At 46.8% G+C, this 277,246-nt stretch overlaps 17 protein-coding genes and 1 long non-coding RNA gene across 49 annotated transcripts; 13 read left to right on the top strand and 5 right to left on the bottom strand.

Annotated features, from left to right (window-relative positions):
* Positions 1 to 3,873: 3,873 nt before the first annotated feature.
* On the top strand, positions 3,874 to 16,812 carry LOC116233221 (von Willebrand factor A domain-containing protein 5A-like). The gene is made up of 18 exons (XM_090123477.1): positions 3,874 to 4,116; positions 5,882 to 5,946; positions 6,536 to 6,783; positions 6,899 to 7,121; positions 7,839 to 7,981; positions 8,082 to 8,196; positions 8,912 to 9,039; positions 9,175 to 9,263; positions 9,500 to 9,644; positions 10,050 to 10,132; positions 10,394 to 10,508; positions 10,652 to 10,816; positions 11,101 to 11,204; positions 11,468 to 11,652; positions 11,822 to 12,028; positions 15,523 to 15,746; positions 16,385 to 16,505; positions 16,677 to 16,812. The coding sequence occupies exons 2-18, from the start codon at positions 5,904 to 5,906 to the stop codon at positions 16,754 to 16,756; spliced, it is 2,418 nt and encodes an 805-aa protein (XP_089979603.1). The 5' UTR covers positions 3,874 to 4,116; positions 5,882 to 5,903; the 3' UTR covers positions 16,757 to 16,812.
* A 6,418-nt stretch (positions 16,813 to 23,230) lies between these two features.
* On the top strand, positions 23,231 to 24,768 carry LOC149915172 (olfactory receptor 14A16-like). 2 transcript variants are annotated; one of them, XM_090123478.1, is made up of 2 exons: positions 23,231 to 23,326; positions 23,416 to 24,759. In XM_090123478.1, the coding sequence occupies exon 2, from the start codon at positions 23,439 to 23,441 to the stop codon at positions 24,456 to 24,458; it is 1,020 nt and encodes a 339-aa protein (XP_089979604.1). In that variant the 5' UTR covers positions 23,231 to 23,326; positions 23,416 to 23,438; the 3' UTR covers positions 24,459 to 24,759. The 2 variants fall into 2 exon arrangements, with proteins under 2 accessions (XP_089979604.1, XP_089979605.1); XM_090123479.1 differs by lacking the exon at positions 23,231 to 23,326 and having other exon boundaries at positions 23,487 to 23,608; positions 23,761 to 24,768.
* A 13,324-nt stretch (positions 24,769 to 38,092) lies between these two features.
* LOC116233219 (alpha-1,2-mannosyltransferase ALG9) lies at positions 38,093 to 68,278 on the bottom strand. 5 transcript variants are annotated; one of them, XM_090123372.1, is made up of 18 exons: positions 67,886 to 68,073; positions 67,135 to 67,291; positions 66,492 to 66,695; positions 65,726 to 65,884; positions 61,752 to 61,890; positions 60,962 to 61,096; positions 60,143 to 60,213; positions 59,447 to 59,535; positions 58,459 to 58,594; positions 58,274 to 58,361; positions 58,026 to 58,131; positions 54,638 to 54,760; positions 52,655 to 52,809; positions 48,146 to 48,275; positions 47,289 to 47,436; positions 46,838 to 46,967; positions 41,973 to 42,103; positions 38,093 to 38,340 (listed from the first exon to the last, which is right to left on the bottom strand). In XM_090123372.1, exons 1-18 carry the CDS (start codon positions 68,049 to 68,051, stop codon positions 38,217 to 38,219), a joined length of 2,391 nt encoding a protein of 796 aa, XP_089979498.1. In that variant the 5' UTR covers positions 68,052 to 68,073; the 3' UTR covers positions 38,093 to 38,216. The 5 variants fall into 5 exon arrangements, with proteins under 5 accessions (XP_089979498.1, XP_031455851.2, XP_089979496.1 ...); XM_031599991.2 differs by lacking the exons at positions 65,726 to 65,884; positions 66,492 to 66,695; positions 67,135 to 67,291; positions 67,886 to 68,073 and adding an exon at positions 62,207 to 62,435; XM_090123370.1 differs by lacking the exons at positions 38,093 to 38,340; positions 41,973 to 42,103; positions 46,838 to 46,967; ... (10 more) ...; positions 61,752 to 61,890; positions 67,886 to 68,073 and adding exons at positions 63,359 to 65,003; positions 68,193 to 68,278.
* On the top strand, positions 62,285 to 66,623 carry LOC149915173 (uncharacterized). Its single transcript, XR_016459544.1, has 3 exons — positions 62,285 to 62,412; positions 62,823 to 63,351; positions 66,488 to 66,623. It is a non-coding gene; the product is annotated as an uncharacterized LOC149915173 (long non-coding RNA).
* A 1,077-nt stretch (positions 68,279 to 69,355) lies between the features above and the next one.
* CFAP68 (cilia and flagella associated protein 68) lies at positions 69,356 to 71,193 on the top strand. The gene is made up of 3 exons (XM_031599655.2): positions 69,356 to 69,644; positions 70,140 to 70,206; positions 70,891 to 71,193. Exons 1-3 carry the CDS (start codon positions 69,444 to 69,446, stop codon positions 71,064 to 71,066), a joined length of 444 nt encoding a protein of 147 aa, XP_031455515.2. The 5' UTR covers positions 69,356 to 69,443; the 3' UTR covers positions 71,067 to 71,193.
* Positions 71,194 to 71,878: 685 nt separating this feature from the next.
* Positions 71,879 to 76,191, bottom strand: CRYAB (crystallin alpha B). 2 transcript variants are annotated; one of them, XM_031599989.2, is made up of 3 exons: positions 75,541 to 76,191; positions 73,885 to 74,007; positions 71,879 to 72,783 (listed from the first exon to the last, which is right to left on the bottom strand). In XM_031599989.2, the coding sequence occupies exons 1-3, from the start codon at positions 75,736 to 75,738 to the stop codon at positions 72,580 to 72,582; spliced, it is 525 nt and encodes a 174-aa protein (XP_031455849.1). In that variant the 5' UTR covers positions 75,739 to 76,191; the 3' UTR covers positions 71,879 to 72,579. The 2 variants fall into 2 exon arrangements, with proteins under 2 accessions (XP_031455849.1, XP_089979550.1); XM_090123424.1 differs by lacking the exon at positions 75,541 to 76,191 and adding an exon at positions 74,084 to 75,513.
* Positions 76,192 to 77,440: 1,249 nt separating this feature from the next.
* On the top strand, positions 77,441 to 79,477 carry HSPB2 (heat shock protein family B (small) member 2). Its single transcript, XM_031599988.2, has 2 exons — positions 77,441 to 77,620; positions 78,600 to 79,477. The coding sequence occupies exons 1-2, from the start codon at positions 77,527 to 77,529 to the stop codon at positions 79,046 to 79,048; spliced, it is 543 nt and encodes a 180-aa protein (XP_031455848.2). The 5' UTR covers positions 77,441 to 77,526; the 3' UTR covers positions 79,049 to 79,477.
* Positions 79,478 to 79,613: 136 nt separating this feature from the next.
* On the top strand, positions 79,614 to 87,842 carry C23H11orf52 (chromosome 23 C11orf52 homolog). The gene is made up of 4 exons (XM_090123425.1): positions 79,614 to 81,815; positions 85,351 to 85,391; positions 86,180 to 86,226; positions 86,545 to 87,842. Exons 1-4 carry the CDS (start codon positions 81,784 to 81,786, stop codon positions 86,779 to 86,781), a joined length of 357 nt encoding a protein of 118 aa, XP_089979551.1. The 5' UTR covers positions 79,614 to 81,783; the 3' UTR covers positions 86,782 to 87,842.
* A 1,537-nt stretch (positions 87,843 to 89,379) lies between these two features.
* DIXDC1 (DIX domain containing 1) lies at positions 89,380 to 124,544 on the top strand. 10 transcript variants are annotated; one of them, XM_090123582.1, is made up of 21 exons: positions 89,380 to 89,425; positions 89,981 to 90,108; positions 99,773 to 99,902; positions 100,641 to 100,766; positions 101,313 to 101,562; positions 103,705 to 103,812; positions 110,200 to 110,312; positions 112,003 to 112,151; positions 114,280 to 114,369; positions 114,476 to 114,529; positions 114,689 to 114,739; positions 115,722 to 115,826; positions 116,323 to 116,376; positions 116,921 to 117,025; positions 117,104 to 117,175; positions 117,861 to 117,947; positions 118,107 to 118,268; positions 118,390 to 118,456; positions 119,957 to 120,065; positions 120,594 to 120,702; positions 121,533 to 123,069. In XM_090123582.1, exons 2-21 carry the CDS (start codon positions 90,052 to 90,054, stop codon positions 121,611 to 121,613), a joined length of 2,079 nt encoding a protein of 692 aa, XP_089979708.1. In that variant the 5' UTR covers positions 89,380 to 89,425; positions 89,981 to 90,051; the 3' UTR covers positions 121,614 to 123,069. The 10 variants fall into 10 exon arrangements, 8 of the variants coding, with proteins under 8 accessions (XP_089979708.1, XP_089979713.1, XP_089979710.1 ...); XR_016459606.1 differs by lacking the exons at positions 89,380 to 89,425; positions 89,981 to 90,108 and adding exons at positions 93,851 to 94,076; positions 124,415 to 124,544 and having other exon boundaries at positions 121,626 to 121,745; XR_016459605.1 differs by lacking the exons at positions 89,380 to 89,425; positions 89,981 to 90,108 and adding an exon at positions 93,851 to 94,076 and having other exon boundaries at positions 121,626 to 121,745; positions 122,107 to 123,069.
* Positions 124,537 to 132,861, top strand: DLAT (dihydrolipoamide S-acetyltransferase). Its single transcript, XM_031599981.2, has 14 exons — positions 124,537 to 124,859; positions 125,106 to 125,207; positions 125,680 to 125,804; positions 125,920 to 126,076; positions 127,175 to 127,301; positions 127,637 to 127,830; positions 128,342 to 128,504; positions 128,687 to 128,754; positions 129,055 to 129,147; positions 129,241 to 129,348; positions 129,916 to 130,031; positions 130,288 to 130,450; positions 130,600 to 130,736; positions 131,022 to 132,861. The coding sequence occupies exons 1-14, from the start codon at positions 124,641 to 124,643 to the stop codon at positions 131,149 to 131,151; spliced, it is 1,902 nt and encodes a 633-aa protein (XP_031455841.2). The 5' UTR covers positions 124,537 to 124,640; the 3' UTR covers positions 131,152 to 132,861.
* Positions 132,862 to 133,233: 372 nt separating this feature from the next.
* PIH1D2 (PIH1 domain containing 2) lies at positions 133,234 to 135,833 on the bottom strand. Of its 3 annotated transcripts, XR_004167915.2 has the most exons (5): positions 135,464 to 135,833; positions 134,961 to 135,206; positions 134,167 to 134,432; positions 133,839 to 134,059; positions 133,234 to 133,405 (listed from the first exon to the last, which is right to left on the bottom strand). XR_004167915.2 is itself a non-coding variant. In XM_031599983.2 (4 exons), the coding sequence occupies exons 1-4, from the start codon at positions 135,768 to 135,770 to the stop codon at positions 133,391 to 133,393; spliced, it is 834 nt and encodes a 277-aa protein (XP_031455843.2). In that variant the 5' UTR covers positions 135,771 to 135,833; the 3' UTR covers positions 133,234 to 133,390. The 3 variants fall into 3 exon arrangements, 2 of the variants coding, with proteins under 2 accessions (XP_031455843.2, XP_031455842.2); XM_031599983.2 differs by lacking the exon at positions 133,839 to 134,059; XM_031599982.2 differs by having other exon boundaries at positions 133,234 to 134,059.
* Positions 135,834 to 135,881: 48 nt separating this feature from the next.
* On the top strand, positions 135,882 to 140,494 carry NKAPD1 (NKAP domain containing 1). Of its 5 annotated transcripts, none has more exons than XR_004167917.2 (6): positions 135,882 to 136,017; positions 136,299 to 136,399; positions 137,389 to 137,544; positions 138,345 to 138,398; positions 139,143 to 139,711; positions 140,157 to 140,494. XR_004167917.2 is itself a non-coding variant. In XM_031599984.2 (5 exons), exons 1-5 carry the CDS (start codon positions 135,949 to 135,951, stop codon positions 139,654 to 139,656), a joined length of 894 nt encoding a protein of 297 aa, XP_031455844.1. In that variant the 5' UTR covers positions 135,882 to 135,948; the 3' UTR covers positions 139,657 to 140,494. The 5 variants fall into 5 exon arrangements, 1 of the variants encoding a protein (XP_031455844.1); XR_016459607.1 differs by having other exon boundaries at positions 140,160 to 140,494; XR_004167916.2 differs by having other exon boundaries at positions 139,143 to 139,707.
* Positions 140,495 to 141,007: 513 nt separating this feature from the next.
* SDHD (succinate dehydrogenase complex subunit D) lies at positions 141,008 to 143,931 on the top strand. Its single transcript, XM_031599987.2, has 4 exons — positions 141,008 to 141,132; positions 141,203 to 141,304; positions 142,006 to 142,150; positions 143,259 to 143,931. Exons 1-4 carry the CDS (start codon positions 141,075 to 141,077, stop codon positions 143,422 to 143,424), a joined length of 471 nt encoding a protein of 156 aa, XP_031455847.1. The 5' UTR covers positions 141,008 to 141,074; the 3' UTR covers positions 143,425 to 143,931.
* Positions 143,932 to 146,036: 2,105 nt separating this feature from the next.
* IL18 (interleukin 18) lies at positions 146,037 to 151,490 on the bottom strand. Its single transcript, XM_031599985.2, has 6 exons — positions 151,290 to 151,490; positions 149,156 to 149,229; positions 148,241 to 148,246; positions 147,557 to 147,694; positions 146,856 to 147,001; positions 146,037 to 146,724 (listed from the first exon to the last, which is right to left on the bottom strand). The coding sequence occupies exons 1-6, from the start codon at positions 151,448 to 151,450 to the stop codon at positions 146,485 to 146,487; spliced, it is 765 nt and encodes a 254-aa protein (XP_031455845.2). The 5' UTR covers positions 151,451 to 151,490; the 3' UTR covers positions 146,037 to 146,484.
* A 2,267-nt stretch (positions 151,491 to 153,757) lies between these two features.
* Positions 153,758 to 155,701, top strand: TEX12 (testis expressed 12). The gene is made up of 4 exons (XM_031599652.2): positions 153,758 to 154,033; positions 154,207 to 154,318; positions 154,420 to 154,471; positions 154,961 to 155,701. The coding sequence occupies exons 1-4, from the start codon at positions 153,926 to 153,928 to the stop codon at positions 155,103 to 155,105; spliced, it is 417 nt and encodes a 138-aa protein (XP_031455512.2). The 5' UTR covers positions 153,758 to 153,925; the 3' UTR covers positions 155,106 to 155,701.
* Positions 155,702 to 159,259: 3,558 nt separating this feature from the next.
* On the top strand, positions 159,260 to 179,687 carry BCO2 (beta-carotene oxygenase 2). Of its 8 annotated transcripts, none has more exons than XM_090123588.1 (13): positions 159,260 to 159,619; positions 161,209 to 161,301; positions 167,233 to 167,428; positions 168,435 to 168,646; positions 170,177 to 170,292; positions 172,166 to 172,268; positions 173,376 to 173,504; positions 173,648 to 173,808; positions 174,351 to 174,518; positions 176,110 to 176,247; positions 176,594 to 176,776; positions 177,789 to 177,899; positions 178,781 to 179,139. In XM_090123588.1, exons 1-13 carry the CDS (start codon positions 159,511 to 159,513, stop codon positions 178,862 to 178,864), a joined length of 1,803 nt encoding a protein of 600 aa, XP_089979714.1. In that variant the 5' UTR covers positions 159,260 to 159,510; the 3' UTR covers positions 178,865 to 179,139. The 8 variants fall into 8 exon arrangements, with proteins under 8 accessions (XP_089979714.1, XP_031455835.2, XP_089979716.1 ...); XM_031599975.2 differs by lacking the exon at positions 178,781 to 179,139 and adding an exon at positions 179,162 to 179,687 and having other exon boundaries at positions 159,264 to 159,619; XM_090123590.1 differs by lacking the exon at positions 178,781 to 179,139 and adding an exon at positions 179,162 to 179,687 and having other exon boundaries at positions 159,265 to 159,529.
* A 1,903-nt stretch (positions 179,688 to 181,590) lies between these two features.
* PTS (6-pyruvoyltetrahydropterin synthase) lies at positions 181,591 to 185,730 on the top strand. 4 transcript variants are annotated; one of them, XM_090123594.1, is made up of 7 exons: positions 181,591 to 181,729; positions 182,349 to 182,428; positions 182,720 to 182,742; positions 183,145 to 183,231; positions 183,338 to 183,394; positions 183,657 to 183,724; positions 183,846 to 185,730. In XM_090123594.1, the coding sequence occupies exons 1-7, from the start codon at positions 181,656 to 181,658 to the stop codon at positions 183,985 to 183,987; spliced, it is 531 nt and encodes a 176-aa protein (XP_089979720.1). In that variant the 5' UTR covers positions 181,591 to 181,655; the 3' UTR covers positions 183,988 to 185,730. The 4 variants fall into 4 exon arrangements, with proteins under 4 accessions (XP_089979720.1, XP_089979719.1, XP_031455508.1 ...); XM_090123593.1 differs by having other exon boundaries at positions 183,654 to 183,724; positions 183,846 to 185,726; XM_031599648.2 differs by lacking the exon at positions 183,145 to 183,231 and having other exon boundaries at positions 183,846 to 185,725.
* Positions 185,731 to 189,218: 3,488 nt separating this feature from the next.
* Positions 189,219 to 193,458, bottom strand: LOC149915174 (uncharacterized). The gene is made up of 4 exons (XM_090123502.1): positions 193,215 to 193,458; positions 191,659 to 191,875; positions 191,121 to 191,179; positions 189,219 to 190,389 (listed from the first exon to the last, which is right to left on the bottom strand). The coding sequence occupies exons 1-4, from the start codon at positions 193,444 to 193,446 to the stop codon at positions 190,262 to 190,264; spliced, it is 636 nt and encodes a 211-aa protein (XP_089979628.1). The 5' UTR covers positions 193,447 to 193,458; the 3' UTR covers positions 189,219 to 190,261.
* Between the last annotated feature and the right edge of the window lie 83,788 nt (positions 193,459 to 277,246).

Raw genomic sequence — 277,246 nt, forward strand, 5'->3', positions numbered from 1 at the left:
TTAGGTACACTACAAACCATTCCAGCTGCCGTAACAACACCGATCTAGCTAGCCAAACGGCATGTTTGATAAAATCTCTGAACGACCCTGGGGTTGCTGCAGCACAGAGCTTGGCTCAGATAGAACACCTAGCATGTTGGTCAGTTAAGCAGGCGAATTTAACAACATTAGTATTGAATGCGATGCTAGAGGACACAAACAGCATTCAGCATGCGGTGCTGCAAAACAAAGCAGCCATCTACTTCTTGCTCCTGGCACAGGGGCATGAATGTGAAGACCTAGAAGGAATGTGTTGCTTCAATCTTAGCGACCACAGCGTATCCATCCATAAAGCGCTGAAAGCCCTGCGAGACCATACGGAGAGGATCCAGGTGGACGACGACCCCATCGGAGACGGGTTCAAGAAGACGTTTGGCAACTTCGGGAGTTGGATTGCGAAGATTGTTAAGGACATAGTAATAGCACTTTTAGTAATTGTGTGTATTGCCACTATTCTGCCGTGTGTGATTATGTGCTTTCAGAATTGCTTGCTAAGGATTATGTAGTAGCTTAGGGACCAATGCATAGAGTATAGAGTATCACGGGTATCGGGAACAATTGTAGCGTTTGCGTTCGCGCTGTTACGGGATATTACTGAGCATAGGGAGGGGGAGATGTAGTAGGCGTAGCGAGGACACGGTGTGTGACGGGGTCAGGTTCCCTATGCTCAGGGCTTGCCAGGTGCTGTCCCACGATAGGACAGCGTGAATGCAAGGGGTGTAGACAAAGCAGGGACGAGAATATTTAAGTGCCTGCTACATTTTAATAAACGCCATTTTGCTTCACCTATACTTGGGGTCTGTGTGAGCATTTGGCCCCGACCTGGTATGGGGTCGGTTTCGCTGGCAAAGCAGCACCTTATGGGGTGGAAAACGAGTGTTGCAGAGAGAACGGCAACAGCTGCCTTCCAGCTGAGTGGCCCCATTATGCACTTGTGCCTGGGGTTGTTCATTGCCAGCTGCAGGACTTTGCACTTCGTGCTGAACTTGTCAGATACTCGTCAGCCCACCCTTCCAGCATGTCAAGGTCCCTCTGAATGGCTGCACAGCCCCCTGGTGAGTCAGGTCAGCTACTCCCCACATAGTTTTGTGTAATCTGTAAATTTTCTGAAGGTGTACTTTACTCCAATGTCCAGATCCAATACTGCCCCCTGGGCTACTCCACTCCACTCGTTACTGGTCTTCAATCTGACTCTGCAGCACTGACCACAACCCTCTGGGTCTGGCCATACAGCCAGTTTTTGACCCAAATAGCCATCTGCTCATCCAGTCCATACCTCCAAAAACTCAGTTTTATTCTCCGTAAACTCTCTTTCCTGGAGATTTGGTAACTACTGCCCACATTCCCAAAGCATTTACACTCCTCGCAGGGATCAGCGAAACTGTCTGCTTCACCAGCTCCATTCTACAGATTTGTGTTATTTTCTTCCTGGGCTGCAGTGAATATTTCATGCAGTCTGTCAGAGTTTATGACTGCTATTTAGCTGTATGCTTCCCACTGCACTAAGCATTTGCGTGAGCAGCATTCTCTCTACTCAGCTAGCCCTTTGCTCATGGGTTTGTGGTTTTCCAGCCATTCCTCTTCCAGTCATTTTGGTTAGCACTTTGTCTTTCTTTGGCTGTAATTTCAGTCACGTTTTCTGAAGCACTGGTTCTTTGACTGCTCTTGCCTTCAATTCCACCTCTATGGTTGACATGACAGCTTTCATCACCTTTATTTTTGTTATTCTTGGATCATGTTCGTTTTCCCTTCTCACCTACACTTACAACTTACAAAGGAAGGGACTTACCTTACCAATGCAGCCACTGTGTCTTAAAGGTCTCTGTGCGAGACAGTTGTCTGCACTGTTGCAGTAAATGGAGTAGGCTGACTTTTAGCTCATAGAGTAGATGGCTAGAGAGTTCCTCACTGGGAACCTTCTCATCTTCCTGGTCACAGCGCATCCTACCCTCCACATGCCCATGTACTTCTTCCTCCGGGTCCTGTCCTTCCTGGATATTTCCATAGCATCCACTGTCGTTCCCAAGATGTTGGTAAGCTTCCTGTCAGAGGGCAGGAGAATTTCCTACGTGGGCTGTGCCACACAGCTCTACTTTGTCATTTTCTTGGGGGCCACCGAATGCTACATTTTGGCAGCTATGGCCTATGACCGCTATGTGGCCATATGCAACCCCCTTAGATATGCCATCATCATGAACAACAAAGCCAGGCTTTCCCTAGTCCTGATGTCATGCTGCAGTGGTAATGTAGTGTATTTTTATCTTTTACCTTGACTGTTTTTAATTGCCCTGATAAACTGAAACAAATCAGGAAATCAGATGTATCTCAGAGTGTACTTAGTAACTTTGTGCTTTATCTGTCCACTTTTTGTGTATATGAATTACTAATTAGTAACTCAGCATTCATGATACATCACCTTGTATCACTCTGGGGATGGAGGTTTTTTCCTTTTGTGAATTTTTAACCTTGCTGCATGGAAGAAATATGCATTATTTCATTGAGAAAGATACTTTCTCCACCCTGACCCACAACATCTTTTAATAGATGAGCATCTCGTTATTTGGCAGGGGCGGAAAGGCAAGAGAAAAACTACATTCCAGTCTTTGTTTCCAAGGAAAGAAGCAAACAAACAAAGAAGCAAACAAAAACAAAGACATCTTTATACAGTAAAGTCATTGCAGCAGAGATTGCAGTTGTCTTGGACAGAAACCTCATCACCCAGGAGTTAATGTCATTGGTATTCTACATCTCTCTTCCACTAGTTCCTTTTGCCATGAATAACAGTTTTTGGCAAAGTGACTGAAAGCACTTACCTGTAAGAGATGCCAGAACACAGGAGTATTCATTTAGGTAGAGGGAGGAAAATCCATGTTTTCATCGAGCACGCAGACACAACTTGGAGCAAACTCATCATTTAGTCTTCCCAGAGTGGGTAGGAACAATATGTGTTGTTTGGTGGATTTACCTCAACAGAAATAAAATATCACAATGAGCATGAAAATACCTCTCTTGGGTTTCATTTTCACTGAGCTTCCTTGCTGCCTTCTAGGGACAAATATAGAAACAAGTACGATTGCAAATGTACGAACTGCCTGCTTTAGAAGTAGAAATCTTGCTGAGCCCTTGGTCCTGACTAAGAATTCTAACTTCCTGGGGCGCAGTGGGTAGGTTGACACGCCAGAGCTTCCCATGTTCGTGAGAAGACATCACAGAGTGTCACTGTTGTGGCAGCTGACAGAAATTCCAAGTGGAAGAGAATCTGACAGGCTTCTCTCAAATGGGTTCCATCTTTGAATTGTTATCTTACATCTTATCCTCTCGTTCCACCAGTTTTGTTTTTTTCCTCATTGCCTCTCATCCTGTCATGGGGTGTGAATGAGCAGAGTCTGGCTCCATCTGTTTGGACTCATTTCCTTTCCTCCCTTATTATTTAGGTGAGTGCACACAGAATATTCTAGTTAATCGTGATCACGGGTGAACTGTTGGCATCTACACATACATCATGCACTGCACCTGCAAATCCAGCAGCAGAACTTCTGTACATTGCATCCAGGGCACAAGGCAGCTCTCTGTGATAAGTCCCTTAGTTAGTTAGCTAAAATACAGGTTTATCTGTCTTGTCTCTTTGGAAGACACCAGGAGGAGCTTCCAGGCCACCACACACAGATACACAGAGATTTCCTTCAGACTTGCAGTCCCTGTAGCTGGCTATGCCTGAAATGCTGCCAGGGTCTTCTCTCAGCCGTCAGATGCTGAAATAAAAAGCGCTGTGAAAGAATATTTTAAAATACAGGGACTGCTGAGACTCCGATGGAAACACATTCTCCAGCCCTCCGCCCATCTCAGCAGGAAGGCAGGGCCGCAGCCCCGCTTTGCAGCCTTTCGTCCCTGAACGAGCATTTGGCTGCATCCCTTCCCAGGCAGCCGCCCAGGCGCTGCAGCAGGCAGCTCCCCCTCTGCCCGCAGCTTCCTGCAGAGCTCACCCCTCCTCCTCTGTGTTACAGCAGGGAGGATTCCGCTCCTGAGCCGCTCCTGTGCCCGTCTGCTCACTGCTCCTGCTGCAGGCTGCATTCTCTGGTGAGTTCCTGTCTGCATCCATCCTTCCAGCCGTGTGCTGTTTCCATGTGCACGATCCTTTCTCTGTGCTTGCCACACCGCGGCAACAGGCTCACTGGCTTCTGTCTGTGCCTCTCTGTCTTCTGTGCCGCCGTGTCCTGCCAGGCCAAGGGGTGCAGGAACAGCGTGACTGTGCATTTATGCTTCTCTGGGCAGTGCGTGTGTGTGCATGTCTGTCCCTTGCTGCTCTCAGGGCTTCTGCACATGACTAAGGAACAAGTGTGCCCTCAGAGAGAGTGCAAAAATGGAATTGGTTTGTGGTGATCAGTTCCAATGGTGCCTGCATGTCTGGGGCCTCCACAGCTGAGGACAAAGATATGCAAGTTAAGGTCCAAATTCTCCTTGAGACATATACACAGAGATGGTGATATTCAACAATTCAGAATTATACAGAACCAGAGTGTACAGGCGTATCTATTTTCTTAATGGATTCCTTAAAGTTGATCATTGGCAAATCAATAATGAGCAAGGAATCATATGCTTTGTCAGTCCTCTGCTTGTGGCAACATTCACCAGTTTATTCTTATGAATAGCTGTCACTTCCTCCTCCTTTTCCAATTCCCCCAGAAGGTCCTCTGATTGAATACCTTGCAGCTGCCCCCGCAGCAAGGAGCTCAGACTGTGTCTTCCTCAGTATTCCTTTTCCATACAGGCATTTCTCACTGGGACCTGCTGACTGCAGTGCTGGGAGCTGCTTATCCCAGTAAGGACACTCAAATGCTTTAGAGCATCATTTATAAATGACTTTTCCTATAGCTAGCACAGTAAAGAAATTGGGTATATAAAAAGGATGATAGAACCATAAAATTGCTGAAGGATAGCATGAAACATGGATGTTTGGACATCCTGTCATTTCCAAGATAGACACATGGTGCCAACATGTATAGCACAGGGCATATGGGAGACAGTCATCATTCTGCAGAGGCAGTCAGACGGATTTCCTTATTTCTGTGAGGCCACTCACCTGCTGTATGGCTCCACGATACAAAGCTATGGCCACTGAGCTAAGGCTCTGAGCAGTTCAGATCAGTGATATGTGCAAGGACTAGCTGTCTCTAGGTACCCATCTTTAGGTGCTGAATTGACCTATCAATCACGAATTTGGCAGTATTTAGCATCCTTTCCCTCACATTCTACATTTGCTTATCAGCTCCTTCAGTGCTTGCTTATCTGCCTTCCGCTTCCCTGGATGGCCATCCATGTATCCAGCTACAAATTTATTCATCCGTTCTCCTGCCCAGTTTCCTATATCTTCACATTTCCTACCATTCAGTCCTGCTGCCACCAAATACAGCCCTCCCCAGCCAGCCAGCAGTGCCACCTTCCTCACACCCAGACCATGCTTCATCTGTTCTGCCTGTCCAGCCCTCTGTCCATTTCATCCTGTCAGCACTGGTGCTGGTTTTGTCTAGGTGCAACTGTCAGTGCTCAGGCCCAAGCTCATGCTCTTGCCTCGTGTCTCAGCCTGTGACCCACCATTCATGCCACTTTCCCTGTGGTCTCACATGAATTAAGCACCGCCACAGCCTAGAACCAAGAGAGATTTTTGGCACCTGCAGTTCCCATTCCACTAGTTAGTCTCCTATTAATCTGCTCAAAGGCTCTTGAGAGAGGGACAAAATGGTATGTGATGGCAAAGAGCCATTTTGGCCATGATGTATATTGGTGGAAGGGGGCCACTTTTTGTTAGATCCCTGTAACTCAATTTATGCCCTTTTCCACACAGAAACTGTCTTCAACCAGTCAGGATGAGAGTAAGTGGCACCCTGAGCAAGCAGAGGAGGTACAGAGGTGAGCTGGGGTCAGGAGGGTGGTATCTGTGAAGAGTGGGGAAGATTTTTTCTGGGAAAGTGATGTGGAAAGGAACTCTTTTCTTGGATGGCTGAGAGGGAAGCACACCTTACCATGTTCTGGGAACTTGAGGACATGGCCTGTAAGCAGCCTTCACTGATTCTGAGTTGCATAGCAAAGGAAGTGTGGCTCATTTCACCCATGGTGCTGAGGGCTTTCCAGAGAAGCCATCAAGAAGTGGGAGGATGATACGGATTTTCTGTGACTCTGCCTTTGATGCTATGCTAAGCACCCCTGATACGGTCCCCCCTTCCTTTCCAGCAGTGCAAAATGAGTAGTACATCTGATTAAGTTAATCTCACCAGAACATTAGTCTCAAAGAAGGTGGTGGCTTAGATAGATGAGGTTCTGTGGTCCCAGGGAAACATGTTGGCTGCCTTGGGGACTTTCTGTTGCTATTTGTCAGCTCTGCAACAGCATTTCTGTGGCAGGGTTGAGCACACAGCTGTAGACCATTGCAAGCAGACACTTGAAAGTTAAATTCTCTACAGGCTTTCAGGGAGTCTTACAACTGCTGTGTCTTCCTCAGGCTTGTTCTCAAGAGGAACATGGTTCTTTTCTTCCTATCCCGAAATGGAGCTTGAATCTGTGACAGTAAATGTAACCATCCAGGACTTTGTGGCCGATGTGGTATCTGAGATGTTCTTCTGCAATAAGCAGCAAATCTCTAGGGAGATCATGTTCATCTTTCCTGTGGACTCTGACACTGTTGTACACACCTTCCATGCCACCATGGGGGACACTCATGTTGAAGCAGTGCTCTGGGACAAGAAGGAGGTACTCCAATGGAGTCAGGGGGAGGTGGGGTAGACCTGGAGTTCAGTTTGGAGAAAAGAGAATGAAATCCATGTGAGACCTCAGCGACATGTTTTTCTCCATTTTTTTGTGGCAGGCACAGCAGCTGTACAAAGCCACTCCAGGCATGGAGAATTTGAGATATCTGAAGGAGCAGTGGGATCTTTGGGGTCCAGTGTTCGCTTGTTTCTTGGGGACTGTGCCTCCTAACAGAGAGGTGGCCATCAGCTTGTGCTATGTCCAGGAGCTTCCACTGAATCCCGATGGAGCTGCCAAGTTTTGCTGGCCAAAGAAGCTATTTCCCCAACAAAAATTCATCAGTGAGTGATCCAACAAGTGTATCCATCTGGGAGAAGCACACTTCTCTCAAGTATCCCTCTGTGAAGGATCCTATTCCTACATACATGGCACAGTTAGAGAACCTAAAAATTCTTCCTCATATATGCCAGACAGAAGTCCTCCAATTCTCCCCATATATTCCCAGGCAGGAGATCCCTGCAGATACCTGTGCACAGTCCCCCATGACAGATCACAGAATCACAAAATCATATCATGGACTGGGTCAGAAGGGACCTCAAAGATCATCTAGTTCCAACCCCTGGCCATTTGCTGATTCTCACCCACCAGCTCAGGCTGCCCAGGGCCCCATCCCACCTGGCCTTGAGTGCCTGCAGGGATGGGGCACCCACAGCTCTGGGCAGCAGTGCCAGCGCCTCGCCGCCCTCTGAGGAAAGAACTTAAATGAGTATTGTTACCCAGGCCATCATTGGGAATGAGGGAATCCTGCTCCTGTCCCCCACCATGGTGACTCTCCTTGTCAATCTTCCAAACATTTTCCCAAATCCTTGTCTTTTCCATTTCTTCTCTTTGCCTTGATGGGACTTCATCAATTACCTCCACACACACGTCTTACCTCACTAAGACTACCTGTATTCTTCCCCTCGTAGACCTCTCTTACCATGTGGCTTCTCTCATCACCCCAGTCTGCTGCCATGGGTTCTTGCCTTTCAACTTCTCACACCTCTTTGTCCCTACAGGACGGCACCTATCTGAAGAGGAGATATCAGAAGACCTGCACTTCAGAATCCGTCTGCAGTCAGCCCGTGGTGTGTCACATATCAGTGTTAACAGCAGCTGCACCCCTCTGCAGTACACAGCTCCAGATCAGACATCTGCTGAGGTATGGCCCTGAAGGATGCCAGTCCCAAAGGAGGAAAGAAATGAAGGATCTGCAGTCTGCTGATGGTTCTTTTTCCTCCACACACCCCACTCGTTCTCAGGTTTCATTGAAATCATCACCCTGTCTCTCTGATAAGTTGGAATTGTTGGTGTATTATGGAGGGCCTCACAATCTCAGCGCTGTGGTGGAGAGCAGAGACCCCAAAGCTGCACCTGGTGAGTGTGGAGGTCAGAACTGAGCACCAGGTGCTGGGGAGACTTGAAGAGTCTGAGGAACATTCGGGCAGTAACTTTATCAAATTATAGAATCACAGAGTATCCAGAATCGGAAGGGGCCCACACTCATGTCCAACTCATGCTCCCACACAGGACTACCTAAAATTAAACCACACGCCTGTGAGCATTGTCCAAATGGTTCTTGAACTCTGGCAGCTTGGTGCTGTGACCATTGCCCTGCAGAGCCTGATCCATGCCCACCACACTCTGGTGTAGAACTTGTTCCTAACCCCCAGCCCGACCCTTCCCTGACGCAGCTCCATGCCGCACCCCAGGCTACAACTGGCCCTTTTGGCAGCCAGGGCATACTGCACAGCTGATCATCAGCTTGTCACTGACCAGAATCACCAGATCCTTTTCTATGGGGCTGTTCTCCATCTTCTCGTCTGTAAGTCTGTACATCCATCTAAGATGATCCTATCCCAGTTGCAGAATCCAGCAGTCTGCTACTTAAATTTCATGCAGTTGGTGGTTGCCCACCACTCTAGTTTATCACGGTGCCTCTCCAAGGTCTCTCTATGATGAAGGGAGTCAACAGCTCTTTCTCATTCAGTATCATAAGCTGGACCTGAGGGCAATGTGTGTGACAAAAGCAAAGAGACAAGGAAAAGTGTTGCAACCTAAGAATCTTCCTCCTTTCCCCCACACACTTCAGGCTCTCTGTTGGGGGACCCAGTGGTGATGGTGACACTGAAACCCAGCATTCCTGAAGTGATGCCCAGCCCAGGCCATCTCGGGGAATTCATCTTTGTCATGGACTGCAGCCTCTACCAGGATGCACAGGTACCATCTGAGGATATCATCACTATGGACTTATTTCTCATGCCCAGGTAGTGGGCAGTCAAGCTGCTTTACAGGGGCAGAGGTTCTGCCTTGCTTCCTCAACTGAGCTCTGCCCATCCCTCTTCCTGTCCCCAGAACACACTGCTCTTCCTCCTCAAGAGTTTGCCTCTGGGTTGCTACTTCAACATCTACAGTTTTGGGGCCACTTTTGAAGGCTTCTATCCGTGAGTTGGGGGTGATGATAGGGCAAGGGCAAACGCAGCATGACTTTTCTAAGTGAAAGTATGGGACAAACACTTTCTAGATGGCAGCTATAGAGCAGGATCATTTAGATGCAGTGATAGAGTAGTTCTCCTTTCAGGTTGCTTCTAGAATACTGGTAGTGAGGTAGGGAATGGTCATATGGGGATAGCTGTGGACCAGATCCTTCCTCTCAAACACACTGCGTGCTCTCCCATAGGCAAAGTGTGGAATACACGCAGGAAACTATGGACAATGCTGTGGGACACATCTCTTCCATCTGCCCTGATCTTGGGGGCTGTGATCTCTTGGGTCTCCTAAGATCTATCTACAGCACCCCCCTCCTTCGTGGACTTCCTCGCCAGGTAGCAAGGGACAGAGGGTTGTCGGAGTGCATGGGTGTAAACAGTGGGGTAAGGGTAGATTTTAGAGCTCAACATGAGTCATTCTGCTAACTTTTGTATTGAGAGTTGCCACTGGGACATTCTCATGGCAGAAAGTGACACCATCTTTGGGTGGGCAGCTTTGGAGAGCTTCTGTGGAATTTACCTGCACCTGGGGAAGATGGGTCTTACTTGTGGGGGGCCACTTTGTGCTGAGAGATGTCCTGATGTTAATGACAGGAGATATACAATCTCTTTCTCTCCCTGTTTCAAGGCAAGTAGACAGAGAGTAAGGGAGTGAGTTGGGGAAGGCTGCCTGCATTTTAGAAGGGTGTCTTTCCCGTGTGGGGAGCCATGAAATCTTTGATCCCCTCTTCTCTACCTCAGCTCTTCATCTTCATCCAAAGGAAGGTCTCCAGTGAAGAGCAAGCTATCATGGCTGAGGTTCACCGTTACCGGGACTACCATCGGTAATGAGGGAGCCCTGTTCCTGTCCCCCAGCATGGTGACTCCTCCTTTCAGTCTTCCAAACATTCTCCCAGATCCTCATCTGTCACAGTTCTTCTCTTTGCCTTGATGGGATTTCATCAGTGACATCCACACACACTTCTGTCTTACCTCCCTAAGACCATCTATACTCTTCCTCTAGTAGACCTTCTCTCAGAATTTGTCAGGCTCTTCTCGGCATTTTTCCTCTTCCCTTTCTAACCTTCCTCTCATTTTCTGTACAGGTGTTTCTGTTTTCCTACAGACAAGTGTGAGAGCTTTTATATTTCCCAGGCCATTGCTCTGGAGACCAAAGGCAAATGTGTGTGCATCCACTCCAAGATGACCATGATATCCAAGGTAATGATCCACTGCTTTCAGTGTTCCCCGTATTGAACGCTTCCTACAGCTCTCCTAGACGTGCAAGGAAATCCAAATACCATCATCCACCCCAATTCAGAGACTCTCTCCAGTGGTATGTTCTCTTTGCATCCTCTCATCAGGCAGTGAAGTGCCTGCAGCAGGCCCTGCAGCCCCTGGCAAGTGAGATCTCACTACACTGGGACCTTCCACCAGGCTTGGAGGTGACAGTGATCAGAAGAGCTCCTGAGACAATCTTCCAGGGACATCATAGCATCATCTATGCCCAGATCCATGGGCAAGCACAGGTAAAGTGGCTGCTCGGATCCAGGAATCATATGTTCCCGGGCAGAACAAAAAAAACCACTCCCTGTTTCACCTCCTTAATGCTGAGACTCCTTCACCTCTGCTAGACGGGGGGAAACCAGTATCATGCCTCTGTGAGTCCCTTTCTTTCCCTCAGAGATGTTACTGCCTCTGCTCCTACAATGGATATCTACTAATTTAGTGAATCAGTGAGTGTACCTAAGTAGCCAGTCTCCCAGTTCCCTGCAGATGAACTTTTCTGTGGTTCTTTTACTTGTGCCACCAGGATCCAGAGGCGGATGTGGCAACTGTGACCCTTCAGTATCGTGTGGGCAGCCAGCCCTTTCATTACACACTCAGGTTCTCAATGTCCCCGTCAGCAGATTATAGGTAAGAGGGTAATACCATTGCCCACAAGGCAGAGGGATATTGTCTAGGGCTGGAAGAGGGAAAGCAAATATCATTTGCATGCACACCCTGAAAAGAGAAGACACTCTGCATACCCAGTGCTCACACCTTATCCCCTCTGCCTTGACCAGGGAGAGGACCTGGGTGACCACTGCCCCACTGCCCCCTGCTCTTTACTCCATGTCTCATCCATGTCTCACCTCCCTCCTCAGCATGGAAACAAAGACTAATTCCTTCCCTAGCAGGTTTCCTGTGCACCGCATAGCCATGATGCATCTGCTATGGAAACTGGCCTGGCAGGGGACAAGCAAGTCAGAGATGGAGGACGTCTGGCACAGTGCAGTTAAGCTCAGCCTCAGCCTGGGAGTCCCATCTGCCTTCACATCAGTTGTGGCAGTACGCATGGAACAGAGGGATGCTGGGCACCGTGGTAAGGCCAGAAAAAGCAGGGATAGGACTGGGAGGGGAAAGTAAGACTTGCTGGTCTGATGACTCCTCACCATCAGCAGCCCCCTATCCTGTGGGCCTGACCAGCTTTTTGCCTCTCTAAAATGCATGAGTCTAATTCCCACTGCCCCTCTTCTTGCCTCCACCTCCAGATTCTTTGCTTGCAGATTCCTCCATGCTTCTTTCTCCCTCTTGCGATCTGGTTCCCTGCCAGCTCCTCTGGTTGTGTGGCTCCAAGCATGTATGGTTCAAGTCCACCAAATTTTGGATGGTCCAGAAGTTCCAGCTCTGTCTCGAGATGCTGAGTCCCAAGGCCTCTCACACTGAAGTATTGTCCCAGCTTTCAGCACACTGTAAAGGTAAGGAGAAAGTTCTTACCAGGGGATTTTCTGATGTATTACACTGTGGTTAAACTCTCCTTTCAGCATTTATTTTTTCACCAGACCTCCTGATTGTCAGTGCTCTGGGGATGGATGGAGAGATAGCCCAAAAAAATTTCTACCTCTCAACTCTGGGCTAAAAACTAAGAACCAACTAGTTCCTTGAATTAATCTGAGCTCCAGCTATCATGATTCTTATTGCTCTATCCCAGCTCAGAATATTCTACAATTCTAAGTTTGTCACAAAACATCTTCATGATCTTGCACCACATCCTATCTTTAAATTGGAGAAATATGGGTTTGAGGGGTCCACTTTTGGAGAGGCCTATGTACAAGACTGTGGGGGCCAATGATTTCCATTGCAAGGTCTTCAAGGAACTGATTGATGTGGTTGCCAGGACACTCTCCATCACATTTGAAAAGTTGTGGCTGTCAGATGAAGGCCTCAGGGGAAACATCACTCCTATTTTTAAGAAGAGTAGAAAGGAAGACTGACAAAACTACAGACTGGGGAGCCTCACTTCCGTGCCTGGGAAGATCATAGAACAGACCTCCTGGAAGACATGTTAAAGCATTTAAGAGATGAGGAGGTGATCTGAGACATCCAGCACAGCTTCACCAAGGGCAGGATAGTGTCTTACCAATCTGGTGGCGCTCTGTGATGGAGTGATGGCACCAGTGGACAAAGGAAGAGCAACTGATGTCATCTACTTCCACTTCTACAAAACCTTTAACATGGTCCCACATCACATTCTTATCTCTATTTAGGTGAGGTATGGATCTGAAGAATTTACTATTCAGTGGATAAGTAATTGGTTGGATGGTCACAGCCAAAGCGTTGTTGTCAATGGCTCTGTGTCCAGGTGGAGGCCAGTGGCAAGTGTTGTCCACGGGTGTTCATCTTCAGACATTACTCTTCGGCATCTTTACCAAAGATACAGGCAGGGGGATTGAGTACACCCTCATCAAGTTTGCAGATGACAGCTAAAGGTGCTGGACCTGGACAAACTTAGGAAATGGACCTGAATGAACTGAATGAGGCTCAGTAAGACCAAGTGCAAAGTGCTGGACCTGGGTCAGGGAAATCCACAGCATGTACAGACTGGGAGAAGAACTCGTGGAGAACTTCTCTTGCATAGATGGACTTGGGGGTTCTGATGAATGAAAAGATTGACACAAGCCAGGAGTGTCAGGAAGCACAGAAGCCAACTGTGTCCTGGACTGCATCACAAGAGACATGGCCAGGAGGATGAAGAAAGTGATTATCCTGTTCTGTTCTGCCCTTGTGAGGCTCCATCTGGAGAACTACATCCAGATCTGGGGCCTCCAGCACAAGAAAGAAAAAGTAGTTGTTAGAGTAGATCCACAGGATGGCCACAGAGACAATCAGAGGGCTGGAGTACAAAGAATGGCTGAGACAGTTGGAGTTGTTCAGCCTGGAGAAGGCTTAAAGAGATCACATTGCAGCCTTTCAGTACTTAAAGGAAGCTTATAAAAATACAACTTTTTACATGGTCTGATAGTGAAAGGGGAATGGTTTTAAACTAAGAGAAGGGAATTTTGGTTAGATATTAGGAGGAAATTCTTTACCCAGAGTGTGGTGAAACACTGGAACAGGTTGCCCTGAGAAGCTGTAGATGCCCCATTCCTGGAGGCATTCAAGGCCAGTTTGTTCAAGCCCTGAACAGCCTGAGCTGGTGATTGGAAACTCTGCCCATGGCTGGGGGGATTGGAAATAGGAGGTATTTAAGGGCCCTTTCAACTCAACTCATTCTATGATTCTATTCTATGAACCACAGAATAGAGATAGTATCTGAGACACTGATGAGGACAAAAAAGGACTTTCAGGTGAGGCATCCAGAATTAGATGAGCCTGAATCTGGTGCCCAAGTAGAGAGGAAAAGGCATGTAATAGTTTCTGGAAACTCTCTCCTGCAGTGTATGGGGGTACTCAACTGGCAACTCAGCTGGATATATTTGACGGCATGTTGCTTCTCAGAGGTCAGGACCAAGGAACTTTCAGAGACTGTCAAGGTTCTTCTGGCTCATGGGCCTGTCACTGCTCTTTCATGTGGACAGCAGTGACACTACCAGGGATAAACTGGAGCCCTGGTGGAGAGGCTGAAAACCATCAGAGCTTACATTACTTCTGCAAATAGGTTTGCTCTTCTAATGAAGAAGAATGCAAAGTAAGTGCATTGGGGAAGACCAGAAGAAAATTGAGGGCACAAGGGATAGAGCAGATGTTTAGGAGACAGAGGAGGTTTTCACGTTTCCCCTGAAAAAGCTATGTGATATTGGAGGCATCTCAAATGTTTGTAGAGAAATGCACAGAGAATGGGGAATAGATAGAAGGAAAACTGTACTGCTGCAGAAACATGATCTCTTCAAAATTAAAGAAATCTGGCGGGTAGTTCTCTGGATTGGATTTTTTCTGTGGATTGACAAAATAAGGCAGATGGATTGAGAAAATATAAGGTGGGAAGCTAAGAAGAATGGGTCACACTTGATGCAAATGAGTGGCTAGAATCACAGAATGGTTGAGGTTGGAAGGGACATCTGGAGGTCATCCAGTCCTAACTCCCTGCTCATACGGGGTCACTGAATCTGATTGCCCAGGACCACGTCTGGAAGACTTTCAAGTACTCCGACAGAGGGAGACTCCACAGCCTCTCTGAATACCTCTTCCAGCGCTCTGTAGCCTACGCAGCAAATAAATGTTTCCTCTTGTTCAGATGGAAGCTCCTGTGTTCCAGTTCGCATTTCTGTAATCTTTCTGGGATCTACAACTCACTGTCTACACATTTCCTTTTTTTTTTTTTTTTTTTAATTTTAGCTTCACGAGGAAGTCCTGACTCAGTCACATTGGTCTTTCTTTTCCATTGCCCAATTTCTTGCATGTTGGAATTGAGAGCTCTTGTACCCTAAGAAAAATATCTTTAAATATATCCAAGATCTCTTCTGCTTCTTTATTGTTGAAAGTGATTTCCCAGGAGGTTCCATCCATCAATGCTTCAAACAACTGAAAGTTTGCCTACTTGAGGCTCAGTGTCTTGCCTTTTAGCCTGGCCTATACTCCTCAAAATCATCACTTGTCCTGGGGCGTGATGAATGCAGCCCATGCTACATCCAGCCCTCTTCACTGAGTTCTCTGTATTGTTGTAACACAGTAACATGTCTCTTCTTGTTGACTGTGCTTTCTATCCTCTGGATTAGGAATCTATCCTCAACACAACCCAGGAGTGTGAGTCCCAGGGGTCTCTAGACTGCTTGCAACTTGCTGTACTACTTTCTTCCAGAAGATGTCTAGGTGGTTGAAATTTCCTAACAGGATCAGAGTCCACTGGCATGATGCTTCCTGTGGGTGAAGACATCCTCCCCCTGTAACAAACATCAACCACGAAGTTTCCTTTATTGAATTGACTAGCCAGTGCTTATCTCAAAGGGACTACATGAATATTTCTGTTTTCCAGAGCAGGAGTCTTCTCCTGAAGAGCAGATGATGGAAGAACCAACAGCTTTTAACACCAGTTGGGACTGGACAATTTCACCACTGTCAACAAAACTGTGTAACTTCTCCAGTATCAGGGTAGTAGTGGCACTCCAGAAAGCAAACGGGTCCTGGGCCCTCACCTCAGCCCTGATCTCTGCCTTGGGGCTCAGGAAGGCTGATATTGAGGGACAAAGTCTCAGTAAGGTAAGTAGATCAGTGTCAAGTGTGGGAAATGTCACAAGTTGAACTTTTCTTGGCTCCAAGTTTACAGTCTGAGTTGAACAGGAGATGAAAACCTTCAGTATATAGAGCCTCCCTACTTGTGGAAAGGAAAGATTCAATCAGCACAGATGTCTTTTTCATGGTCTGATAGTAATAGGACAAGAGGCAATGGTTTCAAACTAAAAGAGGGGAGATTTAGATAAGGTGTTAGGAGGAAATGTTTTACTCAGAAGGTGATGAAGCTCTGGCACAGGCTTCCCATAGAAGCTTTGGAAGCCCTGTCCCTAGTGGCATTCAAAGTCAGATTGGATGGGATCCTGGGCAGCCTGATCTGGTGGGTGGGAGCCTTGCCCATGGCTTGGAAGTAGATGATCTTTAATGTCCTTTCCAACCCAAGCCATTCTGTGATTCTGTGATTCTATAAATTCAGGTCTAACTCTATGAGACTATGAGTATATGATTCTATGATCTGGAAGCTTCCTGGCTTTGATGGTTTTAGAAGCCTAGAGAAATTTTTGTCTGTCGAGGTCTTTTTTTCAGACAAAGCTTTGTCCAAAGGTTTATTTTTCTTTCTTCCCACTAATTGTTCAATCTCTTCTCTCCTCCTTCCCCCCCAGTAGGATGTGAAGCCAGTTTTGGCCACAGTTTTGGCCTTAGTGTGGTTGCACCAGTATAAATGGAGGGTATCCTGGTCAGAACTTCTGGAGGCCAAAGCTCGTAGGTGGCTGTGGGACAGAGCTGGTAAGATTTTGCTTGGAAAATTCATACTATGGGCCTTTCCCAGAAAACGCACAACCAATTTCCGTGTTCCTCTTTCCCCTGCTCCTGTGTAGCAGTCTATGGGATAGTCAATACACACTATCTTCCCTTTCTGAGTAGTGTACCTTCTCAACATTTTCTTTCTACTTGCAGAGTTACATCTGGATGAATGTCTGGAAACAGCAAATTCCCTCCTAGGCTGTTTTGTAGAGCCCACCATCTTCAGGATCTGAACTTCCCCATGCTACAGGGGGTGGGCAAGGGATACAGCCAGGACAACTGATGAAGAGAAGGGAGGGGGGGAGAGGAGGGGAAGAACTTGGGCAAGTTGGGGATGGGGTCAGGGGATGTTGTCTTCCAAGGTAAAAGCTGCTTAGAAATTGACTGGATGATTACTTGTGGAAGATGGTGATCATCTTTACATCGGAAGTTATTGCCTATACATAATTTGTGTTTGGTTTTTTTTTTCCTCTTTCCTCACTTACTAAACTGTCTTTATCTCAACATGAGTTCTTTTGCTTTTGATCTTCTTATTCTCTTCACCATGCTGCTGTGGGAGTGAGGGAACTGAAACATATATGTTCTGTGTAAACCTAAGGAAAGATTTATGCAAAATATGTGAATATGCACACTCTTCTATGGTGTGTCAGCCCTGGCCATTATGAAGCTATGTAGAGATCCTCAGTTTACAGTATGAATCCAGGATCAGCACAGTCCACACAGCACTACCCCAAAACTAGGAAATAAATAGTAAAGAGGTGCATTCCTTAAACGTGGGGCCAAGTAAAAAGTTTTTGTAACTAGTAAACTGCTACAGAATGTCCAGAGCAAGACATCCATATGCAGACAGCTTCATGAGAATGAAAACTGACCTGGGATAACTCCTTGTATGGTAACCGCTGAGTCACAGCCTGAACCATTGATTGACCACCTGGGCAAAAGACTCAGTCTACCCTGGGAGTACAGGTGAAGGCAGTTTACCTGTGTGACAGGAAGGGGTGGAGCCTGGCTGCACCTCTCTTAGACCTCATTTAAGGGCTGACTGTGACTGACTGCTGGCTGTTGTCTCTTCTTGGAGATCCCTCCTTGGTGAAGCTTTCATTTGCAAACCTAGATTCTTCAGGTACAGGTGAGCAATCTTCTTCCCTTCCCTTATAGTACTTCTCTTTTGTGCCAGCCCTTTTGTCATCACACCTTTGTTGTAACCCCTTTCCTATTGCACTGATCCGTCCAATTGCTACATTCCCTGGTACCTTTTCTTTGAATTGTTTGCTAATGGAAACTGACACAAGTAAAAGTGACTACAGAATATCAGTTTGTTTTACTCCCTGTTTTCTTCTGAAACAAAGCTGGTGCTGATCAGGCAGTCTCAAAATTGTTCTTCTCTTACAGTGGAAGGGATTTTGCTCCCCCAGTCCTCTTGTAGAGGTCCCAGAACTTGAGAGATGTTGGAAGCTTGGCTGTCTCTGAATGCTGAGATAAAGAGCTCAAATACCTCAGCCTTCTTTATGTCCATTGTTACCATTTCTCCCTTCTCATGTGCCAGAGGTGGTGAACACTCCAAGGCCAATTTCCCTTCTGACCAATGTACCTGTAGAATCCCTTCTTGTTATTCTTCACATCCTTTCCCAAGTTTGGTTCCACATGCTCCCTGTTTCTCTTGATCTGCACATCTAGATTGCATCCTTGTATTCTTTCCAAGCCACCCATCCCTGATCCCACAGTGTGTGCATTTCCTTCTTATCCCACAATGGGACGAGAATGTCCTTCTTCAGCCATGCTGGTTTCCTGCCTTGCCTGTTTCACTTCACATGCTTGGGGATGGGGAGTTCTTGTGCTCTAAGAAAACTCTCCTTAAAGAGCTGCCATCTCTGCTCCATTCCTTTGTCCCTCAGTACAGCTTAGCACAGGAATGGCTTACTTAGAGAAGCTGCAGCTGTCCTCTCCCTATAATTGGTCAAGGCCAGATTGGATGGGGCTTTGGACAACCTGGTCTGGTGGGAAGTGTCCCCATCCATTGTAGGGGTGTTGGAATTAAATGGTCATTGAGATCTCTTCCAACCCAAAACTTTCTATGATAATACAATTCTATGATTTCTGATGTCCTTGGTTGGTGATTTTATGGTCTGAATCCCTTCATGGCACAGAGATCCTTGAGCTCAGATTAAAAAAAAAAAAAAAGCTTATAACTTATTACTTGTCTGTATTATTCAAAAAGGAACTGGTGAATAACTTAAGAGTATATTGTGATAATAACATTGCTGGGAACTTCTAAGTTCTTCTAACTTTTAGAAGTCCACTTTGTCTCCAGCAGCTGCTCCAGGATGTATCTGGTGTACCCTCTCTTGTATCACACCATGGCAATGTATCAGTTACCCTAAAACACTTCTATTTAAATAATGTTTTTAACTTACATGGGTGATACCGCTGGGATGTTTCTCTATTCAGTTTGATTTCCCTTGACTGTGAGGGAAATTAATCTTGTGGAGCTTTCTTTCTTTGGTACTCCAGAGCATCTGAGGTAGCCCAAGGTGGATTTATTGTTCCCTTGGTGTTCCTTCATCAATTTTAACAAAAATGCACCACAAGTGAAGATGTCAGATGCATGTATGGTAATGAGAGTAGCAGCTTCAGTATCATCTAAGTCCTGGGTGTTGAGAAACTGCTATACTTAGTACAGTATTCTCCTGGAGAAGCTGCAGCCCATGGCCTGGAAAGGTGCCCTCAGTTCTGGGTAAAGAACTGGCTAGAGGGCTGGGCCCAGAGAGTGGTGGTAAATGGAGTTGCATCCAGCTGGTGACCGGTCGCTACTGGTGTTCCCCAGGGATCTGTTTAATATCTGTTCTGTTTAATGTCCTTATTGATGACCTGGATCTCAGAACTGAGTGCACCCTCAGTAAGTTTGCAGACAACACCTCGTGGGGGGAAGCATGGATCTGCCTGAGGGCAGGCAGGCTCTACAGAGGGAGCTGGACAGGCTGATGGATGGGCTGAGGCCAATGGGACGGAGTTCCAGAGAAGGGCAGTGGAGTTGTGAAGGGTCTGCAGCTCAAGTCTTATGGGAAGCGCCTGAGGGAACTGGGATTGTTCAGTCTGGAGAAGAGAAGGAATTAGGGCTTCTCATCACTTTCTTGGAGGGAGATCATTAATCCAGACGAAGTGCATCTACAAAATGCATGCAGTGTGAGCAACAAATGGGAGGAGCTGGAAGCCATTGAGCCACAGGGAAAACTATGATCTAGTTATCATCACAGAAACATGGTGGAATGACTTTCATGACAGGAGTGCTGCAGTGGATGGCTATAAATATTTTGGAAAGGATAGGCCAGCAAGGAGAGTCAGCAAGGTAGCCACGTATGTTAGGGAGCGTTTTGATTGCCTGTAGCTTAATGACGGTGATGATAGGGTTGAGTATTTATGAGTAAGGTAGATGTCGTGGTGGGAATTTGTTATAGACCACCCAACCAGGATGAAGAGACAGGTGCAGCACTGTACAAGTAGCTGTTTCACGATCACTAGCCCTTGCTCTCATGGAAAGCTTCAACTGACCAGGTGTCTGGTGGAAATAGAATACAGCAGGAGAAAACAGTCTAGGAGGTTTCTGAAATGTGTGGAAGATAACTTCCTGACACAGCTGGTGAGTGAGCCAACCTGGTAAGACATGTTGTTGGAACTTTTGCTTGTGAACAGAGAAGGACTTGTGGGTGATGTGAAGGTTGAAGGCTGGTTTGAGCATGGCAGTCACAAACTAATAGTTTTTGATCCCTGGAAAAGTGAAGAGGGAAGTTAGCAAGAACTGCCTTGTTGGATTCCTGGAGAGCAAACTTCAGCCTGTTTAGGAGACTGGTTGACAGAGTCCTTTGGGTATTTTCCTGATGGTCAAAGGTCTTCAGGAAGGCTGGACACCCCTCAAGAAGGAAATGCTAAGGTTCAGGAACAGGCCATTCCCACGCGCCAAAAGGTGAGCTGGCAGGGAAGAAGACCAGCCTAGCTGAATAGAGAGCTAAAACTGAGGAAGAAATGGAGAGTTCATGGTCTTTGGAAGAAGGGGCAAGACACTCAGGAGGACTACAAAGAGATCATGAGTCTATGCAGTGAGAAAATCATAGTATCACCAAGATTGGTAAAGATCTCTAAGATCATCCAGTCCAACCATCCATGTATCATCAATATTTCTCACTAACTCCTGTCCCTCAGTACATCTAAAATGAGAAGGGACAAAACCCTGCTGGAGTTTTATCTGGCTGCTGCCATTTAAGACCACAAAAATGCTTCTGTAATTACATCAGCAACTACAGAAGAATCTCTATCCTTTACTGGTTGTGGGGGTAAATACAGTGATGAAGGATGAGATGGTTAATGCCACCTTTGCCTCAGTCCTTAGTAGAAAGACCAGTTGTTCTCTGGATACCCAGCATCCTGAGCTAGAAAATAAGGATGAGAAGCAGGAACAGCCATCGTATTCCAAGAAGAAATGGATAGCGACTTGCAACAACTCTTAGATGCACACAGGTTTATGAAACCAGATGGGATCTGTCCAAGAGTAACAAAGAAGGTGGCTAATGTGCTCATCAAGCCACTTTCTCTCATTTGTCAGCCATCCTGGCTATCTGGAGAGGTCCCAGTTGACTAGAGGTCAGCTAAGGGGGTGCTCATCTACAAGCAGGGCTATAAGCAGGTAACTACAAGCCTGTCAGTCTGATTTCAGTGCTGGGGGAGGTTATGGCATTGGTTGTCCGTGCCATCATACAGAACAAGCAGGTGGACAGGCCCAGGCAGCATGGATTTATGACAGGTAGATCCTGCTTGTCTAGCCTGGTTTCCTGCTATGAAAGACGATCTGTTTGGTGGGAAAGGCTGTGGATGTTGTCTACCTATATTTTAGTAAAGCTGCTCCTGGAGAAGCTCCACATACTCCTGCATAAACTGCCTGTGGCTTCTATAGGCATAAGCTTTGCTGGATGAAAATCTGTCTGGGTCCCAGGCCCAGATAGTTGTAGTGAAGGGAGTTCAGTAGTGAGGCCAGTTTTTATAGCTTTATCAGTGATCTGAACAGGCTGCCCAGGGAAGTAGCTGCATCATCGCTCCTGGGAGTATTTACAAGATGTGCAGTGTAGTGCTTAGGGGGGCTTGGTATAGTGGTGGACTTTGCAGTGTTATATTATCTGTTGGAATTGATGGTCTTGGAGGCATTTTCCAACCTAAATAATTCTATGACCAGGATCTGGTTTCATTTCACTTGACCAAAAGGATTTCCCAACAGGCTCCAAGAGGATGTTCCCAGATGTCACCCATACTCACAGAATTATTAGATTACAGCGTGCAGACATCTTGGGCCAGGTCTGGCAATGAAGTGTCACCAGGAGTTTTTGTATTTGTACAGCTCACTGCTATTCCCTATCTCTGTTATTTACCATGGAATCCCAGGAGCAGCTCCTATGTGGCACGCAGCAGGGCAGGGCCACTGCAGGTGGTGTGGAGAGAGGAGAGATGGGAGAGGTGTTAAAGGCTATGTGGAGTGCAACAATAGAGAATAGCTCTGAACAGGATGAACCTTTGGATCCTAGCACAGTGAGTCTTGGGTTGAAGACAATGTATAGGGGGTTATCGAAGGGCAAAGCTGGCACGTCCAGTGACTGTTATCATCTGTCAGGATGGCTTTCCCTCTTCCTCTAACTTAGATTATAAGGTGTTGTGGAGAACTGCATTTATGAGGGGATGTTTAAAGAAGAAGATAAAGGCATAAGATACTTGAAGGGGAAGGCATTTTCTGAAGTCTGTGACTTCAAATTCCTGCTGCAGAGGGGAGGCAGGTGTCGTGGGTATGGAATATCAATCGACAGGAGAATGTGATTCCTAGAACATTGCACTGACAGATCAATATTGTTGGTGATGAACTGCAAAAATTTCCTGTTCCCTACCCCTCCGCTTTGACCTACAGACTGCACTAGCATCACCTTCATGATGCCATCAAGGTTCTTCGGAAATGATCTTTAGGATCTCTGGCACTGCACTCTGGTGCTCGCAAGGATCTGTTCCTTCCTTCCGGATACCCTGTCTCCAAGACATTCCCTTGTCATTCCCTGGAATTCTTGTTAAGATGCAGGTTGCCCTCCAGAAGGGCTCACCTCTCTTGTAGTATCTGTGTGTTCTCTCTTAGCCCTATATAGGAGTCACCTTGCTGCTAAAGCCATGGATGGCTCTATATGGGAATTTACAGTGAGTCCTCTCTGTCTCTGCCTAAATGAGGAGCACTGAGACCCTCCTCAGCTAAAATGAGGCTGGGTGAAGGTTTTGTTCCTCTGCATTTGGGACCTGGATTTGTCTGCTCTCAGCAGTGTGCAGGTTCTTCTCAAGGAAGTGCACAAGAGCAATCATCCTCCTTCTCAAAGAGGTGTCAGCAAGCTGAGACCAGGGCTGATGGACAGAGTGGCTCTCTTCACTTTGCAGTAAGGAATAGTCCCTTTGCCTATTGGGACCCAAAGGATTTCACTTGGAGTTCAAAAGCAATGCCAATGCTTTCTGCCTTAGCACTCCTCTGGTGTGGTGGGGCAATTAAAACAAATGAAATCCAACCTTCTGGTGCTGTCCTGTAGTTGGGTGAGTTGGTAGGGACAATGCTGGAAAGATTTTTGATATCGTGAGGGTATTATGAGTGGATATGTTCTGAGGTCACCGCGTGTTCCTATTTACCTACTGCTGTAGGCTGAACAGACTCCTGCAGTGCTCCTGTTCCCTGTGATGACCTTAGTGCCAACCAGAGCTTAATCAAGAGAGAGACACAATATTCTCTGAAAGACAAGGTATGTTGGGGGTCTTCTGTGAGAAGAGTTACAGGATTTGAGCAGAGAAGCATCTTCTAATTTGTTATGGCCTCTTCCTCCCTGGACAGGTCCCTGTGCCCAGACAGAGCAGATGTCCAACAGCAGCTCCACCACTGAGTTCCTCCTCCTGGCATTCACAGACACACGGGAGCTGCAGCTCCTGCACTTCTGGCTCTCCCTGGGCATCTACCTGGCTGCCTTCCTGAGCAATGGCCTCGTCATTACAGCTGTAGTCTGTGATCATCATATGCACACTCCCATGTACTTCTTCCTCCTTAACCTTGCCTTCTGTGATCTGGGCTCTATCTCCACCACTCTCCCCAAAGCCATGTCCAATTTCCTTTGGGACAGTGGGGCCATCTCATACACAGGATGTGCTGCACAAGTATTTTTTCTCTTTTTCTGTACTACAGCTGAGTGTGCTCTTCTTACTGTCATGTCCTATGACCGCTACATTGCCATCTGCAAGCCCCTGCACTATGGGACCCTGCTGGGCAGCAGAGCTTGTGCCACCATGGCAGCAGCTGCCTGGGGCTCTGGGCTCCTCAATGCTCTGCTGCACACTGCCAGTACATTCTCACTGCCACTCTGCCAAGGCAATGCTGTGGACCAGTTCTTCTGCGAAGTTCCCCAGATCCTCAAGCTCTCCTGCTCCAGCTTCTATCTCAGGGAAGTTGCTCTTCTTGTGGTTAGTCTCTCTTCTGCATCTGGGTGCTTGGTTTTCATTGTGCTCTCCTATGCGCAGATCTTCAGGGCTGTGCTGAGGATGCCCTCTGAGCAGGGCCGGCACAAAGCCTTCTCCATGTGCCTCCCTCACCTGGCTGTGGTCTCCCTGTTTGTCAGCACTGGCACCTTTGCCTACCTGAAGCCACCCTCCGTCTCCTCCCCATCCCTGGACCTGGCTGTGGCAGTGCTGTACTCGGTGGTGCCCCCAGCAGTGAACCCTCTCATCTACAGCATGAGGAACCAGGAGCTCAAGGGTGCCCTGAGTAGTCTTTTCAGAAGTAAACATCTGTCTTTCTTCTTCTGCAAATCATTCATAGTAAAACTCTTGATTGTCAGAACCTGTCATTTGCTCATGTTGGCTTTTTTCCCCTTTGGTTTTCTGTGAAAACATTCTCCACAGAGAAATGCCACTTGTCATTCCTCCTCAGTACCTAAACAAAATAAAGGGCCTTACAACAACCTGGATAGAATTGATTCTTTTCCTAGTAGCTGCTTCCTATTCCCAGTCTCACACATATGATAGAAATGCATAGAAGAATTCCCCCCACCCCATGTGTCACCATGTGGTTTTACCTGTGTTACCATGAGGTGAACATGAGAAAATGTGATAGCAAATTTACCTCAAATCTAGACACATGTACTGTGAAGAAAAAAAGAGCAGTGGAGGATTTCCAGGATAATTATCGCTCCCTCTCTGTTGGACAGTCCCACAGAAAAAAGATATTATTTTAAGTCTGATCTGCTCATAATTAATAATTAAATGACTTCTGGTTTGTATTTACATGATTTAAGGAATAGTCCCTTTTCCTCTATTCCTCCCATAGAAGGAAATAATATTAGAGGAAACAAGTGTATGCTGCTGATCAGTATGTGACTCTCAGGCTGGTATCAGTGGCAACATTTTGGTTTTCTTCCATCCTGGGATGATCGGCACAACACCAGGCCAAGCACTGGGATGCTACAGGGGTGTGGGACACCCCTTGGCAGGGGGGTTGCACCCACCAACATTATCAAAAACCTGGTGCTGGGTTGCCAAGATATGGTGGCATTTGTTGGCTGGACAGGGAAGTGTAAGAGCGCAGAAGCACGGTCTGTAAAATCAAGCAGCTACAAGTCCGAGACTTAGACCAGAACCTTCACTTAACGACCAGGTCCACAATTCCCCTGTGGCCAGGGGTACTTCCACTGCTGCCTTCTTCCTCTGAGGACTGAGTGAATAGCTCATGTTCTATTAAGACAGTCTGAGCCCGGGCTGTGGATGTCCTGCATGCTGACGAGTAAGAATTGTATGCCATCTGCAGAGGGTCCAGGTGGCTGAAAAGTTTATGCAACTGAGAATTCTAAAAATGGTGTGCAGCTACATAAAGTGCTAGAAATTTTAGTTCATAAGCAACATTGATCATTAAATATATATATATATTCACACACATACATAATAACTCTCTAATTACAACTATGCCACTGTGGCCAGTCCTCCTGCCAAGGATCCCTAAGAGAACTCAGCTGAACTCTGCAGCATTGGGTGACAAAAACAAACATCATCAGAGACAGCTTGGATTTGGCACAGAGCTGAGGATCGTGCTTTCTTCTTCTCATAGATCTTATCAGTTTTACTTTAAATGAATAAATAAAACCTTTCTGTGGCTGTCTGCAGCCAATTCTCTAAGGAAAGCAGGCAAAAGTTGGTGCAAAAGAGCTGTAACATCCAGCTTTAACAACAGCAAAGAAATCAGAGGTAAAGAAAAGTGAAGCAAGTCTCAGGTGACCAATGAGAGAAATGGCACACCTGTGGAGGTGAGCAATCAGATTGTCTGTACAGTGTCCATCTTCAAGAGACTGTTTTTCCCACCTGCCCAGATCTCCTTAGAAGACACCCTGGATCAATATCAGTTGGGGAATATTGCTATCACTATTTGTCTAAAATGAAAAGCAAGGAAAAACACCTGGAAAAATAAAACATTCTTTTTTAGTATATACTCATTTTAACTGCACTCTTGAAATCTAATTAACCATGCTTCTCTAAGACTAGATGAAAATGGCTCATCAAGGCATTCTGCACCTTAATGAGTCCCATGGTGACAAATCAATGAGCCTCAGGTATTGAGAGGAAACTGATGTCACCACTCCAGAAGATAAAGTCAGAAGGAAATGCTAAAGTGTCTTGAAGTATTAATGGGACCCAGAGAGGGCCATTACTGACATAGCCTCCCCATGGACTCGTTAGAAAAGATAACTGGAGGCCATGATTACAGGTAGGCAAGGGCACTTGATACACGGCTCTGATGCTGAGAAAGCCTTTGGTTTATTTGATGAAGCAAAAAAACTGAGGCTTGCCCCCCAGACCTTGGGAAGGGAGATTTCTGTTCCTCATCAGGGCCCTTCCTGGGCAGTGGGATGTAGGATGTGCAATACTGAATGAAGGATAATCAAACAACACCTCTGGGCTTCCCTCAGTATCACCAGGAAACAACAAGGTCTCAGTGCCATGTGGACCACGCGTCTCCTCATGGGCTTCAACAACAGAGACAGGTGCCAGAGCAAAGGGGGGCAAAGATCTTGGTGCTGTCAGGGCCTTCCAGCCTCACCAGTGCACTTCACCGTAACCACTGCTGTCCTACACTGTTCCACACATGCCCACATTCTCTGCAGGATGTAGCCATCCACCTCACTTTTCCAACTTGCTCTCAGTGTCATTTCCATACTCTCACCACTATCTCTCCATCCTCACCAACCGGTCACTGAAACACAAAGGCATGGGCTGATCACAGACTCCTTGTGTGACTTCTGACACCACAGCATCACCCTTTGAGGGACATTTCTCCTCATGCACAGTCTTCACCTTCTAAGTTGTACTTTGTGACGGTTGATCTTTTTCCTTCTGTTTCCTATTCAAGGAAAGGTCCACCATCTCTGAAACCACACCTCAAGCAGATGTCCCAACCCGTCAACTTTCTTGCACTCTGTCTGCTGACCCAAAAGCAGTTGTTTCACCATCATCTCCCAAGCCATATACCTGTCGCTGGCCTTTCATATGCTCAGATAGACATGATCAAGACATACATCTGTCCTGTTGCATGGCAGTTAGCATGGGTGCATTCCCTGCAAAGGGGAAGAAACTAAGCTAGCTTCCAACCCTGAGGTGACAGACTATAATAAACTACAAGAAAAGGGAGGCTGGACTCTTTTCTGTGCTCAGAGAGGAGTGCCCTTATACAAGGGACATGGGGCTCTGGGGGTGGAAAAAGGAGAGGTCAAGTGGAAAGGACAAGGAAAGGACAACCACATTAAACTTGACCAACTAATTAGTACCTGTAATAGAATCAGTGACACCAGAAAAGTGTGAAGGGTGTAAGTAATTGGAGAGTCCTTAATGAAAGGACTGAAGCACTGTTTGCCACTGGGAGGAACTATGGGTGTTGCAACAGTGTCAGCTCTGCCAGATGCAGCTGACCAAAGACATCTGTTGCCAGGTCCTCCTCCTGGGGGCTCTGAGCACCCCAAAATTCCGTACCCCTCTCCCCACGCCACCTCCCCCCCTCACAAAAAGCTGCATTTCATCACGGGGAGAACTTTTTTCCCCACTTTTTCCCCCCAAAAGCCAACCTCACGCCACCGCCTTCTTTTTGGCAACGCCCTACTGTGGGGTTGGGGTGACACCAGTGGTCTCGCCCCACCCCCCAATTTTTGGTGTGGGGGACATGGGAGGGACACGACACGAGTGTGGGTTTAGTGGGAAGGGGTTTGGGAGTGAAAGCACCTGGCAGATCCACCTGAGGTCCCACCGGGTGAATGGCCCTACGTCTATAGTATCTGTGGCAACTGGTTCACCACGCATGGCAATCTGAAGATATTCACTACCACCGGCACAGACAGAAGGTCTCCCACCTAACCATGAGCCCCCAGACCACCAAAAGGGGCCAGCTGGCCTCCAGCAACACCCAACTGGCCTCCAGCAACACCCAACTGGCCTCCAGCAACAACCAGTTAGCATCCAACAGCATGCAACCGCTTGTCAACACTCAACTGACCTCCAACAATACCCGGTTGGTCTCTGGAAACACCCAGGTGGCCTCCAACAGCACCCAGTTGGCCTCCAGCAACACCCAGGTGGTCTCCAGCAACACGCAGGTGGCCTCCAGCAACATCCAGTTGGCCTCCAGCAACATCCAGTTGGCCCCCAGCAGTGTGCAACTGCTTGTCAACACCCAGGTGGCCTCCAGCAACAACCAGTTGGCCACCAACAGCATCAAGCTGGCCTCCAGCAACACCCAGGTGGTCTCCAGCAACACCCGGTTGGCCTCCAGCAGTGTGCAAGAACTTGTCAACACCCAAATGGCCTCCAGCAACAATCAGTTGGTCTCCAGCAACAACCAGTTGGCCACCAACAGCACCCAGTTGGCCTCCAGCAGCACCCAGTTGGCTTCCAGCAATACCCAGTTGGCCTCCAATAGCGTGCAACCGCTTATCAACACTCAACTAGCCTCCAGCAACAGTTGGCCTCCAACAGCACCCAGTTGGCCTCCAACAGTATGCAACTGCTTGTCTACACCCAGTTGGCCTCCAGCAACACTCACCTGGTCTCCAGCAGCACCTAGTTGGCCTCCAGCAACAACCAGTTGGCCTCCAACAGTGTGAAGCCACTCATCAACACCCAGCTGGCCTCTAGCAACAATTATTTGGCCTGCAGTAACAACCAGCTGGCCTCCAAGAGTGTGCAACCTCTTGCCAACACCCAGTTGGCCTCCAACAACACCCAACTGGCCTCCAATAGTGTGCAACTGCTTGTCAACACCCAGTTGGCCTCCAGCAACAATCAGCTGGCCTTCCAAAACATACAATTGGCTTCCAGTAACACCCAACTGCTCATCAGCACTCAACTGAATTTTTTAACAGGCTGAGGGAGCTGGGCTTGTTCAGCCTGGAGAAAAGAAGGCTGTGGGGTGACCTCATTGCAGCCTTTCAATATCTAAAGGGAGCCTACAAACAGGAGGGGAATCAACTCTTTGAAAGGGTTGAAAAAACAGCAGAACAAGGGGAAATGGTTTTAAGTTGAGGGAGGGGGGATTTAGGTTGGATGTCAGGGGGAAGTTCTTTATAGAAAGAGCGGTGGGGTGCTGGAACAGCTGCCCAGAGAGGCTGTGGATGCCCCGTTCCTGGAGGTGTTCAAGGCCAGGTTGGATGGGGCCCTGGGCAGCCTGGGCTGGTATTAAATGTGGAGGTTGGTGGCCCTGCATGTGGCAGGGGGGTTGGAGATTCATGATCCTTGAGGTCCCTTCCAACCCTGACCATTCTGTGATTCTGTGACAATCTATTGAGGTTTGCTGGCTGCCAAAGGCCTGCATATGCAATGTCAAGAAGAGGTCATCATACCTGATAAAGCTGGAGACCTACTATCCATGTCTATTTTTTTCAAGTTGGGTTGAATGAAGCTGCACTGAGGACTACAAAATATATAAAGAGACATCATGTACCATGGAAAGATGTTGAAGAGTTGGAAACCATAGAGCAATCAAAAAAAAATTACCCAATTGCTCTCATGGAAACATGAGAGGATGAATCACACAACTGCAGCACTGCAATCGAGAGCTACAGACATTTTAGAAGAGATAGGAAAGAAGGAAGAGGGGGGCTGATGCCCTGTATGTTAAGAAACTGATAGATTGCAAAGAACTGCTTCTGAGCAAATCTCAGGCTGATTAAGGAATTACTGGATGAGATCCCTTGGGAAACTGTCCTTAGGGACATAGGAATGGAACAGAGGTGGCAGCTCTGTTTAAGGACACCTTCCTGAGAGCACAAGAGCTCTGAGTATAAGAAATCAAACAGTGGCGGCAGGAAAGCAGGATGGCTGAGCAAGGACCTGCTGGTCAAACAGAGCGATGAAAAGAAAATGGACAGGCAGTGGAATGAGGGATGCGTGGCCTGGGAGGAATATAGGGATACTGTCCAGACATGTAAAGATAGGACTGGTAAAACACAGACAAAGAAAGAACTGAAATTGGGAAGGGATGTAAAAAATAACAAGAAGGGTTTCTATAGGTATATTTATCAGAAGAGAAAAGTCAGGGACAGTGTACGCCTTCAGATAAATGAGAGAACTGGCAATTACAATGTGGAGAAGGCTGAGGTACTCCAACATGTTCTTTGCCTCGGTCTTTTCTGACAATCAGGTTCCCCAGGTCTCTCAGATCCGTGCATCTCTGGAGGTGAAGGTCAGGGGACTAAAATCCCTCCCACTGTAAGAAAAGAGCAGGTTCAAGATCCCTTAATGAGACTAAATGTGTACAAGACTATGGGGCCCAAAGACACGCATCCAAAGATACTGATGAAACTGGCTAACGTGGGGGCCATGCCACTCTCCGTCATATTTGAAGTCATGGTGGGATCCCCATTGACTGGAAAAAGGAAAACATCACTCCCACTTTTAAGAAGGGTAGAAAGGAAGACCCAGGGATCTACAGGCAGTGAGAGTCACCTTTGTGCCTGGAAGTATCACGGAACATATCTTGGAAGAGATGTTATGGTACCTGCAAGACAAGATCTGAGAAGGTCAGTATGCCTTCACCAAGAGCAGATTGTACCCAACCATTATAGTGGCCTTTTAGAACAGTCACAGTGTTAGTGGACAAAGGAAGAAAAATTAATATCATCTATCTGAAATTCTGCAAAGCTTTTGACATGATCCCACATCACATCCTTCTCTCTAAATTGAAGATAAATGGATTTGAAGGCTGGACCATTTGGTGGATAAGGAATTGGTTGGATGGTCGCAGCCAGAGGGCTGTTGTCAATGGCTCCATGTCCAGGTGGAGGCCGGTGATGAGTGCTGTCCCCCAGGGGTCCATCTTGGGACCGGTGCTCTTCAGCATCTCTATCAATGACTCAGAAGATGGGTCTGAGTGCAAACTCAGCAAATTTTCGGATGACACCAAGCTGAGTGTTGCAGTGGACACAACAGCAGGAAGGGCCGCCATCCAGAGGGACCTGGACAGGCTTGAAAAGACCAAGTCATGACAATGTGGCTTTAGGGATGGATGAGTGTTAATCTCCTCCCTTTCCCACAAGGAAATAAGTAGTACATGAAAAGGTTCCAAAATTTTCCCCCATATGAAGTCAGTCTTCTTCTCATCAAACTTCTTCCCAGTCTTGGCTACCTGGATTTTAAACAAGATGAAGTACTGCAAATCATCTTTCAATGTGGTGCTCTCCTACCCGCAGAAGCTTTGAATATACTCCCACAAGCTAACTGCCCCACCCATTATAAATCTCAGGAGCAGCCTCACTTGGGCAGGAGCCACAGAACACAAGGGACCAGTGCAGGGGATTTTTTTGGCCTAAGTTCCAAGGGTATAAAGATAGATTTCACTTGGGTATGTAGCAGAGTGCAATGCCTTCTCCTACAAGCAGAGGAAAAAAGTTTCCTACCAGAGCCAAATATTATGACACTGAATGATTTGCACAGTGAGGCTTCTTGTTAGTGAGCCATAAAAACAACAGCAAGTGCACTGAGAGGCAGGGCAGCCAATAATTCCTCTCTTTTAAAAGCTGCACAGAAATTATACAAATTTGCAATAACAGGGAAACCGAGTGTCACAATAATTGAAAATAGAGGGAACTGCTGCATCAAGAGCTTGCAGTGATAAAGCAAGTGATGCACACATTAAAATAAATAAATAAATAAATTATGACCATGCTCTGGGGAAAGTTTTGTACCAGGATTCCCAAAAAAAACTATTGTTGGTGAGCATCCCTGATACCTTTACACTGCAAGCAATGTAAGCATGGATTGTCACCAGCAGAGACCAGCTTAGCATGGTAACAGTGCACAAGCCAAAGACCTGATGACATAGAAGAACGTAGCCAGAACTCACCCCCAGCACATGCAAAGAGCTGGTGAGGAACTGGCACTGCTGCCCAGAGAGCCTTGGGTCCCCATCCCTGCAGACACTCAAGGCCAGGTGGGATGGGGCCCTGGGCAGCCTGAGCTGGTGGGGGGCAGCCCTGCCCATGGCCAGGGGTGGCACTGGGTGGGCTTTGAGCTCCTCTCCAAACTGAGCCCTTCTATAGTTCTTTGACTGCAGACCGAAGACACAGGGATAGAGCACAGAAGAACAGACAGGAAATTGGAAAGGTGAGAATGGCCAAAACAGGCCTGGGATGCCTTCATCCTGATAACAGTGTACACAGACTCCACTAGAGACAATGGGAGTTTTCTCAAAAACTGTAGCAGAACCAAGACTTCACCACAGGACTGAATAAGTAAATGATCCTGCAACTTCCTCTTCCCAAACTCTCTTCTTTCTTCAAACAGATGAGCTGAAAAATGCTCCATATGCAACAGAAAATGAAAACACGATCTGGCAACCCTTGGAAGGCTCCCAATACCTTGCCTTCTATGAGTCATTGCTACACAAACAAGGGCTGCCAATGTGGGAGACTTTGGGGCAAGACTCCAGCAAGACAGGAGAAACAAATACCAAAACAAGAGAGTGACAGTATTTGAACAGCTTGCGTGGAAGAACAAATACTGACTGGAAAAAGCCAGCTCATTCTCCTCCTTGTGGGGGTGGATCTGGCACAGAGGAGATGACACTGGGCTAACCAAACATGACAAGGAAATGTCTTAGCAAATTCTGGATGTGATACTGGAGGTCTGAGCTGCACAAGGGCTCTGCTCATGAACAAAAGCATCCCCAGTCTAGAGAATAGGCTGCAAACTCGCAAGAAATTCACATGACACCAAGAGTAAACAGGGGTGGGTGAAGACGCAGTCCTATCAGCCTTGTGTCTGTAGGCAAGCACCTTGTAAACCTGCGTTTAGAAGAAAATACCTCCCTGCCCAAATACTATAAGATATACGCTATGACCAGAAACCCAGGGCATTTTTATGATGCTAAAAAAAGAAAAAAAATCCTACAGCTATCAGTTCTGCCTTGTTATCCACTCTCACACAAATTAGATTACCCATTTCCCTACCAAAAGAGTGGTGGAGGACTGCATGTCTTCCTCTCAGCAGCTCCCAGCTCCAGAGCTGCTCTTGCTGGATAAGGCCCACACAGCCATGGCTTCTGCATCAGCCCCTGAGTGAGAACAACTATTTGCTTTGGACCAACAGAAATAATGTGTTTGTCAGTCAATTCTGCTAGATTGAAGACAGGAAGGCTAAGTGAAAGGAGGCAGTTAAGCAAGCTGGAAGGGAGGAATGGGACTGAAAGCAGAGGTTCCTACCCGTTGGCTGTGATACCACTTATGTTCTAATAGCCCCAGGTTCCAGAGACAGGTCAGCCTAACAGAACAGATTTATTCTTTGCAGTAAACCTCTCCATTTGCAAATTGTTGTCCCCATCCCTGAGAGCTACAGTGGCCACCAGCCTGCCAAGGATGCTGCATGGGAAGCAGGAAAAGCTGAAGGATCATAACAATGCTTGGAAGCCAAGCATAGATTAAGTTTTTCTGCCAGTCCCTCCCAACCTTCCCCTCATCACCTGAGCCAAGCAACCTCCTCACACATGCACAGTTCTCTGCTCCACCTCCTCCTTTCCTCCATCCCCACGCTTTACCCCACTCTCCCTGCATATCCCCAGCGGGAAAGACACAGAATGCTCCTAATGCTTCATCTGCACATCCTCCCTCTGCTCTGGAAATCCCCAGAGCATATTCCTGAGAAGCTGTGAGTTGAGGATTGCACAGCTGCAGCATTACTAAGCAGAGTCCAGGAACGCACAGTGCAATGCGAGCAAGGACTGCACCTGTCTCAAAGATTTTGCAGCTAGAAGGAATGTTAGAGATATGGAATGCAATCTGCCCCAAATCAAGGTGAAAACCCAAGTCTCGAGATTGCTACTGCTGTGCTCGACCACTGGGCTGGGCTCAAACCCAACCGGGTATGGGCAACTGCCAATGAACTCACCACAAAGCCTTCATCCAACAGCCCTGCTGTTGCTTCTTGCTGACTCAGACACAACATGTTAAAAGTGAACTGCCCCAACCAAGGAGGGAGGCACTGAAAACAGGAAAGGCCCAAACAGCCTCCTGGTTGTATGGAGGAGAAACAGGGCTGGGCTTTGCAGCCCAGAGCAGCACCTGGACCATGTGTTCTGAGGCAGAGGAATGGCAGTGATCTGATCTCTGCCCTGCTCCTTCTGTTCTAAGACAGTCTTTCCATCCAGCCAGTTTAAACACAGGGAAGTTCTCCCTTCTCCCTGAGAAGACCTCTCTGCCCACTCTTGGCAGGACAAGTACTACACCAGTGCCACAGGGGACTATTAGAAACTAGAGAAGGCCAGAGTAAACTTCTCTGTGCTGCATGGAACATAAAGAAGATTGCTCTGTCCCAGCAGAAGTTGTCTGAAGGCTGTTTCTGACTATATTTAAACACCCACCTGGTAATTCACCTTCCAAGCAGGATTCATAGAGGTCCAGGGCAAGTAAGCAACAGCACTGGAAGAGAACACAGCTCCCTAGCTCTCTAGTCAGACCCACCTAATTATGTGCACACATTTGGAGGACATCCAGGACCCTCCACCCTCACAGCCTCAGCATCTTCCCTGACACCACAGCCAAGGGCTCCTGACATGCCCTGGCTGCAGCACCCCAACCCTGCACTGCTGCTGCCCCGATGCAGAGCTGGGCAGCAGGCAGCAACAGCACTGCGTTTGTATCCAGAGTCCTGCTGGGTGCTGCTGCTGGGCCCTGTGCATCCACACTGACCTTTTCTGCTGCTCAGCAGACACAGCTGGAGTTTGCAAAGCAGACAGATCGGGCCTCCTCAGTTCTTCTCCAGGCAAGCAGGTGGAGACACATGCAGTTGTTCATAGGGATGTGCTGAATCTTAGCAGGGCTGGGAAAATACTTAGGTTTGGACAGATGCTGGAGGAGAAAGAAATTCGTAGTTCTTTCCCCCAGCAGCACCTGCAGAGCTGGCAGCTCAGAACAGAATTCCATTACCAGGGGTTCTCTCCACCACAACCACTTGAAGCCCCTCTTACAGCAAAATAAACACACAGCAGACCCACTCGGTACCTCCTGCTGGATGTCAGGTGGACTCAGATACTGAAGGAGACTCGAAGTACAAGAAAGACAGGGAGCTGTTGGAAAGGGTGCAGAGGAGGGCCACGAAGATGATCAGGGGACTGGAGCACCTCCACTATGAGGACAGGCTGAGGGAGCTGGGCTTGTTCAGCCTGGAGAAAAGAAGGCTGCGGGGTGACCTCATTGCAGCCTTTCAGTACCTAAAGGGAGCCTACAAACAGGAGGGGAATCAACTCTTTGAAAGGGTTGAAAAAACAGCAGAACAAGGGGAAATGGTTTTAAGCTGAGGGAAGGGAGATTTAGGTTGGACGTCAGGGGGAAATTCTTTACAGAGAGAGTGGTGAGGTACTGGAACAGCTGCACAGGGAGGTTGTGGATGCCCCATCCCTGGAGGTGTTCAAGGCCAGATTGGATGGGGCCCTGGGCAGTCTGGTCTAGCATTAGGTGGAATGGTTGGTGGCCCTGCGTGTGGCAGGGGGGTTGGAGATTCATGATCCTTGAGGTCCCTTCCAACCCTGGCAATTCTGTGATTCTATGATTCTGTGAAACTGAACATCATTGTAGTAGGTACCAAATTTCAGTCTGATCCCTGCAGCATTACACCATGCTTTACAGAGATCTGCCTGCTGTAATGCAACACAGGCAGCTGCCTGCTCCACACACCTCGACCCCTGAAGAACAGAGACAAAGGCAGCAAAAATCAATTCAAGACTGCAGGCACTGTCCCAGCATGCTCCCCAGCAGGTATGGCACAGCTCCCCTCCTGCCCAGGGCTAGGAACCCATGGAGCAGTCTCTAGTCTGATCGTTTGTCCCCAAGGTTGCTAACCACAAGATTTTATTTTCGTAATACAGATTATAAATTAGCTGTTCCAAACCTGTCTCCTCGTAACAAGATCACACATTTGCTTTAATGAAGATCCAAGTAACAACAAAGAAAAAATGTGAAGACCCTCCCCACAAGTTTGCTAACGAAATCAGAAAAGCGAACTACAAAACCTCTTTACAAATGTGTTTGGGTTTGGGGGTTTTTTGGACACAGCTTCACCTTTTGGAACAAACCTCTTTGCACACGCAACTGCATTCAAACTGGGTGGTGTACAACAGCCCTGACTTATGAATTAAACTAGAGAGGAAGGTGGAACAGCCACAGGCATTTGAAATACATCTTTACTGCACCGTCTTTTCACATTAAGCATGAGGTTAAGGGCTACGACAGCACAGAACAGTTGCACAAACAGCACCAGGGAGAGGTGCAGCTGATTCTTCAGCTACATTTGTTTTTTATTTAAGGTCAGAGATTAGCAATGGGAGAGGCAACAAACAGGGCCACGGATCTGATTTTGGTTCACCACTGCAGGGCCCTGTTTGACATGTGTTTGCATGGGAGGAAGAGCAGGCTGAAGGGTGGGAGGGAATGCTGTGAGCACAGCCCCAAACCAGCTCACGCAGCACACCAACTGCTCAGCAGAAATCCTTGAACTCCACATTTGACTCTTAGGATACTCACATGGGGGTAAAGTCCATTCTCTGAGCAAGGCCAGACATCAACATCACAGATGATCCCCCTAAACCTTCCAAGTCTAAATTCACAGTCCCAGCCTCAGTCTGTTTCCTCATACAGTGGGGGTAGCACACTGCATTCTCCATGCTGCCATCAACCAAAGTGCATTTGCTCTTACCATACATATACAAGCTGTCTATCAGAGCACAATACCACTGAAAAATTTTCCAGTGAAAGGCAGAGGATTCAGAATGCCTCTCCCTACATTTCCAAGTTTCTCCTACAGTTCAACCTCTGCTTTCTTTCTCATCCCACTCCTCCTGCTCTCTCCCATGTTAGATCACAGCCCTGCTGGTATCACTTTTCCTTGCCATCCTGTTCAGATGCTAACCTGCAGACTGGCCTAACATCCTGCACCTGCACCCACACATGCTGCTCGGGGACACGTGCTTTCCCATTTGGATACCAACCCATCTGCTCCCTGATCCTCCTGCTCCAGCATTCTGTCACTGCATACACACTCCAATGTAATCATAGTCAGCAGAGCATGCAACTTGCATAGCCTCTTCTGCAAATGAAACTTCCTCTCTGCTCCAATCTCCTGCCATCCTGTTCCTGTACAGTTCCAAGAATGCAGGTGAAAACAATTCCATTAAGCATGCAATACTGCATGCTTTTAAAATGAAGACAAAATTAAATACAGCATTCCCCTGGAGCATATTAGAACAATAGAATAAATACACTCTACCCGGTAGATTCAGAAAACAGATTTTAAAACAAATAAAATTAATCTCTGTCTTTACCCAGAAATTTAAGATACTGTATTCAGAACTGAAAGCATGTTACAGATATCTTTAAAAAATTATAAGTAATGAGCAAATCCTTTGTGTTTCATAGTGTCAAATATAACAAAAGCAACCCAGTCCCATTGAAAACAGATAATTGGCTCAATTCCTAAGCTTGTGGTAGCCTTTTTTCCCAAAAGTGCAAGTTTTTCCTTGAAGGTATCTTCTGTATAAAGCACCTTCAAGCTGTTTCTCCATGGTGCACGCTGCTTCACTCAAGATTCAGTGCATTTCACAGTTAATTGTCTTTCAAGTGTTTTCCTCTTTTCCCCTTCCTTTTGGTTTAAAAAGGAAAAGCAAGAACAACAAAAAAGCAACTGTAAGATCTGTTGTCCAAACAAAAATAACCCTAGAAGAAAGTGAACACCATTTAAACAGATAAAGATCAAAGAAATGGGGAGTAAAGCTGGATTTTTCACATGCCAGACTACAACCTGGAACAGAACCTGATATTGTAACTTCTTTTTATTTTCCATTTTTGTCTTTCCTGGTAGAATAAGTAGGGAGCAGCAGAGATAATATGTTTGTAGGAGGTGCTAGATGTCCCAGCTGGTTCTAAACCAATAGGTTCTACGCAGGCAGAGCAGATACCTGGCTCTGAGAACTGAAAGCAGATGATATATCCTTACAGCAGGAAGCTTGCAGAGTATGCATGGAAATCTTTATTAGTGGATCTTACAAGCACAATCTTTCAGAAAGGAAACAGAAGAAGGCTTAGACAGCTGTCCCAGTTTGTCAGTTGGTTTTGTTACCCAGGCATGTTGCTAGCCTCCCATTTTTCTCTTGGTTTGCTTTGATCTTCGGGATTTCAGAATAGTATAGTTTGCATACTGTGTGTACCTTTCTGAGAGGACAGGGACGTAGAACGCACGCAGCAGCTTTGAAGACCTGAAACCAGAAAGGAAAAGATAAATCATTCTTAAAGCATTCATTAGCTAATATGTTCAAAGCAACACAAAAGAAGGTTTACAAAAGATCTTGCTGGTGAGTCAGTGATGCAAGGAATGCCATCGGAACAAGCATACAAAGCCCAGTCCCTTTTTCTTCTAGTCCGTGGGACCAAAGCTGGTTTGTGCCAGCATCACCAACTTGAGGGCATCAGCTTGCCTGCTAGCCATTCCAGTGGGTTGTTAGAGTTAGGTATTTATCAAAAGAAGGGTATTTATCAAAAGCAGCTTAGCTCCAGGATATCAGGGTCCAAAGAGCAGACAGTACAGCCCTGTGGGCCTTCAGAATCATACAGCTGCCTCCCACTCATCAGGGCACATCCTGAAGGCAAAAGATAGCAAGGCTGTGTTTAACTCCTGGCATTGTCTCTTCTCTCTCAATCTTTCTGATCATTTATTCTTCCACAAGTGCCTGAAGGGCAGACAAACTTTGATGAGCAAAACTCCAAAATTCCTGTGCTCTTCTCATAAAATCATAGAATCAGAAGGTTGGAAAGGACCTACAAGATCTAGTCCAACCATCTTCCCATCACCACTGCTACCACAAGCACTAAACCAGATCTCGTAGCTCCTCGTCCAGACGCCTCTTGAGCACTGCCAGGGACGGCGACTCCACCACCTCCCTGGGCAGCCATTCCAGCGCCCAGGGAGAGAAAAAGTTTTCCCTTATGTCTAATTTAAACCTCCTCTGGTACAACCTGCGGCCATTTCCTCAGGTCCTGTTTGTTACCTGGGAGAAGAGGCCAAACTCCTCCTCATCACAACCTCCCCTCAGGTAGTTAAGAGTGCAGTGAGGTCTCCCCTGAGCCTCCTCTTCTCCAGACTAAACAATCCCAGCTCCCTCAGCCGCTCCTCATAAGGCCTGTGCTCCAGACCCCTCACTAGTTTCGTTGCCCTTCTCTGGACACGTTCCAAGGCCCCATTGGCTTTTTTGTAGTGAGGGGCCTGAAACTGAAACATAAAAATATGAATCCCTGAAAATGGCATGGCAAATGATATCACACAACACTGGTAAGCTCACTCTTTGTGCTTGCTAAGCAACAACTTTCTCAGTAAAACAAAGACTCCAGCATGGACAAAGGCAAGGTAGTGTTCTCTGCAGCTGGTAACAAAGGAGCAGAGTCCTGGAGGCCTTGCTTCTAGTAAGAAGTTCACAGTTGATGATGCTTCTGCAGCTCAAGAAGCCATGAAACAATTCCCAAGTCAGACAAATCTTTACCTCTTGCCATCTCACTTCATCAGATAGACAGCACAGGAAGGGGTGAAGATGACAGATGACATCTATATGAAAATGACAGTTAACATATATAATGTTCTATTTGCATTTGCTTCTAAATTTGGCCCCAGGAGATCATGAGTGTGTAGCCTTAATCAGCACACTGCTCATAAGCAACGTGTTGGTAGCAAGATGAAGTCCACAGTCACTCCAAGCTACATGGAACACTGCTGCAGAAAGGCTGGCTCCAGGTCAGAGCCAGGCAACAGGCAAATTCTGCTCAGGTCTTGGAGTGCCTCAAAGATGGCAGGGTCGGGTTATTTGTTTCTAGAGAAACAACAGCTGCATCACCCAGAGCAGTTTCCAGTTGGGACAGAGGTGCACTGCAGACAATAGGCCCAGCAGAACTGGAACCACAGTGCTACTTAGTGCTGAGCAGATTTCTGCAAATTACCTGTTAGCCTCAACAGCCCTGTTCTACTAACACCAGTGGAAGCAAGGATAAAGTGAAGATGTTCATGTCACTACTCCCAGATGCAAAGACTGACATGGAGTGGAAGCAGTTGGAAACACAGGAGGGTGGGGGGGTTCTTCCTAACTGCGTCTCGCAACCTGAACTTCTCACTCCAGACAGTTTAAAATGAAGCTTGACAAGGAAGAAGTGAAGGAAATGCCAGAAAGAACAGGCAGTAAGAAGCCACACAAGTCAGACCTCACACCTTCAGGACATGGGCGTGCAACAGAAGCTCATGACCAAAGCTCTCTGAGAATCTCTATGCCCCAGATGAGTGACCTAGCTACTTGTAACATAAAAGCATGGAAACCATTTCATGATATAAGGGGAATGAGAAGGTCATCTATCAAACCATCTAGCATAATGTGACTGAATCATTAATCTTACACTAAGAATATGTATTTTTTTTTGTGATGGAAAATCTATGCGTGAAAGCACAAGTGTTTGGAGTGAGCAGGCAGCTCAGCCTAAAGAGCTGGAAAATGGGCTCCTCTGCAGGGAGCTGTCAGCTATTCCCCCTCTCCTATGGCAGGACTGGAGTGCTCAGCCAATATAGAATTAAATGGACCTGGACAAAGCAGTTTCCTGAGGAGCGTAATTGCAGCTTGGAGTGCTCTCTAATTCAGTTAACAGCATCATTTATCAGAGCCAGCTGAGATTTACACTTGCTGACATCAACGTGAGACAGTGAGTTCCAGAAGCCTCCAGTTCAGCAGGAGCACATTTATTTTCAGAGAACAAGATCTGCAGGGATTTGTATTTTATTTCTAAATGTTTCTTGCTCTGCAGCCACTGAGCTGCAGACCTGAAATCTCCACTGGCTGCTTCCCTCACAGCTCAGTTTGAAGTAACACTCTTCTATTCCCTCCTCCCTTTCATCAAAAAAAGCTGCATTTTCACAGTGCTTTTACACTTACTTCCTAGATAGCAAGGGGCACTTCCCACTCACTGCAGGGAAGCAGGTGCCAGCTTTAAGAATTGTATCATTCCACTAAGCTGGCAGGGGGAGGTACACATTCAGAGACACACACAGCCTGGTTCATTGCATGAAGCTCCTGATGCGTTTCCACTGACCCTTCCCTCAAACCTTCACGTCACACTTGGGGAAGACCTCTCCCCACAGACCCACTGGCTCTGGGATCCTTCCAGCTCATCAATTTCCAACACCTAGTGTGCTTTCTGCCCTTTCATCTCATTGCTTCCTCAGTCAGAATGCTCTGCAGTTTGAGCATCTAAGACTCCTTGCAACAAGCTGCTGCCCCACAGTGAGATTCTACTTTTGCTACAAGAACCCAAACTGTTACTCAAATCAAAATGATCGTACAAGTTTCTGCTGCTTTGCTTAAAAATAAGTTACTATCAAGAAACACTCAGCATTTCCCCCAGAAGTGCCAAGCTGAACGCTCCCTCTACTTGTGGATTCAGCCACAATCCTGAGCAGTCAGCCAGACATTTATGCTTGGCAGTGTGCTGGTGTTTGGCTGTAAATAGGGCAATGCTGGGAAAAGATGATGTACACCTTACTTTTTTAGAAAGGAAAAGAAGAAACATTACACCAGCAAGAAGCACAAAGGAAGGACTCCTTTTAAAAATAATCCTTATTCCCCCCCTCTTCCTGGCTTGCTTCACCCTCTAAAGCAACCTAGGTAATTAACACTGCACATACAAGTTTGACAAAGGTTCTGCTGTAGCCAGCAAGCTGCCTTCACAGGAAACTGGATTTCAAGCTGGCATTTGCCAGTGTATCTTTCTTTCCTGTATACAGCTGTTGTAAGCAGATTATTGCACAAAATCAGTTCACAGATCTGTCAGTCTCTCACTAATTTCAAACAATAAAACATACCTGGAAGCATCTAGGAATGGCTTGTAGGCAATGGTTACCCACTCCTCTTTGTTGGAGGAGTATCTTGGCTCTCTTGGGGTTTCAGCTGCTGTTTCCAAGTCCACTAGATAGTGGCATTTGGAAATGTTGATCTGTAAAAAGAAAGACTCTTGCTGTTTATTTCCTGTAGGCTCCTGATTGCATGCATTCATACAGGAATTGTTATTCATACAAGCTGTTACACACTTGTAAGAAAGAGTTTAAATTTCTAGCAACATGAGAAATACTTTACTGTAAAAGATACTTAGTGTCTTCAAGTAAAACTTTTATTGAGGAATAAAAGCTCTCACTACTGCTACCACAGGAGGAGAAGCCTGGGCTTCTCTTTATTATCTTTATTGCTGGAAAGGTTTCCTGGTGTCTAAACTGAATATTTAATTTTTTTGTCTCAGTTTTTACTCATTCCTACTTGTTTTACACCACAAACAAGGAAAACAAACCCAATAAATGATTACACAAACTCCATAACTCTGCAAGTCCCACGGTACTGACCAAGTCATGGAAAGCAAGCAATCGCAGAACTGCAAGCATGTTATCTAGTGCAAATCATGCTGGGTTTGTGCAGGAATAGCCTGGTCTGTAGCACTGGTGACCCTCACCATCTCTCTTGCAGTAGGTGGACATCACATTGCACCTCTCAGACCACATGCACTTGCTATCAGCACAGTCATGCTTTTGTCAGCTGCCTTTGACGCAATTAACTGCTTTAGCCAGACCAAAATGTTTGGGAACACTTGGTTAAATTATGAAAATGTATTCAAGGTAGCAATGTCATAAGTGATTTATGTGTGTGTGATCTCCCCATTAAGTGAGCTGTGGGCAGTGTCCTCAGTGTCCTCGCATTGTGCAATCTGTTTTCTTCCAGTGGGGGAAGAGTGCTCTTGGGTATGAGCAGGGAATATTGTTTATTCATACACAGCACTGTCCTTTTTAGGCAACAGCTCCCTCCTCCTGCCCCTGTTTTCCTCATTCCTTCCAGGTTCCCCTGCAGAAATACACGAAGCTGCTGAGACAAATATCAACTATCAGATATAGAGATTTGAGCTCCTATCAGGACAAACTCCCTTTTAACAATAAGCATGAGATGTAGGATAAGTTTTGTACAAGGCAGCTCAACACAAGGCTGCACTGTACAGAAACTACTGCAATAAGCACAAAAGATCTAGAGAATAAGACAGGTACATACGAGTAAAGGCTCATATTCTCCTCTTGAACATCTAACTGTGTCTAAGTGACACCGTAAATCATTTTCAAAAAGAACTCTAGAGCCTGAGGCCATGTTTACATTGCATCAGGGTGGCTGTGCCATTGCAGTGCACCACTGAATGGAACCTCTCACAGGTACAGCAGCAAGGCTGAGCTTCTGGTGGCATCATGACTTAGCCACTGGAGCAAAGCAACTCCTAGCACTTATTGCCTCTGTACCTGCAGATTGTGCTGGCACTAGGTTTTGCAAACCATGAGTCACTCATTCTCACATTTGGCACACAGACTGATCTTTCCGGCAAAAGTTCACAGTAGTGACCTCAGAGGCAGTCATGCACCCCCCAAATCTGCCCATCCTGGAAGTCCCATCTTTAGTGTTTCCTTCTGTCAGCTGAGAATGCCCAGAACTCCTGGATGCTTGTTCTGGTTTTCCTGGCCTGTTATCCCCATCCTTGCAATATGTCAGTGCTCTCATATAACAAAGGGTCTAACAGTTCCCATTCTGCCACTGTATGTCACTGAGCATTGTACATTAAAGCGTTGTGGTGTTTTGAAATTTCTGAAAAAAAGCCACCAGTGGAATATAGAACAACCTGGTAACCATAGGCTGCATCCTCCACTGATCAGGATATTTTGATCTGGGAAACATCACAGAACTAGAATACATACATTTAGATACAGAAAATGACCCAATCAGAATCTTTACTCAGGTTAAGTGGAACAGAAGATAGTTTATAATTCCTAGTCAGTAAACAATAATGAGGCTGCACACTAACAGCCTCATTAGCCACCTTGATGTTTCATCCTTGTGAAATGCAAAGGAGAGAAGAAAGACTGATTTTCTGACTGCCCAAAATATAACTAGATTTTTTTTGCCACCAGATGGCTCTATGGCATCACAACTGAACAGTAAATGAAAACGACACCATGGGAAACTCAGCTAATGAGAATGTTGAATCCATTTCTTGCACTGCATCAGAAGAACATTCCAGGCCCTGGGAGAGAACACCCAAACCACTAACCAATGTGGTTATATATTTCATCTAAGTTACATAGAATCTCTTGGAGAAACAAAAGTAACTGCTTTGAGCACTAAGGCAGATCTCACTTCTTTAACTCCAAATGCTGCACCTCCAATGTTTATGAATTATCTGCCACATAGAGAGACTTCCACTTCTACCATTTCATGTAGAACACAGTGTTCTCTTACAAGTCACACTGAAGCAATAACAACATTCATCCTGGTCAGAGGACCAGCACAACTACGCATTTATTTGAGGATTTACACAAGATTTTAGTGGTGTACAGATCCTGAAGTGTTTCTCTGCAGAAAATCAGTCTCAGTGAACTGAATGAGAAACAAACTTCTAATTACATCCTACTTCGTTCAGTTCTTCTTTCTTTTTTCTCCTCCCAGTCTTTTTATTTGATGGAACTAAATGACGGAGAGCTAGGTTAGGTTATGTTCCAAACAACAGGGGAGAAGACTGAAGATTTTACTCTTCAATTTTCAAGCAGAGCAGTAATAGATGCTCACAGATGAAACACTGAAATCAGTCTCACTCCTGCAGACATTAATTGGTTTTAAGCCACCCATTACTCAGACCATTCTTCTGAACTGTTGTGGTTTTTTGTTTTCCTCCCAGCAGACACATGCTATCTAGATATATTTGTTAGGATGGTCCTTTGCCATCAAGTTCCTATTGACTTTTTTGTTTTGTTTTTAAATCTGGGTATGCCTACAGTCCTTGAGGAAAAATCCTGCTTCTCCTGGTATTAACAGCTCAGAAGCAAAAGTTTTAAAACCCTGTTTAAAATTCACATGAAGTAGCTAATTTCTAAACATGTTCCAGGCCCTTTTGCTTTCTTGAGAAATAGTAAAGGATGATATTATGAAACAACCATGAAACAAAAGCATCTCTCATTCCATTGGTAACAGGGTATGTGCCAGCCAGCTGTCTACACTATAAATATGTCACAGTTGAAGATTTCCTAAATTAAATACAGCAGAGCAGAGAACTTTTCTCAGGTGGGAATTTGCTTCCTTTCATTTCCAGTACCTATCTAACAAATCCCAAAATAAAAGAGCTGTCACTCAGCAGATTTCTACCCACATGTGTAGAAATCCTGTGTTACAGTGCTGCCTTCCATTCACTCCTCTGAAGGTATCACAAGTGCTCATGAAATGTTTAACTGGCCAGAGTAATGAACCACATAAGGAAGTGCATGTCCACTGTCCTCAACAAGGATACACTGCTCATGTAAAGGAGAGACCTGATCCATTACAGGAGTGCTCCTAATGTACTGACAGAATATCACAGAATCACAGAACAGCCTGGGTTGAAAAGGTCCACAGTGCTCATCCAGTTCCAACCCCCTGCTATGTGCAGGTCGCCAACCAGCAGCCCAGGCTGCCCAGAGCCACATCCAGCCTGGCCTTGGATGCCTGCAGGGATGGGGCATCCACAGCCTCCTTGGGCAACCTGTTCCAGTGCCTCACCACCCTCTGTGTGAAAAACTTCCTCCTAATATCCAATCTAAACCTCCCCTGTCTCATTTTAAAACCATTCCCTCTTGTCCTATCACTATCCACCCTCATAAAGAGCCACTCCCCCTCCTGTTTATACACTCCCTACAAATATTGGAAGGCCACAAAGAGGTCTCTCCGGAGCCTTCTCTTCTCCAAGCTAAACAAGCCCAGTTCCCTCAACCTTTCCTCACAGGAGAGGTGCTCCAGCCCTCTGATCATCTTAGTGGCCCTCCTGTGGACCTGTTCAAAGAGTTCCACATCTTTCTTGTGCTGGGGGCCCCAGGCCCAGATGCAGTACTGCACATGGGGTCTCACAAGATTTGAGTAGAGGGGGGCAATCACCTCCCTCTCCAAATATCAAATCCATCCTCTGAGGTACTGAGAGGGGATGAAGAAAAGGTATATAGGAGCATTCCTCCTCATTCACTCTCGAGGAAAGCAAAGAAAAGATGACTAAATATCTGTATCACAAAGAATATTCGGTGCACTTCCAAGATTTAATCTGCCAAATAATTTTAAAGAAATTAGCAAACAAAAATTTAAAAATATTTTTAAGCATGAACTATTTTTGTTTGGGCAATACAAAAACAAGGCAGTAATAGCAGTGTACATTAACAGCTTCCCACAGAAATCACTGACACAATTGTTTCACTGATTCCCAAATTAAAATCCTCTTCCTCTGTTGCAAATATGCCAAATATATTCATATTTTAAAAGAAAGTACAAAAGAAAATTCCCATCTCTGTTCAGTGACAAATATCTTCTGTCGGGAATTTCAAACTACATCACTTCACTTTCCTGTGATCACAGTAACATTGTAGCAAACTCAAAACTGCAATAACTAGGAATTACCTTTTCCTTTTTAATTTTTTCCAACCTCTTTAAATGGAAAATAAGAAGATGAAGTCCAAACAGAAACCAGACTCACATCAGTCAGGAAATATCCAAGTCCTGCAGAGAGCCCATTTTTGGTTTCTAACTGTACTGTCCATAGAATACAAAATGGGGAAACCCAACCACATTCTAGGCACTGCATTAATATGAATGGCACAGTAAGGTGAGGAACGTAAAACAAGAATGTAATCCTCACATATCGAGATGGCTCTTCCTTGTTTTGGTCGTTCATGTCTGTGGGAATGATCCGCGTGGCCACTGGTCCCTTGGCAAATGGTTTGGGTAACTGGCCCCTGAATTCTGACAGGATGAACTGGAGCTGCCAACTGCAGAGAACAGTGTCAGAAATCCCAGCAGAAAACTACAGGAGGCAGTCACATTTTGTACAGAATCAAACAGAAGCATAACAAAGGGAATTTCATTCCCAAGGACAGACAGCTCTTCTAGATGAGCAATCACACTACAAAACTGTCACTAAGTTGTGACCAGCAGCCTGTTGACACCAAACTTCTAAATCCTTTGTTTTGGACATGCTGTCGTCAACAGAGATACAAGATTTTGAAGGTTACTCCCAGAATATTTCTTGTGTGAAATGACCCTCCTTATGGACCAGCACCAAATCATAACTTTCACGTTACACAACTCACTTGTCTGGCAGAAGAAAGCTACTTGGGAATCTGTGCCATTCCTTCCCCACACAGACGTTAACTGGCCTCCCTTCCGGCACAGTGTGAATACTTGGGTCTGTAGCAATCCTGTGAAATTCTGGGTACAGGTCCAGAGGCCCATGGTAGCCTATGGGAGGCAGAACTTTGTAAATACAGCTAAAGAAATAGACAATATCTGCATGACTTCTTTTAAAACACTACAAGTAAACATTCAGTTATATTTTTAAACTGGTTACTTACTGAATTAATAATTTGTCTGTACTAAGAAGTAACTGGAATCCAATGTTCCCTATCCCATAAGGGGTGCTTGTTCTATAAAAGTTTCTTCACATTCTCCTGTTCTGACAGTCAGTGGCCAGCAAAAAGTATTGATGCTGCCTAACTTCAATGAGGTGGAAACATACTACACAGCTGTGATTCAGGAAAGCACTTGGGTATGATCTTTAATGCATCTCCATTAAGGACAAATGAACTTAATGACAAGTTTTTCATTGGAAACTGTTATTTCAAGTCAGATTGTATGTCTGCAAGTTTCAAGTCCCTATTAAATACCAGTCTGGGTGCACACTGTACATCATTATAGTTGTACGGGCTGAAGGTGAAGGTCAGAAAATTTTTAACTGATACAATTCTAGTGACATACATAATACACACCATGTGTGTGTATGTACAGACATGAATGAGGACACCATTCCTCTCCCTGGAATATGATCCAAGCTTTCAGATTTCCTTATCCTTACTGTGCTCGCCTAGTTAGACCAGCATGACTTTGGCTGGCCTTGTGACTTGCCAACACCAATACCCAGGAAAGCCCAGAACAGTGGTAAAATACTAACCTCTGAATAAGGCAACAGAGCGTGACAGTGACAAAAGGCCAAAGAGAAAGACAGTGCTCAGTGCCAACCAGTTGGAGGAGACCGTGTAGTGCTCCAGGCGATAGCGCTGGAATATGAAGTGGTAACACTTCTGAGGAAAGAAAAAAGAGCATATAAACATTTCAGAGTTTGAGCAATTTTATCATAACGGTTTTTCAAATGGACCTTTACGCACTGCCTACATCTTCCACCAGGTCTTTGGTCTGTGTCAACATTTTTCATTCTAACACATAAGAAATACACAGAAACTTACATGGTTCAGTCAAGTTTCTTAACTATGAATCTAGGGTATTTATAAATTTTTCAGCTGTTCCCCCTAGGATGGCCTCTAGTCAAGCTGTAAAGCATCCTCTAATGGACTTCTAGATTGGTTGTTCCCAAGTGAATCACCAGCAAGTGACCCTTCCAGAGACTTCCTGCAGAACTTGCTTGCACTGACCAACCCTGATGACAAAAGGATGTCAAACAGTACATTAAAGTATTCATTCTAGAAATACACACTAGGGATTTCTAAAACTGTATTTTGCAAACATCCTAAACCGCTGTCATCTGCTGAACATTCCAACAAACACAAGGTAATTTTCAGAGACAAAACTGCTGACATTACAGAGCTTGATCCTGCAACAAATGCAAAGACAAAATGCATCTGGGGAGTTCCAGCCTAGCAGTGCAAAGCAGCAGTAAGTAAGGAGAGATCAAGAGCCAGAAGAGCAACCAGCTGCGGTGGTGAGGGAAGCTCAGGGCAAGAGCAGAAACAGAACTAGGCAGAACAGCTGCAGTAGGCTCTAACAGGGATGAAGAGTTGGAAGCGATTGTGAGTCAGGCTAATTATGACCTTGTTGCTATTACTGAAACATGGTGGGACCACTCCCATGACTGGAGTGCTGTGATGGATGGTTACAAGCTCTTCAAAAGGAATAGACGAGGAAAGACAGGTGGTGGTGTGGCCCTTTATATCAAAGACTGTTTTGATGTTGAAGAGCTTGGGGTTAGTAATGACAGAGTTGAGTGTCTATGGGTAAGGATCAGGGGGAAGGCCTGTAGTGGCGACATCTTGGTAGGGGTCTGCTACAGACCGCCTAACCAGGATGAAGAGCTGGACGAAGCATTCTATGAGCAGCTCGCGGAAGTCAAGCGATCGCCAGCATTTGATCTCATGGGAGACTTCAACTTCCCTGATATAAGTTGGAAGTATAATACAGCACAGAGGAAGCAGTCCAGGAGGTTTCTAGACTGTGTGGAAGATAGCTTCCTTATGCAACTGGTAGGAGAGCCTACCAGGGGTGGTGCCCTGCTAGACCTGGTCTTCACTAACAGAGAAGGACTGGCGGGAGAAGTGAAGGTTGGGGACCGTCTTGGGCAGAGCGACCATGGAATTGTAGAATTCTCTATTCTTGGGGGTGTCAAAAGAGCGACCAGCAAAACTACTTTCTGAACTTTCAGAGGGCGGACTTCGATCTGTTCAGGGCGCTTGCAGCACGGGTCCCTTGGGAGTCACTTCTGAAGGGTAAAGGGGTCCAGGAAGCCTGGACGCTCCTCAAGACGGAAATCTTAAAGGCGCAAGAACAGGCTGTCCTGAGTGCTGTAAGGCGAGCTGCAGGAGTAGAGGACCGGTGTGGATGAGCCAAGAACTACTGTTGAGACTCAGGGAGAAAAAGAGAGTCTACATCCTCTGGAAGAAGGGACAGGCTAGTTGGGGAGATTACAAGGAAGTAGCCAAGGTATGCAGGGAGGAAGGTAGGAGAGCAAAAGCCCAACTTGAACTCAGATTGGCCACTGCAGTAAAAGACAATAAAAAATCCTTTTATAAATATATCAATGGCAAAAGAGGAACCAAGAATAATTCTCATCCTTTACTTGATGCAGCAGGGAATGCGGCCACTGAGGACAAAGAGAAGGCTGAGGTCCCCAATGCCTTCTTTACATCTGCCTTTAATAGCCAGACCAGTTATCCTCTGGGCATTTTATGCCCTGATCTGGAAGTCTGGGATGCTACTCAGAAAACACCCCCAGCAATTCAAGTGGAGACAGTCAGAGAGCTCCTCTTCCATCTGGACTGTCACAAGTCCATGGGACCGGATGGCTGCACCCTCGGGTGCTGAGGGAGCTGGTGGGGGTGACTGCTGAGCCGCTCTCGGCCATTTATCAGCACTCCTGGTTAACTGGAGAGGTCCCAGAGGATTGGAGGCTTGCTGATGTGACTCCCATCTTCAAGAAGGGCCGTAAGGAGGATCCGGGGAACTATTGGCCTGTCAGCCTGACCTCAGTACCAGGGAAAGTAATGGAGCAAATCATCTTGGGTGAGATTGCACGGCACATGCGTGGTGTCCAGGGGATCAGGCCCAGCCAGCACAGGTTCATGAAAGGCAGGTCGTGCTTGACCAACCTCATCTCCTTCTACGACTGGTAGATGAGGGAAAGGCTGTTGATGCAGTCTACCTAGTCTTCAGAAAAGCCTTTGACATGGTCTCTCACAGGCTTCTTCTGGGGAAACTGGCTGCCCGTGGCCTGGACAGTGTGTACCTGTCCACTCTCCTTTGGGTACACTTTGGGTACACACTCCTTTGGGTAAAAAACTGGCTAGAGGGCCATGCCAACGGGTGGTGGTCAATGGAGTGAAGTCCAGCTGGCAACCTGTTTCAAGTGGTGTCCCCAGGGGTCGGTGCTGGGGCTCATCTTGTTTAATATCTTCATTGATGACCTAGACGAGGGGATTGAGTGTACCCTCAGTAAGTTTGTAGATGACACCAAGTTGGGAGGTGGTGTGGATCTGCCTGAGGGTAGGGAGACCCTTCAGAGGGACTTAGATAAGCTGGATCGCTGGGCTGAGGTGAATGGAATGAGGTTCAACAAGGCCAAGTGCTGGGTCCTGCACTTTGGCACAACAACCCCATGCAGCGCTATAGGCTTGGGGACGAGTGGCTGGATGACTGTGAAGAAGAAAGGGACCTGGGGGTGTTGGTTGATGCTCAGCTGACCATGAGCCGACAGTGTGCCCAGGTGGCCAAGAAGGCCAGCATTAGAAATAGTGTGGCCAGCAGGAGCAGGGAGGTGATCATCCCCTGTACTCAGCTCTTGTGAGGCCGCACCTCGAGTGCTGTGTTCAGTTTTGGGCCCCTCACTACAAAAAAGACATTGAGGCCCTGGAGCGTGTCCAGAGAAGGGCAACAAAACTGGTGAGGGGTCTGGAGCACAAGTCCTATGAGGAGCGGCTGAGGGAGCTGGGATTGTTTAGTTTGGAGAAGAGGAGGCTCAGGGGAGACCTCACTGCACTTTACAACTTCCTGAAGGGAGGTTGTGGTGAAGAGGGGTTTGGCCTCTTCTCCCAGGCAATGAACAGGACCCGGGGAAATGGCCGCAAGTTGTACCAGAGGAGGTTTAGGTTAGACTTAAGGAAGAACTTTTTCTCTCAGAGTGGTCAGGCACTGGAATGGCTGCCCAGGGAGGTGGTGGAGTCGCCATCTCCAGCAGTGTTCAAGAGGCGTCTGGACGAGGAGCTGCGAGATCTGGTTTAGTAGCTTGTGGCAGCAGTGGTAGTGTGAAGACAGTTGGACTAGATGATCTTCTAGGTCGTTTCCAACCTTGTGATTCTATGATTCTATGATTCTATGAATAACTGCAATCCTTCTCCTCTTTCACAGAGGAGAGATGAATAATTTGGAGCTTTGGGAAGGCTGACATTAGTTTAGAATGCTTTACTCTATGAAACACCACAGCTGCTTTTTACTCAATATAGGTTTTGGTTCTTCAAATGCCCAGAACAATTTCCTTATGCCTAAGCAAGATTGCTTTTTCAAATCAGTGGGACTACTACAAGCAAGTTACCAATCGCTGTGATATCTGTCAGATGTGATGTCAGCACCACAACATCACAAGAACTCCTCACCAGCAATTCCCTCTGGAAAACGGAAGAACTCAAAGTCATCATGAAATAATCAGTTGAGGAAATATTTTCAACTGTTTATCACTTGACATAATCCCAGATGGGGATGTTAATAGTCCAGACAGACTATTATGAAGTATTGGAGGCTAAAATTATTAGCTTAGATCCTTCAGCATGTTATCCAAAGAGGGAAATCCCAAGTATTTTTTTGCTGTTGTAATCACAATTTACAGAGGGCTAACAGATTTTGACATACTCTCAGTCAAACTATATAGAGAGACTATGGTTTATGTTGTAAAATCAACATTACACAGTTCAGTATTAATGCATTTTGCTTCCAGACTCTCATGACCTATCTATAAAACATGGTCCAAAAATGAAAATTAGTTAGCAGATTAAAAGTGACCAGAAGTTATGCATGGGACAGTCCTGAACTACGTAATCATTATAGACTGTGTCACAACCACACATACTCTACACATATTCCCAAGCTTTCGGAAAGAGTGCTAAAAAAGGGAGGTAGCACTTAGCTCCCTAAAGCTATGAGTTCATAACAAAACAATAAAACCCATATTCCAGAAACTTACCTGAAGAGCAGACAGAGCCACAGCACTGCAGAGACATATGAGAGGATAAATGGGAAAGAGAAACCTCTCTTCTTTGTGGGGCTGGTTGAAGAAAATTATGATCCAAATGTACATAGGAGCTAGTGTCAGCCAGTAGGGACGGCCCAGATTCTGAACTGAAAGAAACAAGCGCTCAGCAGAGTAGCAACATGGCACATTTACACTACTCTTCCTCTTGCACACACACCCATCGGGTGCATTATCACATCTATATTCAAAAGCCCATTCTTCAGAACCAACTCACAGCCTTCAGGCAAATGCACTGTGTTCTAAGCAGCTAAAATTTAGGTAATACATCCAGTCAGCACACAATTCTGCTCAGGTAACTGTCACAGCTTCCCATAACACTAACAGTGTCAACAGACTCTTGAAGACAAATGCACGAGATGAGTGAATGGGTTATTGAATCTACATAAGTGACAAAATCCAGCAAGAACTGACATTCCCAAGCAGGCAGGAAGGCAGAAACTGCCTGTCCTGCTGTGCATTATGCTATGCATGCAGAGATCAGAATGAATCTCCTCTGGATCTATCCTTTGCTTTTAAATGGCTGTTTGGACTCTGGTGTTTCCACAACCCTCCTAGCTTCATTATAAAAATAACAGCAAAACTCTCAATGCAGGTAATAACTGATTCAAAAGTAACAAAAGTTACCCTGAATTTTAGTCACACTGAGGACCGGTCCCACAGTTCCTAACATTTTTCAATCCCTTTTCTGCCTCTTTGCTACTCCCAGCAGCAGAGAGAAACAATTAAGCTAACAGTGTTTTCACAGACAGTAAGAACAAAGCACTCAGCAGAGTGGCTCCTGCTGTTAAAAGCAACACCAAATGAGCAGCAGGAAATCTTGCATTTACAGGATCTCCTGCTGAGCTCCTACTGGTTTCTGACAGACTGTCAGTCACATCCAAAGAACATATATTTTGCAAATAGCCACTAACATACATTATCACCAAAGATTATGGTATTACTGTTTCTTGTATTTAGTAAAAAATCAGAGAGCAGAGCCCCAGCTCTGCTGGAGCGGATGAAACTGGAGGCATCAGCTGACATTTAATGAGCCCTCCTCTGGAAAATGGCAAGGGAAAATTCATGCTTTCAACACATCTCTCCTTATATAGTCATTTGCCAGACACCACGTATTCCAGCTGATGTTATTTTACTTAAGAGAAAGCCCAGTATGAAGTAGGGGATATTCTAGTCCCCCCTTTCTCTACTCTCAGTATATCCATGCCTGTGGGAATACTTCCCAGTGCAGACAGTAGCAAGATTGTCTGCCAGGGCTCAGTTCTGCAAGTTAGAGAGTGCCCATTCACAGCACACAGAGCCCAGGCTCAATCCCAACATGGGCAGCACGAGACTCCAGAGAATGCCTTTTGGCAGGCTCAGCGGGGAAAAGCTAGAAACAACTCCGCTCTCCCCAGATGTTGCAGTAATCATTATGGCACTGATAAAAAAAATAGTTTCGGAGAAGTGTGCAGGAAAGGCTGCCATTTCCAGCTGCAAAGAAGACAGAAACAGCAATGGGCACATAGTTTCTTCCCACCTTAAAATTTCTGACAAGGCTATTGCTAATGTATTTGCATGCCTGGCTGAAGACTGTGTACTGTAGAACTTGTTAAGCTTATTTTGGGTATGAATAGTTTAGCATTGACAACACAGTATTATTCTTGAGGTGAAGACAGAAAACACAAGAGTCATCCTTAAACAGGAAAAGCACATTCCTGCCCTTTTGTAGACAGCACAAAAACAGATACATCTCACTGCGTCTTCTTTCTACACAGTAATTCCATTGTGGGGTCAATACTGAACCAAGTAATGAGCTCTACGAACTTTCCTTCATTCCATAATGAACTTTCCCTGATCCTACTTTCACTTCCAATAAAGAAAAGCTGCTCTTTGGCAAATCCTCCTTCTTGGCTCTTATCTCCATCCCGCACTCACCATGAAATTTCTGAAGCAGACTCTCCATGAGACAAGTCAGTGGTAGCACAAGCAGTGCCAAAATAAATGCCACATTGAAATTCAGAAAGCCATTGATGAAATAGAAGGACCATGGTTCTGTACCTGAAAGAAGAGAAAGGGAAAGAGTTTTTAAGCACAAGGATGCATGAGAACTGGGTGTCATAGCAACTTCATTCCTTCTCTTCCTGACACAAGGAAGATACCCAGCAGACTGCAGTTCTCTGCACTGCAGATATACCGAAACCAAAGAATGGAAAAGGTGTGCACAAAAAATAATTGTTTTCTCTGTCATAAGTGACTTCACTTTTTTTCCACTGGGTCATAGTCAACATCACACGTGCTGCTCATGTATCACAAGCCAGTTTAACAGTCAGACTTGCCCAGCAACAAACAGGTTCTGCAACACAGAATTCACCCCTGCCCTAAGAAAGTCTCCAAAGCAAGAAAAGAGGCTGAAACTTGTGAAATTAGGAAATTCTACTCCAAATTCCTTCTAATTGTAGAGACATAAAAGATACAACACAAAACCACACAATGCTAATAGGAGATGATTATCAGCCTGGAGTGATGATGTATTTATACACCATGTCAGCAGGAACAGAAAATGGACTAAGAGGAACAAGAGTTCACATTCACACTTCACCCCAACAACTGAAGTTCATCCAGATGCCAGCTCTGTTACTTCCTCAGCAGCAGAACTTTTTTTTAGGTTTCCCTGCTTCAATTGGTCTTTAAATATACTTTTTAACAGGAGCAAGCCAACTCCGCCTCCTAATACTACACACTATTAGTTGCAAGGACTGACAGAAATTCCCATCTAACAATCATTTAATTGCATGCTTAATTCACAATGCTTAAAATCCTGAACAATAAGGAGTGCTGGGTCCTCTCCACACACTTGCCACTTTTGCAGCGGGATTAGTTCAACCAGTCAGTGAGTGACAGGAGGGTGCTTAAATCACTGCACTGTTGTGACAAGAGTCACATGCCACAGCAATTTCCTGCACTTACAGCCACTTAGAGAAGGGTCTATGTTGCAATTAATCAGACAACTGAGAAGCAGCAAGAAAAATCACAATCTTCTGCAGCTCCTACTGTTAACATGATTAGAAGATGCTCTATTAACGTCAGAATTCCAAACAACTGAGATATACAAAACATGCAGCTGCAAGCACTAAAAGCAAACAGCAGTTACAAGTTCAGGTATAGGGAAGCAGAGATCCTTAAGGGAGTGAATTATTAGCTCATCTTCTCTCTCCCTGCACATGCCTCATAATTCTTTTCAGTCCCACAACAGTACAATCCTCAGCATGTGAGAATCTGAATTAGAGATATTAGTCCAAAAATATGATACTGCTGATGAAAAAAAAAATAAAAAACAAAAAAAAAAAACAAAAAAAACCCACAGCCTTTTCTCTAAGACTCAAGTCTCTATACAAACCAAAAAAATACTGCAGTGCTTACACTGAAGATGATAGAGGTTAATTATTCCCAACATATCAAAGCTGGAAAATCCCAGTTGAAAACCCACAAGGCACTGGACAGCCTTTCATCTTCCCTTACAATGAAGCGTTCTGAAGTTCCAAACTCACGTCCTGAACACATTGCACTGAAGAGCAGTTTCAAGCAGAATCTTTCACTAGCCTAAGGATGTCATGCGAATGTCACCACGAATAAAACCCTTCAGAAAAAAAACTGGTCCCTGGAGGCTGCTGGCAACAACTCATGCTCCAGTATGAAAAACGTCAGGCACAGCCCATTCCAAAACCCAAAGGCAGGACCTGAAGCTTTCATTGCAGAAGATTCACTTCAGAGCCTTTCTGCAGAGATAAAGGACCGCAACAAAGCGGCTGCTGCCATGTTGTGTCCCAGCACAAGGAATAAGTCACCACTCAGCACCACCCAAAACAGCCCCTCAAACAAACCACTGAATATGGCCTGCAGGGCACAGCCAGAGAAAGCCTCAATACCAACAACTGCCAAATCCTTCCTAGAATACCTCCAAAAAGAATGACAGATGCTGCAAAGAACCTGCCCTGAGCACCCCAAAGTCTTCACTTGTCTCTCTGGAGCCCTACTAGAAATGTAACGCTCCCACTCTCTATCTCTAAAAGCACGTAGTGAGAGTTACTTGGTGCAGCAGCAGCTCCCTAACAAGTACCAGGGCACTGCCACCAAGATTCAGACCTCACCTAGGTCATTCAGTATTCCAAAGGACCAATACCAGGAATGTCCTGAAAGGCAGATGAGTTGCCTACTGATTAGATATCACTGATGACAACGCTGACGCTCCTTGACATTCACCAATTATTTCTAAGATCTTCAGGAATTCCACCAGCTTAGTTATTTCTCACAGCAGTAATTTCCATGTCTAACTGCACACTGTCTGAAATGGCCTTCTGCATCAATTCTCACTTTTTGCTAACATAAAACTGTACAAAATGAAACATTAATACTGCCTTTAGCTCTGTCTCCTTCATAAGCTTAAGCAAAGCATCAGCTTTTCCCCCATAAAGCATAGGTAATTTTTACATTGCTTAAGGAAAAAAATAAAAAGAGGAGGGAGTATCTATAAGCTCTTTAGAGTGTATAGGGGAATATCTTGAAAGCTCTTTCTTTAAACAGCTTCTAAAAAGATGGCAGGAGGAGCCTAAGCGTGGTTATTACTTGTCACTGACTCTCTCTAACTTACCAGTCTTCAGAATGATTGTTTTCTCCTCAATTTGTTCATCCAAAAGAAATGGGGAGATCAAGTGTTGCCTTTGTGAGCCAAATTGGCTGAAATGCAGCATGATTCCAACAGGTGGAATTATTATCCTTTCTTTCTTCTCCAGAGTCTCAAAGATGCCTTTATGGTAACCCCACAGCATATAAGCACATCAGAAACCTGATATGAACTGAAGGAACTGTGGGTTCTGTACTGCTATTTACCCTCCTAAGGTTCCGCAGCCTGACCGTGAAGAACAACAGTAACCAAGAACTGGATTAAAACTGACAAATACACACATACACCTACCACTGGTGCCTACTACACTTGTGTTACATACAGACAAATTTGCTATTAACAGCACTTTGCTGTGATATTGTGTTGTTGAGACATCTCATGATGGCCGGTAGGGCTTCAAAGTGAATAAAGGTTGCTTAGTTCACAGCACAGAGAACCAGCTCGAGATATTCGACAGTGCCTTGTCAAATTCCAGCTCAAGAGAGACATCCTGTGGCAAAAGAGCTGGAATTGAAACCCTTCAAAGCTCGCAGGATGTCTCTGAGTGCATCAGAAAAAGATCAGCCATCAAAACCTGGTGTGTAACTGTCCCCTGACAGCAGGGAGAAAACCATTGCCTCCCACATCTTCTCTTAAACTCACCATAGAGATCAGGTCCGTGGGAGGTGAAGACATTGTATAAAACAATGTTGAGAGGTGCAACTACCAGCTTCCCATAGTAATAGCTGTCCACAACTACCAGGGGCACCTGAAAGAAAGCATCTGTTATTTGCAGGGTGCCAGAAGTTTTTAGCTGGATCACCCAACAGCTGTGAGTGATTTTGTTAACTGAACTTGCTCCTTCTATTGTGAACCCAATTCACTCTATCTCTATTGCTACAGCGACTTACCAGAAACAGGATCAATGACACCACACACCAGTTTAAGAAGCTTTTCCACCTCTGCTTCAGTATTAACAAGTCAAAGGCAATAGGAAGCCTGAAACAGAGACCGAGCATCAAGTAGAGATTATCATTCCCAGACAGGCAAGAAACATCAGACAAAATGCCAAGTTCCTGGGTTCTCCTCTGCTTACCCAAGAGCTGCACTGAAAGGCCAGCCCACTATTGCTCCAGCAGCTATGCCTAGCACTGCTACAGAGGTCTTGTCCATGTACCAACCAGTCATGGCAATAACCGTGGTATACATGCAGAAACTGCTTGGGAGGAAAGCTGCAACACACAAAACAAAACAAAAACAAAAAAAAAGAAAGGGCTTAGCACAGCTTTCCTATGATACAAAACTACATGATGCAAAATAAGGCTAATAACACTTCCTTCCCTCCACTGGAGGTGGGATGTTATATTGCAAATTCACATTTCAGAGAGGACTCCAGTTCTGCCAAGGCCAGAAATATTCTCCTTAGTGCTACCCAGCAGTGGTTGGTTACCTGTTGATAGCACCTAAGACTGCAGTGGAACAACACTTGCAGCACCTGCTTTACCTTCTATATTCTGCTAGACTGAGAAAGAAAATGGAAAGTATCTGCTCAAGTAGCAGCAGGAAATGTTTCAGAGACTGGGTACAGACTGGTGAAAAGTGAGTGAAGCACAAGGAGACTGAGGACTTCCTACACTGTTACTGCAGTGTCATTTCACCATTCACCATTAAAAAAATAAAAGACAAAAGGGGAAATACTAGTATTCATAAGCTATGATATTTCCATTTTGGTTTCCGCATACACACAATAGAACAAGCCCTTCCTCAAAGCCTGTCTTCACACCTCACTCAATACTGCAGCAGGTGCTTTATTAGCCTTACAGTAGCTGGCTTAGCAAAAGGGTACAGCCAGCCAGAGGACAGGACACAAAGACAGGTGACAGTGCCAAAGTAGAAAAAGACAAAGCCCCTCTTCGGATGAAAAAGACAAAATCCTCCTTGGATTAGAACATGTTAAAGGAAGATAGGCCGATACCCCTTTAAATATCCTGCACCACTGCATACAGAACAACAGAAATTTTCTTAAAATGCCTTTGGTTTTTATGGACAAGGTCATTGCTGGTGTCACTGCTACATAAACTCACCTGCTGATGAACAAAACATCCCTGTGCTGAGTACTAAGAAAGCCAACATCAGACGACTCACATGTAGTCCAAACTTCTTGCACACAGCCCTAAGGAAGCAAAAGAGAATTTGAAGCCACAAAAATAATCCCAGTACATGAAATAACAGTAGTCAATGCATGCAAAGCCACAAACAATCCACAGAGCATCCCAAGAGCTTTAAGGTGAGTAACTCTCATTACTCAGACACTAAAAGCACTCTGAAGACTGCCTTGAAGACTGCTTTGTATTTAAGATCTTCTTAAGTATGCTAAGTGCAAAACTTGACTTCTGCCAGTGTAATTTCTACTCAAAAAGTTTCAGGAAGAAACTGTATCATCATTCTCAGATTCGTATACCTCCTCTCTGAGCAAAAAGGCCTCACTCACATTCTTTAAACAAAACTGTGGCCAACAGAAACATGGTGCAACACAATAGTTCGGAAGTCACAAATGAAGAGGCAGCAAGCAAAAGAAAAAACTCATCTTAGACAAGGTAACTGTATATTCAGCAGCATTTCATTAAGTTACCTTGCAAATATCTATTTTGAAGTTTCACTGTGAAGTAATTCCATTTGCACGTTTATACATCAGCTTCATGGCATACTTCCTCTGGCAGTAACAGTATGCTACCCAAATTGCTCCAAAATATTCGCAGCAGACAGGTTCTAATACTCACTTATAAAAGTAGAGTTCACAAACACAGCTCAGGAATGCCAGGAAGCATCGTAGGAAATAGAAGATAAGAACCTAGGAGATGTACACAGATTCAGAACAAGGTTTGCAATGAAGCTTACACGCCTACTGCTAACAAACGAGTCCACACAGCACAGGTTCTAACAGGATGGAGCAACTCCAGCAGCAGTGAATGAACCCTTTTCTAGAGGTCCAGATCCTGCACCAAAAAAGCTCTTGGCAGCAAAAGGCCTGTCCTCTAAGTCTAACATCCTTCACAACAAAGAAAGCAAACCGAAAGAAAGCCCACTGATTTGTGTTTTTCTGTTCTTACTGTTGTTTTTCAAAACATTCCTGAATTATTTTTATTCTATCTTGCAAAATACTATTTTTTTCTTTTATAGTTTACTAGAAAAAAAAAATCAAAACAGTCACTGATAGCTGGAGTAGAAAACAACGGGAGCTTCTAAGATAAAGGGATAACAGTGACAGCTGACAGGGGCCAGTGAGAGTACATGGCTACCAAGTAACCACACTCAGAGTGGCCCTGTTGGGCCAACACCTGCCCTTTTGGGACAATTCCTTGACCAATACAGATCCTGGCAAAGCTTCCCTACAACTGCCTGCGCACTCTTCCTTAGCTCTTCTCAAATTCCCTCACCAACCCTTGCAAATTCTTACAAACAGGTTAGCATTTGTAGACTTAACATTTATAAAAACACTAACTTGTTTCTTAATTCTGACAACAAACAAAGCAGCTGTGTACTACAAACTAAAGGTGCATTTATTCATCACAAAAGCAATTCTGATGCATCTGATTTACCTTGTTAGTCTGCAGGACTCTAGCATGGAACAAAGCTGGTAGGGCATGAAGCCACAGGTACGCATAGGAGCGGATGGCATAGGCTGGAGAGTACTCCCATGTCTGAAACCCCTTCCCATAAATGAGGTAGTGTGTCTAAAATGGAAATTAACATATATTTATAAAGCATTTCACACCGCAGACAGTTTGAACACACAGTTTATCAAAAGGGTGTCAGAATGCCTACATTTGTGAAGACCAGATCCAGGCTGGAAATATACCACCTGCAGTGCTGTGCCCAGGCCTGGGGCCCCCAGGACAGGAGGGATGTGGAGCTGCTGGAGCGGGTCCAGAGGAGGGCACGAGGATGCTCAGAGGGCTGGAGCACCTCTGCTGTGAAGACAGGCTGAGGGAGCTGGGCTTGTTCAGCTCGGAGAAGAGAAGGCTGCGGGGAGACCTTGTTGTGGCCTGCCAGTACTTGAAGGGAGCCTACAAGCAGGAGGGGAGTGACTGTGTACAGAGCCTGATGGGGACAGGACGAGGGGGAATGACTTTAAGCTAAAAGAGTGGAGATGTGGGTTAGCTGTGAGGAAGCAATCCTTTGTCAGAGGGCGGCGAGGCGCTGGCACTGCTGCCCAGAGCTGTGGGTGCCCCATCCCTGCAGGCACTCAAGGCCAGGTGGGATGGGGCCCTGGGCAGCCTGAGCTGGTGGGGGGCAGCCCTGCCCACGGCCGGGGGTGGCTCTGGGTGGGCTTTGAGCTCCCCTCCAACCTGAGCTGTTCTGAGCGCCGCAGGAGCGGCAGCCACCCACCGGCTCCCAGTAGTTGAAGGTTTCATCGCAGTCAGAGATGTTGCTGAGAAGCGCAGCGCAGAACCTGGCCGAGATGAGACACTTGAAGGCCGTGGATCCTTCGGGGGCCCACACTTGCCCTGCCTTGCTCCCGGACGGCCTGGTGCGGAGAACACACACAAAACACGCACTGCGAACGCGCAGTAACACGAGCAAACCCGCCGGTGTGACGCCGGGCGAAGGCTGACAGCGGCCTGCGCGCAGGAAGGTCCCTCGCAGCACACAAGGACTCGAGAAGCCGCAGCATTTCCGAACACCTCCCCGAGGACATCCCCGGCCTTCCGCGCCGCCTTCCTCCCGTCGGACCGCCGACTCCGGCCCGGCCGTTCCCGCTCCACCCGCAGCCCCTCGCCGCCTCCCGGCCGCCCGCGCGCACAGCGCGTCCCGCAGCCCCGCTCCCCCGCACGGACACCTACTCCGCCCGAGCCTCCTCCGCGCCCGCCGCCTCCGGCCGCGAGCGGGCCGCCTCCCCTCCGCCCCCTCCTCCTCCTCCTCCTCCTCCTGCCCGCGGCCGCTGCCGGGCCCATTTGGCCGCCATGCCGACTCCGGGCAGCCGCCCGCCCTTTCGCTTCCTGCAGCGGACGCGACGGGAGCGGAGCCGAAGCCGCGGCCGCCATGCCGGGTGAGGGCATGTGGGCACGGCCGCGCTCCGCCTGCGCCGGCTGCCGGGGGCGGGAGCTGCTCCGCGGGTACGGCCGAGCGACGGGAACGGCGGGAGCCGCGCCGTGCGGTGCGTGCCTTAATGCAGGAGCAGCCATCGTAACTGCCTGCAGCACGGCGCTGCTGTATCTCAGTCATCTCAGAACGGCTCAGTTCGGAGGGGAGCTCAGAGCCACCCAGTGCCGCCCCCGGCCATGGGCAGGGCTGCCCCCCACCAGCTCAGGCTGCCCAGGGCCCCATCCCACCTGGCCTTGAGTGCCTGCAGGGATGGGGCACCCACAGCTCTGGGCAGCAGTGCCAGCGCCTCGCCGCCCTCTGACAAAGGATTGCTTCCTCACAGCTAACCCACATGTCTCCTCTTGTCGTTTAAAGCCGTTCCCCCTGGAATGTCCCTCTGGATGGCGTCCCTTCCTGCTGTTGTGTCCACTGTACCACTCAGCTTGGTGTCATCCAAACATTTGCTGAGTGTGCACTCAAATCCATCTTCTGAGTCATTGATAGAGATGCTGAAGAGCACCGGTCCCAAGATGGACCCCTGGGGGACACCACTCATCACCGGCCTCCACCTGGATGTGGAGCCATTGACAACAGCCCTCTGGCTGCGACCATCCAACCAATTCCTTATCCACCAAATGGTCCAGCCTTCAAATCCATCTCTCTCCAATTTGGAGATAAGGATGTGGTGCAGGACTGTGCAAAGGCACAACTCCAGGTTGATGACATCAGTTGCCCTTCCTTTGCCCACCAATGCCATAACTCCATCACAGAAGGCCACCAGATGGATCAGGCACGCTCTGCTGTTGGTGAAGCCATGCTGGCTGTCTTGGATCATCCCTTCATCTCAATGTGCCTTAACATCTCTTCCAGGAGGATCTGCTCCATGATCTTCCCAGACACAGAGGTAAGACTCCCTGGCCTGCAGTTCCCTGAGTCTTCCTTTCTCCCTTTCTTTTCTTAAAATAGTAGTGATGTTTCCTTTTTTCCAGTCACCACAGACTTCACCTGTCAGACACAATTTTTCAGATATGATGGAGAGCAGCTTAGCAACCACATCAGCCAGTTCTTACAGAACCAGGGGATGATATGTCCTGACCCCACAAACGTGCACACATTCAGCCTCATGGAGTGTTCTCAGACTCGCTTGGGCTGATATCTTTTTACCTTTTATGATCAGCTTACCCTATCAAAGAAAGGCTCTACTTTAAGAAACAAGCTTTCATTACACACACACACGCATAGCATGGAGGTGTCCACTTTTTATTTTCCACATTTACAATGTAGGCAGATACTGAACTCCACCTTTGTAAGGGGCACTGCAACACCACACAGCACTGTGAGATGCAGCCATGTTCTGCAGACAGCAGCAGCACACAGCCCTACCGCAGGGCCACACGCAGTCGCTGAGAGATTTCCTCCCTGAAGCGCAACTGCATGGCTGCCACCTCCCCACGGCCCAGCGCCCTGTCGCAGCTCTGGAAGGTGAGCCGGCAGCACAGGCTTTTCCGGCCCGTCCCCGGCTGCTGGAAGTCATCGAGCAAATGGATAGATGCCACTGCTTCATCTGACACTTCTCTAGCAATGGTGTGAAAAGCAACATCATCAAATTGTTCCCCATCAGGAAGCCAAAAGCTGACATCATGCACATAAGAAGGTGGGTAGAGAGAGAAGCTCCTGAAAATCCGTAGCTCTCCTGCAGGAAACTGATGGAGGAAGCGTGCGTCTGATGTCCAAAGCATGCGCCAGTCATCTATAGCACAGATGAGCATGGCCACAAGGTCCAGATTCAGTGAAACAAAGACAACAACCAAATCACTGCCTTCTGGCTCATACGGAGCTGTCCTTACTGCACCCACACAGGAGCCCCTCTCTGAGGAGTCCCGAGTATCTGCCTCCATGCAGAGGAAGAACTGAATTTTACCAAGCTGAGATTCAAAAGCAGCAAAGTCATTGAGCTCAGCTGTTCCCAAGCTCATTGCTTCTTGCATACTAATGCTCAACTTAAAATCAGAAATGGTCTGGTGAAGAAAACGTATGCTGGTTTTAATTTTATCCACTACCATCTGTATACAGCTGTTCTCTGAACCTTGATTAACTGCACATACAAAAAGCATCTCATGAAAAACAGGCATACAGTAAGGAGAGATGCGGCACTTTCTGAAAACTGGGCCAGAAAAAACGTAAAGTGTTCTTGGGACAAAGGCTGCACTTTTTATTATTGCCTGAGCATAAGGCAGAAGGGAAGGTCTAAGATAACACCGTTTTGGAGTTTGACATCCCTCTTGTACATTCTTATCTGTGTCCCCATGAAAATCAACATGGGAAAATAAAATTGTGTTTGCCCGCCCACTGGCCATTTCTTCAGTGCTTGGAGTCTCATCTGGGCTTGGAAGGATCCAAAAAATGTTTGAGTGACAAACAGCATTCAGGTGACCTTGGAGGAGCAGAGAAAGACAATAGTCAATGCTCTGCAGTGGGAAGGCTTGGCTGAGCACTGCAGTGAGCTTCTCCTTTATTGTCCGTACTGGATGGTTTGAATTTCGCTCTAGGAAACCCCTGTGAAAAACAAAAATGCAAATTACAGACAGATTTCCCTGCAATGTCCTCCTGTCATCATAATTTAAGCATGGCAATTTACTCAAAGCAATATCAGACATTAAGCTTGCTTCCAGCAACTCGTCAAGACTTTCACCAGGGGCACAGCAACCACTAACATGCTGTCAGGATGCTGGGCATGTCTCTAGCCTGCAACCTAGTGTTACCTGTGCTTTAGCTGGTGGAAGGGAATGGAATTTAACTGTCAGCATCACCAAATTTCCAGTCATCACTGGCATTACCAAGCTATGGAAACCAGTCACTTCTTCCTAGCCCTGCACAGTCTCCAAGGCCTGCAGCAGGGCATGTAAGAGATGAGCACTCTTTACTTCTAGCTAGCCTCTTATTGCAGTAACAGCAGATACAAAGTCAGTTCCTTGTTTCTTCCAAGATACAGTAAAACAGATCAAAAGGCTTCTTGTTATTATCTGCGTGAGCAAATATACAGTAACGTGGCCTCAACCACAGAGTTCCTTTTTTCTTCCATAGGCTTTTTTTTTTAAGTAGGCCATAACCACAACCTACGCAAAGCTGACTTTTCAAGAAGAAATAGGAAAGAAAATCCTGTACAGGGAAAAGGAGGGAATGTGAAGCAGTTCCATTTTATCAGAGACCCATACTGGTCATTCCCACTGAGAATACTTACGTGTTACTGCCAAAATGAAACCAGTTGTATAACTTACCTGTTAATTTTATCCAGAAGTACTTGCGGTACTTGAAATGAAATTCTTTTTCTTTCCAGTTCGATCTCACAGATCAGAGGTTTGCAATACCGAAGTGGTGTGCTTCGAGTAAAAACGTGGTTTAAAGCACCCTCTATGCAGAACGATTTATCTTGACTCCTGGCAATACATAAAAGCACAGCAAAATCATTGACTCTTTCCTAGATTTAATGTGACATAAGGGAGGGTGACAAAGATAATTCACCTTAACACTAACATGACTCCTGCTGAATCCCTGATCTTGTTAGACAACAAAAATGCAACTTAGCATATTTTTATGGATCATAAATAAATGGTCCAATACTGAAACAATCTGCACAAATAAGTTGTGTGGTCTGCATCTTGCTCTTTGTGACTTGTTCTACCTAGCTCTGCAGTTAAACTGCAATTAACTGATTGCTGGAGGTCCCTGCCAACATCAACCATGCTGTGACTGTCTCAATCAGACATATATACCACAGTCCCCACATTGTCTTTAGGCTAAGATTGACTTTTACTCTGAAATGGACCATCTTATCTTTTCAAGATACTTTTCAAGTACTTTCTCAAGAAGCTTGCATTTTCTTCTGGGCTGTTCTTCTTATAGGCAAAGATGAACTGCAGCTGTTCTACAGAAGATTAAATAGTTTCTCTCTCCAATAAACAACATACTAAAAGATCATATGAGTGTGGCAGGCATGATGAAAGGACATGATGTATCCCCTCCGATTTGCCACCCCGCAGGTACCTGTACCCCGTACATTCATAGCCATGGGCAGTCTCTGCTCGGAAGGGATGAACATCGCTCAGGATGAAGCCAGCTCCTGCTGCCACTGCCACCACCTGCCAGCTGTTGTGCCACTCTCTCCTGGGCTGATCAGCAGGTGTGCCACCCTGCCCCCTGCAAAGAGCCACATGGACCTCTCCATCCTGCGTCAGCACTTCTGCACAGCTGGAAGGGAAGCAGGCAACAAGGGGCACTGTGTTAGCACAGCCAGAAATCATGCAACACCTGCAAGGAGCTGCAGTGGTGCTGGAAGATATGTTGCCCTGCAAGGCTGTAGTGAGGTGGGGGTTGGCCTCTGTTCCCATACAACAGCAACAAGAGGAGAGGTGATAGCCTCAAGTTGTACCACAGGAGGCTCAGGTTGGATATTAGGAGAAATTTCTTCTCCAAGAGTAGTCAGGTGCTGTGACAGGCTGCCCAGGGGGTGGGGAGTCACTGCAGGTGTTCAGGAAATGTGGAGATGTGGTATTTAGGGATACAAATAATGGGCAGCATTGGTGGAAGGAGCATGGTTGGCCTATATGATCTTAGGGGTCTTTTCCAACCTTCACAATTCTGTGATCTCAGCAGTCAGTGAGTACAGGACTAACTCTGCTCAACTCACCTATGGAAGAAGCGTGAGAGCAGCTCTCTGTTCTTCACCACCCCAGCCTTCCTCCCACAGTGAGGGAAGTTGAAATAAATACAGTCAAATTCTCTTTTTGCTGGTAAAAAATAGTCCTTCAGCTTGGTGCAGTCCACAGAAAACATAACTTCAGCTCCTTCAAAAGTAAACAAAAACCAAGACTCTCATTATGGAGTATTTTAAATAAAGGCAGTAATTAAAGCTCTCTTTTCAGTATCCAAAGGAGGGCTGCAAGGAAGAAGGGTACAGACTTTATAGTGGAGTCTGTTGTGATAGGAGAAGGGGAAATGGCTTCAGGCTACAAGAGGGGAGATTGAGGCTGAAGATGAGGAGGAAGGTTTGGCACTGAGGGCGGTGAGGCACTGGCACAGGTTGCCCAGAGAGGCGGTGGTGCCCCGTCCCTGCAGACAGCCAAGGTCAGGCTGGAGGGGCTGTGAGCACTGCTGGAGCTGTGGGTGTCCCTGTGCACTGCAGGGAGGCACCAGGCGGCCTTTCAGGATGGATTCCAACCCAAACCATTCTAGGTTTCGCCCACTTTAGAACCCATCCTTGTCCTTGCCACCCACGTGTCAGGGAAGCAGGCGAGCCCACGCTCCCTTTGCTCCGCCGCAGAGTTCTGCTAACGGTTCCTTCAGCGCTGCTCCTCCTGCGGGGCACTGATCCCCCCGGCCAGCCCCACCCCGAGCGGCACACGAGACCCGCGAGGCCCCGCAGCGCTGCGCCCACCCACCCCTCTCCCGCAGCCGCCGGATGCTCTCCGCGGCCCGGCCCCGCGCCGCCGCCTCTTCCTCTCTCTCGTAGCAGGTTGCCACCACGCGGATCCCGGCGGTCTCGCACAGCGCGGCGGCGAACGAGAAGTTGCCCTCGCCCAGCAGCAAAACGCGGCGCTCCGCCATCGCTCGGCTCCCCAATGGCCGCGCTTCCGCCCGGTGACGCCGCGCTCTGTGCGCCCCGAGCGGCTCGGGAGGCGGCGGGGGCCGTCAGCGTCCTGTGGCCTGGGTGAATGAATTGCTCTGTTTGTAAGGTGGCTGAATTACCTCGTGTTACATATGAAGCTGAGAAATTCAGTATCCTTCTTTAGGATAATAAATGCTTACTGTACCACCCAAAAAGCTTTGTCACATCTAGAATGAATGCAGTCCTCTGATGCCATTGGCTGTAGTGGTGAATGGCTCAGTGTCCGGACGGAGATGGGTGGCAAGTGGTGTCCTTCAGGGGTCAGTGCTGGGGCTGGTGCTCACTGACGTATTAATTGATGACATTGTCAGTGGGATCGAGTGCACCCTCAGCAGTTTGCAGATACACCCCCAGCTGTGTGGTGCCATTGACACACTAAAGGAATGGGATTCCATCCAGAGAGAGCCAGACAGGCTGAGCTCTGGGCCCAGGGGAACCTCAGGAGGTTCAACAAAGACAAGTGCAAGGTGTGCACCTGGGTGATGGCAGCACCCACTGTCAGTACGAGCTGGGGGACGTAAGGATAGAGCACAGCCCTGCCCAAAAGGACCGGGGGTACTGGTGGGTGGCAGCTGGACATGAGCCAGCAGTGTGCCCTGGCAGCACAGAAAGCCAAGCGGCCCCTGGGCTGCAGCCAGAGCAGCGCGGGCAGCAGGGCAGGGAGGTGCTCCTGCCCCTCTGCTGTGCACTGGGACACCTCGCCTGGAGCACTGCGTCCACAGCTGGAGTCCTCAGGGCAGGAGAGATTGGGGCTGTTGGAGCGCGTCCAGAGGAGGGACACAGGAATGGTGGCAGGGATGGAAGCCCTCCCTGCGAGGACAGGCTGAGAGCTGGGGCTGTGCAGCACGGAGAAGAGAAGGCGAGAGAAGGAGAGCTGAAAGCGGCCTGTCAGCATCTAAAGGGGCTGTGAGAAAGGAGGGGACAGACTCTGTAGTGGGGTCTGTGAGATAGGAGAAGGGGAAATGGCTTCAGACTACAAGAGGGGAGATTGAGGCTGGAGATGAGGAGGAAGGTTTGGCACCAAGGGCGGTGAGGCACTGGCACAGGTTGCCCAGAGAGGCGGTGGTGCCCCGTCCCTGCAGACAGCCAAGGTCAGGCTGGAGGGGCTGTGAGCACTGCTGGAGCTGTGGGTGTCCCTGTGCACTGCAGGGAAATTGGACTAGATGACACTTAAGAGTCCCTATCAACTCAAACAATTCTAGGATTGTATGCTTCCGTCACAGCCAGAAAGGTGACGTCCCTGCCCGGTTACCGGGGAAGTGAAGGTGTGACATTCCGTGCTGTCAGGAGTGGTTTAAGTCTGGGCTGCTCACCCAGATCAAATCCAGACCATGTACCACTTCCTCACTGGCTCCTTAAAGCATGCCACTGGCCATGGGGAGGTGTGGACAGAAACCTCCAAGTTCTCCCAGTTTGGCTGGAGGTGCACCACCAATGAGAACGATTACTCACACAAAGTACTTATGGGGAACTGGAATGAAGAGCGCTACGACATTGAGAACATTGCACAACCCAAACCACTTCCTTCCCAAGTATGTGCTGGGCCTTTCATGGATGTAGCAAATCTCAGCTGAGATACTCCTTGGTCACTGAATTTGTCACATACACAGGGCATTATCCATTCCATCAGCTTTGAATGTCATAGAGATGTCATGAATAGCTTCCCTTCTGCTGCCCTGCTCCTGGTCCTTTCTACTGGATTTTAAAAATGCAAAGCCAATCCCTTTCCTCTGCAGAGCACTCTACAACAGTTCCACTGCAGGGCAGAAGCCATGAGAAATGCTTCTTCATTTAATCTCAGCCTTGCTCTTAATAGTGGCTCCAGTCAAACTGCGGTGCCTTTGCTGTTCGTTTTTTTTTGCCCTGAGATGGTGAATGCAAAGAAGTCACCCTAGCTTTGTGATCTTACCTCAGACTGACTTTAAAGTAGGGGTGTGATTGCGGTGCATGATACCTCCTTTAAGGTACAAAATGCTGAATTTTTTAGTTTATATTTGGCAGTGTTAAATGTGAGTTTTTCTTTCCAGTATGCTCACTGCTTTGAAACGACGTATTCTTCGGATTACAACAAGGACAAGGACCAGAGAACAAGAAGTATGTGTGCAGAATTGAAACAAAATGTTTGTTCTGTAGCAAGGTTAAAGAAGATTTTCTGGATGACATTTTGCCCTGAGATGACAGACTGATTTTTTCTCTCTGTTGAGCTGTATTCCTGCACCATCACTGAACAGGTCTTTCGAGTCTTTCAGGGAGTGGCACTCGCATTTCATGTGTTCTTGCCTAGCTGCCCTCATCACACTTATTCCTGAGAAGTTTACATTGAAAAGCCCCATTTCTTGTTTCTGAGTTTGAGCCTTTGTGGAAGAAATGGACCTGCGGCTGTCGGTCAACGCTCAGCTGGATGTGAGCCAGCAGTGTGCCCAGGTGGCCAAGAAGGCCAACGGCATCCGGGCTGTGTCAGCAGCAGTGCAGCCAGCAGGAGCTGGCTTTTCTTCTCTGAGTGGTCAGGCACTGGCACAGGCTGACCTGGGAGGTGGTAGAGTCATTGCCCCTGGATCAAGGAAAGGGTCGATGTAGTACTAAGGGACATGGTTTAGTGGGGAAATATTGGTGGTAGGTTGGACTAGATGATCTTTGAGGCCTTTTCTAACCTTAATGATTCTGTGATTCTAACAAATCCCTGCTCTGTAGAAAAGATTTCCCCCCATTCACACTTTTTGGATATCTTATTACTATTTTAGATGTTCTTTCTCAAGTTGGCTTTGTTTTTCCTTTCAGGATTTGAACAAGAACCTCATTGGTTTCCAGGCCACCAGCCTGAGTTGGAACCTCCTTTGTTCAAATCAACTGCCCAGTCCTGCTACACAATTGACTACAGGCCTCCACACAGCAACTGCTCATGTCCAGCACTTACAGAAGGAAGAAAAAGGATGCAGAAAAAGCAACAGAGATGAAGGGAATCTGCAGACTATGCCTTCAGGATAACAGGAGGCCTGTCTGTTAGCAGCGCTGCAAAGTTATCCCTCAAACCAAAACAACCTGTCCTGCATTAAAGCCAAATATAGCATCTTGTGAAATATGTTGCTCCTGCTTCCTCAGCTGTATTGTTTGTAATTAACCTGTGAGTTTCTGTCATGCTGCACTTTGTCACTGAAGCTCAACTAGCACCTTACGTGGTAGAACTTTTTAAACTAGAGCTTGGCACTGAGATGGGATCTGACAATGATCCCACATCACTGAGTTCTCATTGTATTCTTTTCCATTAAAGCCATGGAAGAAGTTTGCCCACTGAGTTCACCTGAGACTGACCTCTTCTAATTTTTGTCTTAGCAGGTATAAGGGATGTAGAAAATGGGTCATAGAATCATAGAATCATTAAGATCAAAAAGACCTTTTCAGATCACCCAGTCCAAATGTCCACCAGCACTGCCCACTGTGGCCCTTAGTGCCACATCTACCCCTTCCTTAAACACCTCCAGGTGCGGTGACTCCACCTCCTTCCTGGACAGCATGTTCTAATACCTCATCAGCCATAGCTGAGTACAATGACCTTCACAATAGATTTGTTGCATTTTTTCTTCTTCTTCTTCTTTTTTTTTTTTTTTTTTGGCAGGAATTATAGAAATTCTGTTTCAGTAGTACAGACTTTCCTTTCTGCTTGTATCTAAGCAGAATCTAACACATAAGCAGATTCTGACACATGAGAAGGACTTAGTATTGTTTCATACCATACAACAGCGTTAGCATAAATCAGATGAATACTGTAGACTTCAGATGCTATTTATTGTTTGAAGGGCACGGACAGCATAGTTTCAGAGTGATGTGGTTTGCACCATTAGAGCAGGACATTTTTCTCCTCTCTGGATGTATCTGTGTTTACTGCAGCTATGCAGTTGTCATCTGCAACTGCTCCCAAGTGATTGCAGCACTTGAATGCTTTTGCATAGCATGAATCATTCTAGAAATACAAGATACAGTTGTTCCCCATTCAGTTGTTATCTGACACCCACACTTTGAATGGGTTTCGATTGTCATGAAGTTGTCCTACCAGCCTAATTTCCACTGGAGAAACTTTTCTATTGCTTGTGAAACACCCAGAAATCCTCAGGAAACACTGAAAAGAAAGGCTCATGCAGTTAGATGTTTGCAAAATATTAGAGTAAATGAAGTTACACCAGCAAAGTGTTTTTGAACACTGAGACAAGCTCTCCTGGGCACATCTGCCACACAAGCTGTAAGCAAGAATGATGCCAGATATGTTTCCCTATTCAACAAACTTACATGGCTTTCTTGAGCCAACACTTCCCTTGTCTCAAGTGCTCCAAACCAAAAACTACAGACTGCTTATTCATGTTTTATTTGTTAGTAAACTTACTCAGCATAAATAAATAAGAGTGGCCATTGAGTACAGCTGGCATCTGATGAGAAGTGCTCTTGAATGGCCCTGGTGTGACATTATATAGCAGCCTACTTCCTTTGGGATCCTGCAATGGCAGGCTTCTCTTCACGGGTGATAGGAATACTTCGTTCAGGGACGTCGCTTTGTTTCCTCGGTGCACTCACCGTCAGGACACCATCCAGAGAGAGCGATGAGGTTATGGTCAGGGGATCCACGTCAGCTGGGATCCTGTATTTCCTGCTGAACTCCCTGGCAATAAAGCCATGCTCATCCTTCAAAAGGAGAAGAAAAGGAACAGCGCTGATTAGAAGTGTTCCCTCAGTTAACCTAAACCATGGGCCTTTAGTGTAAAGTCTGAATTCAGGAAGCTTCAGCTCCCAAAGGAAAACTTTTTAGAAAGTTAAAAGAGTTTTTATTATGAGATTTCCTTTGTAAAGATCTGAGAAAAAGCTGAAGCAAGAGACTGCCCTGCCCCTGCAGATGGTGCAGGCACCCTTTGCAAGACGAGGCTTTCCCCTCCAGCTCTTGTGCCTGCCAGCTTTGTTTCACAGTGCTGTGCTGTCATGGCTAAGATGCATGACCTACAGCTATCTCCAGAGCCAGCAGCCCCTCCTCCTGATGGTCTCCAAGCCCTCAGAATACACAGCTCCCCAATGAGCTCATCTCAGCTCTTGCCAAAAAAAACCTTGCAGAAGCTATTTCAGAATTACAAGCTTCCAGCATCTATGAGTAGTGCGGTATTTTTTGACAGATCTGGGCTCCCAGAAGCTTTTGGAGCTGATGGGTACACTGATACAGCTACTTTATCTCTAGGATTTGTTTCCTTGCAAGTAGAGGGGGATAGGCAATCCCTGTTTGTACAGCCTTAGACGTGGCTTTTGGCCTCTCTTTGACCATTTGCCACTAAGCCAGCAAGCAGTGGGACAGCTGACAGCAGAGCACAACCCTTAAGGACTAGAAGTTGGTAAATGGGTATTTTTTCAGGAAGAGTTCCTCTTGCTAATGGAACAGGGCAATGCATAGATTCATTATGTGGTTTAATTATTACAGCTCATTGTTAACTTATTGAATGCCTCTCTGCATTCCTGTCCTCTTCCCAGAAAGAGGGAGGCCCAGAAATGCTCACTTCAAAGTTGATTTTCCAGTTCAGTTCACAGATCATGCAACACCAGCACTAAATCTCCACTCTGCTGCTGCTCAGTCTGGAATCAGGTGGGGGTTTGGACAGAGCATCATCCATTAGGATTGGTTGATCAAAAACACTGGAAGTGTTTCAGAAGAGCAAAGAAGAGGATTATTCTGCAGCCTCCTTGTTTAACCATAGATGAGGAAGCACACACTGACTAACAGTGACACAGTTAAAGAAGAAGTACCTGGCGCTCCTCGTGTTTCCCATGAATTTCTATCATGTCCCCGAGCACCTTCACTTTTAGCTCCTCAGGGGAGAAATGCTTCACATCAAGATTTACAGAAAATTTGTCCTTCTCCAGTCGCATCTGTAAAACAAGGAGACAACTTCAGGCAAAGGTTTCAGTTTCCTCAGGTTCTTGGCATGCAGCAGGTCACACTCACACTGGGCTCTCCTGTCTGACCTCCTGCATTCAGTCCTGGGATTCTTATCTGGCTCAGATTGTCTCTTGTTAGCCTGTTCCATTCATGCCCACCACTACAGCACATATGCTTTCTCTCAGGATAAACATAAGATAAACACATTCTGGGGAATAAGGAAGAGATTCTCTCAATCTGAATTTGTTAAAACTGACTTCTACCAAATTTTTTTCTGAGGTGTCTGGAGATTTCCAATCTCTGCAGCTGAATTTTGCTAAGTATTTCTGGAAAAAGAAACTGCGTGTGCAGCTGACTACAGCTCATCTGTGTCGCTTGCAGGCTTTTCCCTGCATCGTCACTCCTTAAAAACAAAAATAGCATGTCTCAGCTAAGCAGCACTACCAGCTCACCTCTCTTATCTGAGCAGCAGGGCTACTGCTGAAACTCTGAGTCACCTGCTTCTCATCTTGCCTCCTTACCTTCCATTTTGCACTTTGTCATCTCCAGCAAATGCTGTTTTTTGCTGGCTCCTGAGGTTGAATTTGCATTTTCTGCCTGTCTTGGATAAGTCAGTAGGACTCGGCAGTGCAAGCTGGCTCTCTCTGCCTTCCTGCTGTGGTCACGGTCACACACGAGCCTCTTGCAGCTCTGTTCTGGGACATGGAGGCAGCTTCCATGCCAGTTCTAGCTTACTGGTTTCCTCAGTTTTACCTGGAAGGCTTCCTGCTCCTTCTGCTAGATTATTTGTGAAGATTTCTCCAATGAGAAAGTCAGATGTTGATGTTGTTACCTGTGGTGCTTATTATGGCTGCTTCAGCAGATGACCAGACCCAGGTGACTAAACCAAGGGAAACATTAAGCAAAGATTAAGAAAATACTTCCCTCTCACTCCGTTGGCTTTGAGTAGCTCTATAAGTTATTTGCAAATACACAACTGACCTGCACACTGAACAAGGTCATTTGAGCTGTGTGCCTCAGCCCCTGAAGCAAGCAGATGGCCATTTAAAGGCCTTCCCATCCCATATCTCTCTGAAAACACTGCTCTGTCTGCCAGAGATGCTTTAGCTTTGGCCTCTCTACTCAGCAGCTGGGGGCTCCCATGCTGCCTGGCATGGGGGTCCCACCGCTCCTCTGCTTCTCAGGAGGAAGCAGAATGGAAAATTTTTCAGGGCAGACAGAGAAATCAGGCTTCCTCCTTTCTCCTGCCAGTTCCTGCAGTCATTCACAGCACACACAGAGCTCGGTTTGTCTCTGTGCACATGGCTGTGGCAATACTTGCTCTCAGTTACAAGTGATTAGCAGAGCGTGCAGAGGTCCTCACCTAACACGGAGGAGCAGAGGCAAAAACTCAGCACTCTTTTCCCCAGGCTCTTCCTATTAACCACCCGCAAGCAGCATCCCAGCTCTCCTGGGTTCCCAGCTCCAGACCCATCAGGATGTGCACCCAGCAGTAACAAAGAGCAGTACGTAGGGCAGATTACCTCTGAGAGTCCCGTCTCCAGCCAACTGGGCATCCGAAAGAAGGGGGATCTCATCAGGAAGGGGCTGAAGCTGGGAGAGGTAGGGAGCAGCTCTGACTCCTGCAGGTGCTCTCCAAATATCTGGTCAAAGATACGGCTCGGTGTCAACCAAGAAAACAGAGGTCTGCGGATCAGGGGGTTGTGGATGGTGATATCCATTGGAGCGTGACGGAGGAGCCAAGCAAATGACTGCTGCAGTGCAGTGCCCAGCACAGGGGGCAGCTTTATACCCGCGTGGCTGGCGGGGCCTCTCCCCCCGAGGCCTCCCGAATAGTGGTGTCAGGGATTTTATTGTCCCAATCTGGGACTGGTCCCTTCAGCAGTGCCCAGGAGTGTCTGGGGGTTTGAACAGATTGCTAAGGAGGAGGGGAAAAGGGAGAAGAAGACAAGGAGACTAACGGGGCAGCAAGAAGCCAAGCTGCCCGGCTGCCCGCCCCACACCCCACGTGCTGTTTATCTGCTGAGTCCCAAGCAGGCTTGGCGGATGTTCCCAGCTGCTTTGGATGCCAGCAGGATCAATGCAGCTCCTATCTTTGGCTCACATGGAAAAGGACAAGGGGCTGTTGTTCCCTGTGACGGCACCAAGGCTGCAGCTCCCCACTACACCCACGCGCCTAGAAAGGGCTCTGCCTTCCCTTAAAGTGAAGGAAGCCCCAGGCCATAGCTGGAGGGCAACATGAACCCCAAAAGGTCTGTTGTGAGGTACCCTGGTGTGCAGCTCTGCAGACTGGTAAGCACCCTACCTAAGCACCTGCTGGTGTGTGCACACTAAAGATGGTTTCCACAGGGCATCAGCTCTTGCCCTTTGCCCACTAGAGAAACCACTTTGCTGGAGAGGGCAGAAGAGCCCAGCACTCTGCAAGCAGAGATAAAGCAGGCAAACAGCAGCCCTGCAGAGCTGCACTGCTGCTTGCCTTCTCTGGGATGCAAACTGCCTTGTTCTGCTTGTGCCCTGCAGCAATCAGTTCAGATCATGAGGCTGGGTTCAGCCCAGCAGCTGTCTTTAAAGGACAAGAGCTCCGAGTATCTGCAACTTACATACAGCCTTCTGGCTTAAGGACACATAATTCTCACTGCTAGCACCATCAGTCCCCTGCAAAAGGGCCTGACCCTCTTCCTGTTCACTTGCCTGTAAGATTAGGGAGTAGAATTCACCCACCCTCTGCAGAAGCCCGAGCCATACTTTGTCCAGTTCCATATTATGTCAGCAGTAGTGCACCTGCTCTCTCGCAACGCAGAGACATGGAAATCTCTGGTTTCAGAGTATGAGGAGCTTAACTAGGTACTAACTCCCAGTTCAATAAAAGTGGATGTAGGCCAGCTTCAGACCCTGCTTAATGTGTGACCTCCAGCACAGGCATTCCTCTGATCCCACTGCACAGCACTGAAGCCCTGGCCAAGGCACAGCCTAGACAGCTGGCTCACAGTGGCACAGTTCTGGAGTGTCAGCATCAGGGTCTGCTCAGTGCCACTTAGCAGTCTGCAGCACTTTACCACTCCTAGGAACAAAAGACACAGCTTCTGGGAAAACAAATCCCTTTCTGTGGGGCTGATTTGAGTGCTAAGTTCACAGTGATGACTTTGCATGACTGCACACAACCTGACCAAGCACCAGCCACCATTAGGCATTGCCCTGTCCCCTGCTGAGTTGGCAGGGGCAGTTGGGGGCCCTGTTCCTGTCTCTTGTCCCCTGCCCAAGGTGGGGAATCAGGGGGTGCAGGATTGCACCCCGCCAGCAGGCAGAGCCTGCAGCTCTACAGGAATGCAATGAGGAGCTTCCCTCGTCACCCTGGCGAGGCGGCCCGGGGCCTGTGCGCGAGGCTATTTTGGTCCGTCTTTTTATCACACACTCCTCCCTGTGGAATTCACCCAACTAAAACCTTGCAATCTGCAGCCTTCGCTCTCAGAGGCAGCGAGCGCTTGGACAGGCCCCTTCCTCAGCTCACCATGGCCGCGCGGACGGTGCCCCATGCCTACCCCATGAGCTCAGAGTACGAGTTCGCCAACCCCAGCAAGATCTACGACCAGAACTTTGGAGAAGGTAAGCAAGGAGATGGGACCCCCAGCAGCTCTCTGTCTTCTGGTGCAGGAGGCTGGCAGAGTCCCTCTGGAGAGAAGCTTCAGGAGCCAAGGAAGCCCAAGCATGGGAACCCAGGCAAAACCAGGAGAAGATAGCCTAGGCACAGCCAGGGGCTCTCTCTTTAGGTCCACTTCCTCCTTCCATGCCCAGTGCTGGCTCCCCTGTCCCTCCCCTGTGCCCCCAGCGGTCTGTTATTCATGCACGTGCTCTGCAGCACGGAGCAAAGTGCTGCCCCCTCACGCCCCCCATCTCATGCACACCCCACAGAGGCTGGGCTGTGCAGGACATGTCCCAGTGCTCTTCTCCATTGCCAGGGGAGGCTGCACCCTGCTTATTGGAGAGGTGTGCCAGCAGCAGCCCCACCTTGCCCACAGCAGGACAGGGAAGAGTTTAGGAGACTACTGCTGGGAGGGGGGGGGGGGAAGATTTTGTAGCCAGGAACAGTGGAGAAAAGCTGAGCTGGGGTGTTAAGCACAAAGCCCAGCAACGGTTGGCAGAGAGGAAGGAATGTGGGCAGCAGCAGAACCATTCAGCATCGCCACAACAGCGTGAAAAGGCAAAAAGACCCAAGGAAAGCCCTATGGACAATGGCAAACAAAAGGCCTTTTTAGTTCTTCAGGGCAGTGTCTTCACCATCAGCATTTCCCATGCCAACCCCAATCGTGGGCTTTGCGTTGCTGAGCATCCAATGCACCCACCAGTCCCTCCCAGTCCACCCAGCAGATGCCCTAGTTGGATGTCAGCTCTCAGCTTGTGGCAGACAACCTTTTGGCACTGAGTGTGCAATCTGGAGGTGCAAGGGTAGGAAATGGCATAGCCTCTGTCCCCATTGCAGAACTGATGCAGCAGCAATATCAAGGTGTTTGCAGGACCCAGCCTTTCCACTTCTCCATCCCTTTCCCTGGGAAACCCCCCACTTCCCACTGGGTCTCATTTCTAGGTGTGTCCCCATGTGAGATTTTAGCTCCTGCCCTGTACCATGGCTACTACATCAGGCCTCGGATAAACAAGCAGCTGGATCGAGGCACCTCGGAGGTCAGCCTCAATGACCACAAGTACGAGGTGTTCCTGGACGTCTGCCACTTCCTGCCCGACGAGCTGACAGTGCGCACTGTGGACAACCTGCTGGAGGTGGTGGGGCAGCACCCCCAGAGGGCTGACCGCCACGGCTTCATCTCCCGAGAGTTCACCAGGACCTACATCCTCCCACTGGACGTTGACCCCTTGCTGATGAGAGCTACCCTGTCCCACGATGGCATTCTGAGCATCATGGCACCCCGAACAGGAAAGGAGGTGAAAGCTAGGATCATTGAAGTGAAGATAATCCAGGAGCAGACAGTGGGGCAGGAAGAACAGTCTGAGGAAGGAAAAGGGAAGGAAGAGTCCTAAAGGCCCCAAAGCTGGGCTTGAGCGAGGGGGGGGGGTGGGCGGGGGGGGGGGCAGGAAAGGGAGTCACTGTGCCAGGCCCCTGTTTCTCACTGTCAGTGTTTAGAAGGCCTGGGACGCAGCTGTGTGTATGCCAGACTTCTGCTTCTTAAGGCTGATGGTTAGAAGAAGGGGCTTGGAAATGAAAAAAGAGGGGGACTAAAGTGTTCACGGGAGGGACTCTAATGCAAGTTTTTCTCCTGGGTGCCCATTGAGCACCATGCTCTTCTCTCACCGCACACTGCAAGGGCCACTCTCACCCAATGGTCTGAGGCTCTGCACCTGCCCATGCAACCCCAGCACCTTGCTGTTGTTGGCCTTTGTGGAGATGCAATGCTGTTAAGTACCCACAGCTCTCAAATGGAAAGAGGAATAAATCTGCCTCCAAGCTTCTCTCATTTGCCTTGGACTCACACTGCCCCTGCCCACGTTACTGTGCAGCAGGAAGGATGGATGATGGCGGCTCGAGATGCAAGGAACAGAGCAGTGGAGAGTTAATGCTGAGCTCGTCTGGAGAAAAGTCCCATAAATGAGAGTTTTTCCCCTTTAGCAGATATAGTGATGCTACTGGCTACATGAGAAACATCTTAACAACCCTGTGACGTGGGGCTGGGGATCGGGTGTGCTGCTGTCAGCGGCAGCTGCTGCCCAGCCAGACTCAGGGTTCAGCAGGCGTCAGGCACAATCCTTGTCGGTGCCAATTAAAGCAGCCAGAATGCTGTGTCACCAGCCAAATATGGGGGCCCTGGCACAGCTCAGTGCAGCCCTCCTAAGGAGAGAGAAAAGCTCTGAGGTCCACATGGACAAGCCTCTTCCTGTCAGAATGTGGCTGCAGTCTTCTGCTCTCCTCTCTGTGAGGAAGGAGGGCCAGTGAATAATTCAGATAACGCCAAAATAAAAATCACCTTTACAACAGGTTTTGTCTAGGTTATTAGTAATAATTTCAGAGATAATCCCACATTAATGACTTTCAGTAAGGGCAAGAAGGGCAAGAACTGACTGGTCCTTTAGGAGCGGACTGCCCCACTGTGTGCAGCCCCCAGCACACACCCCATCCCACTGACAGCATCCACCTGAGCCCCTGCAGCAGTCACGGGGCCTGGGCTGGTTCTATGCAGGGCACAGGTCCTAAGAGAAAAGTGCCTACAGCAGTTCAGAGTTCTTTCTGCGGTGATGCCAGCTTGCCTTGCACCCGTACCTATCGCAGCACACTGCCAGTCTGTGACACACTGCAGTGCAAACGCACAGCAATACAACCATTACACAGTTCTCGTCCCTCTCTTACGAGCACCGGCCGCGCTCTCCAGCAAGTTCATTCCTCATCGCTGGGCACTCGCAGGCTCGCGCTGTGCCAGGCTCGTAGCCTGTCACCCAGATACGATGAAGGCAGCTGCCGGGGGGGGGGAGGGCCTGGCACTGCCTAGTGCCGCCCGGGGCTGCGCCCGACGTTCGCTGCTCGATGCTGGAGCCGGGCGGCTCCCGTCATGCCTACCGCTGCAGGGGAATGAGGAGTGGCAGCCAAGGGCTCCCCGACTCTGCCAGTGTTTTCAATGCCTTTCTGTTTCTCCAGTGGAGCTCAAAGCAGCAGCTCCAGCGTTTGTGTTTGGTGCTGATGGGAAAAGGCTCCCAGCCTCTTTGTTTTTCCTCTCCACAAAGCAACGTAGTTATCCCAGAAATCAAAACAGTGGCTTACTGAATCAACAGCGTCTGTGGACAAATCCTGAGACACAGAGTCTGCAGTTTTCCAAGGGGACTCAGACTCCTGAGACCACCCGGCATGAGTGCAGCAGCCTGAGAACTGGTCCTGCTGGGAGCAGGGCTGAAGCCCACCTGACCACATCAGTCAGGCCCAGGCTGTAGGATTCTTGGGAACCCAGCCGTGCAGGGCAGCAGATTCAGCTCAAGACACCTGCAGCTTGCAGTGCAGCTCCCCCAGGAGAGCAGCTGTGCCCCCAGCTGAGGTATGGTAGAACTCTCCTCCTCCCACCACTGCTGGGAAAGCCCCAGGCTTTGCTCTGTGCTCGGGCAGACAGCTGGGTGGCTGGGAGCAGGGCTGCCACCCCTCAGCCCACCAGAAGGGAGAATGGGAGCTTCCCCAGCTGTCAGCACATCCCTCGGAGTGTTCAGACTCGCACAGAACTGCCAAATTGAGGCTGTGGGACACAGTTTCTGTTCCAGGGCAAAATCAACACAGTATCCTTTGATATTAAGTATCAGCTCAACAATCAGATGTGTTCTATAAACCTACTCCCACTTCTGCTGGGCCACTGCCTCCCTCGCAGGAGATCCACTCCCTTCCCCAGGTGATGCCACACATTTTCCAGACGTCCCACTTGTTACGCATGAACAGAACTGACAGCTCCTGTTCCCTCTGAGCTCCCGCTTTAGAGCTCTTCTTCCTCTTGCGCAGGAACATCTGAATCCTTCCTGCACCCCTTCCCTGTCGGCATGCCAGGAGCGGGGCAGCGGAAGACAAAATTCCAGCCCTAGGACTGGTCCCTGGGGCCGGCAACTGCCCTCCCAGCCCCGGGCAGCCGGCGGCAGCCCCCCGGTAGATGGCACGCACGGGCCCGGCGCGGCGGCGAGAAATCTGATCCTGCAGACACTCCCTTGGAATAGCCAGGGGCCGATCGGGGAACCAGGAAATACAAGCTGTGCCCGTGCAGAGAACGCTCCGGCTTCATGGAGGAAGGAGCGACATGGGCAACCGCTGCAGCTGCGGGCGCCCGTGGTGAGTACGGCGGGGCGGGGGGCGGCGGCCGGAGCCAAACTCGGGCAGCGCTTAGCGGGGCTGCAGCGGGGCTGCGCCTCGCACCTGCCCGGGGCGGGGCGGGGCGGGGCGGGGGGCTTGCCTCGTCGGTGCTATAGCTGGGTTCTGCGAGGATCGAGTTGAAATCCTTACAAGTTCCCCAGCGGGGGTAAAACCTCCAGGCTGTGGCACTACCCCGAAGGACAGCAGCACCCCCAGCCCCTCTGCTCGGGTTCAGATGCTGTCAGGCTCCCGAGAGGAGGGGCGGCTCAGCCCCCGCTCACGCTGTGCCGGCCCAGTGCACGGGGTGGCGCCGGGTGGGAGCACGGAGTGCTGAGAGCGTGAGGAGAGCTGTGGGTATCAGGTGAAGCGCAGGGGACTTTCTCTCCAACACTGCATTTGCTCAAGTAATAGAAAATCATCGGAGCTTTTTAATAGTTAAGGGACACAGCATCACTAGTGGCTGGAGCCGAAGAGGGGGTCTGTACACCCAGAGTCTGGGATTCAGGAATAGGAATTGCAAATGGAAGGGGGAAGCTGGTTCTTGACATCTCCTTGTCTTCCACTTCCTCTGCTCTATGGCAGGGGTTAAACAAGGTGCCCAAGGCACTGTCTTCATGGCTGCAGTGAACAAGAGCCTACACAGGCCCCTTGGAGTGCAAAAAGCACCGTGTGGCACCCCCAGGTCTGAGCAATGCCAGGCCATGCACAAACACTTCTGGCTCCTAAAGAAAGCCTAAACCCAGGCTGGATGGTCACCTGCCCAGTCAGGGCTCCCAGTCAGGAGAGCAGCTCTCTGTTCTTCCTGGGGAGCAGTGTGGTGGCAGCCTGGCTGCAACTGCCTCCTCAGGATGAATGCCAACTTCTGTCCCAAGGCTGCAGGACTAGGACTGCTGTGTCCTTCTGGGTGTTTTTCCCAAATAGAGAGTTAGAAGCTGGGGTGGTGGTTCTGCTGGTGGTGTCACCACTGTCTCCCTGCTCCCCTCTGGCAGTAGAGGGCAAAGCTCTGGCCCAAGAGCCTTTTGCCCCAGCATGTGAGACTCATGTTAGCATGCGAGACTCACTCCCGTGTAGGGACCAAAGCGGAGCTCTCCCAGGAGCTTCTCACTGTGTCCTGTACAAGAAAGCACCTGGCAGAGGAAGGGCCTCAGGCTTGTACGCTTACCTACCCTGCACAGGCGGTGAACAGACAAGTAAGGAGAGTGGAAGGTAAATGAGTCTGTGCTGTAGGTTATGTGGCTTGTAGGACACTCACAGAGCAGCATGACCAAGAGCAGACTGTGGTTCACTGAAGCCCTATTGCAGAGGTCTGCGTGATTCATGGCTTTGCCTTGGTGACAGAGGGAAAAAAGATGCTGCTTAATCTTAGTTCAGGTATTTCTGGGGACCAGTAATGCTTCTATTTTTGGGTATTTGCTCAGCATCAGCAAAGAGCTGGGCTTCCTAACTAAAGCTGAGACTTACAAAAGGGTAGGTAGGTACCTGCCTGTAATATGGAAAGGAGAAGGTTCCTGAAGTCATAAGAAAATCCATTTCAGCAAACTCCTTCGGAACAGAAGCTGTCAGTGAAGGAAAGCGTGCCCTGGGGTCTGGGTGTCTCTGCAAGTTCAGCCCTGGGCAGGATTCTCACCTCAGTGTGCATGTGCAGCAAAGGATGCCAGGATTTGGGATCCAAGGTGAAGCAGAAACTAGGTTGGTAATGACATGGAGAAAGGAGAAGCAGCGGTGCAGGAGCAGGGACACATGCTGTCATGCAGAATACAGCATGCATCCAGCAGGCTGTCAGTTAGTTACAGCACGTCTGACCTGGTTTTGAGAAGAAGAGGGGAGAAGTTTGCCTTGCTCGTTTCCCTTGCCACATTCATTCTAATTACTGCAGATCTGAAGCAGAGAGATGCTGTCTCCTGCCTGGCTGTGATTAGCCTGCAGACAGTCTCAGAACAGCTCCAGACTGCACACTGGCTGCTAATGCTCACTCCACAAAGGAAGACAACCAAAACAAGCCAAGGCGGTTGGGAAAGCTGGGGCTGGAACGTGCCTCCCAGCAAAGAGACTTTGGACCCTGCTGAACTTACTTCAGCATGGTGCTGTTTTAATTGCAGCCCACAACCTGACTGCAAAGATGCAAAGAGCTCCAGCACAAAGCCAGGCGGGAGGGCCCTGGAGACCCTGCAGGCTCATAGCAACAGTGGAAGGGGATCTGCAGGTGGGAACCACACCAGGACAAAACCATAAGAAGCAGAGCTGGATCCTTTTGTACAGGCCTTCCATTCCCCAGAGCTACCCTTGATTTCCCAGCTCCTGGTTAATAATTACCAGCTGTTTTTAAGGTCTCCTGGTTATTTGTCGTTTCTTTTCTCCTTTTGCCATTAAAACGCCAAAGCCATTACCAAACACTCAGCCCTGCTCTGTTGCTCCCAAAACTGCCTCTAAAAGCTGTGCCTCAGGCACCGCTTTGCTCCTACCTGTGGCAGATCTGTCCAGCAAATGCAGGACATGCTATGGACCTTGGGTGATCTCTGGGAGCTCTCCAGCCCCCTTCAGAGCACTAGCTGCTCACAATCAGCTGCGCTGCAGGCTCTGTTAAGTGCATGTGTGTGCACAGGAGCAGCTGCACCAGGGCTGGCACCTGCTCCCTTCCAGCCATACGAGCATTCTGCAAGGATAACATTTGCTTCATGCTGCAAAGATAACATTTGTCTCATGCATCTGGCCTGGAATGTGACACGTCTCTGCTCTGGCCATGATGCCCAGCCAGCACCAGACTGTGGGAGTTTGGCTTTGCTGTTGCATCCAGAATGAATTTGGCTCCTATTTGCACCATGTCTGGGACATGGTTATGTTTGGCTTTTCTCTCTCTGGTCACAAAGGTACAGACAAGATTTGTGTTTGGCTTGGCTTATATAAAGTGTGTGACTTGTTTGGTTTGGTTGTGTTCAAGTGGAAAACTGTAATCAGGAAGAACACAGACTGAAAGATTAAAATAGCACGTTGGCTGTGCACAGCTGCTCGGTGGGCAAGGAAGCCAAAGCATGGGCTATCAGAGCATCTTGTTCTAAGAGAAATGTTTCATTCTAATGGCAATCATGCTCAGTATCCTGTAACTTTGATCATACAGCTGTGGAAACATAGTTGCAGTGAAATATGTTCTCCTTCACACTGATGCCTGTGCATTATAGGACTGCCAGACAGGGCTGAAAGGCAAGGAGCCTTGGGGGTGTCTGTAGTGTGTAGGAAAGGAGTCATTGAAGAGGGAACCCTGGACCTTTTCCCTGCAAAATTAACTCACATTCAGAAGGTGCCTCATTCCCTCTGCAGGACTGGAGCCTGCACAAAGCTCCCAGTGGACCCTGGCAGTCCCAGACACCCAAACAGGGGTGGTTGGACTGGGGAGTGGGGGAAGGGGCTCTTGGATCTCCCTGCACGAATGCAGAACCTTGGGATGTGCTTCTGAGTTTACATGTGATGGAAGCAGATGCTGAAGTTTCTCAAGGCTGACGTCTCTCTCTGATTCCAGGAACTGTCCTTCGCTTTTTAAAAGGAAGAAGGAAAAGCAAGGTAAGGATTTGTGAAGGTGCTCTAGAGTGCAAGAACAGTGGGAGTAAATCAGCCCCTGAATAGCTGGCATTCATCAGCACTGGCTGCAGATGGATCCCTTAGCAGAGGTCCTCTCCCAAACTCTTCCATACTTGACCTTTCTCAAGAGAAGTCTGATAGAGACAAAAGGCAAAATTTCATTGCAACTTAAAGCAAGGGCGATGATAGGCCATGCGACTTGGCAGGAGGATGGGAAGGGGCTTTACTGGTATCTCTAAAATATCTGAGTTGTGCACCTAAAAGTGTGTAAGGACCCTGTCATGCAGCAGAGCAGGAACTGAATCAAACTCCCATAAGAGCTGCAAACATTCATCTGACATCAGTGCCTAGAATAAAGCAAGGAGGAACTAATAGCCCAGTTGTGTCCTGTGGCCTTTGGACCATGCTGGGCAAAATATGTTTGCAGGCAGCAGAGGAAATAACAAAGTTAAAACTGGTTCTGACTTCTCCAAAGGCCTGACAAGGAGGCCCTCTGTGCTGTGTACATCCTTCTAGGTTCTGCCAAGAACATTGCGGTCCACAGCATGTTGTCATCACAGGAAACCTTATTTTTTCCAAAGAAACAAGCCCAGGCTTTCTTCTCGGAGACTGGCCTCAGAGACAGCATGAGGGCTGAGGATGTCAGATGGGGTGGAAATTTGATTTGTGTCCACGGGAGAGAGCCCGTGTGCCAGATGCTGCTTTTTGGAACTCAAAGCTGGAACAATAAACAGTTGTGTTAACCTGATCCGCTGATGTCTCTTTTTCAGGAACCAGTGTGAGACACGAGAGCCAACAGCACCAGCCTGGCAGGAAGGTAAACAGCTTCACGGGGTTGTTTTTTGACTGGATGTTGGCAGAACAGGATTGACCACCACTTCCTAGCCTATATGGGTCAGGCGGACACGGGCTGTTCATTCCGAGCTGTGATATCTCATCCAGTGTAGTCTGGGAGGGCTGTGGGAGCGACGTGCATTGCTGCAGTGATACGGGCCTAGTTTTTCTCACTGTTCTGCAAAAGATGCAGTAGGATGATGCCTGTCTCTGAGCCTGAGGTGTCAGTGAGCTGGGTGGTGTGGGGGTAGCATGTAGGGCACGCAGGTACAGCTGACTCTGAGCTCTTTTTTTCCCAAAGGCTCCAGCGTATGAAAATGTCACAGAGTTTCCAGTCTATGCTACCGTGAATAAACCCAAGAACACAAAGCAGGATGACAGCATTCATTATGCAGACATCCAGGTGTTCACCAAGGTGCGGGAGCGCTCTGCGGAAGAGGTGAAGAACTTGCAAATGCAGAATGCCACAGAGTATGCCACCCTCAACTTCCCCCGACCCAGACTGAAATACGACAGCAAGAATGGGACCTTGGTTTAAAAAGCTTGGTAGCCCCTGCCTCCTTCAGCAACTAAAGGATTTCACAGACGTAAAGATGCTGCAGGCTCAGGCTAACTTCATGAACACATCTAGCCTGCCTGCAGAGCAGAGCGGCTGCATCTTCCACCTGCACGAGAGCATGCGCATTAACTCTCACATGAGGAATAGTCGCCTCTGGTTCTGCTGGTCAAAAACCAGCCTGTTCCCCTTGGCTCTGCACAGCTCTGTGTGGGAATGCAGCATACAAGATTCTGTTCTGGGGCAAGGGAGATGTTGCCATAGGATTTTATGCTGATATTAAGAACAGAATGTGGTTGATAGCAAGAGGAAATTGCATGGAAGTTCCAGCAGCAACTACCGTAAGGTCTTCCTCTGGTATCAGCCGCTGCACACTGCAGTCATGCACATCGTGCATCTCCTTTTCTCAAAAAGCAATGTTTTCCCACCATGCACAGCACACTGAGGCCAAGGCCAGAAACACAGAATTAACCGAGGGATTCAGAACAGTTCCTTCCATTGAAGGGTGGTACCAATTAACATTCTTACCCCAACATGCACAGAAGTGAGCAATGAGCTCTTTTCTCTGAAAATGAAAGAAGGAAAACCTGCAGCTTATCTGAAAGGCAGCCACTTAAAACCACTGCCTATATTTAGGGTAGTTACCCAGTCCTTGGGCTGTTTGCATACCTGAGACACTGTGAATGAATCCTGGACAATTTTAAAGAGGACTTTGCACTTTTTCTCCATTAATTTTTTATTCTGTGGTGTCAGCCTTAGTTATAAAACCCTGCAACATAGAGTACATGCCATGTGGTGTCTTCTGCTAAAGCTCCTGAAGACGCCTGTACAGGCTGGGGGGAGTTGTCCTTGAGAGCAGCTCGGCAGAGAAAGACCTAGGGGTCCTGATAGATGAGAAACTTAACATGAGCCAGCAGTGCGCTCTGGCAGCCCGGAAAGCAAATGGGATCCTGGGCTCCATCAGGAGAGGGGTGGTCAGCAGGGATAGGGAGGTGATTGTCCCTCTCTACTCTGCTCTTGTGAGGCCCCATCTGGAGTACTGTGTTCAGGTGTGGAGCCCTCAGTACAAAAAAGACATGGAGATTTTGGAAAGGGTCCAGAGGAGGGCCACGAAGATGATCAGGGGGCTGGAGCACCTCCCCTATGAGGACAGGCTGAGGGAGTTGGGTTTGTTCAGCCTGGAGAAGAGAAGGTTGCGGGGCGACCTCATTGCAGCCTTTCAATATCTGAAGGGAACTTACTCCCAGGAGGGGAGTAAACTCTTCATAAGGGCTGATAATAGCAGGACACGGGGAAATGGTTTTAAGTTAAAAGAGGGAAGATTTAGGTTGGATGTTAGGGGGAAGTTTTTTACTAGGAGGGTGGTTAGGTCCTGGAACAGGCTGCCCAGGGATGTTGTGGATGCCCCGTCCTTGGAGGTGTTCAAGACCAGGTTGGACGAGGCTCTGGGCAACCTGATCTAGTAAAGGTGTATGTTCGGTGGCCCTGCTAGGCAGGGGGGTTGGAACTACATGATCCTTGAGGTCCCCTCCAACCCAGGTCATTCTGTGATTCTGTGATTCTGTGATTCTGTAATTTGCTTATGGGTTTAAAATAGTGTTAGCAATGCAGGACAGCAACCGTCCACAATCTTCTACCACGGGGCTGCATGTGACAGTTGTGGTGTTGGGAGCTGAGAGGGCTCCCAAGCAGTGTCCTCGGGCCCTGAGTCAGTAGTTGGCACATTCTGTTCCTAAGTAATGGTCTGCACGGCCAAACACAAGTCGTGGAGCAACCTGTTTATTGCCAGTGTTGAAAAATGGACATCCTGGTACCTTTTATAAATGTGCAATGTTTTGCATATCATGGCTCATCTAAATGTGAAAGGAAAACCATGAGGGAGTTCCTCCTTGTGACAAAAAATAAAGCTGGTACGGGTCCTGTGTGCTAAGACAGAAGCGCTGTGAGGACCAGTCCTACAACCGTTCTACCTGAACAGGTCTTTGTGCTCGTGCTGTCCGGCAGACATCACCACGGCTATTATAAGGCCAGACTAAAGTTTGCAAAAAGGCTTTTTTAAATCATGAATGGGGGCAGTCTATTTTTCTACCTGAACAGGATATTTTCTTTTTATCCGCGCTGAACCCAGCTGGGCTACTAGAAGGCCTGCAGTGTAAGAGTCATTGAGGTTGGAAAAGACCACTGAGAACCCCGTGTCTGACGCAGCCCGCCCCGCCGTGCCCTCTGGGCGCCCCTCAGTGGGCAGCCTACTGAGGTACGGCGTGTCCTGGAGGTGGCCTCCCCAGTGCCCTCCGTTGGGAACGGCGGTAGTGATTCGCCTTGATTGCCAAGCCCCGAACTGATCAGAAGCCAAAGTCACGCGTTCTGAAGTCTTTTCCTAAAACTTGCTTTTGCACTGATTAACAGACTCCAACAGCCTGTCTCCTTCGTTTCCCAAGAGTGCTCGTTGGACATTAAAGATAAGATTTTTGAATCGAGCTGATCGACTCGCACTTTCTTCCTCCTCCCGTCCTGACGGGAGGACGCGCCTCACGCCTTCCCGCCCCCGCCCGCTTCCCGCCCTTCGGCGGCCGCCCCGCCCCCACCCGTCCCCATGGCAGCGGCGACGCGCGCGGGCCGAGCGCAGGTACGGCGGCAGGGAGCGGGCCGGGATCGGACCCGGAGCCCCGTTCTCTCTGAGAACCTCCTCCCCGGGGCTCCGCAGCCCCCGGGCCCCATCCTGCCCTCTGGGGTCCCCCTCTTTCCCCGCGCTGCGGCTGCCCGGCCTGTCAGTGCCTGGCACCTGTCTGCTGCTCTGTTTTAAATCAGCAATTCCCACTGCTGCGTTGGCAGTGCTGGTTTGGATTCCTCCTCCAGGAGCGGGGGAAATAGTTACATCCCACGGGTGCTACAAGCCGACGTCATCGGGAATCTTGTGTACATGCTCTGAAGGAATCCTGTCCACCATCCTCACTTTACGTGTGGAAGAAAACAAAAGATGTGTAACTTCCTCCAAGTCCATGGATGTTAAAACTTAAATGTATTTTTTTCTACAGAAGGCAACAACTTTCTGCCCTGGATACACCCACAGCAGAGGGGAATTGCTGCCTTCTGTAGGGCGGTACAGAAGGGTGCATCCAGCACCGCACCTCTGAGTCCGCTGCTGCCCTTCGTGTTTGACGCCTCTGTTTCTCCCCCTCAGGACTGAGGACAGAAGGTGTGCTGTGCTGCTGGCGCGTTCCTGCTGCGCTGAGCGGAGTTGTGGCACCTGGCATGGGAACGCGGCTGGGCGCGGGGCTCCATCCCCCACCACAGCCTGCTGCAGCATCTGTGAGTGTGACTGCTCTGCGGGAGCTTCGTGGGGAGGTTGGGAGGGGCACGCTGTTAGCTGTGCTTCTGAATCACAGAATCACTGAATCACACGATCGCTTGGGTTGGAAAGATCGTCAAAGATCATCTAGTCCCAGCTCCCCCAGCATGGGCAGGGTTGCTGACATCAAGAAATGGCTCAGGCTGCCCAGGGCCTCATCCAGCCTGGCTTTGAATGCCTCCATAGTACACCCACAGCTCTCTGGGCAGCCTGTGCCAGTGCCTCACTGCCTCACCATGAAAAACTTCCTCTGACATCTAATCTAAATCTCCCTCCTTTCGTTTAAAACCATTCCCTCTTGTCCTATCACTGTCTACCCATGTAAAAAGTCGATTTCCCTCCTGTTCTCTCTTATCTCTCTTTATATACTGGAAGGTCACAATGAGGCCTCCCCACAGCCTTCTCTTTTCCAGACTGAATAAGCCAAGCTCTCTCAGCCTGTCTTTGTAGGGAAGGTGCTCCAGCCCTCTGAGCACCCTCGTGCCCTGTGCCCTTTCCAAAAGCTCTACATCATTCCTGTGTTGAGGGCAGTACTCCAGAAGAGGCTGTACAAGGGCAGAGGGAAACAACCACCACTTTGCCCTGCTGGCCATTCCTCTTTTAATTCAGTCCAGGATATTGTCAGCCTTCTGGGCTGCAAACAGACACTTGCTCACTCAAGTTTTTCATCTGCCACGATCCTCAAGTCCTTCTGCACAGGGCTACTTTGAAGGAATTCTTCTTCCAGTCTGTATGCATATCTGGGATTGCCCTGACTCAGGTGCAGCACTTCATACTTGGCCTTGTTGAACATCGTTAGGTCTACATGGGCCCACCTTTAAAGTCTGTCGAAGTCCCTCTCGATGGCATCCCTTCTTTCTGTTGTAACAGTTGCATCGCTCAGCTTGGTGTCTTCCAAGGTGCTTCGTCCTGCATCTTGCCCAGGATTCAGCACGATGGTTATGCTGAGAGCGGCCAGGAGAGGGCAATGCTGCCAACCAAACCTGCTCTGCGTGTTTGTTCTGAAGGTCAGCAATCAGGAGCCATAGAGACAAGATCCTTTTTGCATCGTTGCCTCCCATTCACTTCATTTTGGAATTGTTTTTCAGGAATTTTAAAAGTCCTTGAAAATAAGAATTATTTTTAGTTGAGAGGACTGGTTTTTTTCTTATTGCAAATAAAACATTCTAAGGGATCTTTTACGATGCTATAAAACAGAAAGAAAAATATGATCCCTGCTACAAGATGCTTGATATTTAAGAATGAAATGCAAAAAGGAAATTTAATTTTTAAAACTTATTTTCAGCACACACATGTACCCAAATGCATTTGTGTTACCACAATAAACAGCGGAATGGCCCACCATACTCTGCCACGCAGTCTATCCATCAGAAATGGCCTAGTTTCTATTCCCTGATATTCCTGTTGTCAAAGAGAGAGAGTTCTGTTTCAGAGATAAGGATCCCCATGTGGAAACAAATCTTTTGATGACAAAATCTCTGATGGACAGCACACTGTAAGCAGGTCTGTCTCTGGATCTGCCATGAGTAAGGAGAACACCACCCGCTGCCATGTTCTAGTGGGTGGAAGCTCCTTGGTAGGGATATGAGATTGAAAGTGTTCACCTGAATTTCAGATTTCAGTCCCAGCCTTTGTTGATCCAAAAAGAAAGGCAGGGGAAGGTGTCCGACCTGAGCATTGTCTCCAATCCAAACAAAATTCTTCACAGTTCCCCCAGTATGTTCAGCTGATGATCTTTTGCATTTTTCAGGGATGGCACTACCATACTATGAGTGACATCCAGCTTTAAGTCCTTTGTTTTGTGCCAGGAAATGGGAGAATGGGGAGTAGGGGTGAGAGAAACACTTTCCAGGATAATAAGAAATGTTGTTTCTTGTTTCTTTTTGCAGTCTATCAGCTTATTATGATTTAAACAATACCTTTTACACATTACATTATTTTTACGCTTTTTGTTTCTCTGCTGTTTTCACAGATTATCTCTTTACTCCCATTTTGAAATCCTGAAAATTTGGGTCACGTCTCCAGTAAAAGTCCGTGGTAGGGGACTGTCTGCCTGTGGCTTATCTTCTCTTCAAAGGACAAGTGTATCTAGAGCTTGTGGGGATTGTGAGCACATAATTCTTAATCTGCTATCAAATTCATAAAACCAATTCCAAACACAATCAGAGAACACCTCACAGCCATCTGTCACCTCTCCATACATCTGGTTTCACTGTAGTACTTCTGCAGTTTATCTGGATTTGAGTGTGTGTGGTTTTTTTTACTTCCAGAAAATGAAGGGGTAGAGGATGACCTCAGTATTCTTACCTGTAAATGTCTTCAGTGAATGTATGCTTACTGTGTAGCTTTGAAAAACAGTTAGTAAATATAACTTTATTTGAGATTACTATTAAGTTCACAGAAAAGGATCAAAATTAGTTTTGTTTTTCAAATGAAGTCACCTGCTGATGGAGAATCCGTTCACTCAGGTTTTCTATGAAATGCAATTGAAATTGCAAGACACAAGCTACTTGTGTTCACTGTACAAAATGGGGAGGAATATTTCCTGTCATCTAGTTAATGGTGTTATGAGTCATTTTGAGTCTCAAGAGCAAATTGGATCAAAGTGCTAACCACCAGCATTGCCTCCTTGCAAGATTTTTTCCAAAGAATACAGTACTGTATTGTTTGCTTAACGTAGCAATTAAAGAAAACAGAAGTCTCAGTTCCTACTGAATTTGGATAAGTAAATAGGAAAGGCAAACATAATATATTTAAAACTCTTGTCACAAGTGGCAATTGACTCGTTTTTTAATTACTTGTTTTGGTTGTAGAAGGAAATTAGCTGTTGCTCGTCTTTCTATATTTCACCTACATCTTCCATATCTGGCAGAGAAAACACTAGAATGGTAGAATTACGCCATGCTTTTTCCTCCCCAGCCTGCAATACTTAGGCAGAAAAACATGTTTGTTTTTCCCCTTAGATATGGTTGGCCAGGTATTCAGAACTCTGAAGGCGTGGTGTGTTGCTGGGCAGTGCTTGCTGTACTGCCCAGCAGGACTGGCAGACAGCCCCTGGCAGGAGAGGTTCTCCATGCTTTCCTTCTTTTTTCAGGGCACTTCTTGTAAGCTGAGATGAAGTTTGGGAGATTGCCTGAAGATATTTGATACATTTTTTTTCTGGAATGAATGTAGTTACTGTTGATTTAGAACTTTGCTGGGGATTGTATTTAATTCTAATTTAAAGTTTTTGTCCTTATTTCTTCTTTCATCTTCATTGCCACAGCAGGTAGAGTGAGCCCAGCACTGTGCAAATGTTATTTGCTGCATTGTGGCCTCATTTGCAGCTTCCTGTCTCTACAGGGTTGCTAAAAATGGTGCCATTTCTTTGGGACTGTGGAGCAATTGCTGAGAGTTTAAGCTGGCTAGCTCTTACAGTCTTTCCTCTCTCTTCTTAGCTAAGGAAGACATCTGCTATTTGCTGACTTGCTCCCTGCCCCCATGCCGGACAGGGCTGGCTGTGTTTGGTGGGCTTGAAAACCTCTTTTCCGCAGCAGGTTTCATGTGAGTACGACTGCTGGAAATAGGTTTCAGATGTTTCCCCAACTCAGCACTTGGGCTGCATCTTGTAAGCTGAGGCGTTTCTATAGGAACCGTATGACATCTCTCCGCTGCTCCCCCAGCAGCTCTCTCATGAGCATGCCCAGTGCAAGCCCTGACTTTGGCTCAACTATCTGCATGCACTAACGGGCTGCACATATGGGATATGAATGCGGTTCCTGATGAGCTCCAACTCTTTGTCTCTGGGAGGAGGAAGAGGCTGTGCCCAGAGCTGGAGGATCTGCCGTACGCCCTCTGAGACCATCACCCCTCAGTGGGCTCGTGGAGAATGCTTGCCTGTTTGGCCAGGGGGAATTTACTGGATATTCTGCAGGAGGGCTTCACAGAGGTAAATGCATGCCCCCAAATCCCATGCGGACTTTTCCAGGGTGAGGCAGTGTGCTTTTCTGCAGCATCTCTTAGGAACTGCTGTGTCTCCCAGTGCTTTCTGGAGAAGAAAAAGAGAAAAATGAGCAAGATTTTGTGGCCAGGGAGCAGGCAGAGCTGTTTACTAACAGAAGGCAATATGGGGCAGCTCCACAGGGGGACCGCAAGCCAGCAGTAGTTCTGAAAAGTTTGTGGCTGGATTACAGCTGATGATTTTAGCTTGGAGATTTTATTTTCTCTGTAGAGCTTTTACATTTGTACAAGAAAATAATATAAATTGCAGTGAGTTATGGAGAATGGCTTATTTTATGGAATGAATTCCTTTCTTGAGTATGTGAGGTCTCTGTATCTGACGGCTGTTAGAAAGCCTGTAAACACACAGCTTTTGGGAGAGGCTGACAAAGAGCATGGTGTCTTTTTGTTTCCCCTCATGTTCTGTAGGTTGAATTTCAGGGGGACAGAAATTGATCTGACTCTGGAAAATATGGTTTTTAAGGTCTCTTTATTTTTTTATTATTGTAGCACTGGGGAGACAGATAAATCATAACGAATGAGAACTACCAAGAAATTGCAGAGATGGGAATCCTGTGACTGCATGGGGAGGGCAGGTCGCTATTGGCTTCCATGTTCAGGGAGCACAAGAAGTTGGTATGGTCAGATTCTGCGTGCACTCAGTACAGAATGCCTGGGCAGCTGCTGCCTGGCTGCACTCATTGTGCAAACCATGCTGGAGCACCATTACCTGCCAGTAAACTGAGGAGGAAGGAATACTGTGAGGGCTCATGATGAAACCAAACAGTGGCTGCTATGTCCGTTCTCACACAGTGTCAGAGATGGTTTCTTGGTGTGTTTTATTATTTCATGTTTAGTTTGTGCTTCCTGGTTCTTCACCCCTTCATGGCCCAGATGCCACCTGTCTGTTCTGCTCCCATGCTCCATTCTTTATAGAAGATGCACATCCCTCCTGGGCTTAACACCACCGGTCATCAGGGGGAAAGCAAACTGAGTATGAAATGTGAGCCTCACAGCTTCATGCCAGCCACAGGTCTCCTCTGATTGCTCTGCTTGACTGTATAAATATTCCATCTCCTCCTCCACAGAGTATCTCAGTCTTGCTTTTAGCTAGTAATGTATTGCTTTAGTTTAAGTTCTGAAGGCTTCCTGTTCTCGAGAGCAACTGTGTTTCACTGGTGTAAGCTAATCGTAATCTGTATATTAATGAGAGCAAAGAACAATTTTATGTTCAGTGCCAGCCTCACTCAGAGCATCTGGTTTTACCCTCAGGCTGCTCAGCTGTGGAAAAAAGTCCTTCTCCCTCCCCCCCAACCCCCTAAAAACTGACCTTTACTCTCCTATCAGACTTCATTTCACACAATGAAGTGAGGTATTGCAGGAACTGCCTTGCTAACCCAGACCTGCTGTTCTTTTGATAGGGCATCCTTTCAGCCCAGGTGACTCTTGGTGACTAGATACCTTGGAATACAGATCTGTGCAGAGGAGATTAACGTACACAAGTGTCATATTTAAGCAGTGATTTTCAAGGGGGGGGAAAAAAAAAAAAGAAAAAAAAAAAAAAGAAGCATCTTCTACTGGTTTTGAGAGCAGTGAGAAACACTGTTTTCTTTGCTTACAAATTTTTATAGTCTACTTCTACAAAGGCCTTCCAAACAAAAGCAAAAGAAACTTCAAACTTGAGGGGGCACTGGGTGGCAAATTACAGAGTTCATTTAATCAAGGTAATAATGTCAGAAAGCTTAGAAATTATACAAGGCCTTAAAATTACATCGTAATGCAATCAGTCTGTCCTTTGAACTGTGCTGTTGCAGACTTTTGGTTCAGTGCTCTAAACAGATAGATATCAAATGCCTTTCGTACTAAGACCATCCTTATAGCATGAGGGCTATTATTTTTGATCTTGTTAGAACTGGTGTTTGGGCAACATCCACAGGCTATAAAGAAAAAAAACAGAATGAAGATTACAAGAAGCATTATTTTTCCAGACAGAGTCCCTAGACCCAACAAGAAGAATAGATTCATATTCATCAACTGCGTGTGTGTAGAACTTCTCTTATAGAAGTTGGGAGTCTAACATGACAGCAAGGATTTCAGGCCCTTTGAAAGTATCTACCAACTACAGAATGACTTTACCAATAAATATGTGGACAGCTTCAAAAAATGCAATTCAGACTCGAAGGAGATGAAAATTTAACATGATACAGAGCCATGTAGATGGCACTGAAGGTAAAGGACAAAGCAGCATATCAAAGCACCATGATCTACCTATATTTACTGTAGGGCAGACTGGGCTGATGCATGGTTGAAAGAAACATGAGCCCTAAGCAGCAGGTGGTGAATTGCACTGCTTAAATGAGAACAGCAAAGAGATCTAGAACTGGCAGGAGATTTGCAATAAAGCTGCTGCTTTTCTTCCACCTGAGGAAAATATTAGTTAATGGCTCTTAGTTGTAATTATCTGTAAGGGCTCACAGAACATGAGATAAAGTGCTGACCCTGAAGACACCATGTCATGGGCTGTGGAGAGAAAGCACAAAGTAGCTCCTGATCTCAAGTAGTATGCTTTCCAATAAGCAGGAGGTCTGAGATCCTTCTTCAGAGTATGTGCTAGTAAAATGATATAAAATGAAATTCTGCACTGCAAAGTATGTTTGCTGAAGAACCTGTAATTTGCTAACAGAAGTGCCTGCATGTTGTTGAACTCCTTACAACTGCAGGTGGCCCCTAGTACCCAGATTTCAAATTCTCTTCCACTGTGAAAAGTCTGTTAGGGCTTCCAGAATCATTTAGATGCAAGCACTCTGCAATGATCTGCATAGGAGCTGAAGCAGTCTAGTCTCCAAGTTCCTGCAGGTTAGAAGAGTTACTCTTCCAGTTGCGGAGTGCAAGGAAACCTGGCCTTTTTTTGGAACGCAAAGCTCTGTTAATATAAATAGGATTAAGCTTAAGTCCTACTACAATCCTGATAACCTCTGCTCTGTATAGCAAACCTTAGGCTGCTTTGTTTTTCCTCTGAAAATCCTGTTTTTGAAAGAAATGTTGGTGTGGGACTTGAGCGTAGTGTCTTCCCCATTAAGTCCAGGATTTAGGTGAACAAAAGTTCAGACCAGCATGTAGAGAAGTAGCAGAAATCTCCTTGGTGGTAAATAGCTGAGCGAAGAGTTGCTCAGGGAAAAGAAAGGGACAAGATAGGATGAACCATTGCTGTTCCCTCTCTGATTGCTCATGGATATAACTTCAACCAGGAGTTGTTTGAGGTGAATTGTGTGGAGCTGCTGTTCTCCTGGCAGGATAGAGTGTAACAAGTCTTGTTTTTTGTTTGTGTGTGTTGGAAGATGATACCTGGGATATTTTTGGTTTGCAACAACTTAGGACTACTTAGTCACTAGCTCTTTAGTTTTTGGATATAAAATCAGGAAATTCTGATCACTCCAACCATCTGAGCTTACACAGGAAAATCTTATTCTTTCGTGGAAAAAATATGTACTGTAAGTCTGCTAATGAAATGTCAGCCTGCAGAGTTATAGCAGCTACTGCTATGAAATTCTCTCCATTGTGGTGGTGACATTCATCTTCCATTGCCTTCAAATCCTCCTTTTAGCAGCACTGTTAAAAGTGTAAATGTACCAGGCTTTAGCAGTGATTTTCTTTTTGTTCTAATGATAACATTTTAATTCTTGTGCTTTGAAGACATGGAGACTAAAAGATTGCCAAAATGCTTTCTTATGAATGCATGAGGAATGAGAGAAAATAAAGTCTTTTTTTTTTTTTTCCATTGACTGGAAAAAGTATTTGAATGGAAGAGTCATATAAACTCCGGTGTAAAATTGCAAGCTTTCGGTAGGCAAGAAGGGATTTTGCCTTTGTGGAGTTAATATGAGATGACATTCCAGTTCAGAACTTTGTAAAATGATTTGAAAAATGATAGCAAGGCAGTCAGCCCAGTTGTTAGAAGGAGATTATTTCCCCAAATTACACAGACTTCAGGTACAATTTTCATGCAATCCTATTCAGTAGGTCTTTAGTATTGAATCTGGATAATTCTATAATAATATTGTGATACTGTAAACAAGCCTACCTTATTTCTACTGGTACTTGTTTGAATAAATCTTTATTGAATATGAGTAATAGAAGGATTGTGCTCTCTAGCTCTGGAATCAGACTGTTGTGATATTAGGAGCACTGAGATCCAGCATCAGTTAAAATACTGTTGCAAGACGCAGAGCAGCTTCTTGCAGGCTGGCAAGAATGATCATTGCTGTTCTGGAAATCGACACAGAATCATTCACTTGTACAGGAGAGAGAAGTTAGCAATTGTTGATTTTTCACAGTCCCCATTAAGTAGAAAATAACGTCTGAAACAGGGCAGCCAAAACTGACGTGCACTGTTGCCATTACAACGGAAGAAAAGCTTTCAGACTCAGTCCATGTGACAAAGAAGGCCATGTCTGCTCCAGCAAGTGTGCACCAGCTTTTCCATTTCTGCTTTCTTTCTTTTCAAAAGCCAGCAGCAATCCCTGAAGCTTGCATCCTTTATCCCACTCTCCATCTCCGCTGAGTAAGCACCAACAGCCTCATGGAGGTCCAAGCACCTTTCTGAGCCAGTAGACTGAGCCATGGTGTGGTTAATGTTGGATTTCCTATGTCAGGATAATTACGAGTGAAGCCATGATCAGATTGTGACTTTGATGGCTTGTAAAAGCATAAACTCTGACATTGCTGAGATAATACGGAATGAAGTCTTAAAATCTGCTGCGTGGGCAGAATAACAGGAAGCTTAGTGAAACAGGATGTAATCCCATAAATGGATCAGTTTGTTTACCGTCTGTGTGCTACACCAGCCCAGCCCAAAGGGATTTCAGTGTCACCGGAGCCCCTGTTGGCTGTGGAAGTGCTGCAGAGGTGAAAGGAAAGGCATTGAGGACCTGCAGGTTGCTGTCCCTGCACTTCTCACACTCACCCGAACCTTGATTTTCTTCCTCTTCTGGCAACGCTCACAGCTGAATGAAGCAGCACCCAGAGTGACCCACTGGAAAGGCAGTGCTTTTTGCTGTCGCGTCTTGCAGATGGTTAAGTACTGTGGCAAGACAGTTTGCTGGAGTACAGGGCTTTATGCAGACACGAACTTGGTCTTCTGGAAATGCTGATGCAGTTCTATGGAATTGAAGTTGGGAGAGAAGCTGTACAGCAGGATACCCCTTCCCTGCTGAGTGGTGTATGCTCCCATAAGTGATCCATGCTACAGGCTGTGCTACAGGGGAAGGCTATTTTATTTTCCAGAAAATCCATCCTTGTTGTTTATTTTGGTAGATAGCAGACTTTAATAGGAAATAGCACAGATTTTTCTTGCTTCTGCATTGTGGGTTTTCTACTTTATAGATACCTTGGAAAAAATGCAGTCAGGAGTGGGGCCATGAAATGCAGTGAGCGAATCAGTTCTGGCACTGTTGTGCTGCCTGCTTGCTCTTCCTGTCCTGGCATGGAGCGAGCTGCACCATAGTGTGCCATGATGTCAGGGCCATGCTCAGCAGGCTTTAGGGTTCAGACCATTTGTTCTCAAAGTCAAAAGACAGAAAAGTAACAACTATGCAACTCCCCTCTGAAATGGCAATGATGTGCAAATGTTTTGTTTTCCATTTTCAGCAACAGCTACAGGCATATGTGGCCTGGGTAAATTCCCAGCTGAAGAAGAAACCAACAATAAAGCCAGTCCAAGACCTGAGACAAGATCTCAGAGATGGAGTCATCCTTGCCTCACTTATCGAGATTGTAGGTCAGTAATGCCATATGGCACTATTTTTCATCTTGCAGTTTTAGATCTCCAGTAAAATGGGCTGGCCTTGGCTCTGACATCTGTTGGGCAAACTGGAGAGTGCTAATGATGGCAGTGGAGCTTGGGAAGGAGGGTTACTTGGAAAGAAAACAATCATAAAGCAAATCATAAAGGCAATGCCATTAAAGGCCGTATGTGTTAGCACACAGCTGCAACACAGCCAAATTGCAGACCTTCTGAACTATGTATGTGGTCTCTCAGGTATCACGTGACAGACATGTGGAATCCTGTCCAAGACCCAGTAACTCCCACAAGGCTGGAATGGTGTTATAGAAGAATTTATCGTATAAAGGAATAGTGTTAGTGTATGGCATTGTTGGAAGAGTGATCTGCTTGCTGAGATTCTGATATTTGTAAGAAGTGAGAGCAGAATCAGATTTGAGGGATAATTCTGTCTGTCTCTCTGCAAAACAGTGTAATATTTCCACTCATAAGGTCACAGTGGCTCAGGAGTAATCATGGAATAAGGAAGTGCACTTAAAAATGCTCCTTTGCTGATAATATACTGTAAAGTCTGCTTCCAACCTAGTTATTCCTGGTATAGGGAATAAGCAGGACAAGAAATGCATGTCTTCTTGCAATCCCTGACAAGACATAAGATCAGCCCGTACACCTATTATCAGTACTTGAAATGATGCTAAACACTATTGTCTGTAATAAAATTTTTTGCTTCTTTAGCTGGTGAGAAGCTGAACGGTGTTCAGGTCAACCCTACCAGCCAGCAGGAGATGAGGGAAAATGTGGAGCAAGTCTTACAGTTTGTGGCATCAAAAAAGATTCGTATGCATCAGACATCAGCAAAAGGTATGAGCCCCTGGCAGTTGCCACAAATGATTCTAAGAGTTGAAGGCCTAGTTCTATTTTTGTTTCATATGAAACAGACAATATGTTGATTTGTGGAAGAGGGTTTTTTCCCCTGTAGTTTAGTAACAGAGTGATAAAGAGGTGATAGTCTGTCTTTTTTCTACTGGTTATGTTTTTCAGACACCAAAGCAAATAACCAGCCTTCATGCTTCCAGTGCCTGTGATATTATTTTAAGGCTTTCAGAAATTATAATATTTTGTCTTTTAACCTGCTGGACTGTTAGTTGGAAACGGCCACAGGGGGAGGAAGGCTCAAGTCTTCAAAGCATTGAAACATGTTATCAGTAGGTGGCAGTCAGTTTGCTCTGAACAAAACAAGCAGAGCTAATCCATAGCTCATATATCAGTGTTCATAACACAGCTTCTCTTGTGCAGTCCTTTTCTACTGGTGTGATCTTATCAATTACATTCATGTTTGTTGGTCAGATGCAGCTCTGGTGACATCACATTAACATTATTGTCCTTGGCTTTATTTGTATTTTGTAGATATTGTCGATGGTAACTTAAAATCTATAATGAGGCTGATCCTTGCCTTAGCTGCTCATTTCAAACCAGGCTCTGGAAGAGCTGTGAATCACAGCCCTGCTGGCATGATGGGGAAGAGCTCAGAAGCATCATTTGCCAGTCACAGGCCCCACTCAGCTGCTGCAGTGGCCCAAGGGGCGGTGGCTGCTCTGGCAGATGTTCGCCAAGATGTATTGCAGTCTGGCCGGGATGTCTTCCGGCACAGACAGAGGTAATGAATTTTTCCTACTTATGTGTGGTCAGACACAGGTGGACACAATTCATTTCAAAATAGATGCCTCTTTATCCTGACAATTCCTGACATAAGGCAGTTGTTAGATTGTGTAAACAAGAGACAAACCACTGCTGTCTCACTGAAACCTGAATTGGTGGCAGCCTAACAGAGGGGATTGCTGATCTAGCCTGGATGCCTCATGACGAAAATTACAGGTATCCCAGGTCTTTTTTGGATTTTACAGCAAAACAACTGCTGAACCTGTGTTCACTGAAAAAGAACATGTCTTTATGGCCAAGACAGAGGAACTTCTGCTGCCATCTTCCCCAGTTCAAGCTGAATACAGTGCCATCTTTGTGCTTTCTTCTTGTAGAAGTTCCCATTTCAAATGAAGCAAAACTAACGTCTTATCTACACATGCTGTTTACAGGTCTGTGAGTAGTTGTTGCCAGAACCGTGGTTTTGGTCCTGTTGTACACATTCATTCTGCATTCGATGTTGCTGTTCTCCCCACTCCACTCACTACTATGTCGGCAGATGCAGTGTTGTGTGCTGTTAATCAGATGATGCATCCTACCATGTAAATGGAGGAATTCTGGTGATAATGAGTGGAAATTATCCATGTACAGAAGGAATGTGTAATTCTGAAAGCACATTTAACACTTGCAAAAGGTGCAATGTGGATTATAATAGTAATGACATTTAAATGGAGGCCAGATGGCTGTCTTTTGAGGGTTTCATTTACACAGCTGAAGGTCATCTGCCCATGTTATATTGGCTTAAGGGTGTACCCATGAAACAGGGTGGAAATGAGGTTGAAATTGTTTTTTGTTTTTGTTTTTTTGTGTTTTTTTTTTTAATTATCTTTTATTAAATGTTAAAGATTTCTCTTGCAAAGATATTGGGTCAGGAGTTCATAAGAGAAAAACAGTCTTTATTCTGTTTGCAAATTCTGCTCTTTTCCTTGCGTTTACAGAGCTTTTCTGGTTCTCTAGTCACAGAATTAAGGATGAATGCATTGCCTTCTTTTCACATCAGTCTTTAATATTCAGACCAGTTATCTGACCTGAATGTCTGGGGTGGGGAGCAGAACAAACCCCACCACAATTCAGGTAGAAACATTTAGAGACCTGCTATTCCACTTGGACTGTCAGAAGTTCATGATGCCAGGTGGGATCCACTCAAGAGTTCTGAGGGAGCTGGCAGATGTGGTTGCCCAGTTGATTATTAGCAGTCCTGGTCAACTGGAGAGGTCCCAGATGACTGGAGTCTTACTAATGGGATGCCCATCTATAAGGGTCATGAGGAGGATCTGGGGAACTATAGACCTGTCAGCCTGACCTTGGTGCCAGGAAAGGTTATGCAAGGATCATCTGGATCATCTTGAGTGCAGTCTCACACCATGTGCAGGACAACCTGGGGACCACACCCAGCCAGCATGGGTTCATGAAAGGCAAATCCTGCCTGACCAAACTCATCTCCTTCTGTGACCAGGTGACCCACTTTGTGAATGAGGGAAGGGCTGTAGATGTAGTCTACTAGACTTCAGCAAAGCCTTTGACACTGTTTCCCACAGTATTCTCCTGGAGAAGCTGCAGCCCATGGCCTGGACAGGTGTACTCTTTGCTGGGTAAAGACTGGTTAGATGGCTGGGCCCAGAGAATGGTGGTGAATGGAGTTACATCCAGCTGGTGACCGGTCACTAAAGGCTTGGGGCAGAGTGGCTGGAAGGCTGTGTGGAGGGAGAGGACCCGTGGGTGTTGGTGGTAGGCGAACAGTTGGACTAGATGATCTTCAACCCTAATTATAGAATCAGAGAACTTCTCAGGTCAGAAAAAAACCCTCAAGATCAAGTCCAACCTCAACCTAACCATACTACCCTAACTTTAAAAACCCACCTCTAAATCCTAATGATACTATGATTCTGTGAGTTTAAAAGGGGGGGTTCTGTTTGTCTTTGTTTCTCTCTCCCCAAGATGACGAAGTAGAGCTCCCTGTGAGAAAGCTTTTTTAGAAGGAAGTTTTCTAGCTGTTCCCTCCTTCCTGCCTTTAGCTTTCTTCCCTTCCTCCTTGGAGACCAAAAGAATTTCTGCCCCCTACTATATGAGGCATCACTCATTCTGTGATTGTTAATTCCAGAAATAGCAGTATGGATGAGGAGATTGAAACCCCCTATTGGAGTGTTCGGGCACTGGTGCAGCAGTATGAAGGGCAGCATAACATCCCTTTGGAGTCCCAGTCCTCCAGGTAAGGAACTTTATTGCCAAGTCATGACCTGTCACATTCATTTGTCAGGCACTGCCTAAAATGCCCTTTGTTATTGTGATGGAAAAAATGTGGAGGAAAGGAACTTAAACCAAGCAAACATTCCACATTACCTGTGGAAATAGAAGTGAGGGGCATGTGGATTTGAACAGCAGTTAGAGAAACACACAGTCTTTAATCCAGTCTGGCAGTCCCTGGAAGATCTACAGCTGTCTTCATTGCCACCATGTCCTCATCCAGCAGCTTCTATTGTTTTTAGATTTACAGTTATCTCTATTACCCTTCCATCCTCCAGGCTTTCACTTTCAATCTAAAATGCAACACTTAATTATTTGGCTGAAAAATCTCCTGCATCCTGCTTTGATGCCTCAAAAGTCAGAGTTCACTACGGTTTCCATTGGAGTTGGCTTTGCTCTTTAAAGTAGGACTTGGATCTTGAGAAGTATGTGTTCTGTGCTATAAACAGCTTTCAGTTTCTTCACTGCACAAGTTAAGCAGGGCCAAACTGGGGGAAGTGGAAGGCTTACTGAAAAATAGTCTGCAAAAGCCAGGATTGGTTAAAATGGCATCATGTAACACATTTCCAGTATGAGGTGGTATAACTTGCAGTTGTGAATCTGGGCAGTGTGTGCCAGTCACAACACACACACTCGTGCCTTACAAGCTCTTCTCACTCCTCTTTGCTTTGGGGAATAACTCAGAACTCTGCCCCCATGTACTTCAGCAGGGAGGGGGAAGGGAGAACATGTGTCCATGTTTATTTTAATGGATATAGGAGAGACACTGTAGAGAAGAAAAACTGTATTATGGTGGGGGAGCTGATTTACTGTGGGTAGATTCCTAGTAAAGCACATCCTTTCTCTTTTTCCCTAGATAACAAGAAACTAGCTTGCACACTGACTGAACATATTAGGTTTTCCTCTGGGTACAATGCTCTGCTCCATTTAAGCTCTTCTGGAGCACACTAGGAGCTGTGTGGGCACGGTTGCAGCTCTTTGATTCACACTTTCCTTTCCCCCACTGTAAGCCCCAACTCAATTTCATTGATTCTCTGTCTTGCCAGGGCCACTCCCTGAGAATGTCTCAGCTGGGCTCTCGTTTACCCTTTTTGTGCAGGTGTGAGGAGGTTCATTTTCTTAGGACTGATTGCCACTAACAGTTTCTCAGGATACAGGATTTCTCAGCTCCATACTATAAAGAGGCCTCTGAATACCTGAGCATTAGGATCACTTGTCCAACAGAGAAGAAGGAAAGAAAAACTAAAAACAAAACCAAAAACAACACAACCATTTGTACTTCTGCTCAAAATTTGTTGTGTGTTAATGTGAGGTCTGCTTTAAACATAGGCATACATATTTGAATGGGTGTGGAAACTCCCTGTGAGCCAGTGCCTCCACATGATGTCAGTAGAGAGTGTACATTGAAGTTGTTGTTCCGGGGGAGATAAAAAAAAAAATTCTGGTCCAGGACACAGCATTTCATGGTTAATGTCACAAGACTTTGATGTTAATTCTTGAATTCAGTAGGATAGTGACTGAACTATGCTACTGTTCATTTTAAGATAGCCATATTTTTCAAGTACTCTCCTGTTCTGTTAGGCAGGCGTTGTTGGACAACAGCCATTTGTGGCTGTATTTTGTTGTTGTGAAACTGTGTACACATCCTACATTGCTTTGCTTTTTCTCTGCAGTGCCAAGAGTTCTTTTGCCAACAGTAATGGTGACATTGTTGCTGATAGGGCATAACATGCTGAGAGCCTTTATGACATCACTGACTTCCAAAATTTACTGTGGATTCAGAAAATGTTGTGCTATGCAGATGAAAATCTGAAACAAACTGTCTAGCTTTTTTAGTGAGAATTTTTGCATTTTTTTAGTCTGTTTTTGTTTGGAACTTTTAAAACTGTTTTCAGGAGAAAAAGTAGCACATCTCTACACTGTGGAGCATAGTGCATCTTGTAGGCATTGTAAATGTGAGCTGATGTGCGCGGATAAAGGCCTGGGGCCAAAATAGTGAGGGCTGATGTGTTTGGCAAAGCTTTAGAGTGGTCTAATTCTGGAAACGCTATGTGATGCTTGGAAAGAAATAAGGAAAAAAAGCACAGAAACACTCTTTGCATTGGCAGATTTCATTAATAGGAGCTGCTTATCTGGAGTTTAAAATCTTGAAACTACCCAAAATTGTTCTCAGTGATCAGTCTGTGCTCATTTATCTGTGCATAAGGAGCTGAAGGGGGGCCTGAGCCTTTGCAGGCTGCCCAGTGTTTTTCTTATCCTACAGTTCTGCTAATCCTGTGCTGTGGGATGCACAGAGAGCTACTGGCAGCTCATCGGGAAGTGATCAGAGATTGGATCAAGCTGGGGCTAAAACAATTTTAATTAAAACTGGGAATATGCTGCAATATGTAATTAAATTTTAATCACAGTATCTAGAGAATAGCAATATTCCCTAGCTATCATGTGGATTTTTGTTACCTCAGGGATGAGGGTCAGAATCTGTGCTGTGTTTATCAGCTAGGAGACAGGCTGGAAGAGAGATGTGAGTGCTGGGGTCTCTCTGTCGCCAAAGGGCAAGACCGTATCTTTGAGGGCTGCTGACAAAGCACAGGCAGGACGATGCCTTTGACTTTTTTTTTTTTTTTTTTTTTTTTTTTTTTTTATGCAAGACCCCAGCATAGATCCAAGCTGCCAGATAGGAAAACTTTTTACTGTAGCCTCCAGTACTGCCAGCTACAGAACTTGTGTGTGAGCAAGGAGAAAGCAGATTGGGACTCATCCGATGCCGTTCACCAGAGGCACAGCAATTACAAACACACAGGTTGGCTGCTGAATTGCGGGAGGAACTGCCAAGTGGGGAAGGATCTATTTATACCAAGTCTTATGAAATCAGGAATGTATATATATTGCTCTGTTACAGGGCACCAGTCACTGCCTGGTAGCTCAGAAATAAGGGTCAGCAGCAGTGAAACTCTGTATCTTGTTTTGATGTGTTGATGCTCACAATGACAGTGCTTTCTTCTAGCTCTAGTCAGCGATGTGCCCAAAGAAAATAGGAGCAATGTGACCTCTGGCTCCTGGCAATGTCTTCTGCTGGCAGCAGGTTCTGTGGTGAAAGTTAGATTCTCGTTTCTTTTCTCTTACAGAGGAATTTCTGAGCTTAGCTTTGTGAACTAGCTGAGAAACAAGCCATTGTGTTAGTGAGATGAGGTCTGTACCAGCAGCCACCCCCTCCTAAATAATTGTGCTGCTGCTGAGCCTGTCCCAGGGCAGCACTTCCTCTCCATATCAGCTAATTTCTGCATTAACTCTTCAGGGAGTTTGCAGCCGGAATGTCAGAATTCCCAGAGACAAGATATCTAATAACCGTATGTAATAGCAATGATTCATGGAAATTTTACCAAAACCAAGCTGATTCCCAGGCCACCGAGCCCCTCGCGCATCCCTCCTCCTCTTCCCTCCCTTTCCACCAGCCCTCCCTCCCCCTCCCTGAAGCAGGCATCTCGGAGAAAGGCTCTTCCTCGCACAGCCGTGTGACAGCAGGAGGGAGAGAGAGCTGGAGCCAGCGAGGAAAAGGAGCCGTGCGCACGGCTGGGAAGGGCTGCATGCCGTCTTCTGAGCCAGCATCCGAGTCTGGAGGGAACCCACTGCTTGCAGGGGCACCTTCTCTTGGCTGTTCGCTGGCATCTGCAGCAGGTGCCTGGAGTCTGAAGAGGGCAGAATGGGATGAGAAACGCCACTGGCGATCCAGATCAGTCTTGTGATGCAAACAACTGGGTGTGCAGCTGACCAAAATGCAGCAGCAAGAGACAAATAACCCGGGAGGAAAATCAGCAAAAGCAAAACCCAGGCAGCAGAATTTCCTGACTCTGCAATCAAATCCCTGCACAGGGGCTGCTGATCTGCCATCAGACGGTTTCTTGCAAAGACCCTGAGGTTTTTTGGTTTTTTTGGCTCTGAATATTTCAGCTAACGTGAAGCAGTCTGGCTTGCAAATATTTCTCCAGTAGTTTGACAGGAGCTGGCATCTTCTGCACTGAATTCTGAGCATGTGAAGGAACGAGGCATGTCTGTAGCCCGAATCCTGAGGCTTCCCAGGAAACGGATTCTGTGAGGCGAAAGGTTAAAGTGGGATCATGGGAGGGAAGCAGGTCAAATGGTGAGCGAGCGATTGTTGCCATTGTCATTTGAAACCGCGGGGGTGGAGTGTTTATTAAAATTGTGGGAGTTCAAGCTTATCACTGGGGCTGTTTCCCTGAAGCCTGGGCTGTGCAGACACTGACATCTCTGGGACTCAGCAAGGATATGTGGGTTAAGAATCCAAGAGGTGGTAAAAGGAATAAAGTGGAACAGTTTGCATCATAAAACTGAAATAGCTTTAATGTCCCAGAGTGTATTTCTGCATGCTTTGATCATGAATTATGATATACTTTTAAGAGAAAATCGTGTAAGTGGATATTTTGTGCTCTAAGTGACTTGGCCACTGATAGAAAAAGCGTAGTGATGTTTTCAACATTAACTCATTGATGGCATAATGAATGGGACCACCTGACCTCTGCTACTGCTTCATCAGGCATCTGCGCACATTTCAGTGTCACTTTCACTGTTTGACATGGTTTTAGAATTTGTTTCTGGTGCCATGTGAACTCACTGGCCTCTTAAAATAAGGAAGCTGCCGAGAAGGCGGACTGTGGACATAGGAATGTCTAAGTGATGATCTGTAATAATATATGGTGTGAAAACCTGTAGTGACAGTTCAGCCTATCCTTGCCCCAGCTGGGGGCCTTTGTATTTCATTTGAGCTGTGGATCCAGTTCTGAGAGGGGTGGACTTGGGGAGAGGGGGAATGTTATTTCCATGTTCTGCATCCTCTTGTTTTTTATATCCTGCATGTTCTGTTCACTTTTCCTTCCAGTTCTCTGCTCATACCTCAGTTTTGCCACCTTCTCATCCAGTAGTTGCTAATACTGTTTTTCTTGGATGTCTCTCATCATTTTTAGCATGGATGAAAACCAGCAGTGTGCTTCCTAGTGGCCATATCAGATGATGGCACATTCAGAGTCTCAGTGGAGAGGAGAAATGAAGATCTCTGGCTCATAAGAAAAAAAAATTTTCAGATACTGGACATGTTAGATCATCTGAGCTCCTGCTTTGTGCTTGTGCTATTTGAAAGCTCCACCTATGATCCTTATTGTGTAACGCAAAACCAGCTATACTTACTGGGCTCTCAAACAATTATTTGTGTTGTGTCACCATTCAGTGACAAGCAGTAGCAAGCAAATGGTTGAAAATGTTATATATAAAATGTGTCTAATTAAGGACTGCTGTAATGCACTTAGTCTTCCTGAAGGTAAACCCTTGGGCAAAGTCAAGTGGCCTGGAGCCCTTAAACAACCACATACCCTGTTTGAGCAGGACAGAACAGGCACCGTGACTGTTAGAGATCCCCATTAGACAGTGATTATTTTTTCACTTATTAAATTGCCTTCATCTCTTCCCTTAATGTGGTGAAAGCCACTCTTTTTAGACCTTTAAAAGTAGGTTGTTTATAGGTCTGTAGTGTAAATGAAAAATAAGTCAGCACTAACTCTGGGCATGGATGAGACAGAGCTGCTAGCAAGTAGTTTTCATCTGTGTTGCAAGGCTTTTCTGATTCTGGGAGAGCTGTGGAATATGTAACAGCAGTGCTGGGAAGATGCAGAAGCCAAGCTGCTGGAGTGTCTTATTTTTCTGAACCTGTTCTATTACTTCCACATTGTTTCCCTTTTGTTCTCTGTGCTTTGTTTCTATGTTGAGGAGAATGAAAAATTAACTCCTGCTTACACTTGCAAGGATTAGTTCCTGAGACTTGGGAGGTATGTTGAATGGGTCAGTGAGCTTCAGCCACCTTTTGATGTTGTCTGGGTGATGCATTTCAGAAGAATTTCTGAGAAAAGGTTGAGTGTTTGGACCTCCAGTCAGCTGAGATGGCTCCAGTGAAGCTATTTAGGTACTTTCAAGATCTTTAAACCAGAGATGTCCTGGATGAGTGGTATCTAACATTTAAAAATATTTTGCCTTTTGAATTTCAAGTTTGTTTTCTGATTGCATTGATGCTTTTAAAGCCCAGAAATGAGACATGAAGAAAGGTAAGGTAGCTGTTTGTTTAGCTTGCAGTATGCAAGACTTGCTATAAATTGCTTCTGAGCAGACCTTTAGTAGATTGTGGTGTTACCTCTGTGTGAGTTATGTGCCTGCTTTAGTTTGCTGATGACTTCCCTGTCTGTTATGCAGAAAATTCTCTTAACAAGATTTCCTGCATATTTGCTTCTAGCTCAGATGAGAGTGGTGTTGATCAGTGCACTGAAATAACTGTTTCTTGTTTCCTCTGCAGTCTTACATCACCCAGTCCTGTCCATAGCACGAAGAGCGAATCCACTGTAACCCAGTCAGAGGTGAAAGCAGGATTTGTGATTATCCACAGTGAGGAAGCAGAAACTAAAACAGGTAGTTTGCTGATAGTGCTTAACAGCTCCCACTTTTATTGGGATTTATTTGCATCTGTTTGCTGAAAAGTTCACCAGAGACTGAAATGAATATAGAGAGAGAATGAATTCACTGCAGAGAATGGGATGCTGGGCAACTTCACATAAAGCAAAATCTCAAAAACTTTTAAGAATCACAGAGAATCACAGAGTGGCCAGGGTTGGAAGGGACCTCAAGGATCATGAATCTCCAATCCCCCTGCCACATGCAGGGCCACCAACCTCCACATTTAATACTAGACCAAACACTGGAACCTTCCTGGTGCATCTCTAACATGACAAGACACTCACCCAGTGTGCTCACTCACCTCTCATATTGTACAGTTTCCATTACAGCTGAAGGTATACTACGTATTTATCAACTCTGTTACCTCAAACACCTTGCCAAAAGTCATCATATCCCTGCCCTCATGGTGGTGAGAGTGCAGGAGACAGCAATACCATAAAGACCCACACTGAGCCACCATCACTGTGCAGAAACCATGTCCCCTCCCTCCACTCTGCTGCCATGCAGACACCCAGCCTGTCAGCTCAGACACAAACTGCTTGTCTTCCCATGAGTTCTCACTCTGGGTCAGCTACCCCAGAGTTAGCCAGGGGCAAAGGAGGTAAATGGACAATAGATATCAGGCTAGTCCAAATAAAGAAATTTAACAGTACAGTGGTGCCATTAATATGACAACGTTTGTGAGGGCTTGCTAACCGATACTTAGAAAACAAAATGCTCTGGAGAAAGTTTAAGAATCACATATAACTTTCACTGTAGGATGAATGCTTTAATCACAGTATCATTAGGCTGTGTTGAGAGAAAAAATAAAATTCCTAGGGACACAGTCCATGTGAACCTGTAAAGCCTATGATGCAGAACTTGACTTTGTGGAGGAGTCTGTGTTTACAGTGCATCTACACATAGGTTGAGTGACTCTTTGAAAAGAGTTGAAGTATTGTTGTGGTATTTGCATTGAAGTTATTGCTGTATTTCCACAAATGCCCTGTGATATGATCAGTTTACACTTGAAATTTTCATACAGATTGAAGGAAATGCTTTCAAATAAGTTTCTAAAGTGACTTTTTTTTTCCTTTCCAGGAATGCAGCTTAATAATAGCTCTTTCTGTTAGCTTCTGTCCCAAGAAAAAATGGCAGAAGCTCTCCTAGGAAATACTTTGCTGCTTCAGCCAGTATAGTCTACTTCAGTGCTTTTCTAGAAGTATTTGATGACTACCTCAGCAGGTGGATTAGCTGGCAGGCCATGGCAGGTTCTTCATTAAATTCTTAGCAGCACTCTATGTACTTGCTGCCTGCTCAGTTGGATACTGCAGCTGTGTGCCTGCTGATGCACAGCAGCTTGAGCTGACTGGTTTCATCTTTGGTCAACTAAGTAGCAACTAAGTAGTCATCAAACCTCACCAGGTACAGCAAAGTTAATGGAGGGGAAGGATACCGATAATCTTTGATGCAGGCATATTCAGGAAAGTTTCCTTTGCGTGAAGAATGAGGAATGAATCCTTGAAACAGACAGGATGTCTCATCTGTAGCAACTTCCTTGATGCCAGTTTGTATGTGATTGACATTGTGGACAGCAGGCAATTACAGTGTTGTGCAAGTCTTTTCTATCTATGTAATGGCCACATTCAGTTGTTCTTTCTTCCAGAAGAGATAGAATCTCACTTCCAGCCTGAATGGCAAGCAGGGAACCCAGGGTCATGTTTGGAAAATTCATGGGAGGACCAGCTATTGGAACAACAGGATCATTTGGAAAAGGAAATGGAGGAAGCAAAGAAGATGATTTCAGGTTTGCAGGTAATAGATATTCTTCTCAGCCAGCTTTTTCATACACATTCACTTTCTTTCCATCAGCTGTAGCTGGAATGTAAATTATCTTGCAGCTGAGTCTGGAACTTGAGAGCTGAGGAAGAGTCCTGGCCCAGGGAGGTCTCCTGGGACAATTGTCAGGAAGTCAGTTGGTTAGTGGGGATGGTGGCTCTTCCCTGTGTCTCTGACCTCCATATGTGCTATTGCCATGCAAAGCACATACGTTACTATGCAGAATGGTAAAGATGCAGTAGTGTTTTCCCCAGAGGCTGAGGTTCCCAGTCTTCACCAGGGCACTTATCAGCCTGCAGGTTTTGTTAGCAGTCTGGAAGAATAGAGCAGTCTTTCTGTGACTTGTGATCAGAAGTAATGCAGAGAGGCAAGAAATTTTACAACTTTCTGAAGGGGGGTTGTGATGAAAAAGGGTCTGGCCTCTTCTCCCAGGCAAATAGTAGGACCCGAGGAAATGGCCAGAAGTTGTACCAGAGAAAGTTTAGGTTGGACATTAGGAGAAACTTTTTCCCTCGGAGGGTGGTCAGGCACTGGAATGGCTGCCCAGAGAGGTGGTGGAGTCACTGTCCCTGGCAGTGTTCAAGAGGCACCTGGATGAGGAGCTACGAGATATGGTTTAGTAGCTTGTGGTACTAATAGGAATGGGAAGGCATTTGGACTAGATGATCTTATAGGTCGTTTCCAACCTTGTGATTCTATGATTCTATGAAATGTTGAGAAATCAATCAAGATTCACAGATTGATCAAGGGTCACATAGGTTGCATCAGTCTTTCAGTGAACTGGGCTGAACTATAATGTTTAACACACTCCTTTTCAGCCAATGACTATTTATCTGGAGGACCTTTTTCTCACTGCCCTGTTCCAGTCCCTCTCTGACCAAATGACCCTCAGCACAATGTGTTTGTGTGATTCTGTGTCAGGAATAGAGCCTCTGTTCCATATGGTAAAGACCCTGAACTCTCTCAGGAATATTCCTTTCTGTTTGTGCTGGGAACCATACTGGCTTTGAATTGTAAATATTTATGTGCCAGTAAACAAAGCAGAGATTGTCTGAAAAGCATAGGCAGCCGGGAGGGCGCTCTCCCTGTGGACAATGGGCAGGACACAAAAGACTCCAAAAGAAAATATATGCTCATGCACTGGTAAAATCCAGTTGCATTATGTGCCCACTGGGAGCAGGGAGAGATAGCACAGGAAGGACTGGCATGTCCAGTCCTTCCATCCCTGGCCCCACGTCTCGGGAGTGAGGGTGAGCAGCTGGCACTGCTGCTCCCTTATTGTCTAGGAGTAGGAAGAGGCAGCTGATATTGCTAGCCAAGAAATTGATTTAATTGATTATTCTCCCTCCCCCTCCCTCCTTCTCCCCTCCTCCCTTCAATATTTTAGAGCCACCAGTAAAGTTTGACTGAGATACCAGGGACCTGATCTATGCATGCCCCATAAGGAGCTAAAGCCATGACAGCTTTTTATGTTCCTATGTGATTCTTGCTTCAGTGTCCTGCTGGGCAGACTTTGGGTTGCACTCGGGGAACGGTTTCCCAAAGAGCCTTTGCATTAACTGAATGCAGATTGCTGGCTGTTTGCTATTCAGCAGCAGTTGCAGCCCTCCGGGAGAAGATTCTGCCAGTAGGCAGAACCTGGCCCATCAGCCTTGAGTCTTTTGGAGCTCAACTGGAGTATTGCTGCAAATCAGGTATTTTGTTTGTAGCTATAGAGCTGAAATAGAAATAAAATAGAAAAGTAATTTAAGGAAAAAAAAAAAAGGCATTAATTTAAATTGCTGACTGGTGCAACATCCTGGCATGTCTTTGAGTCCTAGAAGCTTGAGACAGAAAGGTCAATGTAAAAAACACCAGCTAGAGTAAACCAGTCCTGCCAGTCACACTTCCTGCAATACAGGATTATCCATCCTTCAGGCTGAATTCAGTTCACTGTGGAGATTCTAGCGTCTTCTTGCAGACATGGCCTACTTGGATCTGCTGAAGGAGTTAATGCTTTGTTTCTAGAAACTGTTGATATGTCTGACCGTTAGCCAGGCCTGTAGTTAACCTGTTTTTCCTTTAAGAACCTCTGAAGAGTTTTTCTTTTCCTTCATCCTCTCAGGCTTTACTGCTCAGTGGATCTTTACCTGAGGATGAGCAGGAAGGGTCCTTTGAACTTTGTGAACATGGAGCCTGCCCAGAAGAGCAGCTGGTAAGCACACTGTTGTACTTAGGTTTCTCTAACTGAACAACCCTAGGTAATGTTCTGCCGCAGGCAGGTGTTTTACACAGTAATAATCATGGGTTTTTGTGTTCAGATCATAATTCGAAGTCGTCTGGACCAGAGTGTGGAAGAAAATCAAGACCTAAAGGTTAGAGGAATTGATTTTCTTTTTTTCTCTCATGCCTATAATAACAGGGGCTTAAGGAGCTGCTTATTTGATTTGCCATGTGGGAAAAGGAGAACAGACTTGGGTTGAATCTGAACGGGTGAAAAGATGCAATTTAATCAAATTCTTTTGGATTTACAGAAGGAACTGTCGAAATACAAACAAGAAGCTCGAAACCTACAGGGGATAAAGGTAAGGAAAGGGACATTTCATTAAATATGAACATTAAAGCTCTGGAGTTTGCTGCAGCCCATGAGTAGGAGTAGGGCAGTCAGCAACCATACACTTCTGTGGAATCTAGGAGAACGGAAGTAGCTGTATTAGGGCAGATGGAGGTAGAGTATCCTATGCTCTATTTCTGGTTCTTGGGAGAGACTACAGTTGAGACAGGCACTAGGAGTGAGGCATCCTGGGTTCTGCTTCTGTCTTCAGGGTTGGAGTAGGCACAGTGGGATTGGCCAAACAAACTCTTGACAAGAGGCAAAACAGCATAGGGGGTATCCTTTCCTCTTCGGCTGCAGCATTTTTCACCTTTTTGGCTTGTTTTGCTCAGTTTCTCCCTTTAGAGTTATGAACACTCATAATCTGCTCCTGAGCAGAGGTATTTTAGAGCTGCTTGTCAGCTTTCTGTGAAGGAAGACAGCAGCACCTATCCAAGGTGGAGCTCTCGGTTTCTGGGTAATACTGAGTTAGAAATTACAGAATTAGTACTGACTGTGGCCTCTTCAGAGAGGATTTCATTGCACAATTAGATCATACTGAGAATTTGTTTCCTTGTGTACCTCCCTGACATTGGCCTCTTACTACCCTCTGGCTGCTGCAGTTGTGTGGCTGGAGAAACCAGCTGTAGACTGCTGTAAACACCCTCCAAAGACACTGCTGGTTTTTTTCCATAAGGGAGAATTGTCAGGACACTTCTGAAGCAGAAACTTCAGGAAGAAGCAATCACTCTGTCACAAACATCTAAACCATTAACAGGGAAGTCGTCACTGGGCAAGAGCAAGGCAGAAGGGCTCTGGGAGGCTGTTGGAGCAGATGTCTGTATGTCTTCTGCTCTCTCAGGCCTTTAACAACATTTGAGTCTAGCCTATAAGGCCTAGATCACATCTAGATCACTTTCCATGGAAAGGTCTCTGCCTTTGTCTTGCACTTACCTATCGATGTCTTTTCCTAGGATGCTCTACAGCAGAGGCTGGCTCAACAGGATGCTTCAGTTCTTCAGCTAAAGCAGGAACTGCTGAGAGCAAACATGGACAGGGAAGAGTTGCACAATCAGAATGTGAGTCACTGTGCTGCTGCTGCTGAGATTATTTTAGAAAGAAAGAGCTTGGCAGCCCTGGGAATTCCAGCAGCCAAAGGATGGGGTTTGTGATTGCAGCATAGTTTTTGAGGTCATGGGATAGTGAAAGACCAGTCAAAGGTCTGTGCAGTAAACACTGCAGACTCTACTAGCCAGCTGCGGAGTTCCCCGTTCCTAACCCCCCACTTCCTGTACTCAAAGGCCTTCAGCTGAAACGAAGAGATTCCCATGATGTTTTCAGTACAGTTGCACTGTTCCTTCCTTAAACTGCTCCCTGCATTCACAAGTAGCACGTTGACAGCTGGAGCTCCAACATAGTGTCTGCCTGAAGACAGAAGTGCCCTCTTCAAAAGCTTGCTGCCCTGGAAAGCAGACTAGCTCCCTCAAACCTTGCCTCCTGTTAGCACAAGGCACAAAGAGCTTGTTGCTAACTCTTCCGGAATATAGACTTCACAACTAATTGTTTTTTCTATAGGTTGATCTTCAGAGGAAGGTTGAAGAGAGAAACAGGCTACTGGCAGAATACAAAGTAATGGAACCTCTCTCTTTACTGGGGGCTTTGCTGGGGACAGTAACTGGTGGTTCTCCTGTGAATGTGACTGCTCTCTCCCTGGCACTCATTCGCCTCATGGAATGGCATTGTGGGCAGTGAATGAGTTTCAATAGCCATGCATGTTTGCTATGAGAAGGAGGGATCAGATAATTCTTGTGTTCCACCCCAAACTCATTTTCATAGTGGATCTTTCATTGTCTTGCTCTTGGCTTGCTGAATATCTAATGTGCAGAAGCCAGGTTAGAGTCTGTCACTTGATTGCCTACTGATCCCTCATCAGTCTGTTTTCTCTGCATCAGTTGTCTGGCCTCAGTCGTGGGCCCTGACTGGTCAAGGGGGCTCCAGGCAACAATAATGTGACTAACCTTTTCAAACAAGGCTTTGATACTTGGATCTAAAGTCTAGCTAAAAGGATACAGACTGTGTAGGTCAAGCTGTAGAGCAGCCTTGTCTTGGCAGAGTACATATTCCTGCCATAATGATGATTGTGAGCCTTACCATGCTTTGATTCCCGTTACAGAAGGAACTGGGCCAGAAGGATCGACATTTACAGCAGCATCAAACCAAACTGGATGAAATGCTTAGGCAACTTTCTGAGGCCAGTTACCAGCAGGTGTGGAGCCAGGTGGGCTGCTGATGTCCTAAGAGCTGGTACTTACCCTTAGTGGCTCATTTTGTGCTGGTTCTTCTGTTCCTTTTACAGGTGGATTTGGAGCGGGAGCTGGAGCACAAAGAGGCCCTGCTAGCTCACTGCATGAAGAGAGAAGCTGAAGAGGTAAGGGAAGCAGAAGCATTGGTTGGCACATCAGTCTGTTGGACTCGTGTTTCCATTCAGCACTCTCTAGCTGCCTGTCTTCAGAAATCATATGCATCCCAGAGAGGCCAAGCTCAATATAGTCTAATTGACTGTGCCCTGAGCAAGGCAGACTTACTCCACAAAGCATCCATCTTACCACAGCTCTCAGCAGTGAGCTCTGGCACAGCTTCTAGTGTCAAAATCATAAGGGATGAAACAGTGAGGAGAGCACAGGATTAAGTGGAAGCCAGAGGCTCCTGGATTCTAGCTTCAATTCTAATGCAGGCTAGCAGCTAGGCCAGGACTTACCTTCTTATCTCTTCCTCTTCCTGGTGACACAGCTATTGAGAACTTGGAACTGTTTTGGTGGAAAGAACACCAGCCCCAATATCTGTCAGCACCTGCACAGTGATCTCTAGAGTTTATAAGAGTCCTCTGTGGCAGTGAGAAGGCATTTCCTGTATCTGCCTGTGTTTCTTCACCCACACGTGAGAAACCACATTTGTGTTCTGGCCTGTAGGACTGCCTCCACGATCCTTAAGTGAATGCATTTACCTTCTAGAAAGTAAATAAATCTTTTTCACTTTGAAGTTGGCAAACTGAGATCTATAGGGAATTCCTAACACTTATATTCCTGGCGTCACATGCATCTTCCACTGAACAGGTGATGGCATATAGCAGTCACAATGCTCAGAGCAATGGCTTCCTCCAGACAGCAGGAAAAGGAGCTGCTCCCACAGCCCACCGAGGGGTAAGTGTATGAAGGGATGTTTTCCCAGCCAGATTGAGGTGAGGGCCCCATGTGTCCTGGAATCTGTTAAGGGCTATATCTCCTTTCTAAGACCTGTGGCTTTAGATGGGAAGAAAGCAGCCTGGAGATAATCTGATTAACTTTTGGTCTCTTGGCAAGACAAATGACTTGCAGCTTGTTCGTGATGCACTTCGTAGCCTGAGGAACAGTTTTAGTGGCCATGATCCACAGCACCACACTATTGACAGCCTGGAGCAGGGCATATCTAGTCTGATAGAACGGTTACACCGCATGGAAACACAGAAGAGGCAAGAGAGAAGGGTAAAGGTTTCCTACTTCTTGTCTCTTAATTTCTGCCCTTGACGCAGAACCTTGAACTAAACTACCACTTCCCAACTGGGAAGTAACACTTCATTTTCACTCTTTTGGTTTCATATCCTAGATCCGGGGGAAGTCACCAGCAAGCAGAGCAACAAATGAGTGTAGAGACTCCTGGCCTCCAAATTCCAGTAAGTGTCTTTCAATTCCTCTTCTTTCTGAATTCATTCCTCAGATTTCCTGGGCAAAGTCTGGGATGCAGCATCTCCTTGGGAATCTGCCACTTGTTCTGCCCTTTACCAAAGCTCACTATCCTCACTTTGGTTGCTTGGCGTTCAGGCAAAGGAAGGAGGTCAGAGACAGTCTATAGCAGCTTGTTTCTAAAGCACCATTACACTGTGAAATGTCTGAACCAGTTACCCATGGGATGAGTTGGAAATGTAATGTTATTTCATCTTTCCTGCTGGTTTGCACCATCTAGTGGACACATAACTGTACAGATGCCTATCCCCTGTTTCCCCTGTAGTGTCTGGCTCCTTTCATGTATGCAGAATAGCACAATTTCTGACATCATGTTTTGTGGCTTCAGCTGCAGCAGTTGCAGATCCACATTTGCTTTTCATTGTAAAGGCTGTTTGTTTCAAACTTTGGTTATAAGTGTTTTCTGGGAAGTCTGTGAGGGAGGTGGTAGAGGTTTCCAGGTACTGGGGAAAGGCAGAGGCCACTTTTCAGCTGCATTGCAGCATCCAGCAACAGGGTAGCCTGCATGTACAGGATGTGGAGAAAAGCAGGACAGATACTCAGAAGTCTGAAGGGGAGGCTGGAAAGGATTTGTTGGGTTCTCCCTCTTGTATAAACTGCAGATTTTAGGGTCTCTATATATGTACCGTACCTCTCCCTTTTTCATTAAGCCTCAGCAGGCTTCAACCCCTGTGCTGTAGCAGGAAAATTGTGTTTTGCAGCCACAAACCTAGAATCTCTCAGGTGTAAAGAGTTCTAAGAGATGGCTCCAAACATCTGTTAGAAAACCTATAACTCGGTGTCTGTACTGTTTTCTGCATGCTGAGAGTTAAAATTGTAGAGTTCCTCAGTGTGAAGCTTCAGCTATCAGCACAGCACATTGAAAGGGTAGGGGAAACTAGGCAGTATCCAGCGGGGAGAGAAACACAGGTGAGCAAAGAAAAATATGTGCACAAACACTCATCCTGACCAAGCTGAATGGACAGATGGGGAAGAGATAGGTAATCTTTTCCCTTAATGATGGTGATCACCTGCTCTACCCATCTGCAAGTGAAGGCAAGTGGTACTGTAGTTTGCCTAGACAGTAGGATGGATGACTCTTCAGTACCTTCTCTTACCTTCTCTTCCAGAAGTGTTTTCCTGTCATTGCCTGTGGAGTAGGTGGTAAGCAGCAAGTTGCTAAATAGGTAGGAGTCCTGGAGGGCACTGGTAGGAAAATCTTATAAGCTAACACATTTGAATTTATTGTTACCTTAAAATCCAAAGCTTTTCATTAAGCAGAGGAATACCTGCTCCTTCCCAGGGATAGCCACTTCTGTAAGAATCTCATCCCACCTGGAGATTCTTTGCTCTTGATGGCAAGTTTTATGCTGAGAGCACCTCTTGTCTCCTGTTGTGGTGTGAGACAGATTGTTCTCCAACTACTGTGTTCTGGGCTCTTTTCTTTGCAGAACTGCCTCATTCTCACAGCACACCTGTGATGAGTACCAGTGCCTGCACCAAAGTGCTGTACTTCACTGACCGTTCCCTCACACCCTTCATGGTCAACATACCAAAGAGGTGAGATTTAGTTTTGCCTGGCTTTGACTTGGGAGGTACTTGTTTCCTTGAAAACATTAGTCTGATCTCTTCTGGGTATGGTCACCACTAACACAGGTTCCCTTTAATTTAGGCACTGGTTTTTATACCACTAACGGAGGAGAATTGCCTAAAGCAGTTCCCTAGCTGATTTGTTTTAGAACCCTAGGAATTTTTTTGTTTTTTAATTAACTTCAAACAGAAGGTATCCAAACAGTTCTATTCTGGCATATAGCACAGGACTCCTGTGCCAAAAAACACATCAGTCAATGCAGAGGGGAAAGGGAGAAAGGCTGTTTTGAGGTGATTCCTAGAAAATTCAGAGGAAATTCTTCCTCTGAAGAGAACCTTGGGTTGACAGGTGTATTCCTGGAGGGGCACACTCTTCATATCCCTGTGGCTGATGTTCTGAGTGCCTAGACTTGTGCTGTGGCCCTGCATGCCATACAATAACACTTGAGATAAAGCCTGCCCAGTGTACTATGGAATAGTGTCAGACTCTTTTTGCAGGTTAGGGGAAGTGACTCTGAAGGATTTTAAGGTAGCTATTGATCGTGAAGGAACCCACCGGTACCACTTCAAAGCCCTGGATCCAGAGTTTGGCACAGTCAAAGAGGAGGTAGGTGTGGAATTTAACTGTTGGCCAATGCTGTGTTCAGTGTTGTGACACAGCCCTGGAGACCTTGGTCACATCACTTCTAAACTAAAAAAAATCTGTCTCCAAACAGACTGCCAGTTTCCACAATTGTAGGTTAAGCTCCTCTTCTGAGAAGCTAAAAATGGGATGTTTTCATCCTCAGCCAGAGCAATGATACAAACGTGATTGCTTGTCTGGGGTTTCCAGAGCCCTATAGACAAAGGCTATTGGCAAAACACAGGCTACACTTCTGGCTTTATGAAATCTGTTGCAACATTTATTTTAAAAACATCCTCCTACATCATTTTAAAGGTCTTTCAGAGGTGGCTGTGTTTATGTGGCATCTTTTCCTTTGTGTGCTAAATTATAGCCATTTGAGCTTAAGCTGGTGTTGGTATGGATTGGATTCATTAAAGGTTATTGAGGGTAGTTTCTGTTTCACAAATTGATGAAGACAAGTGGAAAGGGCTATCTTCCCTTGGGAACAGTCAGCTGACTAGTTAGCCATTCTGCAGAAACAGATGAGAATTGTATTCTGATGGATAAGAAGAGGCATGTTTCCTGTGTTTATTTTACTTTTTCTGATAACAAATAATCGTGACTGTTAAGGTTGAAGAAGGAGCCAGATCTAGTTTTCAACTTAAAATCTGAAAACATTGAGATGTGTGTCAATGTTGGGTGAGGTGTATGTTATCTGAACTGTGTCGGAGAATTGTAACTAGGATCTCTGACTTGATGCCTGCCTCTAATGCTATTCATATGTGGGAGAGCAGTGACCAGACTTCAGATGTGACTGGACTCTTTTTTCATAGGTATTCCAGGATGATGACATCATTCCTGGTTGGGAGGGGAAAATTGTGGCCTGGGTGGAAGAAGACCATGGGGAGAATTAATCAACCTTTTAGGTCTTGTCACTATGGAAACCTGTGACTGGCTGCTGAGCTCAGAGAATGACCAAAAAGCATGTGTGCTGGAAGGAGTCCAACTCAAGCTGCCAAGAGAAAGGGTTTCTCTGCAAACAACGGGTAATGCATGTTGTGTGCATGGATGCCTGGCATGGACACCTGACTTTCTGTGGCCAAATACAGACAGCGTCGTGGGACTGAAACAGTTATCTGTGGGAAAGAAACACCTTGCTTTTTCCTGTCAACTAAACCCTAGAAGCCTTAATGATGCATTTTTCCTTTCCCCTGCTTCTCAATTCCTGCTGTATGTGCTGCAGTCTGTGAGCTGGGCATCTCAACTCTGGTTTGTTGTATACAGTATTGCATAAATCTACTCTGAAGGCAAAAATGTGAAGCTTTGCCTTTGTGAGTCTGAAGAAAGGCTAGATTGTGCAACCAGAAGGTTTGGCCAGCCTTGGTCTTGAACTTGCTTGTGTTGCAGGAGCAGAGTGAATTTTGTGGACAGTCAGACTGAGCGGACCTGGGAAAGGAAGACAGTCTTCTGGAGGTTTCATGCATGATCTGAAGCAAAGATCATCAGCTTGGCAAAGCTCCCTTTCTCCCAAATTCAGGCTTCCGGTTCCTAGCCCTGCTTCACCCACTTGTCCTCCAAAGATGTACTTCTGAGGTCTTCTGGGTTTGTTTTGTTGCCATGGGGACTGTGGGGTCTTGGTACTTGCTTTTCTGCTGAAAGTTTTCGTTTTGGGAGGCAGGAACTGGAATCAGCTGCTTCCCCAAGGTACTTTTAGCCCCTCCCCCCTCCTTGTTGAAACCCCTGTCTCTGCACTCCTGCTGCCTCCTCTCAGCACACCAACTGATTGTCACTACCTGTGCACGGGCATCACTATGCTACTGTCTGCTGATTGCCAGAGCCACCAAACATAAATACACTTATAGGACAAGTCCTATCAGTAGCACCATTTCTTTGCTATGCCTATCGCTGGGGTTTCTGGAGGAGCAGGAATTGAATGGCTGATTGAGAGGGTATGAGCCCTGAGATCCCTGAGGCTTTTGTGGAGTTTGTTTTGTCTTTCGTTTGTTCTTTTTTTCCCCTGCTTTGCCTCCCTCTGTCCTGCTGCTGCCTGTCAGCTGTATTTGCACAGCACTGGCTCTGGTCTGCAGCAGACACTGTTGACTTAAAAGTTCAAATGGAAGGTCAAGGCTCTGCTCATTCTCAGTCTGTGTGGCCCTTTCACGGACTGCCCGCATGTCTGTACCGTGCATGAAGCTGGAAGAGGGTGAACCTGGTTTTACTGTTTTATATTAACGTGTCCTTTTGTAAATATGTTACTGTTCGGAATTATTTTGTACCAGTTTACATTGTCTGAGGACTGTGGATATTTTTATACCAGTGCAAGTGCTTTCTGTATATTTCTGCACGCATTATACGGTGTTTTACTCTCTAGTGGATGCTGAGATGTTTTGTATGGTCTTCTGTTCACACAACACTGGGTTTGACTCTATTTTACTTCGGAAATCCAACTAGTCCCTATTGGATTTTATGTTTTGCCAGCTTGTACAGGCAGTAAGAACGCTATTTCTTCCCTCACTGCTTCACTGTCTAGGAAAGAACTCAAGGATTTTACAAGGCCCTGTGCCAGTCTGGCACAAGACAGCACGCCTGCTGTGCTGTATGATTTGTTGGGGTGACTTTTTCTTTACAGACAGAAGTTAGTATCAGTAGAAGAGCTCATCAGTGGGCAAGTTCATCAGTGGCTGCAGGGCAGGGGAACACATCTTGCTTGGAAAAGAAGGATTTTCTTCCTCCCTGGAAATAGTTTTCTGTTGCATGATCTTTAGTGGGTTGTTAAAGACAGCATGGGATATTGGAATCAATCGTTGCATTTCAATTGCAGGTTTTTTTTTTTTCTCAAGTGTTTCTTCAAGTTTTGTGCATTGATTCTATTTCAGCAAGAGCCACACACCCAGGATAGGATTTTATGGAAACAATTTTCAAGGTCTGTAGTTGCCAGTTCCAGTGGCCAGTGTTGTTTGGTTGTGGAGCTATTATCAGAGCTTCTAGTGGATTCCTTGCCCGATAGGCATCCAGTGTTCCTGTGGGAAAAGACAGATGTTAGCTGATAAAGGAGATGGTCAGGAGCCTCAGTCTTGTTCTTAGGGCAGTTCGGGTAACTACTTGTGGGCACATGTAACATGCTTACTGACACTCAAATTCGGCCAAATGCTTTCCAGAGCAGCAACGAGCTTCGTACTCGAGGAGGAAGACTGAATACTGTACCTTTAATCAGTACTAACATCACATGCAAGCTAGGACAAAACAGGTATTACCTGAGACAGAACTGATGGCAGTGCTCTGTTCTCGAGCTCCTGGACGTGGCTCCCTGTGTTAGCACAGCTGGCACTGAAGCAGAAGGCCCTGCTTTGCTGCGCTCACCCCAGCAGTGCTACACTCACACGCTGCTTGTGTTCAGCTTTGTGCCACGGCACTGCAGCCCTCCCAGCTGTTTGCTGATGTTTGCTGATTTACAAGAAGGAGTTTGGAAGTGGTAATAAAGGGGCAGAGGACAAGCCCTGGGGGGGCTGCTCCTCGTTGGTAACAGCAGCAGCTGTTGTGCCGACACGAAATCGTGCTGCAGCAACTTCAGCGGGTTTATCCGTATTGCACGCAGGACTTCAATGCTGTTGGCTGGAATTGTATTTATTTCTGCCCGTCTGCCAACTTACCCACCTACTCCTATACTTTTGAACTGACACTGTGACACGTTCTATGCTAAATTATATTTTTGCAGAAGCTCGGGACGCGGCGCTCGTCATTTCCCACGCGATCGCGCACAATCGCCGCAAGGAGAGCGACGGTTCCGAACGCATGCGCACACCGCGCCGTACCGCCCTCCCCCCCAGCCCGTCCGCGCTTTACGGCAGCGCAGCAGCGTCGTGCGAGCCGTGCGGCGCCGCGCCCGGACGGAGGAGGTCACCGAGCGGCGGCGGTGCCGCGGCGGCAGCTCCGGCTCCAGCATGTGGCGGGTGTTGGCGCGGCGCGTGGCTCCGGGGGCGGCGGGATTGGCGCGGGGCTGCCGAGCGCTCGGCGCCGCCTCCGGGGTCGGTCGCGCCGCGGCGGGGGGCGGCGGGGCTCCGGGCCGCGGTCCGGCACGAAGGCGCGGCGAGCTGCTGCCGCTTCCCGCCTGGCCCCGCTTCGTGCCGTGCCGCCGCTGCAGCCTGCCGGCGCACCAGAAGGTGAGAACTGCCCGCCCGCGGGCCGCCTCGCCGCGCTCGGGGTCGCGGCCCGGGAGCCGCGGGCCTTGACCCCTCCTGCCCGCGCTCCTCGAGCCCCGCTGCCGGCGCCCGTGCCTCCCGCGGCTCCCTGGCTCGGCCCCGTCCCGCCCCGCCGGGTGGCAGCCAGGCTCTCCCTGCTGTCCCGCCCCGCTCCGGCTTCCCGCTGCCGGTGCTGCTCGTGCCCTGACGCCGCCCCTCCCCCCGCAGGTGGCTCTGCCGGCGCTGTCCCCCACCATGCAGATGGGCACCATCGCGCGCTGGGAGAAAAAGGAGGGCGACAAGATCGGTGAAGGGGATCTCATCGCAGAGGTACGCTGAGGGCTTTTACTGCTGTGCTCTCGGTTCTGTCATTGCCCAGCCTTGTCTGAGCACGTCTTCGAGTTCTTTACAGAGAGAGCGGTGAGGTGCTGGAACAGCTGTCCAGAGAGGCTGTGGATGCCCTGTCCCTGGAGGTGTTCAAGGCCAGGTTGGATGGGGCCCTGGGCAGCCTGGTCTGGTATTGAATGTGGAGGTTGGTGGCCCTGTGTGTGGCAGGGGGGTTGGAGATTTGTGATCCTTGAGGTCCCTTCCAACCTTGGCCATTCTGTGATTCTTCCAGGACTGGTTGCTGGATTTGGTCTTTCTGAGCAGGAGGAGCACTCACCCTTCTGAGGCATCCTCTCCCCAGCTGGCGATTTGTGCCAGGGCTGTGTGCTCTCAAACCCTTTGCTACCGTGCTGGAGGGCTTGGAGCTCACTGGTATTTCCCTTTCCATAACAATGTCCTGTTTGCTTTCTCAAAGGTGGAGACAGACAAAGCAACAGTTGGGTTTGAGAGTTTGGAGGAATGCTACTTGGCCAAAATCCTGGTACCGGAGGGAACAAGAGATGTTCCTATTGGGGCCATAATATGCATCACAGTAGAAAAGTATGTATTTTCCTAACACTTTAGTTGAATTTTCTCTGTTGGGGCTTTGTGGGTGTCTTGTGTTAAAGGCCATGGCAATGTCATCAGACTGATTTCTTTGTTTGGTTGTTTTTAGGCCTGAACATGTTGATGCCTTTAAAAATTACATTCTGGATTCTGCAGCATCTGCTCCCCCTGCAGCCTCAGTGCCTCCCCCTCCAGCTGCAGCACCCTCACCCCCACCTCCACCTTCTGCTCAGGCTCCTGGCAGCTCTTATCCTCCTCACATGCAGGTAAGAGACCATTAATAACCATCTAAGGTTTGTTTCACGCTGCTTCTTTTTTGGCATCATTTGCTGTAGGATGTTTTGTCATAAATACTGTTAGGAATGGGAGAGCATTAGCTATAACCACAGCAGTGCACGGCTCTCATAGTGGTGCATGCTTAAAGCAGCTGTTTGGGGTGGTCCCAGAAAGTTTTGTTGTTACGTTGATTTTTTTTATCCTAGCTCCTAGTAGGAGATACTTGTTTCTCGTGGTTGCTTGAGCAAATGAGAAAAAAGCTGCTACATTCCTATGATTTGGACAGCTCTGATATGAAAAGACCTTGTACTTAGTGTGAATGAACCCCAAGGGCTCTGCTCAGATCTCAGCAGAACCGAGAAGTCTGAGATATCTGAGCATACCAGATGTGTTTGTGAGCAACTGAAAATGAGCTGTTTTTGTGGATAATCTGTCTGCTTAGATACTGAAGTGTGCATCCATTCTTGTTCTACCTGAGCATTTTGTAGCACGGTAGTTCTGTGACATTAATTTGAAACACAAGATGTAAAATACCTCTTTTCACAGCTAAGGCACGTGGAAGCTGATTTGTCTGAGATGTTATGAAAAGTTTGTGAATGAACTGGGCTTCTTGGTCTGACTTGAATTCAGCTCCTTAACTTGGTTAATTGCTTTATCTGTCCACTTCTGTTCTAAAGCTGTTACACGTGCTGTGTTTGTTGTACATAATATATGTCTAAATCTACGGCATGTTTAAGTACTTGGTGGAAGACAAGTCTGTATAGCTGTTACAGGAACCAGGCAAGTTTGTCAGAGACAAAAACGACTTGCTGTAGCCTTCCTTTGAGCCTTACAGACAGCAGCTGCATGCTATGAATTGGGATTCTAGATTTCTTCATTTTTGCTTTTGCTTGTTTTCTTGCTATGACAAAAGAAGCCAAACTTGACATACAACTTTGCTGTAATGGAATCAGATCTAAGAGCATGTTAAAGGTTGGCTGCTTCTTTAGATTGGCATCATTTTATTTTTTTTAAGTCAAGAGTTCTCAACTATGTCCCTGTTCCTTTTGAGTCACCAAAATCTGATGCGCTTGTATTTTGGCTTACAGGTTGCTCTCCCTGCTCTGTCACCCACCATGACAATGGGCACAGTGCAGAGGTGGGAAAAGAAAGTCGGGGAGAAACTGAATGAGGGAGACTTACTAGCAGAAATTGAGACAGATAAAGCCACAATAGGTGAGTCAACTCCAAAACCAAGAACAGATAAGGGAGGATCTAGAGGAGCCTCTATGACAGCTGTTCCCTAGCTGCTCAGGGCATGAAAATGGGGGGCAGTTAAAAAGTGTTTTGTTGCTCTCGTGCTGCTGCAGAGAGAACCACTGGAGCTCCCAGAAATAACTCTTTCCCTATCAATCCGTGGTAGGAATGTGCAGTGCACAGAGATGTTTCCTACCTTTTACACTGAATTTTTTGTCTACTAAATACAGGACACAGCCTTAGTTACTTAAGTCTTTTGGAATTACTATTTGGTGTGACAAGCACCAAAACAATTTTGTTTCTTTCTCCTTCAGGCTTCGAAGTGCAGGAGGAAGGCTACCTGGCAAAAATATTGGTGCCTGAAGGAACAAGAGATGTGCCATTAGGAACAACCCTCTGCATCATTGTGGAGAAAGAGTCTGATATTCCTGCCTTTGCTGACTACCAAGAGACTGCAGTAACTGACATGAAGGCACAAGTTCCTCCTCCTCCTCCCCCTCCTACACCAGTAAGGACCCTTCTTAGGCAGGGAGAGAAGTTACGGGGACAATTAAGAGTCAATGGCTGGATCTGAACTGTGATGCTGGTTAGACTGTGAAGCCCTGACTCCAGTAATGTTTATGATCCTGTGAGTGCAAGGCTAACACATGCATTCGTGATAGAGATCGCTTCTTAGGTCATCTAGTTGGTCCTCCAAAAACTGGAACAGTATTTGTTATAAGTGCTTCTTGACTCATTCTTACCAGTTCTGATGCCTCCCTGAAAATTGGGAGCATAAATGTCATTAATTCACTGTTTTGTTGCATAATTAAATAGGTTGGTTGACATCCTGTACTGGAAGTTTCTGATTTAATTTCTAGTGCTAGGAAACCACTCTGAATCCTTTCAGATTACAGATTATTTTTGTTATTCCCTTGACTGGTAATGAGATAGTCTTGTTCTTTTATTGGGCTAAAGTGAAACCTTCAAGACTTTTGCAAAGTAGTCATGAAACTAATGGCTCTGTTTGTTCTTTTAAGGTGGTGGCAACTCCTGCTGCTGCTCCTCCTCCCCAGCCTGCTGCTCCTCCAACTCCAGCAGTTGCCACAGCTGGGCCGCCTCCCCGGAAGGGAAGGATCCTGGTTAGTCCCCTAGCAAAGAAACTGGCAGCAGAAAAAGGAATTGATCTTGCCCAAGTGAAAGGTAAGGTGCTCTCACTGTCAGGTGTCCCTCTAGCTACAAATTTGCCTATTCTTTGTTTTCTTCCTTTCTGGGAACATCCTTGCTGTGCAGCTGTCCCCATCAATCTCTGTTGAACAAAACCTCCTTGAGAAGCAATGCCCTTTTGCAACTAATCCTCTTGCGTTTTTCTTTGACACCTTTAGGTACTGGACCAGATGGTAGAATCACAAAGAAAGATGTGGAGTCATTTGTGCCACCACAGGTTGCTGCAGTGAGTAGACTTAAGGTCACTGAGGATGGGTGTGCAGAGCAATCTGGCAAGATTTACCATTTTAGGAACTTCATAGCTGTGTATATCAGTATTACGTTTCAAAATCACTCAAGTACTACATTTAATAATCAGTGGTAGGGTTTGGCATGAACCTGGTTGTCACCAGAGATTGAGTGAGTAAGTGTCCATTGCTCTCAAGCAAGAGACAGCATAGCGTCAGTACTTGCCTTACATACTGAGCTACTCTACAGTTGATATTTGGATAGTGCCATGAACAGTGCTGTCCTCCTCTGGTTGCAGGCTCCGGCAGTAGAAGCAGTACCTGCAGCTGCTACAGTTGCAACAGCACCAGTGGGGACCTTCACAGATATCCCGATCAGCAACATTCGGAGGGTGAGAACATTTTTGCCATTTGTGGCACTGTACTTTACAATCAGGAGTTTTCTAAATTTGTTTATTTTCATCTGCTCTGTTGTGTACCTACAGGTCATCGCTCAGCGGTTGATGCAGTCTAAACAAACAATACCTCACTACTACCTTTCTGTTGATGTAAACATGGGAGAAGTACTGGTGCTACGAAAAGAACTCAATCAGGTGAAGTATTTGGGGAGCTATGGTGAGATAGCTGAAGCTATGAGATACGGTGAAGCTGCATTCTCCCACGGGTTTTCCCACCTTGTTTTTGGTGATATGCCAGTTTGGCTTGGGGAAAAAAGTCCTTTCAGTGTCTTACCTACATGTTGTAGATCAGTTTTGGACTGTCAGTGACAGAAGGGGAACTTTTACCAAGGGGCAGTGCGCTGACATCGAACTTCCCTAAGAGGGCCACTTTGTACTCTGTGTGGTGTTGTCCTGTTCTTTCAGATGAAAAGTAGGGAAAAAGATTTAAAAGATTTTTAAGACCAAAAAGGGTAAAAATTTCGACCAAAATATATTAATTCTAAGTCAAGATTGGGGAAAAATAGGCGCTAAAAATTGTGCCTTAAATTATGAATGAGGTGTAATCATCTCCTATGTTATCTTGGCACTTCTGATTTTAATGTTTACAGTTAGTATGATTGTTTTCTTACATTTTCTCTAAACAAGGCTCCATGGCAGTGACTATCCAAATTATTTAATGTGTGAGGGACAAACTGACAACTCATATCTCTTCATTTACAGGTGGTCTCAGATAATGTTAAGCTTTCTGTCAATGACTTCATAATTAAAGCTTCTGCTCTGGCATGCTTGAAGGTGCCTGAGGCAAATTCTTCATGGATGGACACAGTTATTAGGCAGTAAGTTTATGGTACGGTCGAAGCCAGAAACTTTATTTGTTCAGTATAGAGTTCATGGCACGATGGCAGATAATCTGGTGATATTTCAAGGAGGGAGGGGAGCAGGTTTTGTACAGAGTTCAAGGGGGTTTAATCCAAGTGCTGAGAATCTTGTGTCTGTTGCAAAATGAATATTAACTTAGAATTGTCTTAATGTTTTTAATTTTTTTTCTTTCTGTCTTGCTAGAGTAACTGGCATCTCTATTGTGTCTTGCAGAAATCATGTAGTGGATGTTAGCGTTGCAGTGAGCACTCCTGCAGGGCTTATAACTCCTATTGTGTTTAATGCGCATATAAAGGGCCTGGCTTCTATCAGTAAGGATGTGGTCTCTTTGGCAGCTAAAGCCCGAGAAGGTAAACTTCAGCCACATGAATTCCAGGTGAGGAACTCCAATTGCTATTAACTACTGCTGCCATTGGCTTTTGTCTGTGTTCAGAATGACCAAAGTTTATCTTGTGATATTTCAGTCATCCTCATTCTAAATGAAACAACTTTTCTGAGTTTTATGTGAATGTCTTTTTCTTGTAGGGTGGTACTTTCACAATTTCCAATTTAGGAATGTATGGGATTAAGAATTTCTCTGCCATAATCAATCCGCCTCAAGCCTGCATCCTTGCAGTTGGTTCCTCAGAGAAAAAGCTAGTGCCAGCTGACAATGAGAAAGGGTAAGCATTCATCTGGTTCTATGTATACTCAGTTTCTGGATATGAACTCTGAAATAAAGGCTGTACACACACTTGTGTTTTTTCCTTGTAGAAAAGGAATTACTATGACCTGCTTTCCACTGTGGACATTTTGTTTGATGTCTACAGGGAGGCATCTGTCTCCAAGCACTGTTATTATTGCCAGTTCTCTGATAAAAGCTGTTTGGCTTTGTTAGTGTCACTATCTTGGCTGTGATTTATAGAAAATTCTATAATGTTAATGTTTTTTTTTTCCTTTTTTTCCAGATTTGATGTGGCCAGTATGATGTCCGTTACACTGAGCTGTGACCATCGTGTTGTAGATGGAGCTGTTGGAGCACAGTGGCTTGCTGAATTCAAGAATTTCCTTGAAAAGCCAGTAACCATGCTGCTATAATTGAACCATGCAAAGCAAAATGTTCCTGGGTCACACTGTTCTGTTTTAAACAAGCTATTTAGACTTTAGTATTCAGACTTATTAAAGAGTTCCATTTTTTATTTTAAATATGTATTATATTATCTGGTAATGTTCTTACCAGTCTGTACAGAGAAAAGGTTTGCAAAAATGATTTTCAAGGCAATATTACATCTATTCTGTATGTTTATACAGTTGGTTAACTTGCAAACTCTTCTAAAACAGTTTAGCATCCCAGATTTAAAAATGATCCAGGCAGTATGTGTGCTGCCATCTGCTTCTAAACTAGGTTGGATGAGGTGGGAGTGTATATCAGGTAATTTCATGATCTCTGTTTTCAGAAATTTGGATTGCAAACATCTCTCCACAGGAGTTCAGATGAGATGGTAACTGAAACACAGGAGGTGAATTCCCTTATTCTGTTCTCTTGCTGGGATGGGTGGCAATGGCAGATGCACTAAGGGACTAAAGCTGCTGGGAATAGTTTCTCAAAGGCCAAGTGTTAGCATTCCAAGTTTCTTTTGGAATTTAGCACTGGCTTGGACCTTCTCAGCTTTGGGATCCCTTCTGAGCACTTTAAAGGTGAAAGAACACATTTACCTGTGGTGTCACATCTCAGGCATCACAGGGAACGTGCTGTCTTGTCACAGACTTTCACTTATGTGTGCTTCTCATATGAAGACTGCTTTAATTGCTTTTCCTCTTGCTGGGTTAGTATCAGACTATGATTCCATGGAAGTAACTGTTCTGCAGAATTTTCAAGAGACTTTGTGTGTTGGAACCCATGTAGGTAAATCACACGTGCTCATAGTCCCACCAGCGAGTGTTAATCATGTGTGATGCAAACATTTGAAAACTTTTTCAGGCATTCTAACATAGAGTGCATTAGTACTGCAGTTCTGCTCTGAATTGTCTGTGTTGTCCCAGCCTCAGTAAACTGCAGAATGTACTATCCATGTATATATTGTATGTAAAAATGTTGGAATTGCTCGTTGGACTTGAGTCGTTACCCCAGTCATTGTATCCTGAAAGGGGTGCAATGCTGAACGTGCTCAAATTCCACTTTCCACATGGAAACGTTCATGTAAAAAGGAGGATTGTGTAGTAACTTCAGTATGACCAAGAGAAATGAATAGGGGGGGAGAAGTTAACCAAAAACTGAACCAAACCAAAAAAAGATGAAACTGATTTGTCGTTCTGTATATCACATTAAGTACTTTCCCCTGTAAAGTTCTGCTACAAAACTCACTGAAGATATTGGAAGAAAATACTGTGGAAATTAAATATTTTTGTGGGAACTATTTAATGTCTGGTTGCTGTGATAGCTGGTTTTCATGCCTGGCTTAAGCAAAAAAGTGCATTATGTTTTGGAGGTTGTTTTTTTTTTTTTAATGATCTAAAATATCTGGGTTCCAGACTTGCTCTAGTGAACCTGTGTTCTATTAAATGTTTTGAACTACTAAAACATGTTGCAGTGCTTTTCTGTTGAGTTGTGTGGCTGTTTGTACTGCTGTGGCACAAGCAGAGCTGTTCAGCCATTACATCTGACAGTGATACTCGCCCTGTTAACCTTCAGTTATAGATATCCCAAGATAGTCATTAAGCATGGGATATCACACAGCACTGAGCTTGAGTCTTCCCAGCTTCCTTGCTGCACTGCTCAGCAGCAGCTCAAGTTCTGAAAGCTTTAGCTTTCTCCCTGCAATAAGAACAGTAAATAGCAGCTACACTCTCCAAATGACTTGGAATAGGATTTGTTGGGCTCCAAGTCTGATCCATGTGTGTGCTTACAGTGCTGCTGCTGACACACAGTGCTGCTTGCTGACCTGATAGCTGCAAATCCCTGGGTACTTCTGTACAGCCTTCTAAGTTTCAAAGAAACAAAGGAAAACCTGGGACTTTGTGGTCTTTCTGGAGTTTGCATTTTAAAGTTGCAGCTTTTGTTTGTCTGATCTGTGATGTAACAATCATCACTACAATAACGTGATGTTGTGTGAATTTGTCATAGGCGCTAAGCTCCCTTTTGTTTTCCCCCTGGCAGTGACTATCAATTGTTCTTAGTAACCTTTGAATTTCTTTATTTTTCTGTAAATGAATGCAGGTGGCCTTCCTGGCTGAAATGCTCCAAAATTGTTACTGGTTGCTTCCTGCCTGTGCGTCCCAGAACTTCAATTCTTACGATGCTTTGAACAGTACAAAATCTGTTGTTTCCTGGTCTCATTCACAGATTTCTAAACTGAAAAGAAGTGAGGGCGGGCATAGTCAGTGACATAACTACAAAATATTCCAGTGAAGGTCAACAGGAATTGTCTGTAAGCAAACAGGAGCACACGCAGGACTTGGAGAACTGTGTATGATGCCTCTGCTGGTTGCTGCAGCATGAAGTACACACAAGAGCTGCTCTACCCACATCAATCCAGTAAGCAAAATAATCTATTTGACAACAACAACAACAACAAAATGCCTGCTACTGCTGTATATTAATGATGTAGTAGGTGTATGTGTGCATTTACATATAACTATTAATGTATTCAATTATTTCTTGAGTATTTACAGTCTTATGTTTTCCAAAGCTCAGTGGGCCACTATTCCTCCTGACTTCCTTTTCTACATATATCTTTGAGATAAACACTTTTGAAGATGAGAAGGTCCATTAACTCATTACTAACCAGGAGTCAGGATTCTCATTCTGGGCTTTTGTTTAGTTCTGTCATCTGAGAACACAAATTATACAATGCAGCCCTTATTGCCCAGGCTTGGCAACAAGTGCTGTGATGAACAACACCCCTTTTCCTTTAATAAATACAGCTGTCGTCATTTCTTCATCTACTAATTCTGGCAGATCTACTTGTAATTTGTATTTTTCAGGGACATCAATGATCACATCATCCTAAAACAAGAAAATAAGTGATTAACTATTTAACAATGAATTAGCAATAAGTATTTCTAAGAATGTGATACAGACAGAAAAAGCGAGGTTATTCTTTTTTGTCTTACCTTGGAAATTCTTAGATCACACTCTGAAACAGAGCTAACCTCAGGCAACTCAACTTTCAGTTTAATTCTTACTGGCTTGTTATTTGCATCCCTCACAGTGGTCATTTCGTAGGCAGGGACATTGAGCTCCTCTGGCACTTCTGTACTGCTGATTTCCTCTATCAGTTGCACTTTAGGCTGTGTTACACTTTCTTCCTTCAGCAGGACAGGAGCGTCGCTGCAGTCCTCAACTTCCATGCTGCGCAGCAACTGATCGAGTGTCAGTTCTTTGAAGAAAAGTGAGGTTTTTACATGTCAGTCAGTTACTAAAACTGAAACATTGGCTACTTGGCAAATACATCACACAAATTTCAGCTGTGCGATTGCCACTTCCGTCAGGCAGACCGCTGCTTCTCGTTCCCTCACAACTTGCTTTCATTGCCAAGCTGTTAAGAGTTGCTGTTTTCAGAGTACTGGTTACAGCAGCAACCTCTTCTACTCACTTTAGAGGAAAAGAAACTTGGCATCACAAAGGATCAGACCCTGGCAGAGTTCCCACGTCTAGTGATTACAGGAAAAGGGAATTTGGTCCTTCAGTATCACTAGTTTCTTAACCCTAAAATAAAGGAAAGTAGAGACAAGCACCACCAACAAATGCAGGCAAGCAGCAGTCTGGTATGAATCCTGCCCTCTTACTCAATTTACTTTTTTAGAAGTGTTTGGTTTATGCTTAAGAAATGGGGTCAGAGAGGTGAAGGCTAGGGATGCTGTAGAGGTCAGGCCCTTAAAGACAGTAGAAGCAGCTCTCCACTTACCCTTCTCTGTGTTCTGACCGAGGTGGGGTGGTGGCAGCTGCCTGCCTTTCAGTCGTTGCCACATCCTTTCTGGGCTTCCTTTCAGCTTGAAAGATTCAATTTTGTATGAACGTGAAAGACTAAGGTTGCATCGTTCCTCTACGAATTTCAGCATTAAATGAATCAAATGTTCCATTGCTTCTGGGTTTTCTTCCCTCCTCTGCAGAACATCTGGGTTATATGCAATATCTATAACGCTGTAAGAGGCTACAGAAAACAAGTTGTGTCAGGAATACTGCATTGGCACCACATCCTGCGGAATCTGCAGTCCCCATCCCTGCAGGCACTCAAGGCCAGGTAGGATGGGGCCCTGGGCAGCCTGAGCTGGTGGGGGGCAGCCCTGCCCATGGCCGGGGGTGACACTGCCTGGGCTTTGAGACCCGCCTTCCCGTTCGGGGTTCGTTCGGCACGGAGAGCCGCGCCCGCCTTCCCTCCGGGCCCCCCGCCCGGCGCAGGGCACGCACCTCCCCCGCCCGCCGCCGCTTCCTCCATCGGCCCTGCGATGACGGGGATGCGGGCCCGGGGCTCGGTGGGGGCCGGCACCCGCCTCCAGCCGCAGACGTTGACGAAGAGCGGCCCGCAGGCGGCTCGGAGCTCCCGGCGCCGCTCCCCCGCGACCGGCAGAGCCCGCACGCACAGCCGGGGCTCGGGACGGGCGCAGAACCGCTCCGCCTGGGCGCGCCGCTCCCGCAGCAGCCGGCGGTAAGCCTGCGGTTCGTTCTCCGCCATCTCATCCAGCAGCGCCCACAGCCCCAGCGCCGCGTCCGCCATCGCCTAGCGACTGCGACCGGAAGTGCCTCCCTTCTTCCGGTCCCGGCCCGCCCGGCGGCGGCACTTCCGGCCTGGAGCCGGGATCGGACCGGGCGGCGGCGGCGCGGATCCGCCGAGCTGCGTGCTGAGAGCGGGAGGGACGGAGGAAAGAAGGGAAGAAGGAAAGAAGAGAAGAAGGATGTCCCGGGTGCCGGTGGGGAAGGTGCTGCTGCGGAACGTCATCCGGCACACGGGTGCGCACAACAAGGTACGGCCCGGCCGCGGGCGCTGTGGCGGTGCTGGGCGCTCGGCCCCGCTGCGGCGCGGCTCCTGGGGCAGCGCGGTGTGGCGGCAGCGGGGCTCCGGCTGCGCTTCGTCGGCTTTCAGATCGTGTCCGCGCGTACCGGCGGCGTTGCGGTGTGGGGCGTGGGGAGCGCGAGGTCCGTCCGCGCGCCTCCGAACGGCTGGGCTCACATTCGTGGCACCGCCGGCTCGCAGACCGAGCCAGGAGCTCAACGTGTTCGGCCGTTCACTTTTCGCGATTTTCAGATCCAGGAAGAGTCGGAGATGTGGAAGATCCGGGAGTGGGAGAAGCAGGCGGAGGAGACGTTCTGGCGGCGGCGGAGCAAAGTGCTGTCGGACTCCTCCAGGTGGGCTCCGCACCGCGGGACGCGGCTGAGCCCCTTTGTCACAGCAAGAGGGCGTGTTGTGATCACTGTGCCTTAGTAACGTATGGAGAACATCGTGGTTATATAGTTATATTTTCACCTGCGAGAGTTCGGACCAGGGCTTAAATCTGACCTTTCATCAAAGAACCACAGAACTGCAGAGGTTGGAGAGAATCTCACCGAGTCCAGTGCCTGCTAAAGCAGTTCTCTATGCAGGGCACACAGATGGGCATCCAGATAGTTCCTGAATATCTCCAGAGAAGGAGACTGCCATCTCTCCTCTCTGGGCAGCCTGTTCCATCACTTAGACAGGAAATAAGTTCTTCCTTGTGCTCGTATGGAGCTTTCTGTGTTCCATTTTCTGCCTATTGCCCTTTGTTCTATTGCTGCGTGCCACCAAAAAGAGTTTGCTTCTATCAACTCAACTCCCACACTGCAGATGGTTATAAACAGTGCTGAGTGCCCTCTCAGCCCTCTCTTCCCCAGGCTGAACAGCCCAGCGCTCTCAGCCTTTCCTCATGGGAGATGCTCCAGGTCCTCTTCATAATTTTCAAAATTTGGCTGGTGCTGATCAAACTGCAATTTCAGTCAAGTCAGTTCTGTTCCCTGAGTTCCCCATTTTTTGTGTTTATAACAGCTGTGTATCACTGCAAATTGTCAGGCTCCTGCAGAACTGTTTGTTGTGATAGGTGAGGTGACCCCTTCTAGTGCAGTGCCTTGAGCATCCCTGCATGCCAGGAATTGTGCTGTGTGCAGTAGGCAGTAATAAATGTGAAAACGGCTGTTAGTTACTGAACTGGTTCTATAAGAGCTCTAATGATGACTGTCTTTTAAAATGATAGTTGGTCTTCTTGCATAGATGGACACCCAAGACTTGCTGGATTTTTGCTTCCCTCGCTGGACTAACCTCTTGCTCAGAAAGTTTCTCCATCAGAACTGACAGCTGAAGGACAACTGTTCTCTTTCTGCAGCAGTCGGATGCGCAGTGATGGCTTTGATGAGGAGGGCCACAGGGCTGACTGGAAAACAAAGAACTCCCGTTTTCTTAACCCAGTTGAAGATGATCTTTTGAGAGCACGGTCGTGGAATAAAAAGCTCTACGAATGTGAAGCCAACATGCCAGACAGGTCTGTGGAGGGCATTAACATTCTGTGACCATAATTGTAACTAGAGCATCTTTCAAGAGTCATAGAATCATAGAATGGCCTGGGTTGAAAAGGTCCACAATGCTCATCCAGCTCCAACCCCCTGCTGTGTGCAGGGTCGCCAGCCAGCAGACCAGGCTGCCCAGAGCCACATCCAGCCTGGCCTTGAACGCCTCTGGGGTGGGGCATCCACAGCCTCCTTGGGCAACCTGTTCCACTGCCTCACCACCCTCTGTGTGAAAAACTTCCTCCTAATATCCAACCTAAACCTCCCTTGTCTCAGTTTAAAACCATTCCCCCTTTCTGGATTCTGGAGTACTGTACTGAAAACTTACTACGAAGTACTGTTTGATCTCATTCAGTAAGTCAGATGCACAGACTTTGTGATGTCACACAGGGTGTCTGATTTGAATTTGCTAAATTTGTATTTATTAATAGAATTCTTAAGTCACAATAAGCAGCAAAAGCTCAGCCCTGCATTTTCCATTTAAGTTTAGTATTTGTTACTTTGTCCAAGGAAAAGTCTAAAAATGCAATATAGTGTTCTCTGGGCTTATTTTAAATAAATATGAGTTGTATTATTGCTGTAATTAGAAGTGGGAAAGAGCCTAAAAACAGAAAGTGCTCTTAAACTACTAACCAAATCAATCCTTCTTTTTTTTGTTACTGGAAAGGTTCTGATGTCTCTTTTGTTGTCTAAACTAATGCTCATTCTGTAGCTCTGTCTTTTCACCTGCATATCAGCCAGTTTGTTGCTAATAGATGTTTCTGCTTTCTTATAGATGGGGCCACAGTGGCTATAAGGAGCTGTACCCTGAAGAGTTTGATACAGATAGGTAAGGCTAATGTATCCCAAATTTGTCAGGTTATGCAGGGAATTTTACAAACTGAGATTATGAATCTACTTTTAATGTCAAAGCAGCACTATTTAGTTTCAGATACCCACTGAAAAAAAATGTAATCCATTAGTGCGGTTTCCCTTCTTGCCTGAGTCTCAGGAGACGGTTGTATCTCTTAATTAGACATTTGGCTTTAACTTAAGTTACTAAAATGCTCTGAATGTTGGGGGTCTGTCTGGGCCAACAGAGAACCAGAGCAGTTGGCTAAATCCAAATCAGATGAATCAAATATCAGCTCAGGGTTCCCCTTTGCGTTATAATGTACCTGTTTTCTGATTTGCTCCTTATCTGGAGAGAATCAGCTCTCCCAGTGCCCTGGAAAGTGGAGACTTACCTCTAAAATAAGATCTTAGAACGAATCATTTCAAGGTACAACCTAGCAGTAATCAAATACAATATTTGTCAGACTTACAGATTGGAAATAACCCTTCATAAATTAGTTTTTCATCACTCGGTGGCTTTCAGTATGTGTTTTCCTTGGTTCTGGCACAAATACCTTAAATGGAGATATTAATAAGGTGTGGACTCAAGCTGTTAACAAGCATTTGAAACAAAAATAAAGCTACTAAGTCTGCTTCCCTGAACTATTCAACTGAATTGATGGGCTTGCTTGAAACAAGTCCTGGCTGCTCTCTGCCTGCCTGCTTGCTTTCTTCTTATCGTCCTTTGTTCTTCTTACAGTGACCAGCAAGAAGGAGACAAACAAAATGCTGTCAATGGAAAGAAGAAATCTCATCTGAGAAAACAAACAGCTCATGAGTTACACAAACGGAAAAAAACAAAGAAATCACACAAGAAAAAGCAAAAAAAGAGATCGCACAAAAAGAGAAAGAAAAAGGAGCAGGGAAGGTCATCATCAGATTCTTCCAGGGAGAACGAATGCTCTGAAGAAGAGACTTCAAGCACTCAGAAAGGGAAACACAGGCGCAAGAAAAAGACCAGGAAAGTGCCTGCTAGGGAACCTACCTCTTCCTCTGAGCAGGAAAGTGACTTTTCCCATGCAAGCTCAACCACCAGCAGCTCTGAGGACAGTGAATCTGAGGAGAAAAAAGAGAAACGCTTCACTAAAAAGAGAAAGAAACGTCACAACTCTGTGTCAGAGCGGCACAGTGAAGTAGCAGAGAAGAGGAGCAAGAGAAAGAACTGGAAAGTGGCCGCTGACGAGAAGTCGGAGGAGAGCTCAGAGGAGGACTGATGGGGAGATGCTGAGCTCGGGCTGCAACTGACAACGCGATAGAGGACAGAGGCAGGTATTTTTCTTTCAGCACTGTGGTTTATACATCCTGCCATCTGCAGGGGAGATGCTGAGCCCTGGCAGCCAGCTGTAGCTTCCCCCCTGCTTTTCACTGTTTTGATAGTCAGGAAAGCAGGGGAGCAGTTACCTGTCTTGCACATTGGCTAGTTCTGCCAACTTCAGATTTTCTTTATATGACTGGGTTGGTTGTTGATGAACAAAAGTGTTACAGGCTGTCTGCAGGGGAATGAATACAGGCATGTTTGCACCATTTTATTTTTTTAAATTAAGTTTTAACAGTTTGGAGTTGTTGGTTTGTTGGGTTTGGTTTTTTTGTTACCCAAGTCATGACCAAATGACCAATAAGAGTGGGGAGAGACAAGAAGTCCATCAGCTGAGTTGCTAACAAAGGAAATGTCACTGGATTTAGCCCTTTGGTAGCTTTGTTTTCCCCTCTCCAGCAGAAGACCTGTATGGCATCGTGCACAGGTCAGTGGGGCGCAGAAGGGAGCGTGAGGGAATGCTCTCCTTCAGCAGAAGATGCACTGACTCCTTCCGTAGTCATGAAGAGAGGACACCAGAGTGATTGTTTCAGACTTCTCTCCAGCTCCTGGCAGCGCTGGGTTGTGCCCGGTTCTCCTGGGGGTACTGAACCTGTGCTGGCAGAGAAGCCTCGGTGGGTGTTGTGTTCTGGCTCTGGTCTGCCCGATGCATTAATGAGATTGGTACAGAATGGCTTTCCCTGCAGGTGACAGCCAAGCCTTGTTTTCACCAGATCAATAAATGAAGATGCGTTTGATGCTCCTGTCACTGTTTTGGAATTAAGCCCAGGGGCAGCTCAGGTTTGAGCCACCGGGGTGTGCAGTGCTGCTGCCGGAGCAGGGCAGGGGCTGGGGCGGGCCGAGAGGAGGCAGAAGAGGGGCGGGTGGAAGCGCAGTCGGTGCTGCTGTCGCGGCGCTGCCCCACGCGGCTCCGACTTCGGCCCGCAGCGAACGCGAACAGAAGTGCCCGGAGCCCCGCCGCAGCCCCGCTCTGTGCCCCCGTCACCTCAGTGCGGGCAGCGGGGAGCTGGCAGCTAGGGAAGGCTGCGCTCTGCCTCAGGCCGTGGCTCCATCCCCCAAGCGGAGTCACCACGAGGAAGGGACTCGGCGGGGAAGTTCCATGGCAAGCGCAGCCAGCCTTCATCGCAGCGCTTCTCTGCGACCACAACGCCCGGCAGTGCCGCTGCTTCGCGGGCAGCGCTCTGGGGAGCCGCTTCCTTACAGCCATGCACCGCTCGCCGCGCCGCGCACAGCCCTGCGTGTGGCGACCCGGAAGCGGAAGCGCGTGTGAGACAACTTCCGGTTCCGACGTGCAGTGCCCTTGGGCAGCGGGGGACGATGGCGGCGCTGGTGCTGCTGCGGGCGGGGCTGGCGCGGCCCCGCGGCGTCCCGACGGGTGAGTGCCCACCTGCGGCCCCGCGCCGTCCGCCCCACCCGGCCCTCACCCGGCCTCGTTCTCTCCGCAGCTCTGCTCCGTGGGACCCTCCTCCAACGCCCCGCCGTGCTGGCGGCCGCCGATCGCAGTGCTCCGGCCCGGCAGAGTCATGGCGGCGCCCCGCAGGGCCGCGGTACGTCTGCGGGACCCGGGCTGAGCTGTGGTTCTGCGTGTGGGCGCGGTCGGGAGCGTCCTCAGTCGGAGGGGACAAGATTGAAAGGTTTAGAAGCGTAAATAGGGCTTAATAGTTGTATGGCCCAGCAGCGGTCATAGCGAAAGCGCTGCAGGTGGGACCTGTACGGCAGCGGAGCTTCGGGTCACCAGGATCGGCCCGAGATGGTCGGGGGTGGGCAGGGCGTGCTGCTGTGCACTGCGTGGGGACACGGCGATTGAGTTGGAGCTGTTCTGTTACTGCAAAACAGTGGGACGTTAATGCTCTGCGGCCGTGACAGTGCAACCCAGGAGCGGGAAATGCAAAGAAATGTTTGTAGAAGAAGTTGGCTTAACTGCCTCAGTGCTTCCTCTGCTGCTGGCCGTGACCACAGGCTGTAATGGTCTGTGTTTGCTTGGAGCTCTGCTGTTGAGTTTCTACTTCTTTGTATTCAAGGAGACTTCTCTTAACAGTGGGAAAAAGAGGAATATTTAAAGCAAGCTTTCTAGGCATTGTAAAACATCTATTCTGTACCAGTGGTTCAGAAGCATTTTGGTTTTGCTCCAGTCAAAGCATAGTAGTCAGGTTGAAAAAATTGCATGGGGGGGATTGGACCAGGCTGGCTGTTTGTGCAGTTGCAGCACTTGAACAGAGCTTTGCACTGAAAAGCACTTTCCTTGCAGGCAGTTCCAAGGCTGCATCCCTGCACTGGACCAGTGAGCGTGCAGTCAGTGCCTTCCTGCTGGGCCTGCTCCCCGCTGCCTACCTGTACCCCGGGGCAGCTGTGGACTATTCCTTGGCTGCAGCACTCACTCTCCATGGCCATTGGTGAGCACAGCGGGTTCCTCAAAACAGAGCCAGGTCTGAGAGTGAGGGTGGCCCAAGTCTTATGACCAGATGTGGCTCTGAGTCAGTTGGTTCTCAGACAGCATAAAGCAACTGGAAAGAGAGGCAGGCAGACACTCTAGTGACTGCCACGGCCTTTGACAAGATTGACTGTACCTTTGGCTGAAGTTAGCACAGCTGGCAGTACAAGGGTGGCTGCTTCTACTCCTGATCCTTATTCCACTGTCCGCTTACAGACAATAGCCATCATAATGGAAGAGTTAGTTGCCTTTCAGATCGCTTCCATTTTCTGCTTTTCTTCTATCTAGGGCTTCCTTGCACCCCATTTCTCACACTCTCATCATTAATGTTTCAGAATCCCATCTAAATGAAACTGACCTCAGTGTTATCTTGTGGTGGCATCCGCTGCAGGACTGGGAGTCTTGCTAGGGAAAAATCCTAGGAAGAAAATTGAATATGCTTCTGATTTTGTTTTGTTTTTTACCAAATTGTCATTGCAGAAGGTAAACAGATCTGTGATTTTGGGAAGAAAATTGCCACATGAGTTTGTGACAGTCTTCCTGTTGCTGAACCGTTTTACTTTGGAGCAGAGAGTTCACTTCAAGGCTGACAGATGTAGAAAAAGAAACAATACTAATTTCTAACTACTTTTTAAACTAAAGATACATCATGGAGTCTTGCAGCGTGACAAGAGCTGGTCCCAGAGTTCAGGCAAAAAGTGTATTTCGTTCTGTTTGCTTTAATTAGGCCTTCAGAGTCAGATTAGCTGCCCACGGGTTTGTAAAGGCACATCTCTGTTTGGGAGAGCTGTAATCAACACTTTCCACCTTGTCATTAAGAAAACTCTGAGCCAATATTTATATATTTTAATATATATTTTTAATATATATTGATTAATATGTATGGAATATTTATATATTTTTTTCTTACTTGCATCTGCTTTTTTGAGTGGGAACTAGATATCTTCTAGGTACTTCTAACGTAAGCTGGTGAAAATACTGACTTGTTTGCACCTTGATAGCAGTGCTGCTCCAGCAGGATGCTGACATAAGCTCTTTCTTGATTTCAGCTTGTTTCTCTTGCTTTTTAGGGGCCTTGGACAGGTAATAACCGACTACGTCCATGGAGATACTCCTATCAAAGTGGCCAACACAGGTCTGTATGTACTGTCAGCCGTTACCTTTGCTGGCCTCTGCTACTTCAACTATTACGACGTTGGTATCTGCAAGGCTGTGGCCATGCTGTGGAGCCTCTAAGATACAACAAGTTGCTGGCAAATGTGATTGTTCCCTGCTGCCTCTGCTTTACCATATTTTTAACAAAAAGTTTAATTCAAGAACAATGAATAACCAAGGGTCTGTAGTATGTACATATAGCAGCCAATTCGGAGCTCATCTTTCAGAAATAAATCCCCATCTTTCTTTTGATTTAATTGCTACAGCAGGAAAAGTCTTGGGAAAGAAGGAGTAGATTTAAAGTGGGTAATGTCCAGTGAGTTGATTTAAGCTGCAAATGGGAAGGGATGACATAAATAACAAAGTACAGCTGAGGGTAGTTTGTTTGTACAGGCAGCTTCCATGAGTGTTTTTCTGAAATACTGTTTTCTGTTTTGTAAGGCAAACTCAGTGATAATAGAACTATTATTTCTGACATCACAACTGAACTGTATGTAAGGCACTCCCTGTAACTCTTCGGGCCCTAAGAGTTAATGTAGAAAGGGGAATACTTTTTTCTTAATCCATACAATAAAGAATTTGCAGAAATTGCGTGTGTCATTTTGAATGATTTTTACTATTGCTGTTTTTTCTCTGCATATATTATATATTTTTCTAAAATCACTTCAAATACTCATTCAAGCTGTTATAGCTTTGCTTTATTCAGATATTATAATACAAGCAAATATCTTTATGAATATGTGTTGTCCTTAATTCCTAAAGAGTTAACATAGACTTTGTACAAGAGTGATGTTCATAATAAAAATACAGCAAGAATTGACTTAGAGAGTTCTGTCAGTTACTTTGAGAAGCTGTAAATAGCATATGGATTTCATAGTTCCCCCGGAACCTGTGTTCATCTGCAGCATTTTTTGTTTTGTAAATAACTACAGTTACAGATTTTCCTGTGTGACCAAAAAGAGAATGAACATAAACCTTTATGACATGGTTTGAGTCCAGGCTCAGTATTCTTTTCCATGTCTTTAGATTTGAAATCATTTCAGAGGGAAAAATGCAATTCCCATATTCAGCTTTCTGCTGAGACTTGCACGGTAGTGAGGAGCAGTTGTTTCCACATTCTGATGGTACTTTTATGGTACTGTTAATAGTGAGAGGAACAGACATGTTACCATCATTGATTAGGCAATAAACAGAATGAGTAAGCTGCTGAATTCTGCAGATGTCGTGATTTATATTAAAATATTTTTAAAATGATTGGGCTTTTTTTGTTTGTTTTTCTTCATTTATATAGCCATGGGAAATACTGTGCAGCTGGCCACTTCTGTTTTGCTGGACTTGCTGTCAGAATTGAGACAATGATTTTCATCTGATGTTGATGTAACATTGTCACTGTGTTGAGGAGGATGCATGTGCATGCACAGCTCAACAGCTCTGTAGAATCTGAGCAGCTATCACTGAAATTGACATTTCCTCTTCTGAGACCAAACATGGATTGTATCTGTATGTGGTATTCTTGTCTGAGAGGCGTTGTGTGAGAAGGGAGCTGTCAGAACTCTGGTAACACAGTAACCCAGACAACTGGTTTAGAGGCTAGCAGTGCTGTGACCAGCTTCCTGTGCTGCTGCAGCCAGAATGGGAAGGTAACAACCAGAACTTTCTCTGCGAGAAGCACGTCTTCCAGTTCTGCCAGTTCCATGTACTTCTCTTTTGTTCTAAATTATTCATGGCTGTAACAGTTTGATCCATTTTTCTGAATATTCATCAGGCAAATTAAAACAGGTCTGTGTATGTTAATGCATTTTTTAATTTGAGCCTCTCCAGCAAACTCTAAGCTACAGCACATTCAGTGGTGCCTGTATGTGATTCCAGAGAACTGCTTTTCTTGCCTCAGGTATTCCTGCAGCAGCTGGGTGGGGGTAGCAGCATAGTGTGAAAACTGACGGTCATCACAGCACTTCCACAGCCTCTGCTTTTTTTTTTTTAAAGCCTTTGTATTAGTATTTTTTAAAATACCAAAACAAATATTGAGATTTGTCTTCTTTCTTCTGCATATTTGAGAAATTTTTTATTTCATGACAGAAGCTTTCCTGTTTTCTCTGATTACTTCTGCCTGTATGGTATATGACAATTGTACCCTCCCTCTTCTGCCTGGCAAGGAGAGGTTCCAGGATCTGTTTCAAACCATGTCCAGGTAATCACTGCCTGCAGTTGGCTCAGGAAAGGAGGAACAATGCCTCCTTTACTCCTATACACAGAAGATGAGAGTCATACATTTTCTGGAGAGTAAATATTTGCAGTGTGTTACATGTACCTTATTTTTGCTGAATTCCAGTGTTTGTTCAGCTTCAAACGTGAAAGAGTGCACAGCTCAACCCCAACGTGTCCTATGTTGTCATACACAAAGATATCTTACTTGCCACAGCCATTTCTGTCTTTGTGATTAACAACCTGTTGCATGTACAAATGTTTGTTTCATTTTATAGTCATCTGCAGCTTACTGTCAAGTTTCAAAACCCCTTACATTTTCTTCATTTTCTCTGAAGACAAACAGCATTATTAAAATTCCAATTGCTCAGGTAAGTTACCAGTTCTCTAATAAAAGATGCTGCTAAGTTTACAGTAAGAGCTATTGTTGCTACTTCTGTTGAAGGTAACAACGCCACTGTATAACTGAAATAAGTGAAGACACAGGAAATAATGCAAAAAAGAAAAAAAAAGTAATGACGTTTATTGGTGAAATTCGTGGTCTGGTGTAGGAAAAGTGCAGTTTTCTTTTTTCAGCTGTTTTCTCTCCATTTCCACAATAGATCTTTTCCATGTATGAGACATTCAGCTCAAAACTATTTGTTCAACAAGCTCTAAAGATGTTTGAGATTAAACTATACAGGACTATGAACGCATGCATATTCTTGTTTATTCACTCCGCAATTCTCTTTGCTGTCATTTGCTAGAAAATATTCTTCTGCTGCTTTTCCCCAAGAACTTGTATTTGTTTTGCATTTGAAAATGCTCATTTTTGGAGTGTCTTACTGTAGCTGGCTATGCGCAAATATATTAAATATACAATTGTCTTCCTTTGGATTTTGAATGAATTAGACTTTCATAAAAAGCCAAATTACATTTTAAGAGTGTAGAAATACATCATAGGTTGTGCCTTTCATTACGACTTGTTAAAAACTTTGTGGTTTCATCGACTTCATCTTCTCTCGGCAGTTTCTTTAAAATTAATTTTCTTAGGGAATCTTCTTCCTCAAAGGCCAAGAACATTCCTTGTTCAAGTGAGTACTCGAACTTAAAAGCTTTGGAGCTGCAAGATGTAAATGTCTTTTTGAAAAATATGATGTTACTTTCACCAGGAATGTCTTTGGGAACTTCTCCTTCCTGTGGAAAAAAGAAAAGGACAGGTTAGTCCCAGGAGTCAAGACTTGAGCAGTTCTCTTTCAGCTCATGGTTGCGTTCTCCGTTTTCCCTCCTAGTTCCATATACATGAGGTTTCAGGAGCAGATACTTACCCTAAATCGAACAACCATTTTCCCATGCTCTTTCTCACAACACATGTAGTAACTCTTATCTTCTACCTGGACACTGAATGCAACAGGCATCCCTGCTGAAGGCGCAGTGGTCTTGTAACAGTGAATGTCGAAGTACATTCCGCTGCCTAAGTATAAGTTGGTTATTATTAATAGCTTGCTCAGAAGAGAGCTGCAAGTTCTTAGCCATGCTTCTGTCTTTACTGCTGTCCTTCCATGACACTTTTTCTGACAGGAGAGCCAGGACTTTGTTAGTGGCTGCTGCTAACATATACTTGACTTTCTGCCATCATTCAATACAAGTTTGAATTTGCAAGAAAGCAATGAAATTGCCAGTTAGTATGAGTGGGATGTTCCAATCTTTTTGTATTCGTGCATAACGTGAGAAGTGGATATGTAGCCTGATTTCCAGATGTATGTGATAAGTCATTTATGTGTGTTCTATACATGATGTTCTAAATGAATAGTTGAGACACTCACAAAGCAGAAACAAAACCATAAATGCCTGGCTAAATACTGCTGTTAGAAATAGAAGCTTTTAGTGCTGAATACAGTTGGCTTAAACCTTTCTTGTTCTTAATTCTTTGTATTGCTATTTCAACTCAGTGATTACACAGAACAGAAGCACATCTAGAATAAAGAAAAGGGGCAGTGCTTATGTGTAGATATGAAAAGCAGCATACCAGATTTCACCTCCTGATCTGTTACGTCTTCAAAAGCTGCCATGTTTAAATCTGGTCGAACCACAAGCAACTGGCTATTGACATTTCGAAAGAATCGTTTGATAGTTTTTTCCTTACAAAAAGCATCACATTCCAGCTCTGCAGAAATATTAAGCAAAGGGGAACAAATAATATTTTTTTTTAAAAAAAAAGAAAAAAGAAAAACCACAATGCTTTTGATCTGCTTGGATTTTTGCAGATCACTGCAGGCTTTATTAAGATATTAAACATAGTGCAGCAGGTTGATAGAACAGCAATCATAAACAGAGCAGAAAACATCATTCTTCTTTACACCTCTGGCTTGTAGCAGCCCAGGCAAGGCAGAAGTCTCCCAGAATGCAAACAAGAGAAGCTACAGAATCTGTTAATGGTAATACAGAGGCAACAGTGCTCTCCTCTGCCAGACAATTACAGTTGCACAAAAAGCTCTTTGTATTAAGGAAGCCTATATCCCACACCTCTGTAGCAAATAAAGCAACAGCAACTTCAGAAGGAGGTGATATGTAGCTCTTTTTAGAGTAGCCATTAATCAGTTGGAAAATTTGTTTTCTAAGACACACAGAACTTTCGTGGGTTAGTACACTTAAGCAGATTAATTTAGTTAAAGTTGATAAGGAAGTAACAAATGATGAGCTTTCAGCTTACCGTCATCTTGGTCCCAAGCAAGCAATGAGGAGGAAAAAAACACATCATTAATCTCTGCCTCACAAAAAGAAACCAATTTCTAAACAGTTTTGTACTACAAGACTGGAAACCAGCCAGCCAGCCACGCACTTCCAGTATCACAAACACACCAAGCAGAGCTCTTCTCACTACAGAGCGTTTCATTTGTGAGCACAACAAGCTCGACACTGAAGCCACATCATTTGAGAACTGAAGATATTACCAAACCAAGAGGCATGCAAAATATGGTAGGGCTACTTAAGGGTGAGCAGCTCAGTTCAGCTTAGACCTGTAACCAGGTGATGAATGGCATGCAAAATTATGCTTCCATCAGCACCTTTGTTCCAAATGAGCAAATTTTGAATAATTTAAAATCGCTTCTAAAGAAGCTAGCATTTCCCAAGGAGAGATGGGAATAAATAATTCCAGATCCACCCCACAGCATTCCAACCCTTCTGAGGATTCTTTACTGGAATATTGTGCAATAATTTCACTGCTGCAAATAATTTGCCAGCAGAATTTCAAACAGAATCTTAGGGAAAAATTACGTGAAATCAGAGCAATAAAGAAATTGGGTTTCATCAGTACTGGAACAGAGGAAGATAGTCAAAGCTTGAGGTGTTCAGCAACAATATGGTACTGAACTGCCGCCACAGGGACAGCTGCCTCCAACTCAGATGCTTTTTGCACTGAACAGCCTGGCTGCATAATCTAAGAACAGTGGTTCTATTAAGTGTGTGGGGACAGTAATTGCTCTGGTGGTGTAGGAATTAAAGAAGGGATTCCACAAAACCGGGGATGCCTGCTTAAGGAAAGGACTGAACTGCACAGCAGCTTTTGATCTTCTACGCAGTTATCAGAAACCCTGTGTCTCTTCCAGCAGTGGGTAATAATTACCTTCAAAATAGAGGCAGAGGTTTTCTCTAAGCCGTACTGCACACACAGCGATCTCTTCACAGCTCATCTTCACACTGCCAGAAACACAGCAAGAGGATTCAGAGCTAAGAGCAATGTTTGTTACTCTGTGAGCAGAGGAAGTTCTTGGGTTTGTTCTCCCCTAGTGCACAGTACCGTGCTAGGGCCTTCATGTTTCTCTATATGTTGAAGAACTGTCTGTATGTAAAGGACAATTAGTCTCTTTCTCTGTTGCTTTTTTATCATTAGAATTATATAGAGCATCCTTCTGATTCTGTGATTTTATAACATTTTTCATTGGCTTATCTGATGACTTGAATTATTGCAGCACACCAGGGAAAAAATGACAAAATAAACCAGAAGTGACAAGGAGACATTTGTCCTGACAAGGACTTGGCTGCTGGGATGGCTGCTGTGGTAAACAATAACTCTAAGAAATAAACACCAGAATGTACTTATCAACAAAAGAAAAACAACTTGATGAGAATATCCTCTTCAAAATTAAAACAGCATTTACCACTCTGAAAGGAAAGGGAGAATAAGAATAAAGGAAGTTAGAGCACAGCAGGGGAAGACGGGCATTCTCTCTCTCTGGCAGTACAGTTTTAAAATGACCTTTTCTGTACCACTGAGCTTTGTGAGCTGCATTGCCCACTTTTCCCAGCACAGCCATGGCCACCAGGAGTCAGCATTTGTACTGAGGCTGCAGCAGAGCCACATGCATGCAGTGCAGAGAGAAGGCAGAGCATACGGACGCTGCAGACAGACAGCATTAAGCAAACAAGGGCAATAACATGACAAAATCACTTTATGGAAGTAGCACAGGGGGTGTTTCATTCAGACTGAGCAACTCCTGCCAAAACAGTTTTTTTCCCTTACACTCACTGATGTAAATAATAAATAAATGTAATAATAAATAAATAAATGTAAATAAATGTATAACCCAGCAAACAATGGAAAGAACCAGCTCTTGCACCAGCACTTCATTTTTCATTCGGTACATCTGGCTCGCTGCCAAGGCTCTTTTTCACTTAGAAAAGAACTATTAAACAAACAAAAAAGGTAACTGAGCAATGCCACCAGGTAACTAAGAACAGACATCAGCCTCAGGGATCGCTGCGGTGGAATTACAGAGATTTCCTCGCCCCTCTGGGAAAGCACTGTAAGGAGTGCACTGGATGGCAACGTTTCTCCTTCCTTCACGGTTTCGGGCCCCAGCTGCTGGTTGCGGGACAGGCGTGCGGCTCACAGCCGAGGGCTGCAAGGAAATAACCCCGAACAGCGCCCACCTCATTCGGAGCAGTCAAAGCAAGAAACCAAGGACTTTTCATTCGTTCTAAAGCAAAGGGGAAAGAACATGCCAGATTTACTGATAAAGCATTTAAGGAAAAGGCGGCCATCGCTTTAGCGGGTAAAGCCCGTAGCAAACACAACGCGACCCAGCTCTTTGCTCCGCTGCGCGGCGCGGGGCCGCTGCTCCTAACGAGCCCCTGCGGGGAGAGGAGGGCGCAGCGGGGGGCAGCGGGGGCAGCGGCCGCAGGAGGGCAGCGCGGGACGCGGGCGGCAGCGGGACGGCAGGAGAAGCGGGGAGCGGGGCTGAGCGCAGCCCGGCTGAGTGCTGCCCGGCCCGGCGCGCCCCTACCGCCAGCCCGCAGGGAGCGCCGCCGCCCACGGGGAGCGTCCCGCCCGGCTCGCCGCGCTCCCGGCCCCGTGGCGCCCACCGCGCGGCCGCCCGCTCCCCCGGACGGCTCCAGTCGAGCTCGGCTGGCGCGATCCTACCGGGCTCCTCGGCGGCTGCGGCGCGGTGTAAGCGGGCGGGAGGCGGCGCGGAGCCGGGCGGGTGCCGGGAGCGGCGCTCGGAGCCTCCGCCTGCACGGCGCGGCGCCGGGAGGAGCGGCCGCGGGAGGGGGACTTCAGGCGGGTTGCATCAGCGTCCGGGAACAGCGGCGGTGGGCAGAATGCAGGGCTCGTTCCAGCTGCTGTCTGTGTACGCCTGCATTTATTCGGTGGCACTTCCTCCTCCTCGGTGGACAAACCGAATCATGTAAATGTGAGGTTACGAAGGGAACTTTTTTGTTTTGACTCCCGTTATCTCACGCAGATGTCGTCAGCTTACATCTCGTTTTCGCGCCGACTTGTTTTCAGTCCGTTCCCTGGTGCACCCATCCCGGGGCGGCTGCTCTGCGCTACGCTCCGGCACCGGGTCGGGCGCCGCGTTTGCCGCCCTCGTTCCAAAACAACTCCGGGACACACAGCTCCGGTGTGACACCTCCACATCACCTCCCCTCCTCCGTATGAACGTCCTTCTGGGGAGCAATACGGGTTCCTGTGGAGGAAAATGAAAGCCCTAGGGGCTTGTGGCTAGCAGCTGGCACCGGATGAATGGGGGGATCGAAAGAGGGAATGGCTTTGAACTAAAAGAAGGAGATGTAAGTTAGATGCAAGGAAGATTTTGACCCAGAGGGTGGTGAGGCGCTGGCACTGCTGCCCAGAGCTGTGGGTGCCCCATCCCTGCAGGCACTCCAGGCCAGGTGGGATGGGGCCCTGGGCAGCCTGAGCTGGTGGGGGGCAGCCCTGCCCATGGCTGGGGGTGGCACTGGGTGGGCTTTGAGCTCCCCTCCAACCTGAGCCATTCTGTGATTCTATTCTATGAAATGATGGCTCCTAGCTTGTACAGCTGTATGTCATTTCCAAAGTCATTTCCAAAATTGCAAACAAATAAAGTGACAATAGCCACTGCTAACGCCCTAACTGGTACAGCCGCACTGCATGATGTTCCTCAGGAGGTGAGTGCTGAGGTGCTAAATGCAGTGACAGTCACATAACTATAGTGTAAGTGCTGTGTGCTGTTAAGACAACTCATGACAAAAAATAGGAAAATAAACTTGGGAATGGATAAGCAGCCAGTCTTCTGCAGTCTTGGAGAAACCATGGTTTGGTCCCAGGACTGTGGGAGAAAAAGAATAAGTCCTGCAACAAACTAAGACCAAACTTGAGACATTCTCCCAACTCCATGCCTGCTACTGCTCTTGGGGGTGGTGGGGAAATCCATTTGTGTCATTAGGGCTTACATCTGAAAACGAGGAATATAATTTTGAGGCCAAAGTAGCTTTTTTCAATCTCTTATCTAAAATAATAATCCTAAAACAAACAAACAGAAATGGATCACTTTACTAAAAACTGCAGACCTTGTTTGCTCCATTCATAGGGAGCAGTGTACTCCGCTATATCTGAAGATGAAAACTACAGGCATGTTAGAGAAATGTTTAACTTTTTAAAGCAAAAAAAAAAAAAAAAAAAAAAAAAAAAAGTTGGAAGGAACTTATGACATTGATTTAGAATAACATGTAAAAAGGGGAACTCGTGTTACGGAATATTTCTCAGAAGGAAAAATTTTGCTTTGCCCAGTCACTGTAGTACACCAGCAGAGTAAAACCTCGTGTTTCAGACAGACAAGCACAGAAAAACACATTTTTGGTGACACTGCTTTCAGATAGTGAGTGTATATACCTCCATTTACACTGAGTTACGCTGACAGAATTATCAGACAGAAATATTCTATCATCCCCATCCAATTTCCTGATTTGTTACAAGGCATTTGGAGCATGTGGGGTTGTGTTTACCTTGAGTTCTACCATTCCTCCTGTTACTCTGTCTGGATGGTTGTTTCCTGCAGTGATATCTATAGATAGGTCAATAAAACATGACTGACTTCTGCCCTGCTCACTGGTTCCTCAGCATTGTCCCAATAACCATCAACTTCCTTTCAGAAGTTATAAACGACAATTGCTCTTTTCCAATGGAAACAGAAAGCTTCCGTTCTTTGTTTCTACACCTGAGAAATTTTTCTTCTCATTCAAAATAACATTGCGGTTTTTTTCCTTCACTCTCAATTATTTTTTTAGACCTGTGGAAACATTCAATGGATTATTATTATACTTGGCCCCAGAGTTTGTGCAGCCCCATCACTTCCAGCCTGCAGCGTGCGGAGGAAGCAATTGGATATTGGTTATTATTATTACTGCTTATTCGTGTCGACCTTTGAGACCATAAACATCCCACTGGGTCCCAGAGTTCTTTCCTCTCTCTTTACACACTCGTGTGTTTAAGGACCGAGGTCGGGCTGGTATCTGCTGTGATGTCAGTCCTGAGCTTCCATTTCTCCTGCTGTGACACCTCCGGCTCCAGAGGAAGCGCAGATCTCTTTCCCATCCATCAGCTCTCACGTCCAGAACGTGGTAAAAGGCACTTCATTTATTTTAATTTAGGTGCCCGCTCATGAAAACATGCGAGCACGTGTTAGTTTAACTAGCATTGAATTGGCGTATCGCTCTGATGTCTATCTGGACGTGGTTCCTCATCACCTCGCTGTGGGCAGCGCGCTGAGGCGCGCCTGGCAGCCAGCTGAGCAGCGCCCCTGCTTTGAGGAAGCGTTCAGTTCTTCTCCCAGCAGTTTCATTTCTTGCCGGAGCTCTGGCTTTCAGAGGACCTCCGGGCAGTACGTGTCTTTTTTCTCTTAAAACCAGAAGCGAAAGATGCGAAAAATTCCCCCTCCGCGCTCCGGGATTCCGGCTCTGCCCCAACGGCCGCGGTCGCCCCGAGGGCGCGCGCCCGCTGCTCGCGCGGCCGCCATTAGGGCCGCCAAGGGCGGGAAAACCGAGAGCCGCCTGAGGGAGCGGGCGGGAGCCGCCCTGCGGAGCGCCCCTCTCTGCGGCTGTTTCCTGACCGCGCCACAGCCGCGCACAGCAGCTGATGCTGTACTTTATTCCTGGCTATCTATCTGTTAATCAGGTAATAACGATGACGAGCAGCGCACAGAAACCTGATGAAAGCAGAAGTAAACGCAGGAAAGAGTTGGAGGTGAGTGGTGAGGAGGGGCCTCAGCAGCACCTAACGCTCCGTGTGGAAGCAACTCCAGGTCTTTTTGACACTCTTCAAGTAAATTCTGGTGCTGAGCTTGTTTCAAGCCATAGAACGCGTGTGCCTGTATATATATACATTATCTATACAGTTTTCATATGTTCTGTTGTCAGGCTGATGATACAGAAAGCCCTCAGCTGTCCTCTGCTGACACAGCAGACCCGGTGCTTTCGGACAGCCTGCGGTCCCTGTACAAACCTGAGCCCCTGGAACAGCTGCTAAACGGTGATGTATTCACACACCCCGAGCCACTGCTGAATGCTGCAGTTGGATGCCGAGGTGGATTTGTTCCACTGTTTAAATGAAGTCACTTTTTCTTCTAACAGAGATGAATAAAGAAATCAAGGACTTGTTGGCAAAGTATGCCCACATCTTAAGGCAAGTTATTGTAGTCTTATTTGCACAGCACTTTGTAGAGTCATAGAATCACAGAATGGCTTGAGTTGGAAGGGACTCCAAGGATCATCAGGTTCTAACCCCCTGCCACAGGCAGGGCCATTAGCCTCCAGATCTGGTACTACACCAGGCTGCCCAGGACCCCATCCAACCTGGTCCTGAACACCTTCATGGATGGAGCATCCACAACCTCTCTGGGCATCTTTTCTTGCTGTGATGGATTACTCTGGCTGCAGTTAATTTTTTACTATTATTTTTTTTCTGTTAAAAATTATAAACCGTAGATTTTGAAATAAAAACAGTGTTCTTTGTTACAATAGAGTAACAACAGCATTTGGTCAAAAACTGAGTATTGATAGACTCCATTTTAAAGCAAAATATAAGAGCAGGTCTAAGTAGTGATGAAATTGTTGTCCTTAGTATTGAATTTTACTTTCACTGATGTTTTTTCTTTTTTCCTTCCCAATTAAGTGAGAGAGCAACAATGGATGCTTCTTACGTCCAAGAGCTTGATGGAATCTTGAAGGAAGCGAGAACAATAGAAAACCACTTAAAGCAGAAAAAGGAGAGTCTGAAGCAGAGATTTGCTATGATTGCAAATACTCTGCAAAGCTAAACAAAGTTTGTTACATTGTAGAAATGCTCATTGTTGTAATAAACTTTGATACATAAAATTCATAAACAATGCTGGATGTGATGAATGCTTCATATGTATTTCTGTAAATATTTCTAGCAGTTCAGGAAACATTTGTCAACTTTAGCATCTTATTTTTTTAAATAAGTATATGCACTATAAAGAGTAGTGGTAGTTGAAAAGATGCAAAATATTTATTTTGAATCCCACAATGACTTCAAGGGATTCTACAGATTAGAAAAGCATTTCTTATTTGCTGATCCATTGTTTAGACTGTCCGTATGCTTCCATCCCAAGAAAATTAACTTTTGGTACCCAAGTCATAGTAGAATGTATCTTGAATTTTAATTTTGTTGTTGTCTCTGAACATAATTGAATGTGACTGAAAAGAGAAGCTTAGAAATAGGAGAGTTCTATTAAGAGTTATACTTTGGAAATGTATAACAAGAGGTTAAGTCTTAATTTAAATATGTATTTTGATATATCTTCAGCCTTTCATATGAAATAAAGAGTATTTTCATATAAAAGTGCACTGTCAAAACTTTTCTGGTAGTATCAATAAATAAAAGATGATGTTATTACTATCTAGAAGTCCTGTGATTTTTATTTTTATTTTTTTTTTAATATATACATAAATCTAGTTTATTTAAGGGTGATTATGGAGTTTTTTCAACAATTTTTCTTTCTTGCCATTTGACTGTTGAAGAAAAATATGAAACATAAAATATAGAAAATATTATTTGTACTATGTGTGCAGGCGATTTAGTAAAGAAAAAATTGCGAGCTAGTCCTGCTGTTATAACATAATATACCTAACCCTTCCTTCCCCAGTACTGTGCACTTGAAATATTTTCAGACTTAATCCTTCTTTCACCCTTTTACCTATTAAAGGCCACAACTGACTGTGCTACCTATCACACTGTTACTCTGAAACTTGACATCTGTGAAGAGATTTCCCAAGGCACCCAAAGATACAGTTGCGTACTCAGTAGGATTTTCAAAGTGCCTACGCATGTAAGCGCCTTAGATGCTTAGGAATTTTTGAAGATCCCATAAGATGCCTATCTGCATCTTTAGTGTCTAAAGACTTTAAAAAAATCTCACCACAAGTATATATAATCTTTTACCAACCTCTGGTAATTTTTTAACCAATCATTTTGGTAATTCTATTCAAATGGAAGAATGTAGAAGAAAGGGGAGAAGGTTTTGGAAGCTAAATTTTCTAGAATATTGCACTGGGCGTGTATAGGATCATTTAAGAAGTCGAATAAAAGCAGAACTTAAAACTGGCATCTAGGGAGTGTGTGAAAATCTTCCTGCAGTTACTTGCATAAGGACCAAAGTAAAAATATGACTTTAATTACTGCTCAGTATCAATCTATTTTATCAAAGTCAAAAGAGAAGTTCTGCATAACACACCCTGTTTAGCTCAGTTGGATTCAGATCATCGTTGGTTTGCATGGCTCATAAACACAAGTTGCAAAGCTCTTGCTCTCCGCTCAAGTTTCAATATGATGTGGAAAAGTTGCAATGGATTGCAAAGTGTAAGTTCCTTACCTTAGAGGACACAGATTCGTAGTGATACTGTTGCAGTAGGCTGCTCCATTTAAAAACTTAAAATCCAATAAGAAATGGTAGAACTGTTCTCTTAGAAGGATGAAGCTGCAGATGAAGTCATACTGGCACCCATCCCATCACTATCCGCTTTCCAGTTTTACTGAAGGAGGTTGAACTGAAAATTAATTGGCTTTAAAGCTGCCAAATCTGATCAGCAAAGCTCAGCTGGTAACTACATTTTCTTTAAGCTTCTCCCCATGTTGTTTAAGCTGCATTGCCTTAGCAAATTAGCAAGAAGGTCTAAGATGACAGATCAGTAACAGAATATAAATGGATTTTTCTAGAAATCGAGGAAGCATCTGAGACAAAGTTCTGGCCCTCCTGAAGCTGCAGGGATTTTTGTCTGTGACTCCTGCATTTCTGAGATTGCTGTGGGTGCCTTCAGAATCCAGAGATTGTAAGTGACAAAAAACTAATATTAAGCTGTTCTCACTGCTCTGCTCTTATCTAACAGCTGAAAATGGAGAATAGCAAATAATGCAGAGATAGCTGAGGTGTTCAGGGAAGAAGTGTCTTCACCCAGAAAGGTTACTCATTGCTTTTCTCTTTAAATGAAATTGCTGCTGTGCATAGATGTAGGAATATGGATAAAAACAGGAGAAATGAGGTGGTGTGGGTCATAGCTGTATTTGAGGCTCATGAAATTCAGGCTAGAGCATGTCAAAATTCACCTTTGATAATCTTAGAACCTCTAGGATTTTCTTTGATTAATCTTTGAAAACTTGGTAATCAAGGCAGCACCTACAAACAAGGATAAAGAATCATGGGTTGATCAGTCTATGATCATCCTGTGGTGATTCTCAACTAAAATTCCTAACAACCACTTCAAAAGCATCTGGGAAACAAAGCATTGGCAAAAAAAAAAAAAAAAAAAAAAAAATTTAGTCAGCGTTGCTAACTTAATATGTATGTGAAAACAGGGATGGAAGGGTTGTTATAGCTTGGTGTAAGGTAACCACCACTTGTGCATTGTATTACGTATAAATAGGAGCCATCAGGAAATAGGGGCTACAGGGGAGATTAGAAGTTAATCAGAGGAATCATTCTTGTATTTCCTGAAAGGTCAGTTTGGGTGGCATTCTTTAGGGATCTGCTTCAAGCCTGGTTTGTTCTGTATTATCCTGAATGATTTAGGGAGCCTACAAACTGGAGGGGAATCAACTCTTTGAAAGGGTAGATAACAGCAGAACGAGGGGAAATGATTTTAAGTTGAGGGAGGGAAGATTTAGGTTGGATGTCAGGGGGAAGTTCTTTACAGAGAGAGCGGTGAGGTGCTGGAACAGCTGCCCAGGGAGGCTGTGGATGCCCTGTCCATCCCTGGAGGTGTTCAAGGCCAGGTTGGATGGGGCCCTGGGCAGCCTGGTCTAGCATTAAATGAGGAGGTTGGTGGCCCTGCATGTGGCAGGGGGGTTGGAGATTCATGATCCTTGAGGTCTCTTCCAACCCTGGCCATTCTGTGATTCTGTGATTTAGGAGAATGACACTGGAGAATACAGTTAGGTTTGTTTGTCTGTTTGTTTTTGTTTTTTGTTTGTTTGTTTGTTTGTTTTTGTTTTTGTTTTTGTTTTTTTTTCAAGCAAGCTACACAGGGTCACAATTCCTATCAGTAATGTATGTTGAAAATTCACCGTAATCTCACTAAGATAAAGAACTGACCTAAAATGGAGATAAAATTCATAACAGATTTTAGAAGCATTACACTTATCTAGGGGAATCAAGTGTTCCTTACAAACCAGAAGAATGGCTGGAGCTGTTACGATGGCATTGGGTAAGGGAGAAAAAGAGGAGATGCTGTAACTAAAGGATAGTGAGTAAGGCATTGCTCCTGTGCTTTGCTCTATAGTAGCCATATCTTAGCTGGGGAATTGAAAGCAGGCTAGGCAGAGTCTGGAGTGGGAAAAGGAAATAATAATGGACCAAAAAACCATGATCTGTTGGGTTGAAGTTCAACTTAGAAAAAGCAGAAAACAAGGGATGGTGTAATCACTGATCACACTGATCAGCATCAGTGATAAAAAGGACAGTAATCAGTGATAAAAAGGACTTGATTAGTATTCACTGTGTCTCACAGAAAAGGTGAGAAGAAATCAGGTTATTTTGCAACGGAAGATTTAGGATGAGTTATAATCTGCCCCATCTTAAAGGCACAGTGGGATGGGTTATGCTGAGTGCTGTACGTGCTGCCCTGCCAGTCATCGAGGGCTGGGGCGGCTCCTGAGAGCTTTGGGAAAAAACGAAGCTAACAAGGCCACAGCAGTGCGTTCACACAGCCGCAGCACTCTTCTCTTTCCTGAGGGAAAGGGATGGGCTCACCTTAACACGAAGCAGCAGAACGCAGCACAACTCTGGTCCGGCCCTGCCTGTTTTGGTGTTCTTTCGTGGCAAACAATGTTCCTCAAGTCCTGAGACCTATGAGGTGCAAAATTGCTATTTTTGAAACAAAACAAAATACTTTGTGTCAAGTGGAAAAAGCCAAGGAAAACTGACAAAAGCTTTTATCTGACTACTTGCACACGGATGCACAGCCTTTCCTCCCCGGCTCCAGCACGTTTCCACGCGGGGATGGATGCTCTCAGTGCTCGGTACCTGCGGGATGCGGCCCGGCCGTGTGCGGCACAGCGGAGCTGCAGCGCATCCTCAAGCCCTGCCTGGCGTCCTGCCACGGCTTTTATTCTGAAGCGATGATGTCAGGCAGCTCGGTGCAACCCTCTGCGCCCCGCTGCGCGCTGCCGCCCCGGCCCCGCTCTCCTCCCGCACCACCTCCGATCCGATGCCTTCTTCCGAGCAGAGTATGTTTTCCAAAATCGCTTTGTCAGCCGTCAGCATCCTGAGTTCAAATTTGCGGCATTTGCTCTCCTTTTTGATGCAATTCGTTCCAGGTAAAACGCATAAACAAACAAATCCTTCCATCATCCTGGAAAGAGGTTTTCTCCGAGCTGCTGCCGGCAGCCGCTGCTGGCACAAGGCGGCGGAGCGGTTCTGTTTGTAGCGATCAGAAAGGAGGAACGAAGCAGTTCGAAATGTTTGCTGGAAGCCAGAGGTTATCTGTTATTTACTGAAAAGATGAGTGTGAGAGGCAAGCACATTGCACAGCCTCTCTCGGATTATGGGCATATGCCGAAGGTTTAGCGTTGGGAGGCTGCTGCGAGGTGTGTGCGCGGCTCGGGAGAGCGTTTTTTCGGGCATTTTTACGGAGGCTTTGGTGTGAATTCAGCAAGTGGGAGAAAATGGTGCCGTGGGATTTGGTATCACCACGGGACTCTGCAGTCTGTGCTGTCACTGCACAGTTTGAGCTGTCATTTTTTTGTCTAAGAGTGAAACCTGTTACCACAAAGTAGGAAAACAAGGAAGATCATGATTTAGTTTACCAGAAGCCCTGTTTTTTCTTTTTCTTTTTCTTTTTCTTTTTCTTTTTCTTTTTCTTTTTCTTTTTCTTTTTCTTTTTCTTTTTCTTTTTCTTTTTCTTTTTCTTTTTCTTTTTCTTTTTCTTTTTCTTTTTCCTTTTCTTTTTCTTTTTTCTTTTTCTGTTGTTGATGGTCGTTTCCCCTTAGAATTAAGAATTGCTTTTGGGGGATATAAAGTTCTGAAAGGCCCTTGGACCTGCCTGAAACCTGTCGCACATGAAAGAACAGTCAGGGACAGATTAATTGGTGCAAAACAAATGTCTAAGTACGGATCCTAGCTTTGGGACTGTTATATAAAACAACCTATGATATCATTTCAAGGTTTGATAATGTACATCCCAGATGGAAATAAAGCCCTTATGATGTTATTTTGCTCGTTAACAGATTGCAACAGCTATATCATTCAGTTAAAACTGCTGTTCTCTGCTAAATTTTCCTGCAGATTCCTTTGTTATTCTTTGGAGCAGAACTGTGTAGGCATGTAAAGATTTGTGTTTGTTGTTTTGATGATCTAATTAAAACGAGAGGCTGGAAAATTTCTATACTTCATTGTTTGCATCCTTCTGAAAATTTTGAATTTCCCTGACTTTTACTGAAGTTTTGTTAGTGAAGCTTGATGATGATACAGTATTGCCTCAACTTAGCTAAAAAGTGAGAATGTTAAATTGTGAGAAAGAATGCTTTCCATTATTTTGTTCAAGCATTTGAGTGAAACAGTGAGAAAAATAAAGAAAAAAGTGAGAGTTAAATCTGTTCTTTCTGATACATGTTCCTAGCCCACACCTTATTCATGGCGTCTTTCATGGCGTAGGTGCTCTCTAAGGATTGCATTATGTAGATCAGTACTTAAGAAAGAAGTTGTACTTCCTTCATGTCATAAAAACAAAAACAAAAACAAAAACAAAAACAAAAAAACACCAAAGTTTAGAATTTATTTATCCTTTGTCATGTCTTTATCCTCTTATTTTCTCCATTACTTTCATTACTTTTCCCCAGTGTTTTCTGTCACTTTTTGTTCGTTTGTTTGTTTGTTTTTTATGTTCTTCTTGTCTTCACTGTGTTAGCAAGGAAGTGGGTGGCTGACTCCCTGGCAATGGGGAATCTCCTGGCTAGATGGAACGAGGAGCCAAGTGTGGGGACCTCCCAGCAGACACAAGGCAAGTGCAACAGCCTTAGTTCAGCAATCAGTGTGGGACAGAAGTTAACTGCCAGCCCTGGTGATCTGGGTTGCCTGGTGAAGATGGGGGCAAAAGCTAGAGACTGGATGAGGGAAATCATAGCCACAGCTGCTTTGGCTCAGTTTGGCATGGGAAGGAAGAAGTTTTGGAGAAATCTATTTGGCATGTCTTCTAATTCCAATTCACAGTTTATAGGGAAGATAATATAGGCATTGTTTTGTGTCAGATTCAGGCTGTCCTGCCCAAAGCACACAGATTAGCTTCTCTGCATATAAACAACCCATGACAAGATTGGTGAAACAGTAACAAGTTTTGGTGCTTATGTAGAAATAGTTTTGCAGTTTTTTTCTCTATGAGAAAGTACATACTGTACTTGGCTTTGCCTCTGTCCTGGTATGCCAAAGTGTACTTGGGTCTTAAGCTTGTTTTTAAAGGTTGGCAGCAACATGGAAATTAGATGCCGGAAACACTGTCTTTGAGTTGCCAGATTAAAATCTTGTTTAGATTTTCAGGTATTATGCTCAAGCAAACCTTTGACTTGTTGCTTATTCAAGTTCTTCCATCTTGATCTGTGTTTCAAACAACTATATGTTTATCTTCTAGATATCACAGAAAAAAACTGCTTCCCATTGCTAGCAGAGTCAGCATTTATTTTACATACCTATTGCTCAACATGAAAAGCCAGTCTGTCTTTCGTCTTTTGCAGAGATTTATGTCTTGAGTGGCTAAATGTCAAATGTGAAGAACATTTAATTTCCACATTTAGGTGTGAGCTCCGGTCCAATGATGAAATGCTTTCATTGTAATAGATCTTGAGCAGTGCCTTCGGTTGTGAAGTGTTTCTATTTCATCTGCTTCATGCATTTCAGAGTAGGTGCAGATAAATGTAACAGGTTTTAGTGCTTTTTATTAAATCTGGGGGGCGGACTTAAGATTTCCTTGTAACAGGAAGGAAGTGCATGTTGGGCAGGTGTGGTTTTGTTTATCTGTGTTGTTTTTTCATTTTTTCCCCCCTAAATACAGCTATGGTGGCTCGGAGTAGCAACAAAACGATTTCCTTTGGACTCTTTGGTTTGTGTTGTACTATCCTGCCATAGCTATTACAGTGGCTTGATTTCTTTTTTTGAGTGAGTCTTTCCTGTGTCAGCAGGGAGAAATGTGTTGTACTGGATCATTCTGGTCTTACTTCCACGTTCTAATTATCCTATGGTGTTTTCTGCTACTGACTGTGTCTTGGTGCGTTGCAAAATGTTAATTCATCACCCATGCACAAAAACACAAGGTGCATTCAGCCTCTGCAAGCACCTGCCTGATCACATCCATCCACCCACCCGCCTATTCCGTATATAAGCATTGCTTTGTAGGTGAGGGACACCAGTGCCATTTCCCAGCCATGTTATCCCCAGTGGGCAGCAATAATGAGGTGGCTTACATAATGTGATTTCAAGATACTTTTTGTGTTGTGCTGAATATGAGGGAGGTCATTGCTTATTTCTGTTGTTTGTTTCTTGTCGTGAGTCTTTTCATAGGCAACTCATCAGAGCAAACCTTTTTTTTTTTTTCAAAACTGTCCTAGAAAATGTCTGTTGTGACTCATCTGGGCATCATGATTCGATTACTCTTAGTACATTTTACTGTCGGGATCTTCATCTAACTTGAATAGTACCCAGAAGGAAAGATGCTCCCTTGTCTTGGTATGCTTCTTGCTCTCTCTGTGGTCTGACAGTGCAAGGCATTATCTGATGTGCTTTTTGTTGTGTGTAGCCTGATCTCAGATGATTTCTGCACTACATCTTGAAATCTTTCAGTAGTGGCTAGGTTCAAGAAAGATGAATTCACAGAATCACAGAATCACAGAATTGTAGGGCTGGAAGGGACCTCTAGAGATCATCCATTCCAACTCCCCTGCCAAAGCAGGCTCCATAGACCAGGTTCCACAGGTACGTGTCCAGGCTGGTCTTGAACTTCTCCAGAGAAGGAGACTCCATAACCTCTCTGGGTAGCCTGTTCCAGTGCTCCATCACCCTTATTGTGAAGAAGTTCTTGCACACAGCAAGACTAATAAGGCTGTACTTCTAGAAGGACTACTAAGATGATTATGTGAATAGCAAGGTTATCATAGGAGGAGGAAAACTTGGTTTGTTTATCTTAGTAAGTGATATGATTGCTCACTCTAAATACAACATCTGTCAACAAGAAGGAGAACACAACAGAAGAGGGAGGAATGCTGATGTCACACAACAGTACTAACAGAAGAAAAAGGAGGATAAACTGTCCCACTAATATAACTTCTCTCTGTGAATTCATAGCATTTTTCTTATCATCTGGGCAATTGTCCCAAAAGCAACCTTCCAAGTAAGGCATAAGAGCCATGAAAGAGTAATTTTTAAGATAGAGTTCAAATATATCTTTCTGGGGCAGGAGATGGGAGGAGATGATGCAGGAGATCTCTTTTGGTCCCGTTCAAACTCTCTTGTGAAGTATAACTTCCTAAATTCCTATACGTAATTCTGCAGCCCTCCAGGAAGTTTTTTTCAGTAGTTCCATCCTTGGTTATGCCATCTTTGTTTTTGCATGGCCGTAAAAATATCTCCTTATGGACATTGCTCTTGTGCATTGTTTTTTTTTTTGTTGTTGTTTTTTTGTTTTGTTTTTGTTTTTTTTTTTTTTTACAATTTTACATCTTTACAAAGTTCTTCTCAGCCTACTAAAGGTTTATTTCTGCAAATACTGGTGATGGTCATTAGACCTGTCAGATATTGGTTGATACGGAAAGCTTCTTCTTCCTTGTGTCTAAGGAAATACTGAGGGCACTAATGTTGGGATCAGATTGAGTGCTTCATATAGGATTTAATCAGAACTTAATTGAATTTTAAGAGGAAGAGGATGTTGGTGGTTTGAGGTTAATTGCTTTAGCCCGGCAGCCTGAATTCTTTGTCTAGCTGACTTACCATATTAGAGATCTCAAGGAGGATTTTGAGGATTGGCAGGCTGGAGAAGTACACGGAAGGGAGCTTGCAATTCAATTTCCTGCATGCCTAACACTCATTCAGCCTCAGGATGTTTTAAAGAAGTGAGCTCAGGGAAATGCTGTGTGCCAGCACAGGTCTTCTGCAGATATTCTCCTGCTCTAAAATATCACTTGTCCACTGTAGACATGAATATGTGGTTTCAGAGGCTCACAGGTAAATTGTGCAGAAGCTTCACTTAATCACTTGGATTAAAGAAGGTAGGTTAGAAGAAGCATCCGCAGTGGTGAAAGTGACTGCCATCGCTAGAATAAACTACAACAACAAAATGTCACTACCAGACTACAGTCTGCTCAGCCTGAGGCCTTTTCTGTCCTGGAACGAGTTCAGGAATGGATTTCTGTATGCCAAGCAATCCTTTATATCACATTTCTCTTGCATCTAAATCTTCATCTGTTCTTGCTTAGTTCAGGACTAAATAGCCTTATGGAGAGGATAGAGCAGTGCAGCAGAGCAGCTCCTCTGACCTGTGGAAATGGAGCCCAGCGCAGGTGAGGAGGTGGAAGCACTGGGAGGGAAAGCAACCACAGTACACTTTCTAGGTAAATCCCCCTTTGTAGCTAAATGGATTGCTATAACAATCCTTGTGTTGATGAGGCTTTGCAAACCAGGCTACTGGAGCTAATAGCTAACAGTGTGCCCTTGCACACAGCATTCCCTGCTCTTCATGCTTCACCAATGCTTTTGTCCTATTGCTCTGCCTAACAATATGCAAACAGGAGGCTACATCAGAAAGGACCCTTTTTTGCCGTTGCTTATTTCTTTATCAGGTAAATCTGCTTAGTCTACTTCTCATGACAGCGTACTTCAGCTCAGTTTCATGCATGTGTGTTCTTCATCACTTCCATTTCTTTTTTTTTTTCTTTTTTTCTTTTTTTCTTTTTTTCTTTTTTTCTTTTTTTCTTTTTTTGTCAGGGAGGGGGAGGTCTGCAAGGGCAAAAGCCAGTGATTACCTTCTGAGCTCCTGCAATCGGATTGTCCCGGTGAGTTTGAGAACTGACCTGTGCACCTTTCAGCAGTCTGAGCTTCTGGTTTACCGCATTACAGGTGCTGCCAACTTGGTGGAGTCCTTCATGTGCAGTGTAGAGAGGAAACATGACAAGCTATATTTGACAGCCTGTGTTCTTCCAGGGTTTTGAAATCTCTGACATCAATGCTTGTAAAATCTTCTTGTCTAACAAACTATAGCTTGCCTGGATTTACTGTACTGCACTGGGAGTCCTGGAAGTTGTTCTTTGTTCTCTGGGATGTTCCTTCTAGTGAGCTAGAGTGTTGTTGGTTTGTTTCTTACAGTTGCGGTGTTGTGTGTGCATATAAATATATATATCTTTTCCTTTGACTTTGGAAGACCTTTTGTACCATGGGCAGAAAAGAATGATTTGTTATTATAGTAATAATTATAATAATTATAATAATAATTATTATTTTAAAGTCAGTGGAAAATGTACATTTTGTTAAAAACAGGTCATTGATTTGGAGGAACTTAATGCCACGATACATCCCCTCCCCATAATTCCAGCATTGAGATTAAGGGGAATACTAACCATAGTATAACATTTCTTCACTGTGAAATTTTCAGCATTAGGAAAATCATGCATTAGGTTTAGCTTCAAGGTATACTGCTTCTTACTATGAGCAGCCTTGTAGCACAAATTTTCAATGCTGTTTCAGAAGTCCTTGGTTAAAACTAGCTCAAATTCCTATCCAGAAGCATCTGTAACAGCATCGAATATGATTGGATCTGAATAAGTCTTCTACTTAAGTTGCATGTCACTGCATTGGTGACTTCATCCATAAGCAACAGTTAGCAATTCAAATACAAAATTAGTTCACAGCTGTTAATGTCAGAGAGCAAAATCTCTTGCATTTAGATACTTTCAAAACACTTCCCAAAACAAAAAGGGAGAACATTTGTCTCCACATTTGAACCAGTAATGAGAATAAGTTATAAAGATGGAAGGCCAACCACTAGTCGCTGGACAGGAAAAAGACCTTAAGAGAATTTTAAGTGTAGCAAAATTAAGGAAGTGGACAGCATATCTGCACAAGAATAATCATCTCTGATGTGTTCTTGTTTTTCTGCACTCTGCTTTAATTCTGGAAACTCCTTGGGTGATGTCTGATTAGATTACGTGTTCTGGGAAAGTATTCCAGTACGTACACTTCTCTGTCTTTTTAACATACCATGACTGTGATACCAGGGTGGAGTTAGTGTTAGAATGTGGTTTTTCTGTCTGAGGGCTGCCCAGCTCTGCCTTGCTTTTTGCAACATTGTGGTATAAATGCTGCACGCACTGCTTCGTAGTGCATCTTTCTGATCACAGCTTTGGCCTGAGGGACAAGCTTTTTCCTGTTGCTTTCCTCACTAGGCTACCATCAGAAAGCACAGGGAGATTACTTGTAGGGCTCCTCTTTTGTGTTACTCTATGCATCAATTTGGAACAGTTTTTGTTTGTTTGTTTGTTTTTGTTTTGTATGTTTTTATTTTTAAATGTAACTTAATAGATTATCTTGACAAATAGCCACATGTCTTGCTGTCACTTACTTACTGAAATAACTTTCAATTGTGAGCCCCCTTAATTAAATAACTCTTTTTTCCTATCATGAAATATTTAATTGTCTCCTTTGGACTGCGGAACAGGTGTCACTAATAGACTGAGTATAGTTAAGAGTAGTCTAGGTCTGCTAGACTTTCAGCTCCCTGTGGATGTGTGAGATGATATGGAACAAAACTTCTGTCTGAATATCCTGTACAGTTTGGTTGCTTGGGGGATTCTGAGTAGCATTCTTCTAGATATGTAAACTCAAGCTCTAGAAATTGTCTGTTCATTCAAGTGTAAATCTTAGTTACTTGGTTTTGTTCTCATTGCTTTCTTTGCAGGTCTAAAGAATTCACTGCCCAGTCCATCAAAAGAGCAATTCACCTTGCCCACTTTGCAGTGCATCTCTCCCTTACTACAGACAGTGGAGGAGACCCCAGAGCCCATCCCAGCCAAGATCAAAGGACATATTCCTAAATGGATTAATGGCAATCTTCTGAGGAATGGCCCTGGGAAATTTGAGTTTGGTGAGGAGAAGTAAGTCTGGGTTTGGTGAGACTCTGGCCTGAGCACTAGCTAAACCCAAATGGGAAGCCCCTAAATGGCTCACTACTGTTTGGAGCACCTTGTAGTTTCTTAAATTAGGCAAGGAGGAAAGGCTTGCATCATCTTTCTTTTCAGAACATCTGCTCCCTCACCAGAGCTCAGTGAGCTCTGAAAATAGGAAGCATGGTTAACTTATTCAGGCTGGAGAAGCTGAGTCACAGAAAGGCTGTGACCTACTCAGAATGGTGTAATGAGGGACCAGAGATGGGGATTAAAACATGCCTCCAATCCTTTGTCACTAACAAAAGTCCATCCTATGAGCACTCTGAAATCCAAGAAACAGTTTTCAAAGATGAGTGCACTAAATTGAGTAAGTTGCTTTTGAACCAAATCCAGCTCATTTTTCAAATAACATATCAAAACATTTTAAATAGGCAATCTTGCCTTTGGCTTGGAATCTGCCATTTTAGCAAACTGACAAACCCAGCTCTTTCTGCAGATTTGACGACAGCAACTGGCCAAAGATAATCATTACATTTTTTAAGACAGAGGTGTCTTAAAAACACCCAGACTTCCCTTTAAGTCTCAGATTTCTCCTTTTGGAGAGAATGGCACCCTGCAAATAGATGAGAGATAAGGGCTCCTTGTGTGGTTATGCTTTCAGCAATACTTTATATTCCCTCAGTGCACAATGTCTTCTTCTTATGCAGAAATCTACAGTATGGTTGGTTTACCAGCCCAATTTATTTCTCCAATACACAGCATTTTCAGAAATCCCTATTATTTTCAGAAGTGATACATGGAGCCCAAATCTCATCAGTGGTGAGTACCTAACTTCAGGCTGCATGCCTGCAAATGCATTTGATTAATTTCACTCACTTGAGACTCGTCACAAGGTTGTGTTTGTTTCTGTGATCATGGGATGTTGGCATTAGCTAGTCATGGACAATAACAAACATAAAGGCAATCTTGTTCTCCTATTTGTTAATGCTTGTAGATACAACCACTGGTTTGATGGCATGGCCCTGCTGCATCAGTTTCAGCTGAGGAATGGCACGGTGACATACCAGAGCAAGTTTCTGCAGAGCAACTCCTACCTGATGAACAATCAGCACAACCGCATTGTGGTCTCAGAATTTGGGACGCTGGCAATGCCAGATCCATGCAAGAGTGTCTTTGCACGCTTCATGTCACGCTTTGATCCACCAAGTAAGAGGGTCTCTAAAAAATACAAAATGTTCTGAGGTTTTCTGGGGGAACTGATGGTTAGCTTTGATGGGAGCTGTGAAGAAGTCTGGTGCAGGCCTATTCTGGGTCCATCTTAGAAGATGGTCCCTTGGAACAACAACTATTTGATATCAGATGTAGCTGGAAGAGGCACATTCACTTTAGTGTTTTAGTGCTACTTTGGCTCACTTGGTCCCAGTTTGTTGCAAATAGCCAACAGAAGTCTCCCCAAAGAACACCCTGTACAGACCTGATAATGGGCATTACAGTCTGTTATTCTCCCTGAGACACTTTGCCCTCAAAACACCTTACCTTGCTAAGCTTATAGGGTAAGTGGGCTAATCCTTCCCTTCCTGTACTAAGGTGCAGGGGATGATATAAGTAGGGTGACAGAGGGTATTGCACAGGAATGGAAGTATCGCTACCTATAGGGTACTGTGTAAGGCAGGAAAGAAATAGGCTTAATTTTAAGCCAAGTGTCTGTCACTAAAACCAGAACAGACCTAAAGTCTGCAACTTGCTGCTGCTTAAGTTCCTGAGGTGATGGATCTTGTCCTGCCTGTCATCTATTGTCTTTGAAGGTGCTTATAGCTTCACTCACTTGTCTGCCGTGTTCCTCAGCTTCCCACTTCTTATCCCAAGTTGTAGCCTTAAGTATTACCTCCCATTTCCAATGGTGTGAATTGAACATGGAACTCATCATATGGCTGTCAGAGGAGATAATCTTGGCTGGGGAGGAAAGGGAGAGAAATATGAAGAAATAAGAGGTCACACACAAAGGGCATATGGGAGTAACTAGGTTATCTTGGTTTCACTAGAGTCATTTCCACACCTCCTTACTAGAACCATAACTTCTCTTTGTTTTTGAAGATGACAAGTTCAAACTCAGTAACCAAGCCTCTTACCTGATGGTAACACAGTTTTGCAGTTTTGTTTGCATTCCTGCTAGACAACCTCTAGACAATGCCTTTGTTGCAGACATGAGAAACTGAACCTGTTTAAGCTTCTAGGAATTAGTGACATTATATATATATTTCCAGAACTTATAAAATGAATAAATCAGTTTCTTTGGTTTCAAATCAAGATATGTTGTAGAAGTTTTTCAAATCCAGTAGAAAGCAACACCAGAACCTCACTCTGCAGTGTGACTACTGGGTTGAGGGTGGGCTCTGGGCCAACTGACAATGTTGACAAGGCCCGAGTGACCAAATTTAATAGCTGTTGAGCTACGTAAAACTCTCTCTTGGATAGAGAAGTCTTCTTAGTACCAAGAAGTTACAGAGCACAAATAGGTGGTTGGGATCTAGCAGTGAACTGATAAAATGCAGCAGGTTCTTGTCCTTTTGTCCTGATTTCACTTGTCCAGACATTTTCCTGGGGTGCCTTTGTAGATTAGTGAGATACTTCTAATCAAGGGGGATTAACGTCACAGCAAATGGGTTTATTTGTTTAAACATGTCTCGCTTGATATGATGTCATGCAAGCTTAACCAGAGCTTGAGTTTTGTTTCAGAGCCAAGTGACAATGCCAATGTGAGCTGCGTTGTGTATAAAGGAGACTACTATGTCACTGGTGAGAACAATTGCATGTACCAAGTGGACCCAGAAACACTTGAAATGAAGGAAAAGGTATGGGCTGTTGGGGCAAGGGGGCTGACTTGTGGCACAAGAGGATCTCTCTTCTTTGTTCCTAAAGGCCGTCAGTAACTTGTGAGAAGCAGAGGGGAAATCAGATTCCAAAACAAAGATCAATACAGCTCTAAACCATAGCTGTAAGCATTCTCCTTGTATACCTGAGTTCCTTGAAGAATCTGTTGAGAAGTAAGGCAGCTCTCCTCCAGATGCTTCCCACTGTAGCAGGCAAAGACAAAGAGGCTTGCAGGGCTGTTTCCGTTAGTTATTTTTCCAGCACGCTCACTACTTGTCCGTACTTGTCTGTGTTTGAAGAATAACGTGCATACAGGAAGAAGTAAGCATCACTGCTCTCAGATCTGCATTCTTGCAGTCTCTTCAGTCTTCCCATCTGTTCTCTTAATGTCTTCATGCACACACATGCACAAGCTCCAAATACTGCAAACTAGTCCTGCATGGTCTTGACTGAAACCTCTTTGTAGCCACTGGGAGGTGAAACCAATGTAAAACTAAATCAAAGTTCAGCTGCCACTACTCTTCCCCATACGAGCCAACAAACCACAAGCTGAGCGCATGTTCTATGCACTGCCTCACAGGAGCATGGCTGTATCTGGGACAGAGCACGACTTACAGAATGGCAAAGTAAATTATGTGTTCCCCTGCTAGCACTGTTAGAGAGGTTTTGGATATTTGCTGAGCTGAACCATGGTGAGAAGAACTGAAGAAGGATTCTGCTGCTCCTGAATACTTATACTGTCATCCTTGTATGTTACTACAGATTGCTTAATACTGAAAAATAGCATCTCAGCTCACTGCCTTGAGAGAGGCATTGCAGCAGTCCCTTCCTTTCTACAGGATCAAGAAGCTCTGTTTATGAGATACTGTGTGCTACTTGCATATTGAAATTGAGAGTTTGAAGATTTGCTGTTTCCTGTTTTGTAAACCACAATCTAGTGATGAAAAAACATGTGTAGGTGGTGCTCCTGGTTTCAGTGCTCAGCCATTCTGTCATTTAAAAAAAAATAATCCCCTTAAGCTTCTTTTTAGATGTAGACTGGACTAGCATTTTTTAGATAAGTGAAGGAAGGGAAGGGATGCCTTAAGAGGGCATGGTTTTGTGAGCTCCTGGTAGCATGGCATTCTTCTCCAATGGGGCCTTCCAAAGAGTCTCGGGTTGCATACATGAAAGATATTTTTTGAAACTTTTGGAAAACCAGGGTATCTTTCACGTTTCAATGTTTCAATGCATTGTTGATCTCCCTTCAATTTTTTTCTACAGACTTCCTTCCCAAAACATTCCCTCTGCTGTTTGAATCCAAACCACAACCAGACCAGAAAGAAGGAGCACATGCTAACAATGTTCACAGATGTACCTTTGTCCCAACTCCTATCTGTAGATAGTAGAGTTAGACTGATCTCTGTAAGGACAGTATGCAATGACTGTCCATTAGCTGTGTGTGCTTTCAAAACATTTGGTGATCCTGGAGGAGGTGGCAGGTAGCAACTGCCTCTTTTTGCATGCTTGCAGTGCTCACTACATGAAGTCCTCATTAAAATGCTTTTATGGACAACATTCCTGCAATGTCAGTATTCCTGGCCAGTCATGATGCTCCTATTTCCCATGGAAATGGCTGCTGCTACTGGTCCTTTTTGGCTGGTAGGATGAATTCACTGAGTAATGTGCTTAAATTTCAGGGATTTCAGGAAGATTTCAGGTAAAATGAAGGCTTAAATTCAGATCCCACATTAGGGCCACAATAATTAGCTATTCTTCCTCAGATTTTAACAAAACTAATGTTTAGAAAGACTGTGGCTTGCTAGAGAGCAACAGGAAGCTTCTCTTCTGACTGAACATCTTCGGGATTTGCAGGTAGACTGGACCAAGTTTGTTGCCGTGAATGGGGCCACAGCTCATCCTCACTATGCACCTGATGGGACAGCTTACAACATGGGAAACTCTTATGGGAAATTTGGTAAGACTGGGTATGGCCACACCTGGCCTGCGGGTGCTGCAAAGAGTGGTTGTTGAAAAACTTCAGTGCCTGAAAAGACCTAGAAATTGCTGCTTCTCTTTGAGTCAAAATGATGGCAAATCTGATTAGCTCTTATTTCAAGGAGTCAATTTGAGCAAAAGGCTTTGCTCAGCAATTTGTATCAGATGCTTCTGATTTTGGCCTGTGATTATCCAACAGATAACCCAAATCTTCCGAGGTTTTATGGAAAACAGAAGAAAGATACTTAGTCACATCCGATGTTGATGCTTCATCCAAAGAACTTTGACATTAGATGCAAGTTTTTAAATTAGATTATTTGGCTTTTAATAAGAACAATAAGGAGAAAAAAAAACTGCCTGTTTTACAGTAAACTTGAAATTTCTAAGCTATGTTTTCTTCTCAAAATGAGAAGAACATTCCATTAATTTGAGATTAGTTACGCCTACGTGGCTGTTCAGAGCTGTCACTCACTGCTCGTTACAGAAAGACCCTCTTTTTCAGATACCTGAGCCCTATACCTAAGGCTTGTTTCAATTCACTGAACATTTGTTCAGTTTTGATTGTTTTTCATTCTTGCTGTTTTCATTTTCTTTTGGCTTTATCAACATCTAGCTTTACAGCACATGCTGTTTTCAGCTGGGCAGACTAAACATGTGATTATCATTCAGATATTTCCTTCATAGCTGCCCATGTGCTTGGAGTTAGTAAATGAGTCATCACCAAGGCTCAAAGCTTTCATTTGCTTTGATACACAAGCAATGAACTTGGTTTTATTCCTGATACTATTATTTTATGATTCTCTGAGTCAATGTAAAGAATGTATTACAGATGGGAAAAAATTGATGGCAGTTATCAACCAGACCGAGAAGGTCCTCCTACTTCATTTGACATCTTTTTTTGGTGATCATCCTCTGATTTCTTTACTGACTTGATAACTATTTCTTTTTGTTTGTTTTCTGCCCAGTTAATAATTACTATATTTCTACCTACACTACGGAAACAGAAAGGAACTGTGCCTGACTTTATTTTTGTGAATCTAGACAGCTTCACATCTCAGTGGTGCTGAACCCCCTTTTTTCTTTTCAGGGACTACATATAATATCATTGAGGTCCCTCCACAAAAGTCGAACTGCAATGAGACGTTAGAGGGAGCGAAAGTGTTGTGCTCCATTGCTCCAATGGATAACATGAAACCCTCCTACTATCACAGCTTTGGTAAGAATGCTTCCTGTCACATACTCCTTGAATTTAGCCTACTGTGCAGCACAAGGGGCTGTTCACTGCCCTCTGCCTCAAGATATTTTTTGTTGTTTCATTTGCCAAGTTCTCTGATAATATCTTCTTCTCTCCCTTTTCAGGGATGAGTGAAAATTATATCATTTTCATTGAGCAGCCCATTAAGCTGAATCTATTGCGGATTATCACTTCCAAATTCCGTGGGAAGCCCATTTCTGAAGGAATAAACTGGGAGCCTCAGTACAACACTCGCTTCCACGTGGTAGATAAGCGCACTGGGAAGGTAGGTGGATCCTTGATCTTTCCAGCAGCTGTGCAACTGTAGCTGGAATCTTAGATCCCAAAAGAAGAGTGCTTGGTAGCAGCCACAGATAGTAATATGAATCAATGAAGAAGTAACCAGAGTATAAGCCTTGCAAGCACAGATGTGGATTTCTTAGGCCTGACTTCATGCATTTTCAGCTCCATCTTCCCAGCCCTAAAAGAACAGGCAGATGTAAGAAATCAGAGGTTCCCATCAGGCACTATTAAGTATAAAAGGGTCAGGCAGAGCCTGGAAATGATCCCTATCCATGGATGGGTGGAGCCATGGATAGATAGCACAAACATACCCATGACAGCAAGGAGTCTAGTCTAGGTATTGACTTTTTTTCATCTGGCTCTGCCTATGTACTAGCTTAAAGCAGCCATTCTGTAGCAACACAAGGGCATTAAACACATATCGAGGAAAAAGGGAGTAACAAAATGAGGGCAAGAAGAGAAAGTCTTGGAAGTGTGGCTACCATTTTTTGAGAGGAAAAGTCAATCTCTCTGTGGTCACTGTAGGTGCTGCCAGGGCAATGGTATACTAAGCCCTTTGTTACTTTCCATCAAATCAATGCCTTTGAAGACCATGGCTGTGTGGTCCTTGACCTGTGCTGCCAGGATGATGGGAAAACTCTGGCTGTCTACAAGCTTCAGAATATGAGGAAGAGTGGAGCAGATTTAGATCAGGTAAGATCTCTAAATTTGTGTTGCTTTGGATCTGCTGGACTCCATGCTGGCTGAGTTATTTTTCTAAAGTAAATTTTACGTTGGTGGAATGGAGAACATGATGGACAGAGCACAAAGCAGGAGATATGAACTAGAGAAAGGAACCCAGCTATACAGGACAGCTAACATTATGGTCCCTTGATACTCTGGTATTTTTCTCTCATTTTAAAGCTCTTAGCAGATAATCTCTATGGAGCATTTCCCTGAAACATTTTTTAAAATGAGCATGTGATACAGATCCCCATCAAGCAGGTAGACTGCACTTCTGTTTTAAAAATCTCTTTTCTAATGATACTCATTTTCCATATTCCCATGTAATACAAGGAAATATTTTTCCCCCAAGGAAGTATGCAAAATTAGGTTTTACTTTTGCATGGAAAAGGAAAAAGAAATTCTGCTATCTAAAGGCATTAGTTCAAAAAACCACCCCTTATTGTGTAAATCATAAAGCACAAACATCCAAGAAACCCCTGCATTGGTCCTCGTGCACTTCACAACAGCACCTTTCTATAAATAACATATTCCACCTCTTTTAAAAGCACTTTTTAAAGCCATGTAAGACTCAGTGTTTTACATAGGTCATCTAGGGGAGAAAGTGGGGGTGCCTTCAGTAGTGTAGATGTGTTTACTGGAAACCCACCGCATGGTGGGTGAAGGGCAGTTTCTGCAACATGTTCAGACAGATCAGAATTTCCTCAGTGATCTGACTGGAAGAAATTCAGTTCTAATCTGAAAAGTGCATTGCTGTGTCTCCACAGAGATGTTTTGCTTTGCTTTTTTTTTTCCCATTTTTTCCTCCAAAGATACAGTGAACATTAATTCAAGTACAGCAGAGTGTAAATACGGCCATTTGTTCTGCAAACTGATTCTAGCTTTTGTTCAGTCTTCTCTGAGCACAAAAGAGCTGCCATTTGATATTTGAAGGTATCTGTATGTGAGCATTAGGTCATGGTTTCCAATACCCATGTTTCTAAATTGGGTAGCCTAAACATTAAACGGTGCGCAGACATATGAGTGCAAGTCATTTCAAAACAGAGTTAAAATTACTCTGTACTCAAAGATTAAGGCATGCCCGAACATGATTTATGTCTTTTCTTCAAATTATGCTTAGTGCCTTTGGTTGTTGACTAACTCATAATTTCTCTGACAGAGCTCCTCAACCAATCAGCTTCTTGTGTCTATGTGAAACACAAAGCTTTAAAAATAGAGTATAGGAATTAACGTGATTAAATTGAAGTTTCACATCAAACTGGTTACATGTAAAGTAACTGAGAAACTCCAACACAGAGTCCCTGCCACTTATTTAATTTGGAAGGTTTCATATTTGAGAGTATTGAAGCCTGGTATAGAGAATTAAGTCAGATATTTCCTGTCATTTCACGGAGCACCAATGTTTATGCTCAGATAAATAGCAAGTGGTATGCTCAGAGTCCATATACAGCAATGGAAGGGACCCATAGGGAACTCCAAGTCCAACTCCTGGCTCCACACAGGACTACACAAAATGCCACTTTCCTCTCTTCATCACCATAACTTTCTGGCTCTATTACAGATTTTTGGGTCAGTAGCCCGAGCTTTCCCCCGTCGCTTTGTTCTCCCACTGAATGTGAATTCGGATACACCTGTGGGGAAGGATCTGAACCCTCTGTCTTACACGATGGCAAGGGCTGTGAAAGACTCAGATGACAAGGTATGTGTTAAAGACTTACATAACTGCACGTACAACTGTGGTGATTTGTTCATAACTAGGGTGGGACTTGGCGTTTTAGTACAACCACATTGCCTTATATGAGAAAGCAAGGGCAGACTGTCACTTATCAAAAATGCACAGGTGTGTTAACCACAATTGGTCAGATTTGAAGTTCTTCACTGACAAAGTGTCCCATGCTTTCACCAGTGAACAGAACTGTGCTTTGCTTTTAGCTTTGAACAGTCCTACAGCCTTAGGTGGAATAGAATATGTGTAGTTGCTTTAACCAGTCAGCTCTGCTGCCCAGTTTAAGCTAAACTGATGCTCCTGCATTACATACTTCTAGGTCTGGTGCACACATGAAAATCTTCACCCCGATGGCTTTGAAGACTTTGGGGGCTTGGAGTTCCCCCAAATTAACTATTCTCAGTACAGTGGTAGGAGATACCGTTATTTCTATGGGTGTGGTTTTCGGCATTTCATCGGAGATTCCCTAATGAAGGTTGATGTGGAGACCAAGAATTTCAAGGTGAGGTGAAATGAGGTTCTCTCTTGTCAGCACTGGGAGTCATTCTGCTCAGCTGGCTTCTAAGTTTTGTCACCTATGAGGCACTACGTGCTTTAGGTGTTGTTTGTTTTTTTCTTTTCCACAAGGGTGTGAGATGAGGTTCCTAATGTTATCTCTTACCTAGCACTCCTATCAAACAGGAGAGGATATCAGCTCAGTTTCCTAAATAGATGAGGAAACAGAAAGGGTTGCATAAAGACTATACATCTCTCCCAGGTCAGAGAAGAGTCACCTCTTACCAGACAGAATAGAAAATACCCACATAGCATAGTCAGCAGCACATATTGCCAGGGCAGTTATAGCTCAGGCAAGAAAGAAGGTTTAGCATCCCCACCATGCATGATTTAGGCTGTCTCCTTCATAAACAGAGAAATAATTTCCAAAGCTTTTAGCGTTAATGATTTTGGAACTTTCCCAGGGGCTTGAAGAAGTTAGGAATTCTTAGGGAATTCCTAAGGAATTCTTAGGCTTAGCTTGAATCATTTTGTTCTAGGTACTCATTTTACAATAAGAGTGCTCTCCTTCAGCTTGGTGCTGGGTGCCATGGCTCTGTCTGCAGTAAGGACAGAAGCTGTGCCTTTGGGTTGTGGTGGTGATAGATCTCTTCTGGCAAGGCATATCAGCTCTGCCTGGGCATGTCGTGGTGTGCAGTTGGTTGTGCAAGCTGGATGCTGGTGTTCTCCGAGCCTATAGCTGGTACCTGTGCCAGTACGAGCTGCTGGGTGGAATGAGCACCAGGAATCCTTTCACTGCCTGTTTGCACCGTGCTTGGCACAATGGGAGTTCTGTCACAACACTAGCATTCTGTTAGTGCAAATCAAAAGGATGACTCAAAAGGTTGAACTGTGGGTTCCCTGGGGCAGGAGATGTAATCGGGTTGCTCTGCATGAAGCTTTCTAACTTGCAGCTCTGCTAACTGTAGCAGACAAACATCATGAAATGAAACATGTCCATATGTTATTGTACTCAATAGATTTGGCAGGAGGATGGATCCTACCCCTCAGAGCCTGTTTTTGTGCCAGTGCCTAATGCCACGGCAGAGGACAGTGGAGTCATTTTGTCTGTTGTGATCTCCCCTGATGAGGTAACTTATTCTATTAGTTCATGCAAGTCACACAGTTCTAAACCACAAGAGTTTAAGGTTCTCTGGCAGATAGATCTCTTGTTTAAGTAAAGCACATCTGTCCCCATAAAATATTTCACTAACATTAGCAAACTAATGGGCAATGTAACACATCATTTGAAAAGAGAAAAAGAGAAAGAGTGTCTGCCTATAGCTCTAGTTGATGCAGATATTTTTTCTTCTTTGATATCTATTTCCGATCCAACTCAGATTTATGAAGTCATACACCCAACAAATACCTAATCCAGGGTATCTTCTCAGAAAAGCACTCAAATGGGCTGTAAATAAACAAATAAATTTTCAGAAAGAATCAAAGTTCAAAAGCATTTCCCACACCCTTTATTAGTATTCATCATGCACTTTACATCTGTCTTTAAACTCTCATGACTTCGGGTACTAGTCAATGGATACACTGCCATACATAACTTTGACATTTCCACCATTTGTTTCATTTTTGCTACACAAAAATTACTTACTTCATTACATTTACTTCATTAGTTTTTCTTAGCATTCATTTGCTGGAAAGGTATTTTAAATATTTTGCCCTTCATTGTTTTAATAAAAATCCAGCTTAATAGATATTTTAGGTGAAGGAAAAAATGCATGCTAATGGTCATTTAATTTTTTTGGTAATTAGACCCATGGTAGATTTCACAATAAAGAGTTTAAACTCTATTTTAAAAGCTAAACTAGATGGAATATTTACCTCAGAATTATCTAGATGTTCAGTAGGTCAATTATATTAATGAAACAGACAAGTCTGAAGATTATTGACTAATGTCAATAATTATGTCAATGTGTTAATGAAGACACCAATGCCCCCCTGTCCCCTCTCTCCTCAGGATAAACACAAAAATCAAGTTGGAGATTTCATGGGTCCATTGCTGATAGAGGTACAGTTATCACAGTTACAGCCACAATTATAGAATTAACATAAACTTATAAGAGATCCTGATATAGTAAGGAAGCACTGGGCATGTGCTTCCCATGGTGTGTATCTGTAACTGTCAAGCACAGCTAGGTGAACCTCAACTGGGAACGTCAGTGCTGGTGTGACACCTGTGACCAGCAGTGCTCCTGGTGGTGTTGTGTTACTGGCTTAGTCAGTATGGTTTGGTTGTGCATGGCTGTGTGGGCTCCTGAGTGTGGGACAGATGTAGTGTTTTGGAGAGCGGAAGGATTTCAGCTTGGCTATTAATTCTGGCTTTCTTCTCACCCTGCAGAACCGAAGTGCTTTCCTGCTTGTCTTGGATGCAGAGACCTTCAGAGAACTGGGGCGAGCAGAAGTCCCAGTCCAAATGCCTTATGGATTCCATGGGATCTTCAGTTCTCGCTAAGAGAAAAGAGAGCCACCTTCTATAACTCAGGGCAAGGTCAGGCTCAGAAAGAAACCTCTGCTTCCAACTTTACATTATGCCAAGGCTGAAGGAACCACTTCTCCATCATAACCTCTAAGTTACTGCCGCGTTCCTAACAATTCACAGCAAAGGGTCTGAGGAAGACAGAAGCTCAATCTCTCTAACAGCCCACTGCTTTTTCTTAGTTTTCTGTCTATCTTGCTAGAACACATAGCAGCAGTTCAAAAGGCTGCCATGCATAAGGCTTGCAAGGGAGAAAATGGAAACTACCACCACCTTGTCTGGGTAGCAGTGTGCTCTGAAGGGAAGAGAGTAGTAAATGTCAGCTGCAGTGGCTTTGGCTGAAAAATGTAAAGCACAAAAAAGGAATAAAACCAACTACTAACATCTAGGCCCAATGTAGGGTTGTAATTATACCCCCACTGCACAAAGGTTGCCTTCAGAGAGCAACAGAGAATAGCTGAAAATGCTTACGAGCTGTACTCGTAGTGCTGTCTCTGTACATCAGCTGTGCCCTCAAATAAAACCCTGTGACATTTCTTCCTTTCGCTGTGGCCCCAGTGACAGCAGCAGGGTGGGGAGACACGTCGTGAGGGAATCTCCGGTACGGGTCCCGGCGCAGGGAGGGCTGAGGAGCTGGTCATGGCCGCCAGAGGGCAGCCGGCCCCGCTGCGGAGCTCCGAGCTCAGCTGCTTCGGGGGTAGGAAGTGGTTTCGCGGAGCTCTTTATTTCTTCAGGCAGCGCTTCTCCATAAGCGCCAAGGTGCACTTGTTATCTGGGAGGGAATCTGGCAGGCCCACCCCTCTGCACTGGTGCCTTAGGAACACAGCTTGCAGCTGTCGTTATTTATAAGAAAACAAACAACAAACTTGGTCGAACAACTGGCCTGTGCGAGGATGAATGAAAGGGTGAAAGCCATGGAAAAGGAAAAATAATGTGCACAGTGCACAAATGTTGAGTCTGTGACCACATCCAGAAATGGGAGCTTCTGCAGACAGCACTGGGAGTGTGTTTGCATGTAGGTCTGCAGGTCTGCACAAAGCTCCACTAAGTCATAGAATCATTAAGGTTGGAAAAGACCATCCAGTCTAACTATCCACCTACCACCAATGCTGCCCACCAACCGTTTCCCTCAGTGCCACATCTCCACGTTTCCTGTACACCTCCAGAAATGTGACTCCACCACCTCCCTGTCAACCTCTGCCAGTGCCCAATCACTTCTCTTGAGAAGATGGTTTTCTTAATATCCAGTCTGCCTCCCCTGCAGCAACTTGAGGTCATTCCCTCTCATCCTATCGCTGTTACCAGGAGAAGAGGCCGACCCCCACCCCCCCACAGCCTCCTGCCAGGGAGTTGCAGAGAGCAGTGAGGTTTCCCCTGAGCTCCTCTTCTCCACACCGAACAATCCCAGCTCCCTCAGCCGCTCCCCATCACAGCCCATTGTGCTCCAGACCCCTCACAGCTCCGTTCCCTTCTCTGCACACCTCCAGGCCTCCGTGTCTGTATTGCAGCGAGGGGCCCAACGCTGAACGCGGCGCTGAGCCGCGGCCTCGCCAGAGCCGAGTGCAGGGGACGCTCAGCTCCTGCTCCTGCTGGCCGCGCCGCTGCCGACACAGCCGGGCTGCCGTCGGCCTTTTGGCCACCTGGGCAACTGCTGGCTCGGTTCGGCCGAGCGCCGACCGACGGCCGCAGCTCCTTTCCCTCCGCACGGCCTCGCAGCCGCTCTGCCCCAAGCCTGCAGCGCTGCGTGGGGTTGTTGTGGCCCAAGCGCAGGACCCGGCACTCGGGCTTGTGGAACTCCGTCCCGTCGGCCTCGGCCCAGCCGTCAGCCTGTCCAGCTCCCTCTGTAGGGCCTGCTGCCCTCAGGCAGATCCACGCTTCCCCCAGCGCGGTGTTGCCTGCAGACTTGCTGGGATGCACTCACTGCCCTCGTCCACATCATCAATAAAGGCACTGAACAGGACGGGCCCCAGCACCGACCCCTGGGGAACAGCACACCTGGATGTAACTCCATTCACCACCACTCTCTGGGCCCAGCAGCGCAGCCAGTTCATTGCCCAGCAAAGAGCACAGATCTCCAGCCCACGGGCTGCAGTTAGTCCAGGAGAACACGGCTGGTGTTTGCTCCCCTGATACCGCTCTTCAGTGCCCATCTCAGCCCATTCCATTCCTGACTCTAAACCCCCTGCTCTAACAGCCCAAACTGTAGCAAACTCGGTCGCTTTTTGCTGACATCCTTTAGAGCAGAAGCTGCGCTCGGCACGGCACCGCGGAGCAGCGCAGCATCCCTCCGGGCCCGGGCATCGCGGGAGGCGCTGCGGAGCCGTCCGCTCCGGGCCCCGGATGGAGCCGCCCCGCCATGGCACCGCCCGTAGCGCGCCTGGCTCGGCTGTCCCGCACCGCCAGCTTCAGCGCCTGCCACCGCCTGCACAGGTGAGGGGGGGTCCGCAGGGTGCTGCTGGCCGCGTCCTGTTGCCGTGCTTTGTATTGCACGGGGAAACTCCGCCGGCTTCGTTCGTTCGTTCGTAAGGAGTAGCGCTGGTTACAGTTCTGGCACTTCCTGCCAGGAACACGAATGGTTTTGTGCTGTTCACGCATGATTTGCAGCTGGGGTGGGGCAGTCGGTACAGAACTGCAGACCTAAGCGCAAAAGCAAAGCAAAAAAAAAAAAAAAAAAAAAGCTATCGATGTCATCGTGTCTTCATGGGATGAATGGGGTGGGACTTGGTGATCCGTGCCAGGGTGTGCTTTGTGCTGTACTTCCTCTGTGCTGCTCTTGGGGTAGGAGAAGTTGTGGATTCAGGGAGGGGGTGAGTCACAGAATGGCTCAGGTTAGAGAGGACCTTAAAGACCATTCGGTTATCAACCCCTTGCCATAGGCAGGGCTGCCACCCAGCAGCTCAGGTTGCCCAGCGTCTCATCCAACCTGGTCTTATTCCCATCCAACCTGGCCTTATCTCATCCAACCTCGCCTGGGGTGAGGAGCTGGGACACACAGCTGGGGTGACACCTGAAAATCTGCATTCTGAAATGCCTTGTCTGCCTCCCGCAGTAAATCACTGAGTGATGAAGAAAACCTGAAACTCTTTGGGAAGTGCAACAATCCCAATGGCCACGGGCACAACTACAAGGGTAAGGGATTGGCTTCCACATGTGCACGTGTGCATGTGGCTCCTCGTGGACATAGGGCTGTCCCTGGGGGTCAGAAGAATGGCTTCTGTGAGTGTGTGACTCAGGACCACCACTCCTAATGCAGTGGATAACTTTTAATTAAAAGAGTTGTGCTTGTAAGTGTTGTGCAGCCTGCACCTGGCGAGGTACTGCTGAATGGGTTGTCTGCCTCCATCACCAGTGGGGTTTGTTCTCAGGCTGATGGTGTCATACGCATGACCTGATAGTTCCCTTTTTTCTTTTTAATTTCAGTCATAGTCACTGTGCGTGGAGAGGTGAGTGTGCTCAGCGTTCCTTCATTCCTTGCAGCAGTTGGCAATACGGCAGTGGGGCCCTGTCTCCAGCAGACCCAACTCAATTGCTGGGTTTCCTGTGGTGTGTGCATCACTGTGGGAGGTTTTCAACAATCGGGGTTCACCTTGCCCCTAACAAGGCTGAGGTTGCTGAGGTTAGATTGGATTGGATTGTTTAGGATGGATATTAGGAAAGAGTGATCGGGCAGTGGCACAGGCTATGCAGGGAAGTGGTGGAGTCACCATCCCAGCAGGTGTTCAGGAAGTGTGGAGATGTGGCACTGAGGGACATGGTCAGTGGGCAGTATTGGTGGTAGGTGGATGGACTAGATGGTCTTAGATGTCTTCTCCAATCTTCCTGATTCTATATTCTGTGTGTTGCAGGCAGCCTTTTCCCCCTGGTGTCAGGGAGCAGAGCCACAGGCTGCTGTGTGCACATACAGGGGCAGAGTAGGGATTCAGTATGTGAAGGTGAAGAGGGATTTTTCTTGTGGCTCTGATTTGTGCCGGCTCAGAGCAGCCTTGGTAACAAGGGCCTGTAGCTAGGCTACTAATCTGCCTTCTGTTTTCCCTCCAGATTGACCCCGTCTCAGGAATGGTTATAAACCTGGCAGACCTGAAAGAGTACATGCAGGTAAAGCACCCCTCTCCCGGACACCCCTGTGTTAGAGATGGGCTGTTTGTCCGGTGGAAACATGGTGAGTTAATGATGGTGGGAAATAAAGAAGAAATTAAGGAGTGATTTAGGACTGAAGTGTTTTAGCACAGTGATGTGAGGCAGTGCCATGTCTCAGCTGGGAGGTTAATGGATGGATGCAGGGACGTCTGTACATTTCTGTACAGACTGCTGCCCGGTGCATGGCATTGGAGCCTGGACACCTCTCTTTCTGCAGCAGGCGATCATGGAGCCACTCGACCACAAGAACCTGGATAAGGATGTGCCCTACTTCGCTGAAGTGGTGAGGTGGGTGGAGGTCTGGGGGGCTGCAGGGCTGGGCAGCAATCTGCGGGGCTCAGACCTCCGCTGGGTAGTGCTGTGGGTGCCATCACTGACAGTTCTGAGTCTGCTGCTGTTTCACTTCCAGCACCACAGAGAATGTTGCAGTGTTCATCTGGGAAAACCTCAAGAGGCTTCTGCCTGCGGGAATGCTTTATAAAGTCAAAGTGTATGAAACGGACCAGAACATTGTGGTCTATAAAGGAGAAGAAACGATTTCTGAGAGGTGAAATGAGCCGAAGCTCAACTGGTTGGAAACTGACACCTGCTCACGTCAGTGACAGCATCAGCCCTGCTCACTGTGTCCTGAAATGAAGCCTTCGTTATGTATGGCAAAATAACCAACCAAGGTAATTCTTCTGCCAGAGATCTCGCAGCAGTTTGGGTTATCACAATTCATTGATACATCTGCCTTTTTCCAAGACATTCTGGTTTCATAAAACCAGATTGCTGAGCTGATGTGCAATCTGCAGTGTACTATGCTAAATAAAGCAGCTTTCCAGAGAGGAGGTGGCTTGGCAGTGTGTATGTCTTAGAATCATAGAACAGCTTGGGTTGGAGGGACCTCAGAAATCATCTAGTTACAACCCCTGGCCATGGGCAGGGTTGCTGACTACCAGCTCAGGCTGCCCAGGACCCCATCCTGCCTGGCCTTGAGTGCCTGCAGGGATGTGGCACCCACAGCTCTCTGGGCAGCACCTCACCGCCCTCTCTGTGAAAAATGTCTCCCTGACATCTAATCTAAATCTCTCCTTTTTAAGTTTAAAACCATTTCCCCTTGTCCTGTCACTGTCTACCCATGTAAAAAGTTGATCTTAAATACAGCTTATTGACCCATGACTTGGGGTGCTTTGGGACTACGCTCACTGTGGACACCTAAAAGCTTTTTGGCACAAGCAGCAAGATAAAGTGTGCTTTTCTTAGGAATTCTGTAGGAGCAGCATGAAGCTCTCCTCTTTCTGGAGGAAGCAGCCAATGAGTGCTCCCACTGCAGTGATCAGCAGCTACGTGGTGTTTTCACCATCAGAATCCCACGCTGGAAAGCTCATGTAGACACTCGGTGTGCACCAACCACTGGGGCTGCTGCTTCCACTGCCTCCTGTAGCTGGGTGGTTACGGAGGATGGGGCTGTGATGTGTTCAGCTGAGCGCCAGCCAGTTCTTCTGGAGGTTCCTGAAATTGTAGGCATACTGTGAAATCAAAGAGCTGGAAGAGGAATGCATGTAAAACCAGTCAGGGAACAACGGTGCAGTTCAGCTGACTTGCAATGAGGGCCTCCCACCTGCCAGCCCAGGCAGGAGCAGCTCTATGTGTGATTCCCCATCACATGAGCAATGTGCCAAGTGGTACTGAGAGTCATTGGGAGGTATGGCCACAAAGAATAACTAAATGTATATAATTTAAAAGGTGATACCCAGAGTAATAATTCACGGGCTCTACAAGGAAGTTTGTGGCTGAATAATGACAGCAAACAGCACCACTTGGAAAGGTTTAATGAAGCTTGCCTAATAGTTCACCTTTGGCTGGAATGTGCTGGTTACAGCTCTAGAAAATACTTCGACTGCTTTCTTTTAAACTGTGACTACTAGACATGAGAATGGTCCTGTGCCTTCATCCATTACTGCTCAGATGTTGTGGCCAGGCCTGGATCAGGGTCCCGCAGACCTCATCCTCTGCAACAGCAGAGCTCCGGCACTGCCCCCTGTCCTCCCAAGGACAGTGCTTTGGGAGCTGGAGGCTCTGCAGCAGTTGTGTCTGACCCACACAAGCTGCACACAGCCTGGCTCCGGGTGTGCACCCATCGCTCACAGCACCCACACAGCACAGTGCCATGGGCACTGTGTGGGCTGAAACCAGGCACAGGGGTTTGGCAGTGCATGTATTTGAGAACAGCCATGTGCGAGGATGAAGCAAGATTTAATCAAACATCTCTGACCAACTGTGAGACCTCACTGAGAGCTGCAGCCACAGCCACCAAACCACACTGATGTGTTGGCTTCACAGCAACAAGCAACAAGATCCCAATGGTTTGATGGCTTTGTTGCTCTCTGTTTTTAATGTTGTAAAATATTAAAAATTAAAATAAGCTTTATTACTTATGTACATTAACTATAGTGTATATTTTATGAGGGCTGCTCTGAAAGTAATGCCTCTTGTTTTGTGACGTCAGCCCACCACATCAGAGGCGGATGCTGGTGGTACAGCAGTAGAGGTGGAACCTTCCCACCAATATCCATCCCATGTTGTTGCCGTCTGTGTTGGCAGCAGAGGGGCAGTCTGACACAATGGTGTCTGACGTGGAAGTGCAGATGCAGCAAAGGTGTGTCACTGAATTCCTCCATGCAGAAAAAATGGCACCCGCTGACATCCATCAATGCTTGGTGAACATTTCTGGAGACCAGAGAGTGGATGTGAGCACAGAGAGGGGTGGGTGGTGTATTCAGCACTGGTGACAGTGGTCACCTCTGCTGGTGCAGGTTTTGTCATGTGCAGCATGCACCTCTTGTTCATTGCTGGTGAAAATGCACAGCTAGTGGTGGTGCCTATGCACAAAAACTGTATTTTGTAGCTGAGAACGTGCTGTATTCAGTAGTGTTATTGTGCTCTATGCATCTGATGTAGTTTCCATGCAAATAAATGGAAGGCATTATTTGCAGTACAGCCTATGTACACACAGCCCATGACATTTCCTCTTCACTCAGTGTGGCCCAGGGAAGCCAGAAGGTTGGACAGCCATGCTCTGCAGCGTCACACAGGTGGGAGTGCTCAGATCTCAGTTGAAGGTGACACTGCTGCTGATGGCATTACGGCCCTCCATTTTTCACCATGTGGGGGCACAGCAGCCTTCATTCCTGTTGGTGCTGTCCAGGGAGGCTGTGCCCCTTCACTGAGTTCTGCTGTTCTCTCATTCTCTGGTGAGATACGTCAGGCTGGCTAACCACTAAATGGTGCTGTGTGATTCACAAGTCCTTTGGATCTCCAGTACGTCATGGGGACCCAAACATACCATGTGGTGGCTTTCTCAGAAGTGTAATGCAGATATTGACAGTGATGACAATAAACAAGCAAATGAGTATGGCAGTGTACTATTCTTAGTGTGAAACTGGGTACTGGACCGGAAAAGAATAGCCTACATTTGTTTTACTGCAGTACAACATAATGCTGACAAAGTCCCACAGTAACTTGGGAATTTGTATCTATTGCTGCACTGCATGTCCAGGAAGTACTCAGTTTCTTCTGTCTGATCTTGGATACCAGGAGAGACTTCTCCAAAATAGCAGTTGGGTACTGGCACAGCTTCCCAGGGGGTGGTGGGGTCACCATCCCTGGAGGTGTTCAGGAAATGTGGAGATGTGGCACTGAGAGACACAATGGGCAACATTGGTGGTAGGTGGGAGCTTGGACTGGATGACCTTAGGGATCTTCTCCAACCTCAGTGATTCTATGATCTGTCAGGTTTAAATTGCAACAGAGCTGGAGTGATGGAAATAAAGAAGGGACTGGGAAATGGTGTGGGTGCCAGGGGCAGGTGGTGGTGTGATTGTGATGCCCCAGGGGTTCTGGTGCATGCCTTCTGCTCACAGGGGTCTCAGTTTTTGCAGGAATGTATGAGTCCATGCAGGAATGTCTGCAGGAATCAACCTCCAAATTCATGGGCTGGGGAGGGCTGTATAGAGTTAGCTAGCATCGTTAAACATTAAGCATTTCTGTGCTGTGACTTAGTTACTGAGTGATGAAATTGGCCAGAGGAGAGCTGTTCAGGTGATGGGGTGTCCGGGACAGCAATTAAAATTTCGGATCCAATCCCAGAAGAGCTACTGTAGGACTTCCAGCTTCAGCACACAGAAAACACACGTAACAGTATAATGATGGCAAGATCAGAAACATGCTGTGCTGTATTTAGCAGGGACTGAGTGGAAGGACCCCTCTTGCCTTCCTGCCCCACACAGGGGCAGTGTTGCGGGGTGTGGGCAAGTACTGGGGCTGAGCCAAGTTCAGTGCCACTCCCAAGGATGTTGTTTGTATTTCACTATAGCCCCAACAATGACCACGTTAATGAATAACCCACACAGTGCGTCCGATGGGGCAGCCCAGCTCTTCCTCCAGAGGTCAGGCTGCAGCTCCAGGCTCATGGCGTGTGGTTCCGGGCCCTGTGTGCAGTGGGGAGGGCAGTGCTGGGGAGCAGGGAGTGCTGGCTCTGCCATTGCACTGTGTCCTGTGTGCTCAGAGAGGGAAGGAGCACGTGGTCGCACCGCACGTACAGGGGTGCTGACGTGGGGCAGTGGTTGGGGCATTTTCTGATGTTTGCATGCTTTGTCCTGCCATCTCATGTTCCTTTTACTGCTGTGGGTGTGTGTGTCCCTAAGTGCCATAAAGCCATCAGGATGGAAGGGTCAGCAGCCCTTTGGCTGTCACTGCGCCGGATGCAGGAGCTGTTTGTTCCCTGACTGCAGTGGGGCTTGGGAAACTCAATGGCTGCTCTCAAAGTGATTCAGAAGTGTGCAGGGGTATGGCATGGCCCTTCCATTCCATCTGTTCTGCTCTTGGAGCCGGGGCTGCTGCTGCTGCGAGCGATGGGACAGTGGGAAGCAGGAGCTGGAGCTGCCCCTTGTTCTGCATGGGTGGAAATGGAGCAAGGAAGGTTAATGTTTAATCCTGATGTTCAGGTTGCTCTCAGAATAAGTGATGCACTTCCTCCTGCTGTATTTGAGGCTGAGAAATAGCAGTAGAAGGTTACATCTGCATTCCAAGAAATTGGGTTGTTATGATTTCCAGGAAGCACTGAGCTTCCCTGGGTGGCACGAAGCTGCAGCAATCAGGGGAAGGGTGGAGAAGTGCTGCAGAGCTTTGTTGCTCACAGCTGCAGCTGTTCTAGCAATGCTTAAACAGCAGGAAAGCCGGAACAGGGAACTGGGGGCATTTTGTGGGAGAAGGGGCTGCTGGAAGCATGAGGGATTTCTCATTTTCTGCACATAGGGACCAGTGCAGCCCAGTGCCCAGCATCCCAGCCTGCTCCCCACCCTACACCTGGTAACAGGGTGTTGCCAGAAGGTTACCTGGAACGGATTTGATACCTGTTATCTGAGCTGTTATCTGACCAGATAGTCATATTGACAGGAAGATTAGAATAGAAAGGCAGCGTATTGCACTAAGTAGAATTTTATTGAGTGCTATGTGCTTCTGTAGCAGAAGGTATAACATTATTCCAGTTACTTGGGAGCTGCTAATTAATCTGCCTGCAAAACAGAAGCCAACTGTAGTAGCTGAGGCACAAAAGTGTATTTCAGTGAAATTCTGTGAAACATTCCACAAGTGCATGGATCACTCCATGCACAATGCAGTGGAAATGTCATTTGTAATATTGTGCTAAATTTTGTTCTAGGGACTGCCAACCTTACAAAGCAGCCAGCCCACAGCCCTCCAGGGCTGGGAATAAGTAGAAATCAGCAGGGTTCCACTACAGCCCAACTATGAGAGGGAGGAATATCTCTTCTTTGAGGCAAGCTGTGGCTTTTTCAGACAAAATCTGAACAAAAGTGGACTCGAGTGAGATATGTCCACTTCAGAGCAACAAGATCCTCAGTGGGGAGCAGAGGGGCACATTGTGGGGAGGCAGCCAGGTTTTGGAGGCTGCAGGGCTGAGCGCTGGGTTCAAGGATAGGTGAAGGCAAATTCCCCTTAAACATGGCCATGAGCTGCAGGGGCAGACTGTGCTGGTTGGGGCTGGGGCCTGGCCATGTCCCAGCCAGCAAACACTGCTCAGAGCAACAGCCAGCTTTTATTCTTTGGTTTATTTAGATTTGCTTCAGAAAAAAAAAATAATAATAATAATAGTAATTACTTTCCAGAAGTTTGAAATTTCCTTCATAAACTCCATCCATATAAAAATACAAACGATAATAAAATCAAGACATTCAGTGGCCCATCCAATCTCATCCTGCAGCAGAAACTGCTACTGATTAAAAACAAAAAAAAACAGAACAAAAAACCCACCCACTCCACCATTCCTGAGAGCCAGAACCAAACCAAGGGAACTTTCCAGGACACAGAACAACGCTGCCCTGGCTGTGGCTCACAGACCTCTCCTCCAGCTCCTCAGCACACACCAGTACAAGGATGAGGAGAGGGCCTTTCCCTCTCTTGAGCATTTTCATGCTTTTTTTTTTTTTATTTTTGTGCTTCACAGGACCCCAGGTGTTGAGGAAAGGATTAACCCATCCAGTGCTCCTGGTTAGAAGGGGTCTGCTCTCCTCAATCACCTTCTCCAGCTGTTCTGACCAGAGTGCTCTCTGACTTGCTAATCTTGCTGCGTTTGCTGGCCCTGGGTGAGGGGAGTAAGGGGAGATCAGCTCTGCGGCCACATCTAATGTAGAAGTGCAGTTATCATCTTAATACGCATAAGAAGTGAATGATTTTCCTGAGTAGATCAGCTGCCTGCTCTCCCACCTGTGCTGTGGGTGAGGAGAGGAGCAGCACAGCTGGGTCATCTCCTCTCCCCATCTCCTAGGAGAGCAGTTTGCTTGTAGCAAGAAGCATCAGCAGCTGAGTGATGGCGATGAAGAAGAAGCTGCTCTGGACTGCGGAGACGGAGTCAGGGGTTGTTGAGGGTGTGGTTGGATCTGTTCGTGGAACTGAAAGAAACCCCCAGGGTAGATTAGAAGTGCAGAAAACCAGCTACAGAACTACTTGCTGTCATTTCTCAGAAATGTGTGTCAGACCTGTGGTACAGAGTGGGATGCGTGAATATATCCACTGATGTAAATGGAGAATCATCAGGTTAGGCTTGAGGCTCCTAGGAGCAGGGGATCCCCTGGACTACAGAAACATTACCAGTGGTAGCAAGCCACAATTTCTACTTCACCTCTGCGTGACAGAGAGAAGGGGGGGATAAAGTCTGTGCCAATACATGCAGAAATAGCCTTCTGCACTTAGAATCATAGAATCAGTAGGTTGGAAAAGACCTGAAGGATCATCCAGTCCAACTGTCCACATACCAACACCATTGCCCACTAAACTACGTCCCTGTGTACTCCACCTGCCCCTTCCTTGAACACCTCCAAGGATGGTGACTCCACCACCTCATTGGGCAGCCCGTTCCAATGCCTGACCACTCTTTTGGAAGGGAAATTCTTCCTAATATACGACCTGCAACTTGTCTGTGGCTTTTTAGTGTCCCTTAAAGGTGAAAGGAAGCTAAGAAATGTTCAAGTTCAGCAATAATCCTGAAGACCTTCTTGCCACTCTGGTGTCTTTGCCTTGTTTCCTGACTACTGGAGAGATGGGAAACCCAACACCATGGCACATTGCTCAGTGCACTGCTCACCCCACTGTGGGACCACCCCACTGCACCCTATTTATTTACCTTCCTGCAGAGTCAACCTCTTCAAGTTGGTGGAATTGTTGTCAAAGATGATGTATGCCCTATGGAAGGAGGGAAGAGAGGAAAAAGGGCATGAAGAGCAGATTATGAGATGGGATGTGTGCTGTGACCACCTGTTCCTTGTAACAGCAGTGTTCCTTGCAACCACTAGAGCAACGAGCTCTTGCATTCTTCCTTCTGGCAGATAAGGCCAATCAGGTTAATGCCTATGGTTTCCTTTGGCAAATATTTCCCACTGATGCAGCTCCATTGGTGTTGATGGAAATAAGGGGTGTTCAATCTCTTAATTTCCACTGAACTAATTTACATCCCTACTAATGTGGGCTGGCAGTGAAATGACCTCCAGATCTGGCTTTGCAGGAAATATTTCCTTGGTATTTTCAAGTGAAAATCTGGAGCAGACACAAGGGCTTGTGGCAGCTGCTGCTCTGGGGGTGGGCTCCTGATTGTGGGCATTACCAGGAGCTGACACAGGCAAGTGCTATCCCAGCTGGATACCCAAAGATGGGAATAGTGTTACCTTATTTCCACGGAAGATAAGTTACTTGGAGATGTCCAATTTGCTGTTGCCAAGGATTCTTCAGGGGCATTTAACACTGCTGTCTCAACACCACTGCAGTTTTGCTTGTTTGTTACGGTCCATTCTCCTGCGGTGGTATTTTCAGGGGACAAGGCTTGAAGTAAATACATTGTCACATTTCCGCCAGTGGTGGTGTTTCTTTCATCACTTATTGTAACTGCAAAGAGAGCAAGGGAGACAAGGTAAGTTGTCTGTCCTGTAGGACAGCTATCCCAGATCCCCTGCCTTCAGGGCTTTCAGCCAAGAGAGTATTTGCTGGCACAGTGCTCTCTATGTGACACAGAGGCACAGGGAGGGTGGTGTCCCCTTGCTAAAGCAAGAAGAGCCCCGCACCTCCCCCCTCCTCCTAAAAGAGGGAGCTCTTCAGTCCCCACCTGCAGTCCCTGCTATGGAGGATGACAACACCAAGCCAAACCACAGCTCCTGTGAGGAAACCTTTTCTGGCTCCCATGCAAATGGCAGGGGTGGAAAATGCACAGGGGATGATCTGGTGAGCAGCCCACAGCTGACTGTGCCATCCCCGCCCTGTCGCTTTCCCCATGTCTCCATCCCAGGTTGCTGATTCCCACCTGTGACAAGTCTGCGCAACGCTGCTGTGCACCACGCTGCTACTGCAGGCAGCATGGGGCTGTAAGCACGGAGCAAGGGGAGACCTGCCTGCCAGCATTCAGCTGTGTACAGCTAAGTCTCCCACATGGCTGTAGCCCTCCTGACCCTTAGAGTCCTTTGGGTGACAGTGGCTTCAAGTGAAACCCCTTAGGACTGCCAGAGATAGAAGAGATGGTGTGAGATGGCAGTGTCAATCCCAAATCTGTGCTAAGAAAGAATCACAGCTCATAGTAACAGCTGTAAGCAAAACCCTCTCCTATGAAAAACGCAGCCACCTGCAGTGGGTGCTCCCCGGGGTGAGGCGCGAGGGAAGCTGTGCCTGTCCATCCCAGCAGAAAAGGAAGGGCTCAGGGTGTCCTTTTTTTCCTGCTCTCAGTGTTCAGATTTTCTGAACCTCGAGGCAAAGGGGCACCTGTTGTCAGATCTGGGAAGCAGGGCAAGGCTGCCATGTATGCTGGGACCAAATCTCTTACAGGATCAAAAGCCATTTTCTGTGATTGATGTGAATATGTGTCAACTGCAAAGCAACATCTTTTTTGTCTGTAGAGCTGTTACTGCCAACAAGAGCAAAACCTCAAGGAAGGAAGGGAACAGAACCACAAAACAGCACCCCTCAAAATTCTGTGTTTTTGAGTCCTTCGTGTTTTGGCCAAAAGGTTAAGGTGGAAAAAAGCACCCTAAGGAAGGAAAGAGAATATGAGGCTGATTGTATAGACATGGAATAGGAATAAACAGGGGACAAGTAGGAGAGCTATCTCCTGCCTGAAGTAAAGTAAGCATCATTAGACCACACAGATTCTCAGCACATCTAAGAACAGCATAAGAATCAAGGATCCCACTGGGTTAGGGGCAGCAGAGGAGGCACAGTGGGATGGAAGATGGCTTACCCAGGTAGCTTGTGTTGGCCATGTACTCCTCTGGTGTCACAGTCACTGAGAAATTGCTCTCAATTTCTTCAGAGTCAATCTCGAGAAAACCACATTCTTCCTGCAGGTATGCAGGTATGAGTAGAGTCCCGAAGAGGAGGAATTGCAGCAAGAAGTGAGCTGCCATCATCCTCTTGGATGTCCCTGCTTCATGCACCTGGGAGCTGAGAAAGCCTGACACTTCCCAGCCCATTTATATGGAGATCTTGATGAGGTAAATGCAAATACTTCCCCCTCCCCATCCAGGTCATTGTACACACCCCTGGTGGGAGGTTTCTCATGGTTTTAGAGATTACTTCCTCCTGGCTGCTTGGCCTCTAGGTGAACTGTTTAAAATAAAGGGGTGATGAGCTGTGCAGGGGTAAAACCCACAGCATGTGTATCATGGGGGAGTCCCAGGGAGTAAAGCAAGTCCCTGCTCGCCTGCTCTCCCCTGAGCTACTTTTGTGTGCATTTGTGCAGGAGTCTCCATGACCTCTGCAGGAACCCCAGGCCATGGAGACATGGAGCAGCACTGTGCTCCAGTGCCAGCTCCTGCCCTGCTTTCCTTAGCGACCAAACCAACCCAAGCTGGTAGAGGTGTCTGCAGACAGCCGGCTCAGCGAAACCCCCCAGATAGCATTCTGTGCAAAGCAGCCCCAGCTTTGCTCTTCTCTCCCTCTGTGTCCCATGGGCTGTTGGCAGGGACGTCAGAGGCTGGCTTTTGCAAGCACTCCTTGAGCCATCAGGGAGGTGACGGTGTGGGCTGGCGGTGTCTTTCCACCCTGCCACCCTGAAACCTGGGGTGTGCAGCACTCATCAGAGGTGTGGGGCTCATCAGTGCTGGTGGCAGGCCTTGAGTCAGCAGGGAATGCTTTTCCTGCCTCCATCTGCCCCATGCTGGCAGCTCCCGGAGGCCCTCACTGTAGTTCTGCTGAGCCCATCTGATTTCTGCTGAGCCACTTCTGGGCTGGGAGCTTTGCATTCCCTTCCCCTTCCCATCTTCCCTTTTTCCAATACCAAACCATCTCACACTGGCGGCTCCCTTTCGCCCCTCCTGTGTTGTATGTGGTTGCATGCAACATTTCAAACAAAAGCTGAGCAGAAGTGAAAGAAAGTACGAGAAAGAGAATAGGTGAGTTCAGGACATGCAGGGTGAGAAGGAAGCAGCAGAGAAGAGTGGGAGAAAAAGGGGATGCGTTGGGAAAGATAGTGTGTTCTTGGTGACATTGATATGGGTCAGAGGTAAACTTTACCCTAATGCAAAGGGTGTGGAGAAAATGAGAGATCGAGTTATTTTGGCTCATTACATTGGCTGAGGTCGTGGCCACGTTTCCTGGTCACTCCTCCCTTCCTCCTACATGTCCCTGAGCAAAGGAGGAAGGAGCAGAGACGGTCACGGTCCCCCACAAACAGGGTCTGCTGCCCTGCAACAAACAGCTGGAGGAGCTCAAGAAAGGAAGGCAGCCAGCTGTGAGGAGATAGAGAGGGGAAAAAGCAGGGCAAGGTGGAAGCAGAGGGTTTTGCTAGCACAGCCTCACTGCTGACGCTATTTGCCCTTAGGGGTTTCACACATAGTCTCCTTGCAATAGCTCTGTGCCATTCTCTGCCAATGAAGATGAGTCAGATTGGTGTCACTGGAGAAGGGGTGCTGGAAACAGATACATTTGCTTCTGAGAGAGCAATTAATTTTGGAGAAAGAAAGGCAGGATGTGACGGTGTCACATACATCACAAGGAAGGTGATAACCATCACCAACCATCCAAAGCAAAAGAGATCTTTGTAAGCAGTAGTGGAAGTTGTGTGTTATACGATGTATGCTGCGTGGCAATTTACAGTATTGTTCCTCAACTATGCAGATAGATGAAAGCTGTATTTTCCATGGGAAGGGGAAAACTGGTATCTGTCATGGTGAGGGGACATAGCCAGGAGGACAGCTGGGGGAAGCAATAACATGGAGATTTTTAGCTCAGAAATGGCTTCATGATCTGATTCTTCTGGGGATGAGCCCATGTTCCCTCTTGACTGGTGGACAGGAGGTATTCTCTTGCCCTTCTTTCTCCTTGCAGGCACATGTGCTGTGGCTCCTTCCCTGCCCTGTCTTCTGTGTATTTGTGGGCAAAACTGAAGCTGGAGCTGCAGTTTCCACGGGCTTCTTTCAAGGTCGAACCATGACCACTTACAAGAAGCCTTGTGCTGTTCTCTGCATTCCCACAGGAGGTGGCTTCTACCTCCCAGAACCGGCAGTGACAGGAGCTGGGCCCCTCACTTTGCCTTTCTGGAGGCTCTCACAGGGTGTGTGAACAGCCAGATTATGGGATCTGCCCATCCCTGGGGATGCCCATGCAGACCTTTGACCTCTGCTTGGTGAATGGGACAGGGTTTGCTCCCTACTTCCTTCCTCACATCAGCTCCACTCCTTTTTTTGTCTTCCCCAGGGATAGATGCACCTTCTCTGCTGCGGGCAGAGGACTGGAGCAGGCAGGCAATACCCCGAGGTCAGGGCTGTGCTGCAAGTGCAGAGCTTCAGCCCCACAGTGCTGCTGGCCTGAGGGAGAGCAGGAGCTGGGAAAATGAAACTCACAGCAGCAGCCAGCATGTGAGGGAACACCTTTAGCAAAACCCAGTGGTACAATAAACCATTGCATGTAACAACCTGCTCCCATGACTCACAGCAGGACCAGGTGTCCCGTGTGCACTGTGGCTGAACAGGTGATGCCATTGGGGTTGAATGGGGCAGAGCCAGGGCCATGCTAAGTGCTGGAGCTTCTTCCCAGCCCCCAAGCATCCCCCGGTGCTGCAGAAAGGTGTGAGGCCGCCAACCCAAGGGTGGTGCCTTTGCTCCGATCTCCCCCGCACGGCTTTATTGGCCTGTTTATTTGCTTGAGGTGAACAGCAGGTAGTTGAGGTTTACTGGTCTGCTTTGCAAACGGTTTGTTTGGTAACGGCGGGGTGTTTTATTGCTGCCTGGCTGCTGAGCTGGTTTTGAGAGATCCCTTGTGCTGCGCATAGTGGGTGGCACCTCCCACCTGGCCGTGCTCTGCAGCGGTGTCCTGGGATCACAGCAGCTCCCTGGGGGTCACAGCAGCTCTGGGCTGGGACTGCAGCACCATTGGGGAACACACTTTGCAGCCACCGGGAGGGAACTGCGAGACCACTATTCCCCTATGCGACCCAGGGTTGCTGCAGGGAAACATCCCATGGAAATGTCCTGCCCCTCTGCCCGAGTCCCTGGGGTGGGATTTCCCCGTAAAGACTTTTGGCCAGCTTGATAGCCCTGGAGGGGTTTATCTGGGCGTGAATAAGAAAAGGAGGATTGTTCTCTGCATTTGCTTCTGAGGGATAAAGTCCTGAAGACCTCTTTGTTATCTGCATCAGAAAGGCCCGCAGGGCAGGGAGGAGGGAGTTTGCAAGGGAGGAATCTTGTTTAAAAGACAAAGGCTTTGTAAAAGGGCACTTCTCTAAAGGGAGAAGTTTAACAAGGGAATTTTCCTGCCTGGCCTCCACAGCCTCTCAACACTTCCATATTCCAGCTTCTGGCTGTCTGTTTTCTCCTCTGGAAGGTTGCATTGGTGCAGCTCCCCACTCAGCCAGTCAGGCTGTGGCTGCCCCTGCTCCTGCCCTCCATCCTCCATCACAAGTGTCAGGGGAAATTGCAGCTAGGACATCTCTGCTGCCACCTGCAAGCCCCTGGACCACCCCTGGCCCTGTGTGGTGTCTGCTTTTGGCACCTATCTTGCTTTCCCAGTGCTGCCAGCACACTGCCTCCAGCCCTGGTACCTGAGGGGTTTCCTGGGAGTTTTGCCATCTCCCTCCTGCAAACTTTGCACAGGAAAGGGAAAGCCATCTGCCTGGGGCATTGCAGGTGCTCAGTGTCATTGCGAGCAGATCTGGTGCGAGGACAGACACCAGCAGTGCATTACCTTCCCAGGGAAAGGAATATGCCTGGGTGAGACTGGAGCCCTGCACATCGCTGGAGAGCAGAGCAGGTGCTCAGCTGGGCCCTGTTAGTGCTCCCCATGCTTTATTTGCCTAGCGAGCAGTGTGTTTGTCCAGAGGCATTACCAGGCTGCACCCCTGTTTGCAGAAGGCCCGTGGCCTCTGCAGCTTCTGCGTTGTGCTGCCCAGCTCAGGGAGCCCCCGGGAGAAGCAGCTGATGGGCGAGATGCCGGGCTGCCCAGAAGATGGCAGCAACTTTCCACAGCCCTGACTGAGGACGTTGGGAACTGCTCTGGGTATCCCCACTGCAGCAGGGCTTGGGCCAGAGGGACCTGAGGATCCCTTCTACCTCCACCAGTTTGTAGTTTTGCATCCCAGCCGGGCACCAGCGTGCATGGATAGCTCTAGAGAAGGTGATTAGGATCAGAGAAACATGGCAGAGAAAGGACATGGCTGTGTGTGAGATGCCCACAGCTCTCTGTTGTCCGTATCCACATTTCACGCTGGGGTGTGCCGTGCTCAGGGCAGCTCTGAAGTGTGCTGTGGTTGGGTGGAAGGCTTAAGAGGGCTGAAGGTGCCTGCAGGTGTGGGTGCTGCTGAGGGTCTATAAATGAGGCTGGGGCTGAGCTGACCTCTTTTGACCCTGCAGAGGTGGGAAGGGCTCTTTGAGTTGTTGTGGCAAAGGTATAGGGGAAATCTGGGCTGGGAGAGAAGAGAGGAAGGGAGAGGGATTTGTATGTATGAGGGGAGCCAGGGACTGCAAGGTGAGCAGTTTGGTTGGCTCCTGGTCAGCTCCAGCTGTAGCGTGGGGTCTGGATGAAGGTGTCTGCAACTTCATTTCTGGAAAGGCAGCTTCCACCTCTCTGGGTCTGTTTGTTTATCCCTGCTGCCTCCTCACTGGAGATTTATCCTTCTGAATTTGCCAACAGGAAGGTGACCTCTGGTGCGATGAGGAAGGAGAGAGGATGTGTCCTATAGGAGTGGTTTAATTATCACTTTCTACTGGCATTTGTAGATTTCCTATTTAATCAGTAATGAAAGTGCCTGGCAATTAATTCAGTAGGGCTCTCAGTGCCCTAAGCACTGCAGTGTTGGTTCTGCACAGACCTTCCTTACTTTCATTCCTTTTTGAGTAGTAATAAAGTTGCTGTGATTAATTCCAGAAGATACAGATTTCTTTCCAGGTTCCCTGTGGCAAGTGAGACTCCTTGGTTTTAAACTTGGATGTGTGCGCTTTGTGATAGGCAAACTGATGGTGCCGACTGGGGAGAAGGGAAAATAGGGGATGGCAAATACTAAAAATCTTTGCTTGGGTTGGAGATTCAGCACTGCCTTGGCGTGGTGCCGGCTGCAGTCGCAGCAGCAGAACTCTTGTGTTTAGCCCCAGAGGAGTCCCTAATTAGCGGAGAAACTGCAGAGCTCTGAGCATGTTTGGGAATGCTTTAGTGCAGTGGCCCCCTGAGGTTCATTAAACAAATGAATTCAAAGCAGTCAAACAGCCAGATTTTCAAAGTGACGAGGAGTTGGGTCCCAGGGAGAGCAGCACAGCAGTGAAAGCAAGCTGGCATTGCAACCAAACTGCCTTCCCAAATGGGTGAAATAAAGGCACCCAGATCCCCACAGGACACCAGGAACTCCTGAACTCCCAGGCTTACCATGCTGCTTGACATGAGAATGTACATCAAAAACCCATTTAGGAGCTGCTTGTTCAGTCCTGCCTCCTCCTCCATCCCTCTTCCTGCAGCACGGGAGCTGCTGTGCGCAGGCACCGCAGAGCAGTGGGATTGGGGCTGCCTCCTCCTCATGCCTTGAAAGATCTGAAGTCTGTGCAAGCCTGGGTCTGGTAACAGTGTGACAGTTATTAATGGAAGTGTCAGCAAACCCAAAGTCAAAGGAGATGAGGAATTGCTCACACTGACACACAAATGGGAAATAGAAAGGATGGGGACAGTGGGAAGCAGGCACAACAGATTGCCTGGGGCACAACTTCACTCACAGAGAGAAGTATCAGCAATTTGGGCACTGGGCAGGAGTTTGAGTCTCATAGAATTATGGAATGGCTCAGGTTGGAGAGGAGCTCAAAGCCCACCCAGTGCCACCCCCGGCCATGGGCAGGGCTGCCCCCCACCAGCTCAGGCTGCCCAGGGCCCCATCCCACCTGGCCTTGAGTGCCTGCTGGTGTCCTAGTGTTGGCTGCAAGGAAGAGAACCAGACCAGATACCTGCTCCCTAGGTTGCCTATCCCAATAATTTGAGCCCTGATTTAAAGAGGAAAGTGTGTATTCTTCACAGGAAAAAAACCCAGCAGGTTCTAATCCTTGCTTTTAGCCGCCCTCTCCCAATACAGGGTTTCCCAGCATCTCTAACTATGCGAAACACGTCTCTTCTTCAGATAAAAAAGGCAATTTTCCACTCGGGCAGCAGGAAGCAAAGTGCAGATTACAATACCTGATGGTGTTTTGGAGGAATGCTAGCATGTCCCTCTCCCCTTATGACAAGGTCATTATTGGTGCATGACAAGGACGAGCAATAGGATGTCTGAGCCATCAGCCACAGTGTGGAGTGAGGGACTGCTGGCACCCGGAGCTCTATGGGGAGCAGGGAAACCCAAGGACAAATCCATTGGGAGGAAAGGCAGGGTACTGGCAGCTGAGCAACGGGACTGATGGCTCAAAGTATATTAAGATGCCCAAATGTATAAAGATATGGATGGCGTTCACTTCTTCAGGACCTCAGGACACACAGGAGCTGGCTTTAACCTCATTAGGCAATTCCTGGCTGTGTTAGTAAAGCTGGATTTACCTTCCTGAAAGCCCATAGCCTGTCTTGGGGCTGAATGCGGTGCAAGATGGAATATGAGTTGCAATGATGGGTCTTCTTTTATGGTTTGGCTGAACACATTTCAGCTGATGAAAGCACAGTCATTTCTTGAAACTGTAGTTTAACCATCGGCTGCAAATCAGCCTTCAACAATGGCGATTCCAGCGGTGGGACCAACATGCAGCAGCACCTCTCAGCCCTCCTGCCTTCCTCACGTCTCTTCTGCTTTCTCCCTGGGCACTGCAGAGCCTTTGTCAGCATTGATTGAGTAAATTGCTGGAGCAGAACGATGTGTGCTCCCTTTTCCAAGCAGAGAACACCTCTGCTCGCTGTTGATAAATTATATGTAAATTACCTTCCATTTCTTAGGTGCTAACATTAAAAACAGGTACAAAAATACTCTCCACCACGCTGTGAATATCAATGAGGTTCTTTGTTTTTACTGGCTTGAAACAATGATGTTTGATGAAGGCTCATTTGAGAGAGATGCTGTGTTCCAGAGATACCTTCAAAGTTACACAAATGCAGCGAGGGCAGCCTGAAGCACTCATTGTCCCTCTCTCATTATATCCTTGCTGTACGGATGTAAATTGGGCACTGGTGGTGGTGAGGAGCAGCTTTGTTGGCGATAGGTATGGTACAAAAGCTCTTATCAGTACAAATCCCCGTGCTCTGTGCTTGGGACTGTGTGTTGGTGAATGCTGTTCTCTGCATTCAGTTATTCACTCCTTCATCTACCCCCTCTGTTCCTTCCCTTTATCCATCAGCACAGACCAGTGTTGTAGAAGAGAAACAGCATAGGTAAGAGAGGGCAAATCCCAGAGCCTCTGGGTGGGAGCAGTGCTGGGATCCCTCTTCCTGAGCTCTGTGCCATCTGTCAGAGGTTATGCCACACTCTGCTGTTTGCAGAGAGCACCCTGTGAGCTGTGGCTGTGGGAGCATCAGACTCTGTATTGCAGTCATTATGCAATGCTATATGTTAAGTTAAGCAGCCTAGTGCATGAGTGTGCAACCTTTTGGCTTGCCTGGGCTACATATGTTGCACTGAAAGTAATTTTTAATATTTTACAAAACAGAGGGCAGCAAAGCCATCAAACCATTGGGATGTGTGACCTTGTTGCTGTGAAGCTAACACATCAGTGTGGTTTGCAGGCTGTGGCTGCAGCTCTCAGTGAGGTGTCACTGTGTTGGTCAGAGATGTTTGATTAAATCTTGCTCTTCCTGTGCTTCATCCCTGAAAGTGGCTCCATCTGAATATGGGAGATACAAAGAAGAGAATTCCCATTCTCCCTTTAGTTGCAGAGGTGGAAGCACAGGGCTGACGGAGTAAGTGATGAGTTTGCTCCAGTGCGGTTCTGGCAGAAGGCACAGCTCCTTCTCTCTTTGCGTAAGATATAGCATCTCCTCTGTAATAGCAGCACCCAGGAGTGACAAACTAACGAATGATGCTATTTTGAGAGCACATGTGGGCACCAGTGCTCAATTTATCAAAGGTGAAGAGGGACTGCAGTTAATTATATACTGCAAGGAGAGCGGGGAGCCTGCCTTGCCCTTGTCACAGGCTTTCTCTCCAGTTTGCTGTGGCCCAAGGATTTGCAGGTAAATCAGTTCTTTCCTCCTAGTCACACTCCTTCACTGTTATTTTTCCCTGTTTCGGTGACTATTTATCCCTGATGCTTCACAGGAAGTTTTGTTACTCTTGGAGGGCAGTCATTTCCCTGTGTGGGATCCATAGAGGCAGGGGCAGGGAGTGCAGGGGAGACATCCACCCAGTGAGTGCAAGCCCAGGTGTCACCTTGCATACATCACTCATATTTCTACCCTAAATACACACAGTACTTAAACACTGCAAATCCTTCAATTTTATAAACTCTGCGGATTGATTTTCCGATGAAATCCTCCCACTGCAAGATCCAGGTTCATTTATATAAATTATACAGTGATTTATTTAATGACCTACTTTGAGTGCTATAAATTCCACCACGTCCGTGCGATTTATAATTTAAACACTGCATAAATCTTGCAGGACAGAGAGAGGGGAGAATGTGTGTGGAGGGGAATAGCTGGCATGGTGCCTGACCTGGAGGAAAACAAGGTGTGTGCTGGTGCACTTGTATGGAGGGTGTGAGTCAACTCATGCTGGCAGAAAGCCTGGCTGAGCTCCTGAAACAGCTTTGAGGGGAATTGTCTGAGATTTCTTCAGCTGCTTACATTGTAAAGGCATTGATTTACTGCAATAGAGCCTTAATAGTCAGTGAGTGCAGCACTAGAGAAAAGCCCACAGAAGAACATCAAAAGGCAGTGCGACATCTCATCTCAGCTAACTGAACCGGCTATCATTCTCTCTCTTTCTCTCCCAGAATGAGAAGGTAATGGGCACAGAGACACGTGAATAATAGAATGGCTCAGGTTGGAGGGGAGCTCAGAGCCACCCAGTGCCACCCCCGGCCGTGGGCAGGGCTGCCCCCCACCAGCTCAGGCTGCCCAGGGCCCCATCCCACCTGGCCTTGAGTGCCTGCAGGGATGGGGCACCCACAGCTCTGGGCAGCAGTGCCAGCGCCTCCTCTCCCTGATGCCACCTCTCTGTTGGTGCAGCCCATGGGATGTCAGCCATGCACACAGATTGAGTGAGAAAGAGCCGTGTTCAGACATCTCATGTTGTGTGCTGAAGGAATGACCTCCATTTAAAGATGCTCTAAATTAAACAAAGGTTTCAACAGTGTTAATTAGTTAATGGTTGCAAAGAGCTCTGAAAATGCAAAGACCCTTATAAGTGATAATTATTATTGTTGTTATTATCAGGTCTACAGCAGCGAAGCACATGTAATTGGTGGTTAAGCTCCCCAGACACAGCCTAATCCAAAGTCACAACACAGCTCCCACCACCAAGTACTCTAAGCAGGATCAGTTCAGCTCATCTTAAGGGAACAGTGGGAGATCTGTGAATTCCATTGGGTATCTGGGGCCAGGCCCTGTGCTGCTGTGTGGCACTGCCTTCTTCAGGAATGTTCATTTTAGTGTCATTAGCTGAGCTACTTCTCTTTATGATCCATGTCAAGAAAGCATCACCTTGCCTTTTTTTTTTATTCACATGTGGTCATCATAGGAGGAATTGTTTTCCCTGGAGATCTTGCAAGTCTCAGGAGCAGAGAACTCAGTAGTGAGGATCCCATCAGCTGCCTTAGGAAGTGGAGTGTGGAAAAGAAGAATGCTCTGAAGGAATGTGCTTGATCACAGCCTGGAAAGTGGATGTTTTCATCTTCGTGTTGCAAAGAGGAAACTGAGGCTCTTCTCACCCCTCTCTGCTGTTGTTGTTTTCTCCTTATTTGATCAGCGAACCCAAATGCCCCATAGAATCATAGAATCACAAGGTTGGAAACGACCTACAAGATCATCTAGTCCAACTGTCTTCACACTACCACAGCTACCACAAGCTACTAAACCAGATCTCGCAGCTCCTCGTCCAGACGCCTCTTGAACACTGCCAGAGATGGCAACTCCACCACCTCCCTGGGCAGCCATTCCAGTGCCTGACCACTCTCTGAGAGAAGAAGTTCTTCCTTAAGTCTAACCTAAACCTCCTCTGGTACAACTTGCGGCCATTTCCCCGGGTCCTGTTCATTGCCTGGGAGAAGAGGCCAAACCCCTCTTCACCACAACCTCCCTTCAGGAAGTTGTAAAGTGCAGTGAGGTCTCCCCTGAGCCTCCTCTTCTCCAAACTAAACAATCCCAGCTCCCTCAGCCGCTCCTCATAGGACTTGTGCTCCAGACCCCTCACCAGTTTCGTTGCCCTTCTCTGGACACGCTCCAGGGCCTCAATGTCTTTTTTGTAGTGAGGGGCCCAAAACTGAACACAGCACTCGAGGTGCGGCCTCACAAGAGCTGAGTACAGGGGATGATCACCTCCCTGCTCCTGCTGGCCACACTATTTCTAATGCTGGCCTTCTTGGCCACCTGGGCACACTGTCGGCTCATGTTCAGCCGAGCAACAACCAACACCCCCAGGTCCCTTTCCTCTTCACAGTCATCCAGCCACTCATCCCCAAGCCTATAGCGCTGAATGGGGTTGTTGTGCCAAAGTGCAGGACCCGGCACTTGGCCTTGTTGAACCTCATTCCATTCACCTCAGCCCAGCGATCCAGCTTATCTAAGTTCCTCTGAAGGGCCTCCCTCAGGCAGGTCAACACCACCTCCCATCTGCAAACTTACTGAGGTACACTCAATCCCCTCGTCTAGGTCATCAATGAAGATATTAAACAAGATGGCCCCAGTACCAACCCCTGGGGGACACCACTTGAAACAGGTTGCCAGCTGGACTTCACTCCATTGACCACCACCCGTTGGCATGGCCCTCTAGCCAGTTTCTTCCCCAGAGGAGTGTGTACCTGTCCAGGCCACGGGCAGCCAGTTTCCCCAGAAGAAGCCTGTGAGAGACCGTGTCAAAGGCTTTGCTGAAGTCCAGGTAGACTACATCAACAGCCTTTCCCTCATCTACCAGTCTGGTCACCCAGATGAGGTTGGTCAAGCACGACCTGCCTTTCATGAACCTGTTCTGGCTGAAGCACGGGTCAGGCTGGACAAGGGCTGTGAGCACTGCTGGAGCTGTGGGTGTCCCTGTGCACTGCAGGGACAGGTGGCATTTGAGGTCCCTTCCAACTCCAAGGATTCTATGGTTTGATGAGATCACCCAATGGAAACATATTTCAACATTGACTGGGCTTGCCCTGCTTGCCATGTAGAGATGTTTAAAATTAGCAGGGATATAAAGGCTGGGTAACATGACCAAGGTTGTCTGAGTCTCATCTCTCCTGTCACTGTTAATGGGCAATACTTGAAGGTCACACAATTTTTTTTGTTTTCCTTTGCGGTGTCATACTTTTTAGTTGTATTTCTGCATTTTTGGAGACTGTTAATTAGCTACTTTCAGAGCTTCTCTCACATTTGTGGATTTTCCCATTTTAGCACACTCTGATTATTGTTCTAGGCTGGAGTAATGAACAGAGGGAAGAAGATGTCATTTTAATATAGGTTAAGTATTCCAATGTCAATAGTTTTTTTTGTAATTACGGAATATAAAGAGGACAAATGGCTAATTGCAGAACATTAAGAGGACAAATGAGTGGAAATAGCTGAAGTTTCTGATAACCTATCTGAACCTTATTTTTTCAAAAATTAGAAGAAAGAAACTTACTTTTGTGAGGAAGCTTTCAATGCAAAGAATGTTTTCCCCTGACTACAGGACCAGTGGGCAAAATCAGTGCAACAGCCACAGATTTGGACACACTCATTTGACCAGAGAGCTCTCAAGGCCAGGTGGGATGGGGCCCTGGGCAGCCTGAGCTGGTGGGGGGCAACCCTGCCCATGGCCAGGAGTGGCACTGGGTGGCTCTGAGCTCCCCTCCAACCTGAGCCATTCTATGCTCTATATCTTTTTCATCTCATTGCAATGTGTGAAGGAATTAAGCCTCAATGAGCAAGAAACCAGAGGCTGGAGTGAGTCATGGTGCAGGATGCAGCTGATCTTGCTGACAACACAAAAGCAAAAAAACAATAGGTGAGATCAAAGGAAAACCAGAGGGAGTATTCAGCACAAATGTGGACCCCAGATCTGAAGGCTTTATACATCACCAGAAAACCTGCAAGCAGCTGACCCAGATTTCTGGTATCACAGAACTCCCAGGGACAGGAATAGTTACGTGCTTAGTGAGAGCAAGTAAACAAAGGAAGGAAAAAAACCACAAGGGAGCTTTTTCCACAGCAAGAGTTTGTGCTCGTTTCCCTTAGAGCAATTAAAGTTTTGCTAGAGATAATTGTATTTTCAAGAAAATGGTTAATGAACTGGATAAACAACAACAGGAGGAAATGCAAAGCCAATAACTGTCCAGCTGTGATGCATGGCTCTGTCTGCAAGTTAAACACAGCACTTCTGTGTGGTCACATTGTCCTCAATCTGCACAATGCTGGGGGTCACCCAGAGCTGACACATGGACACAGGGCCTGGCCTCCCTGCACAGGGCAAGCTGGGCACCAGGACCCGGGGCATACATAAGTACTAGAGCTTTTTTTTTTTTCAAGGATGGAGTCCATCCAACCAGACTGATGCATTAGTTTCACAACAACGAAGTCATGCATCCCAATAGTTTGATGGCTTTTTTGCTTTCTTTTTTGTTTTAATTAAAAATTATTAATGATTAAAATAAGTTTTTTTTTTTTTTTTTTAATTAAGTACATTAACTAGCTTATATATTTAATGAGAGCTACTCCAAAAGTAATGCCTCCTGTTTTATGATGTCAGCCCACCACTTCAGTGGCAGATGCTGGTGGTACAGCAGTAGAGGTGGAACCTTCCCACCAATATCCATCCCATGTTGTTGCTGTGTGACAGATGGCAGCAGAGGGGCAGTCTGACACAAAGGTGTCTGACATGGAAGTGCGGATGAAGCAAAGGTGTGGAATTGAATTCCTCATGAATCCATGCTTGCTGAATGTTTCTGGAGACCAAAGATTGGATGTGAGCACAGTGAGGGGTGGGTGGTGTGTTTCAGCAGCATTGACAGGTTTTGATGTGTGCAGCATTCAGGTTCTTGTTCATTGCTGCTATTGGTGGTGATTATGTTGAAAACTAGCATTTTGTAGCTGTGAATTTGCACTATCAAATAGTGTTATTGTGCTCTCTGTGTTGGTTGTAGTTTCCATGTAAATAAATGGAAGGTATTATTTATATGCACCCTATGTATACATGGCCCAACACAATTGCTCTTCACTCAGCACAGCCCAGGCAAGTCAAACAATTGGACACCCACAGCCAAGTGTGTTTGGTGCTGAGCTGGGTGTGGGGGAGATGTGAAGAGCTGCTCACAGAAACACGAACATGCATTTGCACAGGATCCTGTGAACATGAGGTTCAGAGAAGAGCATCCTTCAGAAGTGACTGCTGCTGGGTGTCACACACGAGCTTGGCTCTCGATCCCCCACTGTGCACCATGTAGCTGGAGCTGCACTGCAGCTGGGGTGGCAGGCAATTATTTTCTATAATGGAGGGGAAATGACTTTCCTTAATAGAGCATGATAAGTTCTTTTGTGATTCACTTTTCCATCTGCATGGTTTCATAATAGGGCAGCAAAGTCTACAGCAGCTCAGGGGCAGCTCTTGCTGAACACAGTACCCGTGGGGAGGTGGGCAGGCAGGAGGAGCAGGTGGGGCTGTACTGCCACCATGAACTCCTAGGGATGGATGGGCACAGCCACCTGTACTTGCTGATTGATAGGATCATGAGCTGCTTTGTCAATGATGGCAGAGTGAGCTGCCCTGAGTGGGAGCCTTCTGCAGACCTGGCCCTTGCTGAGAGTTGTGCGTTCTGTAGGGGGAAGGGCAGTTTGCAGGAGACAAAACTAAATCAGACACTTGCTTTGTTTTTAACCAATCAGCACAGGCCTGCTTTACAGATGATGTGGCTCATCAGATCATAGAACTGTATGAATCATAGAATGACTTAGGTTGGAGGGGACCTTAAAGATCATCTAGCTCTAACCCCTAGCCATGGACAGGGCTGCCCCCACCAATTCCCCTGCCCAAGTTCCCATCCCACCTGGCCTTAAGTGCCTCCTTTAATGAAGTGCTGTCTGATTGAGATGGAGCACATGGCTATCTCAAGCACAGCCATCCTCATTTCTTCGTGCTTTTCACCAATTTAATTTCCTTGCAGCTTCCTCCACAGTCATCTCCATGTTTGGAAATGCCTTTGGAGTGTGCAGAAGGAGGTAGTTCTACTTCAAAAGGGAAAAACTCCATCCAGTCTGGAACCTGGAATCTGGCTGGAGATGTGGGTTAGATGTGAAGAAGCAATCCTTTCCTCAGAGGGCAGTGAGGTGCTGACACTGCTACCCAGAGAGGTCTGGGTGCCCTGTCGCTGCCCGTGGCTGGGGGTGGCACTGGGTGGGCTTTGAGGTCCCCTCCAACCTGGGCCAGTCTATGGTTCTAAGACAAAGAAAGGGGAGACTTAAACCCTTTTTTCTTTTCAGCAGTGGATTCCTACCACCGCTCAGATCCCCTTGGCTGGTCTTCCCACCAGGATCTGGGCACCACATGCTGCCCAAAGGCTGCCACAGCCCAGGACAGCTCAACGTGGTGCTCAGCCCAGCGAGTGCATTGCCATGGCAATCCATCCACGATGCAGCACGGATGCAGAGGGGCAGTGAAAATGGCTGTAATTAATTTAAGGCATTAAGGATAATTAGCGTTTATTAAACCAAGTTCATTGAAAGAAGGAAACAAAGCAAACAAATCAGATTTTTAACCCACAAAATAATGAAGCCCGTTCTTTCCAATGCAAATAACATTCAGTAGAGAAAATTGTCTGCAGGAAGGATAAAGCATATTACTGACCATGTATAAAGAGCAAATCTCATTCCTCTGTGTTATAATTTATCACCTGTTCATCAGAAATGAAAACTACCACCAGTGATTCCATTTAATCCAGAGCAGCATTTCTAAGATGAAGAGGCTGAGTGGAATAAGTTAGTTGCAGATAAAGTGCCTCAGTTCATGGCCGTAAGCAAAGATCACTGTGGGTCAGATTGATAAAGCATTGGCAAGGAGCAGGAAATCCATCTGACAGTCTATCAGTCATCTGTGGCTATTAAATGTGATGCCCCTGAGTGCACTGAGGGCATTAAACCACGCCCTGAAATGCTCTTAAAAGGACTTGGTCTGTTTAATTCCCCAAATCTTCTTCTCAGGGTCTCTCTGGGCTTCACCAATTTTACCAACATTGATATTTCCCCACTGCTCTGGTTTTGGAAGAGAAGGAGCCCGAGTATCCAGTCCCATCACTGGAATTTAATAGGGTCACTCCTCAGCTACATCAAACACAAATGTCCAGATGATGAGATTACACATTTATTGGGCACTGATTAAATGAAAAATCAAAGAAGAGATAGGACGTCACAGCTGATCGCCACAGCCCTGTTCCAGCTCTCCCGGAGGGATCCAGGGCAGGGTGTAATTAATACTACACAGACCTGACAAGTGAGATAAAAGTTCTAGCCGGGCCAGGATTTAATTTATCACCTATTTATTCTCCAGCATAACTTATTAAATTGAACAAACACTGCATGGAAAGATTTGTAGTTAATATATTACGATTTCCCAGCAAAGGGTGTTGGGTGCACCTGGTGCTCGCTGCTGTTCGGAGCCTCTCCATCTCAGAGAGCAGAAAGCACCCCTTCCATCAAGAAGCCTGCAGCTGGGAGCCCAGCTCCAAGGGGACCTATGCAAACTGCCCAGCTTGTGCTGCTGCCCCTCTCTGCAGCTGGAAGCTGCCCAGCACCAAGTGCACTCCTGCAGCATGAACCTGGGCTGTGCTGCCATCATCAGTGCTGTAGCAAACTCCAGAATTCATGTCCTTGGATCGGTGCCTGCTTTTAACACTGTTAGTGGCAGGAAATTCTGGCTCCAATTAAATTGATGGCAAAAGTCCCACCGACTCCAGCAAGCCAGAATTTCAGCCTGGTTCCCATAACCCTGTGCTGCAGCACACAGAGCCCTGGCCAAGACCAGTCCTGGCTTTCAGTGCTGCTTTTATGAGCACTCTCCATAGCGAACACGGGCTTTGGAGGCTGCTTCTCACAGAGTTGTACAGACAACAGCAGTACCTGGGCAGTACGCAGCCACCTCATAGGATCATAGAACAGCTCAGGTTAGAGGGGAGCTCAAAGCCCACCCAGAGCCACCCCCGGCCATGGGCAGGGCTGCCCCCCACCAGCTCAGGCTGCCCAGGGCCCCATCCCACCTGGCCTGGAGTGCCTGCAGGGATGGGGCACCCACAGCTCTGGGCAGCAGTGCCAGCGCCTCACCGCCCTCTGACAAAAGGATTGCTTCCTCACAGCTAACCCACATCTTCTCTCTTGTAGTTTAAAGCCATTCCCCTTCGTCCTGTCCCCATCAGGCTCTGCACACAGTCACTCCCCTCCTGCTTGTAAGCTCCCTTCAAGTACTGGCAGGCCACAACAAGGTCTCCCCGCAGCCTTCTCTTCTCCAAGCTGAACAAGCCCAGCTCCCTCAGCCTGTCTTCACACAGAGGTGCTCCAGCCCTCTGACATCCTCGTGCCCTCCTCTGGACCCGCTCCAGCAGCTCCGCATCCCTCCTGTCCTGGGCACAGCACTGCAGCTGGGGCCTTCCAGGGGCAGAGCAGAGGGGCACAACCCCCTCCCTCTCCTCTCCCTGCTGCCACCCCTCTGTTGCTGCAGCCCAGGGGACTGTCGGCCTTCCGGGCTGCAGGCGCACACTGCTGCCTCATGTCCCCTTCTGTCCAGCAGGACCCCAAGTCCTTCTCCGCAGGGCTGCTCTCAGCGAGTTCTTCTCCAGTCTGGGCTCATGTCTGGCACTGCCCCGACCCAACAGCAGCACCTGGCCTTGTTAAACCTCATCAGGTTCTCATGTGCCCCCTTTCTGAGCCCGTCCAGCTCCCTTGGATGGCGTCCCTTCCTGCTGCTGTGTCCACTGCACCACTCAGCTCGGTGCCATCAGCAAACTGCTGAGGGTGCACTGCATCCTATCATCTGTCACTGATAGAGATGCTGAAGAGCACCAGTCCCAAGATGGACCCCTGGGGGACACCACTCATCACCGGCCTCCACCTGGACATGGAGCCATTGACAACAGCCCTCTGGCTGCGACCATCCAACCAATTCCTTAGTCACTGAATAGTTCAGCCTTCAAATCCATCTCTCTCCAATTTGGGGATAAGGATGTGGTGCAGGACTGTGTCAAAGGCACAACTCCAGGTAGATGACATCAGTTGCCCTTTGTTCACCATTGCCATCACTCCATCACAGAAGGGCCATCGGATGGGTCAGGCACGCTCTGCCCTTGGTGAAACCGTGCTGGCTGTCTCGGATCACCTAAACCAAGGTTGCTGTGAGTGGGTTTGATTTCACACAGCTCAGGTTCCTCGGTTTCCTCCTGCCGTATGGCAGCAGCAGAGGCGGCAAGAGCGGAGCCGAGCAGCGGGGACGGCAGCGCCGGGACAGCCACCAGATGGCGGCCCCCGACCGGGCAGCTCCGCCTCGGACAGCCGAGCCTCGCGGCGGCTCCGGAGAGAGGGATGCGATGGGAAGGGGATGAGGAGGTGCAGGGGTTTCGCTGTGCGGCTCCGCACCTCCTCCCCGCCGCTCGGGAGGGGCTGCTCGGGGCGGCTCCATGCATAATTTACGGCTTTGCTGCAGTGGTTCCAAGCCTGTGGGCTTTGAAGTGCTTGTATGAAGGGAAGAAATGCTGTTATGTTTTTGTTCTTCTTTAATGCTTTGGGCAGGAGCCTTAAAGGGATAGAATTGAGATCGATAAGAAGGAAGATAAAGTGATAGGTTGTCTGTAGCTGTTTGGGCACATAATCCACCTCTGGGGCAAGGAAGAGCTTTGGCATAAATGGGAAAGAAAGACAATACCACTGCTTCATCCTCGCTGTGACATCGGCTCCCTAGGGCGATTCCGTCACAACCCTTTGCCACTGCCCACTCTGTTCCCCGGCTGTAGGAAGGAATGCTTCTGCAGATGAATACTGCAGCTCTTCTCCCAGGGAATCCCCCATCCAATGGTACTGTGCTGAGGGAGCTACCTGGGTTTGATGCTTCTTTTGTGTGAATGGCAGCTGCAGCCAAAAGCAGGAGTGGTGAGGCACTGGCATAGGTTGCTCAGAGAGGCGGTGGTGCCCCGTCCCTGCAGACAGCCAAGGTCAGGCTGGACGGGGCTGTGAGCACTGCTGGAGCTGTGGGTGTCCCTGTGCACTGCAGGGAGTGGCACCAAATGGCATTTGTGGTCCCTTCCAACTCAAACCATCCTATGATTCTGTGAGTGCTTTTGGAATGGGTTTTAGGTGGGTACAAGGAGGTGGGAATGCTCTATGTCATCCACCGTCAGACCCACCCTGTTGTTATGCTGCCCTTCCCCAGCACGGGTTGCTCGGATCAGTCATTCTGCTGGCTGCAGGGATACATTCTGCCTCTCCTCCTTACTGTTCTGAATTTCGTCATGGACCAGTGGCTTTGATATTCAGTGCTGCTGTTGTTGGAAAAACTAAATGAAAACACAGGGCAACAAATCAAGGAGCAATTGCTTCAGTGGCTTTTGACGAACTCTTTGCAGCTGAGCATGAATTTTCCCTGTGACTATCATGTGCATTCATTTTCCTGTCACTTTTTTTTTTTTTTTTTTAAAAGGTTCAGCATCCTAAGAATTGCAATTATTTTGTCTCTGAAAATCTTTCTTGAAACAGAGCAGCTCTTCCTTTTTCCAGCAGCCACACTGAGTTTGCCATCCCAGGACACAACTTTGGTATGTTGGGGCTACCCAGAGAACGGCCAGGACACTGCCTTCCCCATTGCTCCTCCTGCAAAGGCAGACTACAACCTTCCTCTAGGGGAACTCTCCTCCAGGGACACATGTGTTTCTTGGGCAAACCCTGTGTTGGCATCGCTGTATGCTCAGCAGGAGGCTGAGAGCCCTGGAAGTCACCCATCCCATTCCAATCACAAATGGAAGTCTTATTCAGTCCAATGTTTTGTGCTGTCTTATCTTCAGAAGACGGATGAATTGTGCACTTTTCTTGTATACGTATTTTCAGTTTCTAGCTTATCTGGGTTTCTCCAGTCCTTTTCTCCATCACAGGGAGTGAGTCTTCCCTGCAAATCCCATGCCAAGGAAACCTTTTCTTGCACTACGTTTTTGAATTGACTGAAAAGCTGCTGGGCTCTCTTTCATTTTTGTTCAGACTATGCCTCAAAACTACCCATGAAGGATAAATTGTTTACTCTAATGTCTTGATAGATTGCTTGTCTCGTTACATTAGAACCATTTTCCAGGGAACGTGCAGGCAGTAGATCAGCCATTTCTGGTACTGTTACAATTTAAAAGCGGGTAGATAATGTACAATTGCAAATGATTTGTGAAACTTCCCTTGGACAAAAATTCTCTAAAGGCTTGTCTGTCCAGGTTTGGATTAATGGGATGGGATTTTTCTTTTGCCAAATTTCTCTTATGAACATTTTCAGCAGCATTTTGCATCTTGGGTCTTCTGTTTTTAGTACTGTGGATGAAATCTCCTGGGCTATTATTACAATTTGTGTGTTAAACATTTGAGTCAGACTTTGATCGCTCATTGTGGACAACTTGAAGGAGTGGGATGCTTCTTAGTGGGTTGTGGAAGTATAGAAAAGACTCTGAGCTCTCATCCAAGCCCCCTGGAAAAAGTAGAGGTGGATAAGCATCCACAGAATGAACCAGAAATAGCAAAAAGAGAGAAGTAGGAAATCTACAGGACTGTCAGTAGTTCTGCGACGGATCTGGCACTAACCAGGAGCTCAGGAGTAAGGGCCCATCTCAGCAGCTGGGAGGGCAATTGGCTGCTCCCAGCATTGGGCACACATCTCTCCAGCTCAGCAGCTTGCAAAACTCTCATCAGTACACTTGCAGTTCAAAGTAAGTGGAAAGCTTCTCTTCCTCTTCCTCTTCCTCTTCCTCTTCCTCTTCCTCTTCCTCTTCCTCTTCCTCTTCCTCTTCCTCTTCCTCTTCCTCTTCCTCTTCCTCCTCCTCTTCCTCCTCCTCTTCCTCCTCCTCTTCCTCCTCCTCTTCCTCCTCCTCCTCCTCCTCCTCCTCCTCTTCCTCCTCCTCTTCCTCTTCCTCTTCCTCTTCCTCTTCCTCTTCCTCCTCCTCCTCCTCCTCCTCTTCCTCCTCCTCCTCCTCCTCCTCCTCCTCTTCCTCCTCCTCCTCCTCCTCCTCCTCCTCCTCCTCCTCCTCCTCCTCCTCTTCCTCTTCCTCTTCTGCTCCTCCTCCTCATCCTCCTCCTCCTCCTCTTCCTCTTCCTCTTCTCCTCCTCCTCCTCCTCCCTCTCCTTCTCCCTCTCCTTCTCCTCCTCCTCCTCCTCCTCTTCCCCTTCCCCTTCCCCTTCCCCTTTCCCTTCCCTTTCCCCTTCCCCTTCCCCTTCCCCTTCCCCTTCCCCTTCCCCTTCCCCTTCCCCTTCCCCTTCCCCTTCCCCTTCCCCTTCCCCTTCCCCTTCCCCTTCCCCTTCCCCTTCCCCTTCCCCCTCCCCTTCCCCTTCCCCTTCCCCTTCCCCTTCTCCTTCTCCTTCCCCTTCCCCTTCCCCTTCCCCTTCCCTTTTTAACACTGATCTCAAAAAAACTGAACTACTTCATTATCAAAAGCAACCCTGGAAGTGATCTGCATTTATTACATTTATTGCAAGGGAGCCAGGTCCCTGGCTTTGCTTGGGAAACACAACTGCTGGAGAGTCCTTGAGTTATCCCCTGTGTGCCATCATGGACATGGATGGCAAGGGTGGCTGAGGGTTGATTTAATTAAGTATTTTTCTTGAAAGTGTAACCAGTATAAATGAAACAAGAAAGTGCATCAAAACTTGTATTAAACACATCCCAATCATTACAGTTCCTTGCAATTCCCTCCATGATCCATATCTTTGGAAAGCTCCATTTCCTCTTCAGTTCTTCCTGTTAAAAGATGGCATTTTCTGTCCTGAAGCCCGAAAATGTTCAGCAGGAGGAAATCTCTATTCTGAAAAGTTTTATTGCTTATTAGCGGGGGTAATTAATCTAGCTAAGCTGAAGATAGCATGAGGTCTGGAAATGCATGTACACATTTGCCAGTCTAAATACTGCACTCAAATTACTAAAGGAATTGATGCAGACAATGGCTAGTGTCTGGGAAGAGCTCTTCAGGCTGTAATGAAGGCAGTTGCCTCCTCGAAGCTTCCTTTTGCTATAATACAGCTAAAAATAGCCCCACTCCACACATGCAATTGAGCAGCTGTGGTTCAGCAGCATGAGATGCCTCCGAAGCACCCAAAATAGATGAGGGTGGAGGGCCCCAGTGGGTATCCTGGGGGTTGGAAAGGAAATAGGAGAGTTTGCTTGAGCACTATCTCCGTGTAAATTACACCAACAAAAATGAAGCATAAATGCCACATTAGTGACACTTCTGGTGAAGGTTCCCGAGCTGTCACAGGGCTGCTGCTTGCCCTGGCTGCCCAGTGGGGAACAGAATGGTGATGTGGCCTTGGAGAAACTGCCAGAGAGATGAAGGGAGCCTGCAGTAACAGTTAGAAGTGAAGGGTTTTGAACAGCTCTGTTATTTTAGCAGCTTTTAGAATGTTTCTACGAGGGTAAACCCCTGTAAGAGCTTTTGAAGGGAAGAGAAACTGCTGCTGATAAAAATGAAAGAATTAGCTAAGTGCTCCGGTAATCTGTAACAGGTTTATGTGGCAATGATTTGTTTTACTCAGGAATGTGATTAATCACTTTCCCTGTGCTGTGATGCTGCCCAGTGGTGGAATCTGTCACTGGGTGAACTTTATCGCTTCACTATTCAGCACCGCAAATCAACAATGGAAACTAACCAAGCAAGAACTTGCCCCAAATCCTAATAATGCAACAAAGCGAGGAGCTGTACAAATTAAGATGCTTTCAGCAGTATCAGTGCTCAGTGACAAGCTGTTATTAGAAGGTGCTGCACGCAGGGTGAGACGTTTCCAGTGCTCCAACAGCTCTCCTCCTGAGTAAGGCTTGCTGCATAGCACGAAGCTTCTCCAATTAGGCACTGCTGCCTGCCTGAATTTTCTTCCTGCAGGCTGGCAGAAAGTGGGCCCTCTGCTACTACTTGTCCTTCCTGGCAGCTGTGTTAGCTTTTTCTGCCTCAGGTGGAACGTGGTAATGGAAAAATTTCTCTTTAAAAGCCTGAATGCAGCAACATCTGACCTACTTGGGATGGAATGGAGAGCAGAATGATGATCCTGTCGTGGCTTTTGAGTTATTCTATGATAATTTATGAAAGGCAAACTGCTGCTTGGACATGTCTCCCGGGGTATGCACTAAGTGATGCTCTGAGGTCAGGAAAGAAACTGGTTGTGAGATCATACCCAGAGAGTGGTGGTCAATAGCTCAGTGTCCGGATGGAGATCAGTGACGAATGGTCAAGGGGACTGAAAGAAGTGGATGGGCTCTTTAGCAGTCTCTGTTGTGATAGGACAAGGAAGAGGGGAGATTGAGACTGGAGATAAGGAAGACGGTTTGACACTTGAGGGCAGTGAGGCACTGGCACAGGTTGCCCAGAGAGGCAGTGGTGCCCAATCCCTGCAGACAGCCAAGGGCAGGCTGGACAGGGCTCTGGAGCTGTGGGTGTCCCTGTGCACTGTAGGGGAGTTGGCCTTTGGATAGATGTGGTGAAGGTATGTATTTTTGGTTTGCTGACCTGTACGTTGGTGTAATTTGCTTACCTGTTGCTCCCAAAGCCCTGAGCAAAGACAGTGCTGGTTGGGATCCAGGGCTGTGGTCATGCTCAGGTGGGGCTGATGGATGGGTTGGGCTGGGGCTGGCAGTGCTCTGTGCCACAGAGGCTCTGAGTAAAGTGCTGTCAGTGTGAGTAATTGCTGGGTTCAGAGTAGAGTTCCCAGTTACTTTCTGATTTCCAAGAGTGGGTGAGGCAAGTGTTGCAGGAAACGGAGTTTTATGGCTTCAAAGCATGAAATGGCCACAGAGGTCCTGCCTGCAGGATGCTGTTCCTGCAAGCAGAGAACTATGTGCTTACTGCTGCTGGGCGTCAGCATGGCTGGGAGGCAGCAGGCAGTCACAATACCAGAGAGCTGTGCTTTGCCCTGTGCTTCTGGTGAGGTGACTGCAGGCATCACACCTCCCTCTGAGTGCTCCAGCCAGGACAGCAATGGCAGTGGAGAGCTTAGCATGGGGTCTGAGAACAGAAACACTGTTGGGGCTCATCTGGCTTGGGTTTGGATGATTCTGTTTGTTGAAATGATGATGATATGGACATGGGTAAGGCAGGCTGCTAATACCCAGACATGCAATTACACTCAGCAAATCTGCCTCTGATGGGAACCTTAAGTGTATTAAAATGCTGATCTCTGCTGTGTGGAAGGAAAAATCCAGCTGTAATGACTGCTTGGTAATGCTAAGCATGAAGTTGTGATTAAGGGACTGAATTCTGTTTTTCCGTTGCTTAACCCAGAGGACAGAGCAGCAGGGGGGGGATTCCTGGGCCAGCAGGGTGCTGAAGGTGGCTGCAGGGTGGTATGGGAGCACCCAGCAAAGGGCTGGGGTTGGGTGTATACAAACGTGGAGGCTGGTTTGACTGTGTTCTGTACTGGTGTGATCTGCAGTGAAGAAATCTGACCTTTCTGCTCCTTCCCTCTCCACTGTGAGAAACTCCACATTCAGGCTAGTCATTCCAGCCGCTTAAATGGAGATGTAAATGGTACCTGTACAAGATGGAGATCTCATCCTTTCTTTTTAGATTTTTCTCACATTGGAGATTATCAGAAAGTGTCTTCTGCTCCTTCTGCCTTCTCTGCTTGAACTCTCAGGAAATCCAAGATAAAATTCAAGTTGAACTTGATCAAAGAGGATTTTCATTGGAGGAAAAAAGTTTCTCTGCAGAGTCTATCCCGATTGAGGTAAATAACCAAGTGGTATATGGGAAATGAAAGACAGAAAGAAGTTTCTGGCTGTGTTAGCTGTTCCTGATTTAGCTGGAAATTAAACTCCTGCTTTATTTATTTATTTTTCATCCGAAGTACCTCATGCTCCTGAAATTATAGAATTACAGAGCTCAGCTTGGATTGGAGCTCAAAGCCCACCCAGTGCCACCCCCAGCCATGGGCAGGGCTGCCCCCCACCAGCTCAGGCTGCCCAGGGCCCCATCCCACCTGGCCTGGAGTGCCTGCAGGGATGGGGCACCCACAGCTCTGGGCAGCAGTGCCAGCACCTCACCGCCCTCTGACAAAAGGATTGCTTCCTCACAGCTAACCTATGTCACGAGATGGCCACACATCTTAATACCAGAGCCACACAAGTGCCAGAAATTGGGCAGTACTGAGGGACTTCCATCCTGTCCCATCCTTCCAGACTGAAGAGAGCATTGGGAGGAGCAACCTGGAGGCCCTGAGATTGAATGCTTGCCTTTCCTTCTTTCTCCTCTTAATTCAATGCCATAATCCAGGAATGATTTTTGAGCCTTTCAGAGTGTTGCAGTGACTGATGAGACATCTACTCTGTAAAGAACAGTTCATTACTACACAATGGACTTGTAATTATTAGCTCAGGAGCCTGGAGCTTAATGTGGCATTTTGCAGTGCTGCACATCCTGCGGGGCTCTGGGGATCGTGCTTCATGTTTTATATCAGTTGTGAAACCTGAACTTAAAGACAATGGCTATTTAACATGTTTGGCAATTTAGTTGACACATCTACTTTTCCTGAATGAGTCCATTTTGTAGATGAGCACTAAAACACCCAGGCTCATTAGTGGAGATTAGTGCAGAGCTGCGTTGCCTGAGGATATCATCTGAAATATAGGCCTTGGGGAGGGGCTGTGGGGCACAGTGGTGCAGGAAGTCACCAGATCACAGATCCTATTGAACAAGAAGGCAGCTAGCACTTGCAGGGCAATGCTCCCTCCTGGAGAGGCACCAATGGACAACAGGCGAGCAAACAGCAATGCTGGTGCTTCCTTCTCCCTCTCCCCTCCTCCTGCCCTTCCTTTCAGCAAGGGAACATGGCAGTCCCCAGACTGGGGCTTGTCACCACCCCCCTCATGGAGCTTCCCAGTGCTGGGCTGCTCTGCTGCTCCCTTAACAACCAAATCAGAACATTTTCCCAAAGTGTATTAAGCAACAATTGTTTGGGCTGCTCAGATGGGGTCTTTATCACAGCCCTCACAAAAAGGCAGCCTGGTCTCTGCTCTTTTTTTCTTGCTTGCCCTTTTGTGCTGCTCAAGCAATCCGCTCTAAGTGAATTTCGTGGTGGTTTGTTTGCTTTGCTCAAGTGCCTCTGCTGGGCTGGAGCCTGGTGATAGCCCCCTGAATTCAAACCGTCCAGAGACTCTCTAATATAATCACAGGACTTTGTGCATTGCTCAAAATCTCAACTAATCTGTGTCATCATGAGATATAGGCACTGCTGATTTCTAGAGGCTGTGATTTAATGTGAAAATGGGGAACAGGAAGCACTAAACAATGCTGTAGCTCAGCCTTAATGCATCTCACTCCCTGTGTGATGGAAAATTACAGATAAACTCATATTATTAAGAATAACTCTTATCCCAGGAGATTTTCTTTGTTACAAATAAGTATTTAATGCAAGATTTTTCCTTGCCACCTGTTTGTAGGTTTGTAAGGTTTTTTTTGTTTGTCTTTAAATATGGGGAATTACCTACGTGACAAAAACAACAACAAAAAGCCAAGCCAATCCTCCCAGCCCCAATGCCAACCTAGGATTTTCATCTCAGGTAGCCAAACAGTGGCACAGCCTTCCAACTCCATGGCAGGGGCAGGCTGAAGAGGTACAGAGGTTCTGAGGCAGTACAGGGGGGATTTCTTCACTCCCATGATGGGTACCACTGTGGTTTCCAGCCGTGGTGGTGACTGTTCCTCAGCCACTGTGGTAGAGGATTTCCTGGAGACCCCATCCAGCTCCAGGTGAAAGGAAGGAGCAAATGGCCTTCTGTGCCCATCTTGTGGCAAAGAGCCTCTCAGCAGCCATCAGTCACAAGAAGAGGCAGAGCTATTGCATCCTGTGGGCTATGAGGGTGCTGGACATCCCCGCAACAGGTGGCTCAGAGACAGCTGTGTGACAGCAGCTCCCAGATGGTGACAAGTGGATGAGGGAAAGGCTGTAGATGTAGTCTACCAGACTTCAGCAAAGCCTTTGATGCTGTCTCCCACAGTATTCTCCTGGAGGAGCTACAGCCCTTGGCTTGGACAGGTGCAGTCTTTGCTGGGTAAAGACTGGTTGGATGGCTGGGCCCAGAGAATGGTGGTGAATGGAGTTACATCCAGCTGGTCACTGTGCTGTTCCCCAGGGGTCGGTGTTGGGGCCCGTCCTGTTCAGTGCCTTCATTGATGATGTGGATGAGGGCAATGAGTGCATCCCAGCAAGTCTGCAGACAACACCACGCTGGGGGAAGCGTGGATCTGCCTGAGGGCAGCAGGCCCTACAGAGGGAGCTGGACAGGCTGACGGCTGGGCCGAGGCCGACGGGTCTGGAATAAAAGAAGCTTGAAGATGCCCTTGCAAATAAGATTATTTACACAGAGGCTTATGAAAGAGATGTTCTTGCTTGTAAATTCCTTTCCATACAGCCTGTACATTCTCACCAAATAAGGTTTCAGTTACAAAGTTCTATAGGCAAGTTGAACTTACGAACTTTGGATTTATTGCACAGACTTAATGCGTCGCATACAAGGGAGAACATGTATTAGGAGCACCAGGAAGTTTGTAACCTCTAAGTATGTCAGCCAATAATAAGGAAAGGAGAGGAGGAGGGGCTACGCATTGGGAAGTTAGGGAATCTGCAGAGACTGATACTTTGAGAGACCCTACAGGGGAAATGCCCCTAGTAGGCTCCCTTTATTCAAATAAAGAAAGCTAAAGACTCTCTTCTGCCTCTGTGGGAAAAAGATAATTGAACAAGCTTATTTGAGCAAAACATTCCCAACAAAGACCAAATGCTGGGTCCTGCATTTTTTTGCAAAAAAAATCAGGCTGAAATTTCCCAATTGCCTGTTCCCAGTGTAGTAATGCCTGTGAACTGGCCTGTGTGTGCATTCAGCTTATTTGGCATTGCTTATTCATCTGTGTGTATCTCTGCACAGTAAGGAGGGGGCTTCCTTACAGGAGCCATGTAAAGGGCAGAGCCCAGAGCTCCAGTCACATGCATTAACAGTGCATGCAGGAAAATAACCAATTTTCCATGCCAGGCTTACAGAAAGAAGCCTCATCCTCCCCTTTTTTAGGAAACGTAAGGCAGACAGTAAGAGTCAGTATACTGACAAGTGGTGTGCAGAGCTGGAGCATGGTGCTGGCAGGGGGCTGAGGTCAGCAGAGGTGAGTGCTGATGGGGGAGGAAGCAATCTCTGTAGGAGCTGCGCTGGGTTCAGTGTTCTTGAAGTGTATCTGGTCAGACAGCCCTGCACAGCAGCACAGGAGCATGGAACAAAACCCTCTCCCCTGCAGCTTCTGACCAAGATAGCAAGCACTGAGCTGTGCCATGCTTCCAGTGTGTGTGCCACCCCGGGGCCAGCAGGCAGCAGGAGGTGTGTGCAGGGAAGACACACAGGCTGAATGCAGACAGGGCTGCAGGAGTGCAAGGGTGCATGCTGTTATGCTGATGGATGGATGACAGCCTTTGGGAATGTGGAATAGCAAGAACGCGTGGGATTGCATTGAGCATTGGTGTGGGAGGCTTGAACACATGTGGCCAGCACAGGTGTTGCTGTGTAGATGTGTCTGTGTGTCAGAGCAAGCAAAGGTGTGGGCACAAACTGTAGTGAGAAAATAGATTTCTCTGCCAGCAGTGAAGTTTGAGCTGCTTTCCCATGTAGCAGCCATGAGTGCCAGTCTCCTCCTGCACCAGAAGGGGAGAGGATGTTTTCTTTGCCAGGAATGGTAATGCTGAAAAGCTCTGGAGCCCTGAAAGGAACAAGGACAGCTTCCTGTTTGAAGGAGAGTGCTTCTGACCCCACGCAGTGTGGCCACCCCAGTGCCAAGCTGGAGCAAACCCCTGAGCTGCTGGGTTTTGTTCAGAAGTGTTGATGTGGTTCCTCAGCTGGGACACAGTTCTGGTCCCACCTCACACTGCACACAGGCTCTCCAATCTGTATTTGCAGGAGTGTGGCCATCCCCATGAAATTGTCCTGGGGCTGTGCCAGCACACCCTGCCCTGCCACCAGGCGGCCCTGGCACTTCTCCGTCTGCCTGGATCTCTGCATTCTATCACATTGTTCACAGCGATGGTCCCTGCCATGTGATCCATAGGTGGATATTCCCCACTGTGTGTTTATACCAGCGCTGTAATAAATCTAACTCATCTGGGTGAATACGCCAGGGAAGGGATTTAAGAAGCAGCAATGCCATGATGATGCTCAGCACAGCTTGTTGCTATGCAATGCTGTGCTGTAACCATGGAGACTGCCTTGTGGACCCTTCTGATGCAGGCTGCAAGTAAATCCAGCAGGCATCCTCCTTGTGCTGCTTTGCACAGGGAGGGAGTGGGTTGTCATAGCTGGGACCCCACACCCCATCCAGTACCTTGTGGGTTCTCTCTTGCATCTGTCACTGCCCAGAGCAATTGCTTTCTGCAGTTATCGCATCTCAAAAGGAATAGATTTCAGTGCAAAAATAATGGGAAATCAGAGACAGGGGAGAGGTCAAATCAAAGTCTCCCTGGGCAGCTGTCCCAGCAGGGCACATCTGCAGGAGTGGAGGAAGGCTGGTGAACCATCTCCTTTGTGATGACTCCCTGACAGGCTGGGAGCTCTGATATCTCCTTTGCATCTCTTTGAAATGTGGTACCTGTCAGAGCACGGCTCAAGGCACATTGTGGTTCAGAGGATGTCGTAATTATCCCTTCTCACTGCACCAGGAAGGGGAGAGTTCTTGCCCCCGAGGTCTGGTGCTTTTACTTGGGCGAATGCACAATCCACAGGATAATGTCATAGTGCCAGCTGGAGGTGCCTCTGCAGAAGATAACTGTAGAATGGTTTTAAAAGAAAAAGCAGCTTTTGGGAAGAATGAACAGGCACAGAAGTAGGAGGCTTGTAGTGGAATATGATAAATGTTTGGGATTAAGCATTAAACTCAGAAGGAGAGGGCAATCTGGATCACTCCTGAAGAGTAGGAGTGACTGACTGTCCATCTGGAGCTCCTCATGGGTGTGTGGGTGCTGTAAGCTGGGTGCTGTTGCAGCTCGTGTGTGCTGATAGTGTACTGCAGTGAGGATCTACAACCTCCAGCTCTTGAGGATCTCAAACCTGCTGAGCTTCAATGGGGAAGAATCCTGCTGGTTGGGAGGGCTGCTCCAAGCAGGAAGGTTTTCAAGTTGCTTCACATAGCAAAACAGAATAAGAACTTTGAGCTTTAAAGCTCTGTGTGAGAAGTCGGGTTTGCAGTGGAGAGGGTTCTCCAACTGCTTTCTCAGCTTTTTTTTTTTTTTTGGCAGGTTATATCTGGTTATTAACTTTTACTGCCATCATAATTTTTTTATGAACTTTGAGGAAAACCTGTTTCCTGGGTGATCACTCTTCCGCAGAGTTCCAGCCCAGCAGCCCACAGCCCCACTTGTTACACTGAAATTCCTTATGCCTGTATTTCGCTGGCAGTAAATCCATCCTTATACCTCGTCCTGCTTAAAAAGCCATGAAATTCTCATGCATCATCAGTGAAGTAACCACTGAAAAGGACATATTAAACAGAGACTGAAATTCAGTCTGAGCCATTTGTATTACACAGGTTGAGATAATCAACCCTTGGTCCCAGAGGAATGGGGTTTACACCATTCCGTGGGCACCCATCGCTTACAGAGAGCAACGCAGTGAGAGAACAACAGGTTGTACTTTTCTGAGCTGTGCATGGCAGTGATGCTCTGAGTCCCACTTTGGATGAAGTCATTATGGGCCCTTCCCTTATGTTCGTGCCTTACCATGGCTCCTTGTTGTTTTTGACATTTGTGCTAAATAAATAGCGTTGGGGTATTTGATTTTTTTTTTTTCCCTTTTAAACACATTCGTGATGACATTAAATATAATTTCTGTGTGATGTTGGACAAATGTATTTTTTCTATCTTTCTTACCCACAGAAAAAGATTTCAAACTTCAAACAAACAAACAAACCCCCAATGACAAAACAAAAAAACCCCATCAGCTCCAGCATGCAAAGAAGCACTTGACAAAGTGCATTTTATGAGCAGAATGAAATTAGATACCTGTCAAAATACATTTGTCCTCAAAATAACTATTCATACATTTCATTTTCCTGCATAAATAGATATTCATCTGTTCCCTTCTGCCTGTCATTTGCTACTCACATTCCAGCGCTGACTGTAGGAGGGAAATATTTAAAGTCACTTCCAAAGCAATAAGCAGGCTGGGCTTGGATCATTTTTTTCCGGCTTTCTTAGCACCGTTCACTTTATTACCTATGAGAAGGCAAACATCTATTTAAAATCAATCCAATAATATTGTGTTCCGAAACATTAATTCCTTGCTGCGATTCCTGTCTGGTTACAAGCAATCTCTGCAGCTAAATGGCTCTGGCAATGTCTGCATCTGCAGGGCAGAGCCTTGGGAAAGGGAGAGAAGAAGGAGAAAGAGGGGAAGAAGGATAGATGTCGGAGGGCCTGGGCTGGGTGCACAGGTTGTTGGTGGCCTGGCTGCTGGGAAAGGCAGAATGGAGATGCATGGTAGAAAACCCAGGGCAAGTGGGATTTTAAATTCAAAATGGTTTGGATCCCAGTATAAAGCAAATTAATTCTTATTTTTTAATTAAAAAAAAAAGGTAAACTTTGATTGTAGAATCACAGAATGTCTTAGTTTGGAGGGGCCTTTTAAACCTCATCAGGTTCTCATGTGCCCCCTTTCTGAGCCCGTCCAGCTCCCTTGGATGGCGTCCCTTCCTGCTGCTGTGTCCACTGCACCACTCAGCTCGGTGCCATCAGCAAACTGCTGAGGCTGCACTCCATCCTATCATCTGTCACTGATAGAGATGCTGAAGAGCACCAGTCCCAAGATGGACCCCTGGGGGACACCACTCATCACCGGCCTCCACCTGGACATGGAGCCATTGACAACAGCCCTCTGGCTGCGACCATCCAACCAATTCCTTATCCACCAAATGGTCCAGCCTTCAAATCCATCTCTGCAATTTGGAGATAAGGATGTGGTGCAGGACTGTGCAAAGGCACAACTCCAGGTAGATGACATCAGTTGCCCTTCCTTTGCCCACCAATGCCATCACTCCATCACAGAAGGCCACTGGATGGGTCAGGCATGCTCTGCCCTTGAAGAAGTCATGCTGGCTCTATCAGACCACCTCCTCATCTCTCCTACGCCTTCCGTGAAGATCCGCCCCATGATCTTCACAGTCATTGCTTCTGAAATTTGGTGGCTTCTCTCTTCCCTCTGTTGTGTGACACGGCAGCTGCTCTCAGTGAGCCCTGCAGAGAGATCAGCAGATGGCTTACAGGTTTCTCTGAAGCTTGCTGGCTGTATTAACGCGAAGTTTGCACTCAACCAGAGGGGCTACCCAGAAGATTTCATATCTTGTTAAGTCTTTCAGTATGAGAAAATCTGGAAGATAAAAGAGCCTTTTTACCAAAAGGGAAAAAAGATGTGCATTTTAAACACTGCTGAACCAACAACACTCATTAGCATTTGTTTTTCTTCAATAATGGTTCTCATGGGTAAAGCAAACAGATTTTACTCTGTGCATTAGAGAAATGCAATGGCAGTCCAAGTGGAATATGGCTGCTGTGTCAGAGCCACTGCATCACCCAGCACAGGACACGTGTGAGCATAGCAGAGAGGTGCTCAGTGCCAGTAGAGCTGTGCTGTGCAAGGCTGCAGAGCTGCACTCTGGTGGTTCACCTCCAGGTAGAGCTGAGAGGGCAATGGGTGCAGCTTCGTCCTTAAGAGTATTTGCCAAGGGCCTCCAAAGGGTAAACTCCTTTCCTAGAAAACTCATGGACCTTAATGAGATTGAAAATTGGAGAATTAATGAATACTGTGGGTAATGATTGTTGTTCATTAGAAGAGGCGCATTTCCATTCATTTCATGTACAAGCTGAGGAAAATACTGAGTTGTGGAATTCAACCTTGAAGTTTTAAAAATCTGTTTACCTTTTTTTGAGTGTTGCTTACTCCTTTCCCTCCCGTGTGGTTTAATTCTGGGCTCTGTGTCTGGCAGCCCCTGGAGCAACTCTCCGGTGTAACAGAGATCTGTTCTTCAAGGCAGAGACAGGCACCAAGTAGGCAGCAACCAACAACTTTATTATGGTCTTCCCTGACCTCATGGGTATCCAACATTTTCGCTTCACTGAATGAAGAGGAATTGTTTTGCACCTTATATACTTGCACTGAAAGTAATGACTCCTTTTTATTTCCATGAATGGATGTCACATTGATGGATGTCAAATGGGTGACATTTTGTCTGCATGGAGGAATTCAATTCCACACCTCTGCTTCATCTGCACTTCCATGTCAGACACCTTTGTGTCAGACTGCCCCTCTGCTGCCATCTGTCACACGGCAACAACATGGGATGGATATTGGTGGGAAGGTTCCACCTCTACTGCTGTACCACCAGCATCTGCCTCTGAAGTGGTGGGCTGACATCATAAAATAGGAGGCATTACTTTCAGAGCAGCCCTCATTAAATATACAAGATAGTCAATGTACATAAGTAATAAAGCTTATTTTAACTTTTAATATTTGCTACTCAAACAAAAAGCAGAGGGCAGCAAAGCCATCAAACTATTGGGATGTGTGACCTTGCTGTTGTGAAGCTACACATCAGTGTGGTTGGATGGCAGTGGCTGCAGTGCGTGGTGCTGGGCTGCTCAGGGGGGCAGAGCTGACACTGTGATGGTGTGGGATGGGAGGGGTGGGCAGGGCCACTTGTTAGACATTGCTGCCTTACCCTACAGCCATTTTGTACAAACAAAACCCTTCAGGAACTGACAGGGATATACAGCAACTTCGTTCTTATAGAAAGGCTGCTCCACCTCCATATTATACAGTACAATTGAGAAGCAGTTTGAAGTACAAGAAGTATGGATCTGAATCAAAATAAACCACGTGCTGCTAATCCAGAATGTAAGAATTTGTACTGAGGTACTCAGGGAACTCCAAAGACAAAAAACTCGAGATTGATTTGTTTATAGACTTCCTTTCGTTACTCAGTACTGCAAAATCTGAGAACATAAGTAATGATTATTATGGGTATTTTGGCTTTATCTATGTCTATTGTTCTTAGAGGGAGCAGATGCCATTACAAGCTTTGACTCCCACGTACTACTGCAGCAGAATGCAGGACAGGTAAGGATGGTGATGGGCAAGCAGAAAGGCAACCTGCAGAACTTTGGGAGAGCTCTTATTGCAGACAGCCCATCTGTGTAAGGAGGTTGGGTGATAAAGATGGTGCAGTCATGATGGAATCATTAGACTCTGGAGAACTTAAGAGATTTAGTTCCCATACCTAAGTATTAACTGAATCTGTTGTGAAACCTGGAGGCAGCTGTAGATGCTGAGCTATTTGGCAGGTTCAATCATTTGGGAGAACATGACCAATAAGTTAAAGGCTTTTTAACATGCAAGGGTTATGTCTGTTTATGCTGCTCTTGACCTGCATAGCACAGTTATAGCAATAGAGATTTGCTCGTGTAAAGATAGCAACTCCCTTGTCAAAAGACAAGTACACACATCTGTGCCCATGTGTACAAATGCCTGCATGTGGGGTATCTCTGTACCACTGCAGCAGTGATTGCAATGTGCCATCAGAGAATCACTGAATCATTTGAGTTGGAAGGGAGCTCAAGGGCCGCCTGGTGCCTCCCTGCAGTGCACAGGGACACCCACAGCTCAGCAGTGCTCACAGCCCCTCCAGCCTGACCTTGGCTGTCTGCAGGGACGGGGCACCACCGCCTCTCTGGGCAACCTGTGCCAGTGCCTCACCGCGCTCAGTGCCAAACCTTCTTCCTCATCTCCAGCCTCAATCTCCCCTCTTGCAGTCTGAAGCCATTTCCCCTTCTCCTATCACACAGACCCCACTACTGAGTCCGTCCCCTCCCTTCTCACAGCCCCTTTTAGATGCTGACAGGCCGCTCTCAGCTCTCCTTCTCTCGCCTTCTCTTCTCCGTGCTGCACAGCCCCAGCTCTCAGCCTGTCCTCGCAGGGAGGGCTTCCATCCCTGCCACCATTCCTGTGTCCCTCCTCTGGACGTGCTCCAACAGCCCCAATCTCTCCTGCCCTGAGGACTCCAGCTGTGGACGCAGTGCTCCAGGCGAGGTGTCCCAGTGCACAGCAGAGGGGCAGGAGCACCTCCCTGCCCTGCTGCCCGCGCTGCTCTGGCTGCAGCCCAGGGGCCGCTTGGCTTTCTGTGCTGCCAGGGCACACTGCTGGCTCATGTCCAGCTGCCACCCACCAGTACCCCCGGTCCTTTTTGGCAGGGCTGTGCTCTATCCTTACGTCCCCCAGCTCGTACTGACAGTGGGTGCTGCCATCACCCAGGTGCACACCTTGCACTTGGCTCTGTTGAACCTCCTGATGTTCCCCTGGGCCCACAGCTCAGCCTGTTTGGGTCTCTCTGGATAGAATCACATCCCTCAGTCATGTCAACCACACCACACAGCTTGGGATTATCTACGAACTGCTGAGGGTGCACTCTTGCACTGGTGGTGCCATTGATGATAATATTAAAGAACACCGTTCCTGTACTGTTTGCATGTTCTGCTGAGGATGAGATATTTCATTCCCAAGCGGCAGAGTGGGAGTTGCAGGTGCAGAGTGGTTGGAGGATGGCTCAGGGTCACCAGCCCAGCAGGACTCTTTGCTACGATGACAGACTGTGGCTCTGGGGACTGGCCCTCCTTGGAGTCTTCAAGTGCTGCTACTGTCATCTTCTTCTCAAGGCTTCCAATGAAGGTAAAGTGGATTATCAGTCACTCCTATGTTGCAGCTACTTTGCTGCTCTGATGCCTGTCTGAGCTTATCGTTGTCCTTATTTATTAATTGTGAGTACTGCCTGTTTACATGCCTGCTACCCGTGCCACAGTGCTGTATAAAATCGCACACAGCCAGCTGGGTGGAATTCAGTCTTTTCCCTCAGTTTTTTTCATAGCAAAAACTGCTGTTTTTGCTCTGGCTGGAGATTACCTCCTACTCTTACTGCTGCAGGCGCTGCAGTTTCAGTCCCACCATCACCATGGCTGGACTTAATGGGCTGTCAGGTTTTCTTTTGTTATCTCCAGCTGCAGCCAGAATAACTTATCCATAAACATTCCCCCCAATCTGAAGCAGTATCCAGCAGGAAACAGAAAATTCTGGTTTCCCATAAGCATGTGAGCACTGCCTCAGTATTAAGCTGAAGATGCTGAGCTGCAGAACGACTGCTTTGCATTGGTCAGAGTGATGGGTCATGAGCTCTGTGTGCTGCACCGAGCTCCCACTGCTGCGTGCTGTCATAACCATTTCTCTCTCCCTAGTGCCATGTCAGCTCAGTGGTTCCCTGCTCCTGTGTGGGCTGTGTAGGATTGGTCAGGGTACCCAGGAGGGTAGAAAAAGGGGTGAGGGGACAGAAGGGGTGGATCAGATCAAGATTTTTTCTCTCTGTCTCCCACTATCTTCCTGTTAGAGCTGGGAATTCAGACTGCTAACTCGCCAAGCGGTGCCTTAGGCCGTGTTCCTTTTTCAATTCTCTGTAATATCTAACAGAGCTCTTGCAGAAAGGAAGAAAGAGGCTGAGGCAGGAGCTAGAGGAGGTGGCATCGCAGTGCTCAGATGAATGGCTCCCAGCTCCCCTGGCCATAGGTGCTGCCATATATTTGGTTGCCCTCTGCACTTTGTTAGGCCTTGGGTGTCCGATCTTATTGCTTGCCTCACTGAGTGAAGAGGAATTGTTTTGTGCTGCATATAATATACGTAAGTTGCTCAGAAAATAATGCCTCCTCTTTATTTCCATGGAAGCTACAAAAGATACAAAGAGCACAATAACACTATTTGATAGAGCACATTCTCAGCTACAACAAACTGCTTTTTCAACATAGTCGCCACCACTAGCTGTGCATTTTCACCAGCAATGAACAGAAGCCCACATGCCATATTAGTCAAAATGTGAACCAGCAGAGGTGATGCACTGTCACTGTTGCCACTGTTGAAATGCACCACCCACCTCTCACTGTGCTCACACTGTTGGGTCTCCAGAAACCTTCAGCAAATGTGGGGTTATGACAGTGAGTACTATTTTTTCTGCATGGAGGAATTCAGTGACACACCTTTGCTTCATCTGCACTTCCATGTCAGACACCATTGTGTCAGACTGCCCCTCTGCTGCCATCTGTCACACGGCAACAACATGGGATGGATATTGGTGGGAAGGTTCCACCTCTACTGCTGTACCACCAGCATCTGCCTCTGAAGTGGTGGGCTGACATCATAAAACAGGAGGCATTACTTTCAGAGCAGCCCTCATTAAATATACAAGATAGTTAATATACGTAATGTAAAAAATATTTTAATCATTAATATTTCTTATTAAAACAAAAAAGAGAGCAACAAACACATCAAACCGCTGGGATGTGTGACCTTGTTGCTGTGAAGCCAACGTATCGGTGTGGGCTGGTGGCTGTGGCTGCAGCTCTCAGTGAGGTCTCGTGGTGTTGTTCAGAGATGTTTGATTAAATCTTGCTCTTCCTGTGCTTTGTCCCTCAAAATGTTTTTTTTACAAGTGTATATACTGCCAAAAAGTGATGACGTGAATAAGGTGTGACTGTGAAGCAAGGGATATCTATCTCTGTTAAGAGAGATCTTATCTTAAGAGAGGTCTGGTAGGGAGACATGATCAAACCTTTGAGCTGAATTTCTGATTGCAGCTCTGTACATTCCATTTGAAAGTTCTCAGATAATGTATTTATGTAAACTGAAAAGGAAGTTGCAAATATACCAAAAAGTGCCCATCACAGACTGCATTGTGGGTGCTGTGAGGGATGGGTTCTTGCCTTGGGCTGTGCTGGGCCATTTGTTGGGGCAGAGCTGACACCATGAAGGCACTGCTAGCCATGCCAGGGGAAGAGCTGCACTGCAAGCCATGCCAGGCTCCATGCAGCCCATGGGCTGTGAGTTGGACATGCCTGCATTAGATAGAGGCACCAGCCAGGACTTGCTTTCTCTCCATCTCTCCCTCTCTCCCCTGTTCTCCTGATGCTCCAGTTCTGCACTGGTATTTGAACTCACTGGGGAAGTGAAGCTGACTGTATTCCTAGCACTGACACAGCCTGGGTGATGTGCTGTGTGCCCGGGGGGCAGCAGAGACTGGGGGCCTCTCTGGTGATAGAAGGGATCTGAGCCCTGGGCTCTGCCCTGCGGATGGGTGGAGCATTGCAGTGAAGGCACCGTTAAATGTGCAATTTGGAGCTGAAATATCCTTTATCAGAAATTTATAACCCATTTTAAATGAATCCATTCCGGGCCCAGTGAGGGTCCTAGCTGAGGAGTAGGTAATTCCCTGGGTTTATTAATGCAGTTTGATATCTTTTATACTGGGCTAGTATAAAAGAGTCTGTGTTGATAAAATACTTTGTAAAACCAGGGAGTTTTATGTGCAGTGCTGGAACTGTGCTGCCCCAGTACTACGCATGGTACCAGCTCAGGGGTACCAGCAGCAGTGGCTCCTTTGGCTCCTTTCTGCTTTCTAACAGAAAGAAGTAGAATAGGTGGGTAAGAAAGAACCCAAAGTTGCAGTCCCCAGAGGGCAGCTTTAGTCCCAGTTCCTTGTGCTAAGCTCTCACCAGACTGAGTTTACTGCTGGTGTAATGGGTGCAGCTCTATTGTGGTAGTGATCGTGGGGTAATAACAGCTCTAACAACAGCGGCTCTATTGTAATACAATTTCTGCAGCAAAAATATTGTTATTATGGAAATTGGTGTGACTGGATCGGAGCTGGGGAAAGGCTGAGGAATCCCAAGCAAAGAGAGAAGTAGAATGAGGGGCTGGAGTGGGGCAGCAGAGGAGGGTGAGAAGGGGGTCCTTGTGTCAGTGTGGGGGTTGTGTGTGAGTGTGAGTGAAGGGGCAGTGAGGAGGGGTCTGTGTGTGCCTGGGGAGGGAAATGAGTCTGTTTGTTTCCATGGTGCCATTCTGGAGACATTTTGGTGCTGTTTTTTGGGGGGATTATTTTGGTGCTATTTTGGGGGTTGCTTTGGAGCCATTTGGGGCTGTGCTGGGGTCATTTTGGGGCTCTTTTAAATTATATTCCAGACAAAATCTTTGTGCAGTGGGTGAGCCGTTGGCTGATGGATCGGGCCCAAGGGGTACGGTCGGTGGGGTCCCATCTGGAACCATCCCAGCTGATGGCACTGCTGTGGGAGAGCTCTCCAAAGCTCAGCATCAACTTCAGAGTGAGGAGATAAGGCAGTAAGTATGTTAACACCGAGGAGAATGGGTTGCAGGGAAATCTGTAATTGGACATGCTGTTATGTAAGTGGGTTTATTCACGCTGCACCCAGATACACCACTGCAAACAGATGGATTAATGGAGGAATTTATCAGTTATACAGAGAAAAATAATGTGATCAAATCAGAATGAATTTTCCCTTCCTTAGAGATAGGAGAGCAATTACAACACAATGCTGTCTGTGGAGAACAGAGAGGAGCCATTGTATGCACACAATAGAGAGCAGAGAGAAAACTGCAAGGAGAAAAAAAAAAACAACATGGAGAAGGAGATGGTGACTGAGAAAGAAACAGAATAAATGGCATTATCTGTGATAAGGACACGATGTAAATGTGAAGCATCACAGCAACAGCTTGGGGGAGTGGAGCTGGGATGGGTGTGGGCAGGGGCTGCACTTTTAGTTTCCTGACTTTCATATGCTGCTCTTACACCCCAATTAAAACCCTTTTGCAGCTGCTGAAATCTGATGTAACCAAAGGTGGTGAAGTGATGGTGGCTCTTTGGCTGCGGCTTTGGGGCAGTGCTGGGGATATGTTGTCTGCTCAGGTGTGAAGAATTTCTGACTTCTGCTTTTTCCTAGGCAGCCAATTTTCTTCTATAGCCCAGAAATGGATCCTAGATGCTGAAACAAAAGAAACTCACAGGAAATGCATGGGGAGCAGAAGCTGAAGCATATTGTGCTCCAACACTGCTTTTTGTTCTGTAAGTCATTTCCTGCCATCCATGCACCCCATGAAAGAATCCAGGAAAGCACAATTAATGTAATGAGCTCCAATTTCACACCGTGGAAAGCCATCAAAACCAAAGCAAAATGCAGTGAAGCTCTGTGTTACTGCTATTGTGGCCAACACTCCAACCCTTGAGCTCTGCGCACAGCAGCCCATGCTCCAGGCAAGCAGCTGGATGCAAATGCCCCAGTCATTTTGCTTCCACTGCCTCCTAATTGTATTTAGAGCTGTTTTACAGACTTTCAGATATTTAGAGAGAACAATGCAGGGTTTGCTATGCGATGGAATGCACCCTCTGTGCTGGGCTATCTGCATGGTGCTGCTCATCTGGTTTAACAAGATGGGTTTGGCATTACTTTTTTTGGGGGAGGGGGGAGGGAGGGACAATTAGATGCAAACTATTTTCAGCACCCCAAATACAGATCTGTGTAATAAAAGCATGAAGGTAGTGCAATCATTCTGCTGACTTAAAACAAGAAGTGATCTTGAGAGGGAAGCAAGGCGAAGGTGGTAATGCTGATGACCATAAGGGCTTGTCAGCAGGGACCAGCAGACGTGTCCCTATGGGGCTGTGCATGGCCCTTCCAGAGGAGCACAGTGGGGTCTGTCCCAGCCTGGCCTGCCAGGCAGCAGGCAGCTTGCTGTAAAGTTGTTCTGAGCTAAACACTGATGTGGATACTGAGGAATGACTGACTTGACGGAAAGCAAAATGAGTCTGGGGCTCTCTGCAATCCCTGGACAATGGCTTCCAGGATGGCAACATTGCAGACACTGATATTAAAAAGGGGAAAATACAGAATACAGATAGAGCAGTCATCTCCCGGAAGGTATTTAGAGAAGCAGTGACATTTAAAAGAGTCGGTAGCGCCAGCAGAGCCATTACAAGTTGTTTATCATGCGAGCTCATCCAGCATTCTGGAGATTTGGGGTCAGCCATTTCATTTCCATGAGAATTTGATTTCAAGGTGGCAAATTCACCCTACAGTCAGATTTGTGCTGGTTGTACGTTTTGTAATGGCTCTGGGAAAAGCAAGTAGAAAAACTGTCACTGAACATCACCTGTCCATCCCGAGCTTGGCAGGACAGCCAGACCTTATTAGTGATAAGAGAGAAAGGGAGTGGTGCAGCAGAGCCCTTGGGAAGGATGTGGAACCCCTAATTTCTGCAGACACCCATGGAACTGCTGTGAGTGCAGCAGAGATATATTTAAGTGACTCCTTTTTGAGCCAATCTGCAGATCTGCTTTGTAGGTGGCATTCAGGACCCCAGAGTGCCCAGCACCCTTCTGCTTACAGCCTCACCCTGACGTGATGGGATTCAGATGAGTTGTTCTCATCTGATTAATCTCATTTCCTGGGGGAAAAGAATAAAAATCCATTACAATCGCAAGGCAATACTCAGTAATGAACAATTTAAATACATTACCAAGCAGCTTGTGTTTTATAATAAGCTTCCTAGAAAACATGATATTGTTTTTCTAATAATCTCCTTATTGAAGCGTTATTGATTTGCAGAAAGGAATACTCACATATTCTTCTCAGGCCTCGGGAAGTGGATGGATTGTGTCAGCCAGCTTCTCATAAGCAGGTTAGCAGTGCTTGGGCTTGCTGTTCAGAGAACTTCTGTGTCTCATTCAGGTGTTAGTGGCCTCTGCATCTGCACGTGAATAGCAAGCACATTTCCTCAGCTATTTTGTGACCTGATTCTGTTATTTGTAGGCAGAGATAACAGTGTAGGATGATGTAGGACCTACTTGTAGAGCAGCCCTCCATGCAGCATTAGTACAGCCTGCAGTGACCAGGAGGACCCTGGTGGGAGCACACAGAGCCTTTCTCCCAGTGATCTCTAATTACAGCCTCATTATTAATGGATGTTACAATCAGCCTCTTCCCATTACACTGCTCCTCAATTACAGAGGCTCCTCTTAGCTTCTGTGTTCCTTGCATCTGCTTACTGCCATTCACTGAGTGTTTCCAGGTGTGAAAAATGCACAGAGCCCCAGAAGAGCAGACATTCGGTTTCCTTATTGAAGCCACATGAAGTTCCATTATTTTTCAGACTAAAATTGCAGGCTGGTCTTGAGGACAACGACTGCAGGGAAGGTGGACCAAGAGTTCATTAAAAAACATAGAGGACTATTTTGCTAATAGCATGTTGAGACAGAAACCCTGCTGTAGATAAGGAGCAGGAGTTTGTGCATGGGCTGTAATGATGTGGGTGCCCCATCCCTGGAGGCACTCAAAGCCAGACTGGATGTGATCCTGGGCAGCCTGAGCTGGTGGGGGCAGCTCTGCCCATGGCCGGGGATGGAACTCGGTGGGCTTTAAGGTCCCCTCCAACCTGAGCCATTCCATGGCTCTATGATAGAATTTCAGAGACTTTCATATTAAATTAGGATTAAAAAAAGGTGGAATACATTGGCCTTACCCATCCGTATCCTAGTATTATAAGTCAGTTGCTCCTGAAATCTGTGCCAAATAAACGTTGTCGTTGTATTCCTGAGCTCTGAAAGAGACATCCCCATCCTTTGTGGGCTAAAAGCAGAGACAGTCTCAGCTCCGATAGCTTTAGCACATGTAGACAAGATAGAGAGAGGAAAAATACCCATATTGTACAGAAGCAGAATTGAGACACTAAGAGACAAAGCCATGAGCTGGTGGGAAATTGTGGTCAAATCTCTCCTTGGCTGATGACTGGTGCTTGGATTTATTGAAGCATTTTGGAAACGCATGTAAATTCTGTCTATTTTAGTTCATAACGCAGCATAAAAATAAAAGCACTTTGCTTCGTCTTTTTAAAAATGAATCACTGCTTTTTAAATTTCGAAATGATGTTTCATTTCAAAGTTAATTTCAGTTGTATTAAAAAAAAAAGAAAAAGCTTTGAAAAATGAAACGTTTATTTCCAGATTGAACACGTTTTATCTGACCCAGTTTTCTGTCAGGTTTCCTTTGCTGCTGCTGCACAGAAGAGCCAGGTGTCTGCAGAGCTGTGCGAGGGATCTGCCCTCGCTGGGCTGGGGATGTGGAAGTGCAGAGAGGGGAGAACACAGACAGACTTCAGGAGTTCAGGGAAGGCTGCTCCACAATGCAGCTCTTGGGGCTAAATGGCTCTAAATGGCTGTCAGTGAAAGCATGTGGAAAGTCAGCATGGATCTCACACACACTGTGTGTTATAAAATTCATTTTTCTAACTATTAAAGTAATAACTGTAATCAATCTACTCATTGCCAAAGAACAAGGGTCCCTGTAAAACCAATTCTCAGCAAGTAGGTGCAAAATAACTGATGTCAATAGGATAAACATTGCTTTAAATTGCACATAATGGCACTGGCTAATGGCACATTGTACTCCTATTAAATGACTGTTTGTATTTATGTTTGCCATGGCTGTGATGCATGCAGCCCTCCTCCATGCCCACCTCCCATGGTCAGGTCCTGGTTCTCTCAGAAGTTTGCATCCTATCTCCAAACAGATGGCAGTTAGAAGGCAAAAATTTTTTCTGTTGCTGCCACCCATTTTAGCTTCAGTGAGCAAATAATTGGACAGTAAGATGCTAATTGGACTTTGCAGTGAGCATTTACTGATTATAGTTTGCCTGATTCTCTCCAGTGCTCTCTAGTTGTGAGCACAATGCTCATCATCTTGCATGCATTTAATTGCTTTGTGTTCCTTCCACTGATAGCTGCCCTTGATCTGAATCCTCTTGGCCCAGGCATTATTTACTGATAGGAATGAATCATCTCCTCTATGTATTTAAAGCCACTGGAAAACTGGAAACTTTTTTATGGAAACAGTTAATTATTGGGCACATTATAGCAATGCTGAACAGAGGCTCCTAAGACACTGCTCTGTGCAGAGTAGGGCAGTAGGGCTGATGGGTGTTCTTGGAAGGCAGTCTATCTTAGAGGTCAGCACATTAAATGAGGAATTTGAAAGATGGACTTCAGTCCTAATTCTGCTGCTGATCTGGAATACGAGTTTGTCCCTAGCAAAGCTTTCTGTGCTTCTCTTTCCACTCCAAACCGCTGTGTGATGCAGCTATTTCAGTTGCATGCTCTTCAGGGGAGAATTTCCCGTTGTGTTGCTGTTGGCAGCCTGCAAGAGATGCATCAATTGCTGCTCTCCCTTGCCAGGCTTTTACCTCTGAATTTGTTAATCCCCTAAGAGATAGGGCTTGTCACTGCCATATGCTCATCACTCAACCATCTCATTAATCACAACTAAGGCACCTCATTGCAGATTCTTTAGCATAGATAACAGCTGTAGACCCCTGTTTTACTGCTGCTCTATTCTGTGGAATTGGGCAAGCCATTTGACCCCTCTGTCTCACCTCCTGAGACATGACATTGCAATTCCATTGCAAAATTGGATGCAATCTATCTGCTTCATGAAGAATTCATTAGCTAATGTTTGCAAAGGGTACCAAACAAATAAGTTCTAAACTCCATTTGCACTACTTCATCACATTGGCTTCTTTCATCAACATAATTAGTTCCTGCATGGATAATGTCACCTTCCCCAAATTAACTTTTGGATTTAACCAATCATGACCTTACACTTAGAGAAGCTTTCCTTGGCTCAGTTTGTGCCAGCTTTGCTTTGATTTCTGGGCTTCTGTAGCTGGGAGTGCCGTACTGATGGATGCATCATTCAGTTCAGGGCAGCTTCTGTCTGCAGAGGTGAAAGACATGAGGTGTAGAGAGCAGATGCACCGACCCACTGCAAATAGAAACCCAGAGTTTACTTATTCATGGGAGTGAGCTGGCCCATCATTTCCCTGAAGCAGCTGGAACCCCTGCTGGGGCTGTGATTTGCTGCTGAGGCACATTCCTTTTCTGAACTAATAGAAGCAGAAGAGAGGCAATCGATACTTTGGAAAGCCTATTTCTTCAGGTGCTGTTTGAGAAGCAGTACGATTTCTGCACTCCCCTTCCCAGCCCAGATGCGGCGGCTGCAGCGCAGCCATGTGCTGTGCAGTGTGATGGTGGATGTGAGAGGCCCCTTGCAGACATGGGCACAGGGTGCTGTGTAACTCTCTGAGCCAAGCGCTTGGCTCCGGCGAGGCTCACGTGGTCAGTGGCACGATGCCTCTCATTGGGAATGGGGTCGGGACTGTATTTCAGGATAAATGCTGTAATTACAATTGGCATTTCTGAGGCTCCTGCTGGCAGCAGCCAGCCGCCGCGCTGACAAAGCGCTGTTATTTGTGACACCGGCCGGGTGGGGGATCCATGGAAGAGATGCTCCACCAGATGCACCTGTTTACACAACATCGAGCCATCTGTTAGCAAGAACCCCTGCTCTCATTCCTGTGCCCTCTACCGCGACGAGGAAGGGATGGAGAGAGCACTAACCTTGCCCATCCATTCTCTTTTAAAGCTGCAGTGTGGACCATAGCCTCAGCAGTTGGTGTTGAGATGCTGCTGAAGCCCAGCACTGGATTTGATGTGGAGCAGCCTAGTGTGGGACCCAGACACAGCCTGGGCTTTCTAGTCTTGAGAATTAGGTCAAGCTGCATCCTTACCTGAGGCTCAGCTGTATGGTGCTCTGTTGGCCAGGAGCCCTGGGAGCCCAGTGCCCTGCTCAATCAGCATAGGGATGCACCTTCCATTTGGAGGCTCCAGGGATACGAGGTGGGGTGGGAATGTGGGGTTGGTTTCCGACCCACCAGCCCCCATGACCAGCTCCTTTCCTGCTTCATCACACAGCTGAGGGCAGCAGAAATCCTGAAGCCAAACACCCCCATCCCCCTCCAGCTGAGGCAGGGACTGATGGCAGTGCTCGGAACCGGGGCAGCAGAGGAAACTCTCCAGTTGGTGATACTTGCAGTCGCCCTGCATCTCTCTGCTCTACTTGGCTGCTGTCTGGATGGTGCATACAGCACACTTGCCTTTGGCTTTATGTAGGCATCTTTGCTCAGTCCTGCATGAGACATCCCTGCTGCAGGGACAGCCATCCCAGTGCTGGAGGGCCAGGTCTGAGCACTGGGTCAAGCTTGGCTCAACAATTTGTTTACACTCAAAATTAGAAAGGAAATAAGAGCATTATGTGTGTGAACTTCAGATGATTACAATTAAATAAAGCTGTGGTGCTGAGCAAGTGGGACATCCTTGTCGCGCTGTGGGAGAAGGCAGTGCATGGCCACGAGCTGGCTCTGGGGATTAATGGCCCTACGTAATCTGAAAGCCAGGCTGGGAGGAGGAAGAAAAAGCACTGCTTTTATCCTCCTTTCTAGTACTAGGCTCTAAATAATTAACAGTCGAATCCTGCGCAGAGGTTTGATGCTGTGCTGCAGCCCGGGCGGCCCCAAAGCACACGAAACCCATGACTTGCTGTTCTCAGTTCCCTAGCAACCAGCCAAGGCAGGGAAATGTGCTTGGCCTTACCACAACAAGATGTTAAAGCCATTAATATTCATCACCAGCGGCTCCCTGAGCTGAAGTGCCCAGAGTGCAGACAGGGGCAGCCCTGGTGCATTTTGAGACAAAACTGGGTTGGGCTGAAGATGAGGGTACACGTGCCCATATAAAGGGGAATGTCCAAAAATGAAGGTAGCCACACCCTTACCTACGTGCACCCCTGGAGATCAGAGTTTTTCTAGCACAAGTGGTGTTTTCGCCTACGAGAATGTTGCTTACCTTGCTCTGGGATACGTAGGCAGCTCCTCAGGGAGATGGATAACCCGACAGAAATACGTTTTGCTTTCCTAAGAAAGCATGAGGCAAATAATGGTGTCTTCTTTTCCTTTTTTTTTTTTTTTTTTTCCATTGGAATTCCAGTAGAAAACTAGGGCATGACAATGTTAATAAAGAGGAAAAAATACAACCAGCATCACCACGAGCCACCTGCTCCATTTTCTTTTTCACTCTTGTTGCTCTAGATCTAAGTTTGCCTATATGTCACGGCTGCAGCAAGAGGCATTTTTAATAATCAGCACTCAGCAGCAGAGGCGCAGGAGCCCCAGCCCGCTCCCAGCACTGCTCTGGTGGTGTTTCCTTTTGGATACCATTGAAGGACAGAGCGAGAGAGTGTGAGAAGGAGGGACAGGTTCCCCTCTCCCACACTCTATTTGACAGTGTGGATTTCCAGATCCCTTTCCAAGTGAGACAGCAGAAGGACCCTGAGGCGCACTTACACATCCTGAGCTTTTCCACATCCCTGCTGTGAGAATGAGTTCTGCCATTGGGCTGAAGCCGAGCAGAGACTTTGTGGCACAGCACAGAACTGCAGATCCCTGCATGGCCAGCTTCAGCCCCAGGGGTCCTCATGGCTGTATCCTTCCAGTATCTAAAAGGGCTGTGAGAAGGGAGGGGACAGACTCTGTAGTGGGGTCTGTGAGATAGGAGAAGGGGAAATGGCTTCAGACTGCAAGAGGGGAGATTGAGGCTGGAGATGAGGAAGAAGGTTTGGCACTGAGGGCGGTGAGGCACTGGCACAGGTTGCCCAGAGAGGCGGTGGTGCCCCGTCCCTGCAGACAGCCAAGGTCAGGCTGGAGGGGCTGTGAGCACTGCTGAGCTGTGGGTGTCCCTGTGCACTGCAGGGAGGCACCAGGCAGCCTCTGAGGTCCCTTCCAACTCAAATGATTCTACGATTGTATGACACACCAGGCCATCCAGCAGACCTATTGCTTACTTGCTTAATTACCACGAATGCAGAGTTTGTGGTCGTGTGCACTGCAGGCTCTGAGTTAGTGGAAAGGCAACCAGCTGCTCCTGGTCAGAAATGGGCTCATGGTGCTTTGGTTTTGATTTCTTGGATGTAATAAAGCTGTTCTGCATTGCCATACCAGCAGACGGGGACACAGGTTAACACACACTGAATTGACCCTGGCTCATTACTTGCTTACATGGGAAAACAGCAACAGGTTTGGAATATCTAATCAGTCCATTAGAAGGCACTTTCCAACCATCAGAAATTCTCAGGTAACAACACTACTGGTTTTTAAGAGCAATCAGACTAGGTGGGTGCTGGTGTGTCTGGAAGGTGTCATCTGATGACTGAATTAGCAAAGGCTGTGCAGAGGTAGCTTCCAAAGGGATGTGTTTGCCAAAGGACTTGAGAAAAATGTCATCTTCTTGATCCATGTTTGGAAGGCTTTCAAGGCCTCAGGTTTTAGAAACGCATCAACATTTTATTTGATTTTAATGGGAACAAATGTTCCCGAAAGGCTTCATTCCATGAAAGATTTGCCATTTCTCAGCCATGTGCCATGTCTCAGTTTTCTCTTGGTTTGGAAATACAACAGTGATTTCATGTTTTAAATTCCTCGACACTCTGCTTGCTTCTAAGCCCTCGAGTCAGTAATGTGCCCAGTGCTGAAGGAGCAGAAAGACTTGGTGTATAGGGACAGCAAAGAAACCCACTGCTCCAGTGCTTTTAGCTCTCAAGAGCATGAGTGCCCCGGGCTGGGTGTACCAGGGATGCTCCAAAACTATGCCTAAATCTACTTGAGCTCTTGAAAAGCACAACAGGAAAGAAAATAACACAGCACAAGGTTTTAATGTGTTATTAAGGGCTGTTATAAATTACAGCGTATCACTGAGACAAAACATTAAATAATAGATATAATACAGTGGCAGCTCTAGGAAGACAAATTCTCACCGAAGCTATAAATAAAAGGAGTTTGTGGAGTGCTGGCAGTGGCCCAGGGAACGGCTGGCTGCTCAGCCATGGAGCAGCAGTATTTATGTCCCCTGGTCCGTGGGTTGAGAGCACCTCTGCTGGAGGAAGTTTGCTCACTGCCAGGCAGGGGAAGCAAGGGTAGGAAGGGGAACCCAGCATCCCCAGCCTGCTGTGTGCCTGTGCCCTGGGGTTGGTCACAGTGCTCCTGTGATAACGATGTTTTTCTACATTGGAGTCACAGCTTTGCAAATCCTTTGCCTTTTTTTTTCCTGCGAATAAACAGGAAAGCTCTTCAGTATTTCACTAGAAATATCTCTCATGAGCAGAACAGAACACTTGGACTAGCCTGGCTCCCAGGCTGACCTTGGAGCATTGTCCTCTGGGCCCAATGGAGTGCACCACGCTGTGGCTGCCCACTTGCTTTTTCTCTTGCAAAATGACAGCCCATCAGCAACCTATGGTTGTTTTTGTATCATAATGAAGCTTGGACTTTGCCAGCACAAAACAATGAAGTGCAATAATTCCGGCTGTAAAATCCATCTGTTTGAGTACACTGAGTCTTTCCATGGCATGGAATTGCTTGTGCTTTCCATTTATATTTAAATTCATGCCTGTGGAGAACCTTCCTTTGCCAAAGCAGCAGAGCCTCCAGTTGTGGGAAATGAGGAAATAGCTGTGTGCAAGCACTTCTCAGAGCTGAGATCAGTGGTGCTGATGATGGATGCATCAAGCTTGTTCTGCACCTGGAGGAATGCAGATAGCTCAGTCAGTGCTGTCACTTTCGAGGCCTGAAATGAACCTTACAAAAGTCTCATAGGACTGCAGTAAACTCTGGGGCAAAATGCTCACTGGTCTAAGCGGTCATCACATAATGACAGCTGATCTGGAAGTGATGTGTGGAGTGATGGGCGCTTCTTCAGTCCCTGTTATGTTAATGTCTGGGATGTTACCGTAAGGCAATAAAGGCAGTTTGTATGAGTGACAACCGAAGAGCTGTTAAAGCTACAGAAATATTCCTCTTTCTCTGACGCGGCTTCTCATGGAGGTCTGCCAAACAGCTGTAGGTTTGTGCCACCCCAGCCAAACATGTCCACAGCCTCTGTGTAGTGTATGTGTGTGTGACCAGCCTTGGCCTGAGACCTTCAGTTTTCACTGGTGTGTATAAGAGGCACAGGGCACCGAGCCACGCCAGCTGTAGCACTACAGGACCTGGTGATACATTCAGTGAGACACAGGGTAAGCAGGGTGGGCTTGTTGCAAGCCATGGGGTATGCAGGGTACAGCTCATAGGAAGGTTTATGCTTTAGACTGTTCTTTGGAGATAGCTTCTTTCTCCTTGCATTGCTGTTCCTTTGAGCAATGCTTTGTTGGCTGTTTATCTCTGAGACAAACCCACTTATCCTCTTAGGTTGGATATTAGGAAGAATTTCTTCTCAAAAAGAGTGGTCAGGCACTGGCACAGCTGCTCAGGGGGATGGGGAGTCACTGTCCCTGGAGGTGTTTAGGGAAAGGGTAGATGGAGCACTGAGGGACACGGTCAGTGGGCAACACTGGTGGTAGGCAGATGGTTGGACTGGATGATTTTGGAGTCTTTTCAACCTTCATGGCTCTGTGATTCTATTCTATGGTTCTATGATTCTTATTCTGAAGACTTCTGCATTAAGCGTTGCAGTGAAACCCATCACAGCTCGCAATGGTGCAGGCTGCTGCTGTTTGGCTCACTACAGGTGGCTGCTTACATTCAGATCTTTTTTTTTTTTTCTTTTTAATCAAAGAAACCACAAAGGCCTTTCTGTTACATGGCAAAGACAGATCCATCAACAGGTAGACAAGGAGGAAAGGAGAATGTGTGGATGTTTTCACATGTGCAGAAGCAATCAGCAAGAAGATAATTCTAAGAGTTGGAATGTGCTTATAGGAGCAAACTCAGAAGGATCAGAAACCAAAAATTCCTGTGTGACCATCAGATACGCCTGACAGTGTGAAAAACAAAACCGAACCACAGCACATTTTTCAGCAGTGTATTATGTGCTTGAGAGGCCATAAGGGAATGCAGGAAAATGCTGGTGCTGGTCCAAGCTGCTTTCACATTGGTGCAATTGCGCTGTTCACTGCAGAATTACTTGTGGTTTTTGCATGGGTGTAGGAATGGAGATGCACAAACGTAGCCTGGAAGTGAAACCTTCCATCGGTTTGGTATACGAGTCTGGGTTCTGGCGGTGGAAAACACATTTAGCCTTGTTAATGCACCAGAGCAGAGGTAGCTCTCGCTAGAGCAGGAGGGTGGTATCATGTGGAGCCTTCTCTCCTTAGCAATTACTTGGTTTTGAAGATCTGTTAGGGATACAAAGCAAAGCCCTGAGCACATCGCAGCAGTCGGCACTCCTTGCCTGCAATTATCTCTTTCGCAAGCACTTAAAGTGGAGCAGGAGCGCTCGGCTCAGAACACGGGGAACGGCTTCCAGTTGCTCTTCTGAACACGAGGAGCCCCTCAGCCACTGCCTGGGCAGAGTGTTCCCCCCAGGCTGGGGAAAGGCTCCTCGGGCAGCGGATCCTCAGGCTCTGCCCAGCAGGAAATTGGCTCCTCAGCTCCTCAATCTGAAGTAACCACAGAGAAAGAATTAAATAAAACCAGAAGAAAAGCTTTTCTAAACCCTTCATTTTGTGCCAATAGCACAAGACAGATGTGTCTGGATGCGTTCTGGTTGCTGTTACTGTTTTTCATTCTCAGTGGTCTGCAGTGAGAATATTTTAGGGAAACCTATCCACACAACACATTCTTGCTCCTAACAAATTTCCCACTGCCAGAGCCACAGTGCAGTGTCCATTTCTGCATGAGAGATTTCTCCCCATACTAACAGCCAGCTAAGATGGGGTTTACATGGATTTAGAGACATTGTGAGCCACAGCGGATGCAATGTAATAGCTAACTTTAAAACTAGGTGGACAGATTCTTTGATATTCTTGTGTAACGTGTATCTTGTGTACACAGTTTCCCTTCTGTTCTCTTACCTTGGTTGTGTTGGTAAAGGCATCTGCGCCTTGGACTGTAGGGCTGAGACTGTCATGTGCAGATGGGCTGGCAGGGACTTCCTCTGCAGTGAAAGCCTCATTCAGAGCCACAAAATGTCTATGGAAGGGGACATTTCCATATGGCTTGAGCTGCATATTTCAACAGTCAAATATGTAACCCAGCGACGAATTTGCAGTTTAAAACCAACAGAAAGTGTGAGCTTATGCCTCAAAGCACTCAGATCTGTGCTGTATGAGATGCTTTTAGTGTGAGGTCTAGTTTGCCCTGTGAGATCACACGGCAGTAACTCATTTTTGAGAAGGAACTGTCACTCTCTGCAGCACCCAACGTAGACTCAGGTTGGAGGGGAGCTCAGAGCCCACCCAGTGCCACCCCCGGCCATGGGCAGGGCTGCCCCCCACCAGCTCAGGCTGCCCAGGGCCCCATCCCACCTGGCCTTGAGTGCCTGCAGGGATGGGGCACCCACAGCTCTGGGCAGCAGTGCCAGCGCCTCACTGCCCCCTGGATCAAAAATTCCTTCCTAACATCTAACCTCCATCTCTCCTCTTCTAGTTTAAAGCCATTCCCCCTTGTGCTATCACTGTAGAGGGTCTGAAATCTACTGCAATATTGAAGTGAAATAATATCATTGATAAGGGACAGTTTACTCATGCTGCTTAAATTCAGTCCTTGTTACTTCAGTGAGTTTGACCTCATGTTGAATAACCTTACTTTTGTGAGCAACACCCCATAGGAAAGAAGAGATTTGCTCTGCTTTGGGAGCCAGAATTCCAAATGATTCATGGTACCTGATGAGTGCAGAAATTATGCAACTGGCTTATGAGACTAATCAGGTGCTTCACAAGAGCTGCTGGCAAAAGTTGATGTAGGTTTGGATACTTGTTCATAAGTCAGCACTGATAACTGTCACGAAACAGATGCAATCAGTAAAGAAGGAGCTTAATTGCTGCTTAATTTAGTGTTCAAGGCTTAAAGTAGCATTTGCGGAAGTATGGAGGAGAATATTGCCCTATGGTTTGCAACAGCAGCACCAAATTGGTGCCAGAGTCAGCAGTCAGATGTAAAATAGCAGTGTGGGTATCTGATAGGCTCAGTGAGTGTGAGTGGTATTCGGGCGTGAGCAGAGGTGCAGTTGCAAGAAATCTTTCCGTCTCCAAAGGGCTCTTGCAAAAGCTTCGCCATTATCTGTCATGTGGCAGCAGAGCTCTGCAGGAGTTCTTGGTGTAAAATAAACAGCCAAGGGTCTTGGCAAAGTAATGCAACATGGGAACTTTGGGTACACTGCATCCATCCCAAATCAACTGACAACTTTTATTTCGGGGCTCGGTGCTGAAGATCCTCAGATCAGATAAAGCAGGGGATTTGCAAAGAGCATTCTTGGGGAGGATCTGTGTTACAAATCCCAAGTTCTCTTCTCATTGTGCCTTTCAGTCATCAGCAGTGAGTCAGTTTACTGCAGGAGCTGAGAACTGATCAAAGAGCTCTGAGGGAGGAACGTCACACTGGGTGGCAGACCAGGCAGCTGTGCCACCTGGCAACTGCATCCTTTGCATCTCATCTGCTGCTTACTTTAGGGACAAGGCTGAGAACTAAAGAGGAGGGCAACTGCCCTCACCAAGCACAAGGTGAGCTCTCCTGTTAGGATTGCTTACGCTTTGGTGCTCAGTTCTGGCCCCCCTTGTTGCCTTTAGCAGTGTCCTGGTAGGGCTGCTCAAGCTGAAGCCACTTGCTGGATTCAGAGCTTGTGCTGATGCACATGGGTTTATTTTTAAAGCCATGGATGTTTGTAATTATCTTGAGTGCGAACACATGCTTTCTCCTTGTGAAAGGAAAGCACCAGCCCTTAATGAGATTTATTCTTCCAAGCCTGAAATAAATTAAATATGGCAGCATGAGGTTTTTCTGCAGCAATGCAGTGAAGCTGTAAATATTTCTGTAATGAGTCAATACTCTTAGACTTTTCTTCAGGCAGTAGTAGCACCTCCAAACATTTCCCTTTAGAGGCTCCTTTTCCATCCAAATCCCTTTCCCTTCTGGTCACCCATTCTGGTCCTCTGTTGGCAGGAACCAAAGCTGTTCCCCCAGCGAAGTCTGAGAGAACTTGAGACCAGAGCCAAGAGAGGAGCTGCATCATGTCTTATAAAGTGGCTTAGGTTGGAGGGGTCCTTAAAGACCATCTAGTTCCAATCCCCTGCTGTGGGGAGTGAGTTAAGGCTCAGGGGATGTCGGCTGATTTCAGCCTGAAACTGATCTTGTATACACAAGGTCCTTGGGATAGCAATCTGGAGAGTGGGCAGTGCTGCTGTTTGTTCTTATTGCGTCCTCTTTTTTTCAGGTTTTCAGGCTACAGGAGTCTCCTGCTCTCACATAGTGCTTTCCCACCAACTGCTGCATCAGATAGCACATCTTCATGCAGCACGAGAAGCTGGGGCAGGAGGCTGAGCGCTGGTCATGGCCTTGGCCATACAGTATGTCCCATCACTGCCCCAGTCCTGTGCCAGTCTGGGGCAAACTGAGCATCAATCTGTGCCTCTTTCTGGTCTCATCCCTGTTTGACTGCTCCAGCTGAAAACTCCCCATGGAAGGGATTTGTACCACAAACCAGTGACATGCTGGGAAGGTGACAGGGAAGATTAATGTGAGCCTGCAAGGCTTGGGTTTCCCCTCCAAGTCAGGAAGGCTCCCAGCTGTTCGCACATTTGAGGTCTGTGTATGTGGTTATAAGTGATGCTTGTTCTTCTGTATGAAATAGCTGGAAAATAACTGTTTCTGCTCTACTCTCCTGTTGAAATGTGCCATAGCTGCTCCAGGACTTGTCAGGTTCTGAGAAACCTGATTGAGCTGCAGATGTCCAACTCCCCAGCAAAGAATAGGGACTAGATGATCTTTAAGGGTCCGTTCCAACTCAAAAAGTTCTATGATTCTATGACTTAACTTTTTAAAATAAAGATTAGATTCTCTGAAAGCAACCCTACCCCAAGGCCTGAGAGCCCACTGCATCTGTGGGGGGCAGAGATGTTCCTCATGAGCAGCAGAAACAGCAGAGGTCCGCAGCAGCCTGCAAAACAGTGTTTATTTCAAAAGAATTTGAGCAAAAGTTCTGGTCAATATTGTCTTTAGTTGAGCTGTTTGCTGTAACAAGGGAAGAATGTGACTCCTGGTGCTGACAGGCTTCAGTTAGACCTTGCAGCTGGGTTAATTTCTGAGCCTAATTAGAGAGATGAATCCACCAGAGTGAACAGCCAGCTTTTCATCTGCTTTTTGCTGTAAAAACCTTCCTTTTCTTTTTTTTTTTCCCTCTAAAACTCTTCCTTCTAGGCAGCCCTAAACTCTTATGAGCCTTTCCAATGTGGCTGTCGTTTCTCTTGGCTGACCGTCTCCAAGTTGGCTTTTTCTGCAGGCATAACCCTTGGGATGCTCCTAGTGCAGCTCTTTGGAAGCAGTGCTGCTGATGGGTCAGTGCTGACCCGGACCCCAGAGCATGGCTGAGCTGTGCTAATGGGAACATTAGCTGAGAACTATGCTGTGCTTGCTGACAAAGATTCTTTATAATTTGTTGGCTTTTTTTTTTCTTTTTTTTTTTTTCCCCAAACAGTTGCTAATAATCTGGCACTCAATTTCCATTTAAATGGAGGCATTAACCTCAGGAACCCCACAGAAGCAGGCTGCAGTGTGGAGTTAAACACAGCCCTTACCGTCCACTGTTTTAACCTGCTGTGTAACTGGAGGTAAATAAATCCTGATACTTCTTAATGAGTCATTTTCTTCTGTGATGCCTTTGTCCTGCTCTTCTCTATGACAGGAGGAAACAAACTCAGTGTGCACCCACTGCCCATTCCCTTGAACTTTGTTCCCTGCCATAGGCCCCAGCACTCTGCAAATCTCTCCTCAGAAATCTGAATCTAACTCAGTTGCAAAGAAGCTACTCGTGTCCAGGGTGGAAGCCAGTGCTGGTAACCATTACGCACCATTCTCCAGCTGGATGCCCTGGATCACCTGTGTGTGACATCCCAGGGCAGCGCAGCTGCTGTGCCAAAGCCAGGAAGAACTGTGAGCGTCCCAGGATATCCAGTGCTCGATCCCAGTGGAACCGAGGCAAGTACAGATGTAGAGCAAATGGTACAGAATGGTTTGAGCTGGAAGGGACCAGCAAAGGCCATTTGGTGCCAAATGAGAGCAGTGTCCAGCCTGACCTTGGCTGTCTGCAGGGACGGGGCACCACCGCCTCTCTGGGCAACCTGTGCCAGTGCCTCACCGCCCTCAGTGCCAAACCTTCTTCCTCATCTCCAGCCTCAATCTCCCCTCTTGTAGTTTGAAGCCATTTCCCCTTCTCCTATCACACAGACACCATTAAAGAGTCCATCCCTTTCCTTCTTTAGAACAGACCCTTTAGATACTGAACAAAGGAAGGGGACCACAGGAACTGCCTCAATCTTGATTGTATGTTTGTTTTTTTAATCCATTCCTGCCCCAGATGCACTTCCTCTGTAGGCTGGGATGTGCTGGTGGTCTGGCTCACCTCCATAATCCCACCCAGCCCATTCTCACAGGGCTCTGAGGCCCCCCAGCACCCCCTGCCAGGAGAGGTTTGTCTCACAGGATCTGATGTGGCTCTGCAGCATCTGTAGGACAGGCTGTGCTGACAGCTCCCTCATGGCAAATCCCATGGCTCCAAATTATGCAGACCAGTGTCTCCACTTGGGCTCATCTGTGCTCAAGGGAGCTTGCCAGTCTCCTTTGAATCTCTTGACAGATGTTTTCTAAAAATAAGGCTCTAAATGGAGCCAGCTGCTTGCCCTTCCCATTGGTTTTCTCATTCCGATCAAATTTGTTTTGCTCTGGCACAAGTTTGCATCCCATAACCACTGGCTTCTCTGCCACAGAGGCCATGTAAGGAACTAACGGACCACTAAGAAGATGACTCCAAGCTCCACGGTTGCTTCAAACTGCAAAGTTAGCCTGGGGGTACAGTCCTGAGGCTGCAGGGGAGGAGGCAGTGCAAGGACGTGCCTTGGGATCTGTAGAGGGGCTCTGAGAAAACACAGGGTCTTCTTGCTGTGGGGAGCTGGGCTGCCCATTGTTTTTCTTTGATAGGAAGAGAGAAGTGACTAAGTTAAATGGAGCCAGGGGAGCCATTGCTCTAATTGCCACATTTCTTGAGTCGGTAAGATGCAATGATCTGCTTACCTGGAAAATTGATGGCTATTATTTTTACTACAGGAGCACTCAGAGGCCCTGGTGCATGAAGTGTTGTGCTGAGCCAAAAGACAGCCAGGCTCAAGGAATCTGTGAATGCTCCTCACAAGCACTGTCACGTCCCTCTGCTTGCTGCAGGAGGACTCTTGTGCTCCTGTTCTAGAGCTGGGACCTGCTGCTGGACATGCACTAACAGTTGGCTGCTTCCGCTTGCAGGATTCAAGGTGCAGGCTGGTGAATCACAGAATGATTAAGGTTGGAAAAGACCTCTAAGATCACCAAGTCCAAACATTGGCCCATCCCTACTATGCCCACTGAACCATATCCCCAATTTCCACATCTTCACGGTTCTACAGTACCTCTGCTGCTGTAGAGAGAAAACCAGCAACCTCATGATTAAATTTAAATTCCCTGGCTGTTAATTTAATGAGGCAATGGGACAGAGTAGAACTCCAAGAGGCTTCGGTTCATGCTTTTCCCAGCTGTCACCTCTCCAGCAGTTCCTGTGTGTGTCTCCATCTCATCTGCTTGCAGATCCATTCCTGCCTGCATCACATCCCGCAAAGGATGAGATGGAGAATTCCTCCCTTTCACTTTGGAAGTGCTCACCCAAGGCATCTTTTTTAAATTTTCTGTTTATGAAATGAAAATTTTCACCAAACACATCTGCTTTCCATGTTAAAAAAAAAAAAAAAAAAAAAATCAAAATCAAGTTTCTTTCAAAATTCTGAACACCAAAAAGGGAAATATCTGTACTTGTCCATCTCACCACCACATATTGGTCCTCATTTTGCTGACACTGCAAATGCTGAGGAATCCTCTAGGCTGTTTTCCTATCTAGGCTGACGCTCTAGGACAAGGACAACCTTTGCCTCACTGACTGCCACACAGCTCTGCTTTCAGGCTTCCAACAGCACGTGGGCAGCAGAGACCTTTGTCTATCACAGAATCACAGAATCACAGAATGGCCAGGGTTGGAAGGGACCTCAAGGATCACGAATCTCCAACCCCCCTGCCACATGCAGGGCCACCAACCTTCCCGCCTAATGCTAGACAAGGCTGCCCAGGGCCCCATCCAATCTGGCCTTGAACACCTCCAGGGATGGGGCATCCACAACCTCAACCTGTCTATGAGGCAATCTCAGCATTTTGGAGAAAACCTTCGGAGTAGGGGCAAGAGGGAATGGATCGCCATGGTGGTAACCCATTGAGCTCCCAGGGAAAACACCTTTTTTTGATTTGCTGAGCCTCCTATGCTCGGGCTGGTGAGCCATACTCTTCCATTCCCCATTCTGGAAAGGCATATGAACTCAGAAGTGCTGACTGAATTTCCTTGCTGTGCCCTGTGAAGGCTGTAGGATGGAAATGTATATGGGGAACTGCAAGTGTCCTAGGTTAGTTTCCATCTGCTCTGAAGGTGACTCCTCCAGTTGTATCCTCTGGCTGAACTGGTTTGCACTGTCTGTACCTGGCAAAGCTTTCCTGCTTCATGAGCACAAATGATCAGCTGCTTACTGGCACACTGCTCCATGGACCTTAATGTCAATTTTCATTGGGTTTATTGATTGTTAATTAGTCCCTCATATTGTTGTGAGGAGGAAAACTTTCCTTTCAGCACCAGTCCTTGTTGACTCAGCTTCTCTTTGAATTGTGCATAAGCTCAGCAGATGGATTGCTTTGTGGTGTGAATAGAACACCCTTATCTCCCATTTTGCAGACTTGATCAGCAGCAGATGCTCTGCAGGGCATGTGGGCACCTTGTAGACATTGGTAGGACTAGATGATCTTAGGTCTTTTCCAAACTTTATGATTCTATGATTGCTTCCCCATGGTGGTGTTACACAGCACAGGGAGATAAAGAGCAGTGGAAGTGGGATTTTGATCTTTTGTGAGGAAAATTTCTCAGATTGCTGAGCCTTCAAGAGATCAGCTGCTTTCAGCACATGGGAAATGGTCTTGGATTAGGCTGTGTTTAAGAGGCAAGTTGCAAAGGGGGAAGGTACGGAAACTTTCTCACCTCTGAGTAATGTTAGGAATTTTGCTAAGGCTGGGGATGAAAACAGACTTTGGAACAAAAAACATTATTTAATACAAAATATTTTTTTCTCAAATGATCAGAGAATGTCAATCTTGGGAATTCTGTTACAACTATATCTCAACCTTTAGCTTCCAGCTCTTGAAAATGAAAATGTTTCCGTCCCTCCTCGACCTGCGCTCACCACATAGGCTGGGCAGTGCCAGCACGGAGCTTCAGAAGGACTCACTTCACATCATTCCTCGTGAGTCAGAAATGACTTCATCCTATCTCCTGTCATCCGTGGTCACTTCTGTTCAGCCATCGAGCAGATAGCCAACAGAAGTCTCCCCATACATCCAGAAGATGCTGCCATCTAAATAGCAAAGGGCCTTCTGAGGTACAGAGAACTGTGGAGGAAGGCAAGCAGAGGGAAAACCCTTCCAGGAGGGCAGAGACATCGACCTTATAGATCTTTATAAGTGGGGCACTTTAATGTCTTCATTTTTAAACAAATATTCAGCAATTCACAGTTAAAGCCTTGAGAGCTCAGCAGGCAGTGTTGTCTATGGCACTGTAAAATCCATCAGGTAAAAAGATTTTGGCATGAAACCTCTTGGAAAAGAAACAAAAGCCCTGCATTGAAATTCTCAGAGGTTGGGTTTTTAACTCACTCCCACTGAACAAAAGGCAGCTTTGATGCAGAGGACGAAACAAACGGGGATGTGTGACAGATGAAACTTACTGACCATATCCTGTCCTTCCCAGCTGCAGGACTCAGCGCTCGTCAGTCTTTAAGCATTTGCTGTCGCTGTGAGTGGGGGCAAATCCACTTCAATGGCCAGCAGTGACGGGAGCTATGTTGTACCCCAGGCTTACCTTGGAAGATCCCTACCTGCTGATTCTTGTGCTCTTGTTCTGCTTGTTGTAGAGAAAATCAAGGCAGTGTATGCCCGGGGAGGGATGTGATGCTGGGATCACTCTTAGGGAGGGAGCTCAGGGCTGCAGCCAAGGACTTCTGCAGTACCTGGTGCCAAGAATGGCTTTAACTATTATATCCACTGCCATGGTGTGTGGAAACATGGGTCAAAGCAGGTTGTGTCTGCAAATAATTGAGCTCACTCTGGTTTCAGAATAAATCCACTCATCCCAGGGACCCTCCTTCAATGCACTCCTTCTAATTCACTCATTATGAATGCCCATTCAGTGGCTGGTTTAAAAACAATGTTGTATGAGCAAATGGATGTTTTCTATTAGGAATCCTTGAGACAAAATACTTGGTGCTATCAGCCCCAGGCCTATGTGATGCAATTAAATGGGACCATAGCAGTCTATGTCTTGTATACAACTCATTCTTCCTTTGGGAACTGGAAGATCTGATTTTATTAGGTTCATTATCCTTTTCTCAAGAATTAATAGCTCCTGAGACTGTTGGCCTAATGTGGCTGATTTTACATTGTAATTGAATGGAATCAGGAAAATTGCTGTCTTGATCAAAAGTATCTACCAGCCCTTCTTGCCTGTAGTAAGGATGCTGTGTGTGCACCAGGAGTTGCCTTCCAGCTGCTTTGCTTTTCACAGTGCTGTTACATGTGCTAGGGAAGAGATTAAAATAAGAGGAAAGAACTGGAGATGGTAGTGAGGGGAAAAGGCAACCAAGCTCTCCCCTAAAACCTGGGGTCTCACACCAGGAACATTTGCATCATCCTCAGGCAGAAAAGTTTATCAGGTCTGATGCAAGCCAAGAATCTGCCATGAAGTTTCACGAGGCAAAATGCCACAAGCTGCAATTAGATATCTGAAGTTAGATTAGGGTGAATCCAGGCTTTGTGTATCCTTTGGATGAAATCCTCTGAAATGGTGGTTATAGCACATTTGGGGAGAATTGTGTGGGAGTTTAGAGCTGCTCTGTGTAGATTACATGGGGCTGAGATAAGCTGCTCTTGCTGATTTTACTCTGAAGGAGCTGCTTGTGGCTCTGAGCCTTTGGGTCAAATCCTAACAGCACAAAAAGCTGAGTTTGAAAAGCCAGAGTGAGTACAGGGACAGCATCTCAATAGGTTCTGAATCGTAATGATCTTTGCCTGAATATTTGGGTTGAAAAGAAGAGGAATACTTAAAGGAGAACAGGAAGGGAAAAGCTTTGCTGACACTGGAGAAGTGAGGACACTAAACAGGGAACTGTGCCTGATGAGTCACAACCAAGGGGAGCAAGGTTTTACAGAAGAGTAATGGGGAAAAAATTATTTTAAAAAACCCAGGAGAAATAACTGTCAGCTAAGATTAATAATCAATTTTAGTCTTGGAAAGGACAATACCACGACCTGAGCTGCTCTGTCTCATGCAGGCTGTGGCATTCAGTCTGCTGATTCCTGCCTGAGCATGGTGCAGCTGTTCCACAGGGGCACCTGGGCTCCTTCAGCCAGGATCTATGCAGGAGAACCCAGTGCTGCGAGGAGCCTGTTCATGGGTTGGCTGCCATTGTGAGAATGGGTTTCTTGACATCTTTTTTCTTGATGGCACCGAGCTGAGTGGTGCAGTGGACACAGCAGCAGGAAGGGACGCCATCCGTGGGACCTGGATGGGCTCAGAAAGGGGACACATGAGAACCTGATGAGGTTTAACAAGGCCAGGTGCTGCTGTTGGGTCGGGGCAGTGCCAGACATGAGCCCAGACTGGAGAAGAACTCGCTGAGAGCAGCCCTGCGGAGAAGGACTTGGGGTCCTGCTGGACAGAAGGGGACATGAGGCAGCAGTGTGCGCCTGCAGCCCGGAAGGCCGACAGTCCCCTGGGCTGCAGCAACAGAGGGGTGGCAGCAGGGAGAGGAGAGGGAGGGGGTTGTGCCCCTCTGCTCTGCCCCTGGAAGGCCCCACCTGCAGTGCTGTGCCCAGGACAGGAGGGATGCGGAGCTGCTGGAGCGGGTCCAGAGGAGGGCACGAGGATGTCAGAGGGCTGGAGCACCTCTGTGTGAAGACAGGCTGAGGAAGGGACTTCTCTCCTACGAGAGGGGAGATATCAGTTAGATGTGAGAGCGGTGAGGCACTGGCACTGCTGCCCAGAGCTGTGGGTGCCCCATCCCTGCAGGCACTCAAGGCCAGGTGGGATGGGGCCCTGGGCAGCCTGAGCTGCCAGTCTATGGTTCTGTGATACTGAAGGCAATAAACACAATGGTGCTGGAGAACGCATTATCTCAATAACCTCTGTCAGCACCTGCATTAACGCCCCATTTGCGCTCAGCTCTGCAGCAACAGGCAACTATAGAATCAATTCCCGGGCCAGAGCAGCAGTGGGCAGCAATGCAATTAATTCCCGTGGTTGGAGCTCCAATGCAATTAATTCCCTGGCCGGAGCTGTTGCCCCGCGGTCCTCCCGGCGCTGGGTGGCGCTGCTGCTCTGCGCAACCGCACGCGGACCGCGCGTTGCGTGCAAGGTGACCTGGGGGAAGGATGGGCATTGACTCCTCCTTGGGTTGCGCTCAGAGAGTCTGCAAGTTTCCCTTGCCTCGGTTGGCTCTCCTTCCCAGCACAAATGCAGCTGAGGGAACTCTGTCCCTGAGAGGCAGAACAATGCTGCCAAGAGGCCAGAGACAGTTCACGGGGAGAGAGAAATGGATAGAGAAACTTTGTGTGAGATCAGCGAGCAAAAAGTCAACCACTTGACCTTCCCTGAACTTATTTCAAATCCATCAGGCGTGGAGAAAATTGAGACCATAACTCAGGTTGCTCCTGTTGGTCGCATTACCATTTCCATTACACTGGGCTGTTTGTCTTAATTGAGATGGAGACTGTCCTATGACTAATTGCCAGGTCATGCTGCCCCTAAATTTAAAAAGTATTTTTTACTTTTTAACAACTTGAAAGTCCAGTTATTGTCATGCTTTTTCCAAATGTCTGTCCTTTTCCAGGCAAGCTAACTGCAGTGTCCAAGTTCAAACTAACCCACATTTTTTATTGCGGGGATGATTATTTGTATTTCAATGCCTCTGCATGAAATAGCCTGGGAGACTGCAGTCTGAGCCCCAAGACTTCACAATATGGATAGGGAAAGGCAAGAAAACATCTTTCTTCTTGCTCAAACAAATACACATAGGTTCATCAAGAGCAGACCATGCCAAGTCAGCCAGCATGCTTCCTTGAGGACAAACTGGAGGATGCTCTGGGGAAATACATGGAGTGATTTGGCAGGGAAAAGAAGCAGATTCTGAGAGGTATGGGCTTATCCTTCTATGCTGGTCAGCATTTCTGGGGTCTTCCATACCCATGGTGGACAGTGCAAAGCCCATTCTGTGGAGCAGCAGTGCAGCCTCACTCCTCTGCCTTCTTTCACGACTGAAGCTGGATGTATTTCAGACCTATTCTTCTCAGTCCAACTGACAAATCTTGCAGACTGGGACTGGAGCATAAGTATGTTTCCTTAGAAACTTGGCTTTAAGTGTAGTTTGAGTTTAGCCTGTGTCACCATGGATGTTCATGCCTAGGACATTGCTGCAGGCCTGGAGTGCAGAGGCTGTGTCACTCCCAGTGACACTCTTTATTAGTGAGCTCATTAATCAAGCAGCTCTGCCATCCTAGGGCTGCAGGGAGTTCTCATCACACGGGATGCTGTCAGAAGCTTTGTCATATCAAGGCACCTCACACGCAACTCCTGAGCCTCAGCCACCTCCTGCTCAGCACCGATGGATGTGTGGCCTCTGGCCATTGGAGATTATCATCATCATGGGATGGTTTGAGTTGAAAGGGACCCTTAAAGGCCATCTGGTGCCACTCCCTGTAGTGCAGAGGGACACCCACAGCTCCAGCAGTGCTCACAGCCCCGTCCAGGCTGACCTTGGCTGTCTGCAGGTACGGGGCACCACCGCCTCTCTGGAGGAGCGAGGACCAGGACTCCACGTCTTCTGTGTTTCCCAGGGGGTTATTTCTCATCAGGTGTGATCCTGGGGTGGGAAACCCACTGACAGAGAGTCCAAGGGCAACAACTGACTTTTTGGGGATGCAGCTGTAGGAAGGCACAGCGCAATGATTACACATTACACACAGAGTTCCATCTCCAGCAGCGGGCAGGGCAGCAAGGTGGGATGCAGCATTTGTGCATGTAATGTGCAGCAGCACTAAGTGCGTCTGTAAATCTGCTAGCTGGGCTCTCACAGTAAGCACCTTTTAAAGGGCAAAAAACAAGCAATCAGAGCTGGCAGATTCTGTTCATAAATTAAGTCTGGGCTGCAGGATGCCGTTACCGATTGGTCTGCTTTTAACGTACAGTCAGACAAAGGGCAGCGGACAGGGAGAAGCTGTTAAAGTGGAGAAGGACCGTTTAATCCAGCGATATGGATTATTCAGTTCAGTAGACAAATATAAGGGCCCCTCAGTTGCTGTGGTGGCATCTTCATGCCCCCGTGGATTTGTGCTCCACAGCGGTTACTGTGATGTCAGTGGGAAAAGCAGAGCGGGGCTGAGCAGTGGGGGGCTGTTAGCATGGGGTGGGCTTGGGCCAAGCTGCAGGAGAAAAGAAAAGGTGCTTCCTTCCTGTGTTTTATGATGTACATGTGCTGTGGGGCAGACTGCAATAAAGCAGTACCGCAGATCCCCTTCGTCTGCAACTGAAAGCCTGCAGGCATTTGGTTAGCAAAGTTGTTGCTTGGCAGTAGGTGGGGTGGGCATGGGATACAAAGGGATGGGGCATGGTTATGGCACAGTGCTTTGCACCCTGAGAGTACAGGACCAAAGTAAGAGCTTGGGCATTCTGCTGGAAGCACAGGGGGATGCGGGAGGACAGTTACACCTCACCAAGACCTTGCAAAGGGATGTTGACAAAATTGTCTGTCTTCTGTTTGAGCAGCCAATTTGCAGGAGCAATCACTACCACAGCAGGAAGCAAATTAGGTGAGCAATTGTGCCCTTGTGTTATTGACATATTATCCCTATGGTTCTCACCTCTCTTCGCTGCCATCCGTTATCTGTACTGCCAGCTCCACTTCCATATTCCAGCCAGCCTGGCTGATGTATAACGGAGCCATTACAGTCTCTCCCAAGCAGAAGTTGTGTGCAGGCTTTGACAGAGGCCTTGCTGGTGAATTTCGTGCCTTGGCAGTCAAATTAACAAATGGTGCTGTCAGAGGTGGGGTCTCAGCTTGATGAGGAAACTAATACTGCAGCACTGTCTCCACTAATAAAATAGCTTGTGCTGAGCTGTGCTGCAATTGCAATGCTCTGATAAGTACCTGCGTGTGTTCAGCTTGATGCATCATTATTGATACTTATTAGCATGATGAAAGCTCAGACACCATCATTGCTCAACCACTCTGCGTTGTGAAGGGGTGGCATCAAAGAGTATCTGCAGAAATGACTAACGTCAAGTCACCTGTGACTGATTGTGGTGAGTTATGAGCTGCAGTCAGAGGAGAAATAAGATAATGGTTACCTGTATTATCATATGAATTTGGAGTTTGACCATTGCAGCTGTTTGCATGCTGTTGGGCACTGGGTGAGGGAAGGTGGGAGCTGTCTCCCCCCAGCTCTGCTCATGCAGCTCACGCCCCTGGGCTCTGACCTGGACTTCCAGCTCAGTTTGTCTCAGGTTTTGATAGCTGTCAGCTTTCTTCAGGGGACTTTGTCTGAAGCTTGCACAGTGCCTTGGTGAGGCACTGGCACAGGTTGCCCAGAAAGGCGGTGGTGCCCCGTCCCTGCAGACAGCCAAGGTCAGGCTGGAGGGGCTGTGAGCACTGCTGGAGCTGTGGGTGTCCCTGTGCACTGCAGGGAGGCACCAGGCGGTCCTTAAGGGTCCCTTCCAACTCAAACCTTTCTACGACCTGTGACAAGACATGAGTGGCTGTAAGAAATCCTCTCCCCAGTCCTGCCCAGTCTCAAGCCTGCATTGGCTGTAGCTGTAGATGAGTAGGAATCAGTTCTTACTGCACAGAGTCCCTGTTGCACGGCAGCTCCGGCAGTGCTTTGTGGTGTTGTTACAACCACTGAATTGTCCGATGCTTTCAGTTCCCAGATGTCCCTGGGATGAGCTGCCCCCTGCTGCTGTGAGATTTCACAGACCTGTTTATTATCTAGGAAAGCCTGGTGTTATGCTTGGACTCAGCCTTGCTCTCCACTGGGAGCAAAAGGGAAGAAACGTGCGGCTGAAGATAGAGAAAGACAAAATTCCTGGCAGATTGGATGCTGAAGGTCTGCCTGAGCCTGGCGCATCCCCTGGGACTTGCAGTGCTCCAGCCTGGCCAAGCTGGGAGGCAGGCTATTAATAAGAAGTAGCTCCAAAATGGAAGATTAAGTCAGTAGTATTTAAAGCAAGCTGCTTGCCAGGATGAGCAGCAACCCAACAGCTGCTGCATGAGACAGAGGTCCTCTGCTCTTTACTTCACCTGCTTCATTAGGTTCCATTAGGCAGTCTCTCTCTGAGATTGATGCAAGAGCTGCTGCTGTGCCTGGATAAGCCACTCTGGCCGTGGTTAGGGGTTCCTGTCAGTACGCAGCAGAGGCAAGCAAAGGAAGGGAAACCATGTGACCTGCATCTTGAACATGCTTGTAAAAGATGTTGGCAAGCTGTATGCTTCTGAACACCTGGTCTCTTTTTTTCTGCATCCCATCTTCGAATGAGATTTGGCCTCTTTTACTCCAGAAGTGCCCCAGTGTGTACCTGTGCAACCTGGGCTGTTCAGCTGATGAGATGCACAGGCTGCACAGAGAGCTGTGGGTGCCCCATTCCTGCAGGCACTCAAGGTCAGGTGGGATGGGGCCCTGGGCAGCCTGAGCTGGGGGGCCTGGACCCCATGGCCAAGGCTTGAATCTAGATCTCTAAGGTCTCCTCCAACTTAAGCCATTCTGTGCCTGTTTTACATGCTCAGCTCGTGGCCCTGCAGGCTGAAATCCCCTCTCTGCCATGGAGGCCAGGCAACAGGCTAATGCCAGTTGCTAGTCAATTTGCTACACAGAGTGGAGGGCCTGACTTTGTTGCAGTGCTCAGAGCTCAGTGCTGCTCTTGGAGCTGGCCTTGAGCTACAGCCCTCTCCTGCCCTCTGTGCCCTGGTGGCTTTGCAGTCAGCTCTGCTGTATTTGCCTTCGTTGCCTGAAAGCTTGTCATACTGGGACGAAAACACAGACTTCCCCAAGGCAGGGTTGAACCTGCAGGTGTTACCATTATCTGAGCACATTCATTATGGTTAAAGGGCCTTGTCTCATAATTATTCTCTCTATAAATTACACATTCATTTAAAATTATTATTACAGGATGGTTGGCTAATGATTCTTCCCCTTCGATTATTTATAGGGCATTTACTCTGCATTAGCCGTGGCCGCTAGGATGGATTCCAGCACTGGAGTGAGGGTTGCAGGGCCTTTCTTGATTGCTTCCCATCCCTGGGAACTGAGGGATGGAGTGGCTCAGATGCGCTGAGCAGAGGCAAAGCTCAGCATGGGTGCCTCTCCCATGCAGGGGTCAGGATGCTCAGCAGCAGCATCCTACTGCCATGGGTCCCCATCACCCTTTGGTCAGAGCAGAGTCCAGGCTTCATTTCTAGGCTGTGAAATGGGGATAAAACCCTACCCTACTTTGCAGAGGTGTTGCAGAGTAATTAATAAACATGAGAATCAGAGCTTCTGAGCAGCAGGGAGGGCTGTGTTTGCCTTCACTAAGGAACATCTGTCATCTCTAGCACTGAAAGGCAACAGTCAAATAAAAAGCAAGCTTCTAATGCACACGTAGGTACTTAAGGAGCTATCTACCTCTTCACACAAAACAAGTTAACACCTGCTGTGTGAAGCATAGGGACATTCTTTCCAACAAACAGATTTTTTCATAAAGGATATTGCTTAATAGATGCAAAAAGTCACTTCCACAATTAAGCAATTTACTCTGCCTTTAAAAGTGAGTTAGTTTATTGAGCCAAAATGAAGAGCACCAAAAAAGTTGAAGTTCAATGTCGCAGCCCAAGGCTGTGATAGGCTTCCCATCCCCATTGGCCATCTCTCTGGTGCTTGAGCTCCCAACTCCTTCCCAACTCCTCTCCAAAATACAGGTCCTGACACCGCTGTGGATTCAGCTGCTGAGACATCTGCTGTTTTCTTGCACTTTGCACTCAGTGGCAAACACTTCATGTAAGGAAAAAAAGCACAGCCACATACTGGATTGTGCCTGTTCAGGCATCTTTCAGCATCCTCCTCGTGTGTTATCTGTTTCTCCAGGAGGTCCTGCTCCTTTCACATGTGGCTCTACCCATGCTTTCCAGGCTTCTCTTCCTGCTCCTCTTCAACCACTTCCCAAAGTGGAGAAGAAAATATGCCAACAGTCCCCTGGGCTGCAGCAACAGAGGGGTGGCAGCAGGGAGAGGAGAGGGAGGGGGTTGTGCCCCTCTGCTCTGCCCCTGGAAGGCCCCAGCTGCAGTGCTGTGCCCAGGACAGGAGGGATGCGGAGCTGCTGGAGCGGGTCCAGAGGAGGGCACGAGGATGTCAGAGGGCTGGAGCACCTCTGTGTGAAGACAGGCTGAGGGAGCTGGGCTTGTTCAGCTTGGAGAAGAGAAGGCTGCGGGGAGACCTTGTTGTGGCCTGCCAGTACTTGAAGGGAGCCTACAAGCAGGAGGGGAGTGACTGTGTACAGAGCCTGATGGGGACAGGACGAGGGGGAATGGCTTTAAGCTAAAAGAGGGGAGATGTGGGTTAGCTGTGAGGAAGCAATCCTTTGTCAGAGGGCGGTGAGGCGCTGGCACTGCTGCCCAGAGCTGTGGGTGCCCCATCCCTGCAGGCACTCAAGGCCAGGTGGGATGGGGCCCTGGGCAGCCTGAGCTGGTGGGGGGCAGCCCTGCCCATGGCCGGGGGTGGCACTGGGTGGGGTCTGATCTTCTCTCCAACCTGAACCATTCATTCTATCATTCTGGGAGCTCAATTGCATTCAAAATGAGACCAGATTTGGCCAGAACATCCCCTGGTGTGAATCTTCTCTAATTACAGCAATTAGAACTACGAACTTTCAGAACAGACTTTCTGCAGAGCTGTGCCAGTTTCCACAGGCTGAGAATCTTGCTCCATGAGGGTATCCTGAGTGCATATCAATTAACACAACCAGTCTGCAAGTTGTTGAGCACCAGCTCCTTCTTTCATGTTTTAATAATATTCACCTGAAGGAAGATAGGTCCTTTATAAAGCACAGAGCTCAGGAATGGCTTGCTGCATACATTCTGTGAGAGCCACTTCACCCTTTGTTGTCCCCCAGTGGCAATCCCAGCCTCAAACAAAGCTCTCCCCTTGTTTGTTCCCATTGCTGGAACCGTACTGGAGCCAAGTGCAATGCTCCAAAGCAAGAGCGCGGTCTGTTGAAAGTGAATGTGAGGGAACAAAATGCTCTGCAAGAAGAAAGGTCAAGAAATTATCAATAGAAAAGTCTGCCAAGGTAGCAGCTTCCTCAGGTTTGATTTCTATGAATATGTCTTATTTGATTAGCTTTACATCTTCCATCTATTATAGAAGTGTATTGTGTTGGAAACCATTCTCCAAACTGAGAAAATGCCTTATTACTTCTCAGGCCCTTTGTGAGAGCCAGGGAGTGGGAATGTTTTGTGTCTGGGATGAACCATGGCCCCTGCTCTCTTCCTGATGCCTGGCAGATTGTTCTCTGATTTGGGCACACTTCAATGGACACTTTTTAATCATTTTTTTTTGCCGTTCATAGGTCTCTCATACATATTCTTTTTTTCTTTTCAGTTTTCCTTTTCAAGCATTAAAGATAGTTAAGTGCCAGAGATGGTTTTGAAGATAACAAGTCCCTTTGTCTCCTGTTTTTTGAAGTGTATATAACAATTTTAAGTTTATTTCCCCTAGTCAGCCCAGTTTGCACCTGAAGTCAATGGAACAGATGAATAGGGTCGGAGAAGGAGACTGCCACATCACCAAGGAGAAAACTGGGCTGGAAAGCAGCTGGCACTCACAGAAGATGATTTCAGCTTTTCCACCTTTCTTAGGTGCTATCAGCAAGTTTTGAGCAGAGCTGAGAAGCTGTGCTGGCTTCCCACAGTGCAGTGGTGTTCAATGCAGGCAGTGCTGCCCATACTTCATATTGATTGATTTTTTTCCCATCAAAGTTTTTTTGTTATGAAATTCAGCCCAAGTATATGAGTATATTCCTTTTGCATGTATACGTTGGGGGATATTTTGGAATAATGTGAGATTGTCTTTATACTTCATAAGTAGAGATGCAAGGAGAAATATAAATAAATCATAAGATGATAATCAGGAGATGCTAAGTGACACTATTTCTGTGTGTCTGGGAGGACTGTGTTCTTGCCCAGGTGCAGTAAAATAGCTGCTTTTTTCATATCAGGTGTGCCAGAGTAACTGTCTGTGTAGAGCTCTGAGCTGAGTACAGCTCAGCTCACGCTGGGGCTGCTGGGCAGGAGGAGGGGCTCAAATGAGTTTTTATGTTGGGTGCTTTTGGCAATGCTTGTGTAGTTATACTGGAGCAAGACATCATTGTGCTGTAAATCATTTCACACATGGAGATGTTGCAATGGTGAAGTATCCGTGTAGGTCAGAGTATCTGCATGGCAGATCAGTGTGCCTATGCCATCTGATGGTTTGGTTTTTTTTTGGTGAGGACTTGGCTTTGAATGTTTGGGTCTCCGTCTCATCATTTTGGTCTCTTGGAGAATTTTCCAAACAAATATCCTTTCCTCCTGAGAGATGGAGAAGACTGTCTGCACAACAGGTGAAAACATCCTTCTCTCACATAAATGTTGCATTCCTGAGGTGAGAGGAGGTGAGCTATCATATCACACCTCTTTTGCCTTGGATATGACACTTTAACAAAGCCATTGCAGGCTCTGTGTATATGTTTTTGTAACAAAATGTGATGAGCATGTTAATAAGATGCAAATGGTGTCTAAATATTTAAACTAGAACAAAACAAGCCACCTCCTCTGTTCTGTACTGAGCATCCAGCTTAGCCATGGCACAGCAAACATCTCCAGAGGCTTGAGGTGGGGGGTGATGTGTCAGAAGGGATGTGAAAGGGTGCAGGGAACATTGCTTTCAGCATGACCTTTAAAGATTAAAAGCATTTGTTCTGCACATCATTTGAATGTACAAAGCAGGCTTGACAGCTCTATTATTGAATTTTTACAAACTGTTGCTCCATATTGAAGTCTTATCGTGGCTTCATTGTGTGGTGCCTTGTGCACAGTTGTTTGCAGCTTGTTGCTTGGAGAGGGAAAGAAGGGAGAAGAGGTCAGAGGGAGCTGGAGCAAAGTGCTAGACCCTGACTGCTGCCCCTTCTCATGGAATAGAATTATACAGTCATAGGATCATTAAGGTTGGAAAAAACCTCTAAGATCATCTAGTTCAACATTCACATACAACCAGTATTGCCCACTAGCCATGTCCCCCAGAGAAGGGCAGCAGAGCTGTGAGGGGTCTGGAGCACAATGGGCTGTGATGGGGAGCGGCTGAGGGAGCTGGGATTGTTCGGTGTGGAGAAGAGGAGCTCAGGGGAAACCTCACTGCTGTCTGCAACTCCCTGGCAGGAGGCTGTGGGGGGGTGGGGGTCGGCCTCTTCTCCTGGTAACAGTGACAGGATGAGAAGGAATGGCTTCAGGTTGTGCCATGGGAGGTTCAGGTTGGATATTAGGAAAAAACTTCTCCACAGGAGTGATTGGGCAGTGCACAGCTGCCCAGGGATGTGGTGGGGTCGTTGTCCCTGGAGGTGTTCAAGAGCCATGGAGATGTGGCACTGAGGGGCACGGTCAGTGGGCAGCATTGGTGCCCACTGGTTGGACTGGGTGATCTTAGAGGTCTTTTCCAAACTTGGCAATTCTATGATTCTATGATCCACAGAGATGCAACAGCAGCTTTGGATTTTTTTAGTCAGGATGACTCAAATTTAATTAATCTTGAACTCCAGCTCTTGTGCAAACTATCAATTTATCTGCAATTAACTTGTGACTCTTACAGAACTAATGATTTTTTCCTTGGGAAGAAAAAAAAGGAGAAAAGGAGTAGCGAGTTGTTCATGGTGTCCTGCTTATGTAATTCTACAGCTCAGGAACTGCTAACTTACTCTCTTCCCATGCCTGCTAACAACAAGATCTCTTCCTTTGTTATTTTTATTGCTTATGCTGGATTGAACAACAACAAAGATGTCAGAGTTAAGGCTGCAGGTGCACAGATCGAGTTATTGCCACTTAATGAGTAACCATGTGTCAGAGGAGATGCAGTGATTGCATGGGTCGTAACCTCGGACAAGCAGAAGGAAATGTCTGAGTCTGTCTTATGAGGAGAAAGGTTTTCGTGAAGCTCCATTAGCTTTCCTTCGCAGGGTGCACACAGACAGGTGCCGTGGTTCAGCTAGGTTGTGCCAATTTGGTATAGCTGGGTGCTCACCTCACTCATGGGTTTCCATGTGATGCATGAATTATTAAAGATAGAGGATCTGGGCTGTGTGTGTCATCAACAGGGAGGAGAAAGCACTTATTTAGATTAACTTACGGACTACATGAGGCACCAAGGTTCACAATTTAGACACCTGAGTTCAGCACTGCTGTGTGAAATACAGTGCCTTCCAGGGAAATTTGGGGATTGACTTTTCTACTTTGAAAAAATCTCCAACAGTGGACTTTCACACGTCTGAATATCACTGTTAGTCTGGAACCTCACAAGAACTTAAAAAAGAAAAAAAAAGAAGAGAAAAATTAAAGTAAAATCAAAGGGTTGGGGTACTTCACTTATCATCAGAATTCATCTGCCAATCACGGTCAGCCAGCTGGACACAATTCCTGCAGCTGGAATAAGGGAATGCTTCATGAACTAGGTCACTCCATTGTAATTAATTGTTCGACACAAGAAAAAAAGAAAATAAAGGACAGCTCTCACCCCAGCCCAGCGAGTCCAGAAATGTACTGTTCTGTACAAAGCATCCCACTGTCCTGGCTGTGAGATGAAAGGCATTTGGGAGTTTCTCCTGGGAAGGGAGAAGGAAATTCTCTACTGGATTTTCAAAGGCTGCATTAGGTGCATTTTATCCATGTGGCTCAACAGTGAGTAAGCAGCATTTCCATAAAAAAGCTGTCCCAATTCATGGTAATAGGGCTCTTTGGAAAGATTCTATTTCAGTCTAAAAGAGCTTCCCCTTCTTTCAGAGCTATTCCTTTTGAAGCTAGCAACCTAAAATGATAACAAATGTTCTTTGTGCATGGTACCTTTTCAATATGTGGCTGCAAAGGAATAGCAGAGAAACCAGTCATAGCCTCACAGAACAAAAAGCCATTCCCCATAGGTTCTGCAGGATGAGCTAACAGCAGGCTGAACCCCGCAATCCATCTTCCCTTCACATGTCATCTTTCTTTCTTATTACACTCTGTTCAGAAGGTCAGAAGATCAGGATTACACTGCAGTTTTGCGATTCTCAAGACTGACCATCTTTAATATTATTTATCCTTTAGAAGCTGTTTTTGTATTTAGTTTTCTCATATTGAGTCAAGAAAAGGGCACCTTATCACAGTGTGCAGATCTTGTTATGTGCATATCTTCTAATCCCTTAATCTTTAATTACATTTAAAACTCTAATTACCATTTAACTCAATCATAATCTCACTATTGCTGCTATGTTTTCTCTGATACGATGAAGACTCCCTTACCAACTATGAGTGTCATTAACAAAGTTCATCTTCTCTGATCTTGACACCAAGTTACCTGAAGGCTGGACCATTTGGTGGATAAGGAATTGGTTGGATGGTCGCAGCCAGAGGGCTGTTGTCAATGGCTCCATGTCCAGGTGGAGGCCGGTGATGTCCTCCAGGAGTCCATCTTGGGACCGGTGCTCTTCAGCATCTCTATCAGTGACACAAACAGTGGGATGGAGTGCAGCCTCAGCAGAGGGCAGCGAGGCGCTGGCACTGCTGCCCAGAGCTGTGGGTGCCCCATCCCTGCAGGCACTCAAGGCCAGGTGGGATGGGGCCCTGGGCAGCCTGAGCTGGTGGGGGGCAGCCCTGCCCATGGCCGGGGGTGGCACTGGGTGGCTCTGAGCTCCCTCTAACCACAGCCATTCTATTGTTCTATGATGTAGTTCTATGATGACCTTGCCTGTTTCCCTTCCAGTGGTGGAAGTGGCATCATGCTGGGTAGGAATGTGTAGGAGTGCAGCTTTTGGTGACAGCTGCTCGTTCTGCAGCCATGTTCCCAGTGTTCCTCTTGGAAGGACACACACTGCTGCTCCTGGGTGGTGAAAGCTTGGCTGCTCTTTTTCTACAGACCAGAGCAGTCATTAAGGCATGAGCATATCCCCTCTGATTTTCAAACAAGGTCAGTGTGTTTCATACACTACAACTGGCTGAAGAAGAGGACTGAGCCCTACAGGGCATTTTTTTCTACTCTTAATTGCACGAGAAGTGATTGATAACAAAGGAAGGAGGGAGTGAGACAGGGTGAGTATGAGACAGGGGCTGTGTGCAGGGATAACTGTGCTGAGACAGGGAGAAGTGCCAGGCTCCATTCATTTCCTTGGGCTGACACTTTTCTTGCATTACATACCATAGTGCTAGCTTATTATTCTTTCTCAGTACTAATGGAAATAACTTAGTCCTACAGATGATGATAACGAGCAGGAAGAAGCTTTTACCACTTGGCTATAACACTGCAGTGCCTCTTCCCTGTGGCAAGAGTCTTTGCAAATCATAAGGAAGGTCCTTTTTATCCCTCATCCCCCTTCATGAGTGACTTAAATGCCCTGTTTAGAAGAATTAGAAGCATTACAGGCAAGAAAAGGAAGCAGCAAACAAGTGAGCTCCCAAAGGAACTTCCCAGCTCCCAGAAGGAGGCAGTGGTGGAGCAGAAGGGTTGTGCCTCTATGCTGGAATCTCTTCTTGGAGGGGCAACCTTCCATGGTGTGTGTGTATATCTAAAAGCGAGGCTCAGCTGCAACCAGAGAATATTACCTCCTTTTGATTCATTCAATTATATGGAACGTCAGCAGCTGTGACTAGCAGCTGTGGAGATCCAGATTCAACTCAGAAGCTTCTTCCTTGTAATGTTCTCTTCCATGGCTGCGTAGCTGAGTCTGACTTCTGCTGCTGCCACTCGCCCCACGGCTCCGGCTTCTTGCTACACACACCCTGGTCACAGTGGCTATCGGGATGCTGCAGCAATCAGAGCGCTGCTTTGTGAGCAAACAGATACCAGCTGGAAAGCAGGCAAAGTTTTATCTGTGATTACCGTCTGCTCCCCGCGCCTCTGACTCCATGCTACTGCCTCAGCTCTGCTCTTTTGAATTCTGTCACTATTCAGTGGCCTGGCATTGACTGCTTGTTTATTTTTGCCTTCGCATTTAGTATTGATTAAATATTTATCAACGTTAAAAGAGATTCTGCACTGAAAAAAAGAAAAGAAATCCTGTCTTCCCTGTGATGGTTGCAAAGCCCAGTGAAGGGTAATTCACACATAGTGCACATGGGGTTGGGTGCTGGTGGTCAGGCTCTGGCTGTAGGGTCTCCCAGTTAAGTTGTTTGTATAAGAGGATGGGTCTGTGCCAAGGTGTCTGTAAGTAAGGATAGGATGCATATGGTGCTGACCACACAAATGATACCCTGAGCTGCAGTGTTTACTGAAGAAAATGTAGCTTTTCAGCACTATTATTTATGCAATTATAGCCAGACAAGAAACCCAAACAAAGGCTCTGTTCCTACCAAAGTTGACTGTGGCCCCAGCCTCGATGCTTGCAAGTGTCAAACTGAAGACACAGCGTTCTGACTGGCCTGATGCCATCTCTGCAGCCACCAGTTCTGCTTTTGTGTGGGTTTTGGTATTAGGTGCTTTATGCCTTAGCAGGAGCAAGTCACCCTTTGGAACTTCATGGCTGAAAAACACAAAGGATTGCAAAGAGAAGGAGACAGATCCTCAGGGGAGCAGGAAGTCCTTTCCTTCCTAAGCTCTGGGGAGAGGGAAGGGATGGCTAGGAGGCTGCTGCCCAGAAGCTGTGCAGGGCTCAGCCCAGTGGGACAGCTTGCTGCCTCCCCAGCAGGAGGATTTCTGTCTGCACAAAGCAAACAGGAGCTGGGAGAGCTCTCTGCACAGCCAGGAGACTCTCAGCATCACCTGCTCTGCCACAGCAGCTGGAAAGAGCTGCCCTGAGCTGGTGATTGCAGTCTGGGTGCGGATTTCATGACCGGTATCTGCTGCAGGTAAAGGCATGGGTCCCTCTTTCTGCTGCCTGGGGACTGTTTTCTTTGCTCTTTTTTTTTTTTTTTTTTTGTTTTTTGTTTTTGTCTCCTGCCTTTGCAGTTTAGTTTTATTTGAAATGGAAACATCTGTGGCTGGTCTCTCTCCAGAGAGCTAAGCCTGTTTATTCTCTTTCTGGACTGGATTGAGCAATCACTGTTTGTGCCAGGGCATCGAGTCCGTATAGCTCTTTGGGTGAAGTCCCAACTCCACAGACATTGGATTTCTCAGTGACTTCAATGGTACAAATATTTTCTGAGAGGTTTGGTATGTTGCCTAATTTTTTCACTCATTTAGTGGAGAAAATAAGGCTAGAATCAGAATCATTAAGGTTGGAAAAGACCTCTATGGTCACCCAGTCCAACCATCCACCTACCACCAATGCTGCCCACTGACCGTGTCCCTCCGTGCCACATCTCCATGGTTCTTGAACACCTCCAGGGATGGTGACTTCACCACGTCCCTGGGCAGCTGTGCCACTGCCTGACCTCTCTTTTAGAGAAGATGTTTCTTCCTAATGTCCAACCTGATGCCCTCCTGGTGCAACTTGAGGCCATTCCTTCTCATCCTGTCACTGTTAACCAGGAGAAGAGGCCGACCCCCACCCCCCCACAGCCTCCTGCCAGGGAGTTGCAGACAGCAGTGAGGTTTCCCCTGAGCTCCTCTTCTCCACACCGAACAATCCCAGCTCCCTCAGCCACTCCCCATCACAGCCCATTGTGCTTCAGACCCCTCACAGCTCTGCTGCCCAAGGGATGCAGGAAGACAAGCTTTGCTAAGGGTTCACAAGGAACACCAGCACTGGGTTCCTGCTCTGTTCTGCTTTCTGCATAAGCTCCTAGTATGGAGTTGTTTCTAGCTGTTGGGCTGTAAAAGGAATCTATCCAATGGGCAGGGGGTACACAACCCACCTAACTCTATTAGTGTCTTAATTATGCAGAAATGTATCTTTTTGCTTGTCATTAGTTTATTTTGGCTTTTAGAAAGGAAAGAAAGAAAAGAGACAGAAATGGGCTGAGTACCTTTTCTTCTTGGGGCTCATTGTTCTCCTGGCTTGGTAGGAAAAGTTTGTGCCTAGAAGGAGATTGCACTGCTCTTTCCTTGACAGCTCTCCCCTCCCTCCCTCCACATCTCCATCCTTCCCCCCTGCTTCATATCAGAACTGCCTGGGGAGCTCAAGCCAAGCAAATATTGTTTCCAGAGGATTAGATTAGTTATGTCATTCCTGCTTGTCATGGGTCGATTCTTTCTGAAAGGTCAGCCCAGGAGTTGTTTGTGGAAGCCAGAGATAACGGGAAGCATCATGCTGTGAGTTTGCACAGGCTCCTGTGTGGTGGTGATGGGGCCAAACAGTCCCACATTACTGGGGGCCCCGGAAAAATCAAAGGAGGCATGTCCCTAAAATCAGCGTGCAGTGGATGCTGTGCCAATGGGTGGTGAATGCTTGCTCTGAAGTGTGACACACAACAAGAACATTTTAGCACAGTCTTTAAGTGTTTTCTCTGCCTTGAAAATAATGGGAATGACAAAAATTTTGTATGACCACTTGTGCTAATTGGAACAAACTTAAATGTTCCTGTCCAGTGATTTTATATATATTCCTGTAAACACTTTTATGACAGTGAAGCTGGTGTCCTTTGCTTCTGGACACTGTGGTCCTGTTTAGGATGCTGCTGCCAATGAACATTCATAAATCAGGAAAGCCAATAAACCAACGTTTAACTGTCAAGAGAAGATTTGTAGCACACATTCAGGGATGTTAGGATTCTCTTCATGACCCTGTGCACAAAGAACAGCACAGCCAATGGCAAAAAAAGCTGATGTCCATCTTGGGTAATTTTGACTCTGAAATCTCTGAACAACTCTTTTGTGAAAGGGTGAGAAACAAGTCAAAAACTCAGCTCTGTAGCAGATTTCATGCTTGTACCATCACCAGTCTCAAGATTTCGATAAATAATGGTCAGGAACATGATGGTTCATTCTGGAATAAAAATCCTTTCATTCCAAAATGAGCTCTCTTTCAGCTGGGGCTACTACCCTCTTGCTGGGTCAGAGCAGTCAGCCCTGTCCATTTCCTGAGCTGCTCTAGTGGGCATCTGGGCCTCTGGTGGACTCAGCAGGAGCTTTTGGAGGGAGACAATGAGTATTCAAATCCTGTAAAGCATCTCTAGCCTTCTTTAAATCCTGAGAAGACAAAATCTACGTGGTGTGACAAGAGGATTGCAATTCTTCCTACTTGGTAATTCGGAGCACTAGGTAATTAGGGTGTAAATAAAGGGTCTCGTGCTGGCAGTCACTGATCTTACTTAAAGCACGGTGTTTAGCAATGTCTCCTCCCTGCATTGTTAACATCTTTTGCATGCAAATGCACCCAACCGCACTTTAATTGAGCATCCCTTCGCACTGGCTCAAAGTCAAAGAATTGCATTTCAATATCCAAGGATGTAATGGCTTTGCCGACAGGCTAATGGGAAATCAGAGGGAAAAAAAGAGATGCAAAACACATCTTTGGAAGAAACGCAGCATGCGAGGAAGGAAGCGTTTGTCATGCTTCCATGTGGAAGAGGTGTGTTGGTGAGTGGGCTGCAGTGATTCGCCCACCCAGGCTGCTGCTCCTTGACCCAGCCGTCACCTTAGCGATGCTCCCATGGAAGCCCCGTGTTGGCTCCGGGCTGCTCGGAGTGAGAGCCACGGGGGCACTGCAGGGGAAGGGCAGCACCGTCGCTGAGGGCAGCTGGTGCAGATTCACTGACTTTGTATGAGTTAATACGGAAACCGGAGCGGGGCTGTGGGTTTACAGCATGCTGGCAACCGTTTGGCTTACATGGGCTGCTCTGAGTGAAGAGGAATCGTCCTTGGGCTGCATGTATGTAGGCAGCACCAAAACTAATGCCTATTTAATTATATGGAAACAACAACGGCACAATAACACTGTTTGATAGAGTACATTGTCAGCTACAAACATGCTCAAGAAAACTTTAGATGTTGTACAAAGGGATGTGGTTTAGAGGGGAAATACTGGTGGTAGGTGGATGGTTAGACTTGGACTTTGGATGTCCTTTTCCAAACTTGGTGATTCTATGATTCCGTGATTTTACAACACTATTTTACAACACAGCCACCACCATTAGCTGTGCGCCCTTACCGGCGATGAACAAGAGTCTGCATACCACACACATCAGGACCTGCGCCAGTGGAGGTGACCTGCAGTCACTGTCACCACTGATGAAACACAGCATCCACTGCTCACTGTGCTCACACCCACTGTTTGGCCTCCAGAAACCTTCAGCAAGTGTGGATTTATGACAGTGGGTGCCACTTTTTCTGCATGGAGGAATTCAATTCTACACTTTTGCTTCATCCGCACTTCCATGTCAGACACCTTTGTGTCAGACTGCCCCTCTGCTGCCATCGGCAACAACATGGGATGGATATTGGTGGGAAGGTTCCACCTCTACTGCTGTACCACCAGCATCTGCCACTGAAGTGGTGGGCTGACATCATAAAACAGGAGGCATTACTTTTGAAGAAGCCCTCATTAAATATATACTATAGTTAATGTACATAAGTAACAATTTATTTTAATCTTTAATATTTCTTATTAAAACAAAAGAAGAGAGATCAACAAAGCCATCAAACCATTGGGATCTGTGACCTTGTTGTGAAGCTACACATCAGAGTGGTTTGGTGGCAGCTCTCAGTGAGGTCTCACGGTGTTGGTCAGAGATGTTGGAGGAAATGTTACTCTTCCTGTGCTCCATCCTTGAACATGGTTGTTCACAAATATCTGTGCTGCCAAAAAGTGAATAAGATGTGATTGTGAGGTGAGGGATGTTTCTCTCTGTTAAGAGAGGGCTCATAGATAAAGAGACACGATCAGATCTTTGAGTTGAATATCTGATTGCAACTCTACACATTTCATTTGAAAATTCTCAACTGAAGTTTTTATGTTGACTGCAAATGGAGTCACAAATATGCAAAGAAAAAAATTGATTTTTTCAGCAATCTTGAAACGTCTTCTCCCATTCCTGTGACAAAACAGAAAGCACAGTGCATACTTTTTGCTGCTCACAGCACTCTGTTCAGCCAGTGCATCACAGAGCACACCGCTATTGGCCACCGCTGGGGTCAGCACTGCCCTGTGCCCTCCCCGTGCCCCGGGCTCAGTGCACGCAGTGCCCATCACACAGCGCTGTGTGGCTGCTGGGAGCGGTGGGTGCCCACCAGGGCTGGGCTGCTTGATGGGGCAGAGCTGACATCAGATGGTGTGGGGCAGAGGCTGGCCAATGGGCCGGGGGTTGGGCAGGACAGATATGTAGCATCACCTTTTAGCTGCTATCTTCTTTTTGGCTGCAAGAATCTCCAGCTATCATGTTCCTGTTTTTATACTGATTGTAATAGCTCATTCCTCCTCGTGAGCCATTTAGGCTGAAGTTTGAAGCGTCTCAAGGTGAGGTATGAGGTATCTTTGAGGAGAACCATGGAAATGCATCAGATTTGGGGAGCAGAAGCTGTGTGTTGGACTCCATGGCAGGGGGAGAAGCAGATGCTCAGCCCTTTAGCTATGTGTGTACCTTCAGAATGGGGATTTCAAAAGGAAGATAAACTAACATCCCCTAGTGATCAAAGCTTTGAATAATTTTTTTCTGAATAATCTTGAATCTTACTCCTGTATTTTTAATCGATTGATTTTCTCAGCGCTGCTGCCCTGAAGGCCGGTGAGGCAGCAGAGAGATTTATAGCTGATATTTTCCAAGCTCTGATGGAAATTTTAAAAATGCTTAATTAACTTTGTATCGAGGCATTCAAATCTTCCTGAAGCCTGAGCTGTTGAAAATCCAGTTCTTATTAGTTTATACTCAGGACCCAAATCTGAGGCTTTGCTTTGCACACTTCTGCTCTCCTGGGTACCCTGTTGGAACCGGTGAGACCACCAGTGTCACTGCTCCTCGTACTTTGCTTTTTGCATGCAAAGATTTGGGGCTTTCCATATGCATCCTGTGACGGAACATTGAGGGAAAGTGTAAAAACTGAAATTGGCCGTGTGGCTGAGATGGATAACATGGGTCTCCTTGGTAGGGTATGTATCTTGTCTGCTTTTAGATAGTGAGGGGGGAAGGCTGAGCCAAACATAAACAGCTTTGGGAAGCCGGAAGCACTCTCAAGCCCTTGAAAGAACAATATTTGTGGAAAAGCTGGATGGTTTATACACAGAATGAGAGTATGTGCCTGACCATCTCCTCCAGAGGAACAGTGCAAACATCGCATCTCCAAAACGTTTGTTTTCATACAAAAGCCACCCAGAGATGTGAATGATGGTTTGTGGCTTTGGCTTTTCTGATGGGTTGTGACTGTTTTCAAAGCACGATGGTTTCAAAGCATTCTCAGGAGATAAAGGTCTTTGGGCTTTGAAGCTGATACTGCAATTAGGACCATATTTATATAGAAGTAAACACTGGGAATGAGAGCTCAGAACTTCCTCCTTTCCTACTGTTGATGTATGAGGCAGTAGCACAACAAGTATTTTGCTGTTTAGTGCTGAACTTGGCAATGGATGGAGTTCTCTTTAAAGGCCAGTGCTCATGGTCAGTATAGATCATAAGTGCTCACAAGAAACGTGACTGACAAAGTGGTTGCTCATGTGGTTTGAGGCATCACTCCTGCTGAATTCCACAACCCTCCCAGGATGCTTGGGAGGAGACTCCAAGAGTTCAGGCTCAGGGCATTTCTTCTAAACATCATTTAGAAGCTATGTTTCAGTAGCAGCCACGATCTCTGTCATGTAGAACACTGGAGCAACAGAGTAAGGGGCAGGCTCTTCCTGAAGCATTTGCACTGTGTACTGCAGTGGGAGGAGGGAGTGAGATGAGTGAGGCCCTAAAGAAGGGCAGGATGGAGTTCTAAGGTTCTGATTTCATGAACCTTAATCCCATGTTCCTGTCACTGCTGTTCTACATTGTTCCTCTGGCTCTTCTTTAGCTTCAGGTTGGATATTATGTAGAATTTATTCTCTGAAAGAGTGGTCATCAGCACAGGCTGCCCAGGGGGACTCCCTGGATGGAGTCATCATCCCAGGCGTGATTAAGGAAAGGGTAGATGGGATATTTGGGGACATGGTTTACTGGACAATATTGGTGGTAAGAGGACAGTTGAACTGGGTGATCGTGGATGTCTTTTCCAAATGGAATGATTCTGTGATTAATGGAGGACGAGCTGACCCTCAGTTTCTGAAAGGCAGATGGTCTGCACTTGCCTGCACACCTGAGTACACCCAGCTGGAGTTCTGTTTGAACACCTTCAAGAAATGTTTTGTGCTTCTCTTGAAGTACTTAAAATGTATTGCCTCTTGTGACTATTAGAAAGTGGTGCACCATGCTAATAAGCTCTTTCTGCAAGCACCATTTATTTGCCTTCACTTCAAGTGGTTATGTATTTTCCAGGTCGCAGCTCAGCTCTGTCATATTAGAAAGTGAGAGGTAAGCACTTACAAAAGTAACTTGATTCTTGCCAGGGAAAGAGAAGGAAAGTAGTCCCCAAATCTTCCTAGCAAATCATTTACTTGCAAGAGGCACTCCAGTGCTGGGGACATTGCACCACACAAACCTGTTGCAAAGCATCAGAGCATCATGGTCCAACTCATACTTGGCACATTTTTCTTCTCCTTGCAATCCTGAAGGTGTTGTCATCATATTCCATTGCCCTTTGCTTGCACCTTCCATCTCCACTGAAGAGGGGAGCTAAAAACATTGGGGAGCAACAGCTGTTTATTCTCTTGCAAAGAGGAAAGTGAAGCAGAGCATCAGGCAGGAGGTATGAGAACCTGCAGTGGGGTGCAGCTGGGCCGTATGGATAGAGCTTGGTGTGAGGGGGCTGAGGGGAAAGGATGTTGCCTGTTGATGTGACCTTCAAAAAGAAGGGAGCTGAAGGCTGGAGCATAGGCTGAAACGACAGCTTCCTTTCATGTCGTCTCTCATGAAAGAAACACAGGAAAAGTTGAATTAAGTGATGTATAATTCCCTAAGGGAGTGGAATTTTATTAGAGGAAATGACTGCCAAAAAAATCTTAAAATAATTAATACCAGCACTTCCAGTTTTTAAGTGCTGTGAAAGATAGAAAAGGAGGAGAATTTATAATCCAGAGCACAGGAGCCGAATTCAGGGGGCTGTGTGTTTTGAACAAGCTGATTCTGAGAAGCACATATTTTACTGTTTCAATTAGCACAGATTACTTTTTTGCTTTCTAGGCCACCAGGCAGTAATTATTTCTGTGATGGGAAAGCTTTGCAGGTTTTCTAATTTGCACTGTACATACTGAATGAAATACAATAATAAACTGTAATGAAATGGAGTCGGATCTTTAAGAGCTCAGTCTCTCAGAATGGATGGATGGTTCAAGAACACATTGGTGAAAATTAACAGCATACTAATATTGTAAAACGTATCATCAGGCAAATTAATAAAGTGTTTATAAGCAAATAGGAAGAGAGCATTTCTAAATTCCTTTCATTAGGGGGTGTGGTTGGGGAGTCAGCGAGCAGCGTGTGATGCATTTTGGAAAGGAACCAGCATGGGTTGGAGAATTAATGAGTCTGTGTCTCAGGCTTCTGTGCCTGCACTCAGCCTGCCTAATTGCAGATACTTAAATCAGATATCAATTCTGGTGTTGTAGGGGCTTCAGGGACCCTTAGTGCTCATACTGATTGTTTGGTATAGGTAGGAAGGTCTTGGGTCTGTCTGTAGTCTGTGATCCAATCTATTGTTAACCAGCATGGCTAGTGGAATGTGATGAGCCTACCTCAAAACCTACCTAGAGACAAGAAGCTGGCTGCCTTGCACTTGGCAGGAAAAAGTGTTTGTGTCTGTAGTTTCAGAGGATGAGGGGAATGCTCCTTGCTGTGGTGGTGCATGCAGCAGAACAGCCCTCAGTTGTGCACTCTGCTTGGCCCAGTCTGGGAAGAGGATGAAAGTCTGGAGCAGGGATTTCTCTTGGATGAGCCAGTGTGAATGGATACCCACAGCCCATCCTGATGGCATGCTGGGATCCAGCCTGCTTTCACACTGGCTGACAAATGTGGGTATGCCAACAGGGCTGGCAATGAAAAAATAGATCCAGCCAGTGACACTTTCCTAAAAGAACAATTAGAATAAAAAAAACTCTTTTGTATTGTTCTCCACCCATCTCAGTTGCCTTTGAAAAGAGGCTGGAAGTGTAAAGCTTCTACACTTTGGTACAGAGAAAGCAAGCTAATTTAAAGGAAGGTGATGAAAGGAAAGACAATTCTGTTTTATTATTATTATTATTTTTTGCATCCTCTTGTAAGCTTTTTTCTTTGGAGCAACCTCTGTTCCTCTTTCCAATTGCATAATCAGGATCCAGTTGGGTTTAACAAGCTCACGCTGTGACATTGTTACTGAATTCATAATGCTATCTACTGCAGAGTGCTATCTTCAAG

This window comes from Phasianus colchicus, chromosome 23, assembly GCF_987193195.1.
Source record: "Phasianus colchicus chromosome 23, bPhaCol1.hap1.1, whole genome shotgun sequence".
NCBI classification, from domain to species: Eukaryota; Metazoa; Chordata; class Aves; order Galliformes; family Phasianidae; genus Phasianus; species Phasianus colchicus.

Bases quoted from the DNA above. Each gene is read 5' to 3' on its own strand.
- LOC116233221 (XM_090123477.1), top strand. From the start codon at position 5,904: ATGAGAGTAAGTGGCACCCTGAGCAAGCAGAGGAGGTACAGAG. The intron at 9,264-9,499 runs GTGAGTTGGGGG...GCTCTCCCATAG, and splicing joins ACTTTTGAAGGCTTCTATCC to GCAAAGTGTGGAATACACGC. The intron at 12,029-15,522 runs GTAAGGAGAAAG...TCTGTTTTCCAG, and splicing joins GCTTTCAGCACACTGTAAAG to AGCAGGAGTCTTCTCCTGAA.
- LOC149915172 (XM_090123478.1), top strand. From the start codon at position 23,439: ATGTCCAACAGCAGCTCCACCACTGAGTTCCTCCTCCTGGCATTCACA.
- LOC116233219 (XM_090123372.1), bottom strand. From the start codon at position 68,051: ATGGCGGAGCGCCGCGTTTTGCTGCTGGGCGAGGGCAACTTCTCGTTC. The intron at 66,696-67,134 runs GTGAGTTGAGCA...CTTCCCTTCCAG, and splicing joins CTCTCACGCTTCTTCCATAG to CTGTGCAGAAGTGCTGACGC. The intron at 58,132-58,273 runs GTAAGTCGCTGT...GCTTTCTTTCAG, and splicing joins TGTCATTGATCCTGTTTCTG to GTGCCCCTGGTAGTTGTGGA.
- CFAP68 (XM_031599655.2), top strand. From the start codon at position 69,444: ATGTACCACTTCCTCACTGGCTCCTTAAAGCATGCCACTGGCCATGGG. The intron at 69,645-70,139 runs GTATGTGCTGGG...TTTTCTTTCCAG, and splicing joins CCAAACCACTTCCTTCCCAA to TATGCTCACTGCTTTGAAAC. The intron at 70,207-70,890 runs GTATGTGTGCAG...TTTTCCTTTCAG, and splicing joins CAAGGACCAGAGAACAAGAA to GATTTGAACAAGAACCTCAT.
- CRYAB (XM_031599989.2), bottom strand. From the start codon at position 75,738: ATGGATATCACCATCCACAACCCCCTGATCCGCAGACCTCTGTTTTCT. The intron at 74,008-75,540 runs GTAATCTGCCCT...CTTGTTTTACAG, and splicing joins TGGAGACGGGACTCTCAGAG to ATGCGACTGGAGAAGGACAA. The intron at 72,784-73,884 runs GTACTTCTTCTT...CTCCTTTTGAAG, and splicing joins GGAAACACGAGGAGCGCCAG to GATGAGCATGGCTTTATTGC.
- HSPB2 (XM_031599988.2), top strand. From the start codon at position 77,527: ATGGCCGCGCGGACGGTGCCCCATGCCTACCCCATGAGCTCAGAGTAC. The intron at 77,621-78,599 runs GTAAGCAAGGAG...TCTCATTTCTAG, and splicing joins CGACCAGAACTTTGGAGAAG to GTGTGTCCCCATGTGAGATT.
- C23H11orf52 (XM_090123425.1), top strand. From the start codon at position 81,784: ATGGGCAACCGCTGCAGCTGCGGGCGCCCGTG. The intron at 81,816-85,350 runs GTGAGTACGGCG...CTCTGATTCCAG, and splicing joins TGCAGCTGCGGGCGCCCGTG to GAACTGTCCTTCGCTTTTTA. The intron at 86,227-86,544 runs GTAAACAGCTTC...TTTTTCCCAAAG, and splicing joins AGCACCAGCCTGGCAGGAAG to GCTCCAGCGTATGAAAATGT.
- DIXDC1 (XM_031599978.2), top strand. From the start codon at position 94,017: ATGCTTGCCTGTTTGGCCAGGGGGAATTTACTGGATATTCTGCAGGAG. The intron at 114,740-115,721 runs GTAAGGAAAGGG...GTCTTTTCCTAG, and splicing joins GAAACCTACAGGGGATAAAG to GATGCTCTACAGCAGAGGCT. The intron at 120,703-121,532 runs GTAGGTGTGGAA...CTTTTTTCATAG, and splicing joins TTGGCACAGTCAAAGAGGAG to GTATTCCAGGATGATGACAT.
- DLAT (XM_031599981.2), top strand. From the start codon at position 124,641: ATGTGGCGGGTGTTGGCGCGGCGCGTGGCTCCGGGGGCGGCGGGATTG. The intron at 128,755-129,054 runs GTGAGTAGACTT...CTCTGGTTGCAG, and splicing joins TGCCACCACAGGTTGCTGCA to GCTCCGGCAGTAGAAGCAGT. The intron at 129,349-129,915 runs GTGAAGTATTTG...CTTCATTTACAG, and splicing joins TACGAAAAGAACTCAATCAG to GTGGTCTCAGATAATGTTAA.
- PIH1D2 (XM_031599982.2), bottom strand. From the start codon at position 135,770: ATGGCGGACGCGGCGCTGGGGCTGTGGGCGCTGCTGGATGAGATGGCG. The intron at 135,207-135,463 runs GTGCGTGCCCTG...TGTTTTCTGTAG, and splicing joins AGCGGCGGCGGGCGGGGGAG to CCTCTTACAGCGTTATAGAT. The intron at 134,060-134,166 runs GTAAGACAAAAA...TTCTTGTTTTAG, and splicing joins GTGATCTAAGAATTTCCAAG to GATGATGTGATCATTGATGT.
- NKAPD1 (XM_031599984.2), top strand. From the start codon at position 135,949: ATGTCCCGGGTGCCGGTGGGGAAGGTGCTGCTGCGGAACGTCATCCGG. The intron at 136,018-136,298 runs GTACGGCCCGGC...CGCGATTTTCAG, and splicing joins ACACGGGTGCGCACAACAAG to ATCCAGGAAGAGTCGGAGAT. The intron at 136,400-137,388 runs GTGGGCTCCGCA...CTCTTTCTGCAG, and splicing joins GTGCTGTCGGACTCCTCCAG to CAGTCGGATGCGCAGTGATG.
- SDHD (XM_031599987.2), top strand. From the start codon at position 141,075: ATGGCGGCGCTGGTGCTGCTGCGGGCGGGGCTGGCGCGGCCCCGCGGC. The intron at 141,305-142,005 runs GTACGTCTGCGG...CTTTCCTTGCAG, and splicing joins CGGCGCCCCGCAGGGCCGCG to GCAGTTCCAAGGCTGCATCC. The intron at 142,151-143,258 runs GTGAGCACAGCG...CTTGCTTTTTAG, and splicing joins CTCACTCTCCATGGCCATTG to GGGCCTTGGACAGGTAATAA.
- IL18 (XM_031599985.2), bottom strand. From the start codon at position 151,450: ATGTGGAGGTGTCACACCGGAGCTGTGTGTCCCGGAGTTGTTTTGGAA. The intron at 147,002-147,556 runs GTATGCTGCTTT...ACTTATACTTAG, and splicing joins AGATCAGGAGGTGAAATCTG to GCAGCGGAATGTACTTCGAC. The intron at 146,725-146,855 runs GTAAGTATCTGC...TTTTTTCCACAG, and splicing joins AAATGGTTGTTCGATTTAGG to GAAGGAGAAGTTCCCAAAGA.
- TEX12 (XM_031599652.2), top strand. From the start codon at position 153,926: ATGCTGTACTTTATTCCTGGCTATCTATCTGTTAATCAGGTAATAACG. The intron at 154,034-154,206 runs GTGAGTGGTGAG...TTCTGTTGTCAG, and splicing joins AACGCAGGAAAGAGTTGGAG to GCTGATGATACAGAAAGCCC. The intron at 154,472-154,960 runs GCAAGTTATTGT...TTCCCAATTAAG, and splicing joins AAGTATGCCCACATCTTAAG to TGAGAGAGCAACAATGGATG.
- BCO2 (XM_031599975.2), top strand. From the start codon at position 159,511: ATGCCTTCTTCCGAGCAGAGTATGTTTTCCAAAATCGCTTTGTCAGCC. The intron at 167,429-168,434 runs GTAAGTCTGGGT...TAATGCTTGTAG, and splicing joins TTTGAGTTTGGTGAGGAGAA to ATACAACCACTGGTTTGATG. The intron at 174,519-176,109 runs GTAAGATCTCTA...GCTCTATTACAG, and splicing joins GTGGAGCAGATTTAGATCAG to ATTTTTGGGTCAGTAGCCCG.
- PTS (XM_090123593.1), top strand. From the start codon at position 181,656: ATGGCACCGCCCGTAGCGCGCCTGGCTCGGCTGTCCCGCACCGCCAGC. The intron at 182,429-182,719 runs GTAAGGGATTGG...TTTTAATTTCAG, and splicing joins CCACGGGCACAACTACAAGG to TCATAGTCACTGTGCGTGGA. The intron at 183,725-183,845 runs GTGGGTGGAGGT...TTTCACTTCCAG, and splicing joins TACTTCGCTGAAGTGGTGAG to CACCACAGAGAATGTTGCAG.
- LOC149915174 (XM_090123502.1), bottom strand. From the start codon at position 193,446: ATGGGCTGGGAAGTGTCAGGCTTTCTCAGCTCCCAGGTGCATGAAGCA. The intron at 191,876-193,214 runs GTAAGCCATCTT...CTCTCTTTGCAG, and splicing joins GGCCAACACAAGCTACCTGG to TTACAATAAGTGATGAAAGA. The intron at 191,180-191,658 runs GTAACACTATTC...CTCCTTCCATAG, and splicing joins TTATCTTCCGTGGAAATAAG to GGCATACATCATCTTTGACA.